The sequence below is a fragment of the Uloborus diversus genome, chromosome 6 (assembly GCF_026930045.1).
Source record: "Uloborus diversus isolate 005 chromosome 6, Udiv.v.3.1, whole genome shotgun sequence".
In the NCBI taxonomy this organism is placed as follows: Eukaryota; Metazoa; Arthropoda; class Arachnida; order Araneae; family Uloboridae; genus Uloborus; species Uloborus diversus.
The window spans coordinates 80,233,032-80,521,389 of record NC_072736.1 but is presented as its reverse complement, the minus strand read 5'-3'; the positions used below and the strand labels follow the sequence as shown (position 1 = coordinate 80,521,389).

The following is a 288,358-nucleotide window of genomic DNA, read 5'->3' as shown; positions in this document are numbered from 1 at the left end:
TTCTGTTATTCTTCATTTTGGTTTTTCTCGGCATTCTTCAAAAAAGTGAAACTAAATTCTCTGTTAACTATTTGTAAAGGTTTTCTCGGCTCTGTTATTCTGTCGGTCGGAGTAAGTTGAGTGGAATGTGTCAGTGCTGCATTTATGCTGAAATAAAATGCGGAAAATTATTTCTACCCTGTCCAGTAGCAGCTTTACACTCTTGCTCCTGTATCCTACATTTACCGAGGAAACTAGAAATAATTCTTCACTTTCTATTTAGGCATTAATGCAGCATTGACCCGTTCCTTCCAACTCTCCCTCAATTTTAACGGAGATTTCTTTAAAGAGTAAATCATAGTCTTGATTATATTTTCGTCGTTGATGACATTTTTTGAAGAAGCGGTGTTATTATTCTGACGGGAATACCTTCCGTAACAAATTAAGCACTTGAATAGTTGAATTGAGTAAAATAAATTGAGATCCGTATCTGCGGATCTTGACACTAATGATCTGGATCTGCGGATCTACTTTTTTGACGATCCGGCACTTCACTAGTTAGGAGGCTCCTGCGCATTGCAAAACTGCAGTTGTATACGTTTGAAAAATTGCGTTCATAATCATGATCTCTAGTAATATATTTTGCTCCTTAGCTCGGGGCTTGAATTGAGTTGTGACTAAGATTTTCCGTTAAAATCACAACCTTAAAATTTGGGATTAAGAAAGAAGAAACAAACGGATCGAAAAGACGTAACTATGGCAACGACAAATAAAGCATCAATAATTTGAATGGAAATGAGGTTTTTCGAACTTGATAAAAACTGCTTGTAACTTTTTCTTCTTTGGTGCTAGAAGCTAAGTTTTTGGACCATAGGTCGAGTTATATCTGGAGTAAAAAAAGCCACTAATTCCAATGGTGTCCAAAAAAAAAAAGAACTGTGCGACAATTCCTTCACTTTTTACTGATAAATTTAATGAAGAATGTAGTGCCTAAATTTTAGCTTAGCCTAAACGAGCTAAAAACAATAACTAGCGCCGTAGTTACGTTAGAGCATTGAAACAAATTGCGTAGAATGCGGAACATTCTACCCTTTCCAACGATATATAATAATCACAATACAAGTAATTTTTTCACTCTTTTAATGGGCAATAATAGGCGATATACGCATACGATAGGCGCAAAATTTGAGCTGAAAAATTAATTACAGAAAAACTAATTAGAATTTTAAAAAACAAAACCATAGGAGCAAACCACCGGAGCGGGTCTCTAAGCAGGGCTCCCAAATGGTCCGCTTTTCCCGCCAAAGTCCGTTTTTTAGGGTAAAGTCCGCTTTAGACCGCTTTTTAACATTTTGGTCCGTTTAGTCCGCTTTTGTATTGTTTTTACTAAAAAATCAGATTTTAAAAATTTTCATTACATTAAAAGATACTGTGTGCGGACTTATGTTAAGCTCGAACACGTTGCCACGGCGCCATTTTTCTATTGAACTTGACTTTCTGGTATTATTTCGCTTCAGATTTACGTCATTACTCCTCCTCCCACCGCTGTTACATGGAAATCTAGCAAATGGAGAAGTTTGGGGGAAGAGTTATGACGTGAAATCAAAGCATTTTGCTACCGATATTTTTCACGGGTTCGTACGCACTTGAAAAAAATCAAGAATGTTTCATCAGTGCAATTTTCTGAACTTGTGTTCGATATGTAGCATCGCGAAAAATTACTTCCTGTGTTTGCGAGTTCAATCTTTTTGCAGCTTGTTAATATTTTGATGTTTTTGACAATCAGAAGTTTCTTTAACATTCATTAACTTAGATTAGCTTATTTTATGTTTAATTACAATAGATAATAAACTTTTTTTCGGAACCATGATAACATCAAACTCTCTTGGACTTCGCCGAAAATTGCTTGCTGGGTTTTGAGATTTCAATCTCTTTGCAGCTTCTAAATATTTTAATATTTTTGGCAATCAGAAGTTATTTTGACACACTCCACCTTAGATTAGCTTATTTTTTGTTTAATTTTAATAGATAAGAGACTACTTTTTTTTTTCGAAACCATGGCAACATTGAACAACTTACTCGCACCTCGCGATCTTTTTGCATCTTGTTAATGTTATGATATTTTTGGCAATCAGAAGTTATTTTGACACACTCCACCTTAGATTAGCTTATTTTTTGTTTAATTTTAATAGATAAGAGACTACTTTTTTTCAAAACCATGGCAACATTGAACTTACTCGCACTTAGCGGAAAATTGCTTGTCGTGTTTGAGATTTCAATCTTTTTGCATCTTGTTAATATTTTGATATTTTTGGCAATCGGAAGTTATTTTGGCATACGCCACCATAGATTAGCTTATTTTTTGTTTAATTTTAATAGGTAATGAACTTTTTTTTTTCGAAACCATGGCAACATTGAACTTACTCGCACTTCGCGATCTTTTTGCATCTTGTTAATGTTATGATATTTTTGGCAATCGGAAGTTATTATGACATACGCCATCATAGAATAGCTTTTTTTTGTTTAATTTTAATAGATAATAAACTTTCTTATTTTTGGAACCATAGCAGCATTGCACTTACTCGAACTTCGCGAGGAATTACTTCTTGTCTTTGAGATTTCAATCTTTTTGCATCTTGTACATATTTTGATATTTTGCGCAATCGAATGTTATTTTCTCATATGCTATCCTAGACTAGCATATTTTATGTTCAGTTTTAGTCATGTTTAGTTTTAGAGAATTCTTTTTTTTTTTTTTTTTTGAAACTATGCCAACAGTGAACATACTTCGCGAAAATTTGATTCTCTTGCGCAAGATTTCAATCCTTTTGCATCTTGTAATTATTTTGACATGTGCTACCTCAAATTTTTTTATTTAATTTTATTTTTAAAAACTAAAAAACTTTGTATCCTTATTTTTTTAAGTACTCATAATGAGTATTTTCAATTTGAAAATATAGCTCTATGAATCTAAACTTACACATTTATTTATTACATTAAGTTATCCAGTAAAAGCAGTATATCAAAATGAATTCTCTTTAAACTGGTTATGGGAAAAATTTTGTAAACTACTTTGTACTAAGGTGTTTACTGTAATAACTGTATCTAAAAGGTCTTTTATTAGGTATGCACTGATTGATCGGTCACTTGGGTGATTAGTTTTTACCTGTTAAGTAGTAGAAAATTTATTTTACAATTAAAGTTACTCTGTAAGATGATCAGTCACATGCTTGCTTGTCACTCCCCCCCCCCCCATCCAAATGTTTGTGAATAATATAATTAAATGGATAAGAAGTTCAGATGTACAGAAGGTGATAAGGATTTATCATTAAAAATCATTTTTTTGGTTAATTAACGAATTATCTTCATGCATTCATTGCCAGGCAGCTAATTTGCCTTTTGGTGCTACCCTGGGTTTAACTGTGAATGGTGCTCCCAAGGTCCTCTTTTTAATCCTAACTGGTCCTCTTTGGTCCCCTTTTTGATTCAAAATGGTCCTCTTTTACCCTTTTCTATGGCTAAAATGTGTTGGGAGCCCTGTCTAAGTAATTTCGTACAAAATTTCAAGGCTGTAGGTGTATAGGTGCTATAGGGTCTCCTTGATGCTGTCCTGCCACAGACTTCCTTTCAAAATTTTCTTTGACCTTACTTTTTTTTTTAATATAAAGAGATTTCTTCATAACAGTATTCACAATTTTAAATCATTTCTTTTAAAACACACATACCTGCGCAAGAAACAAATTTCAATAAAATTACGTTGATTTGCTATGAGAGTAATATTGCAGTCGGCAGAAACTTACGAATTTTGAAGTCTAGGGTAGATAGTTTCACGATTTGTTTATTAATTTTTCATTAATTCTTTAGTTAATTAAAATAAAAATAATTCTTTTTTTATATATAGCCTCTTTTTTAAGCATTGTGACAATGATTCTATGTATTACTGAGCATTTTATGTCAGTTAATAGTTAATCAGGAAAATAGGATATATACCTGTTTTCTCGTAGGACATTGTTTTATTTGGGCACAAAACACACTAATCTATCACGTGATATTAGTGTCCTACGGTTACTAAAAAAATGGTCCTGTGGTATTGACAACTTTGGAGTGTTGGATCAGAAAAGCATACCACGCAATTTGTAGGACAATGTGTGTTTTAAATTATATTAATATTAACTAATTGACCAAAAAAAAAATCAGCTGGTTAGTAATTATATTTCATGTCTTCGTAAATAGTACATGTTGCAAAAGTGGGACATCTTTGATCAAATCGTGCATTTTGTAGACATTTTTTTTTCGGCTAATTTAGATAATTATTATGAAAATTATAAAAAAAAAAAACCCAGTTAGTTATAAATATTTGATAGCCGCCAAATCAACAAACTATGTCCTTAATACCCCTGTTAGCTACCACTTACAAAATTTTTGTACTGGCTAATGTTGGGCGTCTCGACAAAATGAAGCTACTAACGGAAAATTAGCTTGTTAGTAATGAATAACGAAAAAGGGCGAGGGATCCCGGTCTAGAACTTTTTTTTAAATTAAAAAAAGTTCCCATGAAGGGGGCACTTTTTACTTTTCGGGGCCCCTCCCAAAAACTGTCTGTATCCGCCCCTGCCTTTTAATTACTGTTTTATTTTATTGTTACTGCTAATAATTAAAACGCAGAAGTGCAGTTTAACCGAAGCGCCAAACATCGAAGCATCGGCCAAGTGCTGACCGAAGCTTCGGCTGCTTCTTTTCTTTAATTTTTAGCCATGAATACTTGAATTCATAATAAATGCATGCAATATAATACTGTGCTACAGATATTTTAATATGTATAGTGTCACAAAACATTTCCTGCTTACTGTCTTATTTTTAAACTAATTTCACTAATTGAAGTACCTTAGATCATTAACGTAACATAACATAATCTTAACATTATACTTAATTTGAAATTTTTGAAGTCAAATTAAAATTGTTCTAGTTATGTACATGTATTTTTTCTTACTTTACTTATCTTTCAGAAAAAATTCTTTTAGTAAGAGAGTTATCGCATTCATTTTGGAACTAGACCTGCTTAATCGAATATCGTCGATTCCAAGAAATATTATTCGATAAAGCGGGTTATTTGAATATGCGAGAAAATTTTATTTACCTTTCTAATTTGACAGCATTTGTCTTAAAACATAATACTAATAATAAATAGATCGCTGCATAAAGAAATGTTATTGCTAAAATGTTTTTTAAATAAGCTAAATTTAACAGCAAAATAGTTCAACAATTAGTACAGTACATTACAAGTACGTATGGAAATTATAAAAAGTAACCTACAGCTTGAGTTATGAAATCTTTGTTTTGTCACCTTTTTTCAGTACGTTATTTTTTGAAAAATTCCATAAATTGCTTGTACTCAAGATCTTTTTGGGAACACTTTTCCGACTCCCTTTTTTCCCTTCTCGTCTACCGTATCTTACATTTAATATTTATCAATTCCTCATCATCGCCTAAAGTGCGTATATTTATTTGCGTTATTTAATTTCATTATCGACTGCTTTTTTTTGTAATGACAAAGACAAAAGAAATTTTTAAATTTCTTTCACTGTTCTTTTAAAAACATTGAAAACGTTTTCATGGAATATGGATGTTGTTTTTCACGCCTTCAACGACAATCATGTTCTTGCTTAATTTCTTTCTAATTTATTCAAGATTTTTCCCCACAAAATTATTTGCTAAAGCTGATTAATATTATAAGATTATCTGGGGAAATTGTTGCATTAAGCGAGGATATTTAACATTGCGTCTACATGGAAATATTCGGTTCCAGGAGATTTTGTTCGTAAACGCGGGGTATTTGCATGTCCGCTACCCGATTAAGCGGAGCTGACATATTTATTTTGAAAAAAAAAACAAGAAATCACTAATAACTATTTTCTTCAAAGTGATAAAACGTGGATGTGCAAAGAATAGTCTCTTTCTTTATATTTTGCTTTATAAAATATAAATAATAAAAATTCATTTTCAATTAACTTTTTTTTGCTTAATGCGTAGGATGTTTTATAATCCAGGACTATTATTAATAATCTTGAACAATCTCTACGGGAAAATATTTTATGGAAGAAGCCGAAAAAAGTCCCCCCCCCCCCTCCATTTTTTTACTTAAAAGAAAAAAGTTCTCTTGAGACTCTTTTTAAAATGTTTTAAAAGATTATCCTTGCCTCCCCTTATCCTTACAGCCAAATAATCTATTTTAAAATAAAGAAATGTTACGTACTTATTTACTTCGAATATAGAGGTTAAACTTATTTTTCTCCAAAAACGTTCAATTAAAAGCATATGCAATTAATTTCTGGACAATTTCTGGTTTCAAGTGTTCAATACTTACAATCAGTTTAGTTAAATGTACTTATCTACTTTATTTCATTGTATGGCATAATTGCGTAAACTTAAAGGACACTATTTTATGTAATTACAATTGTAAAATGAAACTCGCAACATAAATCTTTATTTATTTCAACATAAAATATCTGCTGAAGTGTCAGAATCACTTCTCATGATTCGACCAGGACGATGCTGTGGTGAAATAGCCGAAACTTCGTACCATGTCTATTTATAGTAATAATTATTTTTCATTGTTTTTGCCAACCGGAATTAGTATGCGAGCATTATGACATAGAAAGTACGCTAAGAAATCGTCTTAAAGTTCTGTATCGGAAAATAATTTTAGCGAGAAAGACTATTGAAAATTGGGAAAAACGATCACATGAAAGCACCCTATTATTTATGGCTAGCTTCACACTTACAAGGCACCTTCCAAGAATTTTCCGGAGAACCGGACGCTCTTTCGAAAGGAGTGCAACAATTTGGCGTGTTATCTTTCCCTTGGCGAATGCTTTCCGCAGGGATTTATAATTGTTTTCGTGACCAGTAATGGCGGACATACGGATTTGTATTGAACCTGCTTTTTAAGTTTCTTTCCTTGCACAAAGGAAGTTCCAGACAATAGTTACTCTGACAGCTCACCTGTCATCCTTATCAGCAAGGGGAAGAATTTGGATGTAGCCGTCATAGAAGGATAAAATTTTATATATACGCTTCGTACAGTGTCAAGTTTTGCACTTATTTTTTAATTGGAATCGTATATTCCAAAAGAACTGTTTCTTCGTTCTTTGAGGCAAAAGTTTTTTAGTTTCAAGTTATTTTTTGTGTCAACCTGCTTTCTCCAAGGCATCTCTTAATCCATCTCTAGCCGTCATTGAATATTTCATACCACTTCATGGGCGCCCATATGCAAAGTTGCACTGGGGGGCTCAAATATTTTCCTCGTGGCTTAGCTGGATATTTTCCCCGGGAAAACTGATTTCAGGACAGATTAGAGTCATCAAAGTTTAACATTTTTAATAACTTATTCATTAATGGCTGGAGAAGAAATGTTTTTACATTTTTGCAAGGAAAAAAGTACTAAAAGCAAGGAAGTTCTAATTTCAAAGGGGGGCTTGAACCCCCCCCCCCCTTGTCCCCCTATATGGGCGCCCTTGTACCACTTTGCAAGTGTTATTGGCATAAAACTTTCAAAATAGTTTTATTACCTTATTGTATGTTGTTAGGAAAGTTCTACATGGCAAAATATTTCAATTTTCAGATTAAAACTTTTTTGTCTTTTAAAGGTAGATATACCTTAAAAATATCAACAAAGCACCTCGAATTAAGCGAAACCTCGGAATTTTGAGACTCCTATTTTCAAGACTACTGTATCTATAAGTGTAATTGATTTTTTTTCAGCTATTCTACACAAATATTGTTTTTTGTAACCTATTTTGTGCATTATCTGCCAAATTTGTTTTTCTATGGTCATGGTCAACCTATTTTGCAGATAATCTGTAGTATATTGTACTTCATTTATAACTCTAAAAAATGGAGGGGATGAGTTATATTTATCAATGCATCAAGTAGCATTCGAATGCTATACCATCAAATGGGTGAGTTTGTTTCCTATCATATGTACCAATACCAATAGGTTAGATTAAGTTAGAAAAATGATAAAACAGAGTGCAGCACATTTCAAACCTTCCATCTGTTATATAATATAAACAGCATCCTACCTCTTATAGTTATACCGCAATTTGTTTAGCACAATCCCACTCTAACTGTCATGAACTCACCCCGTTTGATCATGAAAGGTATAAGTAAAAATTAATGATTGAATGAGGAAAATATTTTGCACTATCTGTGGCCACCTTCCTGTTAATTTTATGTGCATCTTCCTTTAATTAACACCGTAATCAGCTTCATAGGGTTTTTATTTTTCTTCATTTTTGTTTTCCCTCCCTCATTCTACGTACCTTAAATTTTTGTCAAATAAATGTCAATTTATTTACTTTTTGCTTTTTTATTGTGTTTCAAGTGAGTTAGTATTATTGTTTTTGTTTATTTTTGAAGATTAAAGGGATTTGTTATGATAAATTAAGATTACGGTGTTCATTTTCAAGGTGAAGTGATTAATTGTGTTATTGTTAATTCACATAACATGAAATTTGTTAATTCCAATTACATTTATTTCAAGTTTGCTAATTTATGTCCCTTTAGTCTTTTTAATATATTATTTTGCTAGTTTCTGCTCTTTTAAATAATTATTTGGTTTGCAGTCAATTTTTTTCAGATGTGTCTAAATTAGATTTTACTGACTTCAGTCAATTGTTTTTAAATATCTGTTTTATTCTGCTATTTGATTCCAAAGTTTATGTGAAGTATTATCAGTAGTTGACTTTGCTTGCTAATTTCATTTAATCTTCAATTTATGGAGACATCTTTTCTGTTCAACCTCAGAAGAGTGCACATTGATTCAATCCCTTTGATATATTATTTACGAGTTGGAGTGACTGTTGCAATTAATGTTATGTATTACTTCATTTTGCAATATACATTTGAATATTTATGATTCCCATCATTTTAATCTCAGTAGTAGTTGTTCCGTTTCTTCTGTTTTGGATAATTAATTGGTTTTAAAGCAATTATAAACAAAACTACAGTGAAGCACCATTTATACGTTTTTGAAGGGACTGTACGAAAAAAGCGTACAAATGAAAAAACGTATAATAGGTATAGGTTAGTGTGTATTAGACTCTGCAGGGACCAATTTTAAAAACGTATAAAAGAGAAACATATAAACGGTGCTTCACTGTATATCTAAAATTCAACCTTACTTTATGTATAGAATGGATCACAAATTTGGAAGAAAGGATGAGTAGATTGCTTGATTGTTTACTTTTTTTTTTTTTTTTTGATTTCCTCTCATATTCCAAAAGTGTAAGTTCAGCACTTTCCTTTTCCTTTCTTTTTCCAAATGTTCTTACTCAAATTGTCCTTGTTCTACACAATAGGAACATCAAAAATTTTATTTAAAAAAAGTTACTGGGACAAACCTAGCCTGGCAGCATTGTGAAGGCTACACAGATCCTGATGACAGTATTATGACTCTGCTAGGTTAGGTTTGCTTCAACTTTAGTTGGAAACTTAAAAAACAAATAAAGTGGCATTCATTCAGGGGTCTGGCCAGAGAAAATTTGGGTCTGTTAACGGACCCTTCACAAAAATCCGATCAACCAAAACAGGCCTTTCACAAAATCCCGATCAACCAAAACGGACCCTTCACAAAATTCTGATAAAGAAAAATGCATCTTTCAATAAATTGTTTATTGAAAAGCAAATCTGCAATCAAAATAACGCATGTTCCTGTGCATAAAAGCAATAAGTTTTGGAACCTTTTTTAAAATTAAATTAGAGGGATGAGCTTATACAAAATCTGCTAATTTTGCAAAAAAAAAAAAAATCAGGACTCTTGTGATGCTCCTGCAAGTGATAAATAACTACCTGCAAAATAAATATAATGCTTGTTTGTGTTTCTTTGAAGGAAATTAACAGCTGAAATTCAGTTTGGTTTTAAATAATTTTGCTTGTTTGTTTTATCATTGCTATTTTGCTGTGGTGTTGTTGTAAGCTTCTCTGAAAAAGCTGTAAACTTCTCTAAAAAAAGCGTGGTAAGCACTTTTCTCCCAGCTAATGATTTAGTATGATTAAGGTGAAAAAACAACGTAAATAAAGCACAAATATTGAAGAAAATACAGCATATAGCTATTTCAAGACTACAATGGAGCCTCTTCATCAGTGCAAAAAGCTCACCAGCACAACCAGAAGTTGCGAGAGAACATTTTTTCATTTAATGATTTAGTAAACAATTATATACATGAGCAAAATGAACTTAGAACTACAAATGGATAGTAGGGGTGGGGAAAAAAATGTGATCGCTTCAGAAAGGGTTACCAACTTCAAAAATATCGCTACTGCCACTTAGCGTCTGGCGTTGTTAAACCTTTTTGGTGACTTGATGAGAAAATACTATGGGTGCGGTGTGATGTGTAACTGTTTTTTTTTCTTTTTTTTTTTTTTGGAGAAAATTATTTGGGTTTGGTTTTTGGATGCTAAAAGGGTGATTAACTTTAATTCTTTTATTTACAGATTTTTTCTTTAGAGACCTACATTTTGAAAAGTGCAATCTTTTTACATCCGATATGAGAATCATATGTTATTCTTTTTTGAAGCTAACTTCGTTTTATTAACATACAAATAAATGAAAAGTATCTAAGAAGCTTATTTCAAGTTTTTATAGCAAAATTCCATTTTCTAGTATGACTCAAAAATTAAAATGCTTAACGATGGTTTTAATTTTATTTTTTCTTCAACTGTGTATATAGGTATTACTGATATGCTTATCATAGGCCTTTAAAATGCAATTCTAAAATATTTTTATCAAAAATATTTCTTTTACAATCCGTTTTTATACCTTTGGTGCCTTCACTTTGAGGATTGCAATCTCTTTGCACCGCTATGGGAATCGGGGGGGGTTTTCGATTTTTTGACGTTTAGTATGCTTTATTAAGGTCTAAACAAATAAAATATCTTTTAATTTTTATTAAAATCACGGAATTTATAAGTTTTTAACGAAATTCTGTGCTCTTTAAAAGTCTCCTGGGCTAAAAAGTTAAATGCCCCTGCCTGAATTTTATTTTTTTGTTACAGTTATTTTAAATGCTATACATATAACATTTCTAGGAAAATTTAACACAATGTAGAATGGTAAATAAATATTGATACTTGAGTGGTGCTCATCATGCACCCCCCCCCCCCCCCAAATACTAGATACCACAAATAATTGAAACACTCAATAATGATATTGTCAACAGAAAAGAGGAAGACACTCAACTTTAAGTTTCAATAATGCAGTATTTGCACCATCAAAATTCTAAAACTACGTTTCTACAAAAAAAAAAAAAAAGGAAAGAAATTTTTTTGAAACATTATTTCATTTTCCACAAAATTAATTGATTTTTCCCAAAAAATGGACCCTGTGAAAAATCCTGGACATCACAATGCATTATTACTTTGAATCAGTAATTATCAACGCTGGAAAATTATCTGTTGCAGTAATTTAGCCACATCCCCCTCCCCCAGCTCGGGGGGGGGGGCATATCATCCCTTATACTTTCATTTTAAAAAAAACAAGAATCTGTAGTACTATAGTCCATTCAAAGCAAAAATTGTTCTCCTGCTAATAAATGGTTTTTGTTCAAAAAATAATTAAGTGTGATTAATAATCATTTTTTCCATTACCTTACATTGCAATACCTGTTAGAACTACTTGTCTGACGTTTTCAAACAATCATATTTCCTTATCTAGTTTTTTGATAAGAATAACTGTGACTCTTTTCCCATATTTGGCACCCACCAAGAAAGCTTAAACGGCTCAAGTGATCGGCGATCTCTTCCTTCCCTACCAGATAGATCCAATACATTTCTGCATTTCTGTTAGACAAGCATTTATTCTTAAATTTTGTGCTGATGTATATTTTGTGAATCAAACTTTATTTAAAGTGGTCCCCTACCCTCCACCCTCATCCTCCTACTCATCTAAAAAGTCAACTAGATGAGCCTGTGAAACAATTTTAATTTTGATATTGTATAATAAATGAATTGTTTATTTTTACTCAAAAGAACTAATTTTTTTATTTTTTAGTTACTGCTGGAGAAAATAAACCAAATAGGAGTTGATAATCTTTTAAGTATGCTTCAGTAATTTTTAGGATGTGCTTGCCTTGTTTTATAAGAACCTTTTTTTGTATATCTGTATATACACAGACACGCATATATATATTTATTGTGCGATTTATTTAAACTTCCACTTCACGGTTAAGTACAAATTATGATATTTTACTCTCATAGTTCATTTATAATCTGCATTATGTGATAACTGTGATAGGAGTTGTATTCTTTATATGAGGCAATGGGAAGCAAAGGGATGTAAGTGAACATTTTCAAGTTATGAGTAAAGCGCGTTTAAAGATAAGGTTCTAGGTAGACTTTCATTGAAAAGTTTTTCTAAATCATGCTGTATTGAAGCACCTACCAGGGCTACTAGTACTATATCTTGCCCCAAGAAGGGGGAGAGGTTCACCTACCATTTGTACTGGTTATCTCCAAATTTTTAATTTCGCCACTTAGATCCCTTTGCTTCTCACTGCCTCATATGATTTTTATTTTGTACATAGTGATTATAATATACATATAATTATTTTTGTAAATAAGTATAGTGCTTACAATTGTAATGAATGGCAAATTGGCTTGCAGAACTGTGAAGTATTACTTCATTCCTTTTAGTGCTGTATGAAGAATGGCAATAAAGGGGGGGAAATACTTAAGGCATGGGGAGGAGGCAGGAGGGGAATTTACTGATTTTTAATGTATATTTAATCGAAAAATGAAAGAATTTGTGTTTACATTTAAAAAAATTAAATAAAATGTGTTTTTGCAAAAAAATGATTATATTTTAAAACTACTACTGCTGTCATCTGAGTATGGAATTCTGTTTTAAAGATTATATCCTAGAATTCTGCTTAAATTTTTAGATTTTCATTTATTATTTGTTAATTTTTCATGTAAAACATGACTGTAATGTTAAAAATAGATTTGTTGTGTGGAAGAGTAGACACATTAAGCTGTCAATAAAATAAAAAATATATAAAAAAAAAACATTTTAATCTAATGAGTAGTGGGTAACATACATGTTGCAAAAACATGCTGGTTAAAAGAATGCATTCTTTGTTTTTAAAACAATTCATATGGTGTATATTTAGCTTTCTTTTTAAAATTTGTATAAAAATAAATTTTAATCTGAATTAAGAAGGAATGTTTAAAATTATTTCAGGGCAGCAGTATGACACAAATTTGCATATTTAATGTGTAAAAGAATGAAGAAATTTTAATATATGTTGATGTTTGATTTTAACCTTCAACATTTTTTATTCATTTGTGTTTTTCAATTATTTTATGCGTAGTCAGTTCTTTCATCCTCAGCAATGAAATTGCAAACATCGCTGATTTTACCTTGTGTGTGTTGCAATAAAATTGGTTTATTTATTATTTTTCACTATTTTTATATGAAATGTTGTTGGCATGTTCTTGCACAAAATATTCTTTGATTCAGTGGTATATTTAAAGTTTTTTGTGTTGTTGACAAATCAATAAAATGATTGATTCTCGCACTTTTCAACCATCATTCATTTTCTATATTTAGACTTTTTTTTTTTTTTTGTAGATCTTAACATTGGGAGATTCTTTTGGCTGAGTTTTTTCACAATATTTTTAGTGATTTTATTTTATTTATGGTCATTAATAATTCGGAAAATAGTTTTTAAAGTTGCTCTATATGTAATGGAAACATTTGTAAACCATCCATTAGTCTTCTATTTTAGTTTGTGTACTTTTAATAGTACTTAAATATGTTTTACACGAGTCTGGACTATGCATTGTTATTTAATTTTTGCATATTATATTTTGTTGTTTCGGTTTGTTATTGTTTGTATAACCAATCCAAACAACTGCTATTAAGTTTGGTTACATGTATCTACTGGTAAAATTTCAGCTCTATTTTAATTATAATATCGTATAATAAGTGATGGCTAGAAAAACCTATCAATTCTGAAATATCAAGCTCAATCATACTGCAAGATCATTTAAAACAGATCAAGTGGTTTTCATATTGATTCGATACATTTTCTTATTATATGGACTAAATATTCAATTTTTATCTAATTTTGATGGTTTCTATCTTGATACAAATTTTATATATGTATATATTATCTTTTTTTTTATGTAGTATTTTACATTTAAGTATTAATGTTATGATCTAAAATTAAACATAACAATACGTATTAAATTAAAATATATATATATATATATATGTTTTAAATTAATTTTTCATAATAAGTATCAGGTTTTCAATCAAGGGATGAAGTAATTATTATCAGTTAGGTTATTTTTCTATGTGTCAAAAAAACATTTTATACAGGAAATTTATATTTCAATAGTAGCTTTTATTTGTGTATATATATGAAAAAGCAAAGAATATTTTTTTTTCTCCAACTGTAGCTATATTGTATATTTATGAGAATTTTAATTGTGTATTTTACACAAAGAAAAGAAAAGAAAAAAACTCTTTTATGTCTGTTATGAACTTAATGTGTCAAGTTGAAGTTTTATTGTTTTGTATGAAATAGACTGTTTTAAACTCTTTTATGTACATAATACCTGAGCTCTAAGTTGTAATAACTTGTACAATTTTTCAATAAATTTTGAAAATATTTTCATCTGATCAATTTCTCCTCTTCATTGTTATGTACCTTAAAAAGGCAAATATGGGGAAGTTCCATCGAAAGAACTTCAAAGGGCTACACATTTTGCTGTGATGAGAATTTTGTAGTAATGGAATTCATGCAGTGTAATGGAAATGAAATTGGGACAGAAAATTTACTCTGTTGAATGGTTGTATTGTTGAATATTTTTGCTTTTCGTCTGACAGCTTAAAGCTTTTTTGAAGTCAAATCTTAGTAACATTTTCGCACAAGATAGGGAAATAATAAATGGATTTGGCTGATTATTTTCCATTTTGATTGAACTTTAATACAATTAGTAGTTTGTTTTATTTGTCATTGGACACTTGCTCATTATCCAATCGACCATCAAGAATGCTGCCAAACGTTTTTGCGTAAAATTTTCAATAGCTGAGGGACTTGGCAATTTTTTCAACTGTTGTTAAGACTAAAGACTACGTAATACTGTTTCTCGATTTCCAAGATGTAACCAAAATATCACCATTAAAAGAATCTTTAAAACTTTTGTTAAAATGCAAAATGATCCGCCAACTAAATTAGGCAAATCCATAAAGAGCACAAAAACTTACATTAATTTGTCTTTCTGCAAAATTTCAAACAATCGTCAAATTTTACTACTTTTTTTGGAAACATTTCGGATGAAAATGTTTAGCCTCATTTTATGGTCACCAGAAGTATCTCAGTATTTGGTGACAATACCTCTTGGACAGATATTAGTAGCATACAGTTTTACAAAGTATAGGAGCATTATCCAAGGCATTCCAAAACGATTATGGTACATTTGGTAACATTTTAAATCGCACCAAGAGCCCACAATAATTTGAAATTTTCCAAAATAACAAGAGCAAGTAAAGGGGTATTATGTGCAGCTACATTTTTTTAAATATTTGTACTTCAATAGCCATATAAAGATGGTTTGAGACTCGTATGTTCAAAAAAAAAAAAAATCAACTGATATTTTTTTTTTAAACAAGTGAGGTTTAATTTCATATTTTGGAAGTTCTGCAAATTTGAATGCCCTTAAATGTCGTTTCTAAATGAATATTATTTTGTTCTTTTACTATTTTATTTATACTTACTGCTATTTTACTTTTATTGGTAAGGTTCGGTTTTTAGTTCATTCAGTTAAAACAGATAACGAATGAAAGTAGCAATTGTTTCTAGTAATTGTTACTGACCCAGGCAACGCGGGTATTTTTGCTAGTGTGCTATAATATTGTTACAAATTCTGTAAATAGTAATTATTGTAGTAACGTAACCTGTAAATAGTTTCCCGTAATGAATATACAGCCCATTTACATTTGACTGAAGTATACGACCCCCCCCCTATTTCTTTTTTTTTCATTGATAGAGTTTGTGAATGAGATGAGATAACGGTCTACGCATTTCGAGAAGGATTTCGAATGTTGTGGGAACTTTTCGATGTTTATAAAAGCATCCCGCCTGATAAAGAGTTTAGTTTCGATTGAGAATTCGTACTGAGAGTGTATTAGCTTTGTTTATTGCGAGGCATTTCGCTGTGTTGTTTTCGTATTTGGAAGTAAATACGTGTGTAACCGTTGAGTGTTGAGTTTACGGTGTTGAGTGACATTTGCTTAATTGCTGATGATTAATTTAGCAGTTGTTAACGATTTCTTCTGTACATAGTGTAAATAAAGCTCCTGTGTTTTTATCAAGAACTGTGTCGTCCTTTCAAGAAAGTTGGAAGTCTCGCCGGATCCGTTACAATATTTAAATTGTGTTTGAGGCTGCTAATTTAATTAAACATAAAATTGTATATAACATTATAGGGTTAATGGGGTTGCCCAGCCCCCTGAAGTTCAATGCCGCAAATTCTCTCCCCCTCCACACACACACACACACAAATCTCAACTCTCTTTCCCTTATTTTTATTTTATTTCTCTTTTTTTACATATTTTTTTATTATTTTTTAATAAATATTATTTATTTATTTTAAATTATTATTGTTATTATTTTATTAGAAAAGTTCTGTGCTACGCTAATGTCACACACACACAAACTAAATAAATTAACGAAATAAAATATAAACAATAAAATAAAATGACTAACTTAAAATTTAAAATAAATCCATGAATAAATTAAATAAATAAATAAAACCTTTAACCCCCCCCCCCCCCGCCCTCCTTCCAAAATTTTGATAGCGCAACTTGCGCCATAATCCCTCCCCCTCCCCCTTTGGGCACCCCTGAGCAGTGGCGGATTGGTTGAAAAAATCAGCCCTGGCATTAGGAGATGTAGCGGCCCCATAGCTCTTATAGATATTAAATTTTACCTAACGATTGGGATATCACTTAAACATGACGAAATTATTCTTAACAACTAAATATGTTTTATTTAAATGAAATTTAACAGATATAGGAACACTTCTGCGCTTTAATGGTGAACAAATTGATACAGTATTAGCTAAACCTCATTTTGGGGGAAAATTGTGATCGTAATTGTCCATTTAAGTATTTTTATAATGCCTGGAACTTGATTGAATATTTCCGTAATGATAACACTGCTTGGCTAGTATGTCCTTTTCTGCAGTCAGTAATTTAATTGCCCTGTTTTATGAAACTGATCTAGTGATGTTCATGGGTGAAAGACCAGGGCTATCCTAGAACGTGATAGGTTCTAAGACGTGATAGGTAAGACTTTGTGTCGAGAGCGACACAAACATACATTACTGGGCCCTGTCATAAACATTCCCTTTTTTATACTGTCATACCCAGACGACCCCCAGACTCAATACGAGGTCAAAATCCTGGTGGGAGGGCTCGGGTACGAGTTTGGCAACCCCTTAATTTTTTTTCAAACGCATGTATCAATACAAAAAGAGAAAGAGAAAGAGTGGACTTAGCTTTCTGGCTTGTGAAAGGCATTAAAGTATTAGCAATATAAAATTAATGGAAAGATTAACATTGAGTCTGAAATAGGGGGTCCAGGGGGCTTCTCCCCCTCAAAATTTTCGAACTTGTAGTCTTAAAGACTCAATTTTAGAGAATATTTGGTGATGTTAGGGGAGCGTAGGTTCAGGGTTTCTCCTGCTGCAATTTTTCGGAAGTGGAAATTCAAAAAAAAAAAAAAATTTTAAATTATCTTCGAGTATAACTATGAAGAGCGGTTCCGGGAGCTCTCCTCTGAAATTTTTTAAAAAAATATTAGCTCCGAAAACGCAGTTTTAGAAGATCTTTGGTGATTTTAAGTCGAGAGAGATTCCGAGGCCATCACCAGAAAATTTTCAAATTGAAGTCTTAAAAGCCTTTTTTGGTGTAGACTAAGGCACCGGCAGTAACTCGAAAGTTAAGTTCCAAAAACGAAATTTTTGCTGACCTTTAGTGATGTTAGGAAAAAGAGTTTTCAGGAGGCTCAACCCGGAAAATTTTCGAAATTGAAGCACTGAAAACGAGATTTTAGTGATGTTAGGAAAAAGAGTTTTCAGGAGGCTCAACCCGGAAAATTTTCGAAATTGAAGCACTAAAAACGAGATTTAAAACGTCCTTCATTGATGATGTCGAGAGAGGAGGGGACAGGGACTTTCCCAGAAAATTTTTGATACCGTTAATTTAAAAACAGTTTTAGACCATCTTGGGAATGTTTAAAAAAATGGGAGAGTTTCGAGTGCTTTCCTCCAGCAAATTTTCGAAACTGTAATTCCATGTTATAGCGGTAGTGGATTCGACTGTTCTCTTATGAAGTTATTCAAAATTGAAGCCCAAAAATTTAAATGTTACACTATCTTCGATGATATTGGGAGGAGGAGGGGGGGAGGTTCTGGGGACCACCGGAATTCTTTCGACATTGGTTTTTATCAACTTATTTTCTTTTTAAACTGAGGGGCCGGAAACCGTGAGTTTGTACAGCGTACAGAATACTTTGTTTCGTCAAAAAATGTTTGAAACTCACATTTCGGCGGCCTTTGGCCTTTTATTTGATAATGTTTGTGTCCTCATTAGTATTTTGAAATTGCATTTTTTTAAATAATTTTACAGGGAAAAATATTTTGTCACTTCTATTTCAATTGTTATAAACAGGGTCGCCGAGAGCAAAAGGGAAAAAAAATGACATAGGTCAATTTTTTTCACAGGCCCCTTCTACATCTTTCACCATTTGGATATTTTACCCTCTGCACGAGTTCAATTCCAATTCCGTGCCGGACCCCTATTCTCCAATAAGCTGACATGACCTCACGTCGGCCCTTGTTGTAAGTTGCATTTTAGAGCAATTGTGAATTGTCATCCTCATATAAATAATAGACGATGATAAAGTAACCCCTGTGTTTCAACAAAGAAACTCGCGCCACGGCATAATAGTTTGATAATGTGTTTTGGTAATGTTTGACATGCAGGGAAAGGTCTGGAGCTTAATGTTAACTGGTGTTAGAGTTAAAACTTAACCACCAAGATATCACCAAACAGGCAAATGCTGCGTTCAAATGTAGAAGCAAATTTTCACCCGTCGAACTATGACGAGCGACTTTCTGGTTTATAAATAAAAGCGTCAAAAGAACTAAAAGTATTTTAACTTTTTACGACCGCTAAGGTTTCCCTGTTTTTTTTTTTTTTTTTAAATTTATACATTTATTTTTTCTTATACCACCAAAAATATATTGGCAGCCCCAGGGCCCGACTAACTAAAAGTGAGGCTCTAGGCCCAAATTAATTCGGAGGCCCCCTGAAGACTATGCAGTGTTTGATTTACATTTTTAAAACACGAATGCACTTTTGAAGGTCTCTTTGTCTAATCACACAACTATGTATAAATCACTTGTGTGCATTTATGAATTCCTTTTGTTCTTCCTCATAATCGTGACCAAGGAAATTCGTTACTGGCAGAATGATTAAAAATTCCTCTTTAAAGAAATTTTTTTTCAATTAATCAGTCATAAATTTTTATTTAAAAAAAATGCATGTATTTTTCATATTGTTGCAATGCTATGCATAATTCTTTGAATAATTTGGGGCCTCTTAGGAACATGGGGTCCAGGCCTAGGCTTAGTCAGCCTGTGTGGTAATCAGGCCCTGGGCAGCCCCATTTCAGAAATCCCCCACCCTCTTGGTGACGGCCTTGCCTCCCTCCACCCGCAAGCTTTAGACCATGCGTAATAAGGAGCTGAGTCTGTGTTTTGCGAATTTGCGTTATTCTAAACACATGCGCGCAAAATTGACATTTTGATGTAAATAGACAGGCCCGAAATACTTTGCTGTTTTGATCGGCCCGAAGCATGACCGGCCCACCGGGAAAATGCCCGGTTGCCCGCCGGCTGTATCCGCCATTGCCCCTGAGAGTTAATAAAGGCATTCGAAGTATTGATTTGAAGGAAAAAAATTTTCATCATTATCCACCTAACACGGTGGTCCCGAACCTTTTTCACGTCCTGACCCCTTTTTCACCAACTAAACAGTCTGCGACCCCTTATGTGTCCCCCACATATATATGTGTGTGTGCCAATGCGCATATTTTACATAATAACTCAATGTGCTTCAGACATTTTAGTTTTGCTTGGAGTAACATACAATGATTGTAGAAATAGAAAAAAATCGGTCACTGTAATGTTAAACATACATTTTGACACTTTCAAAATTCAAATCTTATATAGTTTTAGTTTCCCTAACTTTCATTGAAGAGAATAAAAGCATTTTCTTTTAACAAGGCTGTCGCGAGATCAAAAAAAAAAAAAAATAGGGGAGAGGGTGTTTGGCAGCCTTTTTCATTTTTTTTTTCAAATACACATATATAGCAAGAGAGAGTGCGAGTCTAGGTTTTCGTTTGCAGAGGGGGGGGGGGAGAGGTGAGAAGGATTTCCTGACTAGTATATGAGCAATCAAACTAAGGAAATTGTGGTACATAAGCAGAGAAAGAGGATTTACAATGTGAATCTATAGTAGTAAGTCCAACATTTGCGAAGGTTGCAGCTTACACCATCTCTGTTGATGTTCGGAAGAGAGGTTCAAGGACTTTTATGAACGGTTCAAGCTCGGAGAATGCAGAGCATCCTGGTAAATGCAGAATTTAGTTTTCGGAGCAGCTGAGGCCATAAAAATATTATATAGTCTTATTATTGCTCCAACTTTCATTGAAGTGAATGAAAACAGTATCTCAGACACGAGATACTGTTTTTATCGGTTTTAATTCCAAAACATCGTTTAAACTGCGTCTTGAACAGTAATTTCAATCTCTGGGGGATCGTCCCCGGAGATCCCTATTTTTTTCACAAATATGCTTTATTAATTTTAATATGCAGTTTTGAATTTATTTCGAAGTCTGAGTGGCGGTGCCCTTTTTGCCCCTTAAATATGCCATTTGCCCCACCTAATTTTTATTCTGCAGAGCAAACCGTCTGAAAGAAACTTTGTGCATGCGGCAAAGTACGTGCTAAAAGCGAATCATGTGCAATATATTGACATTTTAAAACCTTTCTGCTAAATGTAAAAGGATACGAAACAATGCAAGGATAAATCAAAATTCAGCTTTCACGTGACCAATTTTCATCTCCAGTCAATTACCACTCCGACCTTATAGCACTCGCGTTGGAAATTTTAATTGTTTTTGGCAATACCTTATATGTTTTATAAATTGAAACGGATGAAAGCTGTTAAAAGTGAAATACGGACTGTAAGTACTTCTAAATGATTATTTAGATTTGCTGGCGATAAGTATTTGTAAACTTATTAATGATATGAAAAATATTGTATCTTTATTGAACTTCTAAACATTTGGTGCATGACATTTTACTTTAAGAAATGTTATTTAGCAGATAATTTCTGATATATGTTTTCGTTCTAGGATATTTTTTCTTACTATAGGTGCATTTTGGAAGTTTTAACTTGAAAAGATTTCCAATTTTATGTTAACGTTTTCCTAGTTCTTGAAGACTCTGCCAGCTATATTGTGAAGATGGAAGGTTTGTTTGCTCCTTTTTATTATTTAGCCAAGAAAAAGGTTTTTTCCCCCATCTTTTTCATTTTGACTTTTAAGGTAATTATCATAACTTGCAGCACCTAGCATGTTTTCAAAACTGTTCGCTAACATTGCTATCAAAGGTTTGGTTTCTGCGATCGTAATGTAGGGGAGAGGGGGGGCACCTTTGAACACTGTAAATATTATCTTTAAAAAAAATGTTATGTTTTTAATGTATATCGCAGCACATTACTATTGTTTCACTGCAGAAAAGTAAGCCAAGTTTGATCATTTTTCAATTTGCATTATACTATTGTCTGAGCAAGGTATGTGTTTTTTTCTCTCTGAAATCTAAACTTTTCAAAATAAAGTTGTATGGTTTTTGTTAAACAACCTGTAATTCTATAATTCTAAATGATTTTACAATATTTAAAGATAAATTTTAGCTTTAACTTTTAGATTTTGTTATTATTCTTAAGCCTACTTGAGTAAATTGTTCTAATACCTAATTCCATATGATAGGGTACTTTGAACAGAAAAGTTGGGGCATCTTTGAACAAATGAAACTTAGAAGAAAAGAGTTATAAATGCACCTAAATATTACTATTTTATTTTGGATTTAAAAGAAATCTATGAAAATGAAGACGTACAAATTACTGAATAGTCTGTTTTTTAATATCAAATTTCTACTGATATATAAACACTACTTTTAATTACTACTCTTGTTTTTTCTTTTGCATATTGCCATTATTCCTATTAGAGAAAAATGTCTTTCATAAAAAAAATCCAATTTTAAAGATATTATTTTGGATACAGATGAAGAGGAAGAAGCTCTTGTTCTAGAAGATTTACATGTCAACGATTTCATTATAGTTCAATTCCAAACTAAATGAACCGTTCTTCATTACGTTGGTCAAATTGAGCAGCAATTGCAAGATAAAACTGAATTTAATGTCGGGTTTCTTCGCAGAAAGGAAAGCAATAAATTTTACTTTCCCGAAGCATCAGACATCAGCACAGTAGATTTCCAAGATATAGTTAAAAAACTGCCACAACCACAGATTTCTAGAGGGACCTTATGTGCTGTTACAACATTTTGCTTTGATGTCAATTTTGATTCATATAAAATTAATTAAATAGTTATAAATTTTTAATTTCAGTTAAATAAAATGTTCTAATTTTATTATTATCATTTTGTAATTCTTAAAGGTATGATTTTTGATAAAATTTGATTTTGTTTGTTCAAAGGTGCCCCTACATGGGGCACATTTGAACAGAAATATTTACAAATTTTAAAGCTTTGTATCATATTTAATTTATCAGTAAAAATTTTGATATTGATTTATATGATAAAGAAATACATTCTTTTTATCATAAAATATTTAAACATTAATAATTATAATCTAAATAAGAAATATGTTGATTTCTCAAAAAATTGTTCAAAGGTGCCCCCCTCTCCCCTAAACAATGCAAGATATTCAATTTACAAAATAAATAAATAAAATAAAAAATCTATTGAAAAGGTCTTTTGCAACTGATTTCAAACAATGGAAAAAGTGGGTTTTTTGGTAAGCTTTCTCATAGCTTCAGAAAATTTCACTCTTTTCAGGAAATTTAGCTTGAGTCCACGCTATCACCCCTGCCCTTGCCATCTTCCATCAAACTTTTGTGACGAGTTTCAACGAGAAAACTTATATCGAATGAGTTTATCACCTCCCCAAAAATTGCAACCCTGGGCTAGCCCCTTGGCTTGATCCTCTAGATCCGTCACCACCCAGGGCTCCGCAAGAACAAGAGCCCCCTCTGCTGAAATGCGTGTTGTGACTCAACAATACAAAAGTCGTATTTATCATTACAGTACCTGTGTGTCAGGACAAACCTATTAATTAAATTAGGGCTTAGTGCATTTCTTTCTTAACTGTCAATAAGATCAATAACAATATATATCAACCATTTTGTATTCGGTGGAATTTTTAATGCAATAAGCATTGAAGTGGTTGTATATATATTTTTTTTATTCAAAACCTATGTAATGTCCATTTATGAATTCGTAGATTGATAATGTAATTTTGGTGATAACTGTGTTTTCCTGCCAAAAAATATGGAGGGACAAAGTTTGTAGAATATTACGTAAGCAAGAGTCCTAGTATTGGCCCATTTTTTCTTACAAGGGAGCAAAGGGTAAAAAATTAAATAACTTATGTATAAGCAAGAGTTCTAGTATTGTCAGCCCCGCTTAATTGAATATTGTCGGTTTAAGCAATATTATTTGATTAAGCAGGGAAATTTTCTTTACCTTTCCAAATTAATGAAATTTGTCTTAAAACTTAATAATAGCTATATAATGGAAGTAATTAATGTTATTAGTAAAACTTTTTGAAAATAGGCTATGTAAATAATAAAATAGTATAATATTTAAGTTTGTTAGAATGTGTGAAAATTAGAAAATGTGACCTACAGCTTTAGAATCTTTGTTTTGGCGCCTTTTTTGAAAAGTCCATGATAGTAAATTGCTTGTTCAAGGTCTTTTGGAAATACTGTTCTAGCTTCTTTTTTCTCTTCTTGTCTGCCTCATTTTACATTTAATTTTTAATTATCGTCTGAAATGTGTACATTTCTTTGTGTTATTTAATTTAATTACTGACAGCAATATCTGTTGTTTTTTTTCTTCTTTTTTGTAATAACGACAAAAAAAAAAAAAAAAAAAAACTGTAAAAATGTTTTTATGGAATGTGAATGTTGTTTTATTGCCTGATGTTCGCGAAACATGTTATTTATGTTTATAAGTAAATAATTGTTCTTACTTAATTTATTTTTAGTTCACTCCAAGTTTTTCTCTATAAAAGTATTTTCAAAAACTGATCAATGTTATTCTAACATCCGAGGAAATTATTCTACAGTGCCTGCCGCTTATTAAAATCACATTCGTTTTCAGGAAATTTGATATTATAAAGTGGCTGATTTTATAAGACGGCATACCTACATTTGAAAAAATGAAAGGTTTTGAAGTTTAATGCTTTAAAAAATGCAATGAATTATGTCATTTATTTTTGTTTTTGGTATTTCAAAAGACAGTTGTCATTTTAACTAAACATGAGGGTTTTTTTTTATACACAAAAGGCTTAAAATATTGGCGTATTGCAGTTTGGTTAACAGAATCGGAGAGTAAAGATTCAATATCGTTTGTGAGTTTACTAAATGTTTTGCAACGTTCAACATTATATTTTCTTTGCTACAAAGTGCATCGTATATCATCAAGCATTTTTCTAACATTCATTGAAGAGGCAAATTTTGTGCTGAGATATCCTCATATTCTGAGACCAATTCCTTTACTTCTTGGGGTTTCTTTATCAATTTTTTACGTGTGATGTCCAAAATTCTGATTTTACAAAATGGCGATAGTGATTTTATTAAAGGATGATTTAACATGTTTTGGTATTGCATTGATTCTGTTCTCCCAGATTTGATTTTAAAAAGCGGCTGATTTTATAATCCAGTGATTTTATTAGTGGCGGGTACTATATTAAGCAGGGATCTCAAGCATTGCGACTATGGGGAAATATTCAGTTCCGAGAGGTTTTATTTGTATAAACAGGATATTCATTTAGCTGTTACCCGATTAAGCAGGGCTGACAGTATCCGCTTATTTTTTCTTACATGAGGAGGGAGGGGTAAAAAGGGCAAAAAATATGCTTAAAGTAATTCTTGATAATCTTTCAATTATGTGAAAAGTTAAATTAACAGTGCTCAATGTTTGAAATTCATTGTTTCTTATCTTTTCTAGCAATGGATGTGCCCCAGATTTCCAGATCTGGTAGAGTACTAAAGAAGTCTGCAAAAGTTAAGGAGATGGAAGATTTTGATATTAATGAGATTGACTTGCAGGGAAAGGCTCGGAAAAAACCTCGAATGGATGATTCGGATGAGTATGATGATAAAAGAGTTGCTCCTATTAAAATACCAAAAATTTCACTTAACATACCTTCTACTAACAAGAAAAAGGTTGAAATGCAGCATTCTATGACAAAATTGCCTTTTCAGAACCAAATGAAAACAAAGCAAGATATGAAGCGTCCCATGTATCGGGACTCTTCTCCTGATGGCTCAAAAGAATCGGGTAAAATTTTAAATTATTCACAAGCTTTTTTTTTTTCCAGAGAAACCCTACAAGTTTATTTCTTTTGCAGAAATTTCTTAGCTTCTAAGGAAAAATTTTATTGAAAAACCTTCTTCAAAATAACTTATAGCTAAAATTATGCATTCAAAAAATAAATAATTAAATAAAAGTTTGCTAGCCACCTTTCGCACTCTGTTAGTTCTCCGATATTTTAGCAGGGGGTGGAATTCAGAGCAGTCCGACTCATGCCTGTCATTTCAAACTTTTCTAGGGGTGTAAAGGATATATATTCAATGCATTTTATAAGAAAACAAACATGAAAATTTTCAGTATTCTTACTGAATTCTGTATTTTTTGAGTGAGCAAAATACTGTGTGCAGAAAAAAAGTGACATTGGAATCTAAATTCAACATGTTCCTGTTAATTTGATGCATCCAATTAAAATAGTCAGCTGCGCGGATGCAAAAATACATGGGAGAGCTTTCAGGTGTAGTACAGGATACTAACGGTGTTGTGTTAGTTCACAAAGCCTAGTAATTTCAGTATTTTTCATCCTGTTTCTGTCACATGTCTGTAAAAAAAATTAAGGCTATGGAGTCGTAGTCAGACTGATTTTAAGGTTAAGTAGTCATAGTCCTTGGGAAAACTTTCCCACTCTGAGCTTTTTTATCTCTAATTTTCACTTATTCTCCTTACATTTATTAAAAAAATTGACTACAAATTGGCTTTATTTATGTATAAAGCCTTACGAATAAGAAAATACTGCCATTGGAAACTAGCTGGCTTCTTTGTCTACTTCCACTTTCTGTAATAGGTACTTTTGTCGACCCGCTAGTTGGCTTGTTTTTTTACTTTCTTTAACTAGCTGCTGTCATCAAATTTTTTTGTTGCCGAACATTTACACTAATCACTTATAGATAAAAGTTATATATTTTTTGCTTCAACCTCAGTTATAAAATAGCAAAATGAATGTATCCCATTAGCAGTTCGGGACCCGTAGCTCTGGAGGAAACTTCTGAGGGTGTGCTGTAAATTCAAATAAGTGTTGTGGCGAAAGCACGAATACAAAAAATCGGGTAAAATATATCTGTTTTTTAAGTCTCAAGACTTGATCTATAAGCTTCATTCTCTATAAAACGTATGAAATAAAATAAGTATATGATTTCTTGGTTACAAGATTTAATACATACAGTTAATCTTTAAATCTTCTAATTAAGGTTAACTCTAAAGCAGCCAATAAAATTAAAGTTAAAAATTAAATAAAAAGGGAATATAGAGTAAAAGCCATTCATTCAAAGCTGTATACCACCGCATTTTGTTTAAAACTTTGCTCCAGACGTACATGTACCCGGCCTCTCTCCGCAAAATAGTGCACTATTTATGTTTAAATTTTATAGATGAAATGTAATTTAAGATTTAGTGGAGATTTTTTTCAAAATTAAAGTATTTAAGTGTTTATATATTTTTTGATAAACTCTGGAATTAATTAGGGGTGTCTCCCGGAGCAGACCTCCCTCTCTCAAGAAAGGTTTTTTGACTTTGCAAAAAAGGCTTTTTTTTTCTGTCAAGTTACTTTCAAAATTGAAAGCCCATGATTTGATCAACATCTATATGTTTGTTAAACATTAAAGATGAGCAAATTAATCCTTTTCAGTTTTTTAATAAGTGGATTTTTAATTAATCTCACTTTTAAAATCATAACTATTGGAAAATTTGATTTTCAAGTTGAATTTCTAACATTGTATGCATCTTTGGTGAACAATAAAACACGACGTGAAAATTTCATTGATTTAATAATCAAACTCTGTTAAGAGGTTTTTCTCCTGTCCCATGCTGGGAGAAATTGATAAAATAAATAAATTTAAAAAAAAACAGAGTCGGAGTTGGACATTTCAAAATCCAGGAGTCGTATTTGGCCATTTTCCTTCCAACTCCGCAGCATTAAAAAAACACCAAAAAAAAACATTTTTTTAAAATCTCGGGCTTGAATTGACCCCTTCCCCAATGATTGCTTAAATGACGGGCATAGTCTGACTAGATTTTCACTAAGAATTTTTTCTAGCTTTGAAAATAGCATGGATATTAGACGCACTTACAAATTATACATTAGAACCTCCATACTGGGGTTGAAAGGTTTTTGCCAAAAATGGAAATAACTACCAAAAAACTAGTAAAATTTGTGATGGCAAAAATAGATGTGCTTTATTCGTGGGGATCTGATGTAGATAGTTCATTCATAGTAATTTTAACTCTAATGTAATAATTTCAATGTTTTTAAACTTAAAATAATCAATGCACCTCTAAACAATAACCTAAATGTTAAGTTTGTACTGTTTTAGCAAAATGTTTGTTTAAATAGTAGAGGAATGTGGGACAAAATGAAATAGTGAAATATTTACTCTGCTTATTTTCCCACCAATCTGGTAATATTTTAATTTAAGTAGCACATGTACTCTATTCCAGTTAAGAATAAAATGCTGTGTTGTGTGACTTGGCCGTTAAAGGGTACAAAAACAGGTGCTCCATGACACCATTGCACCAATCTGTCACCAGGACAGCTACCCATTGACGATGGAAAATTGCCACTTAGAAAACGTGTAACTAAAATTGACTTGTACCCACTAACGTATAAAGAATGTTTAACAGCCAAGTCACACAACATTAACTATAATAATAAAGAAACCGCAGTAAGGAAGTCTAGATTTCATTACTTTTTAAAGATAAACAAGCAGCTCCATCGAGACTTGGCTAGTTTTTTATAGAATGTTTTTGGTGGGATTTATTTTTCTTCATGAATTAGTTAATTTAATAAATTGTTTATTGCTTCAATATTGTTTCATTTATTGATTCAACCTTTTATTTTCTGATTCATTTAGTCAAAAAAATTTTTTATAATAGAATAGAAAGTATTTCATTAGAAAAATATTTAATTTTTTACTTTGCCCCCTGAAAGAAAAAGTGATTTTTTTTTCCTTTTGAAGGCGCAAATTTACTGCCAAAAATAAAAAACGTCATGTAAGTTTTACTACAAAACACAATGTTCCTTCTTCATGTGATGTAATTTTCTTAACAAATTTCCAATTTGTTCATTTTGAAAAAGCTCAGCTGTCTTAACTGTTTCACTTTGCCCCATACCCCTATATATTCCCCTACTATGAATGCAAAGCAAAATGTTAATAACAATAAAATAGGTCAATGACTGAAACGAATAGATACCTTTGTGTAACAAAGTAACAATAATAAATAACTCAATGAAGTTCAAATTAGCAAACTGATAGCAGACACATAGATGTGTTCCCCCTCCCAAATGTTGGGTTTGGTTTTTAATATTTGATTCTCTTTTTTGAGTAAATGGTGTATTTCATGCTGGTTCAGCATTAAGAACAGCAGCTACTTGTGGAATAATCATATGAATTTATATAAAAATAGAAAAAAAAAAAAACATTCAACTCCACATGTGTGGAGAAGAGAGAGAAAAATTAAAATAGTGGGAAAAATGTTGCAACCTTTTCTCCTTCTCAAAATTTTGTACTGTATTAATAACATTTGTAAGAAATTACCTTCCTCCAAAAATTCAGATTTCATCTCCTGAGCAGTTAGTACTTCTCCCAATAAAACACATTATTGAATTAGAGTAATGTAAAATTGAGAAATACCTTAATGAATCCTTTTTTTTTGTAAATGATGGCAAATATGACATGCATTCTGCTCTCTTACATTAATTTATTAAACATGTCAGTCAATGAGAAAATAATTGAGGAAATATAAATTTCAATGTCAAAATGACTTTTTTTCATGAGGTTGTACTTAATTCAGAAATCACCCTAATAGCCCAGTGGTTGGGTAGTTGAATACGGAAGTAATTGGTGGAAAGCTGGAAATTGTTTTAATTAATGCCGTATGGGTCTGTAATGACCATACTAAGTTTTCCCCCTTCTACTAAGTGAGCTTTCGCCACAGCGTCCAAATTAGTGCCAAAAAACACCTGTTTTTTCATTAGTGTTAAAATATCTCAAAAATGGCTCTTAAAACGACCAAAAATACATGCAGGTTTCTTGTAGAGCACAAAATACTGAACAAAATGAGTACCTACAACCTGCATTTTTGTTAAATATTAAGCTCACAACTCTATTTCAAAAATTGGCTTAAATTACTAATTAAGCGCTTAAAGCCAGAACGCACCTCGTTCCTATGCTCCCTAACGTAAAAAAATGGCAGGAAAACTTTATTATGTTCATTATTGTAATAGAAATATATCGTAGGTGGAATAAAAGTATGAATGAGAAGGAAGGAAGTTGAAAGTAAGGAGGGAGGGGGGGAAACGCGTATCCAGGTTAATTATGCTAACCCCTTCCCACTCCCACCGGCTCTCCCTTTCTCCACTGAAATACCTTCGTTCCCTCCCTTCCGTCCACTCACCCCTTTCTTAGAGGCCGAATAAACCTTTTTATGCTGAAATTTCTCCCATTCGCTAAAAATTCCGGAGGGTGGTTTCTTACAATCGAAATTTTAATGCATTTCCAATGGGAAACTATTATACAATATATTTAACAACACAGCTTTTATATCTAAGTAATTCTTAAAAGTAATTCTTCTAAGAAATTAAAAATAGTATAAAAGAAAATAAGTTCAGAAATGCAAAATTCGCTTCTCAGAGTATGTATGATGAAATTATACTCGAAACAGTATTCATATATCACTCATAAAAAGTAATCTTCTTTTTATCTAACTATTGACGATAAATAAACAGTCAGACTTATTTCAATGAACACTCAATTTTTGCATTCTAGTAGTGCAAAATGAAATATTGATCAAATTAACACACAGATAAGAGTAATTAAAAAGGTACTAGACACGTAATTGTAGAAAATATATTTAATTACGAAAACGTGAGGTACAAAGGGCAACATTCCAGATTTCAAAACAGCTCTTATTTTCTTACGTTAAATAAAGAAAGACATTAGATATTAAAAGTAAAATGCAATATATACATATGGGTCACCTAAAATGATACGTTGAGCATCGCTAAAACATTTGACAACATGTGAAAGTTTCACATTGTGTGGAATTGTGATAAAAACTACAATAATTTTCTAGCTTAATGAAATTTAACATAAACAATTTTGTTACACATAAAATAAACAGTTAAATGAACTTAATTTTTTTTCTTGACGCTGAAAGTGTGTTGCAAATGTCAGTGTCAGTTTGGTCATTGTCGCGTTATGCAAACTTTTACCTTTTCTTTTTCGGCAGCAATAATACTTTGGCTCCTGGTGTAGGATTTTTGGCATTTTATATGCACTTGCACCATTGTAAGCTCTTTGAATTTGATATGCTTTCCGTCTCTTCTTCTATGGCTGCTTTCAACAAATTTTTGAATACCACGTTCTTTGACTTCAATCACATCACCTTCAGTGTATGATTTATCGCAAAACACGCACAAGTCAGCCATGTTCCTCTCAAAAAGTTCACTCACGCAAGCACAGAGTTAACTTGACTTCGAAATCAATACAGCAACTCAGTGGCATATCCACGGAGGAGGGGAGGGGGGAGGGTGTCCTGGGTAAATTCCTCCCCAGAACTTCGACACATTCATTTTTTTAAAATAAATTTTAAGTAACGGTATTTAATTTTGTTCGAATGGGATAGATTTCAACAGAACAGCTTCTGACACACACCATTACTGCCATAAGAGAGCAAGAATGGTCTGTACAAAACGCAAAGGACATTATGGTCACTAAGCACTTCCAACGCTGCAAAAATCATTTTTAGGGAAACCAGGTGTTATATATGTTTTGTGATTCTTGATGAACTGCAGATGAACACTCTATGAGTTATTAAAAAGCAATTCCTACCTGTGTATAGGCCTGTGTTCTATATGAGATGTTTCGTCCTTGCCTCAAGCTAAAAAATAAATGTATAACCGGAAGTCGCTAATTCCCCTCAATGTTACCATTTCTAAGAAAAAATCTTAATTCACTCTACAAGCCTGGCACACCAAATTTTCTGTTATCTCAACGCTTGCAGTCAAGTTCGTCGATAATTTAGGATCTGTTACCAATTATTCAGGATAAGATTTTCGATTGCATATTGCAGCTGGAAAGTTTACTAGAGTTTTATTTCATAATTGCACATTGCAAACATCGTTTTAAGAATAAACTAGATCGTATCTTCAGTTTTTGATTTCAGATGCATGAAATTTGATTAAATTTATTTCAGTTATTGTATTACACAGCAAACTTATGGGGATTTTTCAAAATGATATAGCATGTAAGCAGGCAACAATGAACTTTCATTTTCAATATTAAGAATTTTGAATTCCTTCTTGCTAAATTATTTCGCAAGAACAGTTAAATATTCTGAGTTAAATATTCTGGCTATTATGTATATTAAAAAAAAAAAGAACATTACTGTATCTGAATGATAGGTTTTAAATGATTTCGAGGAAAATCCACGAAGAATTTATAAAACATTATAACAAACTTAACGGTAAATATGTCGTCCCCCGCTTTTTTAGTTTTTTTTAAATGGTTATTGTGTCAAAACGAATCGTTAATTATTGAGAGGGTGATATAATTAAACAACTTCTTAGCCATAAAAGCTGTTTTTTTAAATATATTGTATAATAGTTTCCCATTGTAAATGCATTAAAACTTCGATTTTAAGAAACCACCCTCCGGAATTTTTAGCAAATGGGAGAAATATCAGCATAAAAAGGTTTATTCGGCCTCTAAGAAAGGGGTGAGTGGACGGAAGGGAGGGAACGAAGGTATTTCAGTGGAGAAAGGGAGAACCGGTGGGAGTGGGAAGGGGTTAGCATAATTAACCTGGATACGCGTTTCCCCCCCTCCCTCCTTACTTTCAACTTCCTTCCTTCTCATTCGTACCTTTATTCCACCTACGATATATTTCTATTACAATAATGAACATAATAAAGTTTTCCTGCCATTTTTTTACGTTAGGGAGCGTAGGAACGAGGTGCGTTCTGACTTTAAGCGCGTAATTAGTAATTTAAGCCAATTTTTGAAATAGAGTTGTGAGCTTAATATTTAACAAAAATGCAGGTTGTAGGTACTCATTTTGTTCAGTATTTTGTGCTCTACAAGAAACCTGCTTGTATTTTTGGTCGTTTTAAGAGCCATTTTTGAGATATTTTAACACTAATGAAAAAACAGGTGTTTTTTGGCACTAATTTGGACGCTGTGGCGAAAGCTCACTTAGTAGAAGGGGGAAAACTTAGTATGGTCATTACAGACCCATACGGCATAAATTAAAACAATTTCCAGCTTTCCACCAATTACTTCCGTATTCGACCTTTTTTCACTGCCCAACCACTGGCCTATAATTTAACTCCTGTACTTTAGAATAAATAAGTAAATAGTTAATTTAACATTTCTGAAACAGTTCAAAAGGAATTAAGCCAAGTATTTTTGGACTTCTGAAATATTTTCTTTATCCCAATCTATTTGAACTCTTAATGTAATATAGTCGAACCCCGTTGTAATGAACCTCTATTTAACAAATTTCGCGATTTAGCGAATTTTTCCTCCCTGACTAAAATGAAGGCAGAAACCCCTATTTACCGAATAATAAACCCAAAATTAACGAATTATTTTAACAACCGATTTTTTTTTTTTTTGTGAACTTGAGTAAGAAAATAATGGATTGTTTTCGAAATGTTATATCCATATTGTCTGAAGCAGGAAAAGACTTTTCTTGATATCAGCCATTTTTAACGGGCGAGGGGGCAACTAACAAATATTGATTTTGATGCAGAAAGCAATTATGAAACTCCCACAAAATGTGTTACTTTTTCAAATGCTTTACATGGCCTGCAAACTGTAAAAGCATATCTCATGCATAAAGCTGCAAATGACGCAGTATTTTCTTCTCTCCATAAAGTCGAAAAAGAACTATTTCTAGTATTGAGGAAATTGTCAAACATCTATTACTCAATAGTTTAAAATTTCACATTAACTAGCGTGTAATCAGTCATGGAATGCTGAATAAAAAGTGTACACTTTCTAATCATGGACAATTTGGCGCCGTTCCTTAATAGGGGTTTTAGATAAGGTAAGTGCAGTTTTTTAAATTCTTTTCACACCCGGATGTTACAAATAAGCCCGATTTAACTTATAAGAGTTTCGCTCCCGTTGAATTTGTTAAATCAGGGTCCGATTGTATCTGATAATTAACATTCCATTCCAGTTTTTAAGGGAAATTTCAATTGTTTGTATGTTTCTCATATTAGTTACTGATCTATTTCGTGACATTTTATTTCATTAAGATTCAAGTTCTGTTTCAAGTGAGACATCTTCATCTTCGTCTTCCTCATCAGAAGATTCAGATTGCGATGTTCCAGATATGCGTCAAAGATATGTAAATGTTGATGGCAAATCAAATTTGTTACAAAATATGCAACATTTGCCTTCTCAGCAGGAAAAAGTCATTGTAAAGTCATACCAACCTGTGAGTATATTTTTCTTAAGAGCTTAAAGCAGGGTTGGCCGCGTCGGATCCAATTGGGTTAGGCCCAATGTTTTTCTTTTATTTTAAACTCATAATTTAATCTACTTTTGGGTTTTTAAAAATGTTTGAGATGTTTTAAAGAAAATAAATTAATTTAAGTACTTTCACAATTTAAACTTTTTAATTATTTTTCTTCACTACAGACAGTAAAAAGTTTTAAATGTATTTAAAACTTCAATAGCCTTCATTGTATTTGACTTTTAATCAAATTTAAATACACCAAGAAACTTAATTTCATAAGTCTTGACAGAGTAGGAATTTTTTTTTTTCAAAGATTTTAGAGGAATGCAACTGACTGCTCCATTGCTATAAACTGCAATATTCTTGAGTGTCTTATCATTCTAGATTTATGAGTCTAAAAAAAATCACTAATTGATGCAAAGTTCCTATTTTTAGCACCAAAATTTGATAACATTCTGAGTTGGTTACATTTTTATAATGCATGTCCTGTTCATCTAATTGCCTACATATATATGAATATATTTCCATTACTCTTCCTTCAGTATAATGTTATTTTACTATTTTTCATGTGTGTACTCATTGAAAAATTCATCGCTTAGTCAATGTCTAAACTTTAAATAAGTGTTGAAATCAACTTGACTTCAAATGAGTGTTCAAATCAATTTTACCGTTGAGTTCCATAGATTGCTGGATTTATGAGTCATTATGGGTGGTTTTTTAAATTCAAATTTTAGCTTTTATGTAATGTAGCCAAGTGTGTAACAATAGTATCCTGAGTTGGTTAAATTTTTGCTGCAGATGTCCTGTTAGAAAATAATTGCCTATATGTTCGGTACATGTAGGTAAATTTCCATTACTTTTAGCTCAAAAAAAGAAATGTGATAAGTACGAAATTTTTTAAATGATGGAATAAAGTTTTGTTCATTGCCATTTTCCTTTACATGTATTTGTTTCATTATGATTTTAAAATGGAAATTCATTATGTGATGCCTGGCACAAAGTTACATTGGTTGTTTTTCTCCTTTTTCCAATCATACTCTCCTATTGTTTAAAAGGTAAGGTTACTTTTGCCATGAGTTGTTTTGGGGAAATATATATGTAAAGTATTTATGGTTGAATGAAATTTGCCGTGACTCTAATTACTAATATATTTCTGTAGTTTGACTCTCCTGTTGCATTTGTTGATCATAACAATGAAATGCCCCCTGATAGTGAGGATGAAGTAAGTGATTCAGCACTAGTAATTGCAGAAGAATCGAATGACTCGCTTGCTTTTGGAGGTCGAAAACAAACAATGATGGCAGGTTTGAAAAAGAAACCACTAAGGACTGATCCGTCATATGCTCCCAAGAGAGGAATTGCTCCAAAGAAAAGAATGCCAACACAAAAAGCCAGGACTACAAAACCAACAAAGCCTGTAAGATTCTTTTAAATCTTTTTTGCTAATAAACTTTGAAGATTTAAGAATGAAAAACTTTGTGTGTAAAGAGAAAAAAGTAGTGATTTGTTTTCACTTTTTTTTTATGAATTGCCAAATTTCAAAAATTAATACAGGATCACAAATCATCATTAATTAAGTAAAATGACACAAAGTATATAAAGTACAAATAAAAGCAGTTAAAAAAGAGTTAAAAACTCAGCAAACAGCTGTTTTGGGGCTATCAAATGCAAGTCCCTTCAACAGTGTATAACAAGTACACTGATGAAGGAGCTTGCATTTGATAGCCCCGAAACAGCTGTTTGCTGGGTTTTTAACTCTTCTTTAGCTGCTTTTATTTGTACGTTGTGTCATTTTACTTATTCCACAGTACAAAGTTTTCGACTGCTTTTTTACATCGTTAATTATTTTTAATGAATGAACTTTTCATCTCTTTTGGTTTTTAATCTCGGCCTTTTTTTCCGCAACCTTTCACACTGTCAAAGAAATTTCTTTTTTACGAAGATCAATTCACTATAGATAAAGAACACATTTTAACTTAACAAGTGCAAAATCCATTTTTAATTATTCCTATTTCTTTCTCCCCCTCCCTTCTAATGATATCAAACTTTCCAAGATGACCAAAATCTGATCAGTTAAACCTGATTTTTAGATCTTCACGACTTGCTGCTTTAGGTCTACACTACTTACTGACTTTTAACGTAACAAACCACCCCACTAACTAACGTTACTAACACTAACAGTGTGACTAACACTAACTTTAAGGTAACAAATCACCTCACTAACTGAATTTTAGATTTACACTACTTATGTGCGTAAACAAATGACTGCCCAATCTTGAAAAATTTCCACCCCTCCCTTGTGCGGTTTTGGTGTACCTAACCTAGTTTCATCTGTCGCAGTTAATCTGTTTGCACGATTTGCTCACACATACAGGTGCTGTTTTACTGCGGATTGTGTGTAATTTGGCAATCTGCCAAGTAAAGACAACTCTATCTGAATGAATCTAGCAAGGGAGAAGGGAAAATAACGATGGGATTTTGATACATGCTTTTTATAATGTCACTAGTGCCTCATTCATTTATTGCATTCTCTAAAATAAAATAAGGGAAAACAAAAATAGTTACCAAGGAAACAACAAAAAGAAAAGAAAATATTTTCATTCCGTTCAGGAACGTAAAAGCAAAATGGTAAGCTCAAAACTTTGTTGTGAATAAATAAATCAATTAATTTTAGCCGGGAGAATATAAATCGAATATACTTTAGATTAAAAAAATGTTGCTGAGAGCAAATTTTTTATTTTTACAAAACTTAGGTTAAATAATAGAGAGGCAAAAGTGCACATCTGTAACAAACCAACTAACACCCCTATAAACTAATAGATACGCCCATTTCCGCCTATAAACTGAATATTAGCCTTTCCATGTAATCGATGGTCAGACAGTGTGCGTAATTCATTTGCAATAATGAGATATCCTTTATTATCTTTTACATTCACTGTTACTGTTTTAGCTATAGTTTAAATGTATGCAATTGTTTTTAATATTTTGAAGCTATTGCATACACTAGCATTGTTTGTATCTAGTTTGCCGATTATCCTCGAATTCGGTTATCCACTGTTACTGTGCCACCCTATTCCGCAGAAAGTCGGCAGTTTACTGTATTTGTTTTTCATTTAATCATAAAAGTACAGCCATCATTGTTGTTCAGAAAATCAATATTTGTTTGTATGTTTCTGAATTACATTTTTAATGAATCTTGATTAAATTTGTGAGATTAAGTCATTGTCAATGCACAATGACTTTATTGTTTATTACATGTTACTCCAAGAAAATTTTTCTCATGTTTTTTTTTTTTTTAAATTTTTAGGCTGGTAAATCCAAACCATTAACTGCTTATATGTTATGGTGCAGTGAAAACCGAAAACGAATAGCTTCTACAATGGGTAATATTGGTAAGGGTTTTTTTTCCTAATGCACTTTTGTTTGCTACATCAAAGTAGTGCTGATGCCAAAGTTAAAAGAATTATAACTGTATAATATGGATTTTTTATTTTTTCATAGTGCTTGTTTCTCTATTGGAGTTCATTTAGGTGTCTTATGTTTTGTTTTTGTCCTTCCTTTTTTAATTTTTATTTTCATTTTAAAAGTTTAGCAATAATAATAAAACAATTTACATTAAACTGGGCACTTTGCACTGATTCTGTTGTTAAAAGTTAGTGTGAACTAATTAAACAGAATTGGTCACATTCACAATGTGTTATTCTTTTTTGCATCAAGTATTAAGAATGTTAAAAAAAATTTCATAGTCTTTTTAAAAATTTTTTTTATTTTATTCTGCAATTTTTGTTCTAATCAATTAGAATATCAATTAAAAAGCATGAGTTTTGTGCAAAAAATAGGTAAACGTATTAAACAACATTTAAAAGCACATATAAAAAATTGAAAAGTTTAAAATGCAAACATGTTTCATAGTTAATAGCCTACTTCCTCAGTTCAAATCAAGCAAATGGGATGGAACAAGGTCGTGGGGGAGTTTGAATACAAAGGCGGGGGGGGGGGGGTGGACCAATCAGATATCAGCGAGTGCTGAGGCATGATTTGACGTATCAGAATATGTAAATTCGAACCCGTCGATTAAGATTGGAGAGACCTGGAACCGCAAAAGACTCATTGCAAAGATTATTTGAATTGTTGTTGTTGTTTGTCCCACTTGGCAGACAGAAACATCATACCAAGTCCATGAAGCCGTGCAAACAAAGTCCCTCCAAAACAGCAGAAGGGTCGGAATACAGCCGATTCAGGTCACAGCCGATGCAAGAGAAAATATGGGCGAGAGCAGCCTGAGTCAAATTGCATTTTGGGCACAAGGGGAAAACCTTAATACCAGCCACATGTTGCTGTGCTCGAGTGTGTCCACTTCTCAGTTGGGCTAGGACAGTTTGTTGTTCTCTACTACTTGCCCGAAGTAAAGCAGCGCCAGGGCGGGATGCTTTGTACCATTCATGAATAGGGGACTGTCTCCAAGAGGAACTGATGCTTTGCTTAACACGAGTTGCAATTTATGAAAAAGAAAGGCATCCGTTATGGGGAGAGATCTCTTGGCTCCCCTGACGAGCCAGCCCATCAGCAATCTCATTTCCAAATACATCAATATGTGACGGTATCCATTGAAAAGTAATGGTGAGACGTTTACTCAAGTGTTTTAGATGTTGGATTATGTTCAGAGTCGTTTTGTCACCTTGTTTCCACCATTCAGACAGATGCTGAATAGAGCTTCGGCTATCACTCAAGATCCAAATATCAGTACTGACACTCTCTGTGACGCAATAATTCAGAGCCTCCTCAATAGCTAGAAGTTCGGCCCGGAAGACGGAGCAAAAATCGGGGGTTTTTAATACAAATCTTAATGCCGTTTCCTTCTCTGATATAAACACCGCTACCGGAGATAGCGCCGTCACCCCTGCTATCGTCAGTATATATTTGCAATGCATCACATGGGATTTGGTGAATAACCTCCAAAGCAAGTTGTCTAAGATACTCCGGGTGTTGGGAGCTCTTGTTGGTGTACGAGCACAAGTGAGGTTTGAAGAAAACTCGTTCATGTAATGATGGGGCAGCATCCAGACCACAAGTCAGTGAAACATATTCAACTTCATTAAAAAGGAAACCCTCACTTTTAGCAAAGCTAAGTGGACTCTGTCTCTTAAGGCGTTGATTATTCTTCCAGTTTCGTACATAACTGGAGGTCCTGTTCTGGTCACCATAACTAAGAAGCTTTGCAAATTATTTAGCCAGGAGATATCTGCTTCGGAGTCCTAGAGGTTGCAGGTCAGCCTCATACAGAACAATGTCCTTAGGGCAACTATTTCGGAGGCCAGTGATGATTCTTGCAGCAGAGAGCTGAACCCTTTCCAGTTTTTCAAGGTTACTGACAGCGGCAGCCCAATATACCTGAAACCCATATTCCAAAACGGGACGAATGAGCGCAGTATAAGTATTTCGAAGTGTCTGAGCATCCGCTCCCCATGTCCTGCCAGAGATATATTTTAAAATTTTCAGTCTCTGTTTGCTTCTTAGGACCAAGTTATTTATATGTGCATAACTGAGAATTTCCTGATCAAGGATATAACCCAAATATTTCGGGTACTTTTCGCATTTCAGCCGTTTTCCCAACAGAAAAACTTCAGGCTCGTAAGCTTCCAGAAAATCTAATTCCCCTACATTTGTAGTTCTGCAAATAATCTTGGCCTTCGAAAAAACAAAATGATGCCCTGTGTCCCAACAATTTTTGGCAATCGAAGATTTGTTCAGTTTCTGTTTCTTAACGTGGTTTTCATGTTTCTTTAAACAAAACTTAAGTGATCATCTTATCTGTCCCACATATCCAATTTTACTTTGGCAATTAATGCCCCACTGATCAAGTGGTTGGATTGGGTCCTTCAGTTTGGTAAAAGAAAGTTTATTTATAGGTCTGTAAATTATGCGAAAATCAAACTTGCTAAGAATTCTAGAAATGCAAAGGGATATTTTTGAATATAATGGTAAAATCACAAAATTTGTAGAAGAAAACCTTGGTTTGTTTGGAGTTTTATTTCGGGTTGAGAGTTTGTAAAAAGCCTCGTCAACAATTTGAAGAGGAAAACCTCTGTCAAGAGCCACACTTCTCAAAAAATTCAGTTCTTCAATAAGTAGGGTCAGATCAGAACAAAAATAGAATATCGATTATTTTTTTAAATGTCTCAAAATTTCAACCTAATCCAATTTATAGTCATAAACTGCTGTAGTTTGCAAACACGGGGACTTCAGGGTGTCATGTCATGTAATTTGCAACCTTATATAAGTTGGTTTACTATTAAAGTACAAGCTTACTTGAAGTTTCTTACATTATTTTTTATGGAATGAAGTGAAATTGGAATGAGACATTCTAAGGTTACATAGAACTGATACTGTGAAAAATGTTATTAATAAAATGTACGGTTGAAGCATCTGTTTAAGCATCGTTATCAGCTTTCAATTGCAAAAATGGATATCTTTACTTTGCTGGAACTTATAAATGGAAGTTGGAATGTAATTTTAGCATTTAATCAGAAAAAATAAATGCTAATAATTCTATCTAGTTTTTGAATTTCTGATGCCAATTTTGTAAGCTGAAAAGCATGGCAAAATGATCATTTATTTGAGCATAGTGTTAGTTATTGCAATGTTACTAAGCTCATGAATGGATGTCAATTATTTCATTTAATGTTTGACTGATATGTGCATAGACTTTAGGATATTTTAGCTCTTTTATTATAATAAAATACAATTATTACTTAAAGTAATAATTAATACTAATTAAATTAAAAATAACTAATGTTAATATTAATACATGTATAAGTAAATTAGAAAATTATGCATTTTTCACTGGAACCCTTTTGTGTAAACTGGGATAAAAATCATTTAATTTCTTTTACTCTTATTATGTTCATCCTAATGCTCACTATTTTATTTAGTGGTAAAAGGGCCGTATGTAACTCCAAAAAATGTGTCTGCAATTTTATTGCTCATTCGTGCATTTAGTTATGTTGACTTTCTGTTTTGTTACCTTTTTATGAACATGGCTTTTCAAAACTTGTTTCCCATTATTCTGCACCAATTATATCCTCATCTAATTTATTACCTTTAAAATTCTCTTACTCCTCTAGCAAATTTATTTCTCTGAAAATCCTGAAGCTGTGTACTATATTCCATTTTAACTTGTTGCATCAATGTTCTAAGTCCTTTCATTAGTTGCTCAATTATGCTAAAAATAATTATTGGTCGCTTAAAACTTTTCTTTCCTAGGGTTTGGAAATATTGGAAAGAAAATGGGTGAAGCATGGCAAGCATTACCGGATAAGGAAAAAATGGTGTGTAGACAGGGTGAAGTCAGTTCCTGTTTTTGTTGAGGAAAATTACTACAAAAACTCATTATTATTATTATTATTATTTGAATTCTGTATCAAAAAATAAACAAATGAATTTTCTAACTTTTTAAGGACAATGGATGCTTTGTTCATTTTCTTTGCACTTTGTCATAAAGGAAAAAAGTAAATATATCAAGTGGTTTAAGAGTTTCTGTATTTCAAAAAATCGATTGCAATTTTAATTAACTACATTTACTGAACAATTAACTTATGTATTTTTGTAAAAATAAAATCATCTTACAAAATGTATTGCATGATGATTTTGAAAAATTTTAATGCTTGGTGTAGAACAGTTTAGGGTGTGAAATTAAATTGAAATGTAAATGTTTTTTTTCGTTTGAAATAATATTCTCGAAAAAATAAATAAATAAATAAACGAAAAACATTTTTAATTTACAAGAGCAGTACAGTTATTTTTTTAGTATAATATTTTGAACAAATCTTTTTTTTTTTAGAAACTATGCAATTCAATAGGGTCAGTTGTGGTAAATGAAAACAAACTGTATTACCACACTTGTGATCATTTTTCAAACTAAATTTTTAGGAGGTGAAGACTAGGCAACATAAAGAAGACATTCTAAGAGTTAAGTTTAGTGTTCTTACCTTTTCTTCTTCAGCAGGTCTGAAAATACAAAATAACTGATTTCAACTTGTTTTATTTGTTGTATGGAAGGTTATTAAAACTTTTTAGACAGGAATCTCACCTGCTTTGCTATTTTTACTGTGTAATTTATGTATTTCCATTTACCCCATATATGCTGTATTCTCGGGTAAATAGAACCAGCTAAGCTTGTGATTCTTCCTACCTTTTGGACGATTTTATTTTGATGTAAATTACGGTTTTGTACTTAATACAAATTTAGAGCATAATTTAGTTCATGATTTTTTTCCTCTTTAAATGATATCAGATCCACTTTGGAGGATTCAGCCGTTTGCATGGGACCTCTGGGCTGCCAACTGAGTATTGTTGATGTAGCAGCCTAGAAACGTTGACGTTGCCATGCTTTTTAGGTTATAACATGCTTGTGTACATGATTAAAATATCAAATTTTGAAATGTATGGAATGTATTTTGAATTCACTTCTATTGAATGATGGAACTTCTTGAAGTAAGTTATGTTGCATATATCAGTGCTAATATCGATAGATTTCTTCTGAGAAAAGAACAAAAAAATCAATGCTGGCTTACAGAAACAGAAAATTTATTAAAAAATGAACAAAAAATATAATTGTAAAAATTAACTCCAACTTAAGAAATAAAATAATATTTTTATTGTTTGTGGAACTTCTTAAAACAATCTTTCACATAAAGAACTGGCTTCTCTTAACAGGCTGGACAAAAATAATGCGTTTCTTGCCGTTTTTTTGCTTGGGTACATATACGACATAGCTTTGTTTTTGTTGGACACTTTTATATATATATATATATATATATATATATATATATATATATATATATATTACTGGATGGTTTCAAGTTTTATGCTTTTTGATGATACTAGAATTAGAGCACTAGAATTAGAGTTTTTAATACTATAATGTGATTGAATCAAATTTGCATTTTAGGCCAGATTTCTGAAAATTACGTGGCAGTCAACGTGTTAAGATATAACTTTTGGGAAACAAATTACCTTTGACATTGCTGATGCTTTACAATGCTTCAGACACTTGCTTATAAAAATATATAAATAGAGATGAGCCTATTTTAAATCATGCTTCCCATTTCTTTTTTTTTTCAGTGAAAAAAAAAATTAACATTTTGAGCTCTCTTTCCTATGAAATTAAACCACAAAAATCCTGTTGTACTTTTGTGTCATTTTTTATTTTTATACACTAACTTTGAATATGATGTTGTATTCTATAAAGTTTGAATGCGTAAAACACCTATAAATCCATTTCAGGCTTGGAGACGAAAAGCAAAAAGACTTGCTTTGAAAAACTCTGGTGGTCTGATTAGTACTGGGCCAACTAATGGTTCCAGCCCCAAAGGTACTGCTCGATCTGTTTCCAGTTCTGGTGATGAAATTTCATCTCGCAGCATGTCGGAAAGCTCGGGATCTCTGGGAACGGCAGCCATTGATGCTGCAGCATATCTGAAACTTCTTGGAGATTCCCTTAGTGTAATTGGACAAAGATTGACAGAACATGAGGTATTTTCCTTTTCATTTTTAAAAGATTGTTTTAAATATGTAATATCTCAAAAAAAAAAAAAAAGGAAAAAAAGCATGACAGTTCATTGATTAAAAAAAGAAAGAAAAATAGTAAGTACTGTTAAGATTCCAACATTATGTTATTATATTAAATTATATTTTCAATATAATTTTAATTGTAAAAAAAAAATTGCAATATAAGTTGTTTCAGGTCGAAGCGTCCGAATCACAGCTCATGATTCGGCCAAGCCAAAGCTTCTGTGGAAGGACCAAAGCTTTGTTCCATCTCTAGTTTCAATGGTCTCTCCTAGAGGATTTTCAACATTGAGTAGACAGGGAAGAAAATCAGTGCCTAAGAAAATTGGTCGTTAATGGAGGTGATCGCTATATAGAGGTGGTCGCTTCTAGAAAATCTGTAGGTCCCCTCTCCAGAGGCCAGCAGCGTATATTTTCAATGTTATAAGTCTCAGTACTAATTTTTTAAAAACTTCTTGGGCTTTTAGCCCCCTTTAAGGATGTCCCCCCCTCAGGGTTGTTTGGTTTAAACCAAGTGTTTTTTTTTTTTTTTAAACCATGTGGTTTTTCAAAAAAGTTTTTTTTTGAAAAACTTTGTCGTTTTCTCCCAAATATTTTTATAAATTTTACTTATTAGTGCAAAGAGTAAAATCTAATTGATGCAAAGTAACTAGCAAAGCTTTATAGATAAATTAAAAGATTTAATAAATTTAAAAACTTATATTTTTTAAGGTAATGTGAGTTTACTAAATAGCTTTTCTTTTGTTTAGTGTTTCTTTTTTAAAATCAATGCATCTTTCCTAATAGGTACATAAATATACAAGGCAGACCAACAAAGTTTTTTTAAAATTACATGTTGAAAGAGTCCAAGTAGCTCTTTTTTTCATTTATTCAACTATCGTAATTTTTTTCGCTTTTGCATTTCAAAATGGTCTAAAAAAGCATATTTCAATCAAAACTTCATTTACTACCTAATTTGCTTGATTGCTTAAGATTTATTGTGATAAATTATGTACCATTAAAGAGATCCATAGTTTATATAAAGTTTAACGCTAGAATATTTAAATAACGAGGAAAAAAAATAAAAAAAAAAAACTGAAGAAGTCCAAGAACACTTAGAGTAGGCATAAAATTGTGCTTATACCTGCACACTTTTTGCATCCCCCATAGTCGATGCAGTCAGAGCAAAAAAAGAAAATATATGAAACTATGAAAACAGAATATATCCATGTAAACTTGGTGCTCTTATAAAAAAAATATAATGCCAAATTTTCACATTTAAAAGAACTTTTAATAATAAAAGAAGTGTCACATATGAATGGTGGGAGAATCAATAAACATTAATTTTTATGACCAACTTCATTATTAATATAAGTCAATAGAGTGTTTTCATACTGAGGCTTTTAATTATTGTTATTATTATTATTATTTGATGAAAAATTTATATTTCTAAATGCATTAAACCAGGAGAAATAATGTCGCATGGAAAACATAATGATTTTCTTAAAACCTAACTTGTCCTGTTTCTATAATATTATTATTGATACATTGGATAAATAAATTACATGATTTGTAACTTTTTAAAAATCTTTGAACAAAATATGCCTTAGTCCTTTGATTTTTAAAGTTCTGTAGCGAACATCAGACTTATTCATTTGTAGATACTGAAAAACATTTTCCATGTTTGAGAATGCGTGATTTTACTTTTACTTCTTTATTTATCCTAGCTACGATTATGAGGATATTAATTTACAAGAATTTATTATTGGTTATTTGTAATTAATAATGTCTGAACTATCATAGTAAATTATTTCTTTGATTATTCATACCTAGGCCCATTTACGTATTGTATTTTTTAAAATAGTTAAAGATTTTCAAACAATATTCTCCTATAGAAATCTGTACATATGAAGAAATGAAATTACAAGATTTTATTCTTAATTATTTAATTTATTACAAATAAATTAAGTACAAATATGAATATTAAACATTTCTTAACAATTAATTGATAAAATCTTCATGATTTACCTAAAATAAAATTGCTTTTCTTACAAATAGTGTTTAAAGCAAATAAACCCGGTTTAAACCAAAAAACCTGGTTTAAACCAAAAAAAAAACTGGTTTCTTTACCAACTCTGCCCCCTTCCCCCCTGCACTGCGGGGTCTGCAGGTGCACAGATTCGGATCTGACTGTGGTTCATGAAAGGTGAAATAACTAGATTTTCAATGCTTTTAATTACGGTGATACATTTTACTTCTCGTATTTTTAGTGCAGAGCTTCAACTGTTTTTAAATACTATAATATAGTTTTTATCATCAATGCATAAATTAAAAAATTAAAAAAAAAAACAATCATGTTTTAAATAACATTTAAATGATCATGTTCTTTGATGGTAAAAATTGTTCTTACTCTTACTTTAGGGCCAACTTGCTGTGTCTGGGATATTTTCTGTGCTTCTGGATACGATTTTATGTGTTGTTGGACCCTTGCTTTGTTTAACATCTGAATCGCCTGTGTTGAACAGTTGTCCCCCTGAAACATTTGCTAAAACTTTAGATAGTATTGCATATTTTATGCCAGGATTGTAAAGGCATCACAATTGTACATATTTTAAATTGTAGCTGTAAATATTAAACTGTATATATATTAAAATGTTTTTTTCCTTGTCAAAGTAAATTTTAAAAAGAGCAAAACATTAAAAGATTGAAAAGTTAAAAACGTTAAAAAGTTTTTTTTGTGTCTGGGCTATTTTCTGCGTTCCTGAATACAATTTTGCCTGTGGTTGGATCTTTGCTTTTCTTTACTCTGAATTGTCTGTTTTAAACTGTTTTCCACATGAAACATTGGCTAAAACTTTAGGTAGTATTGCATGTTTTATGCGAGACATCCTAATTATACATATTTTAAGTGAGAATTGTAAAGTAAATTGTAAATGAAACTCTACGTAATTGTTGTAGTTGTACCTGTATATATGCAGTTACAATTATGACAGTTACAATTTTGCATACATGCCATAAATATACAGGGTGATTATAAAATAACATGAGGTTTTCAGAGCCCTCTAGCGAGTGAAGTAGTGGATGAAACATTGCCGAATTTCTTGGGCATACACAGTAGACCATGGGATTTCAATTTCTGAGGTAAAAAAAATTAGTACTAAAAATTGCCACCAGGGAAAATTTTGGCGTTGAGAAGGTCTATTACTGTGAGTATTGAAGGATTAAATGCTAATTGATAAAATATGCATCAATTTTATTCACAAAATATCTTTACCAACAAGTGAGGTTCAATATGACCAACGTCGAGATTTTCCAGGTACTGCATACAATGCACAATAATTTCCACACTTCTGGGGGGGGGGGGGGGACATTAATTTTGCCTACTTGTAACATTTTTCTAGTTTTGAAAGTTGAGATATCGGGAACATGTTGCAGATACACAATGCCATTACGAAATCCCCATGGTTAAAAATCACAAGGTGAAAGATTGGGTGACCACAGTCTTCATACATTAGAAAATGCATGACTAATAAAACTGCTATCAAAGAAATGTTGCCGCCATACACTCCGTACTTAAAGCCCAACATGGGGTGGTGCACCATCTTACATGAATATTATTCAGAAAGAAATCCTTGCTGCCGTGCCGAAATTTTGTCCTGAATACTTTTGATAAAATTCTTCTCTTGTTACAAAATGAAATTTCTTGTTGGTTTTATTGAACATCATTTATAAGCAACAATTATTTGTAGCAAAAAACTTGATGTGTGCTTTTAATTGGCATTTTTTGGCTTGTAATTCTTCAGTATTCGCAAGTAATACACTTTTGCAGCACCAAAATTCCCCCTGGTGGTGACTTTTGATACTATTTTTTTAATTTTAGAAATCAAAATACCATGGTCTGCTATGTACGCCTATGAAATTTGGCAATGTTTCGTACAATACTTCACTTGCTAAGAGGGCTTTGAACACCTCACGTTATTTTATAACCACCCTGTATGTTAAACATGTATTTCTTTTCCCCCTTTTTTTCCCTTTCTTGTCAAAGCAACTCTTAAAAATGTTCTGATTTTTACATTTTTATGGATGGCAAATTAATAAAATTAATTTTGATCATTCTTTAAATCAGTCCTTAGTTTAAAATTACAGTGAAATGCCATTTCAACAAATATCAATTCAACGGAATATCCGTTTACATGAAATAAATTTTTAATCCTTATTTTATTTCCATTACATTGCTTGAATTCCATTACAACAAAAATCACGTTTCAATGAACAAAATTTACGATCCCTTGAAGTTTGTTGTAACAGGATTTCATTGTATTTTATTCATCTATGTCATTTTTCATTAAATGAATTTTGTAGCTATAAAAGTTTTACAGGTGTGGATAAGTTATCTAAGTTAAAAAGAAAAGAGTATTATAGTATGAACTCTTTTTAAGTGAAACCTTTATTTTGAATACATACTCTATTTCTGTTATTTATAAAAAGGCAGAATTTTATCTTGTAAATAATATGTTTATTTTAGACTCTTGCTTTGTGTGCTATTTTGAGTTCAAATATTTTTATTTCTTTTGTAAATTTGTTATAAGTAGTTAATTTCCCTTAACCTTTACTATTTATGTCTGTATCAAATATTTATGGGAAATAATTGAATACTTCGCAGCAATTGTTTGTACTGTTTTTGAGTGATGTATGTTTTTAAGTGATTTGAACTTTTTTTGTGAATGTCAAAGTTAATGTACTTGTAACTTTAACTCTTACAGTTGTGAATAATTTTACCAAGTTCGTGAATAAAATATTCATATCTACTTTTTAGAAATCTTAATATAACAAGTTGATACAGTACAACTTCAATATCTTGTATCTCTTGGGGAGAAAACAAATTGAGTTATAGCTTAATCTAAGGCCCCTATATATACGAGCCGACGCATCAGCTTAAGATCAGCCGTTTTGGATCAGAGCGCATATTTGAGTGGTTGTCTTTTCTGACAAGTTATCGCGTTTGATGATTGTTCACTGTGAGCAATTATTAGCCTCACATGAATTGTTTATTAAATAAAATATTATTTTTGGCGAATTTGACAAAACCGAAACTTTGCTCCGGCAACCCTAGCTCCTCAACAATGAAAAATCTGACCCCAAATGGCTTAACTTAAGCTGATGCGTCGGCCTGTATAGCGGCTCTAGCTTAATCCATTGCTGCACTAAATGTTAACGCTTTGCTGTCTACCAGGTTATGATAATTTGCTCTGTGCGCTAATGGCATCAGTGAATGGCATCTCATCACTTGATATGTCACATGCAGAAGCAAAAATGAATCTGCGCACTGATTAAAATAATTGTTAAAATATATTAAACTTTGTCAAATTATTTAAAAAATGGTTAAATCCTATGTTTTTAAACATGCTCTTTCAGAAAAAATACTTTAAAAATTTCAAAACCAACCCCATTATATATCAAAATATTGCCATTTTTCATCATATATAAATTTTTCTGTTTCACTTTCAGTAAAAGGAAGCGAAGAAACAGGTCTTAAATAGTTTTAGTACACTTTAAAATGTGAAATCGAAATTTTATGTTGAAGCTGAAACTAAAAATGAATGGATGCTCACAAACATTTTGAAGCCAAGCACTAATCACTTAGATTTTTATGTTTCATATTTTGAGCAAAGGTGGCTATAACTTGGCATTTAAAAAGGTAAGAAAATGAACTATAATAAACATAATCACAATCAGAAATGTGCGATTTTAATGTTTTTGTACAAAAAGTTTTTTTTTGCGACCGTGATCTTTGTAAAGGGTTAGTTTTTGCGATCGTGATGTTTGTTTTCTCCCCATTATGATTTTTGCTGACATTTTATCCTGAGTAATTGTCAAGAAAATTTTAATTTTTTTTCATTCCTTGTAGCCTTATCACATTTATTTTTCGAAAACTGGGGCAAATTTCCAGGTTATCGAGAATCTGTTGTTTCTTGCACTTTTATGTGTCACTCCATGGCCCCTCTACATGGTGCTGACACTTAATGGCCCTTGACAATTTATGACTTTTCTGTATTAAACGATTCAGCTCATGCATCCACTAAGTGAAAGTTTCAAAGTTTGTTTATTTTTGATTGGACGGCACCCCTTTTGACCACAAGAGGCGCTGAACAGAACCCCTGCATCCACCAATCAATGGCAATGTAATGAAAGCAGGGGTTCCCAGTAGCGCCCTCTTGTTGCCATGAGTTTCAGCGATTGTCACGGCCTATAAGAATTAAGTGGGGCCATGGTCAGTCTTTAACTGTCAGACAGTGATATTATCTTAGAATATGTCAGTATAGTCTGACCACAGTTGAGACAGAAAGACAAACATCTGATTTAATGCAACACCACACTGGTGTCGTTTAAAGCCGGAAATTGACGCATCTATTAGTTTTCAGGGATGCAAGCTTTTTCAGATGTGTGCTAGCCTTTAAATGAAGCAGAGTCACATTGAAATCGACGAAGCACGCGCATCAAATATTTTTACTTTTCCCCCTCATTCAGATAGACTCTTCTTAAAGGGATGTTAGCCAATTTCATATCATCCGTGGGCAGACTGTACTTGTTTATCAAGTGATTGTTTTAAAATCTAAGATATGTCTGAAAAATGTGTTTTTAAGGGTTTTTTTTTATCAATCACGAATTGCTTATTTTCCTCACTTGGGAGTAGTTGATGTTTTCTTGATTTTTTTAGACTACTATGACGACGAGAATAAGTCTATTGTTTTTAATAAACTTTTTGAGAGGCTAATTTTTGTCATTATAATTACAAATCGTCTACAGCTTATGTTCATTCCTCCCCCACCGCCCTAAAGCTTAGCTGAAGCAGATTTTATATTAAAAAACCTTTTTTAATGTGTGTGTGTGTGCGTAAAATGGTTTTTTTTTTTCATGAAAAACATCTATATGGATGAACTTTAAAAGGAAAATGTCGTTTAAATAAAAAAATTTCCAGATAACTATTTCCCATCATATAAGATTGATAGAAATAAAAGTATTGTAACAGTATAGGCTGTAAATATAATCTTTGTGATAAGTACGATTCCAAATTGACCATAATAACCATCAAGGCATATTTTGAGGAAATTAGACTGTGTGGGCAACTCCAACTTCATCGGAAGGAGGGGGGGGGGGGTGATTGTAAATGTGCAGTTTATGTTAGTTGAATAATCGTCAAAAAAGAGTTGGGGTGTGAAAGTTGGAATTAGGGAAATTATTGCTAATGGTCATTTTGTTTGATAGGAAAAAAGTGTAAAGAACATAATAAATGCTGTGACTCGGCTTTTAAAATAGTTCTAACAGTCACTGAGTTTTTGAATTTTTTTAACTTCATTCATTATAATACAACCATTCAATTTCATTATAATACAACCAAAGTTAAATAACATTGTCTTTTTCAAAAAAACATTTCATATAAAACCTCTCTTTGTAAAGTTCAGCTTCTGGTTTTCCTTCTCTTCCGTTTTTAATTTGCAGAAATTTTATGACGGATGACCATAACACATAACCGATGAAAAAATTTATGAAAATGTAGGTGGGCAATTTTATTTGACTGTGGGGCCAATTTTATTTAACTGTGTGGGCAATTGCGCAAAAAAAAACCATTAAAATATGCCCTGATAACCATATTTTCACTACTGCATTCTAATAACCAATTCTTTTTTTATGGATGCGTCTTGTTTTACTAGAAAATCACCAGTCATAATTTGACGGGTGCAAGTTTCTTTTCCATTTCATTCCATTTGTAGAAACAAGAAGCCAAACAAGTAGGGTCCTGTCGCAGTTCGTGATTGCGAAAAACATTATCGGAATTCAAGATGTCAACATTCAAATGAATGCCAGGAGCTGGAGGATGGATGCTAGAAGTTGACCTTTTTGTTTGTTTTTTCCTTCCGAAAGTTGTTTAGGGAAAACTTTTACTGCATATAAGGTGTAGCTGCTACCGTACAGCTACACCTTATATGCGGTAAAGAATAACATGCGGTAAACAACAAAACCAAATCGGAACAACAAAACCAAAACGGTACAACAAAACAAATAAAAAATATGGAAAGGTAAACTGAAATTTGTGTAAAATTATAATTTTTAACACATGACTGCAATTCTTGATAGCGAAAATGTTTAAGTTGTCAGAAACAAATATAAGTTTTACTACTTTTGTGCTACCTCAAATTGCTTATTGTTTTCACTTGACCGTAGTTGATTTGTCCTATCTCTTTATGTTTTTTTCGTTGAGAATACATTTATTTGTTGAAGAAATGAGGCAACAAATGAAAGCAAAAGTTTGGCACTATAAAAAATCCTGAATGAATGCTGGGTGTGAAATGTAATGCTAGTTTGGCATAACTAATTCGTTATAATGGGGGGGGGAGTTACTAATGGGGGGAAATAAAATTTTTAAAAAATGAAGAACTGAAGCATGATGTTTTTTTTTCGACACAATGTATATTATTCAGAGAGTTTGAATGAAAGTTAAAAGTGTTTTGAGTGCCAAGAATAAAAAATTGAAAAAAAAAGAAGAATTTTTATTAGTATTCTAGATCCATAATCCAAATTAAACCCTTAAACTTTTTATTCGTTTGATGACTCATGAAATTTTTTCAGTAGCCATTTAAGTCCTCAATTGTACTTTTTCCTTATAAAAGAAATGTTATAGTGTCAAGATGGCATCTATTTTTACTAGTTTTCATACCGAGCATAATGAAATACAAAAATTGCATTTACAGTGGCTCCCAAAAGTGTTTGTACTCCTATGACTTTAAATGAAATAGGCCCCTATCCATTGGTTAGAATTAATTTTTTAGAATAGGTATTTAATTATAAGATCTGTGTTTAATTTTTAACAAAACTACATGAAAAATTTTAATGAAATATTAAAACTTTTTTTTTTTAATCAAAAACCAAAAAGTTCCAGAAACTTTTTTTCCCAAGTCTTTGTACACTTAAAAAATGTTAATATATTTATTGAATAATCTAACTTTTTGTTAAGTTCTTATTTAGTGTAGAATGTCATTCAACATCCAAACAGCTTTTGAACGTGTACAAATAGATTTCAATGGGTTTTTTTCTTTCTTTTTTTTTTTGTGTGTGTGTAATTTTTGAGTAAGTGCTCAACCACACTTCGAGTCTTACTGTTTCTAGCTCTATTTTCGTTTCAAAGCCGTATTTTCTTTATCTAGCCTCCAGATGTCTCTAAATATATTACACTAGCAAAAATACCCGGTGTTGCGTGGGTCAGTAATAATTGTGAGAAACAATCGTTACTTTCATTCATTTTCTATTTTAACTGAAAGAACTCAAATCACACCGCTTTGACGTGATAAAAAATTGAGCTTCTTCCTTACCTATTATAAAAGTAAAATAGCAATAAGTATAAAGAACGAAATAGTATTTAGTTAAAAAAGAAAGCATAACATTTAAGCATATAAAAATTTGAAGAATTTCCAAAATATGAACTAACAAAAAACAGATCACGAAAAAACCGTGCACTTTATTTATTAAAAAAAATAGTACACACACACACAATTAAAAAAAAAAAAAAGAAGCTCTCTACTACCTTTTTTTAAGTGTGCAAAAAGTAGAGTTTTTGAATATTTAAATAACTTTAAATTCATATTTGCCCCTGAGAAGCCTTGATTCAAAATTTTCATTATGATTACTATTAATATTGCTGTTGTAAGACAACAAATTTTTGTAACAATGGGTTTTACATTTAATCATTTAATGGGGAAATTGCATGAAATTTACTGTTTTCCATCATAAATTTTTTAAACTAAGTTTTTTAGAAATAAATCAATGCCTAAGTTGTTTCCTGATAATGTAGCTACCTATTCGCAACTCCAGCGCTCGAATACGCTACCTTGCGGAGATTTACAAAACTGCCGACAAAACTAAAACATTGCGTTCCATGTGTTCATTTTGGGCAAAACAGTTTGTTATGTGTATTTTTTTTTATTTGCGTAATTCATCATTTGGAATCGTCATCCGCAACAGCGTAACATCAAAAATATCTGATATAAACTGTGAGTACACATTTTATTTATCTTGTTCTGAGTGAATTTGAATAAATATCAGTTTTTCAATTCGATGAAAAAAAAAAAAAACGAACTTAACAACATTGATTGGACACTTTTCCTTAACCTAATTCCACATAAATGATTTAAATAACCTTTGTTACTACAGTATCCTACTGAAATAGACAGTATGCAAATAAATTTTCTTGAAAATATTTATCGCAGAACAGATTGAAAAATCCAGAAAGAACGTTGAGAATTTGAACAATAAAAAATAAAAGTTCGCCAAAAATCTGTTTATAGTGTTATGGTTTTAAAATTGTGTGAAAGAATAATGTATCTTGACAAGATTTCGAATATCAGGTAAATCATTTCCATGACGAATGAATTAAATGCATGATTTCTTTTGATATCCAATCATATAGTCATAGAAATAAATTATCTAGTGTTAAACGTTACTCTTGACAGTCTGTCACGTATGTGCACTATGTGACAAAAATGTCAAAAAATGCCGGAAATGTCACGAAACTGAACTTAATATGTACTAATGTATAGAAAAAACGGTACAAAATGAAAAGGCCGTTCGAAGCGAACCAAAAATTTATGAATTCCGAATTCAACATCGTGAAAATGGCTGCTTCAGAACAACTTACTGTGTGTTCTGCATAATTTTTTTACTTTCGTAATACTTTTTGATTTCTAATCTCTTTCTACATGGGACTTTGAAAAATCTTTTCAAATGAATAAAGAACAAAAAATCATACATGCGAACAAAAATATCTATCATTTCCTAAGTTTAGAAGCAATTTATATGTTACAGCGTGCGTTTGTTTTAGTTTTTTCATCGGCCATTAGACGGTGGCTGCAGCGCCCCATATAGTTTGTTGGAGTTGCGAATGGTGAAACAATGGTTAAAATCCGTCCAGTAGTTTTGAAGCTTACCCCGGATATACACACATACAGAAGTTTCCATTTATGTATATTCGCAACTCCAATAAACTATAGGGGGAGCTGCAGCCACTGTCTAGTGGCGGATGAAACAGGTAAAACAAACAAATGCTGTAACGTATAACTTGCTATGACGCTTAGTGAATGACAGTAATTTTTCATTATGTTTGTGGGAAGCTTTTCTATTCTTCTGAAATTACATTGCATCATAATCTGTCTGAAGACTGTAATTTACCCCAAAGAAAACATGTGGCATGGAATGTTTTACCTTTTTCTTTAGTATTGTTAATCACCGCAAGGTAGCGTATTCAAGCTCCGGAGTTGCGAATGGATGAGGATAAAAATCATAAGAAAGTAATAAATGTCATACTTGCTCCAGAGAAGCCTTGATTCAAAATTTTCATTATGATTACTTTTAATATTGCTTCTGTTAGGCAACGAATTTTTGTAACAATGGGTTTAATATTTAATCATTTAATGGGGAAATTACATGAAATTTACCATTTTCCATCATAACTTTTTTAAACTAAGTTTTTTAGGTAGGGGAAGGTCGGGTAGTATCGGACACCTAAACCATTTCAGTCATAACACTTTTTGTTTTATTTGTAAAGAATTAGTTTTTACACTAAATTATGCTGTACTATGTTACCTAACATAAATTGTAAACTTTGGTTTAAAAAAAACATGGAGTCGTATTTTTTAAACAAATTTTTGTCAAACTCTCTTTTTGGCCAATTTTAAATTTTGGAGGGCTGTATCGGACAAAACATTAAAATGTTGAAATAAAAACAAATAGTTCAGAAATAACATTTTAATGTGCAAAAAATGAATCGAACTAAGTAGTTGGTTACTTAGAATAGTATACAAGTCTAAAAATGAAAATAAGCAATACTTTTTTTTTTTATAAAAGTTGAAAAATATAGCCTATGGTTGGTTTGGGATCCCCTAACTGAAGCAAATTCATTTTAAACTTTGGAACACAAATCACATGTGTAGTAAAGACTGTCCGGTTGTAGCTCAGTACATTTTTCATGTGCCCAACCCTTACACGTTTGGTATTGGATCCAATCTTCTTCAAATGTCTCATTACAAATTATGCCGTGAGTCAGCTCTTCGTTTTCCTGCGGCTCATCATCATACTTTTCATTTCTTTTAGTGTTTTCTTTGTTTTTCATTTTAGGTTGAAGTATTTTTTGTTTCTTTGCTTTGTGTTTTACCCATTTCTTTCTTTCTTTTTTTTTTGCGCTTCTCTTCTCTCATTCTTTTTTTTTTCCTCTGCTAAATTTTAAAACTTTTTCCAACAAGTCCAACTTTTTCAATGGCTTCTTTTATGTTTGTTTCATCCCATTTATGTCGTGATTTTTCCATTTCAACCTGTTAGACAAAGAAAAACACCGTATGTATTTTATTTTGGTTCCAGTAACTTTGTCCGATACAACTCGAAATTGGTTTGTCCGATACAACCCGACTGTAAAGCTACAGTTGTTTAACCATCACTAGGTTATTACTTAAGCTAGACACTTTTATAGCTCATAATACTAAGATTAATATACTATCAGTCTAAAGATATAACAATGAAACAATATAACTTTCTCTATGCGTAAATATATGCCCCAGAAGTTAAGTTCGTGCACTGCAATTCTCTCAATAAACAAACAACTAGCTTTGCACACCAGAACGAACGGTTGATTTGAACCAATATGGCGTCTGTGGCTTTCTTCCCCAATACGGCACACTATGTTAACCCAGTACGTGCTGCCCCAGGCGGAGGAATTAAGAACAGCCCTTGTCCGATACTAAACGACCTTCCCCTATAAATTTTAGCCTAAGTTGCTTCCTGATAATGTAGCTATCTATGGTGAAAAAATGGTTAAAATCCGTCCAGTAGTTTTGAAGATTACCCCGGACATCCTTACATACAGAAGTAGCCATTTATGTATATAGATTAGATTCAAATCTAGAAATTGAGGGGATATTTTCTAAACTTTGGAACAACTTTCGAGCAGGGCTGTGGAGTCGGAGTCAGACTGAATTTGGGGAGAAGGATTCGGAGTCGTTAGAAAACATGCCGACTCCGACTCCGGGCTTCTTTTTTTCTTTCCTTTTCACTGACTCTCCTTGCATTTTTTTAAAAACTGACTACCAATTGGTTCGATTAAATGTATAAAAAGATACTAATGAGAAAATAACTGCCATTATGGGAATCAGCTTGAGTGCTTACCGAACTTTCTGTAACCGTCCCCTAGTTTGTCTACTTTTTAACTTAACTAATAGCAACTGTCAGCAAACGGTTTTGTTGCCTAACATTTTTATATAATCACTTTCAAATAAAAATAGAAATATAGTATTTTGTTCGATCTCAGTTATAAAATAGTAAAAGAAACGTAACAAATTAGTAAGTCGAGGCCCGTAGCTAAGGTTGAAACGTTTAAGGGAGATCAGCAAATTCAAAGAAGTTCTGGCGCGAAAGTACGAACCCGAAGGATTCGATGAAATAATCTAATGCTATTTCTTTATTAAGACTATTTCTGTAAGCTTGGTTCTCACTGAAAGGTATGGAACAAAATAAGTGTAAATGATTTCATGATTACAACACTCAATAATTGCAGTTAATCTTAAAATCTTCATATGAAGGTTAATTCTAAAGCAGCCAATAAAATTTAAATTAAAAATTTAGCGAAGAAGAAATATAGGTATAGTAAAAGCTATTCGTGAAAATTTGTATACGCCGCATTTTGTGTAAAATTAGCTTCTGACGTATATGTGCCCTATTTTCGATGACATTTTATTCATGAAACATGTAACTTAAAATATATTCGCGAAAAATTTCAGAATTAAAGTATTTATATTTCTTATAAACTCTGAAATTAACTTTGGGTGTCATGTACCAGATGGGTGTCACCCGGAGCAAACCACCCCCTCTCAAGAACTTGGATTTTGAAAAAAAAGCTTTTTTTTTTTTTTTTTTTTGCTCAAGTTACAGCTTTAAAAAACTGAAAGCACACTATTTGATCAATATCTATTTGTTTAACATTAAAAGAGGGTAAATTACAGATAATCCTTTTCAAATTTTTTAAAAGGGATTTTTAAGTCATCTCACTTTTTAACTCGTAACTATTGGAAAATTTGATTTTTATTTAATTTCTAACGTTGTATGTGTCTTGGGTTTACAATAAAAAACAAAATGCAAAATTTTCATAAAAAGGAATCAATATTTCAATCTCTGTTTAGAGGTTTTCCCTCTTCCCCTGAAGGGAGAGAGGGAGTTGAAAAAATACAATTAAAAATTTTTTTAAAAAAAATCCGCAGTCGGGCGTTTCAAAATCCAGGAGTCGGAGTCGAGGAGTGTTTGTGGTGTTATTTTCTTGGAATTTTCAAAAACTACAGGAATTCTTAAATTGTCCTTTCTGAGTCAGAAAAGTTATTTTGTCCTTTTGAGTGCATTATGAAAAGTGCTTGGTATTTTTTAAAAAAATTCTGTTATTGTAAGAAGGCAATTTTATTTAAACTGAACGTCCTCCCTCACTCCGTAAAATGATTTATTGAACATTAAAATCGCGAAAACATAATCAAAATGAAAACATTTTAAATGCCCGTAGTTTCCCAAAAAGCCTCAATAATAAAAACAAATGCAAGAATTTCATTTCTTTACACTCAAGCGAGAAATGGCATAATATTATCCAGAAATTTCTTCACGCTAACTATGTCGCGTGAAAAAGCAAATAAAAATGAATTTTCACTAACTTATGATTGCTTCTAGCGGTTTTTCTAGTCAAGTTAGCGAGTTTGCGTTTTCGCACGGTAACACCGGGTAGAACGTGTTTCAAACTATTTTTCGCGAGCTTTCCAACCATACCAAGCTCGAAGCATTAAAATGCATTTTTCGTGTGAAGAAAGATTAGTTAAAAAAATCAATTAAAAATTAATGTTTCACGCTGCCAACAATGAATTTCAACAATGAAAAAAAGTCAAAATTAAAAGTTTTTGAGTTTCGTTAACTAAAAAAACGCTTATAACTTCTTTTCTAGTGGATTTAGGTTATTGGACTTAGGGCGCCATGACAATTTCTTTGTTTGGAGTATTTTTTAAAGCCCTTTCCAAACATATCAAACGCGAAAGAATTGGACCATCCATTCGCGTCGAAAGAGCCATTTAGGACGAAAATGTGATTTTAATTAATATCTCCGCGTCCGATTAAAAAAAAAAAATGATGACACTAAAACTCGGCAATTGCTACCGAACAAAAAAAAAAAAAAAAAAAAAGACGGCTTGCCTATTAATGTATAAAGATTCCCCAAAATAACTAAAGCAAGTGTAGGGGGACTACGGCAGTGGCGTAGCTAGAGTGGGGCGGAGGGGGCGGTCCGCTCCGGGCGGCACTTTGCTGGGAGGCGGCAATTTCATGCTCTTGTGTGTCAACGTTTCCCAATAGGGAAAGTAATTGATCAATTACTGGAGGCAAAGAAATAAATGAATAAATAAATAAATAAAATAAAATAACTTTTCGTTATAATATGAAGCTAGCTCTTGATTTTAAGAAAGTTACTCGGAAACCACATTATTAAAAAAAAACGATTTTTTGAGGAAAGTTACAACAAGAGTAAGAAATGAGAGGTCTGAAATGGTGGGCAATTAATTGCTCATCTTCGGGGTAGCATTATCTGTTTCAGAAATTGCTTTAATTGGTTACTTATTACAAAATTTTTATTCAGACCAGAAGGAGTTTCAAACTGAGACATTCATTTAAGCGGAAGGTTTTTAATGAGTGAATTGATGTTTAAGTAAATCTTTCACATTCACATGGAAAGTAATGATTTTCGATGCTTTCCTTCTCATGAATCAGTATGGTTAATCGAACTTATTCGGCTTATTAATCTTATCACCCTGTATCATTGAAAAAGAAAACCATCCAAATTCTGTAATTTAGCAGTATCGGATCTAGGAAAGCGGCGACTTCCGAGTTTTTAAACATTAAGGAAGGCACCCAAGCACGGATCCAAAAGGAAGTCATTACCAACTTTGACAAGACCAAAGAAACCATAAAAATGCTTTTCTAGATCTTTAAATTAGGAGAATTTAAAGATCTAGATTTTGAATGAAGCATATTCTTTATTTTTCTTCGTAATTAAGTTCTTATTTTTCTTTTTAATACTTTTGTCTGTTTCTCAACCAAAGGGCGGCAAATTGAGGATTCACCCTGAGCGGCAGAAAGTGTAGCTACGTCACTGGATTACGGGCGGCTACTTTATTTTATAGTTTTTATTCCCATCGCCATATAGAGAAGGTTTTAGATTAAAACGAGCTGAAATGTGCATCACATGACTTCCGTTTACGCTAATTTAATGATAGTAGTTCCCTGGACTTGGAGTAAGCAAAGAAACACTTCAAAGGTTTTCACCCCAAGTTTGTTGCGAACCGAAGCAAAAAAAAAAAAAAAAGTTTTATACAGATTAATTTTCCCAGTATTATCAATTTTAATGTGATTCAATGGCTAACTCTCTAAATATCGCCGATAGTGGCCAAATTGAAACCAGATTTAAAAAAAAGAAAAAAAACGCGGAATTTGTCGCCTAGATGGTGACAAAACTTGGCGACTAAAAGCTTGGCGATATATTGCCAAGTTATAACACCACTTGAGTTTGCATTGAAATTAACAATGATTCCCTCCCCCCGAAAAAAAAAGATTTGAAAGAACCCCTCCCCCCTTTGGAGCACCCGAATGCAAACAAAAAGGTAGAGGCACAACTAGACCCCCACTAAGAGTCTACGTACCAAATTTCAACTTTCTAGGATATACCGTTCTTGAGTTATGCGAGATACATACGCTCATACGCACATACGTACATACGCACATTCGTACATACGCACATTCGTACATACGCACATATATACGTACATACAGACGTCACTAGAAAACTCGTTGTAATTAACTCGGGTATCGTCAAAATGGATATTTCGAGTGTCTATACGTTCTTAGGCATATACCCACGTGTTGTCGGGTTGAAAAAAAAAAAAAAAAAAAAAAAAAAAACCCTCAATATTCATTCGGAGGCGAGCAAAATGGAAATTAAGGATAATTTTTGAGTGAATTTTTTTTTCGCAAACACAATACTTCCTTTTATGTAAAAGGAAGTAAAAATAACTGATAAGTTTTTTAAACAAGTAAAGTTTAGTTTCATATTTTGGAAATTCCTCAAATTTATATGTGCTTAAATGTTATGCATTCGTTTCTAAATCATTACTATTTTGTTCTTCATACTTATTGCCATTTTACTTTTATGGGTTAGGAATAAGCTCGATTTTTAATCACGTCAAGCGGTGTGTTTTGAGTTCTTTCAGTTAAAGCAGAAAACGAATAAAAGTAGCAATTGTTTCTCATAATTATTACAAACCCAGGCAACGTCGGGTATTTTTGCTAGTCTGTGCATATAATCTACTAGCTACGAGACACTTTAACCGTAGTTTGTATGACATGATGAATGGCAGTCGAGGTACAAGCTGGTAATGGCAGTGTTATTTCATAGCAATAATAATTTGTTCTTCAGTTATATTTCGTAGGAAGTCGCTGCTCGAGTGATTTACTTTTCTGTAAATCTAGCTTTCTTACAGTTGTTAGGTTAGTACCGTGAAGCAAAATGCAGTTTGTGAGTTTTAGTTTAACACGTTTCCAAATAGCTTCCATTATTTTTAACTTTCGAAAGTTCGTATACTGTCTGACTACGGATTGTATGGAAAGACGAACATCCGTTTTACAGCCGGAAATGGACGAATCCATTATTTTTTTTAACGATGCCAGCTTTTGCAGAAGCAGAGTCTCATTCAAATGAGCGGAATACGCGCATCAAATTTTTACTTTTCCCCCTTAATCACATAGATTCGTCTTACCTGGACGTTTGAAAATTCCATGCAATCCGTGGTTGGACAGTAACTATGTAACATCTGTGCATATAATCTACTAACTACCAGAAATGTTCATCATAGTTTTCAATATATGAATGGCAGCAATAATATACGTTAGAAATATTAGTGTTATTTCATAGAAATACTCAATTTTCCCTTAGTTTCGCTTTGTAGAAATTCATATTTCGGGCTATTTACTGTTTTGTAATCTTTTTTTACAGTAGTTTGGTAACCCCCTGAAGACCCTGAGGAAAAATGCAGTTTAAGTTTTATTCAACGTTGCCGAAGAGCTTGCAAAAGTATATTTAGGCGTTAATTTATTTATTAATTACTTTTGCATTATTATTTTTTACGAATTTTGATAATCGTTTCTTCCTTGAAAGTCATATAAAGTTTTCCTCAGAGAAGTTTTTTAAAATCTTTTTGACAATCTGTTTTTGCTTTTCAAGTTAAATTAATATAAATCTACTGTTTATTGTTGTTCGAAAATTCTTTCATCAATTTACTGGAGCATTTCATATCAGCTCTCTCTTTTTTCTTTTCATCGTGTCTATGAAAGTCGTATTTGACATAGCCTGGAGTCTTGATGATGGTCTGTTCAATTTCATTAATGTTTTTGTCATAATTTTTTCCGAATGAAAGCAAAACTCCCATCCTCCTAAGATCAGCATTTATAGCTGGACAGTCAAAAACGTGGCTCGGTGTCAGCTGCGTGTCTGGGCAGTTATCACAAATTCGGTAGACTCTTCTGCTTTCCCTGTCGATCTTCAAGCCTTTGTAATGTTTGGTTCTTAGCCTGACAATGGTTTTAGTAGAGATTCTATCTGCATTAATATTACAAAGCTGGTGTTTTAATGGAGTTAATTTTTCTTTTAAGTCAGATTTGGTTACTACATTATCATCTTCCGAAGATTCTTCAATAAAAACGATGTGGTTGTCAAAATATAGATTTCTGGTTTCTTTGGCTAATTTATCTGCGCTTTCATTGCATGCAGTATCAACATCTGTGGGTATCCTCTGAAGAGTGCAGGTTTTATTCAATTTTTGAATTTCATGAAGATTTGAGTAGATGTTTTGGGTGATTGAAGAGTCCCCATTTAAAATTGCTTGGAGGGCAGCCTTCGAGTCACGGAGGATAACAAGGCCTTTTGTCTGCTCAGAAGGGGGAAGGGGACTAATTGAACGATTTATAAAATGCGTTTTCCGCTATTAATTACTGCAAGGATAATGACATTTCTCTCCATTTGTTTCCTGTTAAATCAAGTAAAAGCTGACATAATTTTGTTCATGAGTATTTTTTTGAGCAATCACGATTGCTTATTGTTCTCACTTGACTGTTTTTGGCGTGCTATCATTTTATTTTCCCACCGCCACCCCCTGCCAGCACCGCCGTCGACCGGCCGGCCGGCTCACGATGCTGCTCTTCTAACGAAAACCGTCACCAGGTTGCGTCCATATCATACACACACGCATGAGTACACACTCACACACACATACACACACACACATACCCACATACTCAGAGCTGACAGACACACAAACGCCTGCACACAGACACTCACACACGTACCAACACACATGCATGCCTACATACACACACATACCCACACACTCATGCCTGCACACAGACACACGCACACCTGCACACAGTCACAAACACACACCTACACACACACGCGCCTGTACACAGGCACAAACACACACCACACACACTCACACACATACACACATTCACACAAATACCCACACACGCGCCTGTACACAGGCACAAACACACACCACACACACTCACACACATACACACATTCACACACATACCCACACACACACACGCACTCACACACATACCCACGCACTCACACACATACCCACACACACATGCCTGCACACACGCAAAAAAACACGTGATTGCGAAAAACATAATTTGAATTCTAGATGTAAAAATTCAAATTAATTAATTAATTAATTAATTAATTTAATTATTATTTTTTCGTTTTTATACTACTCTGGCAAAAGTTTCCTCTTTCAAAGTTCAAAATAAGAAATGTAATATTGCGGTATTTGATATCAGGGTTAGGCATATCTTAATGAAGAAGACAAGGATAATTGATGTAAGTTACAATGGATCATTTTACCTTCATTTTCTTTTGCGGTGCGGAATTCGCGCGCGTCTGTTGGCGGCGTCATCTTTGACATTTCATTTTCTTCCCACTTCTTGTCTGACTATGAGTGAAATGACTATTTAATATCAACTCTCCAATTGTGCAAGAAAATAACTTTCCATTTATTGATTAAAAAATAATTAAGGATTTTAATAAAGATGTAATGATATTGCTCTCCATGTACTTCCTGCTAAATAAAGAAAATGTCTTTATTTCTTTGCACATCAGTATCTTTTCTGGTTTCTGTTCTACTCTTGTAAAAGTTCCCTTTTCTGAAAACAAGAATACGAATCGATGATTCCAGGTAATTAAAAATCTAAAATCGAATATTAAGGTATTTGATATCAGTGTTCGACATATCTTAATGAGGAGGACAAGGATCATTAATGGAAGCGACAAGGTATACGAGGATCATTTTATCCTCGTTTTCTTTTGAATCCCGGAACTCGTCTTTTGGTTGAGTAACTCTTTGTTGGGACTCTTTCGCGGGCCTTCATTAAGAACAACTTAACAGCTATTTTGCCTTCATTTTCTCCCCACTTCTTGCCTAACTATGAGTGAAATGCGTATTTAATTCCGCCGAATTTCGGTCTGCCGAGCAGCAACTTTTCCAGATCCGCGCGGAGAACTCTCTGGCAGGGTAAAAGATCATTAATCCGTCTCTCCCCCGTTCCGAAACGCATTCGGGGTGGGCCTGAGGGGGTAAAAGGGCACGAGGAAGCCCCGAGAAAAGCGTCATCATCTCTTGGAGGTGATGTTTCCCAAAGTTTCCCGGCGTCATCAGTAACCATGGCGATGACTAGCCCGCCGCCACTGGAACAATTATGCAAATGAGGGCCCTCGCCTGACGCTGACAGTAGCCGGCGTATCGGGTGAACGATTGCCCGTGCCACGCCCCCTTTTCGCTTCCCACCCACCCTTCATCTAGAAGTTTAACGTTCAGACGAGAAAACTTAGGCTCGTCGTAAATCATAAATTACTTTATCATCAGCGTTGCATGGGTGGAGAACTTCCAACAAATCTCTTCCGAGAGGGGGGGGGGGGATTTTTATTTTTATTGGCATGTGACGGAATTTTCAGCGAGATGTGACTGGAAAAAGTGAAGTCTTAAATATTGAAATTTATTGGCTCATTTAATGCGAAGTTATGGAAATTTTCATTGTGTAAAGTAACAACTTTATGGTGGTGAGGCGCAAGATGACTGACATAGATTTTGGCCTCGTGAAAAACAGTTGTGTACCTGTATTATTTTTGAAGTAAAATAAATTCGTTTGAAATTAATCACATATATTTTTTAAACTGATTTATATTGATGTTTGTTTGATCAATAAAATCACATATGCACTGAGTTTTATTTTAGTTATTTTTAAATATTAAAATGGTAAATTCATGATTTCAGTAAAAAAAGAAAGAAAGAAAAACTTCTGGTTGTTTTTGACAACTTCAAACTTCTGCAATAAAAGATAGCAGTCAGGTGATTACTCCGTGCTTGTAACCGTTATAAATTTGCATAAGTTTCCGTCTATTTTCTCAGAATTTTATTCCTACTAAAAATTATACAAGGGAAAAAAAAGAAAAAGAGAGAGAGGAACAGAAAGGATAAATATTAAAAAATATCAATAAATAAAAACATTAATAAATCATAATGTTTTAAAAATTACACTTTAGTAAAAATGCCAAAAAATTAATTGTCCTGAATTAATTCCTGTAAGAAATGTGCGTCATTTCAATATTAAATAAAAGATACTGACAAAAAGTTGTAGCATCAAGGAAAAAAGAAGTAAAAAACTTTTCATTTTAAAGGAGACAAACTGAAAACGACGAACAAATTCTCAAGCAATACATGGAAGTATATTTTTTGGCATAAGAATTAAATTAGATATAATTTAAATAAAAAAACATTCTCAACTACTGTATCTAAAAGTTTAAAGTTAAACTATAAAAGAATAATGTGCAAAGAAAATACAATCCGATGGAGATTGAAAATCTTTACTAATAATAAAGCTGAAAGTCCCTCTGTCTGTCAGGATCTCTATGACGCGAATAGCGCCTAGACCGTTTGGCCGATTTTCATGAAATATGGCACAAAGTTAGTTTGTAGCATGGGGGTGTGCACCTCGAAGCGATTTTTCGAAAATTCGATGTGGTTCGTTTTCTATTCCAATTTTAAGAACAAAATTCTTATAAGATGAACGAGTAAATTACGAAATTATCATTACGTGGAACCGTAACATGGGCACAAGCCAATTGGCGAGAAAATTCACCATACATTATTTGTAAATATGCAGGCGAACCAAAAGACCTTTTAATTTTCTATTACGGGCAAAGCCGTGCGGGTACCACTAGTAGTAATAATAAAACTGAAATTTCTTCTGTCTGTCAGGATCTCTGTGACGCGCATAGCGCCTAGACCGTCCGGCCGATTTTCATGAAATTTGACACAAAGTTAGTTTGTTGCATGGGGGTGTGCACTAGGGTGCGTTTTATTTTTGAAGATGTTATTTTTTCACGAGGCACCCTCTCATTTTGTTCCTTTGGATGAAAAAAAAATTCACATATCTTAAAAATAAAAATTGAATAAAAGTTAGAGGTTGCTACCATTGCTGCAAAATTTGAAATATTACTTTTTTTTTCTTTTTTCGTCGATTATTATAATATTTATTTATGTTATCTTTTTGCCACTAATTTTAATTCATAATAAATTAGATTGTTACTGACTTTAAAATTATTTTATATTTTATTAAATCATGTTAATTAACTGCGGCTACAATCAACTCTCAACTTCTTAACTAACTGTTGATTAGCAACTCAAAGAAATACAAGTTGTCAGTTAAGAACTCAAAAAGAAAATTAAAAGAGTTCTATTTCAATAATCAAAAACAAAATTATTGGAATCCATCATTGGATTATTTGCTTGACCTTGCTCTTGCTGATGATACTTAACGCAAGATTTCACTTCCAGCTGAGAAATTATTTCTGACTGAAAGAAAACTAGGAGGACAAGGCGAAATTGGTAACAAATAAATCTCTATTTAAAAAGGCAACAGAACTTGGGCGAAAAGAAGAAATCTTGAAAGAAAGAAAACCATGAAGAATCTGAATCAACTGTAGAGAAAGTAGTTTTTTTTTAGCCTCTGTTGTAACTTAATGTACTTTGACTTATTCTGAAGAACAAGAATTTGAAATAAAGTTTACCTAGATTTGGTATTTTGTTGCTGAAAAGCATTTCCACTTACAAGAAGGAAACTGTTGCTTCAAGTAATTTTATTTGACATCTACGTGTCATTTCTGAAGAGACTAACTTCAAATTGGTCTCTTTCTTAAAGAAACCTAAAAGAACAACTTCTCCAATGAAACACTGAACAGCAGCTGTTGTAGAACTAAAATCAAAGGGAAAAAAAATAGAGGATTTCATTACCAACATTCAGATTTTTGACCATAAAGGTCTTTTCATCAAATTTTTTTGAAGATATTATCAAATAGTTTGAATGATGACCTAAGCAGAAGAGATGACTATCAAGCAATCAGAAAAAGGCTTGTATATTTCACATTACTAGAAACAAAAGGGGGAGGGGAATTACAATATTGGTGAATGTAAAAGACTGAAATTGTAAACCATTGATATAAATTGCGAAGTGAAACTTTTGCATGATTATTGTTTGACATTATTACACAGCATAGCAACCATGAAATGCTTATTATTTTTTTGTATGCATAGGAAATAAGTATTTGGGTTATGTTTTTACCTTAACCATCCCAGTTTCATGTTGATGTCAAATACTGCAATAGAAAATTGGGAATATATTTTTATTCTATTTTTTCGCAATGAATGCAATTTTAATCGCTGGTAGCAACCTCTAAATTCTGTTCAAATTCTATGAAACTTTTAAGTGGATGTTTTTTCATCAAAAGGAAGCTATTAAAGGGGTGCCCCATAAGAAATTCAAAATTTTTCAAAAAGTGCATTATAAGACGCACCCTAGTGTGCACCTCGAAGCGATTTTTCGAAAATTCGATGTGGTACTTTTACCATTCCAATTTTAAGAACAAAATTTTCATAAGATGGACGAGTAAATTACGAAATTATAATAACGTGGAACCGTAACATGGGTACAAGCCAATTGGCGAGAAAATTCACCATACATTATTTGTAAATATACAGGCAAACCAAAAGATCTTTTAATTTTTCTATTACGGGAAGACCCGCGAGCGGGTACCACAAGTAAATAAATAAACAAATAAAATAAGATTCAATGAAATAAATAGTGACAATTAAAATAAATGCGATTTATTGAATAACCATTTGTGATTAGCGTAATTAAGCTTTTAAAGTTAAATTTATGAAATAATAACTTCAAATGTCCAATCCAAAGGAAATTACCCCCCCCCCCGCAAAAAAAAGAAAGAAATACCTTTTCCATCAAAAAAATTTTTTTGGCGCGAAGTTTTACGCTTTACCATATTGTCTCCCTTCGCCAAACGTCATGCTCTCTTTTATAATAATGAATGTTTATTTGTGTGTGGGTATGGTGTGTATGTTTCTCATTCAAATACAGTTACGTGGGATTTTTGCAGCATTTGACACAGAGGATCTTTAATGCTCAAAAGTTATCATAGGGGGTTTTCGCCTCAATATAAGGAGGGGGGGGGGGGAATCCTCCATGGTTTTCGTTATGAAAATCCACAGCTTAAGTCGGATCTTTGCAAAATTTGGCACATAGGTCCTTTGATACTCAAGAATTCACATGTGGGCTTTTACATCCCCCCTATGGAGGGCGAAGCCTGCTTGTAAATGTTCCACCTGCATCAACCTCATGGTGAAAAAAATGGGGTGTCTCTATTTGCCCCTAGTGTCAGGGTTGAAAAGAAATATGTTGGTTAAGAGAAAACATGATTTCAATAGCTAATAAAGCCATAAAGTTAAAACTTTTATACCCACTTCCTCTCAGAAAGTGTAGACTTGGACACAATTCACACAATTTTGTATCTCATTTGATTCAAAAGAAAGGGAAGGATATAAAGTTGAAACATTAAAATTTTGTTTACCCCACCTGCTTATACTTGGTCCCGTTTTCTTAAAAATAGATTCAAAATATTTTGCTTAGCTAAAAGGAAGCGAACGCTAACAAATAACTCGTTATATTGAAGCAGATTCCATGGCTGAATTTGAATATCGATGAACCCGAAGAAGTTTTAGAGTTATAGCCGTTTGTAATTATAGGACACATTTCTTCTAACATGTTGTCAGCTCTTGTACAAATATTTTAATTAGAATCAAAGTAGTGTGATTTATTACGTCTACTTTAGAAGAGAATATATTATGGGATGTATGGGAAATTAAGAAATGTTTCTAAACGATTCTTGAAGCACCTAGAGAACAAAGAAAGAAATAATAGTTTAACATTTTGCAGTCGTTTTAAACTTCCATTGTTAAGCGTTTTCAATGGAACGTTTAGTTACGTTTTAAACGTAAAAAAACACACAAATTCATTGATTTTTTTTTTTTTTGCGTTTAACTGCTTATTCAGTATTGGAGTTATTGTTTCTCATTATTATGTAATGTTATTCACTGTTAATCGTCTTAAATGCCAGTCAGCAAGTACCTGAAATTCTCAACAATTCAACTTTCAGGTTATATTATTTCCTGTTAGGAAATTAATGTTTGTTTAATGTAATCAATGATTCGATGTGTGACCGTTAATTCTGTATCTCAGAACCAGACTGACGTAAGTCCAATGCGGTTGTTTCCTTCAGTCAAAAGTACTACTTTTAGCCACTGAAATTGATAGAATGAGCAAAAAAAAAAAAAAAAAAACTTGAATTTCAACATCTTGAATTCAAATTATGTTTTTCGCAATCACGAGTGTCTGTATGTAGGCGTGTGTGTTTGTGTGTGGGGAGTATGTGTGTTTGTGTCTGTGTGCTGGCATAAGTGTGTGGGTAGTTGTGTGTATGAATGTGTGTGGGGGGTTGTATGCGTATGTGTGTGTAGGCATATGTGTTTGTGTCTGCATGCAGACATGAATGTGTGTGGGTAGTTGTGTGTATCTGTGTATGTTTTTGTGTGTGTGTCTGTGTTGGTGTCTGTATGTATGCGTGTGTGTATGTGTTTGTGTGTGTATGTGTTTGTGTATGTGTGTATAGGTATATGTGTGTGTATGTGTTTGTATGTGTGTGTGTATGTGTTTGTGTGTGCTTGTGTGTAGTTGTGTATGTATGCGCGTGTGTGTAGGACATGGATGCAACCTGGAGACGGCTTTCGCTACAAGAGCAGCATCGTGAGGAACCGGTCGACGGTGATGGTGTGGACGGTGGCGGTGGAAAAATAAAATGATAGGACGCCAAAAACAGTCAAATGAAAGCAATAAACAATCGTGTTTGCTCAAAAAAAAAAAAAAAAAAAAAAAAATTAATTTGAATTTTGACATCTTGAATTCAAATTATGTTTTTCGCAATCACGAGTGTGTGTATATAGGCGTGTGTGTTTGTGTGTGGGGGAGGGGGGTATGTGTGTTTGTGTGTAGGGGTATGCGTATGTGTGTGTAGGCATGTGTGTTTGTGTCTGTGTGCTGGCATCAGTGTGTGGGTAGTTGTGTATATGAATGTGTGTGTGTGTGTGGGGGGGGGGGGGAGTATGTGAATGTGTGTGTAGGCATATGTATTTGTTTCTGTGTGCAGGCATGAATGTGTGGATAGTTGTGTGTATGTGTGTGTGTGTTTTTGCGTGTGTGTGTGCGTGCGCGTGTGTGTAGTTGTGTATGTATGCGCGTGTGTGTAGGACATGGATGCAACTTGGAGACGACTTTCGCTCTAGGAGCAGCATCGTGAGGACCCGGTCGACGGTGATGGTGCGGAGGGTGGCGGTGGGAAAATAAAAAGATAGGACATCAAAACAGTCAAATGAGAACAATAAGCAATCGTGATTGCTCAAAAAAAAAAAAAAAAAAAAAAAAAAAGAACATGGACCCAGAAAATACTTTTTTTTCGCAACAGTTTTTTTTTAAATTATTTTTTTTAAATGTCCGATTTTACAAACAAGGCCTGGTCTTGATGACGTCACAAATGATGCATTTTGGCGCATCTTTTTACCACGTTCCACGTTATGATAATCAATAAGCGAATCAAATATTGCGCTCTACGCTTGCTACCAACCCTATCGTTGCCAATACACGTGAGTAAAGATGCGAATTAAATATTTTGCTCTGTGAATGGCAACACTAAATGGCATTTCATCATTTGTGATGTTATAGGCAAGATTTGCAAACAATGAAAGCGCACCGATTAAAGTATTTTTTTTTAAATATTTAACTTAAATAAATTATTTAAAAAATGGTCGTATCCTATGTTTTTCAGCATGCTCTTTCAGAAAAAAATACTTTTAAAATTTCGGGAACGACCCCATTGCGATTTCCCTTTTATTAGTGCATTGTATTTAGAAGCAGTGTGCCGCATTCAGCCATGTGAATGTAACTCCAAAAAAAAAAAAAAATCCTTTTCAATTTCGCACTATGGTTAAAAGGACGCGAATCCCATCCTTAGCGTGCTCCAGAAAAAAGTTTTTCCTCTCTCCTGTAAAATTACCATAATGTGACTTACGTCCTTCTGGCTCTGAGGTACAGAACTTACCTTGATATTTTCTGGATCCAAAAACGGATTTTCCATTGTATGCCAAATTGAAAGAGTTCTCAAAATTCACTTGACTAAGCAACATACCTACACGCACACACATACAAACTTACACAAGGCGACCAGTACTAAGATTATTTACTTCAATTAAATAGTCACTGATATACTATTACAATTTTAAAAAAGTGTTAGCAGTTTTATAACGTAAAGTATATTTCCCTGCATAATGAAATACCTCGCTTCATCGAACTACATGATGGAACCGACAGTATATGCATTTGAAAATAAAAGGCGAAAAAAAAAGAAAGATCTCAGAGGACAAATACAGAGCACGTTATGTAGTTAGTGTGCCATCACCAAGTAAAATTCTTTGTCGTCTTAACGAACATCAGTTAAAAAGTATGGAAAAGCAAGAAAACTAAACAGATTCAAATAATTAGAACAATAATACAGTTAAAAATGTCTTCTGGTTTTTAACACAAAAGTAACATCGTTTTATTACTTTTAAAAAGTACTTTATGATGACAACATTGGTTTAAATTTTTGAAATGATTACGCCTGAGTATTGAATGAACGTGGACCCAACCCATGACCCAGCGCAGTTCTGCAAAAAAATCCGCCCCCCTCCCCCTCCAGGGCTCCCCTCTCTCCGAGCACGAATTCACAATCTTTTTAGCATGGAAATGTGACATCGCATTTCCATTTCAAATGATCGCTCGGATTAATGCAATGGGGCCCGGAGAAGACTCCCCCCCTCTTCACTTCACTTCTTTTGAAATTCCTGACGGCGCGAAGGCCTCTCCCGAGAAATCACACGCCGACAAAAGAGGAAAGGTGCAGAAGAATTCCGTTCCCTTTCCGTAAATTGCCCCACGCGAAGCCCAGTCCAAATAGTGCGCAGAACATACCTTTACCCCTGCACCCGGGGGGATTCCCAGCTCCGGAGAGGGTAGGAGTTAAAAGTAAAAAAATATGATAATAAAAAGAGCCCCCGTGGTACGGACTCTGCTGGATTACGAGAGCTCGAGGAATAAAAGTCGTGCTCCCTGTAGTCGCGAGACCGTAAAAGTGTTTTTATCTCGCGAACGCTTTCACGATGATTTTAAAGAAAAAAGACAAAACTTCAGAATAAGAGAAATATTTGGAAGTGAAAATTCCGCGAATAAAAATTTAATGGATTTATAACTGGGTGATTCTCGAAAAACCTGACATTTTCCAATCACATTTATAAAAAAAAAAAAAAAAAAAAATTAGGTACTCTTTGTTAAGAACTTATTAAGGGAAAATGAGAGGGATCTCACTTTAACTATGACCCCTCAAAGCATTGGATCAAATTTTCCACAACGAAAGCGTGAAAAGCAGTAAGCATCCGGAGAATGCAAAATGAGTTTAATCAAAGGCACTAGCGCAGTCAGAAATGCCTTCTGGAGGGGGGGGGGTGATTAAAAATGCCTTCTGAAGGGGGGGGGGGATAAAAAATACCGTCTGGAGGTTTTTTGGTCAAAAAACCTTCTGGAGGGGTTTTTCTTTTGATCAAAAATACCTTCTGGTTATAGCAGCCCTTTTATATGCATAAACTACTGTATTAAAATTTGCATTTATGTTAAAACCATTGCGTCTGGGGGTTTTTCACCCCCTAACCCTCCCTTTCGCTGCGCCACTGATCAAAGGTCATAAAAAATTTGGTTATATTGATAAAGAAATAACTAATCAAAATCAAAAAGTATGTTGTTTCATGACAAAACAAAATCTATGTAAAACCTCCCTCAACGGGCATTCTCAAATAACGAAGATCCCTTCGAGTCCCAATCCCTCTATATAGTTTTTTCCATATTACTCATTTTGAATATCTTACACTTTGAATAACGGAGAGTTATTTTCACCAAAAAAAAAAGAAAGAAAAAAAAAGAAAATTAAATTGCTGTGCTAAATAATTCTAAACCAACAAATTAATAACAATTTTCATATTAAGTTCTGCAGTTTGTTATTTTTAATTCTCTAATTTAGAAAAGTATTTACCTAGTTCTAGAAAGTTGTGCTTTATCTAAGTCAGAAATGTAAAACAGCTTCAATTACTACTCGAGCAACATTATTAAAGTTAAAAAATTTATAACCAACAAATCTCTTTTTGAAACATTCATCTGAACAAGAAAACACGAAAAAGAAGAAGAAGAAAAAAAAAAAGATTAAATAAATAGAATTTTTCTACTGCTACATTTTTTATTTATCATTTACCAAATTCAGCCTTTTATTTAATCATAATTCGCAACTCCAATAAACTGTAGGGGGCGCTGCAACCACCGTCTAATGGCAGATGAAAAAGGTAAAACAAACAAATGCCGAAACTTATAACTTGCTTTGACGCTTAGTGAATGGCAGTAATTTTTCATCGTTTTCGTGGGAAGCTTTCTTTTCTATTCTTCTGAAATTACATTACACCACAAACTGTCTAAAGCCTGTAACTTACCCCAAAGATAACACGTGGAATGGAATGTTTTACCTTTTTCTTTAGTGTTGTTTATCACCGCAAGGTAGCGTTTTCGAGCTCTGGAGTTGCGAATTCACAACTCCAGACCTCAAATATGCTACTTTGCTGGGATTAATAATACTACCGAAAAAGGTAAAACACTCCGTTCCACGTGTTTCCTTTAGGATAAATTACAGGCTTCAGACGGTTTGTGGTGTAATGTAATTTCAGAGGAATAGAAAAGAAAGCTTCCGACAAATACGATGAAAATTTATTGTCATTCATTGAGCTTCAAAGCAAGTTATAAGTTACAGCATTTGTTTGTTTTACCTCTCTCATCCGCCATTATGCAGTGGCTGCAGCTCCCCCTATAGTTCATTGGAGTTGCGAATCTTATTTTCTAACTAATGTTTTGGAAATAAATTCTGTTCTGGGTCATTCCATGTCAAGTGATCCAAAGTTTTTTCCCTCACCTTTCTGTATTTCTTTGAAATTTGGCTCATCGATTGTACCCTTCAAGGTAATCAAAAGTCCAAATTTTTAGATTTTTATCTCTATTATTTTTTTATTTATAACACTTTGATTTTTTAAAAAACCCTCTTTTTTTCATGGATGCTTGAACATAAAATAAACAATAACTCAGCACCAAATACAGATAGAAAGATTTGGTAAAAAGCATTTTAAAGTACATTAGTTGCTGTTTAATGGGATATGCAACATGACTAATTTTAGAAAAATTTTAATTTTTAAAAAATAAAATTTAAATTTTAAATTTAAATTTCTCAGAAAAGGTATAATGAATTTTTTTTAAAAAATTCTTAAAAATTTGTGTGTATTTTATCTTTATTTCTGCAAAGTTTCAAGTTGGGATCTCAATGGGATCATATTTTTATGAATTTTTAAATAAAATTTGACTTATGAAATAATGACATTTTTTCAGATTCTAACTAGTTAAATATGGGGTTCTCTTACTGGGGATGGTCTAGTAAGTAGTAATTGATCATGACTATGCTTGAAATGAGCTGACATGAATTTTTTGATTAGTACCCCCCCCCACACACACAAAATCACTTTTTATCTTTTTTTTTTCTTTTTCAAAACTGTATTTAAAAAAAAAAAAAAAAACTGGCACGTAAGAGTTATAATCATAATAAACTGGGAGGCACGCTGCTAAACATCAGTAGTGACTAAGCCTTATAAATGGGGAGGGGGGTCATAAAAACTAAAAGTCAGAAAAACTTTAACAGACAAATAGAACCACTCATTTGCAGCTTTTTTTTTTCTTTCGGAAAGTGGGAGGGTAGGGGGGAGGGGGGGCAATCTGGAATGAAGCTTAACAACATGGAAGGTTATGCTCAAACTAGCAAAATTTGTTTGGTCTATAACTACTTTTAATATGTCTGTAAATAGATCTCGCTGCATTGCTCTCCTTTACAACTGAAATTAAAAAGAAAACTAGCGTTAAAGAAAAGAAAAAAAAAACAGCTGCACTCCAAATGTTGTATAAAGATAGTTTTATGCAGACAGACATATGATCTGATGTTTAGATTTATTTTTAGTTTAGTGTGAAAAGAATGGAACAACATGGGGGGAAATACTTCTATTTTGCTATGATCTTGGGGCAAACTATTTCTCTCCTCCCTTCAAAATTGAAAGTTGGTGCAGGGGTACGGGGTGAAATGAATCATAACTTTCCTTATCAGATAGTGAATTAATCAAGTACACTTTGTGAAGTTCGGATTGAAAAAGAAACACTTGGTCTGAAAAAAAAAAAAAGCATCAGGCGAGGCGTGATACTAGTATAGTGTTAATCGTATGGGTGGGGGGGGGGGGGGGGGGCGGAATGTACTTCGTCTTGTATTAAAGAAGAACATTTACCAGCTTTTAATATGTTTTCTATTCATTTTGTTTTATTTTACTCATTTATTTATTTTTTACATTTTGAAAATAGTTTTGAAAAAAATAATAAAAGTGGTGGTGCGGGGGGTGGGGCTTTTTCTTGCATTAAAGAAGAACATTTACCAACTTTTAATAAGTTTACTATTCATTTTGGTTTTTTATTTATTTATTTGTTATTATTATTTTTTTTTTACATTTTGAAAAGTTTTGAAAAAAAAGAAGAAAAAAAAAGATTAAAAGTGGTGGTGGTGGTGGTGTGGGGGGGGGGGGGGGGGTTAGCTTACCAATCTGCAAATTCATGTCAGCTCATTTCAAGCATAGTCATTATCAATTACTACTTACTAGACTATCCCAAGTAAGCGAACCTCATATTTAACTAGTTAGAATCTGAAAAATGTCCATTATTTCATAAGTCAAATTTTATTTAAAAATTCATAAAAATATGATCCCATTGAGATCCTAACTTGAAACTTTGTACAAATAAAGATAAAATACTCACAAATTTTTGAGAATTTTTTAAAAAAAATTCATTATACCTTTTCTAAGAAATTTAAATTTAAAATTTCAATTTCAATTTTTAAAAATTAAAATTTTTTTGAAATTAGTCATGTTTTATATCCCATTAAACAGCAACTAATGTACTTTAAAATGCTATTTACCAAATCTTTCTATCTATATTTGGTGCTGAGTTATCGTTCATTTTATGTTCATGCATCCATGAAAAAAAGAGGGTTTTTCGAAAAATCAAAGTGTCATAAATAAAAAAATAAAAGAGATAAAAATCTAAAAATTTGGACTTTTGATTACCTCGAAGGGTACAATCAATAAGCGAAATTTCAAAGAAATACAAAAGGGTGAGGGAAAAAATTTCCCAAATTTTGGATCACTTGACATGGAATGACCCTTCTACTAAATGTTATACCAGTGCGTCATAAATAATGCTAGGAGAGGGGCTTTTTTTTTTTAACTCCAGGAGTATGACATTTTGTGCCAGGAGAATGACATTTAACTTGTAATTTGCCTGTTACGTAAGCCCAGGATTATAATTCAGGTAAAGAATGTTATTTTTCTATTCTAACCTCTTAATTCAACTATACACTATGAGAAAAAATTTTTTCTTTTATTTAGAACAAAAATGCTGTCCAGGAGAATGACAGCCAAAATGTTTCATACCCATTTTTGTAACTTCAAAATTTTATTAAGAACAGCAGGCAGATCATACTGAAAAAATACTCCGCAAATTCCATTAAATGGTAATAAATAAACAGAATGTTATTTGACACCTTTAAATATGAGTAATTTAGTACTGAAAATTAAATTTGTAGAATGTTGATATACAATTTTTAAATAATTTAAGTAAATTTGAGAAATTTTTAAATGTAATTAAGTGTCTTACTGAGACTTGAGACACGCCAAAAGAGTGACTTTCTGGCCATTCAAAAATTTTTGTAGGAAACCATAAATGTTTTATTGTTTTAATAAGAATGGACTAACATCGGAAAATTAATTTTTAACTATCAAACAAAAAATGTAGGTCAAACAATCCTTTTGTTAGGTTTCTGTTATATAATATTGTTAGGATTTTAGAGAATAACCCAATTATTTAAACAAATGAAAACAGAACGTCATCAATTCGGGATGCCATATCGATGTCGATGCGTTCAAAATAGAGATGAATTTACCATTGATGTATTAGGGCCAACGTTTTCCCGACAGCAATGCTTTTTCAATGTGTAATTAAACCAAAAATATACATATCGGCACTCCAAATAAACATTTTATTTAACAAAAACCTATTTGTATTTTATTAATTTTAAAATAAACACTAAATGTCCAAAATTGTTTCGATGTGAAAGTATAGTGTTAACGTGTCGTTATATTTAGAATTCAAAGCAATCACTTAATTAGCATCAACGTCTGTTTCGATGTTTCAAGATTAGGATTTTTTTTTCTTTCGTTGTTTGAAAGCGAGTGTTTGTGGGGCCATTTCATTGATTCTGAACGTTTGGGATAGGATGGGGTCGTTTCCAAAATTTTAAAAGTATTTTTTTCTGAAAGAGCATGTTTGAAAACATAGGATTTACTCTTTTTAAAAATAATTTGACCAAGTTTAATATTTAAAAAAAAATACTTTAATCGGTGCGCTTTCATTGTTTATGCTTCTGCCGATGACATCACAAATGATGAACTGCCATTCACGAAGCACAATATTAAATTCGCTTCTTTACTCAGATGTGTTGGCAACGATATGGTAGATAGCAAGCGTAGAGCGCAATTTTTAAGTCGCCTCTTGATTATCATAACGTGGAAACGCGGTAGACAGATGCGCCAAAGTACATCATGTGTGACGTCATAAAGAACACGCCTTATTTTCAAAATCGGACATTTAAAAAATTAATTTAAAATTAAGCGTTGGACAAATAAAAGTTTTTTTTCTCACTCCATGTTATTTTATTTATTTATTTATTTATTTTTTTGCTTTTTCTATCAATTTCAGTGACTAAAAGCAGTACTTTTAACTGAAAGAAATAACCTTATTAAAAATGCTAAGAGCAAACTTAAAATTTTAAGCTACCAAGAAAACGTTAAATTAATTATAGAAGTCAATTGTGCATAGCAAAGAGATAGGAAATTGCATTGAAGTTTGCTGTGCCTCCTTCAATAGTTTTAAAAAATCGAAACATTTTGATTGACGGTGCAAGAAAAGCAATAGATGTGTTTCGCGTTTTTATAGAATCCCGTCAAAATATTAGACTCTTTGATGCTTTAAAAGTACAAAACTCCCGATCATACACGGGCGGATTATTCGCAGTCTTTCACACTTTTAAAAAGATTTTTTTTTCCGATGATGATTTTCCGAAAGCGGATAAATGCACACTTTTCAACTGAACAAGTCTTATTCTATTTAAAATCTATTTTCAGATATTCTTATTTCTTTCTTCCTTCCAAACACGGTTTGCACCTAGTTTCGTCGACTTTTGAAATTTCCACACACACTTAAATATATTACACTGTAAAAAAATTCCGAAACATTACTGGGTATTTCCGCGTTACGTTTCGGGAATTTAATGGTTTTTATCCCCTTCCTGGAAAAATCAAGTATCATTGTCAAAAAGTTTCCTGAATTACTACAAATTGCACGATTGCAGACTTTTCACTGTTTTGAAAAATATTTCTGGCTCCCAGTTTAAATATTAACTGAGCGTATTTATTATATATATTCTTCACGTCAATTACGGCTCGTCCATGCTAAAGGAGTTTCCAAAGGGAGCAAATAAGTATGGACTACGTAGTTTTGCAAGAATTGCAGGTGAGTAAAATTACCGTTACTTATTTGCAACTCTGGCTGAACTTCGCCCATGTTTCAGTAATGCTCTTGGAACTTCCTTGATAAATCGGGGAGATGCCAAGCTATTATATTATACTTTCCTAAGTTTACTCTAATTTTCCAAAGACGCACCTGGCTTTTAACGGGAAGATTTCTGAATTTCTCAGGAGGCTTCCAGGATAACTTCAGGAAGGTTACTGAATTTTAGCGGAAAAAGTTCCTGGACTTTGCAAGTCACTGTTTGACCACGGATTGTATGTAATTCGGCAATTTGCCAAGTAAAGACTATTCCATCTGAATGAATCTGGCAGGGAAGATGGGAAAATAGCGATGGGATATTGATACACGCGTTTTATAATGTCACTAGTGCCTTATTCATTTATTGCATTCTCGAAAATAAAATGAGGGGAAACAAAAATAGTTTCCATGGAAAACAGCAAAAAGAAAATTAAACATTTTCATTTCGTTCAGGAACGTAAAAGCAAAATGGTAAGCTCAAAACTTTGTTATGAATAAATAAATCAATTAATTTTTGTCGTGAGAATATAGATCGAATATACTGTCGATTTAAAAAATGCTGCTGTGAGTAAATTTTCATTTTTATTAAACTAAGGCTAAATAATAGAGAGGCAAAAGTGCACATCTGAAACAAACCAACTAACATCCCTATAAACAAATAGATACGTCCATTTCCGCCTATAAACCGGATATTAGCCTTTCCATGTAATCGATGGTCAAACAGTATGTTACTGGCAGACACTGGGTACATCAGCTGCCCATTATTTTCCAGGAACGTTTCTGAATCGTTTTTACAGTGTGAAAGATATGATTGAAACAGAAAAATAGAGGGGATGGAAATTTCGTGCCAGCAAAACTGGAGGGGGGGGGGGCACCTCAAACACATCAAATCTTCCAAGGTCGTCGAAACTTGACTAGTTGAAACCTGATTTTTAGATCTACATCTCTTACTCATTCTTAGATTCACCCTACTTACTCATTTTTAAATCTACACTACTTACTTAAACGTGTGACCGGACCAGTCTTGATAAAAGCGCCCTTCCCTTTGCTTTGTTTGCTCGTGTATGTTGTAATCCGTTTACAATAATAAGCAATCCTTTATGCATTTTTTACATACACTGTTATAGTTTTAGCTATAGCTTAAATATGTGCGAGTGTTCTTTTAAGATACTGCACGCACTGGCATCACTTTTACCCAATTCGACCTACAAAATTGCTTACCCGCGGTCAACTCTATTAAATGAAAGATCAAATTTCTGCTCAACGCAATGTTTGATAACCGTTTTTTTTTTTCAAATACTTCATTGTTTTCTGGTAAATAAAAATTGCTATGTCCTACATAAAAGTATAAATTTGTTTTCCATCCTATAAACTCTTGAATTTATATAATTACATAATACATTAATTATGCCAAGTACATATTATCTTTGATACATTATTCTATCACTTTTTTGTTCATATCATAATTTGAATGAGTTTCAGTGGTAGCATTTTTTTCTACAGTTTTCTTTTCGTTTTCCGAATTTTCGATAGTTGGATTCTTTTTTTGCCTTCCCTGCAACTTAGACTCATTGAAGTTTTACTGTATCAGAAAAATTAGGCTGTTCATAGAACATTTTGTTCAGATTGCGAGAAAAAAAATTATGTATCACACATAGAAGTTCTATAGTTTTCATTTTGAGCTATTCAATTATACGTTCAATACATGGACGGATCCGGAAATTGTTAAGGAAGGGGCGGTTGACTTTTTAGCTTATCTCTATTACACATGCTTGGGGGGGAGGGGGGTGGCACCACATCATTTTTATCCGATACAACTAAACTAGAGAGATTTATCCGAGGAAATATCCAAATCAATTCATTTCTTTTTCCGACGAAAAAGTAATTTTAAAATTGCGTTTCATAAATTCAATTTCGAACTAATTCCAGAGAAATGTTTCACAACCCCTCTCTCCCTAACATGATCGAAGGTCGTCTAAAATTGCCCCTTTTTGGAATTTCAGTTTCAAAAAAATTATCATAGAAAAGTTACTGAATACATTTCTTTCATCAACACTAGCTGAAATGTCTACAATCGCGTGTTCAAAACTTAAATTTTGCAAAATACCGCGGGAAAGGCCTCCAAACTCGTCCTTTAAGCATCACCAGGGATCGTCTGAAATAGTTCTTTTGAAACTCCCGTTCCAAGAAGTTTCCGTTAGAGGGATTCGAGCCCCAAAACTGCTAAAATCTTCGTTTTTAGATCTGAATCTCAACGATAAATGTATCCATCCACGTAGAAGGAATGGTTGTAGAAAAGAAATGATTGAGTTTCTCTCCAGCATCGAAGAAATGAATTGTTGCTCATTTCCAGATAGATATGAAGAGCATTAGGAATCATAAAACTTCTTGCTGTCAACCAAATTTTACTTCAGAGGAAAATGTGTGTGTGTGTGTGCTTGTTTTGTTCGGATGTTCCTACAGTAAATTTAATATTCCACTAAAATAAGAAATTTCTCGGATTCCTCGGAGAACGTTGGATCCTTCATAGAGGCTCTCTCACGTCATCAATATTCCGAGGCCACGTGCCATAAAGTGGCACCAAGACCACCATAAATTAAAGAAACACTCCCGAAAACGCGATGACTCGCCAAAAAATGTAGCACCTGTTACTGATTTGGCATTCAACTCGGCAATAGAATGAGACGATCACCCACGTCACTTACACACACACACATAGAGATAAAGTATACGCGTACACTACGCCAAGTCTTGCTTCTTTTCCCTTTTCCGCTTTATTTTTTTCCGCTTCCACTACCCCCTTTACCTCGCCCTTTTCTCATGCAAATCTTCCCTTTCCCCCACTTGATGGAGGCACGGGACAAGATGGCTGCCTGAAATGACGATACTATGCAAATTTCGAGGCCAACTTTCTTCTTCTACTACTATCGTGCCCGTTTTTATCCTTTTTATACTTTATTTCTTTCCTCCGAACCTTTTCTCTCCCCAATCCACCCCTCTCCGCACCCCCGCACTTTCGGAACCTTTTCCTTTTGCCGGGGTTGTCATTGCAGAAGCAACTCCGGACCATCAAGCACGGGCAAAGAAGACTTTGCCGCACAGCCATTAGCGGGGTCTGGCACCACTCGCGCTCTTTTCGGGGGATGGTTTGGGAGGGGGAGGAGAACCCCCCTCACCACCTTCGCATATTGCGAGCGAATTAAGAACAGGAGATAAGACATTTCCACCCCTCTCTGGAAAAGTTTCTTCCCTTATAAATTTCGTACGAATAAATAAAGAGTAAGACGGCAGAGAAAAGAATGACGGTAAAAAAAAATAAAAAATAATAAAAAAAGGAAAATGAGAACACATACTCGCGAAAACTTTCCTCAAAAGAACAAAAAAGAATTTGCTAGAGAACCTTCGCGTTATCTGGTACTATATAACTTAAACACGCGCTGTCCTTCGCCGCTAAGGCTTTATTAAAAAGATCTTTATTACTGAAGCTTTTGTCAGTGTATTATTTGAAAAGAAACGGTCTAAGAGCCTTTTGGTTGGAGCAACTGAAGAAATCTCCGCTTGTAATTGAATACTGTATCGCGACGCTAGGTCTTCGGCAAAATATGATTTTTCGAGACGTGCCGGTGATTTGCATATGAATTCAGGCATTAGACGTTGAGAGCTTCGCAATTCGAACGGGAGAGGGGGGGGGGGGGGGCAAGAAGCAACTCACTGGTGATTAAAGCGGCTTTACAGCGCTCTTCATTACGACTTTGCTGGGAGAAGTTTTCGCAAAACATGTCGCCTTGAATGAGAAAAAATGAGCTAGCTCAGTTGAGAGAAAATGCCTCATTTTTTTTTTAAACGAGGGAGCTTGAGCCTTGACGAACTGTTTCTTGATATCTTGAGAAAGTGTGGCAGGCGCGAAAGACACATCCAAATGTTGCTTGACTTCGCGTTTTTGAGCTTTAGAAACACTGCTATATGTCAAGTATTAAAAGGGAAGGGGGGGGGGGGGCAAAGAACGCCGTACAAGCTTGTTTAGACCTCCAAAAACTCAGAGCATCTTGGTTGATTGAACTTTCGAACTTGCGGTTATGAGGAAGTGTAACCTGGTAGAAAAGTGAAGGAATATTCCAGAATCCAACACATAACAGTCAACTCATTAGGCACGCCAGACACATGTGCCGCTACCATTCTCATCCCGATGAGTTGCTTCAACTAAAAGGTCGGTTATTAGGAAGTGCAACCGGGTAGAAAAGGGAAAGCATCTTCCAGCATCCTTCAGACAAGTCAACACGTCATGCTCTTCAAGCATATGTACAGCTACTATTCTCATCCCGATGCGTTGCTTCAACTGAAGGACATTACCAAGCGTTTGCTCTACACCCGAGTAAACTAGTTGAGTCAACTCAGTTCAGTTTTAATAGCGTTGTAGAGCAGTTACTTGAACAAATTCGGCTTGTTAGAAGAAAAGTTGATCCAACAAAGTTGCCTCGTGTGAAGATAACGAAAAACGTCAGTCAACTAGTTTACAGGAAGCGTTTTTGAAAAGTTGAATCAATTAACCACCTTGTGTGTAGGAGGCCTTTATCGTAGTTATTCAGGGTAAATTGGAACCACGTGGCATAATTTTGCTCAACCCCATATCATTTAGTATATTGAACTGCAAAAGGAACGGTAAGACTCAATGTTGCCCTTTGCTGCAAGATTGTACTAGTTTTCTTTTCATTTAGGATAATCTTGAAACATATCGGTTAACTTTGTGCAACTTCATACTTTCTAGTGTATTCGACGGCAAATGAACAGCATGAGACTCAATGCTACACTTATAGCTGCAAGATTATTTCAATTTTCATTTCAGATAGGGTAATCTTGAACCCTGTAGGTTAATTTTCCACCATTTCACATTTTTATGAATTTGATTTCAAAAAAGAAGAAGAAAAAAAAAATGTAGCACGCCGAGTGTTGCACTCTATTGGAAATCTTATAACATGAATGTTCCACTTTTATTTTGTAAAATTAGTCGGCGACACCGTACACAGCTCATTGTATCATCCATTCATTCTGAAGTGACTTGTTTGGAAGCTTCTCCTGAGTGCTGATTTGAAGTTATTGAAATTTTTCGACCTTACAGTGTAACAGTTACAGAAACCTTGTGATGCTATGAAATGAAAATGGGGAGTTTTAAAGCGTGAATTTTTTTTTAATGGCTCAAAGTTGATCTTCTTTTAATAAACTATGATCCATTTTACTTCAGATTTTTCGCATGGCTCAAAGTGACCTTAAACAGGGAACTATACTAGTTGTGAAATAATGAAAAATAAATAAATAGGTAGCAATTGAAGCAGCACAGTGAAGCATTTTTCCCCTTTTGACGCATAAATTATTTGTCCTCGTCTCCCCCCTATTGAGATGTAAAGTCTTAAAATCTACCGAAATTAAAAAAAAAAGTCTCAAAATTTGAAAACTTGGAACGTACTACACGAATTCACCGTCTCCATACATCAGGATATTCGTCTCCAAATGTCTTCCACTTCTCTCCGAAACTCGCTAAATTTGACGACTTTTTTTATAAAGTTTTGTCAGGCTTTAAGACTTCATATTTCGATAACGAAGACACAAGGGAAAATAATTTATGCATCCAAAAATAAGTTTCACTATGCTCTTTCGAATGCTACTTGTTTAGATTTTTTTCATTATTGCGCGAACTGGTGTTTTCCTGATGAGAGAAACAATGACAGTTATACCGGGTTAATTTTTGTTATTATTAATTGTTTCTTTTAGATAACTGTTCTTTAGATAACTGTAGGAAATTTTCTTCAGGGTTGTACCACTAGACAAAAATATCCCAAATTTTAATACATAAAAAAAATCAAATATCAATGTAGTTAAGGAACACCTTTTTTATGCACAAAAGAAATGATTTTAAGGATGAAAATCATCGACAAAAGACTTTTGTCCGATGATTTTCAACCATAAGCTCACTTTTTGTGCATTCACAAATAAGTTCTTTTCCTTGAGATCCCAGAACACATGTCAGCCGTTCTTTTCAAAATTTGTGCACTTCAATGTCGTTTTTATAACTCTTAATTTGCAGCGCAAAGGTATTTATTTATGTCTATTATTAACAGGGGGGGGGGAGCTTCAAAAGAAAGGCATAAAAAAATGAACGATATTTTTTGAAACTTTGCATGTTAACATTGTTTCGATTCCATCCGATACAAAATTTGCTGATAAAAGTTCTACCAAATTGGTTTGCATAAACGTATGACTTCCAGCCATCTAAATGCATCGTTAACTGATAGTTTAGTCTATTACACCTTTTTAATAAAAGATAACTTCGAAGGCGAATAATTTCACTAGCAAAACATTTACCTGAATCGCCAGTTTCCCCCATCGTTTATTTTATTTTAGCAACAGATCATTTCGTAGACAAATGGCTTTTTCGCCAGGTTATTTTGTCAGAGAACCACTCCTTCAACAGTTAGAATGCTGACATATTACTTTATTAGTAGGTGACTTACTCTATTCATCATTTGTCAATAGGCCATTTTATCGATTTTTCTTCTAGTAGATAAAAAACTTATTTTGGCGATAAATAGTTTCGGCGACGGATTATTTCACTTATATATATTTTTTTTTTTGTTTTTTTTTTTGTCAATTACTTTGTTGATGTGTATGTTTTCCGAATGATTTTATTAAAAGGCAGAGCAGAAAGATAGCAGCTTCTTGATAATTTAAACATCCAATATGCAGTACATTTAAATCTTCTAGGTTCGTTTGAATGTATCTTGAACAATTATCATTCATGTGCTACGGGGAAAAGAGAAGGTATTTCGAGCTCTTCGTCGAATTATGATTTTTGAGCAATCAGGATTGTTTATTGACTTTACTTTGCCCTGCTTTAACACTTCTCATACTATTGTCTTTGCGATTGGTAGATAACTGCGCTTTGGGTAATTTAACTTATTCTCCGTAATGTTAAATTAGTGTCTCCTTTTTTTTTGCACGTCATTTTTCTTACTTTTTTTTTCCAATTATTATCATTCGTCCTTTTTTTTTTACAGACAATAGCTCTCAGCTTTTTAATTCTTTTGTTATTACTATTATTATTATTTTTTCTTTAAAAAATATTTCGGATTGGATATCTATTAGCTGTTATTCGATTATTCACGTTTTAATGCTTTTTCGGTAATTATGATGGATATTTCTTCAAATCATTTTTATTCATTTTTTTTCTTTGGCAATTTTTTTCGAATTAGATGTTCTTTGTACGTCATTATTTCGTTATTTTACTTTTACCTTTTATTGAACAATGGGACTCTACAGTATTATCACATTCAAAATTGAATAAAATACACTATGAGATTCGAACACCAAAATTTATACGTAACCAAATCTGTATAGTTTCCTTCGTCCACGCACTAAGATAACGCAAGAGATCCCATTAAGTGGCATTTGTTCCAGGTAGTATCTTTTAACGTCTCGTCCCCAAATAGAAATACTATTGTATGAGCTCATATAAGCTGTAATTAAATTCATTTCTACACCATCTCGAGAATTAAATTAATATAGAAATAGTTTCGACACCACCTTAATTTCTGTAGCAACCTTTTAAAATTTTTTTAAGTCCTGCTATTTTTTTTGACCCTTGTGTACTGATGGTACGTAAAAGTACCATTTCATTTAACCGTCATTAATTGCAAGGATAAAGTAAAAATTACAATTTTTATTTCTTATCCTTCAATTTACTCTTACGTAGTCAAGGCAAAAAATAAACAAATAAAAATAAATAATATTACTTGAAACATATTCTATGTGAATGATAAAATGGTAAAGAGTTAAACGGCTTAGTTGCGGTAATTAAGCACGATTACTTTTTAAATTATACTGTCTGACCACGGATAGTATGGAAAGACAAACATCCGTTTTGCACCCGGATCTATTATTTTTTACCGATGTCAGCTTTTGCAGAAGCAGAGTCTCTTTCAAATGAGCGGAATACGCGTATCAAATTTTTACTTTTTCCCCTAATTCACATAGATTCGTCTTATCTGGACGTTTGAAAATTCCATGCAATCCGTGGTTGGACAGTACTTAACTTTAGAATTTCGGAAACTAAAGACATTTAAATGAATTTATTTACAATACGTTTTCTGTTTTCATGTTCTCTTTTATATAAATAGGTTTTTTTTACTTTGTTTACATATTGCAATTTTTCAACAGTATCTTTTATACTTTTGCGCACTTTTCTTATTATTGCATCATTTATCGTGGCATAACTTTTAGAACATTGCGATTCCTTAGTGTTCTTTCTGTATGATTTTCAGTATTAATCGAAAAGCTGAAATTATAGACGAAAATTTATGAAAAATTATAATTTTTAGAAGTACAGAGTGATCATCTGACTGAAAGTGAGCTAAGAATAGTATAAAACAGTTTGTATGAATCAAAATATTTTCCTCCACACTTGAAATCGCTTAGGGAGAATAGCAGCTCCTTTGTGCGCGGTGTGCTTTCTATCTCCCATGATCCAATTTCTTGCATTTTTTTTTGTTTCTTTCATTTTTTGCGCTTTTGAGATTAGTTTTGCGTCTACATCTTTCTGTCTGCAAGAAAGAGTTGGTTTGCATTTAAGTTCATCCCAGTACTTAATAGCTAGAAATAGTGATACTTTTGGCATACAAGAAGGGTTTAATGCAGTGTAAACTCAATCAAAAGAACCAAACGCTTACTTGTATAAACAACAGCAACTTGTTCCAGCATTCTGTTTTAGCAAAATGTTTTGAAAAGTCTCATTACTTCAACTAAGATGAGTTAGAAAAAAAATTCATTTGCTGCTTGTTCGTGTGCGTATATGAGAAACAATTTTTGCTTACACTGAAAATTGCTGAACTCGTGATTAAACTCGTATTGAGTGTCATATCTTCAGTTATTCTAAAGTAAGTATAGTGTTGGATGTGGGGCACAAAACTTCATCTCTCAATTCTGTGGCTCAGTGTAAAAGCTAGGCTAACGTGTCCAAAAATGGCGATTTTCAGATTATTACTGCATTGTTTGTAGAATCGTATTATGCACTGAGCCATAACTACGTTATTGTTCAAAGAAATTTCCTTTATAATTATTTACCCACTGATATTAGCGAGCGAGTCTCAACATTTGCATTCACCAGACAAATGTTTGTACGCTCTCTTGAAGAATAGTGTTAATGTGTCTTACGTTAGTCTGACTTTGAGGGACAGAATTTAAACAAAGAGTAGGAAACGATCTAAAGTTAAAACATTGACATTGCGTTTTTACCCCCCCCCCCCCCCCCCAACATGCAAGTTTAACTAATTCTGAGCATTATATGGGACTTCTCCAATTGTATAGGCAGCGTAAAAATAAATCATTTGCCACGAAACATTGTTTTCAAGAAGCAAATGATACGCCCCGAAACTTGTGTTGTTTATGCATTTTTTTTCTAGTTTTTGAGAGTTAATATTTTTTAAGATTAATACAACATAAAGATTTTGCTTTGCACTCTAAAAAGTGAATCATGTTCCAGCAGGAGACTTGATTTGTAAAATCTCGTCTCGTTGAATGCTAAAATTAATCGTAATATCTTTATTCCAAAATGATAAATAAAATAATCCAAGTTAATATGCAACACAAATTCCCATAATTCCAAATATAGGAAATTATATGGTAAAGGTTCTGTTAAATTCTCGTTTAAAACTACAATACAATAAGTATAAAAATTATGGGAATAAAACCAATTGAATTAATCAAGAAAAAATAACATTGAATATATAAGTAGCATTTAATGTGATTTCAGTTGATTCTCTTATAATTATGAATGAAGAAAATTCCATATCTTCTTTCAATACACACAGGTAATGGTTTCAAACTTGCATCAATTATTCCAAATTAGGAGGACTGCAATTGTTCTACTTTTGTTTTCAGCTCAAGCTACCTAAATAAAAATAAAAATCTCTATTAAAATGTGTTTTTCATAAAGTACAATATATGTTACGAGTTCATTGGAACTTGTTTACAGATTTTTTTAAAAAAATAATCTAAATATCATAGCATACCATTACCAAACAAATACCTGTACAAAATTCTCTCAGAGAACATAGAAAAAATTACATGATAGTTACGTTTGAATATCATACTTTAATCTTGATGAAAATCATGGGAAAATTATGTAAGTTTCCTATGAGGAAATTATCAATCGTAGTTTTTCGTTTTTGCAGATGAGCATATTGAAGTTCTATGTCAAAGTAATTGAAAATGTTGGAATACGTATAGGGTCGAATGTTTGGATTTCTCCAGTGAGAATCAAAGATTTTTTTAATTCACACTTAGAGTACAAGAGGATAACAGAACACAACACGTAACGGCATATAAAGTAAAAGTGAAAGTAAAGGGTTACATTCATTCAGAGTGCTAATAGTGCTATCTGTTATGTAATAGAGGGATGCAACATACTCCGCCCACAAAACTAAACTTCAAAATATAAATTTAAATTTCTAAAAAAAATAAAAATTTATTAAATAATTAATGCACAAAATTGATCGATAAAAACTTAATGTTCAATTGAAATTAATTGTTCTTAGTTTTGGCTATTCCAGTTTGGATTATTCCAGTGAGGACCAAAGATGCTTTTTTTTAAAGTTCTTTTTTTGCCCAACAAAAGCACGACTGCAAAGGATTTCTAGAAAATAAAACATTTCTTTTAAGAAGTAATGCACGAAATAAATCTATAAAGTTTTTTATATTCAATTGAAAGTAAAATACACAAATTAAATACTGAAAAAATATAAATCAAGTACAAATTTACAAATTTGTTGGAACACGCCAAAACTGTCAAAACACGAGTAGGGTCGTAATTTTGGATTTTTTTTTCCTGAGGACCAAAGATATATTCTTAAAAGATTTTATTCACTTTTCGAGCACATGAAGACAAGAGAACATAATACATAATGACGGGCAAAGTGAAAGTGAAAGTAAAGTTCATTCAGAGCATAGATGGAGCCATCTATTATGAAATAGGGGAGATGCAACAAAAAATACGATCTCGGATTTTCAAGAAAAGCTGTATACGAAAACTAAGTAGGTTTAGTTAAACCATATACATTTCGGTAAATACCATCTATGCATTCTATATTCTTTCTTTGAAACACTAGAAACAATATGTAATAAAATTATGCAAAAGAGAGCGAGAGAGGAAGCGAAAAAAAGAAAAAAAATATCAAGCTAGGTTTGTTTATTTCAACACAAGCTGCAAAATATGTAGATTTCAGAACCTTTTTTTCCACATGAATTAGTCTTGTTCTTTTCTTTCTTAATGTTTTGCTTTAACTGATCTAAATAACTTAACTGATTACTGAAATATTGCGAGTGAGTGTGCCACAGCTTGATGGTTCCTTAAACCGAAAAAGTCCTACAAATTTTCGGTACAGAGTATACAGTTACACCCTCATTTATTTTGGAGTTTTCCCTCCACTTGATAAAGAGCGATACAAATAATCGAAATTTGCACGTATAAGTACGGATTCGATATTTCAGGAACGTAACCCTGGCAGTTTTTCGAAATGTATTCGCCTAAATCAGGGCAGCACCGCAAGAGAAGAGCTCTTTGTGCGCAGAATTTGTTTCGTATAAAAATTCAATAAATTCTTTCTCCGTGATAATCGGCACCCCCCGCGAAAATGAAATAAAGCGGAGGCACATCAAAAGTTTCGGGAGTGCGTGCCTGAAATCCCCGAACACGCTCGAGCCAGCGGACACCTGTAAGGTGATTTTCTATCTTTACACTTCTCCCAAACTCCCCAACTAATTAATTCGTCTTTCCGAGTGTAAGGGGTTTTGAGTCCTTTTTCAGCAGAACATGAAATATTCATAAGTGTGGGGTAATTAAGTCAGTTCGGTGCGCAGCTTGACACATGTAGATCGGCCTGTAATTAACTTTAATCTGTTCCACCGGCGGGGGAAAAGAGAGAAAATTGCGAGAGGTTTGAAACTCAAGAAAAGAGAGCCCATTGTCTTTTGTTGCGGAAAAGACATTACCACCGGTTGAACGCTGGAGTCATTAACCAAAACCCGCTAGATGGCGCCAAAGAAATCACAAAGACTTATTGACAGCGTGTCATAAATCTGGCAACTCTCCGGAGATGGTTTTGGCGGGAAAAGTTTCCTTTGTTGTTGCTTCAGCGTGCCATTATCGGAAAAGAATCGTCCTCCGCTATGACATTATTTGCTTTTGTGTTCAACATCTTCGACAGCTAGCACTGTTCCTGTAACAAACTTATTCACGGACTGAATGCATAATTAAAACCGCGGCAAGGCGTAATTTTGACGGGAGGTTAAATTCCTAAAAATAATTTGTCGTCGGATCTGACGGCTGTTAAGAAGGTGTCACTTTGAAAGCCGATTACTCGGCGGATTCTTTAACGACCTGACAACAGCCCTGGCTTTCATATTGACTTGACTGGTTTTGTTTTAGTCAAACGTCTTACGCACGTTTATTTTGAGATAATGCGGAGAGAACCTTTTAATATTGCATTTTACCCCAAAAAGAGCTTATTCCATTAGACAGCGAGCACTTAATCCGGCCCGTATGAAGATTATTATAATTAAATGTTTTAGATATTTTCCTGGGTGTACATAATTAATTAGTTGAATCAACCTAGTTTTCACAGTATTCTTATTATATATTGTGGATTCTTGATGTGACGAACTTTGATTGAATCAACACGACGGATAGTTGCGACACTAAAACACAAATAGGAGGGGCCCAAGGGCACCCCGATGGGAGGTCACTGTGATCTCCCGAATTTCCTCATTTGGCAATTTTTTGTCTGACGATTCAACAAAATTATCATCGAACAGAAAAATTTGGAGTTCTTTCCATTCGGCAAAATTATCATCATTCGACTAAATTTGGAGTTCCATTTGGCAAGTTGAGATTCCCGCCCTCCTAAAAATTAAAATTCGGACTCCCCTGGGTTTGCCGAGGTCTTTCGATTGGTTAGGCTCGTGACTGTAGGATCCAGGGGTCGATCTTGGCCGCTCGAAGACCCTCCGTGTATGCTAATGCTGACTGATGTACGTTAAATCTGTCGTTGTTACAAAATTTTTCGCAAGCCCCAATTACAAATCCATACTTCCAAAGATACTGAATCAGGATCTAAAATGTCTACCTGTAGATAGATGATATGTGATGTCTGAGCAAAGTCGGACTTCCACCCTAATGGTTCTGGTCAAAAAAGGAAGCTGCACTTCTTGGTTATAGTAACATAAACTTCTTGGGCAAGAATTCCGAAGTGAAAATCACAGTAACACCACAAACTTCCGCGCAACTTCCGGTACAACTTTCCGCGTAAATATTCACTGAAAACTACTACATTTACAAAGTGATCATCATGGAAAAAGTAAGTTTTTCCATGCGAAGATTTACCTTATGTAATAAGAAAATGAATTAAAAAACAACGTTATTACATCAAAGATTTTCCACGCTACTGCTGATATTTGTTTTCAGATTACAAGGAACCCTTTTTTCGATGGAATTATATGAGAGTTTCAAATGAAATCAACCGAGTAAAGCTTGGCACTTAGCGTTCCTACTTATCCTATAATCTTCGGAAGATCAGCTAAATTTTGTGTTATCCACTTACCTTTCTTCGAGCTAATATCTTTAGCTATACTCAAACTAGTTGCGGTTTGTTTGAGAAGTACATCATGGTACGTTCAAGTTGACTAAAAAAGAGTGGCACTTCTAGAATCTTTGTAGCAACAGATATTTTGATTGTTTCAGGTAGTAATTGATCAAAACATCTATAACATATGTGTGCCAAATAGCGCACATGTGCATCCTAGCATAATCGTTTTTACAACATCCATTGAAAAAAAACACAGACACACACATTTTTATGTATAGTCGACTCCAGCTACAACGCGATACGTCTTACGCGAAATGGCTATAATGCGAGTTTTTTTCACCATTAAAGAATTTTAGACATAACATAAATTTCTCGTCCGTAACACGAAAATTTTCGGAAGGGAATTGCGGTCTGTAAGTATCGGCTTTGTTATTAACTACTAATTTTTTCTTCTTTTTTTCGTGAATGGACCTTCATCCCTTTAGCATCACTGAGAGCGGAAGTTCCCACACCGTACTAGTCAAATACATTGCTATACAAATAACTACTCCTCATTTTCCATTTTTTTCATTCTAAATGTGAAAGTTGTTGAAATATAATGACACCTAAGAGCGATGTTTCATCTTGTGAAGATCGAAAGGAAAAGAGAAAATTTCTGACAATTAAAGAAAAGCTAAAGATTATGTGCTAGAACAACTATAAAATGTGTCGAAGGTAGCACGACAATTAGGTATGAGTGAACCGTCCATATGTACAATTAAAAGTTAAGAAAAAGGAAATCCGTAAAAGTTCTCCAAAATTTATAAAAATGGAAACTGCTCTTGTATTGTGAATCTTAAGAAACCAGGAAGAGGGGTGTTGCCATGTAAAAACGTCGTAAAAGAACTAATGAAGCAACTGTATTGTTTATTTAAGAATATATAAGTAACGGTTTGATCACACAGCATAAACCACCATCATCTTCATTTTTTAAGTTACAAATATCGTTACTGGATCTTTTCTACAGTAAAACTATCGATCATTTGTTTTTCTTACTACATACTGTACGTACCGTACTGGTTTATTTTACGTCTTTCTTTCCCATTGATCTTTTTTTTTTTTTTTTTTTTTGGTGCATCTTAGCAGCATTTTATGTTGAATAAAACAGTTTTTTATAATTTAAAATATGAATAAAATTCAGTTTTCATGTAAGAAACAGTAATGCATAGTTAAGAAATAATTTTTAACAGTTTGAGGTGGCATTTACAAATATATAAAATAATTGGATATGTTTAAAAGTTTTTACACATACCCTTTTCCACAACGCGAAAATTTCGACTAACGCGAGGGGTCTTGGAAACACATTCCTCGAGTAAGTCGGAACGCGACTGTATTCCAATTTTAGAGTCGGAATAAGGTTAATTGGGAGCTGATAGAATTTGAATGATAACAATTGAGAACAGTCTTTTAGATTTTGATAAAAATTGGTTTACTGAATATTTTTATGATAAAAAAGTACTAAAGAGCAACTTTTTCTTTTCAATGTGACCTGGTTTTGATTTTTCAACCTCTAAAACTTTCGAAACCTTTTCACTTTCTATCACTAACTAAGATTATTCGACATGCGCATGTTCTTCAATAAAATGCGTGTTTCGTAAACATGTACAATCTCTCTAAAAGTTCACCTTAAGCATTATGATTTCATAATAAAATATTGAAAATCTACGTTACTTAATTTCATCCCACTGTAAAATAAATAAGACGAGGGAATCATTTTTGTGTTCATGGAGAAAGGCATACTAAGTATACCCAATTTTATCAAAATTAATTAATTCAACGAATTAATTAGAGACATTAATTAACGAACATGGTTCATCATCTTTATTTTTTACCTTATTAATATGTGTAAAGTTTGTGCCATCTTAATTTAAAATTATTATTTAAGTAAATATAAATTTTTTGACTCTATAAATTTTGTCCGGATAAACCGGAGTTCTGCACAAACGGGGACCGGATAAACGAGTTTCTACTGTATTTACAGCATGTCTTCAATTTAAAAATTAAGAAGTACTAAATGAGATCATATATAGCGCATGGACTGTTTCGCTACTATGTATGTAATAGTAGAACACTTTGGCAGGCAAGATTATGTAGCGAGGACAAGTTGTTTTCCTCGTCTTGACACTGCGCTAGCAAAGAAACGACTTTTACGGAATTCAAACCAGTCTTAGGATTGCGACTTTTTTATTTATTTACTTATTTATTTATTTTTTGCAGCACGTAGTATAAATCAATATACGTTTTGGTACATAATCAGAAAATTCAACGTTTTTTTTTTTGAACTCCTAAAAGAGGTTCCTCCCTAATAACATTTAAAATTCTTAAACTTAAGTACTCTCAGCACAGTCAAAATAGACTAATTGAAATTAATTTCAGATTCAAATGTGTATGTTTTGCAGTTCTGGTATTGTCCGTTTTCCACGAGAAGGCACTTGACTCCTCCCTCGTCACATGGTGTCCGATGTTTCTATTTCGCGGTTTTCGGTAAAATTTATAATCGGATCATAGCATTTTGTTGTAAAAGCAGCACTTTTTAAAAAAGTTAGAATAATTCAATTGACAACAGACAAGTGAAGCAAGTGATGTAAAGGACACTAAGACTTTTTTTGCACATTAAAAAGCACGCCCAAGTTTAGCCAGTCTGTTTGTCTCCTTTAGAAGCGCGTGGATTGCTTACCGATCGCCCCAGCGTAAAATGGAACTCTGCGTTCGAGGAGGCGTGGCGAAGTGCATTCTCGTGAAAACGGACAATACAGCTCTGCCATTAATTTCACTCCTCGTACGAGAAAAATGAGCGTCGCTATATTGGTGATGAGTTTGTTAGTACAAGTTAAAAATGATTCATGGATACTGAGCAATTTAACTCTAAAACTGTCACATATGAAACACATAGAACATAGATGAAAACACATAGTACAGTACAACCTCATTTATCCGGACTAATTGGGATCGAATAAATCCGGATAAAAGAAAATCCGGATTTATTACAGCAAAAACACCAATGTTTTGTAAACAAAACTACACAGTACAGTTTATAGCAAATACTTTTTCATTTGCCATCACCACTTCAACTGCAGTGTTGTTGCACTGAAGCTCCTAATGTGCCATATTGATTGTTAAATTAGTACTGTACTTTATTGTACGCTCTATGTCGAAGTTGTATGTTTAATCAAAACAAAACCCGAGTATTTCGAGTGTTGATAGTTGCGTTCATGCAATCTTAATTTAAAATTATTATTTAAGTGAATATACATTTTTTTAACTGTATAAATTTGGTCCGGATAAACCGGAGTTCTGCATAAACGAAGCCGGATAAACGAGTTTCTACCTTGTTTACAGTGATGTTCTCGATTTTGAAATTGAGAAGTACGGAATGAGATCATATATAGCACATGGCCAGTTGCCCTACTTAGTTGAATAATTCAATCAATTAAAGTTAAATTTTGAATCAATCATTAGAGTATTTAAAGGTATAATGCCGTCTAGAGCCACTTTGAACCACACCAGAAATGGAATGCAAAAATTAATTATTTTAGTATAAGTATTGCCACTTAAAAGCAGGAAAGTAAAATTTATAAACGTTTGAAACTCCCCCTTTGTATTTCATAACTCCACAAGAGTTCTAAGCTTAGTTGCACAGAAGATAACAATACAGGAAGTGCACTTCCAGCAACTTCAAAAATTGCTTCCAAGCAGTACTTTCTGACTGATTGAATAATGCTAGGAGTTGTATACAATACAATATTTCCAGCGTTTATTTATTTATTTATTTATTATTATTATTATTATTATTATTATTTGTAAAATAAAGAGTAGAAAACGCAGTCCAAGACTTTATTGCTGGAAGAATGCAGCACTGGGCTTTCTAATTTTTTCTTTATAATAATAATAATTATTGTTGTTGTTATTTTTAGTGTATTATTATTATTATTATTAATATTTACTTTTTATTCATTTATATATTTATTCATCTATTTATTATTTATTTATTTATTTTTGAGTGAAATTCACTAAAAAATTTTGAAGAGGCACAAAACTTAACCGATATGACTCAAACTCACTTTGAATGACTGAACAGCTTATAGAAATTTCTTGAGAGATTTCATGTTGAAAATATATGTTACAGCAGTTAAATTTAAATTTTATCTACAACGCATATGATATGCATTTAGAAATAAATACAGAAGAAACCGCTAAGCATTTAATTTCTTCTATGTATTGAGTTGAATTTTTTCTCCCGGTTCATAACAGCCCTGAAGTGGCAAAAGGCGACCACGAACAATCGAAATTAAATTTTAACAAGCTATCGCGCCAGAGCTGCCATAATTCGAATTTCAAATGACGTCCTCTAATATGAAATTAATTCCTACCTTTTTTCCCCTCTTTTGTTCCTTATTTTTGTTTACCCCTATGTCTGCCCAGTTCCCCCAAAGCATCTCTTGGACTATGTTTTTTCCCTTCCTTTCTTGGTTTTATCATTATTATTTTTTCCTTTGGAGAACGCATTGCAGAATATAAATGAAGGTTTTCTTTTTTCTTCTTCAGCCGGCGCATTATTTTTCGGAAAATTTTCCACGCAGGGTGGCAACGGGAAAGAGTGTGTTCGTTTTTTTTCCCTTCTTTTTCCCTCTTCCCCCAATCCTATTTTTACTTTGCGGTTGTCTAAAGTTTTGAAGGAGGAATTTGAACTATGTGCGCGGCGCTCAAAATAACTCTCCCTTAATTTGCCGTTTCAAAGGGAAGAGAGGGGGATGGGCAGAAAAGAATATCAGTTCCCTTTGCTTTAACCGAGATTTAATATATTTTGATTTTTATTGTGACGTCACATTTCTTCGTCTTTTTTGGAGGGCTGCTTTGTGAAATAAAGAACAAGCATGTACAATGGCATTTCGACGTGATGCCAGGACATACTTTTGAAAATTTTTAATCATAACGCAGGACTTTTATCTTCTTAAAAAGGAGAAGGGTCGTTTTTCTCTTCCGTGCTATTTTGCGTCCCTCTGACACTGAAATGGTTTGGAATATTGATTTTTTCAAAGTTATATTCAAGTATCCAATTATTATTCGGAAGGTCTTAAATTGCGAAACTGTTTGAAAATATAAATTAAATCAAATTGAATTGAAGGAAAGAACATTTGAATTTTGCCGTCTTGAATTCAGATTATGTTTTTCGCAATCACGAATCGCGATAGAACCTCGCTCGTTGAGTTTCTTGTTTCTACAAATGGAATGAAATGGAAATTTGCACTCGTCATTTTATGACTGGTTTACAACTCTACACAAAGTTAACTTACTAGCTTCCTTACGATTGATTCTCATCTCGTAGGTCATTCCACGAAAAAGAAGACATCTTGTTCCGCACGTCGCAGATCTATATTTCGCTTCAAAATGTGTAATAGGCCAATTTTTTTTGCCTAAGAATTGATACGTGGTGTGTAGTTTCTTAGGTTTAAAAAAAAATCTCTGTTACGTTTTTTAAATATAACTTTTGACGTAAAATATAGAGCTGTCACGTGTGGGACGAAATATCTGATTTCCTGTGTTATGGTCCACTACTTGTATCTTTTTGAAATTATTACTAGAAAGTAATTAGTGAGAAAGCAAAGTAGTATACATGCAATATATTTTCAACAGCAAAATCAAAGGATATGTTTTAGGATCAAGAACGCTGAAGCTGTTGTCCAAAAGTGTGCCCCACACGTGGCAGGTAAACTTCATTTAAAAAATACCAATCTTTAATCCTTTACTAATAATAAAGTTCAAAGTTTATCTGGATATCTGTCCAGATGTCTCTCTGTGACGCGCATAGCGCCTAAATCGTTCGGCCGATTTTCACGAAATTTGGCACATAATTAGTTCGTAGCTTGGGGGTGTGCACCTCGAAACGGTTTTTCGAAAATTCGATTTTGTTCTTTTTCTAATCCAATTTTAAGAACATTTTACCCGGCAAATTGTCACAACGTAGACTAGTAAATTACCAAATTATCATAACGTGAAATCATAACGTGGGCGAGCAAATGAACATAGCAAATTGGCGAGATATTCAGCCTTCATTGTTTGTAAATATACAGGCGAACCAAATGATCTTTTGATTTTCTACTACGGGCAAAGCCGTGTGGGTACCGTTAGTTAAAAATAAATTAGAAAAAAAAGTCTTAGCAAATCACTCAGAGTCAAGTACTTTCACTGAGTCAATGAATGTTTAACTGTCAGCCCTTATTAGTTTATGTGTAGATAATTTATAAGGAAAATTTCGGCCAAATTGTCACACACATGACAGTGGGATCACCATCCTGCATTCTCATTTTTGACCTCCCAGTGTATTTCTTCTTGAATTTCTCATCGTTGTTTTTACTTTAATGACGTAATATTAGCATTTGACGCTCTTTTCCTGTTATTTTCTCTGTTTACCTGCCATTCTTGATCTGCTTTAACTCTTATTTTGAGTTGCCGTTTTTTCCTAACATACTACCCAAGAAAATTCTATAAATGAGTGTCAAAAATCGAGTTAATTCTCGTACAAATTACAAAATATTAAACGGTGACATTAAAAAAAACTAAATCCATTCAAAATATATGTTTCATGCATTTCTTAATGAACTAATCGTTCGAAAGATGCAGTGTTTGTATCAAACGATTACGTTCGTCACAAACAATTTGTTATGTTCGTAACGCGGATTGCTAATTGTTTAAATAATTTAATAAAAATTCAACATTTTAAATGCCTTCTAGGTAGCATTCGGAAAGAGAATAAGGCACAATTTTTCTTTTCGCACTACTATTAATTTTGTGGAAGGGAAAATATGACGTTCTCTGGCGAACGTAACATGCCGTTCAACACGGAATTCAAACTAGGCAAAACGAGAAAAAATTAAAAATTCAGTAAAAGAAATTAAAGAAACTGTAAGTTCAAAATGTAAGCTATAATTGAAAAAAAAAATATTTACATCAAATGTATGCTTAAAAATTGCAGAACGCATTTCGTGAACGATTTATATGCAGTGTTTACTTGTTCTTGAAGATCTTCAAGCAGTAATTGTTTTACGCAAGGCATCCATCTTGAAGAGATTGCTACCAGACGCCAAAATTTAGAATGTTATCTTTAAAATTATGTATAACACATTAATATTGATTGAATTGAAATTTTGGCCTACAGGTTGACATTTTCGTGGAATGACCCTACTAATTACTTTCATAAGATATAAAAAGAAGTAGCATTTCAAATGTTTACATTTTAATTTTTTAATGAATGAAAAAATATTACTGCAATCGTTTACATTTTATTCATAAATTGTTGAACATAATGTGGATGAATAATATTGTCAACGGTTTAGGGGAGGGGGGCTGTTGACCCCCTTGACACTCTCCTGTATCTACCCCTGCATGCAGGGACTCTGTTATGACCAAAAAAAACTTCCCGTAGAAGATAAATTCTAGCTGCGCTAGTGACTACCAGACATCAAAGATACAATGCGTGCAATTAATAATTTGCTGCATAATTAACAAAACCATCCTTCTGCTTGCATACTTTCGGATGCGTGTTATCAGGGCCAACGACGAAGAGTTAGTTGCCGAACTTTACAGCAGCATTCGATTGCTTTAGAAGTCGGTTAAAAAATTCGTTTTCAAACAAGCCGCTTGTTTGCCGCTCGGCAAACGTTCGAAGTTCAGCTATGTAATACCGACATCAAAGGTATCGTTTCGTCATTTTCTAATGCACCCAGCAAGGATTGTGGAACGAATCTTCTCCCTCGCAGCAGTGGTCTGCTTGGAAGTGAGGCGAAAAAAAAAAACCTCGTTTTGCAAACAGGCATCAGCTCGAACCGTCACGATGGGGGAAAAGCAGCACTTTCCGGGGAAAGTCGTCTGCACAAAAGCGGGGGGAGAAGAGCGTCTCTGGGCAAAAGAAAGCAAGGGCCCAAAACTCATTGCATATGGATGAGGGCCGAAGAAAAGCGACTCACTTCCACTTGCCGCCCCTTGACCCGGAAGTAATGAATGAGGAAGAGAAAAGGACGAAAGCGCGGGAGGGGACTGCACCCGAGAGAACTTCATCATAATTTTCTTTGCCGATGAAATATGACTTCCTGGCGAGGACTGTCTCATCTCCAACTCGGAAACAAAGCCAAAAAACGACAACGGGTCCGGATATTTTAGGAAGAAGAAACGCAGCTTGAGCAGGGGCAGGATTGCTGTTTTGTGTACTCGGCGGGGGGAGGAGGTCATTGTGTGGTCATGGGCTCTGGACACGTCACTGCGATGATGGGGGCATTTGGGCTCAGGGATTCGTATGAAAGAATGGGCTTAATGGGTGATGTGATTTAGAAGGTCGGGTCTGTCTAACGGATGAATTATCTAATGTTTTAGCAGGGGGAATATTGTGGATTTAGCGGCAACTTTATGTTAATTGTCATTTTTCTTGTTCTTCTGGTTCTCGTCTCCGGTTTTCGTTAGCAGATCGGATGTTCTGTGAGAGTTCTTAAGCAACTGACCTGTATGAAATTTATTATACTTGCTTATGCTACCTATTTGAATCCTTCTTTGACACTTGAATGTTTTCCTCAACCATAATACTAAAGTGATGAAAGATGCCACATTGAAATGCACTCTTGTTTTTGATCAATCACGAATTGCTTATTTTCCTCACATGACCAAAGTTGATGCTGCTCTGATTCTTCAGATTGCTATGACAACGAGAATAAGACTAGATCATTGGTTTAATCTTCGTTAAGAGGACAAATTTTCGTCACCATGTTTACAGATCGTTTGCGTTCGTTCAATGCTCAACTTAAGTAAATTGTACTTTTAAAAAAAGGGGAGGGGTGTAAAATTACGTTTTTTCAGGGAAACATCAACATAAATGAACTTAAAAAGCAAAACATCATCTAAATACAAAATTTCCAGATTACTAATCCCCATCATTTAAGATTGATAAGAAATAAAAATACCACAAAGGTATACACTGTACTTTTAATCTTCATGATGAGTATACATATGCAAATTTGCCATAATAACCAGATCTTCATTACCGTATCCTAATGACCATTTCCTTTTTTATGGATATGCTTGGTATCCATTCCAGTTCATTTAAAGAAATGAAAAGCTCAACGAGTTGGTTCATATCGCAATCCGTGATTGTTAAAAAACATAATTTAAAATCAAGACGTCAAAATTCAAATGATTTTTTTCCAACTGAGGGAAACTGTTAAAACCAAAGTATTAATTGATACTCTCATCTTGACTAACCGTAGCAGCTGTAGCAATCAATACACGTGCTTAACGAGTTTCACTCTTCCAAAGTTAATTTTACCAACTTTTTATTTACTTATAAAACACATGAAAAGAACATTCTGAAAAAGAACATGCAGAGACGCATATTTTAGTTGGGAACCGAATTGCTTGTAAAATTTAACACCACTGGATGGGCTTTTCTTCTCCGGTATGCACTTCAGCCTCCACCAGAGAACCAAACAAGACTACACCTTAACAACTTAGAACCAAAGTTACGGAATTACGTTTGTCTCATCCAATCTCTAAGGTCGAAGAAAAGTCATTAAAGAAAAAAAGAACATACTCTCCAACATGACTACTTCCGCGATAGTTTTGTTTACTTGATCATTTTACTCACGAATTAACTCTTGTAAGACAAAGCTCGGCACTGCCAAGTTTTGCAAGCAACAAGTCGTTCAAATCTTCAATTCACTGGCATCTGCGGTAATAAAAGTAAAGAGAGCGAGAACTTCAAAATGTCCACAGTATTTAAGAGCTATATGACATCATATGCAAGTGTTACTGAAATGATTTTTCTTTATCTTTAAAATAAAACATTCCGTTAAATTTCTTATGCAACATTTTGTGTTAGCAGCTTTTAAATAAATTTGCAAATGTACAATATGATACATTCTACGGGATATCCGGATGTCTTTACATCCAAAAACTGATTATTTTACACTGAAAAGGGGGTTCCTTGAAAACCCGAAACTGCAAAAATCAAATTTTGTGCTACAAGACGTTTGTTAAATCCTTTGATCTCATTGGACAGTCATTAAACACCTACTTAAAATTTTAAAAAGTTTTTTTTTCTTTTTGGATGTGGTTAAAAACTGGGGGAGGGGAGAGAGAGAGAGATTTTAAACATGATTGTGCCGTTTAACACAAAATTCCCTCAAAAAAAAATTTTTTTTTTGAATACCGAAAAAAGAATAAATAATAATAAAAAACTTCAATAATGGTAATTGAATCTAGTATTTGTGCCAAATACTGAAAGGACAAGCCTTCACGGTACTATTTTGGGACAGCTAAACATACACTATTTTATCTATGTTTTGCTGTTTGCTGTCGCAAACGAAAAGAATGAACTAACTATAGTAGTCAAAGACAGAAAATATAAATAATTTAAAAAAAATAAACAAAAAAAATCACGTTATTATTTTAGCTAAGCAAACATCAATAGTTGAAAAAAAAAATTCTTTTATAAAGAACGTCGGTAATTCTCATCTAAGCGTCACAGAAATATTCGAAAAAGTAGTTTTTCGCAAAAACTAATATTTTTTTCCTTTTATTTTACAAATGAGGAAAATATGTTAATTAAAACCGTATTTACATTTTTATTTGCATCTAGTTTCAACTTAAGTGCTATTTGAAAAGAATTACGTCAGAAAAAAAGTCCGTATAGTATAAATGCAACTATATTTAACTAGTAAAAAAAATCTCTTTTTAGGCTCAGCTAACCATAAAAATTATCAAATATAATTCGGCATTTGTAAAAGGGTGAATCATTACTCTTTAGAACATAGAATTTTAAGGGAAAGTGCTAAAATAATGCCGTCTGCATCCTAAGAAAAACAGAGCTGCTCGGAAAACCACCAGTTTGTTTCACTGCATTAAGAGTGTTCTAGTCAAAGAAGCATACTTACAGGCGTTAAAAGGCGCACCCTCATTGCAACACTTTTTCCGCGAACAAATTCATCGGAAGGCATGAATCTTAACTTTTGAAAAATGGGCACGAAATTCTACTATTTTCTTATTTTTTTTTAAATATGATTTACTAATAATAAATCTGAAAGTATATATGTCTGGATGTCTGGATATCTGGATCTCTGTTACGCGAATAGCGCCTCGACCGTTCGGCCGATTTTCATGAAATTTGGCACAAAATTAGTTCTTAAAATAGCGGTGAACATCTCAAGCGATTTTTCGAAAATTTGATTTTGTACTTTTTCTATTCCAATTTTTAGAACATTTTACCAAGCGGATTATCATAACAAGGAAGATTAAATTATCATAATTTGGCCGAGTAATTTATCATAACGTGGGACCATAACATGGTGGGGAAAACAAATTGGCGAGAAATTCATTATTCATTTACGTATATACAGGCGTCCCAAATGACCTTTCAATTTTCTACTACGGACAAAGCCGTGCGGGTACCACTAGTTACTGATAAGAAAGCTGAATGACTGGATCTCTGTCCGGATCTCTGTCTGGATGTCTGACGCTCATAGCGCCTGAACCGTTCGTTCATTTTTTAAGAAATTCAGTATCAAATTAGTTTGTAGCATGTGGGTGTGCACCTCGAAGCGATTTTTCGAAAATTCGAATTTGTTCTTTTTGTATTTCAATTTTAAGAACATTTTAACGAGCAAATTATCACAATGTGGACGAGTAAATTACCAAATTATCATAACGTGGAATTGTAACATGGGCGAGCAAACTAACATAACAAATTGGCGAGAAATTCATCATCCATTATTTGTAAATATACAGGGGAACCAAATGACCTTTTAATTTTCTACTATGGGCAAAGCCGTGCGGGGCCGCTAATTCAAAATAAACTTTCAACAATCAGGACTTGATTAATAGAAATTCGGTAAATCTGCATGTTCAAAAGGTCTTGACTTAAAAGAGAACAACGTGTAACCTTACCAAGTCTTTGAAAGTTATTGAAATTAAAGCTGTTTGTTTTCTGATTTGATGTAATACAGGAAATGTATAAAGTAGCTCATATCATCTATTTTCTTTTAATAATTATATTTTTAGAGGAGGGTGAATGTACACCATATTCTGAGTTACATCTTTGAAAATATAAGTAAATAAACGGAAACGAAGCATCGCAAGATAGTTTTAACCTCAGACGTAACTTCAAAATCCTTTTAAACTGGTTTTTAATTTTATATTTTTCAGTTACTCAAATTAATGTAACGGATATACGATAAAATTTACTTTATTGGAGCACACAATATTGCAGAAACTTTGCCAAAACATGTTCGGAGCCCGTTTCAACGAATATCAATACAACGAAATATCTGTTTCAACGCGCGAATTAAATTTTCAACTCGGAATTCATTAATTCCACCATAACAAAACTCTCGTTACAACGAACAAAATTTGCGGTCCATTGAAATTTGTTGCAACTGGATTTCAATGTACAGTTGATTTCTCAATGCAGTAAACATTCAACACCAGGCACTTTGTTACTATTCAACTTACTCGTTTATGGTGTCTCCTTAACCATGAAAGCAGTTTCCCCCTTTTTTTACATGAGGCCACATTAATTCTCCATAATTGAGGTTCAACAAGCAAAAGTGAGTTCACTTTCCTAAAAAGGTGCTGAATGGGACATTTTTCCCCATCGTGTTTCATATCACTACTACAAGTATATTTTCAATAAAAAAATTATTTGTCATTATAAAAGCTAGGACTTTTCATGGGATTCTTTCCAAATCAGGACAGTGAAACTTATTGTTATGGGTCGTCTACTCAGGGTCTCACGGAGAGAAGGGGAGAGAAAGTTGTGACAGTAAGTGACAAGCGCAAGAGAGAGGGTAACAAAAATGTGACGGCACACACTTTTGCATTTTCTTTTTTTTTCATTTTGGTACAAACAAAGAAAATATCTTATTCAATATGTTCATGCAATATAGCGTGGTCCTTTGCATGTGCCAAAGAGGCGGAGTGGGTCAGGGGAAATATGACATTTTATAACAGAGATACGTTGGAAGAAGTGTAACAGCATTTATGGATAGTCTCCAACGACATATGAAACTCGAAAAAATATAAAACCTTTATGAAGGATCAAATTAAAGTACTCAAAATGTTAAACGTCAGTCATAAAAACTATTAACGCACATTTTTCCGCAGCCAGGTTAAATTTTAACGAGGCAACGTAGTTAATTCAATTTTCGAACAGTCGGTTATTAGGAAGTGCAACCGGATAGAAAAGTGACAGCATCTCCCAGCATCCTTCATACAAGTCAACACGTCATTATCTTCAGGCATATGTACCGCTACTATTCTCATCCCGATAGGTTGAATCAACTGAAAGGACATTACCAAGCGTTTACTCTACATTTGAGAAAACTAGTTGAGTCAACACCAGTGGCGAACACAATGAACACACGAATCAACTGAAAGGACATTGCCAAGCGTTTACTCTACATTTGAGAAAACTAGTTGAGTCAACACCAGGGGCGCACACAAGGAAGGGGTCCGGGGGGTCCGGACCCCTCCTATTAGTGTTGCTTTTCTTTCCGATCGATTACGATTCCGTGCATTTTGTTCGTAGAACAATTTCAAACAAAGGTAACAATAATTTCAATTTTAATAAGTGAGAAAATAAAACCCTCATGTCAAAATTAAAAAAAAAAAAAAATAGTGTACTTTTCTTCTAACGAATTACCTATAAGAAGCAGAATGGTGATTATGAATGAATACACTGTAATAACCATATTTTTACTTTCTTCTATATCTAATATATAGAAGAAAGTATTGGATTCGTGCAAATTTTCGAATTTCGAATTTTGACGGATTCGAACGTTTTGAGGTGTGCTGAGTCCATTTCGACTATTTTTGGAAAATGTCTGTCTCTGTGTGTGTATGTGTGTGTGTCACGTCTGTGTGTGACCAGTTTTTTGTGGCCGCTCTGCAGCAAAAACTACCGCATGAAATCGAACGAAATTTGGTACACATATGTGCCCCTATGTGAACTTGTGCCCATTGGTTTTTGGCGCGAATTCCTCCAAGGGGGGTGGAGCAATGGGACGTTTTTGAGTTACGCGTGATTGCTATTCCTCAGGAAGTAACTAGCGGAATCAAACAAAATTTGGTCCATATGTTGCCAGTAACAGGAACAGGTGCTGATTCCATTTTGGTGTCAATAACTCAAACGGGGGTTGAGCTATAGAACGTTTTTTGTCGTCAATTGTGACTGCTGTATCTCAAGAAATAATGAACGGAATGAAAGAAAAATTTATCGGCAAGTAGCCCTTAAAGGGTATAAAAGCTGATTTCATTTTGGTGTCAACAGCTAAAAAGGGGGTAGCGCAATCGCCCGTTCTTTTTTTCCATTGTGAGTGCCCTATCTCAAGAAGTAATGCTACGTTCTGGTTGAAATTTGGAATATATGTGAATCCATATGTAAACAGGCTTTGGTTCAATTTTGACACCAATCGCTCCAAGGTGTTTTTTTTTTTTTTTTTTTTTTTTTTTTTCTTTTTTAGCGAATAAAAATAGCTTTATTAATGCAACAATAAGAAAGATAAATCGTAATAGATTGTCGTCTGCGTATTTCTCGTGATTTTAATTGTATGGAAATGATCGGAAATATTTTCTCAATGATTTAAAATTTTTAACTGTTGCCATCTTATGTTTGTTAACAAATAAAATATTTGTAATTAATTCAAGCAAGGCTTTTAAAATAACTTTCAGTTTTCGCTCTATGCTTTGCTTTTACAATAATTCAGACTAATATTGCAGACTAGGAATATTGCTTCCTCGTTAAGCATGGGGAGGGATCAGAAAAAGGAAAAATATAGAAGAAAGTTTCGTAATGGCCACAACATACTAGTTTAATCATGGGAAAAGTAAAAACGTAAACTTTTTTGCTTTCTCGTCATTCATTAAATAATGCTAATTATTTAATCAAAATACTTTTTATACAGTTTTTCGTTCGATAACTGTATAAAAAAATCGATAAAATCAAGTCAATATGTTTGATGGCGTATTGTGGTATGATATGAGGCTTTCGAACTTGGACCCTCCCCTTGTAAAATTCCTGTGTGCGCCACTGGTCAACACGATTCAGTTTAACAGCGGTGTGGAGCAGCTGCTCGAATATATTCGGCTTACTCCAGAGGTGGCATGAAACTATTTTATGTTTATGTATCCTTTTCTTTCGAGAAGAGAAGTTGATTCAGCTAAGTTGTCTCGTGTGAACACAACGAAATGCGCCAGTCAACTAGTTGACATTCAATTTTTTTGAAAAATTGTTTCATTTAATAGCTTCGTGTGTAGGTGGCCAAAGAATAAAACATTTTCTAATATTAAGAAAAATCATAATTTAAGGCTTTTTGAGAGTAAGTTATTAGAGGATTATGTGTCTGTAAATATCATAGACGTAATCCTCTATAGCTATCGTTGACAATAGAGGAAAATATAATAACAGCAAGCTGTTAAGAGTGAACAAGGCGGCTTTTGAGAGGCATCTCTGTATACATGTATCCAGCAAATTCTCGTGCGTAAAATTATTTTATTGTTTGTAATTTTAGGTCCAACCCTGCAAAATGTCGACAAAGAATCAAAGAATTCATCACCATCAACTGCCGAAAAAGAAACACGCCAGCGCATTCGAAAGCCGCCAGTTTGACAAGAGGGTGACGCGAGGACCCACTGGAGCGCTCTCTCCCTACCACCTCACACCCACGAGTGATATAATTCACGAGATTCGCGCCAAAATGAAGTCATCCGTCATGACTTCGGGAACGGTTTGACAAGAGCGCGCGTGTAGTGGGTTGAGGCACGTGAGTCTGCTGATATTAAATCCGTTGCTATCAAAACTGTCGCCTCCCCATCCGGTTCAGTAGGTGTTCGGCGGGAAGACGTCGCTACTCGTGTTTGGACAGCGATGACATATCAAATGATTTATTTGTGATTTAATTTTTCCTGGCTTCTGTAGGAAGAATTAATGCAGCGAATAACTGGAATCAAGCTGTGAAGAAGACCAGTAACAAAGTTCGTTACTGAAATTGTAACTTCTGTTAAGTATTTATAAGTGCGGATTAAGGAATGAAAAAGTTGTATCAGAAGCAGGACACCGCGACACCCTGATCAATCCGTGGACCCCGGGGTCAACGAACCCTTACAACACTCAACCCCTTCAACTGAATGTTGTTTAGACATTTTGAATTTTGAAACTTTTACATTTTGTTTAATTCTAAATTGAACTCAATCAGACGGTCGGTAAAACATTTCTTTTCTAGTTAACTACAGCTACTTCATTAAAAATGTAGTTGGCTGCATTTTTTTTTTTTTTTTTTTGAAGAAGAAGTATCACTTACAAACTACTTTCGAGATGTAGTCGCTACTTAACCACTTTTAGGAAATAAATTGGACTGGAGTATTCAATTTACAATCATGCTTTTAGAAGAAATAGTTTCAGATTGAGAGTAAAAATTCGAAAAAAAAAAAATCCGGAATGGAACAAGCTTTTTCAATCATTAATATAACTAAGAAGTCTCTCTTTTTTTCGGATCAAACTTGTCCTGATTCAAAAAATGCCAGAAATTAATTAATCAAAGGTTTAAGAATTTGCTAAGTGTTTACAGCTCTCTAATTTCCTCTAAGAAATAATATGCATCGAAAAAAATAATCTATAACAGAAATTTAAAAAAAAATTAAATTAAAAAAAAATAAATTAAATTAAATAAAAAAATTATTTAAAAAACAGTAGAATTTTTTTTTAAAGATTTACTTGCAAGTGAACCCCCTGTATATGATTCTGCTGGCGACCATGGCTGTATCTGAAGATGAAGTTTTAAAGGTTGAAAGAAAAAAAAAAAGCATGAAAAATGGATATAAAAAAAGTTATAATGATTGCAGTGTGCTTCCCTTTTCCATCATTTTGATTTCTGGGTTGTACAGCGGTGCATTTAGAGGTTTGAGGGTCCGTCGCAATGAATACTAGTTTAATGATTTTTTTTTTGGTACATTGAATTAGTATAGTAAAATCTATGAACAGAGAACAACGTGTTTATGTGTTTAAGTAGGATTTTAAACAAATTCAGCATAGAGGTGCTTTTGATTTCTAGGAAATCCACATGAAACAGGCGGAGTGGGTTCAAAATTTGAAAAGTTTTATGGCGTTCTAGATTCAAATTTAAAGAAATAAAATTACTCTTTTACTCTGCTTACCATAAAAACAAAATATTCTTTAACAACCACGAGAAAAGTTATAACTGGTACAAAACAGTAGGTTACCGAGCTTGTTTACTAGGGTGGTTCAAAAATACATGTAAAAAAAAGTTTCTCCTAGATACCGGGACACCCCTCAATTTTTTTAGACTTGTGGCTAGAAATATACTGGAAGAATTTTCCCTCCCCCAAACTTCTACAGTATGTGGAGGGGGGTTAAAAATACATCGAACTGAAAAAACAATGCTAAATATTATAATGTACGCTAGAAATATGCATATACATTGTAAAAAAAAACCCAAAACAATTATTTACAAAAAAAAAAAAAAAAAAAAAAAAAACCGGCTGGGGAAACGAAATATTTCTCAATTCATGGCATTTTTGATGCTACGACTAATGTTAAATTAAGGGGTCGCTGAGCACCATCTTAAAATTTGAGTAAGAAGCAAAAACTTTTACAGCATAATACTATTAGTAAGTGTTAAAAAAGTAGGTGGTGTCTTAAACTCTAGCTGAAAAAATGGTTTTTTAAAACACCCTATTGTTTACATGTTCCTCATGTTCCCATTCACTCCAACTGATTCTACTTCAAGGCCAACTAATGTCAGACTCAACATTTTAAACATCCACGTGATAGATTTGAACTGATTCAAAACTTGCTATGTTTGTGGTGCAACACATTCAAGTCAAATAAAGCTTGCATGTATCCCATGTTCCCATTTACTCCAACTGACTCTACTTCAGGGCCAACTAATGTCAAACTGAACATTCTTCACAACCACGTGAAAGATTTGAACCGGTACAAAACTTGTTATGTTTGTAGTGTAAGTTATTCAAGCCAAATCTGTTATGTTCGTGGTATACATGTAGCTCATTCAAGTCAAATAAAGTTGTTTACATTTACTCCATGTTCCCATTTTCTCCAGCTGACCCTACTTTGGGGCCAACGAATGTGAGACTTAACATTCTCAACAACCACGTGAAAGATTCGAATTTGTACAAAACCTGTTATGTTTGTGGTGTAAGTTATTCAAGCCAAATCTGTTATGTTCGTAGTATACATGTAGCTCATTCAAGCGAAATGAAGCTTGTTTACATTTACTCCAAGTTCCCATTTTCTCCAGCTGACCCTACTTCGGGGCCAACTAATGTGAGACTTAACATTCTCAGCAACCATTTGAAAGATTCGAACTTGTACAAAACCTGTTATGTTTGTGGTGTAACTCATTCGAACGAAATAGAACGGACACCTTCGCCACAGCAACAGAAATCGAACGAGAAGATCCCATTTGTCACGCGAGGATGCGGGGAGGCGAGGGACTAGCCTGATTAGGAAGAAAGAGAGAGAGAGAAAGATAGAGAGCAGGTGTGAATGCGGCCTTGTTTGAGCTGTCTCCGCACTCAGCCATTTCATTAGCATACAATCTCGGTTGTCCATTGATTCAATCAAGGGGATTACTCTTCCCCTCTTTTTTATTTTTTAAAGCCGGATTTTAATCCCGGCAAGTGCAAACACTGGCGAGGGGAACCCGCGATGCGATGCTTTAACCTCTGGGAAATTCTCGGAGAAGGGAGAGCTGATAGGTGGTCTGCCGACAGAACGAAAATGTTATCGCGATTAGATTCGATTTAAAAGAAGCGCGAACGATATTTTAAAATTTTCAGCAAAAAAAAAAAAAAAAAAGAAAGGAAAAAAAAAAAGGAAAAAATAAGCATTTTTAAAATTGGAAGAACGGAATGAGTAGATCTTTTTCTTAAGGGAGCACACAGGCTGTTTCGGGAAGGAATATTTATATTTGAATACTTGAATTAAAAATATGATAGAAAAAAGTTATGTATGACACGTTACATTCTTGCTGAAGACTCTTTCAATTTAATAAATATCGACTGATTTTTTTTTTTATTTTGAATTTTTGTTAAAGATGTTACTAAAGCTAAAAGTTGAGCAACTGTACCAAAACTTGGTGTGTTTCGAATGTTTTAAAGAGAGTACAAGAATTAAAAATCAGGTAACAATGTCAAAACTTGGCATTTTCAAAATGTTTTCAGGAAGGTATGACAGCTAAAGTTTGAGTGTTGACATCAAAAATTAGCATTTAAAAAAATTCCAAGAAAAAGATCAACATCGACAACTGAATAATAAACATTTTCAGATTTCTTTAGGAAAAACTCTAAAACTAAAAACTTTGTAATACTAACTACGCAAAACGGTTATAATACCAGCACCAAAACTATCAGTTTTATTGACGAAGAAATTGAATAAATAAGAAAGATTTATATTTCAATTATTCCAATGCTTTCAAACTTTCAAGTACGAAAAATATCTTTACCTAGATGTTAAAGATTTTACTATGTTTAGTTCGTGTTTTACCTAAAGAAATTTGAAATATCAATAAATAATATCATATCTACTTTAGTTTTCATCAGTTTTTGTGCATTTTATTCTTGTCATTTGTATACAATATTCATTGCAATAATTATTTCGATACTATTATCGGCATCTCCTGAAGTTTAAGTATTAACTTCAGAGCAAAGATTTTATTATTGTTATTTGTATACAATATTCTTTGCAATAATTATTTCGATACTATTATCGGCATCTACTGAAGTTTAAGCCGACAAAGAGAACATCTGAATACTTAGAGTGTTTAATTTTAAAAATAATTATTAATTTTATATCAGTGAATTAAATTTAATATGAATTGCACCCAAAGATAAAATATGAAAAAGTATGCATTGTTTAACAGAAAATCGTTTTCTTACTAGTTTCCTTTCGTTCATTTGGTAGAAACTTTATAGCATTAATATCTTAAAAATATTCTGTATTGGAATACTTGAAGATAACGCTTATTCTATGCGTAGAATATTTCTGTTTTGAGCAAATGGAAGAAGGAGCTACAGTTCCTTTAGCCCCCCCCCCCCAACTCACCATTAATGCGTCACTGTATATATATTAATTTAAATATAATGCATATTTAAATTCGGAAAAAAATTAAAGTATTTGAAATCTTTGAAATTTCAGTTTTGTTTAAAGGTATTTCTGACCCCATGGAGGGGGAGGGGCTGTATCCCCCTTAAATAGAAGTTAAACATATATGGCTTGTTTAATTTGAAAATTATAATTTTAAGATTTAAAAAAAAAAAACAATTGCAGAACGAAACTGTTTCCTCCAAGCCTTCCCATTCCATTGCAGATCACAATTTAATATATTTTAAGTTTTGACCAATGGAAGAATAGAAGAATGGGAGGGGCTACAGTATCCTAGCCCCCCCCTCTCATCTATTAATATGCCTCTATATATCGTAGTTATATTTAAATGTAACAAATATTTAAATTCGCAAATGTATTGCAGTATTAAAAGCCTCAGAAATTTCGATTTTATCTAGTGTAAGTTCGGACCTCAAGGGGGAGGGGGTGTGATAGCCCCCTTAGCGCTCCCCCCTTGGGTCCGTCGTTGCACACATACACATATATTCTCTGTTTCATTTATATAGATAATCACTTTTTTAATAAGTGTTAAAGTTCTGAAGAAACATTTCCGGTCTGTGGTTGCAATGCAACAATTTTCCGCCAATCTTCCACGGTTAACCTGAGACACTCATCCATTCCGTGGTATATCTTCTTTTCCCGAAAGTCAATGCATAAGCTCCGAAACAACTCATCTCCTGCTTAACGTGAAGGAAGCCAACAAATAAATTGCTGCTGAAGGGGAAGCAGCGCTGCCCCAATCTACTGTTGGCGCATCGAATCAAGAGACACAGATCGCTTGACAAATGGTGTTTGGATAAGCTGGGCGGTCACTGTTCTGATTGTGTGGAGAAATTCAATCAGGGCCTTGATTTCCCTTTTATCAGGAAGAATTGTTTTCGGATCCGTCTTCTCTTCTTTTTTTGGTCTTTTTTGCATTTGTAGATGGGCGTCGTTAGCCCTCCCATTTTGTCCATCAAGTCTGCTCGGTAGAGAGAGGAAAAACAAAATGGTTTCTCGGTTATGTTTCAGGGTTCTCATATATATATATATATATATATATATATATATATATATATATATATATATATATATATATATATATATATATATATATATATATATATATATATATATATATATATATATATATAGAGAGAGAGAGAGAGAGAGAGAGAGAGAGAGAGAGAGAGAGAGAGAGAGAGAGAGAGAGAGAGAGAGAGAGAGAGAGAGAAATTCTCATCTTAAACGTGAAATTTCTCAAATTAGTTTCTCAAATGTTTTCTCAAACAGAAAAATGTGCTCTTCTTCCATACCAAGTTTGCAAATAATGTACCAGCAGTATTTCTTTCATATTCAAAGATTTCCAACAAGATTTTTTATAGCAAGCAATAGTGGCTACTTTGGATGAAACAATTTTACTAATCTTTCATTTCTTTTGCGTGATTGCTTTGAAATATTTTCATCAATGTATTTAATTCAAAAAGAAAAACGAAATTGCGAGAAAAAAAGCCTGTTTCAGAGTGTAATTTCCGGGTGTAAGTAGTGTCTTACCAGTAAAACAGTTAAATTCCCGGATCCAATTCAGCCTTGTCACAATAAAGCCTTGCCCTGCATGTTAAACATTACCAAAACATATTATCAAATTATCATGCCGCTGCGCGAGTTTCATTGTTGATGACGCCAGGAACGTTACTCGATCATTGGCTATTATATATATATATGAGGATTTTTTTTTTTTTTTTGGACCTTTTAAGTGTTTTATTTAGGACATGAAACTTAGCATTCTATTAGAATCTTAAAAGGAAGTTCGAATATATAATATAATTGTTTGCTGTAGACAGCTCTTTAGTGTACTTTATTTTAAGTCCGAACAAAAAACTTTACAACACCGTTTTTGGAAAAGGGGAAGATAAGCAGGTGTACTAAGCATTCTTTCGTCTGCCAGTTCTCACGAAAAGCGACCGCCTAGTAATGACCCGAAGCTCGCCAGGAGCGTTCCCCCATCCCCTGTTTTCAATCTTTAAATGTTTTATTCCTCTTTGTTTCCAATGCAGTTCCAGGATGTGCTCCTACAGTAATATATTCAAGTAAACTGAGTGAAGATGCTTTTTTTCGAATTGTTTCCTTAAATATGGAACTACTGCTTCGACATATGGTAGTGAAATGTTTGAAAATTCAAAAAGATTTCTATCGTACAGTTTGCATTAAAATTTAAAAAAAAAAATTAAAAAATCATTATTAGAAATTTAAGCGATTATTATAAACGAGCTGATGTGTGCATCACATGACTTCCTTTTACCCCAATTTAATGTCATTTTCTCATTATTGGCTCTTTTAATGTGATTCAATAGTTGACTCTCTAAATATCACCAACAGTGGCAAAATTGAAACCAGATTTTAAAAAATAATAATAATAAATGAATCGTCAAATTTGTCGCCAAGTTGATGACAAAACTTGGCGACCAAAAGACTAGCGATATATCGCCAAGGGTCCGCCAAATTATAACACCACTTGAGTTTTCATCGAAATTAACAATGATTTTCCCCTAAAAAGGGCAAAAGACGCCTTTAGAAACACCCGAATGCAAACAAAAGGGAAGGTGCACAACTAGACCCCACTGGGAGTCTACATACCAAATTTGAACTTTCTAGGACATTCCGTTCTTGAGATATGCGACATACATACGCACATACGTACGTACATATAGACGTCACGAGAAAACTCGTTGTAATTAACTCGGAATCGTCAAAATGGTTATTTAGCGTGTCTAAACGTTCTTAGGCACTTGTTCACGTGTGGTCGAGTCGGAAAAAAAAGAAAAAAAAATCATTCATTCGGGGTTGAGCAAAATGGAAATTAAGGTCGATTTTTGGTTGCGAGTGAAAATTTTTTCGCGAATACAATACTTCCTTTTTTTTGTAAAAGGAAGTATAAAGGAGTATTTACAGAACTACGGATCGTTATTTATTAATTTATTTCATTCATTATTATTTTTTAAAATAAACATTTCATTTTAATTTTTAGGGCATTGAAATTTACCGTAAATTTAAAAAAAAAACTATACACAAAACCCTTTTTTATTCATTTATTTTTTTTTCAATTCATTTATTTTTTTTTTAAATTAATTTTTTGAGCAATCACGATTGCTTATTGTTCTCATTTGACAGTCCTTGACGTTGGGATTATTTTTCAGCTTGGACCAGCAGCACCACCGCCCACCGGCACGGCGGCGGCACGACTGCTCTGTTCCTGAGCACTGTCCCCCGGAATCCACTTCTGCTGGGTGGTGGCGTCCATGTCCTTCACACGCATGCTCATACACACTCGCCAACGCGTAAGCGCCTTTATACACATACACAGACCTACGTGCACACACTTAAGCCTGCACACACACAACTATACACACATAACCACCCAGGAGGAGGGACATGCTTGGGGGGGGGGAACCATTTCTAGAAACAATAACTCTAATGAGTAGAGTCTTGTCGCAACTCGTGATTGGAAAAACATAATTTGAATTCAAAAATTCAAAATTCAAATTAGATTTTTTTTTTCAATTTTTTTTATGCGATGGATAGGGACCGCATGAAAAAAGTCTTACATAGAAAATATCTCAAAAACTTACAAAATTGTAATATTTAAAGAAATCAAAATTCACCAAGTGATGATAATTTTTGCCGAGTTTTCGGACAAAATTTCCCGAATAAGGAAATTTTTGGGAGGTCACAGTGACTTCCCATCAGGGTGCCTATGACGTCACTTGAAGATACTACCTCACACTCGTTTTAAAAATTATTTCATCAATTGAATCCCAATCTGATTGAAATTTTAATGTACCGCACACACACACAAACACATGTCAAGTGATCCGAAGTTTTTTTCCCTCACCTTTTTGTATTTCTTTGAAATTTGGCTCATCGATTGTACCCTTTGAGGTAATCAAGTCCAAATTTTTAGATTTTTTATCTCTATTATTTTTTTATTTATGACACTTTGATTTTTCGAAAAACCCGCTTTTTTTCATGGATGCTTGAACATAAAATGGACGATAACTCAGCACCAAATATAGATAGAAAGATTTTGTAAAAAGCATTTTAAAGTACATTAGTTGCTGTTTAATGGGATATGCAACATGACTATTTTCAAAAAAAATTTTGATTAAAAAAAATAAAATTTAAATTTTAAATTTATATTTCTCAGAAAAGGTATAATGAATTTTTTTAAAAAAATTCTCAAAAATTTGTGTATATTTTATCTTTATTTGTGCAAAGTTTGAAGTTGGGATCTCAATGGGATCATATTTTTATGAATTTTTAAATAAAATTTGATTTATGAAATAATGACATTTTTCAGATTCTAACTAGTTAAATATGGGGTTCTTTTACTGGGGATGGTCTAGTAAGTAGTAATTAGTCATGACTATGCTTGAAATGAACTGACATGACTTTTTAGATTAGTACCCCCCCCCCCCCCTCCGCCACACAACCACTTTTTATCTTTTTTTTTTCAAAACTGTATTTAAAAAAGCCGGCACGTAAGAGTTATAACCATAATAAACTGGTACGCACGCTGCTAAACATCAGTAATGACTAAAACTTATAAATGGGGGGGGGGGGGGTCATAAAAGCTAAAAGTCAGGAAAAAAATTTTTGAAAAAAAAAAAAAATAGAACCGATTTCAAAATTGCTCTAAAAAGTGAAAAATAATTTTATTCTTTAAACACCATCGATAATGCTTTTAAACATAATTTTTGAAGTTGGCGCAAAAACAAAACGTAAAATCCAGCGTAACCATGCTTCGCTCATATTTTTTTTCAGAAAAGCATCCAAAGTTACGAACGAAACATTTATATCGCTATTCAAATGTGTTGTCATCAATGCATAATGTATGTGATAGTGAAGAAACTCGTCCTGGTTAAATTTATAGTTGTATTTGAGTTATGGCTGTAAATGATTTTATCTGTCGTTTTTGCGCCAACTTCTAAAATTATGTTTAAAAGCATTATCGATGGTAAAGTCAGACCAAACAACGTAAGTAGAAGCACAAATTTGTAAATTACAGCAGGCTTTTGTCGGATGTCTTTTCATCCATAAGCTCATTATTTTTTGCATTGAAAAAGGCGTTCCCTGTAACGCCGAAACACGTGTCTGCTGTAATTTACAAATTTGTGCTTCTACTTACGTTGTTTGGTCTGACTTTACTATTCAGCACAAAGGTATTTATTTATCTTATTATCGATGGTGTTTAAAGAATAAAATTATTTTTCACTTTTTACAGCAATTTTAAAGTCGGTTCTATTTTTTTTTCAAAATTTTTTTATTTCATTCTTTTTAGTGTAAATGTAGGTATTTCAGAAATAATAAGAAGTTACCATCACGAAACTTCACATTTTTTTCTTAAAAATGCTCCATACTAAAAAAAAAAAAAAAACTATTGACACGCGTTAAACTTTAAGCGATTGGCACTAAAAACTTATCTTTGTTCCTCTCTGGAAATCATGCGCAGTTAATTTAATTATAACCATTTAAGTATTACGTTTTTCCTAACTAATTTACATTCCACAGCATCTAAGTCGCTCATGATGCAATCCTGTATTTTCTTACTTAGCCCCGATCATCTGTTATCGGCATAGATGATAACGATAAAAATACTACAAAGTAGTTGAGTCAAACTTAATGGTAGCATTGTGAAGGCTAAGCAGATCCTAATCACTGCATCACCTCGCTTACAGCTTAGGTTTACCCCTACTATGGAGCAATAGCACTGAAGAAAGGAAAATTTTGATAATTCATATAGGGTTACTATAAATCAGCAGGGTTACTAAAATAAAATTATTTACGCCAAAAATGAGACGACAGCGCCAGATTCCCCATTATCGAAATATCCCTTGAAGAAATTTGATGCTTGCTTCAGAGAAGTCTTCATTCAAAATTATCATTAAAATTACTATTAATGTTACTGTTATATGGCACCAAACTTTTATAACAATGAGTTTCATATTGTCGCGTAGATGAAGATAGCGAAGACAATGTGAAAGCCAAATGAAGCGAATACTCGTTAGCCTCAATTCGAGATCTTTATTCAGAACCACGAATGAACGTTACATCTCCTTATATACAATCTGAGAAAGTGCTGGAACTTTCCAGACTTGGAAAGATACAGAAATTAATAGAAGATTCGAGAAAATACGGGAAACAGTAGAAACGAAATTTTAGTAAAATTCACTTTGTCCTAGTCGGAATTTGAAAACGGGTCGCTCGTGTGGGAGGCGAGAATTCTACACTGAGCCACCGTTATCCACGGATGAAAAGTGCGAACTTCGCTACAATATCATTTTAATCATTTAATAGGGAAATTGCATAAAATTCACTGTTTTTTGCCCATAACTTTTTTTTCTAAAGAACAAATATGGTCGAACAAAGTAATGGGACCTAAGTTGAGCCATTCCCTATCCATTAAAAAAAGAATCATCAAAATCGGTTCACTAGGTGAGACGTTATGAGTGGACAAAAAAAAAACATACATACGGTATGAATTGATAACCGCCTCCTTTTTGAAGTCGGTTAGAAACTGAAGAGAGCCACTCATTTGCAGCTTTATTTTCTTTCGGAAAGTGGGACGATAGGGGGAGGGGGGGGGGGGGCAATTTAGAATGAAACATAACAACATTTAAGGTTATGCTCAAATTAGCAAAATTTGTTTGATCTATAACTGCTTTTAATATATATATAAATAGATCTCGCTGCGTTGCTCTCGTTTACAAGTGAAATTAAAAGAAAACTAGCATTAAAGAAAAGAAAAAACATCTGCACTCCAAATGTTGTAGAAAGGCAGTTTTATGCGGACAGACATATGACCTGATACTTAGATTTATTTTTAGTTTAGTGTAAAAAGAATGAAACAACACGGGGGGAAACACTCCTATTTTGCCGTGATCTTGGGGCAAACTATTTCTTTCCTCCATCCAAAATTGAAAGTTGGTGCAGGGGTAAGGGACGAAATGAATCATAACTTTCCTTATCAGATAGTGAAATAATCAAGTACACTTTGTGAAGTTCGGATTGAAAAAGAAACACTTGGTCTGAAAAAAAAAAAAAAAAAAAAAGCATCTGGTGAAGCGTGATACTAGTATAGTGTTAATCGTATGTGTCAGTGAGTGGGGGGGGGGGGCGGTAATATACTTTGTCTTGCTTTAAAGAAGAACATTTACCAGCTTTTAATATGTTTTCTATTCATTTTGTTTTATTTAATTCATTAATTTATTTTTTACATTTTGAAAATAGTTTTGGAAAAAAAATAATATAAGTGGTGGCCCGGGGGAGAGGGGTCTTTTTCTTACATTAAAGAAGAACATTTACCAATTTTTAATAAGTTTACTATTCATTTTGGTTTTTTATTCATTTATTTATTTTTTACATTTTGAAAATAGTTTTGAAAAAAAATTAATAATAAAAGTGCTAGTGCGGGTGGGGGAGGGGGGGGGGGTTGCCAATTTAAAAATTCACGTCAGCTCATTTCAAGCATAGTTATGATCAATTACTACTTACTAGACCATCCCCAGTGAGAGAACCCCATTTTTAACTAGTTAGAATCTGAAAAATGTCATTATTTCATAAGTCAAATTTTATTTAAAAATTCATAAAAATATGATCCCGTTGAGATCCCAACTTGAAACTTTGCACAAATAAAGATAAAATACACAAAATGTTTGAGAATTTTTTTAAATAAATTCATTATCCCTTTTGTAAAAAATTTAAATTTAAAATTTAAATTTCATTTTTTAAAAATTAAAATTTTTTTGAAATTAGTCATGTTGCATATCCCATTAAACAGCAACTAATGTACTTTAAAATGCTTTTTACCAAATCTTTCTATCTATATTTGATGCTGAGTTATCGTCCATTTTATGTTCAAGCATCCATGAAAAAAAGCGGGTTTTTCGAAAAATCAAAGTGTCATAAATAAAAAAACAATAGAGATAAAAATCTAAAAATTTGGACTTTTGATTACCTTAAAGGGTACAATCGATGAGTCAAATTTCAAAGAAATACAAAAGGGTGAGGGAAAAAATTTCCCAAATTTTGGATCACTTGACATGGAATTACCCATCATCATTAGTTAATATTGTTCACAGTGAGTAGCAATTGGTTACAGTTAGATATATAGCTATGTTTCTTTTCTTTTCTTTTTTCTTTTTTTGTGAAGGCATGAAAATAATCTTTGACATGAAGAGTGAAATTAATTTTGGAGGAATACAAAAAAGACCGATTTTAAAATTTATGAAATATTTTACAGAATTTTTTTGTTCAAGCCTGATTATTGAACATGTGTCACTTGACATAACTTTTATTTTCGAGGTAGGCCGTGCAAAGCCGGGTGACGCAGCTAGTTATCTGTAAAATAACTGGATTTTCTTTATTAATAACCTAAATCTATTCTATTGTAAAATATTATGCGAATTTCAAATAATTTGACACGCAAATGAGAAACTTTTCCCACTTCTCCATCACCATGATTTTTGATTAAGTATGTACCAGTTTATATTCAACTCAACAAAATGTTTTTCACTAAGCATAAATAATGCTTACCTCATCTATGTTACTTTCAATTTATCTCTCTTTTCTTCAGCTTCTTAAAAATGTTCTCAAGTCGTACACACCCAAAACCATGGCGCTCATCACAAAAAGACAACCTATTTGAACAGAGAAAAACTAAGTTTAAAAGCAAATTAAATTAAACACATAAAATGTTTTTTTTATCGTAGAACCCCCCCCCCCCCACACACACACACACATGCACCGCTGTAATATATTTATTTACATACGCGGGAGTTTCGAAGCTATAAAAACCAGTTCTTCAGTATGTGGAAATGAAGCGCTATGCTGCTTTTCAAAATGCTACCAAGTGACGCGGTGTTGAGGATTGGGTTAAAAACACCTTCTATAGATCTTGGTTTTAACTTTTTGTCTATTCTAATACAGTCGGACCCAAATTTAACGAATTTATTGTGGCCGAAACTTTTATACGTTAAATCGGTGTTATTCGTAACATCGGGATGTGTAAAAAAGATTGAAAAAAAAAAAAAAAAAAACTTGCACTAATCTTACCTAAAAGCTCTAAAAAGCAACTGCGCAAAATTATCCATAATTAGAAAGCGTACAGTTTTTATTCAATATTCCGCGACTTATTACACACTAGTTATTTGAAATTTTCAAGTATCGAGCAATAAATGTTTGGCAATTTCCTTGATACTTGACTCGAAATATTCTCTTTTGACTTTATGGAGAAAAGAAAATACTGCCATTTAAACCTGCTGCATGAGATGTGTTTTTAGTTTCCAGGCCATGTAAAGCATTTATAAAAGTAAGTTTTAATGGGAGTATTATCGCATTCTGCATTAGAATCGCTATTCATTGGTTGCCCCTCGGTCGTCAAAAAATGCAGATTCCAAGAAAAGTCTTTTTCTGTTTCGGACAATATAGATAAATATTCGCCATTTAGAAAAAAAATCCAATATTTCCTAACTGAAATAAACAAAACAAAAAAAAAACTTTTTTTTTTTCGGCTGTGAAAATAATTAGTTAATTCGAGGTTAATTATTCGGTATATAGGGGTTTTGCTTTCATTTTAGTAGAAGAAAAAGAAATATTTGCTTAATCGCGAAATTGGTTAAGTAGAGGTTCGTCAAATGGGGGTCCGATTTTACAACAGTTGAAATACATGTAAGGACTGTTTTGATCAAAAAACCCCTCCAAAAGAGAATTTTGGTTGCGCTACTGGTGTTGCCTTGTTAAAGTGGAAGGGAATAGGGAGTTCTTTGTTCGTTGTACAACAAACGGGTCTGATGAATGGCAAAACGTTAATAGTGACACGTGTTCAACAATCAGGCTTGAGCAAAAATTAAAATCCGCAAGATTTCGGAAAAATAACCAAAAAGGAAATTTTTTAAATCCCTCGATTACAGGAAAAGCCTCAAAATAAAAGCCGGACTTTTTTTTATGGTTCATATTCGAAAAAAAAGGCAACACATCTTTCTTCTCAATGGTTTTCTTCACGCTACAAATTTTAATGAAAGCATTGTTCAACAATAGATTTCTAATTGAAGGCTTACCTTCATTTTAGCACGAGATTAGTTAAAAACAGTTGTAATTCACATTCCAATTATACCTTGGAACACTGAACCAAGTTTTATCTGATGCAGAAAAATCAAGGGTTTCCATGGATATTTTATTCTAATTTTTGCGAGCATTTTTTCGCTCTCATATCATAGAAAAACGCCATTTTCGAGTCTTAAAATTAAAATTCGAACGGTTCGGTTCTTTTTTGATGTTCGAAAACCTCCTTACATTCTATTCTTTCTCGAGTGCCCAAGTACCTCCCTGTCAAATTTGGTAGAGATCCGACGTAGACTGCGGATTTGTACAGGGCACATATACACACACAGATATATTCTTTGTTTCATTTATATAGATTTGTTTATTTATTTATCCATTTTTTCTTGCGTCAGAAGAATTTATGCTTGTGTGGTTTGTTGAAAAGGGTGTTGCTATGTTGGAACGCTGGCTGGGTTCAAGTTGTTTTGACTGTGTGATAGCCCTTAATGTTCTTTCACATGGGTTTTAATGTGCATATGTTAAAATTAAGTTTTATAACATGTTTAGAATGTTGAACAGTTTTTTTTAACTCAATGGAAATTGATGGGGTCTTCGTGGCTCTGAGCAGGGCCGTCGAGAGTCAAGATGGGCCTTGCGTCAGTTTGGTCACCGGGTCCACTCCCCCATAAAACTTACAAAAATTTTCTGCTCAGATTCCGATCCGGGCCCCTAGTTTCCAACTAGGCTGACAACACCTGAGTAGCGTGACCTAGCTCTGGGGTAGAAGTTCTACTTTGGATGCAGGTGGCCGTGGATTCGATTCCCACCAGTGCCCTGGGTGTGGTAATAACTTCATTCTGATGGATTATAATGCACGACCTCACCGAGCTCTGATTTTTGAGGAGTATCTCGAGGATCATGGTTTGGAACGATTGGAATGGCCAGCTCGATCTCTAGACCTGAATCCGATAGAACATCTTTGGGACTATCTTGGCAGACAGGTTGCTGCTTTAAATCCTCCTCCAAGGTCGTTACATGAGCTGGAAGAAGGCTTTCTTTGTGCCTGGTCTTCGCTTCCTATTCCGGTGTCCGACAACTTAATAAACAGCATGGGAAATCGATGCCACCAATGAATTCAAGTTAGGGCGGGGGGACATTCCTTATTAGAACCCATTGTTGTATTGTTTCTATGACATTTTACTACAGAACACTATGATGTGCTCTTTTCTCCAAGAATGAACGTTTCCGCAAATATTGCCCCTTTCCCCTTTTTGTTACAAATCGTTTTTGCAATACACTTACACAAAACTTTCTATGACGCATGCAATAAAAAATATTTAATGCACACATCCTCCAAATTTTTTGATTCTACATTCATTGATTTGAAAATTAGACGCAAAAAATCGGTTGTACCTTAACTTTTTTAAGCTACTGTATTTCGGCAATGAATTGAACGGTGTCTACTTCTACTTTATTGATCAGATTGTGTCTACTCCATTTATTAGATAGAGTTATACTGTCTACTTTATTGTTAAAATTGAATTAGGTTATCTCTATTGATAAGATTAAATTAGATTGCGTATATATACTCTACTGATAAGATTGAATTGGATTGTGTCTGCCCTATTAACAAAATGGAGATGGATTTAATTAATATATGGATCAGATTAAACTAGATAGGGTCTACTCTACTCGTAAAAGAAATTCGATTGTACTCAATTAGTGAGGTTGAATTAGATTGTGTCTATTCTATAGATTGAATTAGACTGTATGAATACTTTCCTGGTTAAAAAAAGATTAATAAGAGCAAACAAAAGCAAATTGACTGTTTTAACAATCAGTCTGTTTTTATGCAGTAATGATGCATTACTTTATCAAGATATTTAACGTGCGCAAATATATAATGAATTTCTTGCCAAATCATTCATAAGAAAGAGAAAGACAGGGGTAATTTTAGATCGCATAGCTCATTCGCTATTTTTCTGCTGACCCTCGTTAAGCAGAAAGAAAACTCCTGCAAGAAGAAAAAAAAAGTATCTCCTCGAAGTGTCGCATCATTTCTTCCCTCGTACAGCCATCATGAGAAGAAATTTCCCTTAAAGCCTAACAATATCTAAATATTTCCCCGAAGGTGCAATCGATTAGGGACAAGAGCACATCGGATTGGAGAGAAAGCTGCTCAAGGAGGGGAGATGTGGGCACAAAAAAATGGGGGGGGGGGGGAATCGAATGTTACTCTTCACTAGAAAGGGGAGGGTGCTCAATCTGAAATTTTCGTCGCAAATAGTGTGTCTGGAAATTTCTTTTTCAACGCCCTTTGTTTCTGTTCGGGCGGCCGATCAGCCGGTCGCTTGTCTTTCGCTTCGGCGACGAAAACTCTATCAAATGCTTCGTTTGAGAGAACAATGGGGCGTAGGGGGTCTGCAGCAATTCCACTCCTCGTTGACTTGGGGGGCTGGCTGAAAATCTAATACTCGAACTTTTTAGTCTAAGAAAATTTTCAAAATTGTTATTTTTTCATATTTCATTCATTGATTTGTTTATTTATTTCTTGACTCCACTTTTATCTTTTACGAGAAGTACCTACACTGCAAAAAAAAAAAAAAAAAAACTTTGAAACGCTACAGATTGTTTCCAGACCTCCAGTTTCCTGCCAAAAACAAGTATGTTTGCTAGAAATTTTCTGAATCGCCGCAAGTTGTATGAATGGAGGCTTCTCACTGTTGTGAAAAGTATTTTTAGCTACCAGTGTGAAGATGCGTGCATCTCCTTTATTAAGCGTTTCGCATATAGTCTTTTTACGGTCCTTTCAGATTGACTTAGCCCCAAACGTAGGGCGAATAGCAGTCTTTGAATATGGTAGCATTGCAAGAATTGCAGGTAAATAAACTGTTTAGTATTTACTTGCAATTCTGCCTTAACTGCGGCCATATTCCCTAAAATGCTCCAGGAGCCTTCCTGGTAAATTAAGAAAGTGCTAAGCTATCTACAAACATACGCAAGGTTTCTTGGAAAGGTCGTATCTATTCCAGAAATATGAGTAACTTTTATTGGGAAGGTTTCGGAATTCTTCAGTAAACTTCCAGGTTAATTTCAGGATGGTTGCTGATTTATAGCGGGAGACTTTCTCTTTTTCGCCAGATGTGGCACTGGCTGAAATTAGGGACACTAACTGTTCATTATTTTCCAGGAATGCCTCCTGATTTTTTTTTTTTTTTTTTTTTTTTTTAAACAGTGTGAACGTCGTTGCCCGTAGTAAACAACTAAAAATCTAGTTGTTTCTCGTTTTTACATGTGCACAAAGAGGATTTTTTTTAAAATGTGTGTAGCCATATTATCTATACACTGTAAAAACGATTCAGAAACGTACCCGGGAAAATAATGGGCAGCTAATGTGCCCAATTTCTGCGAATAACATATTTTGAAAAAACCAGGAAAGTTTCGTGCTAAAAGTTATGAACTTTCCAAAAATTAGATTGGAATCTTTCTGAAAAATTAAAAAAACCTTCCCAATCAAAGTCAGACATATTTCTAGACTTACTCAGGAACTTCAGTGAAAACTTATATATGTAATAGGAATAGCTTCGCACCTTCCTGTCTTACCAGGAAAGCTCCCAAAAATGGCCGAAGCTAAGACAGAATTCAATTAATTCCTTCAAAGCAACAATATCCGGAGACCCTAGAATGGGGTTTAGTCAATCCAGAGAGGCCGTGATTAAGCTGAAAGAGAAAACCTAAGAAGCGCAATTTATTTTTATACTGGTAGTTAATGATTTTCACCATAGTATGAAATCGGCATTCATGGAACTTGTTGCGATTCATAAAACTTTCGCAAAAAAAAAAAAAAAAAAAAAAAAAAAAAAAAAAAACTTGTTTTTCCCGGGAAACTGGTGTAAACCATTGTAATCCCGAAACGTTCTTCGGAAGTAGTCAGTGACGTTTCGGAATTTTTTTACAGTGTAGTATGAAAATATCAACATCATTCCAGGAGAACTGAAGCCTCCTTCTGCAAATGATCGGTTACAATTCACACACAAGAAAAGGAGTCCAGGGGTTTGCCCCCCCCTCCCCCCACAGCTTTTGAATTTTTTTTCTTTTAATTACAATCCTATGTATTTTTAACGCAAAATTATTCCAAAGGAAAATAACAATAATTTCAGTTTTAGTAAATGAAAAAAAAAAATAAATAATAATAATTTTTCTTTTCTCCGCACTGCTAACTAAACTGCATGAGAACTTAAAACACCCTCTTATTCTCAGAACTACAAAACTATTCACTTGCTTCCTATTGTATACTACTCTTGAAGGAAATTCTTTCCTCATTATTCTGTTAACAGACAAAGTCAAAACTGAACTCATTCATCGTCAAGTAACGAATTGAAACTCTGATGTTACAACACGATTCATTTGAACATTATTTTCCTATAATGAAGAATTTTATCATCAAGTTTAAAAAAAACTTTGAAATATTTTGTGCATTCTTCCTTTTACGGATTGCTTAAACTAAAGATCTTTCCCGACTTAAGAGAAGGCTAAAAACTCATGCATAAATGTGGCGTAGTGTTATACATTTAAAATATTTTCTTTTTAAAAAAGGAACATCAATACAACTTAATTGGAATAATTTTGTAGCATCTTTTACATTTCCCGCTGAATAATACAAAACTAATAGTAAGTTAATAAATGATTAATGTGGATAAATTGCAAAAATTTTCAAAGTTGATAATATGAACACACACAAAAGAAAGTTAAGAAGAGAAAAGGAGAAAAAAGAAAAAAAAAACAATCAATGACTAGTCTGAACTTCTAACGGAATTAGATTTAAAAGTTGCACAAATTATTTCAAAACTCAAAATATACTCAAAAGTTATAAAATTTTATGGCGACTTGAAATGCATACTAAGTACATATTTAAAATAAATTACAGTTTTTTTAAAAAATCAATTAATTTTTTTTAGAGAGGTCGACTATAATAGAGGTTTATATATACGAGGGTTATTCGTAAAGTAAGGTCCGTAAAGTAAGGAAGGTAAGGATAAAAAATAAACAAACACAGATTTTTTCCAAAATTTTTTTTATTTAATTTCTTACTTGTTTCTCTATTTTTCTACATAGCCAACATATTTGTTTAAACATTTGTCATAACGTTCAACGAGCTTTTGTATGCTTAAGTCATAGAAGTCTGCCGGCTGTGGGTATAACCAGTCTTGAACTGCTTCTTTCACTTCGTCATCTGTGGCGAAACGCTTGCAACTGAGAAGCTCCTTTAGGTAGCGGAACAAGTGAAAATCACTCGGCGCCAAGTCCGGACTATACGGTGGATGGTCGATCTATTCCCATCCAAAAGATCTGATCAGATTTTGAGTGTGAATAGCAGAATGGGGTCTGGCATTGTCATGCAGTAACAAAACCCCAGACGACAGAAGCCCACGTCGCTTATTCTGTATTGCGCGTCTGAGTCAAAAACCGAATCACCGACCGTGTTTCCCACTTAGCGGGCCGATAAATTGTTTTAAACATTTTAAACTGACAATGTACAAAGAACACTGCATCAATACCAATGGAACTGGCGGCGTTTGATGAACAAGGCATGCCAGGAGTCGGTACGCATGCGCGTTTCAATGTAGGTGCGACATTCAATTGGATACGGCAATTCGGACCTTACTTTACGAATAACCCTCGTATCTTGGAGGAAAACTACAATAATAACAAAAAAAAAAAAAAAAACCTCATGTTCATATTTCAGAAAACGTTAGAAACACTCAAAAAAGGATTGTCAACTTTTCGAGGATATAAATCCACTTCTATAGACAACTAACAATGGAGCACTCTTTCCGATATGATAGAGCTCGCAATAACTACTTAATATTCCTTTTAACAGTGCAATGAAAAAAAAAAGGATTGTGAACTTTTCGAGGATATAAATCCACTTCTATAGACAACTAACAATGGAGCACTCTTTCCGATATGATAGAGCTCGCAATAACTACTTAATAATAAAGCTTCCATCATAACTTTAGCCTAAGAGACCCCAGTACATTCCAGTTTGTTTGGATATATCGGTTTGGAATATATCTCTGAGTCTTTTTTTGCAAGAAGAAAAATACAAATATATTTTGAAATAAACAATTTTTAGTTCCTACAAAATACATAAAAAGAGCAGCACAGTTCTAAAATATATCACACATGACATATGTTATGCATAACAAAAACAACAGAAGCCAATCAACACTAATAATTGTTAACTGAGCGAAACAAGTAAAACGAAACTAAACTTTATTTTAATTCTTACTGATATTTTAGAAATATTTTTTTAAATACATGATAAATTATTATGTGTCTTGAAAGAGGAATCCCTTATTTGATTGTTTGATAGTTTCAAAAACAATTTGTTTAACAAAGAGAGAGAGAGAGAGAGGGAGGCAGTTTGAGCTAAAGCTTTTTTATAATGTTGTAAAAGAAGGTTGGAGAAGGATTTCTGCACAAAAGTTTCATCATGACTGTAAACTCTATGTCAGATTCACAGTTTTTAAGGTTATTTTTAGTTCAAATACAAAACATCGATGACAAAAAAAAAAAAAAAAAAAAAAAAAATCTGCGATACACGAAGGCCCACGATGTGCTTTTGCAATTACAAAAAAAAGTTAATTTTTTGCTTTATTAATTCTTTCAAAAGATTATTTTTTTAACTTCTGAACCTAGTCTAGAATAACATTATATTATTTTTGGCCCCTATCAAAAAAATTAGACACATAATTAAAGAATACTTAAAAAGCAATTTAAAACTTTAATCTCAAGATTACTGAACATGAAGTGATTAGTAAATACAAATTTTATGATTTTTTAAACACAACTAGCCCATTTTGAAAATATAAATGATAAAACAGTTAATATTCGTGATTAGGAGAAGGTTATTAAATGACAAAATACGATATTGGTTTTTAAAGATTCTTGTTTTTATACATTTAAAAAATTAGCGATTTTTTGTCATGTTTCACTTTATATCAAAAAAAAAAAAAAACATTATTAAAAAAAGTTATTTGATATCTGACTCCTAATTCAAATGCATAATCATTTTATCACATTTCATTTTCAGCACCTTTTCGAGAACAAGAAAACTTAATTTTTGGGGGTTTTTATTCGCGTAAGAAACCTTGATATAAATAGAACAAGATAATGAAGTAATGTCGCCGTTTTTTACTCAATTCAATACCACACTAATCAAGCACCAGTTGATTGAAAAACCGAAACATTCTAAAACCATTGTTATTTCGCGAAATGTATTCGAATAAAAATACGAGCAAAGAAAAAAAAATTAATGTAAAATTGCGAGGAAAAATATGCTTCGAAGTTATTTTTCCATTTAGGGAGGAAAAAAAGAAAACTCGAATCGCATTTGTAAACGTGAGATGTTTTTCTATTTTCTCTAACGATTCTCCTTAACTCCATAGGGGGAAAAAATGGGATATTTATACCACTCAAAGTGATTCATTCGCTTTCCAAAAAGTCAGTCTAAATATTTAACGTCATAATTAACCACCAATAAAACCTGAGCGAGATAACAAAATTAAATTTATCACTTCCTTTTTTTTATTTTTTATTTTTATTTTTTTTTTCAAATTTAATTCTTTTTTCTCCAAAATTTAATAATCTCTTACAACTAAACCTAAATCCCTCTGGGGCAAAAAAGAGGAAAAGATTCATCACCTCGAAAAAGAATCGACGAACGGAGCAAATGAACCCCGAGAAGAGAGAGGGGGAGGGGGGCAGATCCCGCCCTTTCGAATCTCCCCCTCTCGCATTCATTTGCATCGCTAATAGCCGAGCAGATCGATCATTTGATCGCGGCGTGGCTCCCTCGGCATCCCCTCCCTCTCTTGTGGTTTGAAGCGTGGACCACGGACCTTTAAATATGGCCGACGCTTGGCATAAATTATAGGCGTCCCCCTCTTCCCCTTCTGCTGCGACACGCTACAGTTCTTTATTATACCCAGTGATGTACAATACTAATGGCCATGATGCCACTCATTTTATAACGATAACAAATAATGAACAGGTTGAACCTTCAATATAAATATAAATCAATAATGCTGATTAAAATGTTGTTTGCATTTAAACTTTATTTTGCTAATTTTAAAGCTTTGATTAGTTATTTTTTTAACTAGAAAATATCGTCTGCTTTTGTTTATTTCCTAGTTTTTAAATTTAAATTTCCGATTATTCTACCTTTCTTCACTCTGTGATGTACAATTCGCAACTCCAATAAACTATAAAGGAAGCTGCAGCCACCGTCTAATGGCGGATGAAAAAGGTAAAACAAACAAATGCCTTACCTTATAACTTGCTTTGAAGCTTAGTGAATGACTGTATTTTTTTTATCGTGTTTGTAGGCAGCTTTTTTTTTTTTTTTTTTTGTACTCTGAAATTACATTACACCATAAACTGTCTGAAGCCTGTAATTTACTCCAAAGAAAACACGTGGAAAGGAATGTATTTCAATTTTCGGTACTGTTGTTAATCACCGCAAGGTAGCATATTCGAGCTCTGGAGTTGCGAATACTGACGTCCATGATGGAATCCGTGCTTCACATTTTATCCTGATAACAAATAATGAACAGCTTGAAAAATATACCTTTAATAGAAATTTAAATCAACAATGCTGACTAAAATATTGTTAGCATTCAATTTTTATTTTGCTAATTTTAAAGCTTTGAGTAGTCATTTTTCCCCTTCAAAAATATCGTCTACTTTTGTTTATTTCGTTCTTAAATTTTAATTTTCTGTGATTCACAGTTCCGTAATGTATAATACCTATGATGGAATTCGTGTCACACATTTCATGATGATAGCAGATAATGACCAGGTTGAAAGATAAAATCAACAATACTGACAGTAAAATGTTATTCTTATTCCATTTTTATTTTACTAATTTTCTTTCGCTATCAGTAATTTTTTTTTTGTTCAAAAATGTCGGGGTTTTTTTTTCTTAGTTCTTAAATTTTAATTTTATATGATTCCACAGTTTACTCTGTGCAAATAACCATGATGAAGAAAATGCTACCTATTTTTTAATTTAACAAATAACGAAGAGGTTGAAAGATATCTGTAATTCTAAATCTTATATCACGCTACTTCGCAGTGTACGCAGTTACTTAAGATTCTGCCGAAAGAGGTGAAACATTCCGTTCCACGTTTTTTCTTTGTGGTAAAATACAGGCTTCAGAAAGTTTTATGAAACAATGTGATTTCAAAAGAATAGAAAAGAAAAAATTCCCATTAACACAATGAAAAATTGCTGTCATTCATTAAGCTTAAAAGCATGTCATTAGTAACGGCATTTGTTTGTTTTACCTATTTTATCCACCATTAGACAGAGACTTCAGCACCCGCTATAGTTTATTGGAATTGGGAATACCCTCAACAGAAATTTTAAATCTATTATACTGTCTGTAAAATATTATTCGTATTCAATTTTTATTTTGCTAATTACTAAGCATTTTGAAGTCATCAGTCTTTTTTTTTCTTTCAAAAATATCGTCTGCTTTTGTTTATTCTTTTGTTCTTAAATTTTAATTTCGATGACTCTAAAGTAACGTTTTTAGAAATGATGCTCTATTTAACTTTCTATAATTACTTCACTATTTTTTTGGGGGGGGGGGGGGGGGAGGGGGTAATTGTTTTATCACGATCAGAGCCTTTTTTTTTATCAAGGTTTTGTATTTCAATTCTTCCGGAGTACAAATTTTATTTTATTTCCTCCTTGACCAAAGTATACTACAGAAAAAAAAATAATTAATTTGAATTTTGACATCTTGAATTCAAATTATATGTTTTTCGCAATCACGAGTGTGTGTATGTAGGCGTGTATTTGTGTGTGGGGTATGTGTGTTTGTGTGTAGGGGGTATGTGTATGTGCGTGTAGGCATGTGTGTTTGTGTGCTGGCATAAGTGTGAGGGTAGTTGTGTGTATGAATGTGTGTGAGAGGGGTATGTGTATGTGTGTGTAGGTATATGTGTTTGTGTCTGTGTGCAGGCATGAATGTGTGGGTAGTTGTGTGTATGTGTGTGTATGTGTCTGTATGTATGCGTTTGTGTATGTGTGTATGTGTCTGTATGTATGCGTTTGTGTATGTGTTTGTGTATGTGTGTAGGTGTATGTGTTTTTGTGTGTGTGTGTGTGTGTGTATGTGTACGCGTGTGTGTGTAGTTGTGTATGTATGCGCGTGTGTGTAGGACATGGATGCAACCTGGAGACGACTTTCGCTATAGGAGCAGCATCGTGAGAAGCCGGTCGACGTTGATGGTGAGGAAGGTGGCGGTGGGAAAATTAAATGATAGGACGCCAAAAACAGTCAAATAAAAGCAATAAGCAATCGGGATTGCTCAAAAAAACAGCCTAACATGAAAATTTGATTTTATTATTATTTGGTTAATTTTTATGGTTCAACTATTTAATTTACTTGTGGAAAATTTATCTAATTTTCATTTTACAGTGACGAGGACAAATGAAGATAATTTTAAAATAAATACTTTTTATGTGAGAAGACCTTTACTGCTCTACTGTTTTCTTAAATGAATTAGTAGATAACATAACTTCTAAATGTTTACAGATAAAATTTACCGAAGTCGTTTTGCTTCTTCCTAAAAATTTATAATCTGAAGAACTTCTTAATAAAACGAACATTTTTATTTCCTTTTGCTCTCTAAACTAGCATCAGCCACGCGTGAATAGAAATCTTTGTACATACAGTATGAAATGATTTTATTTTAGCACTGTTGTATATTTTAACCCTTTGAGGGTTATAAGCTTAAGTGTTGTTCAAAAAAGAGGTCAAATTGGTTCAAAAAAAAAGAAAAAAAATTGAATTTTGACATCTGGAATTCAAATTATGTTTTTCGCAATCACGAGTGTGTGTTTGTATCTGTGTGCAGGCATGAGTGTGTGGGTATGCGTGTGTGTGTGTGTAGGTGTGTGTGTGTGTAGGTGTGAGTGTGTAGGTGTGTGTGTGTGTGTAGGTGTGTGTGTGTGTAGGTGTGTGTGTAGGTGTGTGTGTAGGTGTGTGTGTGTGTAGGTGTGTGTGTGTGTAGGTGTGTGTGTGTGTAGGTGTGTGTGTGTGTAGGTGTGTGTGTGTAGGTGTGTGTGTATATGTATGCGTGTGTGTGTAGGATATGGACGCAACCTGGAGGCTTAAGCTCGCTATAGGAACAGTATCGGGAGGAGCCGGTGGACGGTGGTGCTGCAGAGGGAGGCAAGGGGGGGGGGGGAAATAAAATCAGCGTAACGTCAAGGACAGTCAAATGAGAACAATAAGCAATGTGATTGCTCAAAAAAAAAAAAAAAAAACAATCGATGTAGAAATTTACAAATATTAGGTTTAAAGTTGTATTATATAATTAGTTTAAAAGTTAGGAAAGGTTAAAGGTTGAAAGCATATTACGCAACGACGATCTTTGAATAAAAGAATTTTTTTCAGTGCACCATGAAAAATACCTGTTATTTCAAAATAGTATTATTCAGTCGCAAAATGGATTTTTTAAATTCTGCAGCACTTTACCTAGTTGTATTTGAAATAGAATAAACATTTTTTCCTCTATTTCAAATACAACTAGGTCTTTTAAAGTTTTACGGACTGCATTATAATTACTTAGACACAGCAAATGTTTCGAATAGAGTCTTAGTTTTCTATTTCACACCTTCTGAAACTTATTACCAAAAGAATTTAAAATGCCCTAAACGTTTCATAAATTCATTAACAAGCATAGCAAATGCATTGAACTAAACTTTATCCCATTGGTTTTATGTATTCTTAAACTGCTAATTTACATTTCCAGCTAGTTCAAAATTTAATGCAGAATTAAAGGATTCATTCTGCTTTATAGCTTTAAGACATTCACTCATCTACTTGCGACTGTATTTAGAAACGAAGTTTTATTTGCTGAAACTCTGTTTTTGAGCAATCACGATTGCTTATTGTTCTCACTTGACAGTCCTTGATGTTCCGGTTCCTTTTTCAGCTTGGACCAGACCTGCAGCACCACCATCTACCGGCGGCGGCGAGGCTGGTCCTGAACACTGTCCCCCGGAATCCACTTTTGCTGGGCTGTGGCGTCCATGTCCTACACACGCATGCTCATACACAGTCGCCTACGCGCACACAACGTAAGCCTACACACACACGCGCACAACTATATACACGTAAGCACCCAGGAGGAGGGACATGCTTGGGCGGGGGAGCCATTTCTAAAACAATAACTCTAACCAGTAGTGTCTTGTCGCAACTCGTGATTGCGAAAAACATAATTTGAATTCAAGTTTCGGAATTCAAATTAGAGGGTTTTTTTATTTATTTTATTTTTATTCTTTACTGTTCGTATTTAGAAACTTTAACATTTTATCAGTTGAGACTTTGGTCTTAAGTTTGTGTTGTGTGCAGAAACTTTTAATTTTAAAAAATATAGACATTGCTTTTACTCTTTATTGTAGCAAATTTTGTGTTCGAAATTCGTTTCAAAATATTTCAAAATGTGACACTTTCGTGTCTTTGAAATGACTTCTGACATACGAGAGCAAAATTTCAAAACACTTGCTTCTTTTTACTCACCGAAAAGTTTATAAAACCTTAAGTTATAACACTACATTCGTCTAGAGAATTTCGTACAACACGGTTAATTCGTTCCGTGTAGTATGGAAACCGTGTTATACGACTTTTTTTTTTAAATAGTTCTTTTACTTATTTTTTAACCTAATTAATCATGTGTACCGTGTTGTATCGAAACCATGTTCCGTGTTACATCGAAACCGTGTTATACGAGACCGTGAAATAATTTAAATCAAGAAATGTGTACCGTGTTATATCAAAACCAAGTCATAAGGTGCAAATTTAATAACAGCTGAAATTTCGGCTCAATAGAACATACAAACGAAAACTGGCTACTAGAACATACAAAGACCCATTTATTTAAAAATAAGAGTTGTTATAAACGATAAAACTTAATTATTTTACATATCTCAAATTAAAACTGTTATGCACAACAAGAAAAAACTTTATCCACTTACATTACTAGGAACAAAACGCATTCCATAAGAAAAAAAAATCTTTTGAGGTTTTTCTATAGCAATAAAGTTCTTCTGAACAACAACAAAACAAAATATAAAATTCGCAACTCCAATAAACTATAGTGGCGCTGCAGTCACTGTTTAATGGCGGACGAAAAAGGTAAAACAAAGAAATGCCGTAACTTATAACTTGCTTTGACGCTTAGTGAGTGACAGTAATTTTTCATCGTGTTTGTGGGAAACTTTCTTTTCTATTCTTCTGAAATTACATTACACCATAAACTGAATGAAGCTTGTAATTTACCCCAAAGAAAACACGTTGAATGGAATGTTTTACCTTTTTTTTAGTATTGTTCATCACCGCAAGGTAGCGTGTTCGAGCTCTGGAATTGCGAATAAAATAAATAGAATTATTCTATTTATTTTATTTCATTATTTTGTTTCGACTACATTTTTATTTATCGTTTGACAAATTTAGCTTATGTTTAATCCTAATGTTTTTTTCTTATAATGCATTGGAAACAAAATAATATTCATCTTTTTGCTTTTAAAACACTGATGAGAAAAATAAAGTACTATGTACTATTTAAAAGTTAAAAGTTAGTGTTGTACGGGGAATTCAAACTTTTGAGCCGAAGATGGACAATTTTTCGTAAAAGTTTCATAAAAACAGAGTAAAAATTTATTACAGTTGTTCTCATATATTTTTTAACAGTGTATTGAACAAAAATGAAATTCCTTCTTTTAAAATTCGTGTTACATCAAAACCGTGTAGTTTTTAAAATCAAGTTTTGTACCGTGCAATATCGAAATCGTGTAATAACAATTGCAAATTTGGTACCGTGTAATATCGAAACCGTGTTATACGAGGGGGGCCTGAATTTATGTTATTAAACAGGAAAATGGTCTTAAACTTTATGCTTATCGAAAAATACTGAGAAATTTCTTAATCTCCCTTTTCTAAGACACTGTGTTTTGACAGTTCAATAATAAATTTTATTAGAAAACCATCTATGACTGAATTAACAATTTGGTAAATTAGCTTTTAAAAACGAAAAATGAGAATAAAATCAAAAAAAAAAAAAAAAAAACGTATTTTCTCGTAATGTTGCACATGCTTAAATTCACAGCATGCTTAAATTCACAGCATGCTTAAATTCACAGCATGTAATCCTACCAAAGACTTTTGGTCCTAGGGGCATATGCTAACGCAACAAAATATTTCCGAATCTAAGAAATAACTTTTTCGCGGGAAATTCTTTTACTTCTTTTAAATTTTACTAGTTTCTTTCTCCTTTTAAAACCCTTTTTTACGTTATTGATTATGAACTGTGCATTCATAGTATACAATTTGTACTTGTAGCATCTCTGCTACCTACTCCTCTGACGTTTCGGACTATGGGTCTATATGCAGCTATCGTTTCTTTCCAGGTTATAAACGTACATCCCCTAAAAGTTTGCCACAATATTTTTTGAAACACTCCATATATCGTTATCACCACACATAAGCTATCCCACAAAAGCAATCGTATTCACATTTCAAATTTGCAAGTCCTGATCAAGCCAAAGTGGTGTCTAGTTCCCGGTAAAACGATGTCCCTCTCACAGAAAATCCGCAGATTTTCAAAGCAGCAGTTTCAAAGAAAATGCTAGAAAGAAAGAAGTTGACCCTATTTTGGTGCCCCTAAAGTTATGCTGCCTAATGGACCAGCAGGACCGTGTCTTAATTAGACCCTGCAAATTTTGCTGCGTAACATTGAGTTTTATTTCAGATTCAACGCGCTGCCAAACACACACAAAAACAAAAAACAAAAAAAAAAAAAAAAAAAAAAAAAGAAAAAGAAAAATTAGTTTGAATTTTGAGATCTTGACTTCTCAAATTATGTTTTTCGCAATCATGAATTGCGATAGGACCCTACTCGTTGGGTTTCTTGTTCCTGCTAATGGTTTTTATCGCAACCATAACTTGAATTCAAAACGACAAAATTCAAATGAACACCAGAGGCTAGATGTTGGATGTTATGCGCTGCGATGCTGGCTGTTGTGTGCTGGAGACTGTTTTCGCGTAAAAATGATGGTGTGAAATCGAGAAGGTCGTTTATAAATAATTCGATTCCGAGGCACATGGATGCCTGCATCATAAGCATCATCTTATATATAATAGCCCATGATCGAGTAACGCGCGTGCTTCAACAATGAAACTCGCGCCACGGAATGATATTGATAATATGTTTTGGTAATGTTTAACATGCGCTGAAAGGCTTTATTGTGACAAGGCTGACCTTGATCCGGTAACTTAACTGTTCTACTGGTAAGACTGTCATTTCAGGCGAATGAAGAAACGAAAAAACGGTCAACCATGAACGCTACCTACTGGAGTTTAGGGTTAATCCATTGGAGTTAGGGTTACGATTTCAAATATAAAAATATCACCAAACAGGCAATGGCTTCGGTCTAATGTAAAAGCAATTTTCACCCGTCATACCTTGACGGGCGACTTTATAGTAGAAAAATAAAATCAAAGGACGGACGTTATTCAGCGCTCAAGTGAAAAAGTGAAAACAATAAGCAATAAGCAATTCGTGATAGCTCAAAAAAAAAAAAAAAACCCTTCAAAGAATTTAACTTTTTGCGTTTGGCAACACATTGCAGCTTTCCCCGGAGGCAAATGGAGCAGTCCATTTGATGGCATTTTTGAGGAAGTGGGGTGAGAGGAGAGCGAATGTCGCGTTTAATGCGGCTTGTCAATCCGCGGATCGATGCGACCACGTGTTGTGAAATAACAGTTGCGGCCGCGCGTGATCGGCATCTTCAACGACGCGAATCGATTCGCAGTTATTCGCGATTGAGATGTGGGAGAGGGTGCGTTCCCCGAGACACCGTGCAAGAGGAAGATTTGTCTCTGCGAGCAATGATTTGATTGCACTAGTGCCAGGACTTTGCATGCATCGGGTGAAAACTGTTGCAATAAAGCGTTGTTTTCTGTACCTTATATATGTCTACTGTCTCATTGCAGCGTGTGTGTTTTTCATGGGGAGGGGGGGGGGGTGTGGACCGAGTTATAATGAGAAGATGGAATCCAAGCTGAAGAGAGGTAAAACTAGTGAACACGGTATTAACTATAATATCATTCTTAGTGCAGTCGAACTAGCCTATAACGATAACCCAACCCCCTTTTAACGAGCAGACTCCGCTTAAAGCGAGCAATACTTTTTGGTTTATAAAAGTTTTATTGACTTGTATCTCAGTTTAGTCATTCTTGGAAAAGTTACTTTATTATTCTAAAGTCAACCGAAAAGTTGGTGATGAGCTATTAATTCTGAATAAGTAATGGCGGCCCTTTTCCTTAATTTGTGGAGTGGAGAAGCATTTCAAAAGCATTTATTGACGCGAACTTTGTCATTTCCGAGATACTTGTGAGGAATTTCAAGCGGAACAACCCTGAACATAGTCAATCGTTTTCATATGGAAAAAAAAAAACTTCAAAATATCTTTGAAATTTGGGGTGCAAATAACGGTGTTTTTCGGGCTAAGAGTATTTCTTGAAAATCAATAATACAAGAAAGAGACAATGAGACAGTTCAAAGCAAATTATACAGCGTCTTTGGTACTGTTCAGAATGAACTCCTCCACTCCCCCCCCCCCCCCGAGTGATTCTAGACCTTATCGGTTTGATGAGGGGAGTGAAGTCTACTATCCAGGGAAGAACAGGTCAAAGGAGGGAAGGAACAGAGGGGTACTGTTCAGAAATAAAAAAATAAAAAAGCAATTGAATTTTTAGGATTTTTTCATGAATCCGATTTTACGAACTGTCGGTTATAACGAGCAAATATCGCTGTCTCTTTGCGCTCGTTATACTGAATTGTCAGAAACATTTTTTTAGACAGCTTTGTACAGCACACGGTCAAGAACGATTGATAACAATCTTGAAAATCTCGAAATGTTTTGAAAAATGAGTGTTGACCATAATTTGATCCGACGTAGGGGCGTAGCAGAAAGAGAGATGATTGTCAGCCACTACCCTACAGCTACAGTCGTTGACTTTAACACACATTGCCAAGCCTAAGTATGCTGAGTAATACAGGGTGTCCGAAAAGTCCATGACACATTTAAAAAAGTCATAGAAAACCAACGAATTGTCGTATGAATTTGCGGTTTGCACCATAATACTTCACAGGTTCAAGAGTTTTTATGACATAAAAAAAAATAATAATAATAAAAAGAGAAGAAGAAAAAAGGCATTTCGCAGCCAAGGTATCAGTATATGCTATGCTTGTAATTCTTCGTTTAGTAATTTTCATTCCTTTTAGCGTTTTCCCATGTCAACGAAAACGATTAAAAAGTAACTTTTAAAGCGTTTTAATAACATTTGTTAAATAACAATTTAACGTTTCTTTAAAATATTTAAAAAATAGTCCTTCACAAAATAAAGACAAACAAAACTAATTTGAAAGTCTTACACTAAGCAATTTTTATTGTTTTTAGAGCAGAGTAGCTCTATTTTGAGTCAGTAGCGATTATTTTCGATTGCATTCCTTAATTATAACCAGTAATTGTGAAGTTAATTAACGTTCAGCTTTGATGCCGTTAGCTGAATATTGTCGCTAACAGGATTAGAAATAAGATCATGCAGAATCAAAGCAGAAATCCAGCCGCTCAGCAAGATGCCTCAACTTCCACATTTCAGGATAATTTACTACCACCTCAATGACTACGATTACCTTCTGCCTTCCACGATGCATTCGTCGCTGGCGCAGTTGGATTTAATGGCGCAATATCACGACAAAAGGCGCCAAAATGTCCCAACCACCCACCAGGAGCTGCATAAGCTTCCATCTTTCCACACTTCCCGCCCAAAAAAATAGAAAGTCAAGAATCTGGAGATATCTCTCAGTCACTTTAAACGATTCATCCTTAAAGCTCCTTTTTACGGCTTTTCCTTCGAATCGCATTCGAAAGGATGGGGAAAGAGGGGAAGGGAGCAGGAAGAAGGCTCGATCATGTCATCCCTCCCTCAGCCTGGCATTGGACATGCTGCGGAGAGGACTGACGAAGCGAAAATCCTTAAACATGAGTTGGCATCAAGCGGCGATCACTGCCCCCTCGTTTATACTGTCGTCCCCCTCCCTCGGGGGATCGTTGGACGCTGGAGATCGCAAGATGACCATCAGGATGGCCGAAGACGAGGAGTTGACACCACAAAGGGGACTTCTGCCAAGTGCGGAATATTTCCTCCCGACCTTCATCACCAGGAATTCCAAGGGAATTAAGTCTGATTGTCCTAACTATTACCAGAAATATTTTCCTGTGCGGATCTTTTCTTTTCTTTTCCCCCCAAAACTTCACAAACTGCTTTGTACCACAGTTTCTTAAAATTTCCTGATTTTCAGCTTCATGAAATTCATAGACAATATCCGTTTCAATAAAATGAAAAATCCGGAATCATGAGCCAAATACAGGGGTAGTGCAATATTTTGATTTTAAATGTCACCGAAAACTTCGTGTTAAGTTTTTGGTAATGTTTGCAGCCTTAAAACTTCGTCTTTGACTATTTTTTTTAAATTTAAGTGGACAATATAGTTCTATGCAGTCACGTAATTTCATCATCCATTAAGAAAAGGGGGAGATATCTGTTCTTGATTTTTTTTTTCTTTAACAAATTGGTCGGTTGTTGTTTTTCTAATCATCTAATCCAAGACAAGTCACATAAAAACAGAAAGTCATTGATTTCGTAAACGATTTACGTCGTAAAACTATGAAGTTAACACATCCATTGGAGTAGGGAGTGGGGAGCTTCAGTTGGTCTGCTAGATATGAGTACCCTTCTGCAATAAAAGGAGTAGAATACTCTTGAAGGGTTCCTGTTTATTTTGTTAATTAAATCGGAATGGCCTTCACACCAAGGGTGCCCCTAACAGGAGAAAACATTCCTGACGTTCTTCGCTCATTTCATTCAAGAATGCCCTCCAGTTACGAGACAATCAACAGGTCTTGGGAGGTAATTGTTTAATATTCAAACGATTTCAAATATTGTTCAGCTTGTACCAATAAAGTTTACCAATAAAGTCTCAGATGGTCTAAGTGCTCAGCAGGGAGACAATTAAACTTATGCTGTCAAATAATTTTAGCGTAGACGAAAAGGTTAAAAGGGGAATTTGTTTATAAAAGAAAGCAATTAGTAATCCTTGATTGCTCAACAAAACTGCTTTTAATTTCGATACCTGAAAGTAAAAACATGCAAATCTACTAAAAAGAAATGTTTAAAAAATGTACAGGAGAGTGGCGAAAAACGGTATGAGAGGGATTCGCAATCAATCTTTCAATGTCTGAGAAGTATAATCTGAATTTCGAGTACTGAACCACTGGAATCCATTCCATGCTTGACTTACACCACAAATGAAAATCATAAAATTATCGCTGGATTAAAAATATAAAAAAAAAACTATATATAACTGATTTTAAACTGAAATTCATCAATTTGACTGTCTAATAACTATTTTCCATTAATTAAATTTAAATTGATTCCCGTTATCCCATGAATATGCTCTAAAAACAAGTGTGTCTCACATTATTTCGAAATAAATAAATAAATAAATAATTTTGTATTATGCTAAGGTATGAGAATTTCTTCCTCTTTTACATGGTTAAAAATATTTTCCAATGTTATTAAGGTTCATCAACGATCAAGTTTAGGATCAAGCTACAAAAGTAATCAAAATGTCCTTTTTAGCGATTGAGGTAAACTTCATTTTAATGTGATTCACACTACAAGCCGAATGACTCAAAAGATAGCTCACATTTTCCATTGAGGAAGCAGTTCTTTCTCTGAATTATTCCCAGAAAATTTACATTATTTATTTTCGAAAAGTAACACAGCATTTCTGAGATGACATTTTCATTACAAAAATTTGAAAAATTATGGATCGATTAATTTTTATTTCATATACGAAATAAACATCAGATTTAAACCACGAAAAAGCCACTAAAGCAATGTATTGACAGATTTCGGGGTTATAAGAAAGAATTGAACCGTTTATTTCAAAAACTAGCAAGCAACAAATTCTTAAAATTTCGAAAAAGCATTTTTACCTTCGTATTAAATTTTTTAAAAAGCGATTACTATGTTTTAAACTAAAAGGGTTACATATTTAGGTATATTACTTTCAATGAACATTGTTGCAATCATCATTGAATAATTTAATATGGTAATATAGATGTTTTTCTAAAAATTAGCAATTTTGTCGCTTGTCTGGATTTTTAAATAAACGATTCAATTCAAAGTGAAAAATATGTGAGCTAAAAACGAAAAGATATCTGTCAAAAAGTTAGGACACTTCGGAGTATTTTATAAAGTTTTTTCGAAGTGTCACATTAACGTAATGTACTTTGCACGGAATCAGTTTGGAATTAACTTTTCCACGAAAAAAACTGGAAGTTTTGATGTAAATTCTTACCTAACGAGTAAAACCCCAACGTTTTCGGTAACACTGAAGACCTATTATAACATACCGTTCAAAAATTTTGTAGTAAATTTGTGCCTTACTGTTAAATTCAATCTGCTTTGAAGTATTAAGTACTGATATGATTGGTACATTTCAAAATTTTTGGACAGCTTAGCAAAAACAATGATGAAATCAGAACCCTCTCACTCACCCTCAAAAAGGGTGCTGTAAAAATGTAAATACTTCGCTTCTAAAAAAGTACGCAATGTTTTAGAAATGATTTATGAAACATATATTTGATTCTCCCCCCCCCCCAAGAGAGTGATAGAAGTAATTTTCTCCTCTGTTCAGCATTCAGATTCGCAGGTCAAATTCTTGCAATTTTGTAGTCGTATAGCAATTAAATTTGATACGTCAACACAACTGTAAGAATTTGAATTGAAACACATATGAAACAAAAACGTTTAAAATCAGTTTGACTCAAAATATGATGTCTGTGCTTTTTTACTATATTTTGAAAAATGATATAGAAGACTCAATTAAAATAATGATGAAAATGGTTAAATTTAATTCATCCTTTTGGGGGGGGACTGGCCCCCTGAACCCCCCCCCCCCCAAATCGCTACTGGAAGATTCAGGCTCGCAGTTTATTAGCAATTAAATTTAATACGACTACAAAATTGCAAGAATTTGAATTAAAACACATATGGAACAAAAACTTTTTAAAATCCGTTTGATTATGTACTACAACATTAATGACGGTAGTCAAAACGCAATTATTACAGCTGCATAATCACTAGATTAACGCGAGTACAATGACTAAAATAATGGTCTGGAAGCAAAAAAAAAAAAAAAAAAAAAAAAAAAAAAATCAATCCTCTGGGAACTGAACTGGCAGACCAAGTAATGAATCGAGCTGCAGATGACTGAACGACTTACTCTAGTGAATGAATGGACGATTCATTCATTAACTGATACAATTAACGAGAGGCTGCCAATTCACTCCCGTAACGAATTTAAAAGGGACTCTGACTCGCTTTTAGGAGCGAATCTTGGATGAAGGAAGTTTGGTGGGGAGAAGAGGACACACAGCCTCGTAAATTCAGAAGGGAAAACTTTCGCAAGGGGGGAGAGGACGAATCTAAAAATCAAAAAGGAAAAAAGAAAACCTTCCCCCTTGCAGCCTCATCCATATGTATAAACTTTACTGCAAATACTCGCTGAACATCTGTGGCTGAATTTCAATGACTTAGCCGGCAGCTTGGGGCACTACTCGCAATTGTCCCTTTTTTTTATCCCTGGCGTGGCAAAAATTCGTCCTCTGCACCGCGTGCTTCGCCCCCTCTCCAAATAGTCTGTCCGTCCGTAGCGTTTTTTTATTATTGTTATTAGCGTCGTCATTATTGTTATTATAAAGTTATTTTTCAAAAGGATTTCAGAAAGGGACACGGTGAAAAGCGCGCAGTTTTATTAAGATATCTGCTGAGCTCTTGACAGGTTAACAATAAATTCTGCAGGAAAAATCGGCCATAAATTTAGTCACTGATCTCACTGGCAAAACTTTCTCCTCGTGCTGTAGTAAGGAAGAATGTATATTTTGTCCCCCCCCCCTAGAGGAAAGCCTTGACAAATGATAGGGCTGAATTGGCAAGCGGTTCTTTTCACCAGAAGAACAAGATTAGCTGTAATCCGCGCTTTAATAAGCGTTTGTGATTCATGAGGGTTTGATGGACAGGCTTTCAAGTACTGGCGTAACCACGTATTGTGAGATAAATAAATTTGTGGAATTTTTCAAGTGTCCTAGAAGTAGCTATTATGGCACCTGCTGTGTTTGGAATCTCTTTGTAATAAAAAGTTCGACTCAGCAGGAATATTTTCAAATACTAGTGACGTTTTTGCCTCGAAAGTTTGTTTTCCTTTTCAACAGCAGTATTCTATTAAGAAAGGGCAACTTATTTTGTGTGTGTGTGTTTATTTTATTTATTTTATTTTATTTTTTACTTCTAATGAGGCTTTACATTGAACATATTACGTTTTAAAATGTAATCGTCTTCAGAAAATCGAAAAGCTAAATAAAGATGAATTTGAAAGAAGATGCACGTTTTTATATTGGAAGTGATCTTGAACTGTCAAAATAGAAGTAATGATATTATTTGTAAAATATCTCAATTCGTTGTAGAGTAGATGTCCGTTTACAGTTAAGAAAGAGGAAGCTTTAAAAAAAATTTTTTTTTTTTTTTAAACTAGTGTTTCAAATAAAACAGACGTATATCAGTTTTCGATAGAATTCAACAACAATAATGGGAGTAACTACACTTTTAATAAACATTGTCATTTAAATAAAATTATTATTCATTATTTTGAAACCAATTAAATTTGGGTGAATTTGGAGGTAATCATACACCCAACCTAGATCTCTCCAAAAAATTAGTAGGCAAAGTAAAACTATTTGTAGGCGGCTGTAACAAGATACTATTAATCAGTTTTTTACTATTCTTGAGATTGTTGTACGAAAAGGCGTGTTAGAAAAGTAGACTATGTAAAAAAAAGGGGGTAAAATATTTATTTCTACCCATTTTACTAGTATTGAGGGGATTATGAAAATGTTTCATGCGTCTCCATTGTTTCAAAGAGAGAGAAAAAAATTAGTGCCCATGTGGTGTAAGAATTAATTATTAAATAGAAGTTACGGAAACTTTTTTTATTCAGATTCAGGGCACATTTTATGATTTTTTTCATAGGTTTTTTTTTTTTTAACTTACTCATTTAAAATTGCCGAAGTCGTGACTTGACATTTAAAATGGCACTCAGACTTCGATTCTCATGCTTTGCGGGAGTTGTCGAAAATATCTAAACTGAATCGGAGAATTGATCCCCACAAGCAATAATTGAAAAATGTTCCGCAAAACCAAACAATAAATATTGTAGTCGTTTTTGACAAATCTTATCTCTCAAGGAGATTTCTATGAGCATTAATGGTTCAGGCTTCGACTTTTAAAAGGAGGGCAGCATACTAAGAAGCCCGATAGCAGATTTGTTTTCGATAGTCTGCAAAGCAGATTAAAAATTACCAAAAATAGTCTACAAGATAAACCAACTCTTGATTAATCATAAAAGCTAAATTGGTACGTGAAATGCTTAAAAATAAGATGCTAATACAAGTATGGATTATATCCCAGAAAATGCGGTACAAATATTCATAAGCTAACATTTAAGATGGTTATTTCTTTTAAAATATTAGGTTTTTTTTTCTCCTCCAAATTAAGAACTAGTCTGCCGACTTTCTCAAGGATCTACGATGCCCTTCGCGCAGTTTCTGCTTCCGGACTAAGGTCTTATAATATGATTGCTGTCAAGATTTCTTTTCTTTTTTTTTTTTGAATTATATTATGAATACATTTAGAGAGATGCAATACAGAGCGTATATGGATATTTTACAACTGGGGTTGGTTTTTAATTTTTGCATAATTAGCCATTGACATGAGCAAACTATCGGTATGTTGAGGGAAAAATGAAAGCTTCGAATATTTGTGGCGTTTAGTTAGACAATCTATGAATTTTCTCTTCTGTAATTTTTGAAACTTTTTCGTAGATACTGTGAAGGTACAAAGCTATTTCGAACGCTTCCAGTTCAATCAGGTCGAAAACTGCTGTAAAAAATGGTTTTGTTTCAAGAAACATATCAATCCTTTTTTAATTGTTGCAAAAACAATGAAAAGTAATAGTAATTGTAAAAATATAGTGTTTCCTCTTTTTAATTATTGCCAAAAACAATCAAAAACAACAGTAAATATAAAGATAGTTTTGTTAACAAATTAAGTTCAAAGCTAATAACTTAATAAGCAAACATATATTTGTATTTTGGGCATTTCAAACTTTTCAAATAAAGCAGATTTTCGAATATTTCTTTGATTTATGTCAGCAGCTCAAAATCCACATTGCTTAAGTTCAGCTTTGAAATTAGTTTGTTAACTTTTATTAACAAATTAACTTCATAATTACTACTATATTTCTTCATCGGTTTTATCAACAATTAAAAAGCGAATTTTGAGTATTATTTAGTTTTATCATCCTTTATAATCTATTTTCTTCATTAAAAAATGCAATTTTTTTGCAAATATGCCTCAGTCAGGTGCAGAATGAGCAAGAGCGAGGCGTGAGAGAAAACGCACGGATGAAGCAACAGTTTAGAACGTAAAAAAGAGAAAAGAAAAGTGTTTCACTTCTGTCGTGCGTCTTTACGACACACAATTTCTTTTTTTCTTTGTTTCCTGGTAAAATATAACAATATGGATTGAGCCGATTCTGATACAAAAATCTCTCTTTTGTATTTAATATCCTTAACACTGCAAACTTTATTGAATGCATTTTAAATATTCGTTAAGGAGGTCTTATTTAATTTCTTACTTAGAAAGAATAAAATATTAAAACTAGTTGTTAGTTACTAAAACCAAACGGACGAGCAGTTTCACAATGTGAGCATCTCTTTTAGTAGATAAGGGGGCCCAGAAGAATTTTTCAGTAAAAATTGGCGTCGATGGATGTTTTGAAAATAATCCTCATTGCACTGTGATGAGGAATGGATCGATTTTTTTCCTGTCATTATATATATATATATATATATATATATATATATATATATATATATATATATATATATTAATGTATATATATATATATATATATATATATATATATAAACAAAAACGTAGCATCACTTTTGGGTTAACTGCACTAATGCTCAAAAGTGTTGCAATTTTGAGGAATCTAATATTTTTTAAAAGAATTCACTAACATTTTTTTTAAACTGAGCAAATGCTTTTAAATAGTGAATATGGGGAAGAAAATACTAGAAACAATAAGAGTTTGTTAACATAAAATAACGCAAAAAATATTGCAAAACCTTGGAGACTACATCCCCACAACTTGTTGCTGTGATCAAGCCAACCCAAAAGCCAATTAAATGCTTTTCAGTTCAAATGAAAACCTCCAATAAAGAGGACGACATCTGTATTAAAAGCAATACCAATATCACAAATAGAAAAAAAAGTTTAAAAATTTGCCTTTAATGTTCGATATTATGCTAGAACTTGTCTCTATGAAACCAATTCCAATGACATCTCATGAAGTATAATGTTGCCAATGTATGGCTCACTGTTGTGTGCTAGAGCTCTCTACAAAACTACGCTGGACAAAAAAGTGGGACTGTTCTCGTCTTATATCGAGGCCTTCGTTTACGCTTATTTATTACCTTTGCTCAAAGAACTTGAATTTATTATTATTTTTTTATAATCTAGGACAGGGGTCCTCAACCTTTCTGGACCTAAGAGTATATAGTAAAATATATGTCAGACGGTGGACACCATTAGTTTTTCAAGGTGTTATTAATAGTTGATGGGCATAGTTAATAATACATGCACTTAATGAATATAAAAAACAGTTCCAAAAATATAGATTTAGCATTTTAAAGTTTTTGTTAATGTTCTTGTATAAAATAAGGAATTACTAAATTTTGCATCAAAATCTATAGAGTAAAATATAAAAATAAATTTAAAAGTCGGTGAGATTTTTGAAATTACATTTCCATTTCCTGGGAACACCAAAATAGATTCTAAATTTTTTTAACCAGTACATTGTTTTTTGTTTTTCCCTTCAATTAAAAATATAATTCGAGTTGAAAAACAAAAACAAAATAAGTGTTGTCGTTGCTGCTATTATTACTGTTGCTGTAGTTATTATTATAATTACTGTTGTTGTTATTGGTGGTGGTGCGTTTCTGTTCTTGTTGTTATTAGTGCTATTGTTTTAGTCTCATAATTGAGATAATGTTAGATTACTCAAACTTGCAGTACCTTTGTCTAGTAGTGAGTATTCAGTTTGGATGAGCATTGCATCTTGTCTTTGCCTTATATGTCAAGGCACAACGAATAGTTTCCAATTTCAGATTGGACATTTGGCAGTCGTTTTGAAACCTCTTCAAATGTCTTTCTGTTATTGCGGTAAAAAACTCAAAACAAAGCTGGGCTGTTTTTTTTCTTCAATGGTTTGACGTATAGCCCGAAAACTCCCCACGAGAGGCGAGAAGCCTCGTCTTCACCGTTGTGCCCGCAAACCGCTGAAGATGCGGAAGCGGAAGATATGTATGATGTGTTGTTAGAGGAAGATGCATCACGGAGGAAAGAGCGGAGGAACGCAGCCAAAAGACAAAACAGGAAAAAGCAGAAGAAGACAGAAACGCTGACACGGCGGGGTGACACATTCCAGATTTGTTGGCATAGCAACAATCAGGGGAATGGGAAGTTTGGTAGGAGGGGTGGCAGAGAATAATGATTTGTTTGCGTCCCCCACCCTCGTTATTGTTGCCCTTAATGAGGCGGCTCAAACTCAGGTGTCGAGCCCCCCACCTCAAACACCCCCCTCTTTGAAATTCTCTACCAATAGCTGTAGGGAAGGAACTGCTGGAGCGTTCGACTGCACCATGTTCGATAATATTCTAGCCCTCGAGGTGAACCGAGTTATTTCCGATATCTGAATTTTTCCGGGTTTTTGAAAGACGGGTCGTAAAGGGGGCTTTTTTCTTTGTCTTTCGGCTTCATGTTTTAGTCTTTGTCTTTTTGTTTGTTTGTTTGCCCGCGCTGGATTTATGTGTCGTATCCATGCAGTTGCTCGGAGAATCTCCACAATCAATGTTGATTTTATTGCTTAACAGAAGATGGCTCGTGCAGCTCCTGCGAGCAAAACTGTAAATATTTTTCAAAAGTTTTTAAAAGAAAATAGGAAAGAAAGTTTTGTAAGTGTTGATGTCAAAAACTTCAAAAACAAGTAAAAGGATATTTTTGTTTAGTAAAATTAAACTGTACTTTAATTTGGAAAAAAAAAACACTTTGAATTCTTTTTTCTTTTAATTCAGCAGCTTGGCCAGTATTTTTCTACGACTGGAAGTTTTGGGAAAATCTTAAATTATTTTTGATTAAAAGGTTAAGTAAATTTTACAACCAATTATTTTTTGAAAAAAAAAAAAAAAAAACTAACACAGGATTAAAAAATTTATCTTGGGGGGGGGGGGGTGACTGAAGCGAACAAGGGGTCGGAGAACCCTAGTTTGTTAATATATTTGAGTGATTCCCCCCCCCCCCCAGCTAGAACTCATCAAGGCTATTAGACCAGTGTTAACCGTATGAACATATTAAACGGTAAACTCCGAGCTGTGCTGACGCCCAGTGCACGACCCTCCCTGACGCCAGATACCATATCCGCAGATCACTCTCGTCCTTCGAACCCAGCCATACACGGTTCCCATTTTGTGGACCTCTCGTATAATATAACCTAAGGCTTCACGCTAAAAGATGGGGCAAGGTGGAGAAATGTGTTAACCGTATCTTAATTTAATTATTTTTTTTCTTAATTTTCGAAAAAGTAAAAAATAAATAAAAGTATGAAAGAAGGCTTAGTATCTTTTTAAAATATTGTTGAAAAGAAAATATGTAAATATATATTTATTACATAAAAAAAATTGTGAGTAAGGCTTATGAGGTAAAGAAAATGCATACTGCGATTTATCCGTCTGCTGCTAATTTTTGAAATACAATCCTACTCAGAGGGGAAAAAAAATCTCAAGATCTTCACCACGGCAGAGTACTCATATATGTTGCTTTTTCTTTACTGTCCCCCCCTCCTCCTCCAGAATCGAACAATTCAGAAAACTTAATCTTAGCCTTTTTGGGTCAAAAATTTAGTTTATCATGACTCTTGATCATAAAGCTGTTTTAATTCCGGAAAATTTCATTTAAAAAAAAAAATAATATAAAATAAAAAACATGATGTAGAACATGTTTAAGGGAGAATTTTTTGCTTGTATATGTACTTTCAAAATCTTTTAGCATCTAAGACGGTTGTTAGTTAAAATATAATAATAAAGGCAGAAATGAAATAAGAAATAAATCAATACCTTTGTGCGAAGAAGTAAATGGCGATCAACAACTTTTTGACGCACAAAATTAGCAGAGTACTGCAGACAAGTGTTTCGGGTTACAAGAAACCCCTTTTTCAAAGCAAAATAGTGAGCTTTTGGATGGAAAGACATCTAGTAAAGCATACTTTAGATCACGCGATTGAAAAAAAAATACTAAGATTTTAAACAAATTTAAAACTTTTGCTATACCCTTCAATATGATGCCACATGTCAAACATGTTACCCATTAGTTGCTTTTGCCATTATTGCGGCTTAACTAGGGCTTTGAATTTTGAATAATATCGGAGTAAAGAGCTCGCCCATTTTCAGTCATTATAGATGGCGGTTGCCCGAATCGATCTCTTATTATTTGACAACAAATTGAATAAATTAATGATTTTTCCAACATTCAAAAGTTGAGATAGCCACTATAAAAATTAATTCAACACACTAAATTTAAAATTTTGTCCTATTAGTGCTAACTAATCGTGCCGAATTGAATATGATTTTTTTGTGTTGGTCAATAAGATGATTACAAGAAATAATTAAATGAGGCATCAGTGACACGAATCCAGATGTTAATCTAACTACGTGTTAACAGATGAAGCGAAATTAATAAATTATTTGCGACAACAAACAATGAAAAGCTTCCAACTTTGTCCCCAGTTAGGTTTTTTTAATTCATGCCTTTACTCTTTTTTTTTCCCCTTGTACTAGCGGTACCAGCACGGCTTTGCCCGTAGTAGAAAATTGAAAGGTCATTTGGTTCGCCTGTATATTTAGAAATAATGAATGATAAATTTCTCACCAATATGCTGTGTTAATTGTCTCGTCCGTGTTATTGTTATTTACTAGTCCATGTTATGGTAATTCACTCGTCCATGTTGTGGTTATTGGCTCGGTGCAGAGGAATTAAATCCACCAATGGTGGTAAAAATAAAATCATAAAAAAAGAACAAAATCGAATTTTCGAAAAATCGCTTCGAGGTGCACATCCCCATGCTACAAACTAATTTTCTGCCAAATTTCATGAAAATCAGCCGAACGGTCTAGGCACTATACGCTTCACAGACATCCAGACAGAGATCAAGGCATCGAGACATCCAGAATTTCAGCTTTATTATTAGTAAAAATTTCATGAAAATCGGCAGAACGGTCTAGGGGCTATGAACATCCAGCCATCCAGAATTTCAGCTTTATTATTAGTAGTAAAGATAGAGACGAACATTTTGTTATACAAAAGGACTTATATTCCAACAAAAATGTACGCTGCCACACTTTTTGTTATCCCTGCTTCCAGGGCCTTATTAAGCTAATTTGGCCATGGCCTAGGGTCCCCACTTTTTAGAAACACCCAAATAGTGCCAACTTTCATAAAAGTCGGCCGAACGGTCTAGCGCTATGCGCGTCACAGAGATCCAGACAGAGAGAGATGTAGACATCCAGACATTATTATTAGTAAATATAAAGATATATGATAGCTATTGAATGCTCCCATGAGATTTAAACACTGAAATAGATCACTTTGTAGATTCCATAAAGATAATCAATAATTCTTGCATAATACGAATTCAACTTTAATAGGCAACAAATTGTAATGCAACTGCAGTTTAAACACGAAAATAAAATGCAATATTACCTTTGCAATTAAAATCCCTGATGTTTGATCTGAGAGAAATCTGAATGTGATGTCGATAGATGTCTCCAAATGTTTAAAGTTAAGTCATTTCAAACCTTTGCTATCTAAAAATAAATAAATAAATGATTAAAGGTTTTAAAGGAAGTTTATGATATTATGTAAAACATTTCAATTTGACAATGTAATAAGTATTTGTTTTCTACATAAAAAATGTAATGTGTTTTCATTAAAATTCTCCCTTTTATTGATTTTTTACTTCTGAGTTACTTATTTATTTAATAAGCTCATTTTAAAATTAATGTTTTGTACAATTAGTTAAGAGCACGCAGGGCAAAGTGAACTAGATCATTTCGTTTACATATTTAATCATTTATTAAATCACTTACATATTCATTTATTAATTAATTTATTCACATTCCTTCATTTAAAAAATACTTCACTTACCATTCATTCATTCACCCTATTTTCTTATTAATTCACAGTTTTGTTCTCTCATTCATTTTTTTCCTCAGATACAAATAAATAAATTTATTTATTTATTCATTTATTGGTTCATTATCTGTTTATTTATTAATTCATTGTTTTATTTATTCTTTCATTTGACCAAAACTATTTTTAATAATGAAGCAGGAAATATGTAATTAGAAAAATATTTAATTTTACACTTTGCCCCATGAAAAATAAAAGGGAAACATTTCCTTTTTTTTTTCTTTTTCTTTTGATCTTACAAATTTACTGCCAAAACAAAAAAAAAAAAATAATAATAATAATGAAAGTTTTACTATAAAATACATCGTTCTTTCTTTATGCACTGTAATTTTCAAAGTAAAATTCTAATTTGTTCATTAAAAAAAATAAATAAAAAGAAAAGTCATCTTAAATATTTCGCGCTGTGTCACCTTCTCCTACAACTAACTGAAATAAATTGACCGAATTGTAGACGTCTAAATGAATCATTCTATCTGTGTGTTGTTACTGCTTCGAAGTCACTCTTGAATGCTGGTTTGAGTTGTTGAAGCACCTCGTTGTACCTTCTACGTTTAAATGTCATATGCCATGCATAAATTTCCAGAAATATTGCTCACTATGATATTAAAACTGAGAGTGTTAAAACATTTAGAAATGTTGTTTCTCTAGTTCACAGTTGCACTATACTATGCTTTCATTCAAATGATTTATTTCATATCACATTACATGGTTCAAAGCGACCCTAAGTGGTAGGATATTTTTGAATCAGATTGATAATTCATTTGCTATGGCTTTTGTAATTATTATTTCTTATTTTTGGATAACTATGCACTGCTTTATGAGTTCTTCTTCAATTATATGCCGATAGGTACGCAATCAAAAATGAATGAGGCAGTTAGAAATAAAGGAATTATATACTAGATCAAAATTATTCTGGATGACTATGTCTTTCAAAGCATAAAAATCGTCTGCCGATCAAATTCCGTTACATAACGATAAAATTCCCAGATAGATTTGGAGTTCATTTGTAGATACTTTGAATGCCTGCCCCCCAAATAAATTAATAGATAAAAATTTAAAATAATTAAACTAAATCAAATTAAATTTAAAAAATAAAAATAAATAATAAAAAAATAATAATTTAATTAAATTTTAAAAATGAAATAAAATAAATAAATAAATAAAAATGAATAAAATTTAAAACATAAAAATAAACAAAAATGTTAAAAAAAAATAAATACAAAAATTAAAAAGATGTATTTTGTAGAAAAATTCTAAAAATCGTTGCTGTAAATTAAATTAAATTAAAAACAATACAAATTAATAAATAATACAAAATAGATAAATAAAAGAATTAAAAAGACATTTTAGAGAATAATTTTAAAAACCGCAGTCGTGTATTTAATGAAAAACAAAAAAAACTAATAAAAGAAATAGAGAAAAAACAAAATGTTTTTTATTTATTTAAACTCTGATGGTTACGTTTTCTTGCAATAAAAGTTTCTTGTTACATAACACGGAATAAATCAGTCCTAATACAATATTGTACACTCTCTGTAACTTCGTCATTCCAAATTCTTAACAAAAAACTTATTTTGGTAATTCAAACTTGATTACCTTTTGAATGCGTTCCTTAACTCTGAAACTCTCATTTTTAAACATTTACGCAAGTTTTTCTAATTAAAAAAAATTCAAAAATGTAGAAATAAATATGAAACTCCACTGTGCCTTTTCATTGTACTCTTCACGAATGTAAACAATAACTTCTGCAAATAAATAGAACGGAAATTAAAATGAGCTACTTTATTGCTCAGAATAATTACTCTTGAACTTTTTTATTCACTTTTTAGCGATTACTTCTCAGAACCAGAAACGTGTTTCTGCTTTTAATGTAAGAGAAAGGGGAATTCTTGTGTTGGTTTTATAGAAGCATAAAAAGTCAGAAATACTTTTTTTCTGCTTCAGAAGCTTTTTAATAACACATTAAAAGATGAAAATAATAACTACAGCAGCAATTCGTAACATTTTATACTAGCGTAATTTGTCATTGCGGTAGGTTTAAACTGAGATCATGAAAATAAAAGATCGTTAAAATGTAATTTAGACTGCTATGAATTTTGAGAACATGGACTGGTCTTGCAAGATATACTGGCAATAAGATATTTTTAATTAATGTCTTAGTGGTTTACTACAGAAAACTTCTTTGTTGTTGTATTTACTTACAAAAGATTTTAAGTGAAGTAGATTGATACTTTTTTTCCAGCTCTCCCCTTCCCATTCCTAGAATAGAAACTTCGAAACTAACAGATTTCGTAACGTGTACTTTCTTGCAGAGTGAAAATTTTCTTTAAACTATTGTGTGTTCTTGTTCTGCTTTATTTCTTCAAAAGTAGCAGATTTTTTTTTTCCCCCAGGAATGCCATGTGCCGTTTGTGTTATAATTTACTTCCTCAAATCCTAGTTTTAAGGATACATTTTTCTACGGTGGCTCTATTTTCAAAGGAACTATTTCTTCGGTCGCGATGTTTTTTTTCCCTCTAGTTTGATGGTATCATTATTTATTAGTCAGAAGATAAAGCTTGTCAAGAAACAGTTATGTATAGTATTTTTTCTTCAAAAGCAAAGAAGAAAAAGCAAAGTATTTCAATCAAAATTTTCTTTCTAGGTTTTTTTTCCCTCAATGGAAAAACACGCGTTGTATAACGAGCACATTTTCGGTGATGAACACTCTTTAAGATCACAAGAAAAATCTTTCAAAAAGCACTACCTGGCCGCGAGTCCATTCTTCATTTGCAAAGTTTTTTATTTTTCTGTCAACACATTTCTATGATAGATAAATTCATTATCAGACAATATTTTTTTCCAAGAACGAACTTGCCTTGCTGTAGCTCTTTTCTCTGCAATGGTAGAACCTTTTCTCTTCGGATTTTTTTTATCAGGAGTAGAAGAAAAATCTTTCAAAGAGCACACTAGTGTTCAGTTCCTTTCTTCCTTTGCAGAATACACATTTTTCCACAAAAATATTTCTATAATGGATGAATATCAAGGGCAAAAATGCTCTTCCTCAGTGAACATTGTCATCCTTATGGTTTCGTTCTTCAATGGTACAGCATATATCTTTCCTCAAGAACCTTTATATGATGGATTTTTCTGAAAGTATCGAAGAAAAATCTTTCAAACAGCATGATCGAGTTATGGTTCTCTTTTTCAATGGCAGAAGATATATTTTTCTACGAACATTTTCGAAGATGGACATATTCATTAATGTTCGTTAAGGATTTATTTTTTTTCCTCAATGAGCATTACCGTGCTTACAGTATCGTTTTTCAATGATACAACACATACCACAAGAACTTTTCTATGGTGTATTTTTCTTCAAGAGTGATAAAATCTTTCAAAGAGCACGATCATGCTATGTGTCTCTTTTTGAATGGCAGAAGATATATTTTCTACGAACACTTTCTATGATGGATATATTCGTTGAGGACAGAATTTATTTTCCTCAATGAGCATTGCCATGTTTACAGTTTTCGTTCTTCAATTGTACAACATATATATCCAATGGCGGATACAAGGGTCATGGGGGTCATGACTCCCCCCCCCCCTACCAAAACCCGCAACAGTATTTGAATGTTTGCTCGAGAAAATAAAAAACTTGATTGAAATCGTAAGAAGTGGATACAAGGAGGGGGGGGGGTCATGGGGGTGATGACCCCTCCGGTCAAAATCTGTGATAATACTTCGTAATCTGTTTTAAGGTTGAGTAGTGAAAATGACCGCTTGGAGAAAGGAAAGAAAAAAAAAGCTGGACCGAAATCATAATAAGCAACAGTAAATAGTTCTCGATTTTTTTTGGGGGGGGGTATTAACTGTCCCTTTTCTATTTATAGCATATGTCTTTAAAAAATATGTAGACAGTAAAATAGCTTTTCTTGAGACAGTTAGTCTGCGGCGCTGGGTTGAGCGTGTAAATGTTTTTTTTTTTTCAATGTACCTAAAGTTTGTGTAGATTATCATGTCTTTCTGTTGTAATTTTTAGATAGTTTCGTTTTAAGTCGTGCTGAGTTTATTTTTAAATGTGCTGTAAATAGTTTATTAGTTTAAATCAGCGTTTTGTGGATTTAGTATCGTGCAAGAAATGTAAAATTTGAGTGTCGTGTTAGCGCAAAACCTCATTATACAGGGGTTCTCGTAAACTAGCCTACCGTATTAGACGGAAACCCTGTTCGAAACAGCCGCGTTTGTTAGAAAAGAACTACATATAACAGTGGTTCCCAATTTTTTCCGACTCACGGCACTCTTTGACGAATTAAAATTTTTTCACGGCACCCTAATCTATTCCAATTCTGCACGCATATTGAAAATATGGACAGCTCGCGGCACACCTCGCCCCTCCTTGCGGCAACCCAGGGTGGACTTTGGGAACCCCTGACCTATAACAAAAACAATGAACGCGTTCGGGTGACAAAGCAGTGTGATCTGTTTTTTTTTTTTTTGGACTGTTGAAAAAAACTGATGAACCCAAAACCAATGGAAACATATCTGGAGTTCCTGTATCAGACTCTGAAACTGCGACGTCTTCGTCAATCTCTAATTTTCTGCAATTGGAATTATTCAGTCGGTGAGTAATTTATCAAGTACGCATTATATTTATGGAATATTTAATTTTTAATTAGATTTTCGCCGCATTTTGTACTATTATTTTAATTAATGTTATTTTTCCGCGAACAAGATGGATGTGTCGAGTATTATGCTAATATTGAATCAACCAGGGGTTTTGTGTTTCGAAATTTCCGAAAACGTTGAGTTGCCCTTTCCGAAAATTTTCGTCCTACATTCTAAAACTGAAAAATTATTTTTAAGAAAACTTTTTAAATGATTTTGATGATTTTTGTAAGCATATTTGAAGAGCTTTTATTATTTTAATGATTTTTGCAAGCACATTTGAATAGCTTTTATGATTTCCATGATTTTTGTTTGTATGTTTGAAGAGAATTTACGGAAGGGGGAGGGGGGGGGTGTTGTTCGCAGAAGAAAATTTTTGTGTGTAAGACTACGTTCTTGAGCATGACCCTCCCCTCTGAAATGGAATCTCCGTATCCGCCCCTGCATATATCCTTCTACAAGCACTTTTCTGTGGTTTACGGTGTATTTTTCTTCAATAGTCGGAGGAAATCTTTCAAAGAGCACGATCGTGTTAAGAATCGCTTTTTCAATGGCAGGAGATATATTTTTCTACGAACACTTTCTATGTTGGACATATTCATTAAGGACAAAATTTCTTTTCCTCAATAAGCAATTGGCATGCATTTGTCGCGTTCTTTAATGGTAAAATCTATATTCTTCAACGAGCAATTTTCCTATGAGAGATTCTTCTTCAACAGTGAAAGAAAAACCGTTCAAAGAGCGCGATTGGGTTGCATTCCTTTCCTCAAAAGCATTTTTTAACGAAGACTTTTCTATAATGGACACATTCACCAAAAGCAAATTTTTTTCGCCCAATGAGCATTGCGATGTGCCCGTTCGTCAATGTGTCTGTACTTCATGTATAGGCCCGTTCTTTAATGGTGGAACATGCGTTGGTTCCTTTGACAACAATTTACCATATATTTTTTAACGAAAAATTTTCTATAATGCGTTTATTCTTCAAGAGCATAAGGTATCATCTTTAAAAGAAAATTATTGCAAAATGTCTTGTTATCCACCAAGCATGCGAGGGGGGGGGGGATCTCTCATCGGTTTCACCCTTTAAGGAGCTTCATTGTGTGCCGATTCTATTTTTCAGAAGTAGAAAATAAATATTTAAATAAGGAAAACTCTATTTACAGTTACTATAATTTAGGAATTTGTCAATCACCATTTCATTGGGCTGGGGTGGGGGGGGGGGGGAATAAATTATTTGACAACTTTAGATTTCGAAAATATGTCCAATAAACATTTCAAAACTAGAATTTAAGACATGCATCACTTATTATTTTTATGCTGTGTCGGATGTGAATGTTTTATTGTCTGAATGATGGTCTTAATTTTAATATACGTGCTAAATATTCTTACTCAGCACGTTACTTTGTATTGAGTACTGTTATAACTATTTTTTTAAAGAAACGTTCAGATATTCAAATCAGAAAATAAATAAAAAAGCTCAGAATTAGAGTAATTTTTAGCCACAGTAGGGTTCATTTAAAATTAATTGAGGCAGTGAGAAGCAAAGGGATGTAAGTGAAAAAACTAATAATTTGAAGATCACCAGCCTACCTAGGACCTTATTTTTAAAGGCGTTTTACTCAAAGCTTAAAAATGCCCACTTACATCCCTTTGCTTCTCAATGCCTCACTCTATTTGCCTCTTAACAGTTCCAAGCTTTATGATATGAAATTAAGGCATTATATTTATAATGCTTAAAAAATTCAATTTTATCAAACACTTGAAAATCTTACATTTAATAATAAATCGCAGATAATTCTAACGTAAAAATGCTTTGATATTGTCTATGACTTAATTAAAAAAACCCTTTGCACTATAATGGTCTCTCCTTTAATGGGGAAAATCACATTAGTCTCTATAATCTCTGTCTTAGAAATACTGAATTAGAGCAACTTCGTTGGATCGTTGTTCAAAAGCAAAATACTTTGAAGTTGTAACACGGTGTTTGGTTTTCCTTATTTCTCAACTAAAATATGATATTGCAAATATATGCATTAGACAACTTTTACAACTGAAGCTATTTTCTGACTATACTTCCTCCTAAAGTTTCAGTAAATTTTACGAAGAGCAACAGTTAATATAAAGACAGATAAAACAGAAATTTAGAATCTGCTTCAGTTACTGGAATTAGAATAAGGTACGACGAGGAAAGATCTTAGAATAGATATATGCTTGACTAGATCTTCTTGCGATGGTCTAAGCAAAGAACTTTTCGCCTATCGCCACCAGCTTTTCATCTATTTGACAATTCAAATTATCAGCTTCGACTGGATGTGAAGTTAGGTCAAATTTGCAATGTTTAGAGACATCGAGAAAGCCGTGAATAATTCTGTGTGAAATACAGAAACATAGCTGTCCAAGAGGTAAAGACCATGTCTTGTGTGTCTTCAAAGTGGACTAGAGAGTCCAAAGTACCATTCTTGGCTGTTCTGAAAGGCCCGAGATGACCGAAGACAGTCGAACTTCCAATTACTCCGTCTTCTAGGAGGATACTGGAGGACGTGGATCCGCCTGCTAAACAGTGTGAATAATCTCACACAAAAGGAGCTCGCACGCTCTGCCCCCCTCCCCCGTGCCATTTACCATAACAATGAGACGGCACGGGCGGTCGATGCAAGCAGTCCGCCTTTGTCAAAAGAGATAAGAGATTACTGAGGCCAAGGCGGCCATGTCTCTTTAATTGAAAGAGCAGTTCTCTCCTCTCTTCTTGAATGAGGAGTTACTGGCTGGCTGAGGTCTTTGCCTTTAATAAACAAGACCGCTGCAGCATATCACCATCCCTCCGCCTCAGGTAAAAGATTAATATAAAAAGAATCAGTTATGTTGACTCTCTTGCGGAGCCGGCTATTGAAAAAAACAATACGATGAAAAGAAATCAATTTCCGGGTTTGGGAAAACTTTTGTTTGATGTCGTTCCTTAAAATATTAACTTCTCTCTGTTTCTGCTTCTATCGGGAGTAAACACGGCGTGCTCCTTCGTTTGTAGAGATTGTTTTCTATTATCTTCTGACTCAAAAGACAAAAGCGAGCGCGTGTTTCCAGTGGATGGGTATAATACAGAGGGAGGAACTTTTAACTTTTGTCGATAAATTGGTATTCTGTACCTGCCTCTGATAATAAATTAATTAAAATTCACAAAGTGCTGGGAACGAACGACAAGGTTTGACAACGGAGGAAAAATGGATTGCTTATAGATATTTTTCAAAGAAAAATTTGTGGATTCTTTCACGAGGATTTGAATTTTTTGATTATGTTTGGAGAGTAAACTTTAGTACATTCAGGCTTCAAGAGATGCTATTGTTTTCGAGCTTTTCATAATTTTGCTTTGGAAATTGCTTTTTCGCTTGAGCTTTATATGTACCTCTTTTTCTTCTTTTGCGATCGATTTCAGCAAAACCCGGATACCAGGAGCACAAGTCAACGTTCTGAAAACAAAAGTATTGAATATAAGCCCAGAAGCAGGTTGAAAATTCTGCGTCAATTCTCCGAGTTAATGAGTATTTGTTGAACAAAAATATGATGATCCAAGTAAAACTTTTCATAAACTATATTATGTTGCAACTGTAAAATATTACATAATGTAAAAGAATAATTTATACGGAAAAAAAGTATGCTTTATTTCTTTTATTAGAAAAATAATATTGACATTGTTATTATTAAGCATGCGGATATGTAAGAACGATGATATGTAAATAGCTTTGAATAAAGCGGTTTTATTTTTTTGGAGAGGAGGGGAAGGCAATTCCTGCTATGGTTTCAAGAATATTACTAAAACATTTCTGTACCCCAGAGCCAGAATGACGTAAGTCACATTATGATAATTTTACAATAGAGAGGAAAAACTTTTTTCTGGCGCATTCAAAGGATGGGACACGCGCTCTTTTAACCCTGGCAAAACGTTGAAAAGGTAATTTTTTTTTAAGAATTACGTTCACGCTCGATGCGGAATAGGATTCTACATACAATGCACTAAGAAACAGAAAATTGCCATTTTTGGACTGATGTCACTCTGGCCCTGAGGTACAGATTTTAGACTGGCGAATAACTTTCTAGAAGAGTGAATTTGTAAATTTCTCCGCCATATATTCCAAATGAATTTGAAATTGTGCACTGGTTGCAATAAATCGATAATTCTTACATATCTAGTACTTAAAATTACATTTTCAATGATTCCTAGGATTTTTTAATTATTAAGTTTTCAAACAGGTGGCGATAACAAAGTTACTTAATCTGATGATTAACGATTCCTTATGCATTTATAAATACTTTCAATTAGTAAAACGAGTCGAACCCAAGCACAAAGAGGAATGACGAGGTGTTGCCATGACAACAACGTGTCGCCGTGACTCCTATCAATCACTGATATGAGACCACAGTATGCGCTTCTTCAGATTCAAAACCAAGCAGGCAGTTCCAAGCTTGGGAGATTTCAAGAAGTAAGCATTCCTAATTTCTTAAAATGCATTAAGAAGTTGTTTTCAAATCTGGGTTTTGGCCCAACTGTGCTACAATGTGCTTTCATTACGTTTAATTAATTTTGTGAAGTGATAAATCTGGTTCAACAACTATAATTATTTGCTGCAAATTGAAGTGCAAACATACAAAATGTACAATGTACAATGTTTGTGCAATGTACAAAATGTCTATTCGTGGGGGAAGGAATTAGCTTGAATCCGAATTCAGCCGTGCCACTTTTGGAAATATTATTTGCAGTATTGGTGGGTTTGATTTCAATGTGAGTAGAATTTTTTGAAAAATTTTACTGAATACTAAAGGTGCGTGGAGGAGTAGGAGGGGAGGGAGTAAAATGAGACTGATCTTCCCTAAACTCAGGGGTTAATCGGGCTTTGCGTATAAAGTTAGCCCTTTTATGAAATTGATCACTATTATAATGGTCTTCACTGTTTTCATATATTTTACTCCTAAAAACTGAATTTGACTACAAAACGTCGAGTACTTTCACGCCTTGAAAAAATTCTAATATCTCTGGACTGGTTATTTTACATCATCAATAACTTCACTATACGAGAAGATAAAAATGATTTGAAATATTTTAAAATCACTTTCATGTTTGGTAATAGACCAGACATTTTGTCTTAATTCAAACAAAAATAGCTTTATGAAAGCAACACCTTCATGGTTTGATTTCTTAATTTTAACTTGAGGAACCATATTCTAACACGGGTAATGTGGCCTCATTCATGAGATTTTCTGCAGTTCTCTTTTAAGTGTAATGAAAATTAAGTTTCACTCAGGAGGCCATTGGAATTTTACTGCTTAGTCATGATGCCAGATGTAATTAATATGACTTCAAAAACAGACAGTTTTGATTTTTTTAAATTATTGAATAACTAGAATTGACAGCGTTTAGGTAAAAATTGTTCTCTGTGGGATTTTGACAGCGGTCTTTATCAATCGAAATCTCCAAAAAGAATCGGCTAGTAATTGACAGAAGTGTTACTTAAGTAGAAATGAAAAGTACATCGTTAGAACAGAGAGTTGTTTTCTTCTTCTTCTTCTTTTTTTTTTTTAATATTGAGCAAGTATTTTTCTGAGGTCTGCTTCCGACTTCATCAGTCAAAATCTCCAAAAGCATTCGGATGCTAAACCGCGATGCTCAGAAAACTAGGATAAATAGTCGGACAAATGGACCCCAGATTTTCCTTAGTCTTCGTCAAACCAAAAGTTCAAAAAGAGCCAAGCAGTTTGTTTGAAAATTGAAAGAAACAGAGCAAATGAGTCTGCATGACAGTCAGACTTTGATTTCCAAATAACTTCGCACTTTTCCTGTCTTCTCCAGTCTTCCAGATTAGGAAAGCGTCTTCGAGCTACAAATTGAATCTTCTGGGCATCACTCGCGTCCTGATCTATAGCTAAATATGACTTGCCTTCCTGCCTACCCCCAGCCGTTTCAAGCCCGCGGAGGGATCCATTGAAATGCAAATTACACCTGGACGCACAGCTGAGATCGAGTCGACTTAAGCCCGGCCTCCGATACATGATTAGCGTCAGTGGGCAAACCCTGAGGGTTTCGGGGGTGGCCTGCACCCCCCTCTGCCCAACTATCGTTGCACAACTCATTAACTGCGCTTGCCACATTTGCATATGAATGAGCTGTCACGCGGCCGTGCCCTTGCGCGCCGAGGAAAGGTGATATTCGAGCCGGGGGAATGGAGGGCTTTTCACCTCCTCGCGGAAGAAGTAGAGACGGTACGGGCATTGAGGGAGAGCAAAAAAAGAGTTCCACCGGGCGGGGGGAAGACGGAGCTAATTTTTGTTAATGATGAAATATTAGGCGGTCCGTGCAAAAGAGCCTTGTTATGAGGGCGTATTTAAAGTACTTTGTTGTGGCAACAATTGGTTGCGGTGGGGAATGCGGAGAAGATTTTCACCACTTAATGTCCTCGTTTTACTGCCGAAGAACAGACTCCGAGGCTCATCTGCGAAAAAGACGAGCCGAACTGTCAATTTTAGGACAATTGTGCCTTTGAGCCACAGGGAAAAATGTGTTAGATACTTTTTTCAAGACGAAATTCTTCGAATTATGTGAGAAGAAAATCAGACACCTTCGCCTTTTTGTCTATCTGATCTTTGAACTGGACTACTTTTAATAACACTGAAGGCGCTTTTATTATTTCTTGATGTTCTAAGTAGTGTTACGATAAAAATAATAATAATAATAAAGCAATTTACACTGACCGCAAGTTTGGGTAGCCTTTGACCCATGTGAAATTGTATTGTTATTAACAATAAAGGAGCAAGCCAGAAATCTCAGTTAAAAATCTGCAGCCTTGGATAAGATGATATGAAGAAAACAGAGAAGAGCAAATTAAAGGGAAGGGAAAAAAATACAATACCTGTATGAATATTTAACATTGGAGGAACAAGAAACGATGTCGAAAGGTGCGTCATGCTCTATAATATAACTGTAAAAAGTAATGGTAAATAAAAAAACCACGTTGGTTTTAGGTTTAGGTTATACACGTCAGGACTATACAATAATTAAGTAATCTTGTTGATGTTGTGGACAAAACTGAGAAGTGAGATACATATAAGAATGGCAGAGATTGCTTGAAAAATGATCAAGATTGCAACGAAAAGTTGGAGAGAGAACTAGTAATATGAAGATGTAATAGGACATTTTCATTTTGGTTAACTCAACAGCTCTTCATCACTAACAGGGAGAATTGGAACCAGCAGCAGAAAAAGTGTTCAAGTTCAAACGTTTTACCATTTGAATTAACGCGAATTGCGAAATATTATAGACTTAGGACTGTTCAATTCGGGCGAAGTCCTGATTCATGCCCTACAAGACATCACAAAAGGTTGTAATTGGAGGTAGGAAATAAACTGATTCAGCAAATATGTAGCTTGGGTGGTTGAAAAATACATGTAAAAAAAAAGTTTCTCCTAGATACCAAGACACCCCTCAATATTTTTAGACTTATGGATAGCAATATACTGGAAGAATTTTAGCTTCCTATTTCAACTGAAAGAGGGTGCTCAACCTCCTCCCCCAAACTTCATCAGTATAGAGAGGGGGGGGGGGGTTAAAAATTATATTGAAATGAAAAAACAACGCTACATATAATATACACGAGTGTTATGCATATACATTGCAATAAAATTATTATTTATAAAAAAAACATCTGGGAAAATTAAATGTTTCTGAATTTGGGACATTTCCTATGCAAATGCTAATGTTAAATTGAATGGTCATTGAGCACCGTCTTAAAATTTGAGTAAGAAGCTAAACCTTTTACAGCATAATAATATTAGTAAGTCTACAAACATTTGGGGGTGTCCTGGACTCTAGATGAAAAAAAAGTTTTTTTGAACCACCCTAATGCAGCTCTGAGAACAAAGAAGTTGACAACTAGTTGCAGAATACTACACTTGAACACCACCCACTGAATGAACAGCGCATCATTAGAAAAAAAAAAAGCTTCCAATTTTTTTTTCTAAATAAATTCACTACAAAAGCATTCTTTATTGATATTCTAAGCTATCTGACACCTGATTGGTTAATTTGGATACGCATTTTTTTCTTGAAAAAAATTTGAAATTTTTACTGCCGTGAATCGTTCCTTTTCTCCTTCAAAATAATAAGGCTGGTTTCATGCTATCAATTATTTTCATAAATACTATTTTTATTAATAAATTTTATTTTGCAACTCTACGAAAGAAAAATTAAGTATACATATTTAGGCTATGGATTTAAATTGTTTCAATCAATGCAAAATGGGTAGATTTTCACGTAGAGGGGTGTTCAGTCACTGGGTACGAAAAATTGCGAAAACCCAGTGAATGAACACTGGCAAAATTTCTTTTGGTTAAAAAATAAATTTTAAGTTTCTTTGAGATATTTTTCATTTTCGTACTTTTTTGTAATGCAGATAGTTTTATCTGTTTATTTTTTTATGTATTTCATTATATATTTTATAATCTCTTTATTTTTGTTTTCGCAAACAATGCATTTTTTTTTACTGAGTTTTATCTTTTATCTATCTATATCTCAATCTGTATATTACCCTACCTACCTACATATCTATCTATCTATCTATCTACTTATCTATTTTACCGCTTTCACTATCTATCTACCTATATATCTATCTATCTATCTGTCTGTCTGTCTCTGTCTGTCTGTCTAGATTTCTACCTATCTGCATGTACCATGTACCTATCTACTTATCTATCAATCTAACTATATATCTACCTATCTACATCTATCTACCTGTATCTTTATCTCCCTTGGTAGATAGGCAGGTAGATAGAGAGATAGAGAAATATATATACAAAGAGAGAGAATAGATAGGATGTATGTGTGCTTGTACATAGATAGATATATAAACAGATAGAGGAAGATATAGAGGTAGATAGATTAAAAGTAAAAGGTAAATAGATATATATATGTAGATAAATATAGAGATAGAATAGGTTGGTAGATAGAGAGACTGATATAGAGATAGATAGCTAGGTAGAGAGACTGATATACAGATAGATAGATAGGTAGATAGATAGACAGGTAGATAGACAGGTAAATATATTGACAAGTAGATAAGCAGGTAGATAGATAGATAGATAGATTAGGATAATAGATTGGTAGATATTTATATGTACAGACAGATAAATAGTTTGATATTCAGATAGAGATATAGATAAGTGGATAGATAGATATATAAGTAGATAAATGGATAGACAAGTGGATAGATAGATAAGTATATAGATAGATAAGTAGACTGATAGAGAAGTAGATAGATAGACAAGTAGATAGACAGGCAAATAAATTGACAGGTAGATAAGCAGGTAGATAGATAGATAGATTAGGACGATAGATTGGTAGATATTTAGATGTACAGACATAAATAGTTATATAGTTAGGTAGATAGTCAGATAGAGAGATAGATAAGTAGATAGAGAAATATATAAGTGGATAAATGGATAGACAAGTGGATAGATAGATAAAGTAGACAGATAGATGGATAGATAAATAGATAGATAGCTAGATATAAATAAGTAGTGAGATACATAGATAGATAGATAGATAGATAGATAGATAGATAGATAGATATAGATAGTTATATAAATAGATAGATAAATAGATATAGATAGATAGATAGATCTCAAAGAAACTTAGTTTCTTTTTGAATCAAAATTTATCATGTTCATTCACTGGACCAACTTGTGTTCATTTACAGGTAGGAGGTGTTCATTCACTGGGTCATTGTGCCATTTTTTCTTTAAACACCTAAAGAAGTCGGAAGTGGTACCATTTAGGTTCTCGTTTTTTTTTTTTTCTTGAGATATTTACATAGATCAACTAAAATGTTTTAACTATCACGATCTGTATAGTATAGAATTTAAAATTACTAGGATTTTTTAAAAATGAAATTGTGCTTAGCTGTTCATTCACTGGTCGGTCTACCCCTTATAGGAGTTAAGAGAATAACTAAAATGAAACCAAGCTGTAGGTAAAGGCGAAAAAAGGATGGCACCAGAATTAAACTCACAAAGTGATGCTTTGTGGCAAATTATTCTCAAAGCGAATTATTTAGCTGAAATAATCCGGTTAGATTTCATATAATCCGAAATTTTCATCATAGTTATAAATAAATCTTCAGACGAAAAAAGCTAAAAAATGGGAAATTAGAATTAAGGAAATATAAACTCACGAACGGAACATCATGAATAAAATCAGTATAGCCAAAATCGGTAAATAGAGAGTGTATACTCAATGTAAATTATACCAAAAGTAGCAAAACCCACTCCCTTTTGCATGCAAGTACATTGATTTCCCAATGCCAGGGGGGGGGGACGACCCGTAAACAACGGGTCTTTTCTTTAATCGGTGCAATATTTATAAATTGCAATTAAATTTTATTAAAGGTTTGGGGAAAAAAATCGAAGTGTGAGTGGCATTCGATGCGATTGAGCGAATTAAATGTTGGAAACATCAACAGGTTGCCCTTTAATAGGAAGAAATTAACAAATATCATTTTTATGATATTGGTTAGATATTCTTTATCAAAAAACATTTCAGAAGGCTTCGCAATCTAGATCGCCTGACGAAATAAAGAACTTCTTCGGAGTTATATAATTTAAAAAGGAATAAATAAGTAAATAAAATAAAAGAATAAAAAGTAAAATAAAATTAAAAACAACTCGTATATATAAACTTGCCAGTTAATTGAACCAAGAATAAGCAAGATTTCCGGCTAATAGAAGATATACCAGTGGTGAACGGAATCAAATAAATTATCTTCGCTGCGTAATATAATCAAGATCGCCGTTCAATTAAAAAAACTTCGCTGCTCATTAAAATCAAACTAACCAAAAATCTTCGTTTAATAGAACGAAATCGCACCAACGTTCCCTACAGTGTTTCTCAACCTTTTTTGACCCGCGAACCGGCTACAACGTTTGAAAAAAATTCCCGGACAGGTGATGTTTTTTCTTTTTTACTTTTCCTTTTTCTTTCTTTCTTTCTTCCTCCTTTCTTTTTACAAAATAAAAAACACTTTACATTTGCGGACCACTAAAAACATGTGAATGTTTTTTTTTCTTTTTTATCGGCCGGTGTGGTTTTTCCCCCTTCTTTTTTCTTTGCAAAAGAAAAATGGACTTGAGAACCGTTAAACACTTGTGAAAAAGTTTTGCGAACGACTGAGTTTTTTTTCTTCCCGTTTTTACAAAATATAAAGAATGAATTAATAAATATATAAATAAAACTTTTTATTTGGTGTTAAAGAACTGTAACAAAAAAAATTCAAATGTAAGAATAATATAAGTAGTTATTGCAATAATTATACAAAAATAATAAACAATGCTAAAAAATTATGAAAAAGTTCCAAAATTTATCACAAAATTCAAATAAAAGATGTCGTACAGAATATATTTTTTAATGATGTTTTCCGTTTTTGAGTAAGGAAATTTTTGTAACGTGAACGAGCAAAAACCTCTGAGGACTGTTCAAATTTTTCTGCGTATCGGTGTCGGTCCACTGGACCACCGGTTGTGAATCTCTGCCCAAGTAGAATCAGCATCACCTGCTGTTAGAAACAAGTGAAGTTAACACTGCTGCCGTATCGAAATAAAAAACCAGCAGCGGTACTTAACAGAATCAATATCGCCAGTTTTTGAGCAAACGTTGTTTCTTATAAAAATAAAATAGTTCGCGTGCAGAATTATGCAGCGGAAAATCGCCGCTTAATAGAATCAACATTGCTGGTTAAAGAAAGTTTAGTAAAAGAAAAACTTAGTTGCTTAAATCATCAACATCACCGATTAATTGACAGGAATTAAAACAAACATATCTGCTCATTATGATTAATATCATCATAATGAGCAGGTGATGGAATTTAATAATTCACATGGGTAATGGAATTTAATAAAAACATCGTCGCTTCGTAGAATCAACATCCCCTGAGAATAGAATCAAATCAAATATAGGCATCGTGCACAGAAGTAATGTAGTGTCCACATAGATTTTTGAGCAATCACGATTGCTAATTGTGTTTACTTGACCGCCCTTGCCATTCCGGTTCCTTTTTCAACCCACCGTCCTCTGCAGGCGTAACTCCTCCGGTCCTGAGCAATGTCCCCCGATAGCCGCTTCTCCTGGTCGGTGGCGTCCATGTACTACGCACACCCACGCTCATGCACATACACAGTCACACACACACACAAGCGCCTTTACACACATACACACAAACGTCCATTCACACAGGTCTACACACACACACACAAGCCGAATACACAAACACAACTATACACACGTAACCGCCCAAGAGGAAGGGCAGAATTGGGGGGACAGGAGCCGCTTCTAGAAACAATAACTCCAATGAGTAGGGTCCTGTCGCAGCTCGTGATTGCAGAAAACGTAATTTGAATTCAAAACTTCAGAATTCATTTTTTTTTCAATCCTTCAGATTTTTGCTATTTCAGATTTCTGTTCATTTTCAGAAAATAATGTTCAAAAACAATCGAATATCAATTTTATCATCTTTTTATGTTCCCTTCGTATTGTGCTTAGCTTAGTGTTTCAACAAAAAAAAAAAAAAAAAAAAAAAAAAAAAAGAAAATTAGAAGACATTTTTGTGCAACCACCTTCTTTTGATAGTCGCTGTTGATCGCTGTTTTAATCAAACTCACATAAAGAATAATCATTCCACAAAATTATGAAAGCAAACGGAACATCGCAAAATTTAAGTACTACAGGGAAATCCCGTCACAACGAATACCAATACAACGAATTTTCCTTCTCAACGAAGCAAAATTTTAGTACCAATTTAATTTCTTGCTTGAATTCAATTATAACGAAATTCCCATTACCACGAACAACATTTACGGTCTCTTGAAGTTGGTCGTAATGGGATTTGACTGCATTGCCAACCTAAGTGGCAGTTTTCATTGATATTACTTCAATCTGACAAAAAAAGTGGAAGTACATTTTTACTTCTATTTTATCTTATGTAAGAGAAAACAACTGATATCATATCACAAAACTTTTTTAAAAGCACTTGTTCCCAAGAGTACCTTATTTTTAAACACTTCCTTCCATTCCATTTCTGGAACTGGAGAGCTTTCGAAGAATCAAGTTCTGTTAAAGAATAAAAGGAAAGTTCAAAAGGAAGGTTTCTATCCTTGTTTCGCTACCATATAAAGAAAAATATCCACAGCATGGAACTTCTGTATATATATATATATATAAAATTGTTCCAGTATTGGCCTACAGGGTTCTTTTTTTCTTCAGCACTCTTCGAGCATGGGCGAGTCGTTCCGTCCGTCAGGCTACTGCTGTTCCCATCTGCAATGCTAAACACTCCAATGCGAGAAAGTTTGTAGGAAGTATAAAAATAGACTGAAAACCTTCTTACAGAGAACTAAACAGAAACCTAGTGCAAGGAAGTCCCCTCCCTTCCTCCCCCTTCTGATTTTAGGAGGGCTACAAGAAAAAAAAAAGAGAAGGGGCGTTAGAGATATATAAACGACAACAAAAAGATCTTTACTGTAACCGTCAGTAAAAGCATTACACTTTCGCCTGAAATAAAGGGAAAAAAAAGAGAACGATGGAAAAAAGTTTTTTTTTTCGTCGATGGTAACAGGGATAGTCTGGGGAGAAAGTCCGGTAGGTGGGGCAAAAACTCTCGTGAGAATATCTTGATTTTTTTATGGTTTTGTTTTTAGAGCAAGAGTTCCCGGCACACGACCATCTTTTCGATGATAGATGGACCTTTGATGAATTGCGACCGATATCTTCTAAAACAATTCCTTTATCCACCCTCCTTCATTCTCTTGGGGACATCCCCAGTGAATGTCACCGAGGAACAAGAGTTTTCCAGGATCCCCCCCTCCATACTATCCCCGACTTCGAGGGAAGTTATCATCTTCCCTCCCTCCAGCAGGGTCCGACAAACTGCATTATAATGTACATTAAAATCTCTTCGAGTGCATGTAAAAAGTGAAACCACAACAAAAGCTTTGACTGGCGTTCAGCGCATTTGCGAAACATATTAGGCAAATCCATCAAAATCAAACATTTTCCGATGGAATAACTTGAAGGGTGGGGGATGTCAGAAAACATGACTATACTGCACTGGTTTTGGGCAGAAGTGTTTTTTTTTCAGTTCTTTAATGTCATTTCAAGCTAACCTGAAAATGTTTGAACCGGTACACACACACACACACACACACACACACACACACACACACATATATATATATATATATATATATATATATATATATATATATACTAGGGTGTTCCAAAAAAAAAAAACGGAAGTCTATGCTTCAAGTTGAACACCCTGTAATATTTTTCCTTTTAGGTCAAAACAATTCTAAAAAGTGTTTCATAGATATTTTCTGGCTAGAGGCCGCTTTGCCTCTCTACGGCCCTGGTTAGGTGACTGTGTACAGAGGAATAAATGTGACATAACACTTGCTAGAGATTGACATAATAAAATAAATCTTTTGTATCTTGATTATATAGTACGTACATAGCGTCGAAACTTCCGCGAGTAGTTCAAATCTTAAAATCAAGTATTAGCTATTTTTGGCACCTATTTTAAGCATAACATAGTTTAAATTATGAATCGGTGAATACGAATGAAGTTGTTTTGCATTTTTAAACTGCTTGCAAATTGATAAAATAATGGAGTAGGCACTTTTGTATTTGGTTTGGGATCATATGAAATTCGAACTTCACTAGATTGTTCCAATCCGTCCTGATAGATTTATGCAAGAGAAGAAAATAAATCCGACACCACAGACTTTCTCTCCATCGTAGAAAATGTAACGCTTAGCAGTTTATAGCGCATGACATTTTCAGAGAACTTTCGCTACGTAGCAATAAAACCGCAGTTTTTTTTTTTTTTTACTATTACGCGAGATCTTCTAACTGACAAATGCAGAACGAGTTGATTCGAAATGGGATAGTGGAGTGAGGAGAAAAATGAAAATGAAAGAAAGAAATGTTTATTTATTAAAGTTATGCGATCTCACATCTGCAACTGAGAAACGATGACGAAGCACCGAAAATTGCGACATATTCTTCGAATGCGCAGTTCCAACGTCACAAAGGGGAAGGAAAATAAAAAATAAAAAAGATTCGAAATGACACAGCAATTCTCGAGAAAAAAAAAATGGGGGAAGAAGACAGCTTGAAGTCGGGTAGTTGCAGCCCCAAAGAACGTTAAAGAAAGAAGGACGAGTGAAGCAAATTTCCACCTACACCCCCAACACCTTAAAGGAAGGAAAAGTGCATTTCGAATTCGACGAACCTTAACTGCAACCTTAACCGTAGAAGATGATTCTGAGCCAAAAGGAAGGGGTGGATAGGAGGGAGGAGGGCGGAGAACGCACGCGACGTCGAAAATTTTCAATTAGATAGAGTCGTCAGCACACTTTTACGTGATTCATTCCGAAATATGGAAATTTCTCGCGAACCTCTGGGAGTTGGGTTGGGAGGATTTCTCCCCCCCCCCCCTTTCCAAAGGAAGAGAGAAGTTGGAAGCGAGAGATGATGAGGTGCTGGAAAGGTGCGAAAAATAACCCATCTCAAGACGACACCGCAGTAAATTTCGGTGAAAAGCAGTCGCTTGATGATGAAGGTTCTGGGAATTGAGCGGCAGATGAAGAAAAAGAGGGAACACTCGTTCCGAGGTGACGGATGAATCGGGGAGAAAAGTCCGGATGAAGATGGAATTCACTCGCACTTCGGAATCTTTATGAGGAAATTAGCGGCAACCGTAACTCGGCATAAGAAGAGGCTCTCCGTCGAGAAATGATTTTTCAAGACCGTGAATGAGAAGAAAAGAGACCTGTCCTACTTTTGCGCCCCACTTGTATCAGCTCTCTAGTTCACTGGATGTTTATTGCACATTTTTGTTAAAGCCATCATTAGAAGTCGTTTTAAACCTTGCCATGGCTTCGCTTGGAGAAATGGGACTTACTCGTAGTTAGCTGAATGAAGTAAAGTCTCAGAGCAGGAATTACTAAACGGAGGAAGCAAGTTCGATAATTGGCTTAGCAAAGGCTGAGGCAAAGACCTAAAGTCATGAGACTTGACAACGATGAATGGTTGACACGTTTTGAGTGAAACTAGCGAAAGAACCCAATTTCTTCCAATGATTTTCTTTAAAATCTATTGGGGTCTTCTGATTTGGGGTCTTAGTTTCACGAATTAAAGTCTTCACTCATTATATTTTATCTCTACTCAATGGGTAAAGCCTATCCCAAAGACTACTCTTTAAAGACTCTCCCAATTCGCCAAGTGAGACAATTTCAATAAAAAGACCGATGGCTTGCACACAATTTTGATGATATCACGAAGAGAAGAAATATTTTTGTGTCTTGAAATTTTTTTTCTTGGTTTTAATTGTTTCGTATTCTCAAATATTTTGCAATGTGTATACTTGCCCTTGCTACAAATAACTTTTTATATTTGAGAAGAAAAGTCTCGAAATTTGGATTAGATCTTTTGAAACTTAGAAGTTCAAAATGTTTCCAGACTTTGTAAGAATTTTTTCGCCTCCATACTGGCGAGTGCAAGTTAATTGATAAAAATTAAAATAAAAGCAGAACAAATTTCAGTTAAAAAATAATCCCTTTGATGCACACAGCCTAATGTCCGAACTATTTTTATGTAAAATACTATGACTGTACCTGCTGTAGGCTCATCCAGGCCTCGCAAACATACAAACACATGAACAGGCAGACAGACATTTTGTTTTTTTATAAATTAAAAAAAAAAAAAATGGATATACAGCTTTCAAAAAGAATAATGACTTTTTTCTATCCTACAGCTTTTAATTTTACGTAATATTTCGAAGTAAATAAAAAAGAAGCTTGGGAGCGGATATTATTTTTATTACTACTTTACGTGTCTGGCATTCGAAGCTGTTAAAAATATTACTTTTTTCACTAACAGCTTCTATAGGGTAGTCTAACTAGCAAATGAACATTTAAACCCAAGTTCTTACTTTGACATTCATAATTTGCTTAAAAACTAGGATTTCGTACATGACAGTAAAATCATTTTTAATGATCTTTCATAATTAAAAAATGAACGTATGTATCTATGTTCGAGTTACTTCTACCGAACGCCAGTGAACTGACCATCGAACCAGGCATCGATAGATTCTTAATTTTCTCGTCTTTATGTTTGGCTATTTAACATATAATCTCCGATAATAATTAGCGGAGATATCAATTTAAAACTATCACTTACCATACTTAGTTTTCGACACAAAATCCCTATTTTTTGAAGGCTTTCAGCCGTTCAAATTATTAATCAATGCTTCATCTTAACTTTTCGTAACAATGCTTTTATTAAAATTTGTAGCGTGAAGAAAATCATTGAGACGAAAGATCTGTTGCCATTTTTTCCCCTCGAATGTGAACAAATAAAATTTGCCTTTTGTTTTGAGGCTTTTCCTGTAATTGGGAGATTTAAAATGTTTCCTTTTTGGTTATTTTTCTGCGATCTGCTGCAATGATTTTTTTTTTTTTTTTTGTTCAAGCCTGATTGTTGAACACGAGTCACTTGACATAACTTTTATTTCGAGGTAGACCGTGCAAAGCCGGGCGACGCAGCTAGTATGCATATATAATGCATTTAAAGAGCGAGAGAATTTTTATGGTTCTGCTTCCGACGTTTGGTCTTGGTGAATTCCAACGGTAACAAAAAATATTCCAGCGGACGGTTTTACAAAAAAAAAAAAAAAAAAAAATCGATGGATTTCTGTCTGTGAGCATAATCAAAAAAAAAAATTTTTTTTTTCAAAAACTGATGCATAGACTTTTATACACATCATAGTAAGTTGCTAAAAAAACCAAAGCCAAGAATTTTTCGTTAATAACTTTGTGAAAGTTGATATTTGAATTTACTGATCTCTTCGTAGTACGTTTAACAGTTAAACCAGTGCTCTTAACAGTCCTTTCCAGTGACTTGTGGCAACAAATCTGAATGCAGTTTCAATATTGTATTGTTCCAATATAAATTTCAAGTTTGTAAGCAAATGTTTCCGCTTGAATTGGCTTGTGATATCACAAACATGTCATACCAAAATGATTTTCACATGCTAAGGAATTTTTATGGGTAGTTTTTATGGTTTTCATCGCATAAAATAAAAAAAAAATAAAATCACAAAATATTTTTTTTTTTTTAAATTTAAATAAAAGATTTTTTTTAATAAAAGCACTTATAAATTTTGTTCAAATATTATTTATATATGTTTTAAATGCGACTCCTAACTTTAAACAATAGTTTGTTTTCTACTAGCATTCTCAAATATTATCCTGCAACAGCTTATAGATAAATGTCCTTCCGTTACCATTAAAAACCATATAAATTAAATATCTATTAAAATTTTAAGTATGCCTCCTTGACAAGGGACAAAATTCTTCTTTTCATAAAAAACATTAGTTTCTATACCCCATAGGTCCTTTGTGAACTAATTGAGATGTAGTATTTCGGTAACGGAAGGACATCAAATTGTCACCTTAGAAATGGACCTATTTCATGGTTGAAATAAAAGAAACTTGAAATTACTTACCAAAAAGTTCAACTAGACATTCAAAATAAAAGTTAAATTAAATATTATTTGCTGATAGTAAGTTTATTCAAATTACAGATGTAACAAAACTGAGATTTTTTGCTCCATAAAAACAAAGAGAAAACTTGATTTTGCACTTGGTTTTCAGAAAGCCATCAAACTATTTGGGAAAAACAGGTTAAGATTCAAGAAATTCATTTATTTTTGAATAGAATGGTATATGGCAAGATTAATTTTTAAAATTCAAGTGTCATGTCTCCTTTTTCCCGGAATTCACCTCTCTTAACTACGAGAAGGTGCAGCAAACCGATAGAGCTTTTTTTCTCTCAAGTAACAGTTTTTAAAAATTGAAAGCACACGATTTGATCAAATCTGTTTGTTAAACATTAAAAGGGGGAAAATTACAGGTAATTCTTTTCAATTTTTTTAAAAGGGATTCTTAAGTCATCTCACTTTTTAACTCGTAACTATTGGAAAATGTGAATTTTAAATTGAATTTCTAACTTTGTATGCGTCTTAAGTTTACAATAAAAAACAAAATGCGAAATTTTCATAAAAAGGAATTAATATTTCAATCTCTGTTTAGAGGTTTTCCTCCTTCCCCTGAAGAGAGAGGGAATTAAAAAAATGCAATTTAAAATTTTTTAAAAATTTTTAAAAAAAATCCAGAGTCGGGCGCTTCAAAATCCAGTAGTCAGAGTCAGGGTCGGAGTCGGCCATTTTCCTTCCGACTCCGCAGCCCTGGTATATTATCAAACTTGAAATTTTGAAGGTAGGGTAGACCGAGACACGTTTACGCAGTGGCCTTTTTTCAAAACGAATTATAAATGGAGAGCAAACAGTCATAACAGATTGGTGCTGCTCTCTAGCACATGTTCGCATAAGTTTTTGAGCATCAATCGAGCTTCGGTCTAGCATGCAGAAATAATAATCTGTTTTTTACCAAGTTGAGTAAGTTTTGTGTTAAACGTTTTGAAGCTTATTGTGAATAATAATACTTAGTTAAGAAAGAACAAATACATAAAAATTAGCAGAATTTTATCCTTTTTTTGAGAGTTGTACTTGTATGAGCTGAAATGTTATTATTATTATTTTTTTTTTCACGTTAAAAATAAATCCAGACTTGGCGACGGGGCAAATTTACGCGTTGGCGTTGGAGCATCTTAACACACGTTTCTTACGGTACGGCCTGACGCTTTTCTCGCTCCGAACTGTCTCAAGCCTTTTTAGTATTTTCAGGCTCTTTAGTTTTGAAAATCACCATTTATTTTTTAAATTGAGTTACAGATTTGTATCTTATAGCTTACAATCATATAGTGCTGTCTTCAGGCCCCTTCAGCCTTAACTTTATACACTATTCAGTCTGTAATAAATTTGCTTTATTTTAACGATGGTAAGACGTTATGTTCGAAACACTAACAGAACCACGATAGGTGTCAAAATAAATAAGCGTAAACGTGCCCCGTGTCCGGGGCACGTTTACGCAACCGACTTGGACTCAAAAATAATTTTTTTAACGGTTAAAAACAAACTGAACAACAACTGAATATACCAATTTTTACTCCATTAACTGCTTCATAAAATTGCCATGTCTAAAATTTCCTAAGTTGAAACATAAAAATCAGAAAATGCATTTAAAAAAATCTATGTAAATGTGCCCCGGTCTTACCCTATTACGTGTAATTAATTCATCTTCGAAACCGAGCAGCGTTCTTGGGCTACAAAGGCTCATTAGAGCTGTACAGTGACGCACACAAGAATTTCTCTAAAAAAAGGGGGGAGGGGAGAGGGTTTAGCATTGAAAGTCCACCATTCTCATATCATACTCTAACATGCATCCAAACGTATTCCTTTGATTTTACCGGTTGACGGGAACAGAAAACATTAAAAAACAGTTATTGAATAATTACTTAGTATTAACTAGTAAAATAAGTTTATGAATATCAAATATACTTAATTAAAATACCAGAAAGCACAGGAATGAATGTATTTACTTTTCTCTCAGTCAAAAATAAAAACAGCGAAGCAAAATCATCATTCTAGAACAATTTATGTTCACATACAGTTCGATTTCGCAGGGGAAGAAAGAGAAAATAAGTATATTTTTTTCATTTATTAAATCTGAAATTATTGTTACCTTTGCTTGGAATTATTGTACGTACTACATACAAAGGATTATATTAAATGTAAAAAACTGAAGGGCCATGGGGGGGGGGGTGTTGAACCCCCTGTACCCTCCTCTTGTGTGCGCTTCTGGAGCTGTAACAGATTTCAGGATTAATTATTACCGTTTCCTATTCTCCAGGAAAAATAAATTTCCGCGGAAGTTTTGTTGACGCCACCGGTTTCTGCTTTCATGAAAAACTTTTAGTCGTAGTTAAAACGAAAAGAGAAGTAGTTAAAACCAGGGCTGTGGAGTCGGAGTCAAAGAGTCGGAGTGATATTGGGATAAAGCAGTCGGAGTGGTTCGAAAACATGCATACACACACACACACAGACTAAGACTCCGGGTTTCTTTTTTTACTTTAATTTTCACCGACTCTCCTTGTATTTTTAAAAAAACTGACTACCAATGAATTTGATTACATGTATAAAGGCCTACTAATAAGAAAATAACTGTCCTTGTGACAACCAGCTGGCTTGATTGTTTATCGGACTTTCTGTAACAGCTACCTACGTCATCTCCTAGTTTGCTTATTTTCTAACTTTATTTATAACTGATAGCAACTCTCAGCAAACAGTTTTGTTGCCTAATCACTTTCAAATAAAAATAATAATGTATTTTTTCCCTCGATCTCAGTTATAAAATAGTAAAATTGCGCTTGAGCTAGTCGAGAAATTCTGAGGGTGCTTGGTAAATTCAAATAAGTGTTGGTACGAAAGCGCAAATCCAAAAGATCCGATAAAGTATAAATGTTTTTTTCAAACCTAAAGACTTTATCAAAGAAAGCTTGGTTATCAATGAAAAGTACAAAATAAAATAAGTACATGATTTATTGGTCACAACACTTAATTGTAATTAATCCTAAAATCTTCCTATTAAAGTTAATTCTGAAGCCGCCAATAAAATTAAAATTAAAAATTGAGCCAAGAAATGTAGGTATAGTAAAAGTTATTCGTACAAAGATGTATACTGCCGCATTGTATGTAAAATTTACTCCAGACGTACATGTACCCGATCTCTCTCCGCAATATAGTGCAATAGTTTTGTTAAATTTACGATGAAATTAAAGATTTATTATTGGGGACATTTTTCAGAATCAAATTACCTTAATTTTTATAAATTCTGAAATTAAATTGAGATGTCACCCATCAGATGGGCGTCACTCGGGGAGGGGGGGACCGCCCCCTCTCAAGAAATGTTTTTTGACAAAGCAAAATAGTTTTTTTTTCTCTCAAAATTCCTTCTCTCACTCTTATCTGTGCTTTCAAAAATTGAAAGCACAGGATTTGATCAACATCTATTTGTTAAACATTAAAGGGGAGCAAATTAATTCTTTTTAATTTTTTAAAAATAGGATTTTTAAGTAATCTCACTTAAGAAATCGCAACTATTGGACAATTTGATTTTCAAATTAAATTTCTAACATTGTATATGCATCTTAGGATTACAATAAAATACAACGCGAAAATTTCATGAAAAGGAATTAATATTTCAAACTCTGTTTCGAGGTTTTTCCCCCTTCCCATGAGGGGGTGGGGTGATTTGAAAAAAAAAAATTATAAAAAAAGTAAAAAAGTCGGAGTCGGATGTTTCAAAATCTTGGAGTCGGCCATTTTTTTTCCGACTCCGCAGCCTTGGTTAAAACGAAAAATGGTAACACATTGTAGCTATTTTCAGAATCGGATTTCGTGGGAGCAATTTAATTTATGTTACTCTCAGGGACGTAAATACAATACCTTTCACTGACACTGGATATCATGTGCGAAGCTTTATTTCTCTTTCTGAGAAAATCATAGCTATAATGACAGAGAACTCGTTTGAGTATGCACTTTTCAGTTTTCAGATACCAGATGGCGCTAGTGAAACTAAACAATTGAAGCATAAATAATCGAGGAGATCACCATTCAACTCGAATTAATTAGGATACGGTGAAATACTGACACTAATACCTCAGTTTAAAAAGGAAAAACTGAGACAAATTTGTTACGGAAAAAGAACTACTGTAATTTCGTGTTTAATGAATGATTGAGAAGTATTAATAATTAGAGAAGAACATATACAATTTAACAGTAAATCTACATTAATCTTGAACAATAGTTTATTTTTTTGATCATCTTTAAAAACGGTGTTTTTAAAAAATTGCTTTTAAATTCTTATAAATAAAGTAATGAAAGATGAAGGATGGAGCGATCTAAAACACTGTTGCCAGTAAGTAAGTTAAGTGCATGCCAAACACAATCTCAGAGCGTAATATTCTTAATTTTAACAGCCCGCTATTTTAGGCACATGTTTCAGTTTCACAAAGAGCCTCTCATAAAGAGATAAGCTTCACAGTGTAATTGATCCACGTTTCTTTGCTCTTGCAATACTGCAAGTAAGAAGTAAAATAACTATCTTTGGGCAGAAATAATAAAATTATCAAATAAACTTTAGTTAAACAAATTCTGGAAAAAGTTTTGCAGTCAGGTGTTTCGAGGTTCCGTGCTGCTTTTTCAATGAAGAATAACTAACAGTCTTTTTATCATTTCCATGTACATAATTTGATGAAATATATCAAATTCATAGTATTTTTTGATGAAGCAATATCAAATTACAAGATTAAGATCACTTTTCACAGTGATCAAAATGTATTCACTCGCAATTTATTTCGAGGTCCATTTGCTTGGATTCATATAATCTCTCGCACATTGTTTCACATACAATTTCGTTTACTTTTGTATTTTGTGTCTGCGTGAAACTTAAATGAATTCCTTTTCTTCATTGACAAAAATAATGATTCTTTCTACCTATGTGCGATCTCTCAATTATTAAAAAAGAGAGCTCTTGGGGAAGTTGCTTGATTTATTTTTACCCATTGAAAAAAATTATCGATTCGAGATAATTTTTCTTTCTTTGGAGGTGGAAATAAGTAAAATGAAAATAAAGGGAAAAACTCCTACCCAGTTTTCTGAGGCGTTTTCAAAAACACCGCCCGCCTAATTGGCAATTGTTCGCTAATCTGTTTCGAATCTAGTTGTTAAAGCAATTCGAAACATGAACAAAGAAATTCATTATTATTTTTCTTTTTTACTTCGAAAGAAGAATAAAAAATATTTCTTTTTAATGAGACAAACCCGAGGGCAGCGAAACATCCAGAAAAAGTTTCTGCTAATAAGCATGACTTTATAAAAAATACCAAAAATAATAATAAGTTCTGGAGTTAAAACCCAATAATCTGATCTGTATTTCCTTTCAGTAACAAAACCCCGACCAATGATGTTATTGCAGACGTCATGCGTTAACGACATCCTATTGGTCGGAAAGAGAATATGAAACTCACAACAATGGAAAAGGGTATAATTTAAGACAGCGTGGTATGGACAGTAGCACTGCAATAATTACCTCAGAGGCTAACGGTCGCTTGATTCGCCAAGGCGTCGTAAATTTTAAAAACAGATGAAATAGAGGAAGGGTGTGAGGATAGAAAACAGAAACAGTTACGACATTACTCTTGTAACCGTGACCCTTTAAAACATCATTGCGCAAGTGATGGCTTTTGCTGGTTTTTCAATGTCAAGGTGATTCGTTTGGTGTAATGTAATGCCGCAATCATTCTTTGCTGTCCAAAAGCACTTCGTCGCAGTGATATATGGTTCAATTGTTGCTCAACAGTTAATATTCTTAAAGTCTATGAACGAGAAATTAGTTCTTTGTGCAAACAATCATCATGGGATATTTGCGTTACGGTAGGGGTATTTTCAGTACTTCGTTTCTCATGGGTCGTGTGGGTTTAGTGACAATCTTACTGTGCTGCAATGATTCTCCACTCTCATGTCATCTACATTTGGTTGAGAAAGAGATGTTTGCGTTGTTTGTTTTGTCAAAAGTTCATAGACGTATTCTGCCTTGCAAACCACAAAAGTCGTATCTGCACTTTTTGTCAAAATTGAGTTGCGGTTACCTGATGGTGGTTCTTTGTTACATATTTCACCTAAATGCAACGTTTTTATGATCGTTTGTCAATAGAAGATATTTTTTTTTAAAAAATCTGAAAAATTTGCACCTGAATCAAAAACGGCAGTATTAGTATTAATCATGTGGAAGTAAGGAGAGTAATTACAATATTCGAAATAGGAATACGACAAAAAATGCCTGTTAAGAATAACGACAGTAAATAAATATAATGGAGAACATTTATTAAAAGTTAAAAAAGTCAGTTTCATTTATTATTACACCTTTCTGTAGTTTTAAAAGTAATTTTCATTATTTCTGCGTAATACTACAATGGAACAAATATGAGCCGTGAAACATGTCAAATATACAATTGAAAATTGAAAGTTTGGAGATAACCAGTACAAATGGTAGGTAAATCTCTTCTCTGTCTTGGGGCAAGGTGCAAGTAGCCCTGGTGTCTAATACATGAATAAAAACTATCTCTTGCCTTGCAATGCACTTAACAGAACCTTCAGAACAAAAGAGACGTTAAAAAATTGTACTTGGATGTCTTCCGGGATCATCATGGAATCCTTGTAATGAAGTCTCCTTCTGATGAAGTCCCCTTTTATCATATTATACTTTGAAGTATTGTTCTTATGGTTTTACATTTGTTTGTTCTATTCTGAATTTAGTTCCTTTGTAGTGATAAATAGTTCGTAAATTTGTTTGGATTTATTTCCGTAAAACCATATGAAATATTTTCTAACACAGCCGCTGCAACAGCATTATTATTTTTTTTTAGCAGAGCGTTAAGGAATACTGCTTCTTAATGGAAGTGATGACAAAATTTTCTCCAATATGGAACAATAAAAAATATTGATTCCAAATAGAGGACGACGATTAAAATTATTTCCTAATAATCCGCGAGGGGAACATAATTATTTCTTTATCTAACTGACTACTGATTCCTAGTGGAAAGTCTAAGTGATTGGTTAATTAAGATTGAATAGAAAAGATTATTACTTAATTCGAGGACTCATGACAATAGCTGATTTTTAATGAAGTGAAGTGATCAATTATTCTCTGATACAGCAGAGATGGCGGCAGTTTTTTTTTTTAAGGAACATTAACGAATACTGATTATTAATGGACATGCGTAGTGAATATTGTTTCCAGTAAGAATAATAGCAGCAGTTAGTTCCTAACGAGTTGAGATGAAAATAATCACTGGTAATCGATTGCGATGATGATAATAATGTTTAGGCGACAGCAGCAGAAGCAAAGCCAAAATTAAATGAATAAATTTCCTTGGTGACGGTTCTGATCTTAAGTCATGACTAAGTAGTTGTTTTAGTTTAATTTTTAGAGAAATTTGCAAAGGATCATTTGTAGCAAGCTCTACCTTCTCCTTTTCCGTTTGCAAAAGAGTAGAGCAGGTTATTCGGATACATTCTCTATAACGAAAATGGCGATAGAATTTACCGAATATTAAAGCAAATCAAAGATTGTTTGTAGCATGTTCTTTCTTCTTCTTTTCCGTGTGCAAAAGAGTAGAATCCATTCTCGCTAGTAATTTGAGTACCTTCTCTATAACGAAATGGTAATGGAATGGATAATCAAATGTTAAAAAAAAAAACAAAGATCATTTGTACGGTGCTCTCCCTTCATCTTTTCCGTGGGCAACAGAGAAGAATCTATTCACGGTAGTTATTCGGATATCTTCTCTATAACGAAGATGGCAACGGAATGGACCGAATGTTTAAAAAAAATTCAAGATCATTTTTGCACCGTGCTCTTCCTCCTTCTTTTCTGTATGCAAATGACGATAATCAATTCACGTTAGGTATCCGAATATCTTCTCTATAACGAGATGGCAATGGAACTTTCCGAATTTTAAAACAAATCCAAGATCGTTTGTAGCGTGCGTGCTCTTCCTTCTTCTTTTCCGCGTGCCAAAAAAGTAGAATCCATCCAAGCTAGTTATTCGGATACCTTGTCTATAACGAAGATGGCAAGAGAATGGACCGAATGTTAAAACGAATCACGAAATGTACATCGTTTATTGTTACAATTACAATAAAAGGACAAACGGCTAATTGAATTGTCAGTTTGAAATTTCATCGAAGTGTAAAAAGAAAAAAAATCTATGAAAAGTTGAAAATTCTGTAATCACTTGCGAATGCAATCCTTGTACAGCATCAGCAAGCTCTCCGTCTAAAATAAAATTTATTTAAATCCTAATTGCGCCGCTGACGAAAAGAATTTAAAGGAAAGAGGAAGGGGGATGGGCGCCTCCGAATTTGCATTAATTGGCGGTAGCATTTGCATCTCCCCACAGAGAAGGCAATATCTTAAAGAATCGCATTCGGGTGGAGGTTAAGAACGCAGAATATTAGATATGCACAGTAAACTATTTATCAGGAGTGAGATGGGGCATTAAGACGCTTTGTTTGCTCACGAAAAGTGGCTTGCCACGTATATGTCGACCTCATGAGCTATTCAGGGGATGACTGATCCAGACAAACGCTAAATTGACTTTTAAGTGGCGTCTGATTGAGGCAGTCTTTTAGTGATGATTGTGTGTGTAATTGAATCAGCTTCGGTAGGACTAACAAATGAAATTAGCTTTCATCGTGGAAACATCTTTCAAGCTGTTTACGAAAATTGATGAAAATCGAAATGATTTACAATGTTCAGATTCTTGAGGTGGAGATCTACAAATCAAGAGAGACAAAGGTCGAATATGGAACCATATCTCATCAAAGCGTACAATCATTTTGGATAATATTCAGCTTGGGGTTAACTTTGCACCATTTCAGTTTGTTTAGTATCTACAGTAGATCCGTATTTTTTTACAAAATTGTGTTAATTTTTTCCTTTCTTTCCTTATAGGTCATAATTTAAAGAAAAAAGACCTTGAATGAAATATAGAATTTTAACAACATAAAGTACTCGCTGATTCATAAGAAAAACCACTTTTTTGTTACGGGATGCGGGTGAGAGGGGTGCTTGTCTAGCAGTGGTTGCGGAACCCATTATGATGACCCTTCTTGCAATAGTATGCACAATCAGTATCCGATCTCACTATTTGGGGACTGCACGAACGGAACTGTCGCAGGCAGTTTTAAATTAGGTAAAATCAGTGGTAGGAATAGCGCGCTACAAGTAGCGACGTTACTGTAGTAGCTACATTTTTTAGTAGTTTGTAGTGTAGCGCACTACTTTTCAAAAAAAAAAAAAGTAGAGTAGCGAGTAGTTCGATATTAAAAAAAAAGTAGTTTGTAGCGATTTCTGAAAACTACTTTTTAATAAAGTTTCAAAAAAAAAAAAAAAAAAGAAAAGAAAAGAAAAGGAGTTTTCAAGCGAATATCACTTGTGCAAGACTTATGCGAGTAAAACGTACAACAATCAGATTCGTAAGACTCTGAAAAATACGACCTGATCTCAGATGTATTATTTTGACGCCATACGTTCTATCTGTCTGACGCCATTAGCTTGCTTGATATCGAAACTTTCACATTTCCCCAATATTCGTCTTACATGGAGCATGACTTATAAAGAAAAGAATAAGCGATAACTGCAAATTTAGTATCGCATTTGTGTTTTCTGGCAGCAGAGAATGTCCCGTGGATGAACATTTTAGATGTTAATAAAATTATTGTGCCAATATCCACCTAATATGGGAGCTACTCTAAGTGTTGTAGAAGAGGATGATATTGAACTGCCCTGGCCGGCCAACAATAAATATTAAAGTGTTATAGAAATATATGATAACGGAAATTTTTCCGTTTCATTCACACTCTGTCCGTAAAGCAAAAAGTTTTCGGTATCAATGTCATCCGTACAGTCGAATCTCAACTTACACTAGGAATGCGTTACAAGACGTCGGTTGAAATTTCGGGTTGTGGAAGAAGGTATCTATTTGATTTTTTATAAACATAACAATTATTTCAGATAGTTGAAAATACCCCTCAAACTGTTTTAGCCAATTTCTTAACTTTATATTAACGAATTTAAGCATAGAGAACTGAAACTTTACTGTACTTTAAAAATAAAAAAAAATCTGTGTTTTTGAATAAAAATACTGTTACGATTCACAAAGTCAATGAGGGAGAATGGCATAAAATGAAACACTACGATACGTATAGTAAGTAGCAATAATAAAATGCAGCACAACAATAGTACTGTACAGTGTACAGTAGATACAGTAATTATATTCGATGCAACTTTTACTTTAAGCATATCGGAAATCTTTACATTTCTTTAGTTGTCCTTTCGATTTTTCCTTCCATTTTCAAACTTTAGATAAACAGCTCGCTTATGTGAAATTATGTTTCATCAACTTAATATTTAGAATGAAAAAGATGCGGAGTGGCGATTTGTACAATAACCATGCGATGTTTCGAGTAGTACGGATGGGGGAACTTCCGCTTTCAGTGATGCTAAAGGGAAAATTCATTCGCGGAACTAATATTTATTATCCAATTAAAGAAGGTGATACATATAAGCCCTGCGATTCTGTTCCGAAAATTTTCGTGTTGCGGATGAGGAATTCGCGTCAGCTCCAAAATTCGTTGCTCCAGAAAAACTCGCTATATAGCCATTTTGCGTAAATCGAATCGTTCTAGCCAGAGTTCACTGCTGTTTAAATTTGCACATTGAAGAAAAGTAAGTATTTTTAGTTATGTTTCACATTTCTGACAATTATTAATATTTGATTTTAAATACTAGTACCGTTTGGGATATCTTGTCTCTTTTACTGGTTGAGTGTTGATTATCAACATAACAAAAGTCAATTATTAAATATTGGAAGTTTTTTAAGTTATTCGGAAAAATTGAAAAATGCTTGCAATTCATTTTACCAGTGGCATAAGAAAAGAGATGGTGTCCAGTTCTGGACTCCTAGTTTGAAACTAAAATTTAATTTATTTCCTACAAAATATAAGTTCCTATAAAATTAATTCCTATAATGAAAATTAAAGTTTTACTCTTTCGTTGAAAAGATGTTTTTCTTCATCTAAATCAGTTTTTTGTATATGTATGTCCACGCAAAATTTAAATCAAATTATGGCTGCATCCATCTACATTTTCAAGTAACCGAGTTGCACTTCTTGAATTAAATATTCATTGTCAGGAAATAACTAAAAATTTGAAGGTTGAATTCTTTCAACTTTTAAATCCTTCTTATAGCGAATATTCGTAAAAATCGTAAAAAATGTTTGGATTGACTGCTTGACTCAGTAAAGAATAGAAATATTGAATAATTCTATGTCTTATTCCATGTTGAAATGAGCCAATTTATCAATATGAACCATTTTTTGAATTTTTTGATTCAATCCTTAAACAGAGTGTATGTGTATGCTTTTATTTATTTATTTTTTAAAAAATGGTGAAGTAGCGATTACATGTCAAAAGTAGTTTGTAGTTGCTACATTTTGAAAAAAGTAGTTGTAGTTAACTACATTTGTACTAAAGTAGTTCTAGTTCGCTACAAAAAAATGTAGTTTTTCCAAACACTGGGTAAAATTCTTAACTTATGTGCAAAACTTTGCTTTTGAAAAAAGTTTATTTACTTAATAAAAATTGATTCTTAAAGAAAAGATATCAAATTATACATTTCCAAAATATGTATTGGAAAATACATACTATATCTAAAAATAATGAAACGCGTGAAGAAGCAATGCTTCTGAATAAACTATGCATTATTTCAGGTTTCATTAACTCCAGGTTCTTAATTCAGTAAAATATAATTTTAAAAAGTGATTAAGTGCTTTTAAGGAGTCCCTAGGTATTTAGGGGTCTTTAGACCCGTCCTCGTGGATTTATGATAATTCAAACCCAACGCACAATAACTCGGTATGTCTTTGTCTTGAAATTTAATATTTTTATACAAAATGTGTCCGAAGATGACCCTTAGATCGGTACTACTGACTACACTAGGAACAGAGTTTGTTGGGGAGGAGGGGAATGCAGCAGCTACACCTCACACTTCTGCCGTTGAGCACTTAAAATATCGCTGGGGAACCATTGTCCTTGCGAGAATCAAGAGCTGTTTCACGCCTTTCTCGTAACAAGGCATCGACTCCGGCGGGGGGTGCCGAGCGGCTCCCCCAGCCGAATGTTCTTGAATGACTCCCGTCGGATTAGGGCGCCATCAAATTTTCCGCAACGCAAAGTCACAAAAGGCGACACGCATCCGAAATCCGTGTCGCACATGGCATGGGGTCCGCTTTGTATTTTCGACCAGCCTTCTGACATTCGAATCTCTCTCCCCCTCCCCCTACCCCATCCCGGCACACACACAGCGGAGCGAAAGATCGGGAAAAGGAAACGCGCACTGATACGCCGGGACGTGACATGCCTGCGTTCCAAACTTCGATTCGTTCTTGTTCTATCTTTTTATACGTCTTTTCTTTTGTGTCTGGGTGAACTTTTGTTTCTCTGGAAGGGATACAGTCCTTGCTCTGAATCACTTTTTAGGGTTGACCATTGATTAAGCTTATAAGCAGAACCTGAAACATACGGATACGCTAGTAACTCTGATGAAGTGGAATCCTTAACCTCGAAATTTTAGGAGTGGGCACAAGCCATCGTCTGCGAAAACTTAAAAACAAAGAAGGAAAATAAATAAATAATGATACGTTCCTGATTTCAGCAAATTCAAATTCAGAGTTCATTTATAGCTTTTGGCAAAGAAGAAAAGGAGACGAAATATTGGAGAAATTTTGATAAACTGCTATATTTTATTAAAAAGTCGACTTTTAAGCAGATAATGTAGTCCGATCAGAGAAGGAACAATGAACTTTTCTCAGTCGATGAATTGAAAGGGGGGGGGGGATTTTGAAAAAACAAAGAGAAAAAGGGTGAGGACAGGCAGAAAGCAATTTAAACTAGAGAGAAAAATAAGAGAGAGCATTAAAAAAAAAAAAAGAAAGGGTAAGCGTGAAATAAACAGAATATGGAAAAACCTCAGTGAAATTTTGGTTCAAAAACAAAAATTCCACATTTTTAATGACTAGGAAAAAAAAAAAAAAAAATTCTCTCACAAGTTGGACCGGCTAGTTTACTAAATTGTTGCATTACTTTTTATTCCCCCTTCCCCTTCCTCCAAAAATAAATAAATAAAATAAACTTGAAGCCCCAGAAGTTCTCCCAATTTTTTAAAAATAATTAATCATACGTTAAAAATCTATTGTCTCGCACCAAATGCTACAGTTTTAATGACAATCTGAAAATAAAATTGTGCTTCAGTGATTATTTACGAGTCAGGAACCAGTAAACGAACACTGACTACATACCACTAAGCACGAATAATTAGAAATGTACCACAATAGGAAGAAAGAAAAACTGATAAAAAGCCGGAAGATAACGTAGGTAACATTCCTTAAAACGAAATCATAAACCTTTATGATTAGAGTCCGAGTTGTATGCAAATATATGTATTAGTTGATATCTGCAAGCGTATTTTGATGCTTTTTTAGTGCACATAATCCGGACCATATATGGTTAACTTAAATCTGGCTTCACTGTCATAGTAGTACTTTGGTACAAAAACAAAACTTACAGGGAAATGTTGTTTTTTCGAATAGTTAACAATACAGCCCCAGATCATACACAAATGCATATGTGTGCATGATGCAACTGCAAATCTTTGCTTCCTTGGGTGTTAGTACGTATTAATATGCAAAACGGCAGATACAAAAAGTTATATTACCGCGTTTTTCACTCACTTTTTTTAATTAACATTAAAGACAGATTAAAATCAAATATATTGTTCTTACGAAGTATTCTACCAAAAATAAGACGACCTATTAAAATATACTTCATGGAAATGGTCATTTGAAAAGCTAATAAGAAAAGAAAAAGGATTTTTAGAGCGGGGCGTGGGGACGGTGTCAGCGAACGACCCCGCATTTAACTATTTATCTAGGAGAGGTTAAGTGGATCAGTGCGACTGAGATTTTTGAAATTCATAACTATAACGCAATTTTTCAGAACAATTATTGCTATTTTCATGTATAAATATGCCTAAAACAGCCATGAAGAGTTCGAAATTTGATCATAGAAACATTTGACTACTAGTGGAAATGGTAATGGTTCGAGAAAGCAGTTAAAGAAGCGTTCAAACATATTTTTAGGAGAAACAAAATCATGATAAATGGAAAGAGATCGATAACTTTTTAAACGGTAAGGCAACGAGTTCTCCAATCAGTGTTTCACAGTCCCGGATAAGAGCTAAAACTTCAAATCCTACCCAAGAGCATCTGCAGAAGCTGGAAGGATATTTTCATCTTTAGAAATAATGTTAAAATTAAAAAAAGAAATCTCTTGCGAAAGAAAATCTTGACGAACATATCTTGATTAATGCCAATAAAAGTGCGTAACACCATTTTCTGAATGGTTGTTTAACATATTTATGTATAACGTCTAAACAACAAAATGCAATAATAGAAAATCCATTCTTCTTTTTTATTCATATGTGACAACTTTCTTAACGTAAGCAATAAAAAAAGTATTAGGGCATATTTGTTTTTTTATTTTGATACATATTTGAGATATTTTTATATCGAGCTTTACATCAAATGCGAACGCCTGGCTTCACTGTACATGGAGTACTGTGGTAAGAAAGCAAAATTTACAGTAAAAATGCTTTTACTCTGGATAGTTATATGACTAAGGGAAAAACTAAACAACGTATGAAAAAAATCCTTATAGCTAGGACAAAAATCCAATGAACTAAGGAAATCATTTAAGTGCCTGATGTAGAAAACTTCCGGTTCAGAAATTTGGAAAAATCACTCCCTTAAAATCAAAAGCTGCTTACAAAACTGCATTAAAAAACGTACCGAGAGCATTGTTGTAATAAATTTTGGGCGCGAACATACATGCAAAGAAACTTTGTAATAACGGGAGCAATCACGATTACTTATTGTTTTCACTTGACCGTAGCTGATGTCTTATCCCTTTTGAGATCCTCTGGCCTCTGCGCAGGGGCGGACTCCTTTCAGTTCCTAGTCCATGTTCTCTGGAATAAACTTTACGTACTCTTGACCCTCTTGATTTTTGACAAAAATAGCATCCATCACACATCATCTAGCATCCAGCCCATGGCATTCATTTGAGTTTTGACATCTTGGATTCAAATTATGTTATTGCCAGTTATAATTGCAACAGGAGCTATTTTTAGAAACAAGAAACCTAGCGAGTAGAGTCCATTTGCAAATCGTGATTGCGAAAAACAAATTTTGAATTCAAAAAGTCAAAATTCAAATTAATGCCTGGGGCTAGTTGCAGTTTTTTTTCTCTTCTTTTTTTAAAAAGTATATTTAATTTCAAAAGAATTTTTACCGATGCTGCACTCTACTAGTTAGGATGAAATATCAGTTTTGCAGTTTTTATTTTACAAAATAAGTTAACAACTCTCATACCGTAAATAAAAATGTTAACAGCATTTTGAAATTTAATTTTTTTGGTTTAAAGTTTCTTCACTTTTATTAAAACAAATCATTTTACATCTCTTTTCTCACATCACCTTAAGTAGCCGGATAGATTTCTTTGAATCTGGTTAATGATTCCTTTTAAGCGGTTTTTAGATTTTATTATTGCTTAATTTACTACTCCTTAAATTTCAATACTTCCGCAATTATAGTCAAATGAAAACAATAAACAATCGTGATTGCGCGGAAAAAAATATATTATTATTTTTTTGTTTGGTTGTTTCTAATTGCAAACGCCATCAAAAAAAAAAGTGCTTCGTCAAACAATTTGGAAGAATGTTTCAAATCTCTTTCAGAGCACGTTCTCAACTTTTTCTTTAGTATTCAAGCCAAGGTCTCAACGATGTGAGACTTTTAGGATCAAAGTGTCTCCCTCTCTCCAAGAACCCTTGACCTTCGTGGTCAATTTTTCACTCTAAAGTCTAAATTAAGCTGAACACTAATTTTCCGTTCCGGACAGCAAAGGGTGAGACATAGCAATTTTTACAAAGAAATTAAAATTAAAAAAAAAAAAAACATGCAGAGTATCTGAAGATAGTTAACTGCCTTAAATAATAAAAATGCAAGCCTTCTTGGTACGAAAGGTGAATCTCTGGAGAGAAAACTAAACAAATGTTTCTTTCAACCAGCCTTTGAAAAAAAGCTCCTCAATTTCCTCTTATTCGGTAAATATGGAGTGTTGAACGAAATTCCAGTCCGTTATCTCAAACAACTAGAATCCCATAAACTGTGGGCGTGAGCGAACCACCAACCCACCGGCTATTACGCACACCTCGGTGCAGAGAGAATACAACCAAAAATCATCCGCAACCTCGCCTAAGGACTCCGCCGTAATAACGCCCAATTATACCCTCACACATTTTCAAGTCTTGAGGAATCTAACAACAATGGACCGAATGGAATCTTCTTCCTTTTCTTGTGTAATCGGAAGGGGGGCCAGATGGCCGGCGTGCCCTAATGGGCCTTAATGGTGGAAGGGCGGGTAAAGGGCCCGACGAAAATGAGCCCTCATCATAACACCCGATAATGCGGTCTGATTGCTGAACCGAAGGTGGTTCTGCGGCCTGACCCCGCAATCAAGGGACTGGCCTCCGTATTTATTTATATCTATATATTCTTTTCTTGATACAAAAAAATCCAACTAGATTCTGATGCGACCAAGTTCTTGAATGTAGACGAAAGCGCGTTGAGTTTCGTAAGAGATTTTAAACTCCCCCACAGTTTTTTTTTTTTTCATTTTTAATCAGTTTCAGTTTTGCTGTTCACGACCCTGCTTTCCTAGTTAATTTACACTTCGCATATTTATTTACAAATTATCTATTTTTTTTTTAAATTTAAAAGGCCATTCTAATCAGTTTTTTAGAGGTGAAAGGGGGTTTTTGTGAAAAGAGATCTCATCACAAAAAGCCCCTTCCCCTTCTTATTGCAATTTTACGTTACAAACTTGCCACTCATGCAAAAGAAATTTAAAAGAAAAACAAAAATTGAGTGCATACTGCATATGCCACTCACTGAATGCTGGCGCTCATGACAAGTTTCATAAAAAAATAACGTAACTAAATATCTGTATCTCAGAGCCAGACTAGCAAAAGCCCATAATCCCTACTTTACATGAGAGAGGGAAAATGTTTGTCTGGCGCATGCAAAGGGAGGGACGCGCCCTCTGGTAAAAAATTAAAAGTAATTTTTCTTTTAGAATTACGTTCACATGACACGATGCGGAATAGAATTCTACATACAAGCACTAACAAACGAAAATCGCAATTTTTGGACTAACGTCAGTCTGGCTATGAGATGAAGAAATGCTCGCTAATCATTATGGATTTAAAAAAAAAAAAAAAGAAAAATTTGAAAAGAAAAGGAATTTTTAAGTGATTAAACATGATAAGCGCCGAATAATGCAAACAGTAGAAAATAATGCAAAAAATAGTTTTGTTTTTAGATAGGAATATTATATCCATCCTTCGCTTCTGAAAATTTTATTTGAATTTTATTTTTAATTTAGTTATTGCTGAGGAATTTACTTTTTTCCCTCCTCCATGAATGAAAAATGAATGAATGCACTGCAAAAAATTTTAAGTAAGCATCATTTTTTACTTGAAGGACACGTAAACTTAATCCATGCAGAAATTAGCTGCTCAAAAGCGGCGAAGAGTTGGTATATCTGTTACAACATTCGAGAGAGCACCATATTGCGGAGAAACATTAGCCTGGTTCACAGAAAAGTTCTGTTTTTGTTTCATGTGACGCACGTGGGCGAAAGAGGTGTAGGAAAATTACCCGTGTCGGCTAACCATCTCCAGCGGAAAAGGTCACGTGCGGACCCCGAGAAAAAAAGGCGGGAAAGGCCCCTCAATCGGCTACGATATCGGCGGCGACAGGCGACACAATGGTCCATCTGTCCCACAGAGCCGGCGGGCCCGATATTTGACACTTCCATTGTGTCGGGCATTGTCGCTAGAGCAAACTGTTGCCACAAGGTGGGGGTTTCATTTCACGTGGGGTGGAGGGGGTGGGATTGAATATTAGAGCCACTCTGAAAGCGAAGACCCTTTTTCCGTTCTGAAAAACGTCAGAATCACAAGACCGTTTCGCTTTTTTTTTTTGATGATCAAACTAAGGAAGTTATCGTAGAATATCGTTGATCTAACTTTCTTACTGGAGGAAAATATCTTCGCCATTTTAGGAAGGTATCTCGTACGTTGTATCGAGATACAATGTGTGATGAAGAATTGATACATTCTACGACATAGCATATGTATCTTAAGAATTTTATTTATTATTTATGTTTTTTATTGTTTCTCCAACGGATTAGATTCAAGAATTTTTAAAATCTACATCTTTAAAATCTTACACTTGAGTAAGTAGCTAGTTAAAAAGTGGAAGATGAAAACTCCATGAAGGATTGAATAAATAATTCAATGTTTTGGTTTGGCTAACAAGGAGACCTTACGATCTCGGAAATTTAGATCAGGATGAAATGCAGCACATTACTAGTACCCCTTGAGAGTATCCACACAGTAAAGTAATAAAGTGCACTAGCCAGAACATTCCGAGAAAACAGCCTATGAAGCTTTACGCGACTCTTATATAATAGTAGAGATTTTTGCCAGCAGCAGCAGCTCGGTGGCTATGTGGTTAGCGTACTGGATTCCAGTACAATTTATCCCGGGTGCGATACCTCTAGAGGAATTCTTTTTTTCACCAAAAGTAGCTCACTTGTTTAACCTTTCGACGTCTATTTTTGTAGACAGATAAAAAATCTAATAGCGCATACAAAATTGTGCGTATCTCGTTGAAAATAATAGAAAAATAAATACCCGTGAAGACTGCATAAAAATACAATCAATAGTCCGTCCTCAACTGCCATCGCCAATTTTTAATAAAATCATTCGGTATGCCTGGTATAATTCCAAACTTTCAGACAAAAGAGAAATTTTCATGAATGTTAAAGAAGTATGTTTTCCTACGAATCTTTTACAGAAAGGTTGCTCCTGCAAACAATCTTCCTTTATACATTGGGCAAGATGTCAAAACAGTTTTTGTTTTCCATGTTTTTATGACAATTACCATTCTGGTGTATGTAGGAATTGAAACACCGGTTTACCGAATGCCGGTATTTCGAGCAATTTTGCAATTTCGTAATACCGGTATTCGCTGAGGAAAATACCGGTATTTTCGGTATTAACTGAAAATAATAAATAGTTTTAATTCAAGAATTTTCAACTTAACTTAATAAATATCTACTTATATTTTAAATGTACATTCATTTTCCTATGATACAGAACCGAAATCAATCTATTGATGTAAAAATGTAGCTTCAAAAGCATAAACCAATAGACTATCATTAAAAGTAATTTGTGCACCATGTATTTATTTTTTCAATTTCCTTGATCGTTCATTTTCCCTTTTGGGAAAGTTAATTTCGAGTGTAATTTTGAATGCCCCCCCCCCCTTTGTCCAATGAACAATTTATTCAAACCAGCAATTGCAGGAATGCATTATGATTTTTTTTCTTAAATATTTGTCTCAACTACACTAAATTTTGACAAAAACTGTTTCTTGTTAGCATTACAAATGGCAATTTGTTGGCATCAGTATTGGTTTGTTGTGCCGTTTTGCTATTTGGCTTCATACTTGGCAAAATAATATTTAGAAAATATATATTGTCTTAAAAAGGTGCATGGAGGAAAAGCATAAATATGTTCCACGAATTCAAAGATATTTTCAGATATTTATATAATTATATTTGCAAAGAATTTTGAAAAGAAAGCTAAAACAAATAAGAGAAACCAACAAGATCAAATTTAGTCAAGTTTATCGTAAAGTTCAAACCTAAGGACTAATAAAAAATAAACACAAACCCTTCCTGCTCAAGAGAAAATGATGTTAATATTGGAAAAGTATCCTATAAACAATTACATAACGTAACTGAGTAGTTTTAGTTTTAAAGACTAATTTTGCGTGTAGTTAAATTAGTGTTTAATTCAGGATTCGGTGGGTTGTCAGTTACGTTAGGTAGTAGTTTATAGGAGGCCCCGACTTCAAAAGGTTATTAAAAATTAAGAGATCGTATATAATTAGTTAGGTATTTAAAATATTTCATCGTATAGTAATTTAAATCAGTGTTTATTTTATAATTCGGTGTTTAGTTGATTTTTGTACTGGAACTGTAAAATAAATTTCATTTCTATGTTTGGGTAGGAAATAGAATGTAAGTGTAATCAGTTATTTTTTTCTTTTTAGTTAATGGGTATCTTTTGAAGGCGTTTTTTTTTTATTTATTTAAAAGTAATTTATTTTTTGCTTTTTAGTAGTGTAAATAACACGGCGAGAGTCTCGGAGACTTCCGACGACTGTGAAAAAAGGCTTTTAAATGCGTAACTAATGTGCAAAAAAAAATAAATAAATAAATAAATGTTTTCATCATTAGTTCAACTTTATCAAAGTTTGTTTTCCGAAAGCAAATGCACGAGTCACTAAAAAGAAACCGAAATCGCTTTAAGTTTAAATTTGTAAAATTGTAAATTTTAGTATTGTAATATTGTAAATTGTAATTCATGTTTCGCAATACGCGTCATGTAACCCGTGATAAAAATCGCATGTTTCTTCACATGGCTCCACTATAGATGAAGATTAAAAATTCCACTAGAATGAATTTTATGTTTTTTTCAGAGAATCCTTAATTCAAAATTTTCATCATCATTACTCTTAATATATTTTTTTAGTAATTTCTTTAACTATAGGTAAAGAAAGTATATACCTTTGTTTTATGGCCTTTGTTTATCAAAGGGTTTTATATTTAATCGTTTGTGAGGGAAATTGCACGAAATTTATTGTTTTACCCTTAACTTTTCCCTAAAGAACAAATAGGTAAATCAGGGATTTGGAACCTAAGTTATACCACCCCTAAACAAAACCAACACTAAACAAACAAACAAAAAAAAAAAAAAAAAAAAAAAAGCATAAAAACCGGTTCACTAAGTGAGACGATATACAAAGTTAATAAAGTACAAACCGATTTCAATGTGAGTATGATATTTGAAGAATGAAGAGTTCTCTCAATTTCTTCAAACCCGAACTTGATTACCATTAGACCGCCGAGGAAGTATATCGTTTCAGAGGAAAAGAGAATTTTCCTTATCGGTACAGGCAGGGGCGTGCACAGAAATTTTGGAGCCCATCACCGGTGTATCACCGATTGTTAACAGTACCACCGGAATGAGTGAATTCAGAAAGAGTAGTTTCAACTGTAGGAAAGTTGAGCACTAAAATGAGTTCCCAGGCTTAGAGAGAATTCAATAGATGCATTATATTTTTTACTAGTATTGATTTTTTATTATGATATTTGTTCCTTCATTTTCTATTTGTTCACAATACGTTTTCATAATAATACAATTTTTGTACAGAATTGTGAAATGTGGCAACGAAACAATATATTTTCAAGTAATTTTTGAGAAATTTTAAATACACGTATTAATACCGGTATTCCAGTATCACGTTTTAAAAATACCGAATATCGGTATTGAATTTTTGGTCCGGTATTGCAATCCCTAGGTGTATGTATATAAATATATAATTGATAAATAAAAACTATATTGTTAAATTTTATACATAAATGAACAAGTCCTACCCTAATTTTGTTGCCGTGGGAATTCAAATTATAATTTATAATCGATTGAATTTATCTCTATTTTCTCAATTGAAAATACGTTACGTATTTTTAAGTAAATTATTTTCTTTAATTCAAGTTTCAATTAGCTGTAACAGACGCTTTATAAATTTATATTAAAAAAATGCTTCGAGAGGTATCGAACCCGGGATAGAGTGAACGGGAATCTAGTACGCTGACGACATAGCCACCGCTCTGCTGATAGTGAAAACTCTCTGCTAGTATATATAAGCTGCGTGTAAAACGTTACTATAAATCTTCTGAATTTCACCCTAATTTTAATTTCCGAGACCGTAAGGTCTCCTTGTTAAAGTTAATCAGTAACTGAAAACATCGTTTGAATGCATACTGTCATAATGCATAGTAATTTACGGATTCATTTTCATGCATTGATTCAATAAAAACCCAAATAACAAACCCGCCAACAGAGAAAAATATTTTCCCATTTCACTTTTATTCCCATACACTTCCGTGTCCCCCTCCCCTTCGTTCAAGGATTATATTCAAGCGTCTCTGCGTCGGATAAAGTTTTCAGACATTAACGATTATGCCTAAGACATTAAACTACGTTTTTTCACTGGAACTATGTTTTTCACGTTTTGATTTTGCTTGGACGAAGGTTTTGAAGTTCAGATCATAATTTAGGGATCAAATAAATTTTCTGAGACGAACTGTTTTCGAGGGAGAGGGATACATTACGATTTTAGAAATTACAAAACAGTCCTTTGTACTATGGTAAATCATGAATGAACATTGCCTGAAAAAGGACGCACGCATGACATGTGATTGTGATATGCAGGTATAAATAGCCGTAATATTTATGCCTATAAAACTGAAGTACTGTTATACCATACTGTACGGAAGTACTGTATACGGTCTGTATGAAAGTACTGTTAATGTACTAATCGGATAGTACTGAAAAAAAGGGGAAAAAGAAAAGAAAAGAAAGGAACAATAAATCTTGTTGCTGTTGAAAAAAGAGAATGAACTAACATATACACTGTAACAAATTTCGGAAACGTTTCTAGATATATCGGAAACGTTTCCGAAATAGTAGGAATCCTTCATCCAATAGCGAACTCCTCAATATTCAGAAAGCTTTTTGTTATTTCAAGATATCTAGAAGCGGAAGTGATGACGCAACGCTTCGAAACCTATTTCATCCTTCCAACCAGGCGCCAATGAGTCGGAAATAACGAGAACTTCTTTTTTTCTTATCTATGGTTGCTGCAGTCAGCAACTGTTTAGCATTGGATTGCTTGTTATTTCATGTCTAGAGAGTAGTAAAATGTGTCGAAACTAATTTTACGCCTTTGCATTTTGTACTGCCATTGATTTTTTAGACGATGTACGCAGCTATTAAGTTAGTTAATAACCATTTGCTTCTTTACAATTTCCAATGCGACCATAGATATATATTGTGTGTTCAAGCGTGAATAGTTTCAACACCCGTGTTTATACTTAATGAAACGAAACCCTTTGGATTACTTATTCAGTTGCAATGGAGGTACTTAGATTTTCTTCCGCTCATGTTCACTTGTAAGTATTAATGAATATTTTAAAACATGTTGTTATATACATTTATATTTTTGTTGATTTGCATCTGATGAGGCTCCAATTGTAATTGTTTTTGGGTTTATCGAATTAATTTAAAGTTATCCTACATATACCTATGTGCGCGGTGTACTATTTGTTGTAACCAACTGAAACTGATTAATTACGCTAAAGAAGTAAGATTTATATTTGAGAAGCAATCACAGAAAAGTTATTTCGAAATACTTGGATGTACATACATTTTGGTTCAAAAAGAAAAAAAAATCAATTGTTTAATTCATTAGAAATATGGTAATGCAAATATTTTCTAGTATTGTAATATGCTTCACAAAAAATGTACCGGTATAATTTATCTTTTTTTATTATAATTTATTCATTCATTTAAAAATATTTATACCATTAGAAAATGACCATGTTATCTATTAGTAAGAACATAGTTATGAAATTAATTCATCTGCTTATTCATTTTGTTAAATGTGGTTAACAATAAAAAAATTCCTTGACATTAGTTCCGAAAATAACATTTCCTTCGTGGATATACTAGTTTAATGTAGGACAGTCAGGAGGAATGAGTCAGTGGCAAAAATGGAACAGCTGCATTTACATGCTGAAATAAAAAGTAATATTATTTCATGTCATCGTTTTAAAAGTGATCAGTTTTTAAATACTATGTTATTAATATGCAATGCACATATGGTGAAAGACTGTGCCATTGACATTTTCAAGGGGTTGCTTTTTTTAAGGTGGGGGGCGCTTTATATCATTTTATGGGTGCACCATCACTCTTATGGTGTGGGGGGGGGGGGGGACTCTCGTATATATGAAATTGAATAATCATGTAATAGAGTTCAATGTTTTAATAAATAAAATATATAATGCATTTTGCGCACACTCTAAAAATAAAATCAGTAACCTATTTTGATTAAGTATCTATATTTGTGATAAACTGGAAAAGGGCAAGAACAGAAGAATAAACCCGAATGGTTCCAGCAGGGGGACTTTGGTGTCATATTTAAATTCATCAATTTCTCTGTTGGTACTTTTCGGTACACTTTGTTCGTCAAAGAAATTGACTTGACGTGAACGAATTTCGGAACGCAAGTGTAGGTAAGTTCTGTCAAATTTTATCCGAAAATAAAAGCTATCAAGTTTGATACAAGATATGTTTTTAAGTTCTGCATTAAAAATACAATATGTTGATAATTTTGTCTTGAAAATATTGAGAGAAAAACTGAAGTTTAATATTGTTTAACAAACAATCCCACTTTTGAGAAAGTACTCCCCTTCCCTCCCCCGACGATTTTGTGATTATGAATGAAACTACTATATTATTTCATAAATTTTCAAAAATTTATAACTGTGCATATGTTATGCTGTTAACCATGCCATTTGTCATTAGAAATTCAGAAAAAAAAAATCCACGAATGATTCTAAAATTGCTTGTTTCATTGCTCTTAGATATGAAAGAATTGAAACTGATATGGCATGCAATACTATAGTAAAGAATTATTTTTTAGAAAAAATCACGGAAAAAGGATTCCGAAATTCTCAGAAACGTTTTTGAAAATTGTTTGGAGAATTCCGAAATACTCGGAAACGTTTTCGAAACTTTCATGAACCACAGCTGCACAGAATACTCAGAAACATTTCTGAAAATTACGGAAAGAGGATTCCGAAATACTCAGAAACGTTTCTGAAAATTACAGAAAGAGGATTCCAAAATACTCAGAAACATTTCTGGAAATTATAGAAAGAGGATTCCGAAATACTCAGACACGTTTCCGGACATTACAGAAAGAGAATTCCGAAATACTCAGAAACGTTTTTGAAAATTTCATGAACCGCAGCTGCACGATATACTCAGAAACGTTTCCGAATTTTTTTTACAGTGTATCCTATCAATAGTTACTTCCAACATTTAATTTACTGATTTCAAACTATACAAATGAATAATATATAATTTTCGACTCCGGTATCATTCTGCAATCATCTAAAATAATCCATCGCGTTCTGTGTAAAACCTATATCTGAGCTTCCAATCTTCAATTGCACAGGGTTTGACAAGCTATTTCATCATCATCATCCGTTTTCCCTTCTCATCGCATATTTCATTTGAATTGTTGGTGCATAAAGTATCTGACTCCACGTTACGACTGTGATAACGAAAATACTCTGTATCATTCAATGAATGGTTGGATAGCTTCCATCTTTTTTTATCTCTATCGAAGTCGCTTTGCGACTGATTTCGTTTGACTGATCACATCCGCTCTTCTCGGTGAATTTAACCCGTTTGTTTCGGCTTGCTTTGTTGGTGACGTTATAGATAGGTACAATTTGAACTTTTTTGGCTTTTGTAAGCTGCCTGCCAATTTACTTTCCAAGAAACATAATCGCTTTGAAAATTTTGAAGTATGATCAGGGTTTAATTTCGATAGGATTCACTGCTTTTCATACGATGAAAATTTTCTAGTATTAGACGAGATTAAGATTATCTAAGAGGGAAAATAAGTTCTGAAGACTGTAAGATTTAGGCACTTTTGTTGGAAAAGAGTCTCTTGTATTGCTGTTGGTTTGGTATCGTTGTTTCCTTGCATGACTTCTGGTCTGGTTCATAGAACAGATGTCTTCAGGGCCCCAAACAACAGGTTAAACCACGATAGTAGTAGGTATGGGCAGGAGCAAGGAAAGAAATTTTGGGTTTCGTCACAAATGACTTTTACGGGCTCCCCTACATACTTTTGACTTGACCCTTACGTCCCTACACATATTTCATCCCTCATTTTAAAAATCTCGCCTCCCATTCCCCATCAGGCTCGGGCCCGAGCTAATAGGTGTTCCTGCAGTAAATTACTGAAACATTTGTTATAATTTCAACATTAAACTTTTGGCAAGAGTACAAATAGAATACAAAATGTCAATTTTGACGAGTGAGTTTTTGGCAAAAATGAATTTCAACTCCCTTCTTGGTTCAAAAGAGGAGCAGAAGTTCCACATGTCTTATAGCTTTTATTATACTTGTTCTGTCGTTGGTTAGTCGGGATCTTAGACTAATAATACAGCCCTTATTATTACTCTATGGTTCACACAAGCGTTTAAATCGTTGCTAAAAACTAAATAAATAATCATTATTATGTAGCAAATTGTTAAATAATTGCTTGTTTCGCTCTATTTTTCAAAAAGTTTTGTTCCTGCATGTACAGGGTGGGTTGCCATAATTAAACAAACCTACTTCATAATTGTCTTGTGACGAAACTATTCCTAAGAACTTAACGAACTTTTGAGAATAAAAATTTCAAGAAAGAATGAAAATATATTTGCTAAAAATATTAGTTCAAAATTTTGCCCCCCAGAGGGCTTTTTCAATGAAATACACATAAACTGCTGGAATATTATTTATATTTCATCACTTTTTTTCTCATCACCTTAACTAGATAACTTAACTCCTCCACATGTTACCCTCAGGACGGTAAGGTCGTCCTGAAAAATTACTTCACAAAAGAACATGTAGGGTAGACCGACCAGTGAATGAACAGTTAAGCACAATTTCATTTTTTAAAAATCCTAGTAATTTTAAATTCTATACTATACAGATCGTAATAGCTAAAACATTTTAATTGATCTATGTAAATATCTCTGAAAAATCGCGGGAACTTAAATGGTACCGCTTCCGACTTTTTTAGGTGTTTAAAGAAAAAAATGGCACAACGACCCAGTGAATGAACACCTCGAAGCAGTAAATGAACACAAAATGGTCCAGTGAATGAACATGATAAATTTTGATTCAAAAAGAAACTAAGTTTCTTTGAGATCTATCTATCCATCTATCTATCTATCTACCTATCTATATAACTATCTATATCTATTTATCTATCTATTTATTTATATAACTATCTATATCTATCTATATATCTATCTACTTATCTATCTCTCTATCTATCTACTTATTTATCTACTTACCTACTTATCTATCTATTTATCTATTTATCTATCTATCTATCTATCTATTTACTTATCTATCTATATATATATATATATATATATATATATATATATATATATATATATATATATATATATATATATATATATATATATATATATATATATATATATATATATATATATCTACTTATCTGTCCACTTATCTACTTATCTATCTATTTATCTGTCTATCTACCTAACTATCTACCTATTTATCTATCTATCTACCTATCTATCGGTCTATCTACCTGTTTATATATTTACCTACTATCTATCTCTATATTAGTCTCTCTCTATCTACCTACCTATCTATTAACCACTACCTATCTATTTATATATCAATAAAGCTATCGATCTATCTATCTACCTACCTATTCTATCTCTATATTTATCTACCAATATATCTATTTACCTCTTATTTTTTATATGTCTATCTCTATATCTTCCTCTATCTATTTATCTATCTATCTATATACAAACATACCTACATATCTACCTACCTATTCTCTCTCTTTGCATATATATTTCTATTTCTCTATCTCTCTATCTACCTGTCTATCTATCAAGAGAGATAAAGATATAGAAAGATAGATGTAGGTAGGTAGGTTAATATACAGACAGAGATATAGATAGATAAAAAATAAAACTCAGTAAAAAGTGCATTCTTTACAAAGACAAAAATAAAGAAATTATAAAATATATAATGAAATACATAAATAAATAAGCATATAAAACTATCTGCATTACAAAAAAGTACGAAAATGAAAATATCTCAAAGAAACTTCAAATTTCTTTTTAAATAAAAAGAAATTTTGCCCTTTTTCATTCACTGGGTTTTCGCAATTTTTCGTACCCAGTGACTGAACACCCCTCTACCTGAAAATCTACGCATTCTGCATTGACTGAAACAATTTAAATCCATAGCCTAAATATGTATATTTAATTTTTCTTTCGTAGGGTTAAAAAATAAAATTTATCGATAAAAAATAATATGTACCAAAATAATTGCTAGCACGAAACCAGCCTTATTATTTTGAAACAGAGAAAGAACGATTCACGGCAGTAAAATTTTCAAATTTTTTCCAGGAAAAAAATACATATCCAAAGTAACCAATCCGGTGTCAGATAGCTTAGTATATCAATAAAGAACGCTTTTGTAGTGAATTTATTCAGAAAAAAATTTTTGGAAGCTTTAAAAAAAAAAAATAAAAAATGACGCGCTGTTCATTCACTGGGTGGTGTTCACTCACTGGTCGGTCTACCCTAATCAGTCGCCTATCCTGTGATTTGTGACCCGCACTCTTCAACCCATGCAAATTTTAGCTTCGTAGGTACATTCAAAATATCTGGTAAATCATAATAATACTAAAATTTTACCTGATCTTAGTAAAGACAGCATATTCACAAATTAATCACAACTGGTTCACAGTATTTCCTAGAATATTCCTCGGCTAACTCTAGATCATGCCTTATGTTTCCAGAAGGTAGCCGAAAATGATGGCTGTCATGTTGAACATGGTTTGTAGCAATGATGTTTTCAAACCATCACACGCATATGTATGATGAATGCGTAATTCATTACAAAGCGCCCCTGGCGGTGAAATTTTGAACCAATTTTTTTTCTCCCTCAAACAAATTCCCATCACTTCATTTTGTTCTACACTAAATTTCGTCTATTTCTGAGAGCTTCGTCACTAGAACACTACACAACTTTTAAGTTGGGTTGTTACTTACGACCCCCTGTACATCTTATAAACGACAGTCTAAATTTATTCATAAATACACTTATCTTTCATCTATTTTATTTTAATATTTTTTTCTTGAATAATGAGACGACTTCGAAGTAATTCTTAAAAATGTCAGATATAGCATACTATTTTAGCAACCCTCATTTTCCCAACATATATATTTTTCTACAGGTGGGGTCTTACTTCAGTAATAGCTTATCCAAAATACAAATAAGTATAGAATTTATAGCATACCTCAAACTTGTTTCACTGTTCCTTTGAAAAGCATTTCCTTTACAATCGCCGTAAGTGCTGAAAGAAAAATGAAATATAATGTACTAATAAAGTAAACACTTCACGTAAGAGACGTAAAAAGAGTTCCTAAAGAATAATTAAAAAATAAGTAAAGTAAACATCGCTTTCGTCGAACTTCAAAAAAGCGTTCATTGTCGAATCTCAGTAGTTGCTTTTTAAATTCCAATGAAATGTACATAACTCTCTCACCTATACTTAAATTTAAAATTTATGGGAATAGCATGTTTTTCAGTACTTTTTTTTCAATGCAGATTATGAATTACCTGAATGGGATTATTTCCTTCAGTCAAAAATACTAGGACTTTTAGTCACAAAAATTGATAGAATAAGCAAAAAAAAAAAAAAAAAAAAAAAACATGGACCCAGAAAATACTTTTATTTTCCCAACAGTTTTTTTAAATTAATTTTTTTAAATGTCCAATTTTTCAATTAAGGCATGGTCTTGATGACGTCACAAATGATGCACTTTGCCGCATCTTTCTACTACGTTTCCACGTTATGATAATCAAGCAGCGAATTACAATTGCGCTCTACGCTTGCTATCAACCATATCGTTGCCAATACACGTAAGTAAAGATGCGAATTAAATATTTTGCACTGTGAATGGCAATACTGAATGGCATTTCATCATTTGTGATGTCACACGACAGAAGTGTAAACAATGAAAGCTCACCGATTTAAGGAATTTTTTAAAAATATTAAACTTAAATAAATTATTTAAAAAATGATCAGATTCTATGTTTTTAAGCATGCTCTTTCAGAAAAAAAAATACTTTTAAATTTTTGGAAACGATCCCATTGTCTTCATCTGATCATATTTCCTATGTTCCCCGCTACCCCCCTTACAACTCGTTTCAGAAAAAATCTCAACGCATCAGGGTAGCATTGTACCGGTTTAGAAGAGAGCAGTCGGGAACAATGAAAAGATGCGACTCGGAAATTCGAACCATCAAGGGGTTTTGGATGTTTTCACATTTCAGATAAAAGACTAAAAATAATAATAACAATAATAATTAATTTCAAGTAATTAAAAATCCCGCACATAACTAACGGAAAAAGAAAACAACATTTAAGTGAACAGAGAGAGAACTCAGAACCAAATTGTAAAGTATTCAAAAATGTGTTTTAAAAAACTTAATAACAGGACAATTTTATCAAAAGTCACAATTAATTATGAACTAGAAAGATCAAGTTACATATGAAAATAACATTTAGAGTTATCAAATATATTATAGATTACAATCATTTTTACGCCATTTTTTAAGCGTGTCGAAAATTGTTGTTTCATTGATTTCATTTTGCGGCGAAAACTTTTTTCTTGAATTCGATGACAAGCAATATAGAGGAGCATCAAATCTTGACCCAATACGAAAAACTATAAAATTCGTTAATTCGAAATTTTTAAAAAATATTTATTTAAAAAAACTCGGAAAGAGAAATCGTCAAATTTTTAAAGGTGTCCTAATTTTGGTTTAATTATGTTCAAATGAAGCTTTTTTCTTATGATAATTCATGCAGCGCAGCGTTGCAGTGGCGCACATAGGAATTTCTCACGGGGGGAGGGGGGTTCCAGGATTGAAGGTCCACCATTCTCATATCATATTGCAACACGCATCTAAACATATTCTTTTGATCTTATTTATTGTCGGGAACAAAAAACATTTAAGAAAAATATATTGAACACTTACCTAACATAAGTTAATAAAATAAATTTACTAACAACAAATACTTAATTAAAATACCAGAAAGCATAAGAATGAATGTATTTATTTTTCTCATAGTTAAACAAATTTTATTTATTTTTTTGTTTTCATTTATTAAATCTAAATTGTTGGTACCTTTGCTTGGAGTTATTTTACGTACTACATACATAAGATTATTGACAATTAAAAAAAAGTAAGGGCCATGGGAGGGGTCCGGACCCCCTGGATCCTCCCCTTGTGTGCGCCACTGCGGCGTTGTGATTTTATGTGAAATGGGTTGCAAGGAAATAATAGGGAACTTAGGAACAATATTTATATTAGGTATCAAATGAGAAATAATTTCTCGAAGACCGTTTCGTTTGCCGTTTTAATTCTATTGCTGTTTTGTGCTACATAAGAATTGAAATTATTTTGAAGCTAATGGGCAAAATTGTTTTTATGAATTTTGAAATGAAATTTGAGGAATTATACTTCAAATTTCTATAATTTATCATAATGTTTAAAAACTGCATTTATAATATTAGACACAAAAACTGTCAAACGAAGTTCTCATATTCTACGATAAAAAGTACGTTGACTACTTTTCTGCAGCACGTTTTGCAGTAAAAAGCTATTTTATTGCAATTTACTATAATTTTTAAATAATATTATAGACTGTATTTATAATATTAGATACAAACTCTATAAAACAAATTCCTTATAATCTACGACAAAAAGTACTGCTATCACGTTGACCACTCTTCTGCAGTGAAATGCTGTTTCATTGTAATTTATTATAATTTTTAAAAACTTAATAATATTAGACACAAACATTGGCAAACAAATTCCTCATAAGTTACGATAAAAAGTAGTGCTATCAACTTTGACCACTCTTTTGCAGTAAAATGATACTTCATTATAATTTACTATATTAAAAAAAAAAAAAAAAACTGTATTTATAACATTAGAAACAAACACTGGTAAAAAAAATTCCTCGTAATCTATGACAAAAAGTACTGCTATCCACGTTGACTACTCTTTGGCAGTACGTTTTGCAGTAAAATGCAATTTCATTGTAATGTACTACAATTTTTAAAACTATTTTTAACCTTAACCCAAGCGCTGTAAAACAAATTTGTCATAATCTACGATAAAAAGTTCTGGTATTCACGTTGACTACTCTTTTGCAGTATGTTTTACATTAAAATGCTATTTCATTGTAAAATATTATAGCAAGAAACCTAAGAGACAAATCGATTGGCGCTGCGATCACTTATTCTTCTGGTGCAAAGTGACAGTAAAACTTTCTCCGTACTGTAAGCACTCCATTTTACGGTAGTATTTACCTTAAAAAATTTCCTTAATTTTAAACAGTGTAAATGTATACTATGAGACATAAACAAAAATCTGGAAATGGGAGTTTTAGAGGTACAGTATTCAGCATCAAAAGGGGATTGAAGGCAATGGACAGGAGGGGGAGGGAGGAGAGAAAACTTTATCCCTTTAAGGCATGAGGGGAACCACTGTTCAAAAAAATTTTCTTTGCTGGCACACTGTCTGTCTTGTTACTCTATTAACATAAAAAATAATTTAAAAAAAAATCTGGTGTTTTTTTTTCTATTGAAAAAAGTAACGTACTGTTATTAGAATTAAAAACAGAACACACACACACAAAATAAATAAATAAATGAAATAAATAAATAAATAAAATAATTGAATGAATAAAATAAATAAAACAAATAAATAAATGAACAACTTTATTAAATTAAAAAATAAATAAAATACAAATAAAAGAGAAACATACATGAATTAATTTTAGCTTTATTTCAGGTTTGAGACTTACGAAACAAAATGAAGCATTTTAATGGTAAAAATACAAATTATAGAGGAGAAAAATATCTAAGCATTTTACACAATAACAAAGACTAGCGTTTAGTAAGTTATCTGCAATTACTGTTTAACTTTTTTTAAAGAGGTAACCTGCACTGCCGCTTACACGACGATGAAGTTAGAATATTTTCAACAAATTTCAATAGTTTAAAGTAATTTTTGAACAAAAGAACGTTTTTTACGAATATTTTCAGCAAATTTCAATAGTTTTAAATAATTTTTGAACAAAAGAACATTTTTTACAATTTTTTAAATCATATTATCCGATCAGGTGCACCCAGAGTCTGATTACTGAATAGACCAACTAGGCCGTGACATAGGGCCCCGCTATATTAGGTCCAAATGGCGAAAATTGTGTTAGTCAATGTCTGAAGTTTTGACGGCAAAGGGCCTCCGAAAAGGGGGGGGGGGGCTTTCAGCCCCCCGATAGCTAAATCGTGACCTGGATTCACCATGAATAAAGAGATTAAATGGCATCTGCACTAATCTAAAATTAGATAATCTAATATTAATTACACGAGCTAGCTGCTGAAACATGCAATGTACAGTATCAGGACATGCTTATTCCAGCAAAAACTTGATTTTTAGATGTATTTTGCAATTCTTACGAAACACCATAATTACCGAAATATCAGGTATTTCTGTTCGGAAATATAGCTGTCGCCTCGTTCATTAAGAGTTAATACTGAGCCAGGGAACTCTAATTTTGCGTTGATAACGGGCATTTTGATTAATGAGTGATGGATCGTACATTGACTTCAATGTTTTGATTGGTAGGTTTAACAGGGCAAGATTGCAGTGCTCCAAACGCGCGAAATGATTTATTTGTACGGATAGTAGTTATTATGTCAATTAATTCATGTGAATATTTTTGTTGCTTACATTTCTTATCCATGAGATTTGGTAAAATGTGAGGAAATCTGTATGCACAGAATAGACAAACAGGTCAATTTCACACGAATTATTTGGAATTGTTGAAATGAAACTTTTCATACGAGGTCTATGAAATTCTGATCCGAAACTTTTGTATGAGTAGTTGTTTTTTAATTATTTCCAAAAAGAATAAAAAATACTTGTTTTTATAAAGTTAGTTTTGTTAATAAATTTAAAGAATTAATTTCAAGACTGAACTTATAAGCAGGCATATGTTTGTGAGCTTTAGGCCTTTTACACTTTTCCAACAATGCAGGTTTTTGAAGATTTTTTGTATTTAAGTCAAGTCATAATTTAAAAGCGTAATCCACATTTCTTAAGTTCAACCTTGGAATTAGTTCGTTTATTTTTATTCACAAAACTAACTTTATAATTGCTATTCGCAACTCCAGAGCTTGAATATGCTGCCTTGCGGTGATTTATAAAATTGCTGAAAAAGGTAAAACATTGCGTTCCACGTGTTCCATTTTGGGTAAAACAAGCAGTTTTTTACGTGAATTTTTTTTTTTATTTGCATAATTCATCATTTGGAATCGTCACCCGCAACAGCGTAACATCAAATATATCTGCTAAAAAACTGTGAGTACACATTTTTATTTACCTTGTTCTCTGAATTTGAATAAATATTAGTTTTCCATTTCGATGAAAACAAACGGACATAATAACATTGACTGGACACTAGGGCCATGCTGAAAAATTACTGCCTAATTCCACACAATTGATTTAAATAACCTTGTTACTAAAGCATCTAATTGAAATGGACAGTATGCAAATAAATATTCTTGAAAATATTTATCACAGAACGGATTGAAAACTCCAGAAAGAACGTTAAGAATTTGAACAATAAAAAATAAAAACTTGGAATTTTTATCGCTGAAATAGTGCACCAACTTAGGGTTATGGTTCTAGTATTGTGTGAAATAATAATGTATCTTGACAAGATTTCGCTTATCAGTTAAATCATAAATGACGAATGAATTAAAAACATGATGATTTAAAACAGAACTGCCACTATGTATCCGTGAGCATCTTGCAGATGATTTACTCAGCATAGCATGACAGACAGAATTTTAGCATTTAGTTGATAAATAGGAACATATGAAACAGCGGGAATTAAGTAATAGAGAATTTTTTGTAAACCGATTCAAAGAAATAACTCAATTACATCAATAAAACAATTTGCGCCAGCTAAATAAAAGAATGAAATATTATCTTCCTCTTTTGATGTTCAATCATATCTAGTCATGGAAATAAATTATCTAGTATTGAATGTTATTCTTAGCAGTCTTACTTACAGTCACGTATGTGCAAAATGTGACAAAAATGTCAAAAAATGCCGAAATGTCACGAAACTAATGTATAGAAAAAACAGTACAAAATGAAAATGTTGTTCGAAGGGAACCAAAAATTTATGAATATCGAACTCAACATCGTGAAAATGGCTAGAAGAACTTCATGAGCGTTTTGCATTATTTTTTTTTTTTTACTTTCCGTAATACTTTTTGATTTCTCATCTCTTTCTACATGGGTCAGAATAACCAAAAGACTTCGAAAAATCTTTTCAAAAGAATAAAGAACAAAAAAATTATACATAGAACAAAAAATTCTGTCATTTACTAAGCTTCGAAGCAATTTATATGTTACGGCCTGCGTTTGTTTTACCTTTTTCATTCGCCATTACACAGTGGCTGCAGGGACCCCTATAGTTTGTTGGAGTTGCGAATTGTTTTTCATATTTTATCGCAACAATTAAAAAGTGAATTTAAAGTACTATCTATGTGTTTATGGGGAAAAATAGTCCATGCCGTAGAACATTTGTGCAGTCGCAATATCGTCGCCTCAGAGCAACACTAAGACATCTAACCTCAGAAATAAAACTAAAATAATCTACTGTTGCTCTGAGGCGACGATGTATAATAAAACGTAGTGATAACAAAAAAGACTGAAAGTTAAAAAATAATTTCTAAGCATATAAAAAGAAAATGAACATTATATCCTAAATGAATTCAATTGAATATATTTGGTATTAAAAAATTCTTAAATTAGATGCAATTGAAAGAATAATCAAATCTCATTCACAACTTCCAAATATTAGGGATTAAAGCTAAGCATTGCTCTAAATATACAAAGAAATAATACCAAGTGTAAAAAATATCCAATCCAAAAGAAATTTTCAAAAAAAGAAAAGCAAAAGGGGCAAACTCTTACTTGCAATGATGAAGCTTTGAGTCATTCAGGTAATATTAATCGTCTGTGAAAAAGAAATGAGAGCTAATGAGGGTGTAAATTAGAATTTTAACTAGCAACAAAGCCTCCGATTCAGTGTTTTATTTTTTCCTAAATTGGTAAAAAATTTGAAAGTCGCGAGATCGTTTTCGCCACCGATTTTTCAAGAGAATTTTAATTGCCTTCTTATGTAAAATCTCTGTTACAATCCTATAAAAGTGAAACCTGAGTCATTCCATTTCAAATCAGGCAGGCAGGTATGAAAAAAATACAGTAGTTACAAAATAAAGGACATATGAAATATTCCAAAAGGATTTTGCAAGAAATTTTTTTTTCTTCAGTTACAGCCTACTAAAATTCTGCACAAAATCGACCCTTTTGGAAAAAACCAGCAAAACACTCGATTTGAAATGAACAATATTTCAAAAGTATTTAACCTATTTGAATAATTCTTTTTTATAAAAACAAATAAGGACCCATATATCATCTAGACATTGTTTTTGAAAATTTAATTAGTTTCTTTGATAAAGAAAAAAATGTTTTTGTGGTGAAAAAACTGCATTTTTACCGATTTTATAATTTTTTTTTCCCTCCATAGATTTTTTTTTTTTTTTTTTTTTTTTTTTACGAAATGGAGATGGTAATCTAAAGCCATTATATGATAGTTTCATAGCATGTTTTATTGTAATCCTTAAATATATAAAGCCTTGAAAATAAAATTTGAAATTTTGAAAAGGTTAAAAAATTAACGATTTTTGAAGTGAGATTACTCAAAAAACCCATTTTTTTAAAAACTTAAAAATTGGCTCATTTGAACCCCTTTTAATACTTAATAAGTGGATATATACCGCATCCCGTGTTTTTTTTCTCAGAAAATGTTTTATGATTTTTTAAAAGTGACCTTATCGACCATTGTATGCATGTAAAATAAAAAAAAAATTCATTCACTGAAATTCAGATCATATTAATGTCTAATAGCTACAATAATGGTGTACTTTGCCAGTAACAGCTGAAATCTTTTCTTTTTTTGTTTCAATATTAGTTTATTTTGGCTCCAAAGCTATGCATTCACCATTACTTACATATGCCGCAACGAATCAAATTTTTTCTCTTTCAATTACAACGCGCAACTCAATTACGTGACAGGGGAAACCATCCAAGCTCAAAGGGAAAAACAGTACAATGCATTTAAAACGTTTTACTTTTTTAATTTCGTGCTTTGGTTGTCACTGGTGATGCTGTTCCAGAATTTTGGATCCTACCTCGTATGATTACTTTTATACATAAGTTTAAGTACTCTAAATTCAAAACGCAAAACTCACTTATGGTTTAAGAATTTAAAAAACCCACCTTTTTATGCGAGAAATAATCAATTGAAGTTGGTTGTAAGAGTTAACCAAACAGATCACCAAACGTAGCTATCATAGCCAGGGATCCAATTTCTAACCAAAGAAGTGCAAGAGCCCTATAGTCTTCAGAACTTCTTTTAATCCTTAAGTGGTGTGAATTCGCTCAAAAATGCAAAAATTAGAGTGAAATAAGCAAGGAAGTACGGGAGCTCAGCTCTCATAACAATTAAGCCCTGATCAGCAGAAAAATATTTATATAATGAAGTCAGATGGTCACCAAAGGCTGTTCTATAATTACGCACAGTCATACAAAAACACGAATACACTGGATCATCAAAAGCCGTTTATTACGCGTATATTATTAAAAGTCAGTAAGATTTTAGTTGTTGCTGACAAAGTCACCCTATTATTTTAGTAATTAGGCATTAATATGATCAGAATTTCATTGAATGAAATCATTAGACACTTTCATTTTACATGCATGCCATCGTCGATAAGGTCACTTTCAAAAAAATCACAGCCATCTTAACACAAGGCCTGCGCGCTCATTCAACATGGCCGCCCGTGAAGGCGGTTTGTTTACATCTCATAATAGCTCTACCGTGAATAAAAATTTAGATTTTTTTATAATCCATTAAAAAAAACAGTTAATTTTTACATGAAATACTCCGATACATCTCTAAATTAAAAATTTATATCTTTCGAGTTTTAATATCGACACAAATAGTTCTTAATTAGTAAACTAAATTAAAATTCATGCATGACACATTAAATATTATATTCGCAATAAATATATAGATAATGAATAAAAATGAAAATTTTAATGGGTAAAAAGAAAATACACTTCAACTTCAAATCATAATGCAAAAGAAAGTACGAAATAAATTTTGCTTACTGTAAATTGTAAAATGATTAAGACAGACGGGGAAGATAAACGGGAAGTGCATATTTCTTATTCATAAACTAATAAATATTTTGCATTTTTCACACGAATGATTTACAGTAGTATTGATTTCCTTTGATAAAAATACAGACAAATGAAAAAAAATAAGAGAGAATAAAATAAACCCATATTTCCAACTGTTACAAACAAAAGAAATAGCGTACATTTTTGAGAAAAAAATCACTCCAATACCCAATAATAATTACAAAACATCTGAACGATTGAAACAAACTAAACAATTGGTATAAACGGACAGTACTGATGCATATATTTCAGAGTTAATAATATAATTAGATTTATCATGAGTTATCTGTGAGTTTTTTTTTTTTTTTTTTTGGAGAAGTTTTCAACAGTATGTTATAAATCGTTTGCATAATATTTCTCAAAATCAAGAAAATGGTGTGATAGCTAAGCTTGTAATGGTCATGTACCACATTTCTAATGCATGGCTCGCTAATAGTTGTTAAAAGCTTTAATTCATTTTCATTTGCTATGAATTCCTCCAAAACAAAAAATTCCACAACATTTTAAAATACATTTATACTAATAGAAGCTGGGTTTAAAAGAAAAAGTTGGTGTTTTTCAAAAGTCACGATTTCATGTATCTATTAAACTGCACTCTTAAGAGAATTCATATTAAAAAGCTCCTTGAAATTTTAGTTACAAAAAATAATCATTTACCAAAGTGAGGGCAAAAAGTTTCGTCATTAAAATCGAAAGTAATAAACGTGTATTACATGAAAAAAACATAAACAAAAATGTGTACCTTTCAATAATAGAGTACAGTACTTTACAGAAATAGAAACTGCTTTAAAAGTTAAAACAGTTGCTCTTTTTAATGAACCGCGATCTAATGTATATATTAAACAGCACTCTTCAGCCAATTCATGTTAAAATGTTCCTTGAAACAATAGTTACAAAAAATAATCATTACACAAATTGAGGGCAAAAAAGCTTCGTCATTAAAATCGAAAGTGATAAAAATATGTAGGATGAAAAAACATACATAAAAATTCCTCCTTTACAAGTAAAAAATCCTTAAAATATTATTTGACAAGTACAGTAAAACTCCTCTTAATACGGACACTAACAAGACAAAATTTTTTGTTCGCAATAGAGAGGTGTCCGCATGACAGAAGTTTAAAAATTCCTTTTAATTTTACCTTAGAATCGAGGAATTAAATACTGTCCACATAGGAGGGGTATCCGTTAGGAGGGATTTTACTGTATTTATTTTTATTATCAATTCTGCTTAAAAATAACCATTGGTAACCACACTTACCTTCTTAACATTTTTTAATCCTACAATAGTAGCTTCAAACATATCTAGAGATGTTAAACATTTGATACGTTAAATTTTCACCACTAAAGTATCCCAACGGTTTGTAATGTAAACTTGACGAAACGTAACGATTTAGCACAGTCAAATACAAAGAACAAAAAAGAAAACATCATTTCAAGTCTCCATAAAGACAGTTGATAACGTATTCACACATTCGGAATAAATATTACTTTGCTATTTGATACTAAAGTTGTGAGATGAAATACAATATTGCATCCGCAACGAGCAGCTACTTGAAGTCCACAACACTGTTTGAACTAAAGGGATTTTCCCGCTCAACGCCTGCTTGAGGTCACGTGTCATCGATTGCGCAATATAGCGCGTAGGCCTGATATATAGAAGGCTGTGAAAAAAATCATAAAACATTTTCTGCGAAAAAACACGGGATGCGGTGTATATTTACTTGTTAAGCATTAAAAGGGGCTCAAATGGCCCAATTTTTAGATTTAAAAAATGGCTTTTTTGAGTAATCTCACTTCATAAAACGTTGATTTTTGAAATTTTTCGAAATTTAAAATTTTATTTCCAAGGATGTATGGATTTAAGGATTATAATAAGATATGCAATGAAACTTTCATATAAGGGCTTTAGACTGCCATCTGGGTTTAGTAAAAAAAACTTTTTTTCATCGAGAAAAAAAATCTTAAAACCGGTAAAAATGCAGTTTTTCCGCCACAAATTTTTTTTCTTTTTCTTTGTCTAAAAACCTAACTGAATTTTCAAAAACGATGTCTAGATGATAAATGGGTCCTTATTTATTTTTAGAAAAAAGAATTATTAAAATAGGTTAAATACTTTTGAGTCCATTTCAAATCGAGTGTTTTGCTGCTTTTTTCAAAATGGCTGATTTTGTGCAGAATTTTAGTAGGCTGTAACTGAAGATTTTCTTGCAAAATACTTTTCGCGTCTCTTAGTTTCAACTACTGTAATTTTTGCAAAAAAAAATTGTTTTGGCAATTATTGGTGGTCATGTGGCAGGCCTTGCCTTATCTGAAATGGAATGGCTCACCTGGCTAAATGGGTTGCTTGGGATATTTCGAGTTTTTGGACACCTTGCCTGACTTCCTAACTCCCGGCCGTTTTCGAGCATATAACATACAGACATTTTTTCTTCGAAGGACTGGTTTCAAAAGGGAGCGGGACACCACTTACGCTTCAAATTAAATTGCAAGCAACCATTGATTGCTAAAGGAAATAAGAGAGAAAGAGAAACAGAGACAGAATGAAAACTGTGGGGGGGGGGGGGGGACTATGCAATATGGAACACCTGTTAGAGAAAACTGTTGTTCTAAACCTTATTTCGATTTTACAAACCTTTCACTTTGAACCGCAGGAATCGACCCTGAATAAAATTTATAAATTTTTAAATGTCTATTTTAGAAAACATTATTAAATTGTTTAATTCTGTTTTTTTAATTTTTAAAGTATTGTATAAAAAGAAGAAAATAAAAAATCCAAGAAAAGAAGAGGAAAAAAAAAAGCAATTGTCGGAAGAACAGACGACTATAATATTTTTAAAAATGTACATTTTTTAATTATTTGATGGAGAGCATTTATGAATTATAAATGTAAAAATTGAGAACCTTTCATAAGTAATTAAAATAAATAAAAATAATAAAATTAAAGAAATTAAATTTTATTATATTTATTTTAATTACTTATTGAGAGAAAAAACATTGAAAGAGGGATTATGAGCTGGAAAAATGTGTGTTGGTCTTGTTTTAATCTAAAAACTCTTGAGGTAATTGTCCAATTAAAAAAAAGCAATCTGTGTTCGAATAATCTCGGCTACGATATGTCAATCTCGCAATTTTTTTTTTTTTTGATTCGAACAATGGTTTTCTGTGTTTTCAACATTAAAAAAAATAAATAAATAAAATAAAATAAAACCTACGTAGAAATTTGAATCATGTGCCAATCCTGGATGTAGCACGTGGATTTAGTTTAAACCAAAGTTTAAAAAATATTTTGAAACAAAATTTTAAAATTTTAGTATTTTTCTTATTTGGCAGCAGTTATAAGATATGGATGCCTCACATGCTAAATCGACTAACTCCATAAAACAAGAAGTAGAGAATAGTTATGAAGAAGATTGTGTTGTATACATAGGAGTACATAGGCCCTCGTGATACATTCTCTGCCATCACATGGTTAGAAATGTACTAAATCAAAACTTGAACTCAAGTTCACATGCTAAGCATTGATGAAGCACTATTAAAGCAGAAATGAGTTTTTTTTTTTTTTTTTAAAGTGGAGTTGATCGATTTGGCAATTGAGGCATCCATGTAATGAGTGCGCAATGGAAAAAAAATTGGAATTTTGTTTGAAAACTTATCGTCTATAAAATAAGTTATTTTGTAAATTTTAGCGTGTAAATGGTTTTTACTATGTTTTATTACTTTTCTTTTACTTATCAGATCGACCAAATTTTCGGGGATAAATTTGTGTAATTTGTTTAAAAATCATGGATAAAAAGAAACTCTTAAGTTAAATAAGATTTAAAAGATGGGATTTAATTACGTTCATAATTACGTGTCTTAGCGTTTAAAGTTAAATAATATTCTAATACTATATAGAAATAAAAAAAAGTACCAAAATATACAATCCGAAAGAAATGTGCAAAAAATGAACATGTTTAAAACATTGATTAAGGTGGGCCATATAGATCAATGAGACTAATTCCCCATGCATTTTTCTATGAAAGAGTAAAAATTCGCTAATATCTATCCAAAATGTCTTTTTTTTTTTTTAAGACTTTTTTAAGTTACTTTCGCTGACGTAATGCCACCTGCCGATTCAGCTTTTTAATTGTTGCCAAAAACAATGAAAAAAAAAAATAGAATTTTAATTAAATTTTGTTAACAATGTTAACAATCCAATTTCAAGGAGGAATTTAAGCAAGAATATATAGTATTCGTGGGCTTTGGACATTTTTTCATATTATTCCTGTTTTCGAAGCTTTCTTTGATTCAAATCAAGTCATTAGTTTCAAAGCGTTTTTAAAAGCTTTTTTTTTTTTTTTGACTACCGTTATACCTGTTTAAACTTGTTTTAAATTCGAGTATACAAAATTGCAATATTTAGAGTAGAAACGGAACAAATAAACTAGCCTATCTTTATTAAACGTTTTGCTGCGAAACAAGCTTATAGAAATTGTATTTAAATTTCAAAAAAAAAAAGAAAAAGAAAAAAGAAAGAAAAAAACATTGTTTGGCAAAAAGTATCACAGTACGCTTGCTTACCATTAGCACATGCAAACAATAAAGCATAAACCTGTGGCTAAATTGTAGCTACATATAAATAACAGAAATAAAATTGTCACTTTTAATAACAGTACGTAGTGATGAAATACTCTAAGTCAAAATTATCATTGAAAATAAAATTAAAATGTTTTTAAAAAATTATTATCATTTGAATTAGGATCGGTTAGAGCTTTTTATAACCCTAGTCACAAAGAGGAAAAATACTTGGCCCTCGAAACAGATTCTAAATATCTGCAGTTATCAAATTGGAAAATTAGTCAACACAGTTACTAAAATCGTTTTCAGAAAATATAAGAAGTGTTACAACATTAAGTGTGCAAAACTGGATTAATCATTAAAAAATATGGATGATTAAAACGAAGCATGATAGACAAAATATGTAAGATTTTTCAAATTTAAAGCTCGGAAGTTTATGATTATTTTTGAAAAATTTTAATTGAATTAAAGTCAAATGTGTGATAGGTATTAAAACAGTACCGAGTATCAACTACTTTTTTACACTTGCACAAAAAATGTCACTCACGCCTTCGCTGTTCTGTGTTGAGCTCTCTTGATGAAGACGCTTCACTGTAACCTTGTCATTTGTGCTTTCTTAAACGTTGGTTATTGATTTTATTCACCTGTTTTTAAGCCTATTTTTCCTGTCATTCTGAGCAAGTAAGTACAGTTGAACTCTCTTAATACGATCACCTTTAATACGAAATCACGGCTAAAACGAACATTTTGTTCGTTAAGTTTGTTTTGTTATCTAATTACATACAAAATTTCACGTATATTACGTACATTAAATTGAAAGTCTCGGCTAACACGAACAAAATTTTCTGACTTCTTTACCTGAAATGTTCGTGGCTTAAAAACAATATTCATCATTTTGTTGGGTATTAGAAGTACCGTTGTGTATTGGAAAGAAAATAATAAACATTTTGCATAGAAAATTTAGCCCGTACATTTGTTTTACTATGGACATTTCAATTTACTCGGAGATAACATCGTTCAACTTCCATTGTCGATAAAAACCTATTCCGCATTTGTCGATTATCATCTTTTTTTCATATTTTCCGAAAACATTCATTTATAAGAAATAGATATTTTTTTTCCCGAATATACTGATAGTTAAGTTACAATTAAATGTAGGTAAGTTTTAAATGTAGGTAAGCATTCCTTCGTTTTTTCACAGTATCGCTCGTTCACGGTTGTTACGAATAACGGTTAATACGTAAAAAATCGTGAACGTTTGACAGTACGTATTAACAGAATTCAACTGTATTATAGTAATGCCACAAGAGTGTTTTATGTTACTCATTCAATGTTATAAACTCAGCTAATTTGTGAGTATACCAAGCGCCGACGACAGTAAAAGCACATCTCAAAAAAATTCTCAATTTTTTTTGAGATGTGCTTTTACTGTTCACAATATCTTTAAAAAAAATAAAATAATAATAACAATAATAATAAATACTGATTTAAAATCTGAATTTAATAATAAGTTTTGTCACACTAATTTTTGTTGAGGTACAAAAAATGTAATCCATATAAACAAATTCTTAATATTTCACGATTTAGAAGAAAATACTTTCAAAATTTAACTAAACTCTACTGATTTCGACATCAAAAACCAACCAGTAATCATTATTTATCATAAAATATTAAGTGTAATATGAGAGTATAAATCACAATATACTGACACAAAGTTAGTTTATACATGTGGCATTGCAGCATATAAACGGTATGATCAATAATGGCATATCTTTAAAACTTGAAAATGTTCGAAGAATTTTTTTAGACTACAGATACCAACCAGCGAACACAACATCATCTTTTTCGTTTTTAGTAGCATTTAAGACTAATTCGGATAAATGTCGTTTCAATATTTTCCAGGGAAGAGGTGCAAAGCTACATACTCAGCACATGGAAAAAAATCTGTGGTTTTCTGAAAGTGGTCAAAATGGATTCAACACACCTTAAAACGTGTAAACCGTCGAAATTGAAATTTCACGAATCCAATACTTTTTTCTATATTCTTTATCTTTACTAATAATAAAGCTCAAAGTCTCTCTGTCTGGATGTCTGCAGGATGTCTGGATCTCTGTGACGCGCATAGCGCCTTAGACTGTTCCACTGATTTTCATGAAATTAGGCACAAAGTTAGTTTGTAGCATGGGGGTGTGCACCTCGAAGCGATTTTTCGAAAATTCGATTTTGTTCTTCTTCTATTTCAATTTTAAGAACATTTTCTGGAACAAAATTATCATAAGATGGACGAGTAAATTACGAAATTATCATAACGTGGAATGGGAGAGCGAATGAACATAGTCAATTGGCGAGAAATTCGTCATCCATTATTTGTAAATATACAGGCGAACCGAATGACCTTTCAATTTTCAACTACGGGCAAAGTCGTGCGGGTACCACTGGTAGTAGAATAAAGTAACAACAGAACATGCTTACAAAAATAAGGCAGTGAGAAGAAAGGGAATGTAAGTGAACTTTTTCAAGTTTTGCGTACAACGCGTTTAAAGTTAAGATCCTAGGTAGGCTTTCGTTGAAAATTTTTTCTTAATCAAACTGTATATCAGCACCCATCAGAGCTACTGGTGCCCTAAAACAGGTGAGAGGTTATCCAGCCATGTGCAAAGGTTATTTCCAAACTTTTAATTTCAGCACTTACATCCCTTTGCTTCTCACTGCCTCAAATGTATATTTAGATTATATTTCTAAAAAGAGGGGGGGGGGAAGGGGGCGATTGACCCCTCGATCTCTCAAATGACGAGATCGCCCAGATTTTCTCCAATGCAGAAATGTGCTAACTGCAATCACTTGTGAGCGATAGGCAACAAAACATGGCAATTTCATTGTTTAACTAACTGTGTCGCCTGACTTTGCACGGTCCACCTCGAAAATAAAAGTTGTAAAGTGACGCGTGTTCAACAATCAGTCTTGAACAAAAAAAAAAAAAAAATCGGTACAGTGTTGCAGCAGATTGCGGAAAAATAACCAAAAAGGAAATATTTTAAGTTCCCCGATTACAGGGAAAGCCTTTAAAACAAAAACCAGAATTTTATTTCTTCATATTCGAGAATAAAAATGGCAACAGATTTTTCCTCTCAATGATTTTCTTCACGCTACAAATCTTTAATAAAGGCATTGTTGCGGAAAGTTGAAGCACTGAATAATAATTTGAATGGAGAAAAGCCTTCGAAAATTAGGGATTTTACGTCAAAATCTAATTGTCATAATTAATAGTTTTCAATTGATATCTCCGCTAATTATTATCGGAGGATTGTGTTAAATAGCCAAATATAAAGACGGGAAGATTACGAATACATCGATACCTGGTTCGATGGTCAGTTCACTGTCGTTCGGGAGAAGTAACTCAAACATACATACAAAGATACATAGGTACAAATGCTCAGTTTTTAATTATATGAGATACTCCGTAATATTTCCCCTCCGCTGCAGATGCACATTGATGACCACAACATACACACAAACAGCGTGATAATGAATAGATATCGCCAACTTACTTCGCACGGTGGAGCCAAGGAGGGAGTGGCCGGAGGTGCATCCGAAAGTAATCCGCCGAAGCCGACGCGGCCATCCACTGCGCCTGTCTCCCGCGGCCGCGGCGGCTCACGCGCGCAGGCGGAGAGAGCCGCCATCGCGCCCGATCTCCGGCGGGTCTGCGTCTCGGCCGGATCGGCCGGCGCGCTTTTCTTGCATTCATTTGTAATTATATGGAAAGTAAGTTGGTGCATCTGCATTCGAAATGGGGCCGCGGGTCTACCCCCCTGTCTCCGAGGCGCTCCGCTCTCTTCGAGGATAATTATCAACTTAATATGGATGATCCAGAGCAAGGGTTTGTTAAGGAGTCGCGAAATGAATGAATTACCGCCGCCATTTTAAAAGGGGGGAAATGAGAGATTTTTCGACTGGTCCTCATTTACAAAACAGAAACCATCCCTTGAATATAAATTCCTCTCTCTCTACCACCAAACCCCTACCACCATTCGATAAAATGTTCATACATTTTAAAAAGCAGCTTCCCCCCGCAACTCTGCACCCTCTTTTTTTTTGTTTTGATAAACATATTCAGTGTTCTCCCGCCCCCTTCAAGGATTACCACGTGATGTGAGAGGGGGATGGAATGCGCAAATTCGAATCGTTTGGCATAACAATGAAATACCAACATTCGGGATCCGTTTTTCTCTGTGTATATATGAAGCGATGAAAAACAGATGCCGTTGAGTTTAAGGTTGGAGTGATATTTATGTATGGATATTTGTGTGCTGCCTGTATATATCAATCATACACAAACGCGGCCAACATTTACAAAACTTTACAATGCCTGGAGCGTTTGAGATATTTACCGAATATATTAGTCGCAATATAAAAGAAGACTTTTTTTTTTCTTTTTAGTGCTTGATGTTTTCAAAATTTTACTTTTTGAAATTTTTGATTTTTGCACTGAAATAACAGTTGAAAATTGTCATTTATAGAAAATTCTTGTTGAAGCAGTAGGTACGAGTATTTATTTTCCCAGCTGTTGGTTGAAATACTCACTTTCAGAGGGTTTTCTTTTCTTTTTTTTAAATTAAAGGCATGGTTTTTAGCTGAACTGGTAGATCGGAGGGTTTGTAGCCCAAAAGTAAGAAAGAATACCTAAAATTATTGTTTAGGCATTTAAATCACACCTTACAAGTAGGAGTAAACGTTTTACTCATTCAAATACCGAACTCTTAAAACTTCATTAATCTTTCACTTTTGTTGCCAATATTTACTTATTAAATAACAGGCGCAAAGTTTTTCAGACGCTAAATAGAAAATGCAAATAGTATCATGTAGCAGATGATATTTTTTGCAATATATTTTCAGTCTAACTTTTCAGTTAAAAACAACAGCTATTCACCCCATTTCATACAGTAGTTATATGTATCTTTCGAGTGATACTTTCGCAACTTAAGCGAATTGCTGACTTTCTGGAGGACTTCTAAAAGTGCTACTTTGTATTTTCGCAGGAATAAACCGGAAAAACTTTCTACCGGCAATTCAATTAAGTCTTTCGATAATCTGGACCTGTAAGGACAGGTCTTATTTCAGATAAGAAAAATTTGAATAATTTGACAACCAACTTCAAAGATGCTTCTGACTTAAGGAAGTGAAAAAAAAATTTTTTTTTCAACTCAAAAAATGTATACATTTATAAAATTTAGTTTACGACACGGAATTATATTTCTTTGGTATTCTACCCTTGATTTTCCCCCTGCACTTATTCTCTTACTCATTGGGGAAGGACTTTTAATTTTGATTTCGCATGTTCTGTCACACACACTCATACGTACTCAGAAAAAAGAGGGGTATTGTGTTTGGATTGTTGGAAGGATTGTTTAATTGGAGTTTGGATAATCTTGAGAAATAAGACAAAAGGCATAAATACTACTTCTTAAGTTGAAATTCAAATTGAAACATTGAATTTTTTAAAGAATGAGACATCAAAATTGTAAAATAAAATAAATAACGTTATGTTGCACAAAATTACAGATTTCTACAGACACGTGTTTCGGGGATTCATGGAACCTCGTTTTCAATGCAAAATAGTGAGCTTTGGGAAAACATCAAAGTCATTTATAAAATGTGGAATGTACGTAGGTTTTACCGATTTTTTTCAAAACAATCTATTCCTGATCATCGATCCTGATTTGGGAGAGTCTATTGCAATAGTCTACGGGAAAATGTTTCCAGAAAATAATTTCCATGCTTATTTTAAACCGGAATCAATGGAATATTCAAATATCAATCAAGCAATACATCTGAAGCTTACAGTTACCAGTTTTCTTCAACACGGCTTTGGTACACATATTAGTGGTATCGCGCGTTCTCTTTTGGTAACAGAATGAGATGGATTTGAAACCAATGTCAGGTCCCCAAATATAGTGGCCTTAGAGCGAACTTTCCTATTATTTCAATGGACCTTGCTTTTTAGTTAGTGGTTAACATTATTCATAGTTGTTACGGTTTTAATACCCTTTCCCACTTTTTTTTGAAAGGTGTGCCATTGACAATGCCATACTTAGCTAGCCTATCTCCCCCCCCCCCTTCCCGCCCATCCAAGTTCTTAACAAAACAATAATCTCTATTATTTTTGTGAATGCAAGTTTTATTCATAAGCCAATAAAGAAACTATAACTACGTCATGAAATTTAACGAAGGAGGAGAAGCTTGCACGCCGTAGATGAATACACCTTTTGTGTGTTTTTTCCTCTCTCTCTCATTCCAAAAAAAAAAAAAAAGAAAGAAATGCTCTTTTTGTTAAATTATCACCTTGTCATAATTTATGATTTAAATTTTTTTTATAGAGACGTAACTAGCAGATATCTCTAAAAAAGTGAACGCATCGTGAACAAAAAATGGTGCGAAGTCTATTCCCATAAATCTCTTGATGCGTGCGCGTCTAATATTTTGGAACGAAAAATTTATTTAATTCACTTGACAGTTAACATCAATCTGCTGGTAGTAACGTTTGAAAATATTTATTTCCAATTACTGGAGAGAAAACGTAGAAAATAAAACATAAAATTCAAATTTAAAATAAGCATTTAAAAGTTTGAAAATGCTTATTTTAATAAGCATTTAATAAATTAAATACTTATTTTAATTACTTATACTAAGTAATTAAATGCTTATTTTAATTACTTATAATTAAATGCTTATTTTAATAAGCATTAATAAGCATTTAAAAGCTCAATTTTTCGTCTTGAAAACAAGACGAAAAATTGAGAGAATAACTGAAGGAGTAAAGAGTGATACCTGAATAAAAGAGTGATACTAGAATGAAATGCTTGGTTTAAGGTCTGCTCCTTACTCTTCACTAACTTCAACCAAAAACATAATTTAAAATATTTTTTTTTATTAGAATGTGACGCAAACTGACGATTTTTATTGCAAAATTTTCAGAAAGACCATATTTTTAGCCTACTTTCCCAGTAAAAGTCAGAGAAAGTAGAAAAAAGCATGAAAGACGGTTTAATGCATCTGAAAAATATCGCGAAAAACAAAAAAAAAAAAAAAAAGTGAAAATTAAATAAAATAATTTAATAAATATCGAAAAATTAAAAATTGGAAAGTAGGGTACTGAGAGGGGGGAAAATGTTGGTCTGTCTGTCGGTCGGTCTGCCCCCATAACTTTTGCGTGAATAGTCCGATTCGAACAAATTTTTTTTTGCTCGAAAGATCTCGGCAAGGACACCTCATTCCTACATTTAACTTTTTGATTTGAAGAATTTTTCGTTCAATTTTGAACAGTTAAAAAACTGAGCACTAGCGCTTACGGGAAAATACAAGGCAATTCCGAACTAAGAGGCGATTTTTTTTTAAGACACTTTGAAAGAAAAAGCTTTTGATGAAGAACCATGCATAGAAAGTATCTTTTTGATTTGAACAATTTTCCATTCAATTTTGAAAAGTTCAAATCCCTCAACATTAACGCCTACGCCTATGGGAAATCTGGAAGTCAATATACATAGATTCCGAACTTAAAGGCGGATTTACTTCAAAAAACTTTTGTTGGAAATAGCTCTTGACGAACAACTCCCGACTCCGACTCCGAGAGTTTTGTTTCACCTAATTCCGACTCTGACTCCTGTACCCGAAAATTAGTCGGCCTCCGACTGGCCGACTTCGTCTCTGACTTTAGAGCTTTGGCAAAAATTTACACACGGAAGAAAAATGAGTGACTCCGACGCTGAAAATTAAAACTTCGACTCCGACTCCTTTATCCCAAAATAAGTCCAACTCCGACTCCCGAAACATTGACAGAGTTGCGAACTTTAAGGGAAAATGACCGATCCCAACTCCGAGTCTTTGAATTAAAAATCTTCGGCTCCCGAATCTGACTCTCTTGTCCCAAAATGAGATCGACTCCGATTCCGACTCTGCAGCCATGGTTTTTACTGAGAAATAATTATTCCTAATTTGATTTGTTTTATTTTCACTCTACAGTTTTAATTTATGTAGTTTTCGGCAGATTACCCCGGAGTCCTTTATGTTTCTACATAAAGATATGCGCAGAAGATTTTTTCTTTTCTTTTCTTTTTTGACAATGAAAACTATTTCTTTGAGTTGACATTTTATTGTTTTTTATTTATTTCTGAAAGTACATTAATTCATTTAAAAAAATATATTTTGGCACAGGGGAAAAACAAAAGTGTGTATATATATATATATATATATATATATATATATATATATATATATATATATATATATATATATATATATATATATATATATATATATATATATATATGTATGTATATATAATGTATTTATTTTAATGATTCTATTAATTTTAATTCTTTTTTTTTCTTTTTGGAAGCGGTTAAAGATTTTTTAATTAAAAAAAGTGTATTAGCTGCTTTGTTTGAAAGGTGCTGCTATTTTATTTGTTAGTTTATTTATTTATTTTTCTTTTTTTTACGCATCTAATTTTTTAGATGAGTAAGGTATATTTCATTCCTAGAAATCAGCTTAAAATGTTAAAAATTTATGTTTGACACACAATTTGCGATTTTAACTTTTTTCGAGAATGTTGATCAGACATTAGAAATAAGATATCAGTATACGGGAAAGAAGGCTCGGTTAGTTCTGGACAGAACTTGCTTTAATGTTTAGAGCTGCCAGAATTTTATATAACAAAACTTTATCAATAGTTTTACTTAAAACAAAATAATGCACTTTTATTTGGCGATGATGTGATTGTTTAATGTCTTTGACTCCGACATTAAAAATTTAATTTAAAACAAGAAGTTTATGATGCGTAAGAACCCACTTATAGTCTATGGGCCGAGGGCAAATATCGTTCAAGTTCGTTTACCAATCTAAGGGACTACGTGAACTTGCTTGAAAGCTATTATAAATGATGAGCTCAATAGCAAAATACAATGTTCACACGCTGGAACTTTCTCATTAAGTTTTAATTAGTAATCGAAATAGGAACTATGTTCCGTGGACTGTTAGCACTTATACGAAAAAATTCGTCTCTAGATGGCGCTATTAAACACAATATTTATAATCTAAAAATTTAATAAACAGTTTTTCAACCGAAATTTTACTGTTTTACTCAATTTTTCGTTGCAAAATATATTAATACGTTTTAAATTACTTACTTCTGCTTAGTAATTTTGTAACTAAAAGGAAATCAAAAATTGTATCAATCCGCAGCTCTGAATGATCTTAATCTCAAGTTTCGTTTATTACACTAGAGCCAGCGCTCATAGACATTGTTAAGTACAAAAAATTAGAAGGCACTTTACTGCACAAAAAAGATATTAATGAATCACCGAATAGCAATGATTGACCTATAAAATCTTAAGAACATAAACAACTCTAACAAATGCCAATACATGTTTAAAAAATATTATAAAATTAAACATTAGCAGACGATAAATTAAAAATTAAAAAGTATATTTCACTTTCATATCACAATATTTTATCTTTTCCTTTTTTAATAATATTCCTTTTTGATTACAGACGATATTTTGAGTTCATTTTTGGCCTACTTTCTCGTCAAAGTAATATAAAATAAATAAGGACATAAAAGGTGGTTTAGTGGGCTAAGGTTAATGCATCGTAAAAATATTGCTTAGTACAAAAAAAAGTCAAAAAAATAGATAAAATAATTAAATAAATATCGAATTCGAAAGCAGGGATTTGAGATGAAGAAAATATGTGTCTGTAGATAAACCTATGTGCTCCCCCCTCCCCCCCCCAAAAAAAAAACAAATCGTTCGATTTAAACAAACTTTTTTTTTTTTTCAAAGATCTCCCCGATGACACCTCATTCCGGTATTTCATTTTTTGATTTGAATAATTTTTCGTTCAACTTTGAACAGTTCAAAGCACTTTATATTAACGCTTGCGGGAAAAATCTAAAGCAAATATAAAATGCGAACTTAAAGGCGGATTTGTTTAAGAAAAACTTTGTTGGAAAAAGCTCTTGATTAGAATATTTTTACAATTTTTTTTTTAAATTAGCCATTTAAGGGCATTTTTTCTACAATTAAATTTTTTTTCATTAACGACAACGCGAAAAATTATTTTATGTCACCAAAAATTGACAAAATGGAGTAGATTCTGAATACATTCTCAAATTTTGGTGACAAGAAATAAAAATGAAAGTTATTATTAAATACAGAAATACCATATCTCATAGACTTAACATTGACGAAAATCAGAGATTAATATGACTGAATCAAAATGAAATGAATTTAAAGCGGAAATATTTTTACCAGGGCTCCGGAGCTGGAGTGAAAAAGAACCAATTCCGGACTCTCTGACCCTATCCCCTCGTTTGTGCACTATTAAGCAAATATTCATTGCTTATGCTTGAATAATTTAATCCAGAGGTGAATAATCTTTTTTTATCTGCGGTCCACAACTCAGATTAATGGTAATCTCGTGGACTAGAAGAAAAATAAAATTTATTTATATGATTTTAAGTTTTTCTAGATAGCATGGGAAAACAAGGGAAACGAAAGAAAATTTCAAACCAAAATTGCTATCATTATCACTACATGCTTATTTTATTGCATCTGTGTTTCAAAAATGAATTTATGTCTACTTGACTTCAAAATTCATAACACCGAAAGAAGATTGTTAGCAGTTTTGGAAGGTTTTAGAATATATTTTTCGTTTTTTAACACTGAATACAACGACGGGGCACATGGGTCAACTTCAAAGGGCAGATTTGATCCGCGGGCTGTAGGTTGAGCATCACTGATTTAATCAATGCTCCAAGTTCATCAGAACATTTGATGGACTATAAATGCGGGCAGTATTGAAATACAATGGAGCACTATTTTCATTGCATCAGCTTATGTTCAAAAACTAGTCTCCTGTGCATGCCCGAAAACTCGGTGTTCTTCGAAGAGATGTAGTACATGCAAGACGTAAAATTGTTCATGTACATAATTTTCCTCTATTGACTGTTCTCAAGAGGAAAACAACTCTATACGCAAAAACAGAATAGATGAATTCAGTGATTCTGACGATGATACTCAGGCACGTAGCTAGAACTTTGTTAAGGGGGGGGTCCAAGGTTGCACGAACTTCAAAAGAGGAGGCATGCTAAAGCAGAATATTAGTAGCTGATAGTTACACAAGATAAGATAAATCAATTAAAACTGATTATTAAAATATGATAATTAACTAAAATTAATTAAATAATTGAATTTAATGGAGCCATTAGTTAAAATTAGTTAACAAAAATTTTATATTAAGTGGTAAATTAATTATTGAAAGTTTGTAAATTAACATTAAACTGAAAGTTATCACACACAAAGTTTCCAAACATGGGTGAACCTCTGTCCTCCTGAAAATGAGTGAAATATTTTCTATTAATAAAAAGGGCACATTAAAAGAAAAACGGAAAACGAAAACTGTTCTAGAAATTACTTGGAAAATGCATGCGATAATTTAATAAAATATTAAAGCTTTGTAATATATTTCAACAAAATACGTACATTTGTACTTATGCCATTTTATTTGAAAACTAGAAAGTAGCCCATCAAGGTATGAAGGGTGAAAATTGCTTCAACTCTTCTACATTTGAACGAAGCAATTGCCTGTTTGGTAATATTTTGATAGTTGAAATTTTAACTAGAACACCAGTGGATTAACCCTAAACTCCGGTAGATAGCGTTCATTGTTTTCGTTTCTTCATTCCTCTGAGATGACACAGTCTTACCAGTAGAACTGTTAAGTTACCGGATCGAGTTCAGCCTTGTCACAATAACGCCTTTCCCTGAATGTTAATCATTACCAAAACATATTATCAAATTACATATCATGCCGTGGCGCGAATTCATTGTTGAAACACGCGGGTTACTCGATCATCGGCATTATTTATATGAGGATAAATATATCTATATCTATGGAGTCGAATGTATAACTATATGAATGTTATATAACGTAACCCTGTCCGATTTGAACAACATTTCAGGCAAAATCCCACAACTCTCTCAACGAAAATATTAACAAAGTTTCATTTAAAAAGCTTGAATTAGTTTTTATTGATTTTCATTTATAATATTCTTTTGATAATGCGAAATAGAATGATATTTCCAATCTTATCCGTTTTATAATTATCATTCCTTTTCATCAATTAAAAGCTTGAACAAACTATTAACTCTTTGAGAGACGGAGGCTTCCTTTGATGCAACCATTTTTTTATATATATAAATTTTTTTCTTTAGCCAACTGACACAATGATTCCAGTTAGCTGAAATAAAAAAAGAGAAGCAAGAAATAAATGGGGTTCTCAAGTGAAGTCACTATTCCTCAAAGGGTAAAAGCTGTTCGAAAAAAATTTTAAATATTGGAAAAGGCGTATTGCCGTTTTTTATCATTTTTTTTTTTCTAATGGGGCTGTGTTAGAGGCTTTAGCCTTTTGCGGAACAAGTGAGAACCAACCATATGGCATCCAGTCATTCATATGCCACCATTAAGGCGCGGATGTGAATGTCAGAGAAAAATTTGATGTCCAGTTTCCGCCAGATGGAGACACCTGAGCTCTTTTCGATGCGAAACTGCAAAAGAAATTTAATTTTGTCAAGAGCTCAAACGACCTAAGGGATCTTTTACATGCCGATTAATGGAATGTATACCTAATGAATTAAATTAAACATCTGTGTGATTTTATTTTAACAACGTGTTGTTAATTTTAACAACAATACATATCATATTTTACAACGCAGGCAATGATTTTTTTTCTTTAATACGATGTTAGCAAAACACTTCATTGCAAGAAATAGCAAATATCTTTAGCTTGAAGAAAATAAGAGTCGAAAAAATTAAAAAAAAAAAGCGATATAGAAACGAAAAACTCAAAAAAAATTTATCTCGTATTCACCTTTTTTGTTTCTTTGCTTGTAGCGCAATAAATAGCGGTAATTTTCACCTAGCAATTTATAGTTAAATGCATATGCCTGTTTTTTGTTACGTTTAATGCTACCTTCACAATTTACTAAAGATGGATGCATAGATGCTAATTAAATAACTTCTCAGTACAATTGGAATACAAATATGCTTTTTGGGACAACATCGAATAAGAGATGAGAGAGAGAGATAATTTTTCTTCAATTAAAAAACTAACTGTTTTTCTTTTGGGATCATAGAATCACAATTCAGTAAGATTTAAAAGTATTAATTCGTAATAAATTACTTATTACATGCTTTAATATGGCCGAACTTGTAATTTCATAAACTGATCACAGAAAAATATTCAAGTAATTTTCAATTATTTTTCTATAAAATTTTGATTCCGCAAAAAATTCGTTACATCAACTTCAAGTTTTATTTATTCATTTATTTTATTTATTTTACCTTCAAACACGAATTCTTTTTGGGCATTTAATATGTTCAATGATCATGCTTAAATATTGGGGGGGGGGGGGGAACATCAGAAAAAAAAATCTATGTAATTTGTTACTCAGAAAGGAGAGAAATGTTTAAAAATAATCTAAAAGTTCAAATAAAATTGTTATCAAAATATAAAATGAATCTGAAATGAACCAAGTCAAAAATATAAAGAATTAAAATGAAAAAAAAAAAATCAATAATTTTTTCTCATCCTAAAGCACATGAAATGTGTATAATTTTTTTTTTCGCTGCTGGCTTAGAATCTAAAATTAGTTTTTAAATGGAAAAACACATTAACACGTAAAATTGCTTGTATTTTTAAGAAAACTTTAAAAGGGAGCACTGCAACTTACCTAGTTTGGGTAAACTTGATTTTCTTTTGCATATATTTTTCTTCGGGATATGTTTCCTATAAGTATGATGTAGATAAAAACTGCGTGTTAAAACAGAAAAGAATCGGAATTCAATTACTGATTCACCAGGAACGCACCTCACTCTGGCTGTCTTTCGTACAACATGCGTCTACGAAATCCACGAATATCCAAAAAGAAAAGAGAAAGAAATGAAGAAAACCACGCCAATGACCCTGTGGGATACAGCGGAAGTGGCAATAGGTGACACAGCAAAAAGCAGACGAAAATTGGGAACCTGCAGTTGTTGCACGAGGTTCTCGTGTTCTGAATTGACTCAAGCGCTGAGAAAATTGCCGATTACTGGGAATATTTAAGTGGAAAATGCAGGGTGTTATAAAAACATTCTCTTTCGGAAAAATTTTGTTGATGCGAGATGCAACAACTGAGAAAAAAGGACAGGGGTCTTTCGGGAAGGGGGGGGGGGGGTCCGGACCCCATGGACCCACCCCTTGGCTACGTCCTTGTGATACTTCAGAATGAAGAATTTGCTTCTTGAAAAAAACTATTTTTTGATGTACATGCATAATGTTTTTAACGTACATGCATAATATTTTAAATGTACATGTACAATTTTTTCTATGTATTTAAAATTTGTCTGCCTCTTGCTTGTCAGTTTCACTCCTTTTTAGGTATCTCTAATGGTCTGTAAAAAAATTATGAGACACTATTTTTTTGTGAACATTGGGTTTTTTTCATCTGTAGACACTAAGGATTCAGAAAAATATCCCTTTTTGTAGTCCCCGAAGTTGGCAAACGAAACCATGTTTTTAAGCATCTTTTATGCCTTCGTCCCACAGTCTATTACCCCTTTTTGTAATTTAAAATCCGCTAAACTAAGATATAAATTAACAATATGACTAAATTATATGTCAGTTGATTTTTTCAAATCCAAAAGATGCTCGAAACCTTCATTATGTACACTTAAACCAAAAATTATTTAATTTAGTGATCGATTTCTCGTTTTCTGTCATGGAAAACTGCATTAAAAGTTAAGTTTTAAAAAATGAGTTGAAATAGGATGATAGTTGCTTACGTCATACTTCACGGTATCGCTCATTTGTCAATCGATCTTGCCATTGTTGACCCTTCTTTGCGTCCACAAAAAAAAAAAAAAAAAAAAAAAAAAAAAAAAAAAAAATTGTTTTCCTCTGTTAAGAAGTTTAATAACGGAAGTTTTGTAATGGTTTGTGCTTCAGCCTTAAGTAATATACCAGAAAGCGTAAAGAATTTTAGAAAATCGATTTCAGATGAACTCTGTTAAAAGCAAGCTATTTTTACAACTAAAAAAAAAAAAAACTTTTTTGAATAAGTTCTCTATTTAGTTCACTGACAATGTAGAGCACAAATAAGGAAGTGAGAAGCAAAGGGATATAAGTGGACTTTTTTAAATTTCTTTATAAAACGTGTTTAAAGTTCAAAAAGGAAGTGAGGAGCAAAGGGATATAAGTGGACTTTTTTAAATTTCTTTATAAAACGTGTTTAAAGTTCAGATCCTAGGTATAGGCTTTCATTGAAATATTTTTCTAAATCATGCTGTATAGCAGCACCCACCACAGCTGCTAGAACCATCGCTTGCCTCAAAGCAGGGGAAATATTATCCTACTATTTGTACTGGTTATGTCCAAATTTTTAATTTTGTCACTTACATCCCTTCGCTTCTCCCTGTGTCAAATGCGATTCTTTCATTTACAAATTCAAAAAAAAAAAAAAAACATTTTCATCCTTCATCGCTCAAACACCAGGACACCTTCCTAATAATATGTTAAATCAGTAGGCGGAGTCAAACACCTGTCCGGAGACGCGAACGACTTCCAAACATGCGAAGCGAATGATTTAGATCTAAACAAAAGGCAAAATGATGCATTCATATGAACATAAAAGAAAAAGAAGTTCGTGCTGAGAGGGATTTCATTCGTCGCGCGACGCTGGTCACTAAATGACGTAAACGATGACGTCACGCGAAACTTCCCTGCGTGATTTTTCATGAAGAGTCAAGTAGATGCAATCAGACGAAAATATTTCTGGACCATAAAAATTATGTTTTAATTATTGTGGAAAGATCCTTTCGAATGATAAAAACTGAGTGATGATTGCACGCTACGGAATAAAACTCGATGCCTGTATTAGGAATGTCTGGATTTTTGGACCTTTCATACTTGTTGCATTCATTAAAGTTTTTTTTCTTATTTGCCTTTTTTATTGTCATTCTTTTCCATCCTTTCATTAAACCTATTTTTGTGGGAAAATTCGGATAAAAACTGAGGTCATGGCTTAGCATATTGAGTGCGCAACTTAATTTTCATGGTGAAATGTCACTCTCATCTCAAATTAAAGGTCATAAAAATTAAAAAATCATTTAAAAACCACGAATTTTAGAATGAAAACATATAACGTGCGTATAAAGAGAGGAAAATCGAAGGGTACATGGTTTAACACGTCTTCTCCCCTCCCACCTTCTTTCAATTCAAGGGGGTTCTCCATTTTTATCGTTTTTTTGATGATTTTGAAAATGAGACACGTTGAAAACTATCTTAATTAATTGTCTCTCATTAGTCTATTAGAAGAATATGGTAATATATTCACCTATTTTGAGTTTTTTACATTATCTTGCCAGGTTCAACAATCAACTGCTGTCTTTTTATGATTTCAAGTACAGTTTTTAATTTTTATCCTCTTTTCTGCAGTCCATGTATACCGTAAAGTATTGTTGAATTCTTCGTATTACATGAAGATTATGTTTGTTTCCTTTTTGATGAAAAGAACAGAAAAACTCACAAAATGTTAAAAAATGACCTAATAAAATATTTTTCAAAAAAGTACACCTTTAAAAAAAAAATAGAGAGAGGCTTAATGGCTTAAAAAATTCTCATTTTGAATTCACAGCATAAAATATTGTAATGTATTCGACGCAAGATTTCAAAAACTTTCAAATTAGTATTCAAGGGTAGCTTCTTAAGTGTTTTAGTCATTGAAATTGATAGAATAAGCATTAAGAAAACATAATGACAGAAAAAAAACTTTTACTTTCCCAACAGTTATTTTTTATTTATTTTTTTTAAATGTCCGATTTTGGAAATAAAGCGTGGTCTCTATAACTTCACAAGTGATGTACTTTGCCTCACTACTCCCCTGCCGCACTAAATGTTTACATTTTGCTATCTACCGCGCTGCCAGGTTATGATAATTTGCGCTGTGCGCAAATGGCATCAATGAATTTTATCACTTGTGATGTCATGAGCAGAAGTGTAAAAAATGAATTTAAATCTGCGCATTGATTGAAATAATTGTTAAAAAATATTAAACTTTGTCAAATTATTTAAAAAATGGACAAATCCTATGTTATTAAGCATGCTCTTTCAGGAAAAAAATACTTTAAAATTTCAGAAACGACCCCATTATTCTTCTAGAATATATGCTTTTCGTGTATACATTCTCTCCGTGATTTTTTTTCCTCGATAGTATATGAATAACAAGGTTAACCAACGACGCATTTTAAATTTTTTATTTTCCTGAATTTTAAACTGTAATTCTTCGCGATATTATCACTCAAACAGCATTTTTTCTCACTTTGCGTTTTTCAGCATGTTTATCTGCCAAAAGTAAACAAGGAGTTGGCGTGCCCGGGCTACATTTCTCCTGCCCAGAGCATGAAAACTCCTGCCACCGTCAATGGCTCCAATCCATTCGACAACCGGAGAGAAAGTCAAGCGAGGCTCCCGCTCTATCCAAATATTGTCCCGTTTAAAGGGAGCTTTCCCTCGATGTTTAATTCATCCGCATCACAGGGTCCCCCGGGTTGTGGATGTTGGAGCTTAAGGCTGGATTTGCGACACCTACTCTGAGGATAAATTCTGGAGGGCCAGATTTGGCGAAATATCGCGTAGACATTGAGAAAACTGATGCTGTTGGGAGTTTCTTGATGTTAAGTGTTCCCTAGCCTAGTCTCAGGGCCCAATAGGCAGAGTAGGCAGCTTACTAGAGCGGCAAATGTTTTAGGGACGGCCAATTTTGCTTTGCCACACATTTTTTTAATTAATTTTTTATATTCGTGAAAGTGAAATATTAACATTCTTTCCTTTTCCATAGAGACAATCTTTTTTTTTTTTTTTGCAATTTAATAATGACTACTTTCACACATCTCATGAAAATCATATTTTTTCAAGTATGGACCAGCGTAAAACAGTAAGCGTGAATATGAAAAGCGGGTGTCGATTGAAGAAAGAGTCGTTGCGTTTGACCAGAAGTCGCAACAAGTTTGGAGTGTGACTAAAATTTTTAGTGCTACGGTTCAACTCGTCAATTGAAGTCAAAGTTTGGATATTAAGCAGTTACCTGCCGCACTAGCCAGAGCTAAGGCAGAACTAATGCAATATTTCCGACAGTTTTGCCTTAGCCCTGGCTTGGGGCAGTAACTTACTGGTACTAGGGGAGGTAATACAGTTCGGGTAGGAGGTTCTTTTAAATTCTTAATTTAATATTTTTGTTCTTGTTATCTAAAAAAAAGTCAAAGAATTTGACATGTTGTTGTTGTTGTCGTGTGTCAGCTAGGCTGGCAATTTGGGGTGCGCTGTTTCACTTTTCCAACTGTACCGTAATTTGGTGTGACGTTCGACTTCTACAGTAAACACATGCTGCCATAAGGACCCGTTAATAGGGTAGGCTCACAGCATAACAACACATTCACACAAAGGAAGGACAAGGACAGGAGAGAAAAAGTGCGTTCGTGCACGAGCCGGGATTCGAACCCGGACCTTCCTGTCGCATTCTGACTTCTCTGACCACTAGACAAGGTAGGCGGTCAACGAATGACAAGTCTACCAAATATAACTTTTAGTTTCAATTAAAAGATAATACCGTTATGCATGTCACGTTATCATGGTCACAGCCGTGATTGCATCATGTTTGGGATAGCCTCAGAAAATAGTGACACCACGTTCATGACTGTCAGCAGCTTGAGGCTGACATTTTTTAAAAAGTGTTTAATACTCTTATTCTCACTTGGCGACGATTTCGCGAACGAATTTCACCTGGCATGTGAATTATCTTCTATGTTGTCAAGCTCTACTGAAACGTCGCGCCAAACCAAAACAAACGTGTCTGTACATTTAACCTAAAACCTCTGCCTGCAAAATCATCGGGTGAGGATTATTTAAAAACCGCCCCGCACCCTCTAGCTTTTGAAAACAATGGCACCAGGCGTTGTCAGAGGCACGCTGCGTTGTCTCCCAAATCTGTTATCCCCCAATCTTGCAATAAAAGGGGGATAACGGAGTAAGGGGTGGGAAAGGGATAACATTCAGGATTTCGTAGAATGGAGAGAAGCGGGAATACGATGGTATAAATTTACCGAAATCGTTGCTTAGTGTACATAAATTTCTCTCATATAGGTTAGACATGACCAATGTCGTTCTTTTTAACGATCCGCTCATCAGGGAATTGTTCTCTCTTTTTTTTTATTTATTTTTTACCCGTACCTTTTGAACTCGTTCATTTGAACGACTTCGTTAATTTAAATGAGTTATTTAAGCTTTGGAAAGAGCTCGTACATTAAAAAAAGTTAAATTTTTAACAAGTTCATTAAAACGACAATTAAAAATAAATAATTAAAAATTATAGATTTATTAAATTACTAATAGTTAAAAAAACGTGGACAATATGTCATAAAACTAATAAAATTTAATTCATGAATTTACTGGAGTAAACAAGATGGCGACGAACAGCTTAAGAACAAGAGATGCCAAATACTTTTTTATGAAATAGAAAGGAGAAACGAAACTGATAATGTGTTACCTTCTGTTGTATAGCTTAAAGACTAATAAAAGTAAAAATGAATGAAGGAAGGACCTGAAACAAATGTACTTCCAGTGCAGTGTTAAAATTGATGAGAAAACGAAATATGGCATTAGTAAAACTAGTGCATTAGTTCTAATATGTATGCTCCAAGTTAAGGAGTCGGCCTTTTAGACCCGTTCGCTATGAACATCACATCCCTAATATACTAGATGCTTTTCTACTAATGAAAATGAAGCTGTCGAAACTGAACAATGATAGTTATTTTATTTACTTTTCTTAAAAATTTTAATTAATCTTTTTTTACTAAGCAAGCTATTGTATGGCAAAGTTAAATGTGTTTTTTAAGTTTAATATTTAGTGTTTTCGCTATATGTGCAATGTATGTACTATGATGCACTTTTACTGTGCTGCAAATGCAGAACAAGTCTCTCATGCGCAACTCATCATAGGAGAGAACCGCTTGGAATAGGTCAGCTGCATTTATGACCAAATTAAGCACGAAAAAATATCTCTAGCATGTGTAGCAGATTAGAATCAAGCAAGATTATAAATTTACTACAGCTACTGGACAAGCTAGTGTTTTTTGTTTTTTTTTTTTTTTTTCACTTTTCATTTCGCCATAAATACAGTTGTTCCATGCTTCCCATCCGTCCGTAGTGCCTACAGAGAAATTTCAGACAAATATAGATCACGAACTTTAAGGCCGCAACAAACTTTATCGGAAAAAGCTCTTGACGAAGGATATGTTCTAAAACTTTTTTCTTGATTTGGTTATTTTAAGGGTATTTTTTGAATAATTCAAATAATTTTAACATTGACGCCCTTTTTATACAAGAAACAAATCCTATAACAAAACTATTTTTTTTTTTTTTTTTTTTTTGCCAAAAGTTGAAAATTATGCCGATTCTGAATATATTTTTAATTTTTGGTTTCAAAAAATAGGAGATTGTTTACTAAAAAAATAAATAAAAATACCATTTCTTGTAGACTTAGCTTTTGACTGAATCAAAGTGAAATTCAAAGGGAAAGTGATTTTATCCCGAAAAAAGGAATGTTGAATTGTTGTTTTTTTAAAAATGATATTCATTCTAAAGTCTAAATTAAATTTATTTTATTTTTGGTACCTAAAACGGACAAAAATAATTTAGGAATAATATTGTTAAGAAAAATAATTTTAGGAATAACAAAAGAAAATTCGGAGTGCTTTATTTTTACTCGAAAGAAAGAGCTACATAAATTATTTATTTATTTTGAATTTTACACTATTTGTTTTTTCCGCTAGCTACTAATATATATATATATATATATATATATATATATATATATATATATATATATATATATATATATATATATATATATATATATATATATATATATATATATATATATATATATATATATATATACATACATACATATATATATATATACATACATATATATATATATATATATATATATATATATATATATATATATATATACATATATATATATATATATATATATATATATATATATATATATATATATATATATATATATATATATATATATATATATATATATATATATATATATATATGTAGAAAAACTATAATATTAGGTGTCTTCGTATTACACATAATATTATAGCTGTTACTTTATTTATTCATTTATTTATTTTTTACCTCTAAGATTTGAAATTGCATGTTGTGGGAAATATTTTTTTCTAATTCTGTTCTGCAATTTGCCTTTTGTAAAACTGCAAGCTTAAATCTCAGACAAACAAGCTGAATTTAAAATCTTTCTGATAGAAAGGTCATTAACAATTACCATTTACTGGTAAATGAATCCTACCAATTTCAGAAAATGAAATTTTGATATAAATTATAAATCAAATAAAATTCAGTTTTTGTTTTTTTAGCATGAAAGAGGTATTAGTTCTAACCCTCAAATATAACAAAACAGCTATATTTGACATAATTTGCAGCCTTAGTTAATTGAAAGATTTGGGATCTGATGTTAGAAAACCAATTTTGGTGTGCTGGGAGCTCGTTAAGAGCTAGGCTGAAGGTTTTTTTTTTTATGGTTGAGTTTTTGTATTCATATGAGTTTTATCACTTTGTCCATTGTATAGTCATTCAGGATATCTTTGATTCAGTCCTCATAAACTTGCGTCACTTTATATTCTTTATATTATAGTATATTTTTTAATTAAAGAGAAGAATCTCATTGTATGACCTCGCTAGCAAGAATATATCACTGACACTGCTAGTTTTCCCCCCTGAGTCCTGAACTGAAATACCTGAGGGGGCGCAAAGTTATCCGGGCTGACTCAAAGATACCCTGGATGACTGTATATAAGGTATTTCGTTATATTTATAAAATGTGAAAAGATTATATAAATTCAGCATTTAATCGACTTAGCAATTTTTAAGCGGAACACATTGTTAATTAAACTAATTTTGAAGGAAACTTTGATTCTTTTACAAGTGGTATGTAACAAGAATCGCTCTTTTCTATAATGCAGCGTTTCTTAAATTGTGTTCCGCGGAACCCCAGGTTTCCACGGAGCTCTCTCAGGAGTTCCGCGAGATTTGTATGTTTTCTTTTCACATTTTTTAAATTTGTCACTTAAAAAATCGACAAAAGTAACGCCTTTTCAAAAATACATGTACTGTCCCTTTTGCATCTTCTCATCTAATCTATGCATTATTACTCGTTTGAGTTAGCCACTACGGGAACAATTTTATTTCTCTCCAAAAATAATGCAAATTTTCGGCTATCAAAAACAGCATGAAAGGGTGACTTTAAGGTTTTAACTTCGAAATTTTTTCGAGATGAATCCCAAAACGCCCATTTTTCACCTAATGTGTCCAAAGTAATCATAAAATTGCGTTTTAAATCTTCATTTTTGAAAAAGTTTCGGAAAAAAGCTATTGACTCCCTAATATCGCCAAAAATAGTTTAAAAGTGGCTTCAATGTTGAACAAATTTCGGGAAAGCACCCCAAATCCCTCTCTTACAACATTACCAAATATTACCATAAATAACGATTTTCGACATCAATTTCAAATATTTTGCCCTTGATACTAGCCACTCTCCCAGTATCTATGGCAGCAGTTGAAAGGACAATTTCAGCATTTAACGAGTGAGGACCAGTTTAAGGAGGAGTACTGGTCACGAGGGTCTAAATGGTTTAGTTCTGTCTAAGGCCCCTATACATACGGTGACTCTAGTTCTGTCTGATGGAACACATATTGACATGAAAAACTCTGATTTATTATTAAACTTAAAAAATGTTAAAAAATAAAACACATTTAAAAATTTTTAATTTTAAGGTTTAAAATCTTTTTCTGTTTAAATTTAAGTGAATTATCAACACTTTTGTAGGTAAAACTACATCAATATTTCTTTTCCTAATTAAGAAGATATTTTAATCATATAACTCATGCATAAAGTCTGAGGTTATTTATCCCTTTTAAAAATTCTGAGTATTTCTCAGAATCACAAAAAAAGAGTGCACTGGTATTTTACAATAATAAATAATAATTAGCAATGATCAATAAAATGATCTACAATTATGCAAACTGAATTAACGATTTAGTGACAAATAGTTAATGTGATTGTCTCTTTGAGGAAAGAACCTGGGCACTCTCCGAAACAGAATACTGGCTACGCCACTGCAAACTATTGAAACGACAGGGGTTCCACGAAAAAAGTGAGCATTAAAAAGGGTTCCACTAATCAAAGAAATTAAGGCACGCTGCTATAATGCAATTCACGACAAGTGGCGTATCGAGGAATTATTTGTGGGGGCGGGGATCATATGAAATTTTTCGAAATTGAAAGCCGAAAAGTACAGTTTTAGGCCCTTGCATTCGTGCATTCATGCATACAATTTTGCTTCATGGAAAGCGAGGTATGACCCCTTTTTCCCCTCCCTTATCTACGCCACTGTTCATGACAAAGGACTCGAAAATAGTAATATTATCCGCAATAGAATGGTAAAGGAGATTTGTCAACATCCATCCATATTACTATCGGCTACACAATGAAAAATAATACTGGTAATAATTGGAAATAAACATCCATCAATATCTTTTTTGGACAACGAGCACGCGAACTGCAAGTCAGACATTAAAATAGTCTTAACTGTGTTACGGTCACCAAAAATGGGTATTGATTGTTGGAAACGTTGAAACTTTTCCGTGCGGTGAATGATTTGAACTGATCTTTTCAGAAGCGGACGAAGCGAAAACAAGCATTTGGCCGACAGCAGGAACTGCCTGCCGCTTTCCCACATAGTTCCACGAACAAAGAAAAGATTTTTTTTTTTAGTTCAAGCTTTTAAGTGGTATCTCAAATTGCTCGAAATGAACATGAGAGGTTTAACGAATTTCGATTCTGACGAAGAAGAAAATGGAATATCTTCTTGTGCGTACTTTTCTTGTTTTATTTCAGAGAGCAGAGTTGGTTTCTTTCTTTTCGGAAGGACTACTTTCATTTCATTTTCTTTTATCTATAACATTGGATCAAACCGTCAAACGATGTACTTTAATCTAGTTTTTAGAAATAAGACCGGAAAAAAAAGTTATTCAAGTATCATCAAGAAGAATAAAAAATAACCTAAAATTTTTTAAAAGCTTCTTTTAAAATGTACATGGTGCAGTTAAGCATTTTCTCCCCCCTTATCTTTTGTTCACTTTCTCCAGTTGCAAGTTATTTAAGCGGCGATTAACTACCTCCATTATAGTAAGTGCAGGGAACTAGGAGAAAGTAGATTTAAACTAGGTTTCGTTCTTTTGTCATTTTGTACGCGCTTAAAAAAAATCATTTTTCGAAAAGCTTCATTGTGCAATTCAGAGATCAAAAAGTGAGACTTCGAAGCAGAAAAAAAAAAGAAATACTATTTAAATCTTCATATAAGGAATAATTATTATATCTTGTTAAATTTTCTTTCTCAGGAAGAAAGAAAAACTCACTCCGAAATATTTTAGAAGAAATGCTTTAAATATTTGTGTTATTTAAAGACGACAGATTTAGGATTTTTTTTTAGGTATTAGGTTTAGAGCACTTTGCTTAAACGCAAAAGATAAGAATCTGAAAACACTAAACACGTTATTTTAAGTCAATAAGAGAGATGTCAAAGTCTTTAAAACGCTTTTTAAATTTAAAGCATCAAGGAACTTATACAGGGTGCTGTAGCAACAGCTCTTAAATTTTAAATATGATATTTAAATATGAATAACAAAGAAATAATTAAAACCTGTCAAGAAAATTATTTACACTTTTAGGCCGCTTTGTCTAGTGGTCAGAGAAGTCTGAATGCGGATGGGGAGGTTCCGTTTTTGGTCCCCTTGCTTGGGCATGGATGTACTTTCTCTGTCCTTTCTTTGTGTGAATGTGTTGTTATGCTGTGAATGGTTGCCTGCCCTATAAATGGGTCCTTATGGCATGTGTATGCTGTGAGAGTAGGACTTTACCCTACATTATGGAACAGTTGGAAAAGTGAAGCAGAGCACCCCACATTGCCAGTCTAGCTGCACAGGGCAACAACAGCAACAATGTTAGAAATTGTGTTACACATCCTGAATCACTTAGTTTTGCGAATGACATCATCCAAATGGCGACCTTCATATACCTTGCTATTATGAAGCATTTCCTTGAAGTTATACCTTACATTTCTAGGGAATTCTGGTGCTACGATTTAATGACGAATGGCAGCTTTCAGTTCTTGCAATGTTTAAGCCTTGTCTTGGTAGACCTCTTTCAAGTATCGCCTGAGAAAGAAATCGCAAAGAGAAAAACCGGGGGAATGGGTTGGTCAAAGGATGTCACATCGCAAAGAGATCAGTTGCTCAGAAAACATTTATCATAGAAATTTTATAGATATCCCTGATGTGTGTGAGCATCAGTGACACCATGTTGTTGGTTAAAAAAAATCAAGACCTTATAGTTAGTTGGGTCTTGTTTGTAGGAGGTTCTCTAACATCTGAAACAAGAAAAAGCTGCTGTTATCTTTCAATCCTTCTCTTCAAAAAATTATGGCCTTATAATCCCAAAATAAGCAACACTTACAACATACAGATACACGCTGGCCCGTAGAAGATTTCTTACGCATCAGTAGAGAATTGTTTTGGCCAAGTACCAAAAATGTTTCTTCTCTACAAATCAAAGTCTGCTTAAACACTTGACAGTAATGTGGCAGAAGTAAAGGTACATTAATGTAATTTTTAATTCATGGCAGCAATTAAAATGCTAGATTTTATACTACTCAATGACACATCAATGACTAACAACACATTATTGGCACCGGACAAACTGTGGCGGCAAGGGTGGGAGTCACTTCTGCCAGACCTTGTATTAATTTTCTCAGTAATACAAGGTTTCTCAGTAAAAAAATTTCTCAGTTAAATTTTCTAAATTTACATTATTAAAAATTACTATTACCTTGGTGCCTAGTTCTACACCAAATACACAAATAACAAATACAACAAAAATAAATGCAATAATGAGATTTTTTGAAGCAGACCAAGACATTAAACATGAAATACCTAATATTAAGAAGGTTAAACACAAGTTGAAAATTAATGAAAAAAAATCAGGAATTCTGCCCAATTTCGACACACAGATAGTTTTAATTACTAAATAAATTCATTTGGAATGTCACCCCAAAAAGATATCCTTCGGTACCGACCCTAAGAACGCTGCTGAAACATGAAAAATGCGATGTTCTATATCGTGGAAGGTGGGACAGCAGATAATAGCTAGGGAAAGTGAAGGCACATGGATGTTGAAAATTTTGTTGAAAAAATTGTAAGAATGTAAGCAGACCTTCAGACGTAGTAGATAAAGACAACAGGAAAATACCTGTGCTAATTAGCAAATGCTCTCCTACAACAATGAGTGCAGCCAAAAATACCTTTTGGAGGGGTTTTTGGTCAAAGATACTTTCTGGATGGGGATTTTTGGTCGAAAATACCTCATGAAAGAGTTTTTTTTTTTTTTAAATTAAAGCAGCCCTTTTCATATGCATAAACTACCGCATTAGAATTTGCATTCATGTTCATATCAATGCTTCTGGGGGGGGGGGAGATGTTTTTACCCCCCCCAAACCCCCCTTCACTGCACCACTGGGTTAAATGCAGAATTGAGTCCAGTTACTTTACGACTTGTGCGAAAATGTATCGCAATTACAAGCTGCGGTAAAGTTAGATAGTTGTGTGAATGTTCAAAATTAAGCAAACAATGGCTTCCGGATGCTATTCCATGCTGCCTCCGAATAATTTAAAAACATTTATCATCGTTTAGCCGAGGTAATGAAATATTCTTTTCCATAGAGGAAATAGAATAAAAAATGGAGAGAAATCGGAACTGACTCTTCAGGGAAAAGAACACATGGTGCACTTTTACTTATGGAAGCTTCTTTCGGTATCTTCCTACGCTCCCCAACCCTGCTTCCAACTTTCGCCTCGCGGTAATTGATTCTCGATTTGGAAAACGCGATTTGCCAGAATAGCAAAAGAAGAAACGGGGAAAAAATGAGAAGAAAAGTTCATATTATAGGATCGGTTAGAAATTTATCGTATTGGTAAAAGTAGCGTATCGAATGTTTTCAGTTACAATAACGATGAAGAGGAGGCGTTTTTTGTTTTCCCGCTTTCTGTTTCCCTCCATCTTTTACTTTCGTATTCCGTTAGTTCTTGGTATGTTTGCGTAGACAGTCAGGGTTTTTCCATTCTGATCACAAAGGTGTAACAAGTAACATTCTCTGTAGTATCGAGAGACATCAGTGAGTTGTAGGAAAATGAAAGAGGCGATATTAACCCACTGAGTTATAGAAAAATTAAATGTACAATTTTAATGATCAAAGAGGAAAATATCTTTGTATATATGAGGCAATGAGAAGCAAAGGGATGGAAGTGCCAAATTAAAGATTTGAAGATAACCAGAATAAATGGTAGGTGTACCTCTACTCTGTTTTGGGGCAAGAGATAGTGCTAGTAGCTCTGGTAGGTGCTGCTGTGCAGTATGATTTGGAAAATAATTTCAATGAAAGCCTACCTACGACTAGAACTTCAAACGCATTTTACTCAAAACTTGAAAATGTCTACTTACATCCTTTTGCTTTTCTATATTAGTGCTTGATAAATGCTCAGCCAATTTACATGGGTGTGGCATTTTACGCATATATTTCCACTTTGTTCCCGAATTTTAAAACTTGGATTTTGTTTTTATATATTTGAACAGAAGGAACATTATGTATCATAATATGAAGCATCAACTGTCTAAAACAATATTTTGTATTAAAAAAATAAAGATTTATCCTCTTCATGGGAGTGACTGTACGGTCACGCCCGCAACATGCGCAAATCATTATTTTTTGCACACTAAATATATTTTCTAGGAAATTGATACTTTTATAATGATACATAATGTTTCCTTTTAAATATAGAAATTAAGAGTCAAATTTTAATAGCCCCAGAATAAAAGGAAAATATATGCCCAAAAGGTTACATCCGACCCAATGTATTCAGCATAAAATAATAGCAATACATTCAGACCGCTGTCGAGTAAGAATTATCTTTGGTGGGAAATATCGGAATAAAAGAGGGCGATAATAATCAACTACAGAGAAATCAAAGAGGCAATATCGTTCTGACAAATTAAGAGAAGGATATTGGTCTTTGAGAATGGAATCTCAGAAAAACTCAAAGAGTTACATATCATCTAATTTGTTTGATACTCAATATCATCTTAGTACGTTATTGTGGAATGGTAAGTAGTTATAGTAATGAAGTATCAAGTATACAGCAAAGGAAATTTCATGCATAGGGGAATAGAATAGCGGTGAAAGAAATACTAATGATAGACAGGGAATGCATGGCCCCCTCATAAGGTGCTAAGGGTCCCGCATCCCCCACAACAAAGAAAAATGTGATTAGAACTAATTTTTGGCAAAAACGAAAGAGACTGTGGCATGATTTGTCGAAGGGACCCGGTAATAACCGTGGGAGCCGTACAGGAACAAAAGGTCATATTAAGAATTGACAAAATACCTTTGTGTATCTTTTCCCAACTAAGACTCATAAAGCCAAACAGTGCATTTTCTATTTTTTGACGAGCATTATTCAGTTTTTAGATTTTGAAAATAACATAAATGAGTCAATTAGAATAGAAAGGCTTTTAGTTTTTTCCTCTTTCGCTTCACTCTACCTTCAAATGATGTGCACTTTAAAGCGGCACTTGTATTTAAAGCATATTAATTTTTGTCTGTTATTGTTAAACTTTTTTAAATGACTTTTCATTTCTTATGTGACTCATGTTGAATAATTAAAAACCATTATATGAGTTTTGAGTAAAATAACTTATAGAGCAAGCTACTTCAGTCTTTATTTTTTGTATGCTCCTCCTGATGCAATAAAGTAAAAATACTACCATGTGCATATTTGACCGGATTTTTTAAGAATTGGGAAATCGTTTTTTCTATTTGATAACAGACAAAAAACATTTCCCTAAGGAAGTATTTTTGCGCTGGTGCTTTATTTCTCGTGACACACTGCGTAATTCTCAAGAAACGAATCATGGGAAACATTTTTTCAGATAAGTCTAAATAATTGTCGTTGCCATTCCTTCTTAATTTTCCATGGATGTGTACACATGTGTGCTTTATTACTATCATAAAACTAGGAAAATAATAATGAACAATAATCGTAATAATAATAATAATAATTTTTATTATAATAATAATAATAATAATAATAATAATAATAATAATAATAATAATAATAATAATAATAATAATAATAATAATAATAATTTTATAATAATAATAATAATAATTTTATAATAATAATAATAATAATAATAATAATTTTTATAATAATAATAATAATAATAATAATAATAATAATAATAATAATAATAATAATAATAATAATAATAATTTTTATAATAATAATAATAATAATAATAATTTTAATAATAATAATATAATAATAATAATAATTTTAATAATAATATAATAATAATAATAATAATTTTAATAATACTAATAATAATTTTAATAATAATATAATAATAATAATAATAATAATTTTAATAATACTAATAATAATTTTAACAATAATAATAATTTTTATAATAATAATTTTAATGATGATAATAATAATAATAATAATAATAATAGTTATCATCATTATCGTTATTATGATCTTTATTATTATTATTCCATGTAACACGCAACGCTGCAACAAACAAATTAATTTTGTGTGCACAATAATAAACTGATCAGTATTAAATTTAGAGACAATATATAATTCCCTTATTTTATGTTCTAAACACCGTTTCATAACTGGAAGCTTATTACAGTTATCAGTAAGAGCAGAAATGTCTTACGCAATTCCGATTATCGCTCGCCCACTACATTGTAAAGTTGCTTTCCAAGTCATGATACTCTTGTAGCAGTAAAAACAACAGCTAGGTTTCGCATTTTTCCAAAAAAGGGGGTCAAAAAACCTAAGCGCACGAAGTTTGTAAAACTAAAAATGAAATAAAATATGAATTTTTTTTGTGATAAAATGAAACCAATCTCAATAAGAAAAACAATTTAAAGTATAAATCAGTTGTTTCAGGTTTTTCTTCAAATTAAAAAAATACGTTCTTTAAACTTTTTTTCTAGATGGACTTATGCTTACGATTATCAATAAAAGTAGTATGAAAAAGAAAATTCAGGCGTATAAAATTAATTATTCATGTGAGTGTATGACGTATATAATTAATAATCGTAATAATTAAAAATAATATGAATAAAATGATTTTTTATAGAGAGTGAATCGACATACTGTCAGACCACCGATTATATGGAAAGGCTAGTATCCGGTTTACAGGCGGAATTGGACGTGTCTATTACCTTTCAGGGATGGTAGTTTCTCTGATACAGATGTGCGCGCTTGCGTCTTAATTATTTCGACTCAATTTATTTTTTATTCGCACAATTTTTTAAAATTGAAAATTTATTCACTGCAATAACTTTTAAATTAAAACTAATTATATTCTTACTCAAAAATTAATTAATTTTGTTTGCAACATAATTTTGAGCATACTAAATTGCTTTTATATTTCCGAACGAAATGAAAACATTTTGTTTTCTTTTTGTTGTTTCCATAGAAACTCATTTTGTTTCCACTCATTTTCACCTGAATGAGGACAATATATAAAAACAAAAAAATTAATTTGAACTTTGACATCTTGTATTCAAATTATTTTTTTCGCAATCACGAGTGTGTGTGTGTGTGTGTGTGTGTGTGTGTGTGTGTGTGTGTGTGTAGGCGTGTGTGTTTGTGTCTGTGTGCAGGCATGAGTGTGTGGGCGTGTGTGTGCGCGTGCGTGTGTTTGTGTGTGTGCGTGTGTGCATAGGCATGTGTGTGCGTGTGTATGTGTGTGTGTGTAGACGTGTGTTTGTGTGCAGGCATGAATGTGTATGTGTGTTTGTGCGTGCGTGTGTGTATGTGTGTGTGTATGTGTGCGTGCGTGGGTGTAGTTGTGTGTGTGTAGAGGAGCAGCATCGAGAGGAGCCGGTCGACTGTGGTGCTGCAGAGGGAGGCGAGGGGGGGACCCACATAGGAATTCAAAACAGTCAAATGAGAACAATAAGCAATGTGATTGCTCAATAAGGCTCTAGTGAAATCATGAAACGCGTGCATCTAAATCCCATCGCTATTTTCCCTTCTCCCCTGCTAGATTCATTCAGATGGAATCGTCTCAGTTTAGCCGATTGCCAAATTACATGCAATTCTTGGTCAAACAGTATCTTAATAGCAGCACAGTTTGACAAATAAATAAGAATGCGTAAGCAATGTAATTAAAGCAGTGGCGTACATAGCATAGGCAGGGGCGGCAAATAGGGGGGCCAAGAGGGGACGGTCGCACCCCCAATTTTTTTCGCAGAATGATAGAAAATGTGTGAATTCAATTTATGAAAGTCGGAAATCAATGTTCATTAAAAAAAATCTCGCGGGTTTTTAGAAACTATTTGATGAAACTCGACACCTTCCCAGACTATAAAAAGTGTTTTTCGCTATTTGGATGATGACTTAGAAATTTGAAGTATTCTCCGGCCTTTTCAGAATATAGAAAACTGATAGAGAACCATGGTTAATTTTAAGAAGACATTTTCTCATATTGATTAAATATTTCATACTTGTGTGCCCAGTGTAACGATGGTATGTACAAAATGAGAGGCCCGTGCAAAGTAGTGTGGCTGCATGATTTTCACAAGAAAATCCTTATATATTATTTCTGTAGCCTGTTTTTTGCTCCTACGCCAGATCTTTCTCAATTCTTAATCTATTTCTTTGATTTACACCTCATTTTAAAGCTTATCGAGCAGGCTAATGACGAAAAATTGTCTTTTCTGTCAAAAAAAAAACCTGTTTTAAAACACCGCACTGAGGTTTTCGGTTAAAATTATAAGTTTAACTTCCGTCGTGACCGACCGAGCTGAATAGCTCGATCGGCAGATCGTTCGAATGATAACCAGAAGAAGAAAACATCTTCAATCCGCTACCCTCAATTTTCGGACTATTCAAGTTCAATCTACAACTTATCTGCGCACCATACTACCATAGTTCAATCTACAATTGAACTGAAAATAGATTGTATATTTCAATCAAACATGAAACTTTTCAAAAAAATTCTTTTTCCGAGCAAAAATCCACATGATGATGTGAAGTCAAACATTGATTTTTAAAATTTTGTATGAAGTAATAGGTTTAATTTCGAATGAAATTAACACAAGATTTGATGATAATTATTTTTCTGTATGGTTAGTATATTATCTGAATTGGATTTTTAAAAAGAGAAATAAAATGTTTCAATTATGAGTAAAATTTTTAGCATGAGGCAGGAAACATTACAAGCAATATAACAACAAACCGGTTATCATGTCCAGAGACTGCAGTTTCGTTCTTGTTATGGACTCATCAATCTGGAATAGTGAATAACAGAGCTGGAGGCAGATAATATCACATTGAAGCTGAGAGCGCCGACGAGACTAGATTATTCAATGATGAAAAATTAAGCCCCTCACAATTTTTGAAGTTGCCTGGGTGATTTTGAAGAGCAAGCTATTAAAAGTTTTTTATACATAACTTTGCTACTTCAATTATGTTTCAACTATTCCAATCAGCTCAGGTAGTAGAGAAAGATTTTTTTTTTTATGTCCCAGGAGGTTAGAGAATTATTTTCGGAGCACAATGGGCAAAAAATTCAAGCGAAGTCATACATGCTGAAGGGCATGAGCTTTCTCACCATCTTTTATGCTTAGCTATACTGGCAAAACAGCTCGACACTGGGCACTGATAAATTAGTATTGTTTCTAAACACTAATTTTTATTCATATTAAACCGATTTTATGACCACTTCCTGTTAGCTAATGTGTGTTTGGGACCTCACTGTGGTAATACGTGCATATTTAAGAAACTTGACCCCCCAAATGAAATGCTGAAATGCCGCCCCTGAGCATAGGTGACACCCGGAGGTGTCACCCCCCACACACATACACTCAAACGCATAAAAAAGTCTTTATTATTAGATGAATCATGAAATTCATACAATTTTCAGTCTTAGTACTGAAAATATGACCCTAATCCTGTATAGTATTCACTCCATGATGTGGGGTGGAAGAAAGGGGGGTTCCGTTGGGTTACCATCCGAAATTTTTTCAAATTTGTAGTCTTTAAAATGCATTTTAGTTTCATATTTTTCAGAAACTTGTAATTCCACTTTAGGTGTCCTCCTCAAGACGTATGCCCCCCCCCCCGTCCCCTCGTAGTGACGCCACTGATTAAAGTAATGGTTTTTGCGAACCAAAAGAAGTAGGAGCAAAAAAAAAAAAAAAACTTTCATCTGGGAACAAAGAGTAAATGGGTGAGTGTACAAAAGAGGGAAAATTCGTGTTCCATACTAAAACTTTTATTCTGTTTAATTTCTCATAAAAACTTTCTAATGGCTACCTTTAATGCTTCTTCAGCACTGTAATTCCAAAATTTCACATTTCAAAAGTTAAATTTTGTTCCTATTAAAAATCAAAACTTCCAGTGAAATGTCATTGGCATGCCCTGTGCCATAGCTGTAGTTCTCGTATTCCAAGAAACCTAGACGAAAACTGGTAAGAGATTTCAGCTCCTTTTTCTTTACAATTAAATATGCGCATCTTGAGGAAAAAAATAAGTATGAAAACATTATTTCAAAAAACGAGTGTACAAGGAACCCCCCCCCCCCCTTTTCAGTTCGAAATAAGTGAAGTTATGGATGAAAAAAATATTCAACAAAATCACAAAATGGTTTAGTTTTATTTTTCAATTATTAATGGTTCAGTATATTAATATTATTGTTATTAATGGTTCAGTATTAAAAGCAGTTTTATTTATCTGCAGTTTTGCTTGCTTGTCACTGGTAATTAGCTGCTCATTCTAATAACTACAATTCACCTGTTATGTATATATGTGAATTGCTTTTGTTAAAGTGGAAGATTCAAATGTTTTCTACGTCAAATCCTTGAACCTTAACTACCATACTAAACTATTGCAGTACCTACCCGATTACAGCAAGCTCTCACCCAATGGAGGTTTATTTTCATTTTCAGCGCCTTTACAGAATTCTCTCCAAACCAGCCCCACTCAACACTGTTTGGCTTAACAAGACGTCCTGGCGCCTGCGTCCAATTAACTTCTCTCCTGTGGAGACGAGAACGCCAAAGGCGTTGTTAGGACAAAATCCCAGGATGACTTTTTAAAGTTACGGCCTCGATTTTATTTCGTTATATAGATCTCGCAGACACCCGTCCCATATAAGCTGTTAGAGAAATGAGTTTGAGTTGTTGTTCCTGCCGCAGCTCCTCTTTTAACGAGGCTTCTTTTCGCTGCTATTACTTATTCTTTTCCCTTTTTTCCCCACCACTTTTTCTTTCTGTCGATATTATTTCTTCTTTTTTTGTTCATTTATTTATTTTTTGTCATCTTCTATATATATCTAGCAACTTTTCTTAAAGTACTTCGACTCTTTTTTTGCCTGAGACATTTGTTTTGAAAGTAATAAAAATGGACTGAGAGATTTGGGGACGAGCTTCCTTAGGGATTTTCAAGTTTAGTCTTCAGTGAATCACTCATATCATGTGAGTTTTGGTCAATTGCTTATCTATGAGCAGCTAATGCAAATCCAATAATAGAGTTGGTAAATCAGGATCCAATAATGCAGATCCAATAATAGAGTCCATTTCAAAGGAAATGTAATTCTAATATGTATAAAGCTAAAGAGAAACGGCAGAAACAAGCATGAATGTTTAAGTTTAATGCTTTTATTCGAACAAAGTAATTACATATATTTAAGGGGTTGACATTGAAAAGGATTTAAGAGACAAAACATTTTTAAAAAAAACCTCACTTTTGCACTGAAACACATTGATGCCAATAACGTTCTAAGGAAGTGTTAAGTGCGCTTGTCGTTTAGTTTCCGAGTTGGTCTTAATATGACGCTGGTGTCAACTAACAACCTTCTGGTGTTGAAACAGAGTTATTGTCTGATATTTTAACGCGAAACCTTACTCAAATTTACGCATGCGTCGGGTCTCTTCTGATTTTATCAAAACAGGGGTGATAGCAAGAAGAGCAAGCAAAAACTGAATGCATCGGGAAGTGCGCGTCCTTAACCCATCACCCCTTTTTCAATTGGAACCGTTCGCAGCTACTAGTCGCGGAGTTCGAGAACAGACAGGGTTTTGCTTGTCTTTGTTTACAGCAGAAGCTTTCATTTTGTACCAAATATTTCTAGCATCCACGAAATTTGTGCTCAAGAAAATGTCTGAAAATAGATCTAGGAGAAAAAAACACACACTGAAATACAGTCTGACCACCACTGAGATGGAAAGGCAAACATCCGATTTAGAGGTGGAAACGGTCTTTAAATGAAGCAGAGTCATATTAAATTGACGAAGAACGCGCGCATAATTTTTTTATTTTTCCCCATCATCAAACTCGGCTCGTCTTAGCAGGACGTTTGCCAATTTTATATCATCCGTGGGCAGACTGTAGGTTGCGCTAACTAAGCCGGGCAGAATAAGAACCTAATGGTCTTCTGCTGCTGATTTTTCAGGTGTCTAAAAGGCAATTTCATTTTAATAGATTCATCAGTTGTTGCCCAAAACACCCTAGATTCTTGTTTAACTGCATGAACTTGCAAGAATATGAACCTTATATTTAATGGAAATAAATTTTGAAGGTTTCTAGAAACAGTTCTCAAATAATATTTTTTGGCTCGGTAACGCACTGAAAAAAAAATCGGAAACGTACATGAAAAATAATGGATAGCCAATGTGCCTAATTTCTGCAATCTGGCAAAAAATGGGAAAGCTTCCGACTGAAAGTCAGTAATCGTCCTAAAATTAACCTGGAATAGTTCTAGAGAATTCCAAAGCCTTCCCAATAACTGTCAGTCACGTTTCTTGCATAAGTAAGGAACTTTCGAAGAATACGTAGATGTGTTCTTTAGTGATAGCTTGGCACCTTCCTGATTTACCAGGAAAAGCAAATATGGCCGAAGCTAAGGCAGATTTGCAAGCAAATATTGAACAGCATATTTGCATGCGATGCTTACAAAGCTACAATACCCAGGGGAAAATGTTTGCCCTTGTATTGGACTCAGACAATTTAGAAGGGTCGTAAGTGAGCTAAAGGCGAAACACCTCATTGAGGATGATAGGCGATTAATTCACTTTTCTACCGGGTTACAATTTTTGACAACCGCTCGTTTGAAAGTTGATTCAACTAAGTTGCTTCATGTGTAGGAGACCGTATTAAAAAAATGTCATGAACTCTAGTTCAGGGCTCTCCAACCTACGGCCCGCGGGCTGGATCCAGCTCGCGAACTGATTTTGTCCGCCCCGCGGGAAGCTTAGAAACTTTATTTTTCGGAGCTGAGACAGTCTCGTTGGAAATATAAGTATGATATTAGTTTTAATTACAAATAATTATTTAAAATCTTTTTACCGTTAATTTTTATCATTTTTCAATCATTGTTTTACCGTTAACTACGAGTGCAGCACCCATCTCTCTTTATGTTCTTTCTGAGAACAAATCTCTCCACGCCACATTCTCCCGTTAGTCCCCTGGCATTGGGCATTTCCTGGCATCAGGGAAAACAGGTGCTCCATTTTATTACACTTTTCTACCAGAAAAAGACCTTAAAAATTCATGCTAGAGCTATATTTTCTCTTTTTGCATCCACTTACAAGTGTGAACAGACGTTTTCAAAATTTAAGTATATTGAATCTAAGTATAGATCTTCTTTATCGGATGAACATTTAATATCACTCTTAATGATCGAAACTACAAAGTTTGTCCCTGAATGGAATGAACTTTTTTGGCCACTAGAGGGCGCCTGTGATGCAGGGAGTGTTATCGCTACTAATTTGATAAGTGTTTTTTTACTATAATTTTTCATTATTACTGTCTAGTTTTAGGTTTTTTTACTTCACTTTATCATGTAATTTAGTTTTATTGTGTTTTGGGGGCTCATTTTTGCTGTTATTGTATTCTTGAAGTGTTTTTGCATTTTTTGGAGCTAAGCCTAACATGTGGTGATCTCCTGGTTTTTGATCTTGTGTGCTTTATTGGGTGTAGCAACTCTTTATTTACTGCTGTTTTTAGTATTTATTCTGTGTTTTTTTTTTCTTTTTTTTGCATTTTTATCTTTCTGTTTTGCCTTTTGGAACATATTCACTGAGTAGAAATGGGTGTTATATGCATTGTGAAAGAGGTAAAGAGTGGGAAGGGGGACAGGTGGATCTCTTGTGATTTATGTCATATGTTCTGCCTGTATAAGGGGGAAAATGAGTCTGTTTTTGAGGAGGATTATATTTGCACTAAATGTGCTGAACTCTCAGACTTAAGACTTAAGATGCTAGTTTTGGAAGCCCAGTTAGCATTAGGGTGTAAGCCAGTTGTAGAGGGTATAAAGGTTCCAGAGATTCAGGGGGAAGTTTCAAATGAGGAGTTAGATTGGGAAACTAAGGGTGTAATTTTGGGAGACTCTATGGTAAGGGAGGTGGGTAACACAGTTGGGAGAGTAAAGCGTAAGGTGGCTAGGTGTTGTTTACCAGGGGCTCGGGTAAAAGACGTTAATATGGTTGCTGAAAAGAAGGGAGTATTGAATAAGGAGGATATGGTTACTTTGTGGGTGGGAACAAATGATGTAGGCCACAGTAAAAATGAGGAGTTTTCTAGGGAATGGGAATCCCTGTTGGATAAAGCAACCAGCTTTTCGACGAATGTCCAAGTGGTTGGTTTGCTTCCCAGGTATGGAGTGCATAGGAGCTGGCTAAATCAACGTGCGAGGTGTATGAACTTGCTACTGAAGTCAATTTGCGAAAAGCGCAGTATCAGGTTCATTGATGTATGGAGTCATTGTAAACGGGATTGGATTGCTAGGGATGGCCTGCATCTGAGCTCTACAGGGGTCAAAATGGTTAGTGGATTAATGGTAAGGGCTTCGGAGTCAAAAAACTAAGTTGGAATGGGGGGCATGGTTCAAGCATCAGGTATCGAGAGAATGAAATTTTTTTAGGTATTGCTAGGAATGGAAATAAAGTGACGAACAAGAGTAGTAATGTTAACAATTGTAATTTAGGAAATTTCAGGGTGTTAAATAAAAGCAACTTAGGCATGCTTAAAGTTTTCTATACCAATGCTCGCAGTATTAGGAACAAGATGGATGAATTGAAAAGCATAGTTATGGATGAGAAGTTGGATGTTATTGGAATTACAGAGACATGGGCTACCGAATCTGATGCAGAGTTATCACATATTGCTGGGTATAATTTGTTCAGACAGGATAGAGTAGGTAAAAGAGGTGGTGGGGTTTTATTTTATGTTAGAGACAATTTTATCTGCAATGAATTGGTCATAAATGATAAGCCTACTGATATTGATATGGTTTGGCTGGAGTTGATGAGCAGTAAGGGCAAAAAGCTACGCTTTGGAAACATTTATAGGCCACCTAATTCAAACCAGGGACAAGATGAACAGATGTACCGTATTATAAGTGACATGTCCAGTAAAGGATCCGTTATCATAATGGGGGATTTCAATTTTCCGGGTATTGATTGGAATAATTTTTATCCTGGTAATGGCAAAGAAGAGGAATTTTTAAAAGTAATTGGTGACTGTTTCTTAGATCAAGTTGTAACTCAGGGAACTCGAGAGGAGGCCATTTTGGATCTAGTTTTTTGTGACATAGGTAGTTTTGTTCAAGGGTTGAGTGTAGGGGAGCATATTGGAGATAGTGATCATAACAGCATTAGGTTCCGGGTTAAATTTGAAGTGTGCAAAGATGATAATTTTAGGTTTGTGCCCAATTTCAGAAACACCGATTTTGTTGCACTTAGGCAGAGCTTGAAAGAGGTTTTTTCGTCAGGGTTGGAAAATAACGACGTAGATCAGCAGTGGACGGAATTTAAGGATAAACTTGCTAAAACTGATGGGGACTATGTTCCATTTAGGAGAAAAGGTGTTAGTACCAAAATTTGGCCCATGTGGTTCTCCAGGGAGACTCAAGAAGCTCTTAATTATAAGCAAGCCACTTTTCGTAAGTTTAAAGAAACTGGTCAGAGTGCGGAGAGGCTCCAGTATGGTAAGGCAAGGCGAAATTTTAAGTATTTGGTACGGATTCAGAAAAGGGAATTGGAGCAAAGGCTGGCAGATGACATTGATGGGAACCCTAAGAGGTTTTTTGCTTACGCTAATTCTGGGAAAGCTCGAAACAGTCAAATTGGGCCTTTGGTTGATGAGTATGGAAATTTAATCCAAAACGATAGGGATATTGCAAATGTTCTAAATAACTTTTTTTCCAGTGTGTTTAACGATAACTGTATCTCAACAGTTGACACTAACAAGACACAAGCTATTATACAGCTTGAGGATTTTGTATTTTCCAGGGAGGAGGTCTTATTTCATTTGAAAAAGATTAAAGCAACTAAAGCTCCGGGACCAGATAATATTTATCCAAAAATTTTAGTTGAATGTGCAGATGAATTAGTGGATATTATTTTGATTATTTTCAATGCTTCTTATAACTCGGGGACGGTGCCAGAGGACTGGAAGCTGGCTAACATAACGCCACTCTTCAAGAAGGGGTCTAAAGGTATTGCTGGGAATTATAGACCTGTAAGTTTGACTTCGGTGATTTGTAAGATTTTCGAAACTTTGATCAAAATTAAGATCATGAAGTTCTTAGAGACTAATAGTCTGTTGACTAGTTTGCAGTATGGTTTCAGGAAAGGTAAATCCTGTACTACTAATTTATTGCATTTCTACGACAAGGTTACCTCAGCTTTAGATAACAAAAAATGTGTGGATGTTGTTTATATTGATTTTCAAAAAGTTTTTGACAAGGTACCGCATGTTGCTCTTCTCAGCAAGTTAGCTGACATAGGAATAGGAGGAAAAACTTTACTTTGGGTTAGAAATTGGCTCACTGGTAGGAAGCAAAGAGTAGTTGTGAGAGGAAATCATTCTAATTAGAGTGATGTTTTAAGTGGGGTTCCTCAGGGATCAGTTTTAGGGCCTCTTTTGTTTATTATATTTATGAATGACATCAATGAAAATATTTCTGGAAGCATGAATTGTTTTGCTGATGATGTAAAAGTTATGGGGATTGTCGAAAATGAAGAACAAGTAAATCAGCTTCAAGAGGATTTAAATCATATTACGAAGTGGGCAGATAAATGGGGTATGGCAGTTAATGTAGGGAAATGTCAAGTGCTACACTTAGGTCATGGAAATAAGCGTATGAGATATCATTTACAGGGTTCAGTCATAAATCAGGCAGAAAATGTTATGGATCTGGGTATCTTAATAAATCAGGACTTCAAGTTTAGTCAACAGTGCAGTATTGCTAGTAACAAAGCCAACAGAATGCTTGGGTTTATCAATAGATCTATTTCAAACAAATCTAAGAAAGTTCTTCTGCCTTTATATAGGAGTTTAGTAAGACCTCATTTGGAGTACGCTGTTCAGTTTTGGTCGCCTTATCTGAAGAAAGATATTTTTGTATTGGAAAGGGTTCAAAGAAGGGTAACTAAATTAGTAAGGGGACTCTCAGATTTAGATTATGATACCAGACTTAATAGGCTTAACATGTATAGCCTGGGGCAAAAGAGAGTCAGAGGGGACATGATTCAGTTATTTAAATTCATCAAAATGAAAGATGTAAATGGATTAAATTTTTGTGGGGAAAGCAGGACAAGGGGTCATTGTTTTAAGCTATTTAAATCTCAGGCTAACTTGGAAATCAGGAAAAACTACTACTTTAGTAGGGTCGTGGGCACTTGGAATAGCTTACCGGAAGAGACGGTAATGAGCAAGGGGGTGGATAGCTTTAAGAGGGCCATTGATCTTCATTGGGGTCTAATTAATTGACTAGGACCAGCCTAGCTGGGCCCAGAGCCTGTTGCTGGTCGTCACATTTGTATTTGTATTTGTATTTGTAAATTTTAAGCGGTAAACAAATGCAATCTACTCATTATTTTTTCAACTTTTTAAATTTTTTTAGAAGTTTTACCGTGTTGTGTTCTTATTTATTTCCAAGTTCTTAATCGTCATTAATTCAATAAAATAAATTTGTAATACATTGCAATAATTTTGTCCTGTATCACTCACGCATTAGCCTTTTTTTTTAAAAAAAAACTTCACTTTGTTTTGTGACAAAGAATACTTTTTCTTTCAGTTTCCTGAACTACTCTAAATTTTACAAGATTCCTTATCGTTATATTATTAGGGATTTCCTCGCACTTAAAATATTTTTTAATTTAGCTAACAGCAAATATGTATAAGGAAATATAGCAACTTAGAAGCAAGTTCAAAAATTTTCAAAAACCACCACTGAGCGCTTAATTAAAAAAAAATCGCAATGTACGGGTGGAGGGGGGGGGGGGGGGCTAACGCTAAATAGACCGTCTGAGCTAAAATATTATTAGACTGGCCCGCCTCGCCTCTAAAAATTTACAATGTGGCCCCCGAGTGAAAAAGTTTGGAGACCCCTGTTCTAGTTCATTCCCAGGAATGTGTTTATTCCGTGGTCGGACTTCCCTACACAACTGATGATAATTTTCGTAATGGACAGCTGGAGTGCCATAAATATCATAGTCTTCTTTCAACATAGCTTTTAATGTTTTGACATTTTTAAAAGTTTAAGATTTTTATTCTTGAGTTTTTATCTTGTGTTTTTACGTGTGTTTTTGTGGTTTATGTCTCTACCTATATGCTTTTATCATGTTAATTTTTGAAGTTTTTGGAAATGATCTTCCTTGGTGAGCGAACCGATTTGTATGAATTAAGTTCAAATTTTTCATAATATTGAAACAACAATATATTACAGTGGAACCCCGATTTTACGTATTCCGTCAGACTAGTGATAAATATCGCACCAAGCGGCAAAATGGAAAATCTGGGTAAGAATAAAAATCTATACAGCTGTTCGATTCTTAAGAAATTTCATTTTCACGATGGAAGAAATTTTGTCCACTGTCTGTTTTCCGGCAATTTCATCTCTAGCACGTTTTAACCTAATATAAACTGTATCCATTTTTTGCAAACTTGCTTCTTTGTTTGTCTACGCAAATAAAATGTGTTTTAAAGTTTTATGCTTTGACAATAAAAACGGAATACACGGAACAGAAAGAATGCTGGAATGGCTTTAAACAGCTAAAAAACGAATTTATCTTGAAAATAGAGGGTCAAAAAAAAAAAAAAAAAAAATGTTTATGCGAGCCTCGCAGATGAAATTTGATTTGATCTGATTTAGGAACAACGTATTAAGCGGACTTTCTGAAAAAGTGTGACGTAAAATCCGGAATATTTTAACATTACTGGTATAATAATTTTCATGGACCAAAAGAACATGACTTCAGAAGCGCGACAACGTATGAAGCGGACAGTGTAAATTCGGGGTTCTACTGTATTTTGAATCTGGCTTTGTGGGTGTATACTGTAACTTGAAAGGATGAACGCGTTATAAAATATGTTCAAGTCTGATAATGTCTCCTATTTTTCTTTGGTAAAGGGCTAGCAGAAGAACAGTTCTTGCACATGCGCGAGGTCCCTGGCTCTCGCGGGACCGTTGAGTGAGTTCGAATAGGAAGGAAACGCAGTTTCTTTTTAGAGTATTCACCTCTTCCCCCGTCCCATTTCCATCAGAAGATTCGGTGGAATACATTATTTCGAAAGCTTTCGTGAAGGAAGCCTTCTAGGAGTCTTTTAGAGCATCTACCGTTTCATCAATTTGGGGCTCTCCTTGAATCCCCGACATTAGGTGAAGACGGAGAAAAAGAGAATATGCAGATCGAGAAGAAGTGGAAGACTGCACCATCCATTACCTAAGTTACATGGAAACAGCCTCAAGGGTTTAAAATATTTGAGGGTTAAAAGTATAGTGAAAGATAAAAAAAGCGTACATATCTTACTTTGCGCCGCTTTTGTGTTTTAGTTCGTCGGCGTGCCAAGTTTTTCTTCCTTTTGCAGTACCAGAAACCCCTTAGGTATTTTGCTCTTAGACAAGATGGAGTGTTAAAGTAACGTGCACTTTTTAGTAGGGAAAAGTTGGATGTTCTATTCTCTTTTCCCTAAAAGGTGAGGGAAAGAAAAATTCGGCAGCAGAAAAAATCGCCAACGAAAAAATTTAACTTCCAGCCAGCTAACAGTAGCAGAACTGATGATTGCCTGAACCTAAACTCGGTAGCTGGAGGGGATTTTTTTTTTTATCGTGCTTTGCCTTTTTACTCGTTGGCATCTCCTTCTTTAAACACTATATATCTATATAGATAAGTCTTCGCGAAGAAATAGCAAATTTATTCCAAAGAAAAAGTTGCCTTTTTCTTATTTACTTATGCCGGTTTTTTCTTCCTTGAAGCTCCCGCTACAATGCTTTTTTAAAATTGGAGAAGAGGGAAAGAGGCCGCCAAAGAGCGGAGAGAGGGAGCAGGTCTGCTTTTGCCCGCTTGCCCTTGGGCAGTAAAATGACTAACTCTTGCGCCAATTTTCGCCGCAGCCGCGCCTAATTTGGAGTCTTTTGTCGCCACCGGCTAAATGTAAATACGAGAGAAGTTCCATAACCATCAGTTCTCCTCTCCAGAGCTATTCCAGAATCGGTGGAATCAAATTTTCCAGAATTCAGCTAGTACAAGTAACTCATAACTGTATGCGGCTAGCCCATTTAGCCCATTGGATTTATGTTGCGGAAACTGAAGAAGGTCTTTTTAACATTTATTAGATTTTTTCCAAGTAATATTACCACCAGTAATTAATTTTTCGCAATGCATTTAATTCTAATAATAATAACAATACAGTTTAATAAAAAAAAATAATAACAATAACAATATATTTAATAATAATAGCAATAACAATAATATATTTTTTTAATAATACTAGAAAGTCGCCCGTCAAGGTATGTGACGGGGGAAAATTGCTTCTACTCTTCTACATTTTAACGAAGCAATTGCCTGTTTGGTGACATTTTGATAGTTGAAACTTTTAACTCTAACTCCAGTGGATTAACCCTAAACTCCAGCAGATAGTGCTCATTGCCGATCACTTTTTCGTTTCTTCACTCTCCTAAAATGATGGTTTTACCAGTAAAACAGTTAAATGGCTGGATCTAGTTCAGCCTTGTAACAATAAAGCCTTTTCCTGCATACCAAACAAAACCGAAAAATATTATCAAATTATCATGCCATGGCGCGAGTTTCATTGTTGATTACGTCAGTGTTACTCGATCATTCGTTATTATATATGAGAGGATTACTACATCATTGTAATTTTTCGTATAATAGCGTTCTCAATGCATTTAATAATACGTAATAATAACAATACAGTTCAATAACAATAATAATAACAATAATAAATTTTAGTAATAACATTAAAAATAATAATACATTTAATAATAATAACAACAATGCAATTAATAATAATAATAATAACAACAATAATAAATTTTAATAATAATAATAATAATTTTAATAATATCAACAATTTGCTTTTGTTAACATACTTGCAATCCAGGATTGATTTTAGGAACAGTTCTCAAAGTTAGTAATTGAAACTCCAGTGATCTCCTGTTTACACCTTTAACAAACGCGTCTCAAAGTTCCGGAACCAGCGTCAAGAATCTCGGCAAAGTTTGAAAGGAGAATCATCGAAGCTTTGTTAATTATACAACAGTTCGTAGTAGTTTAAGTAAAGTTTTCGGCTTCAGGGATTGGTCGTGATTTTGAGTTTCGGGATTAGTTTGGAGTTAATATTACCGGAAACTGAGTTATTTATTCATGTTTTATTGGAGACCGACCAACCAGCTAAAAGAATTTAAACAGATAAATTAGGGTTGTCCAAATGAAAAAAAAAGGGTGGGGGGGAGTAAACTTTTTGTGTGCAAAGCAGCAAAACATCTAAAAGCAAATTGATTGCGTCGAGCTATCATTCATCCTTTTTTTTTTTTTATTTAAAGAAAATGGTCAGGAATATAAATTCATGCATCACTTTTACTTTATGCAAAAAAAAAAAAAAAAAAAGAAAGAAAAAAAAAAGGGAAGAGGGTCTTTTGAATAAAATAATTTTATTAAATGCACTGCAACTGTAAATTCAAACAAAAAGAGAAAACATTAAATGTTTTGCAGAATGTTACTTTTTTTCCTCGTCCATCACTGTTACGCTTTAACATAATTTTACATTTTATGTAAATGCTTTGCATTCCAGTAGGATCTGTACATTTTTGAAATCGCCCATCAATGCTGATTACTCCGCTTACGAATCACCGAATAGTGATTTAGGTTAACTTTGAACCGCCTGGGTTAGTGATAAATAAAATGACCTTTGTGCAGAGAAGTAGAAGGAAATAACCAGAGTTTTGTAGCATAAAATAGCGTTGTTTCCTACAGTCAAAAGTAGTACTTTTTGCCACTAAAATTGATAGAATAAGCAAAAAAAAAAAAAAAAAAAAAAAAAATGACATGGACCCAGAAAATAGTGTTATTTTCAAAACAGTTATTTTTTGATTAATTTTTTAAAATGTCCGATTTTTTAAATAAGTCATGGTCTTGATGATGCCACAAATGATGCACTTTGCCGCATTTTTCTACCGCGATTCCACGTTATGATAATCAAGAAGCGAATTAAAATTGCGCTCTACGCTTGCTATGAACCATATCGTTGCCAATATACGTGAGTAAAGATGCGAATTAAATATTTTGCTCTGTGAATGGGAACACAGAATGGCATTTCATCATTTGTGATGTCATCAGACAGAAGCATGAACATTGAAAGTGCGCCGATTTAAGTATTTTTTTTTTAATATTAAACTTAAACAAAATATTTAAACAAATGGTCAGATCCTATGTTTTTAAGCATGCTCTTTCAGAAAAAAATACTTTTAAAATTTTGGAAACGACCCCATTACAGATTACTGCAGACACTTAGGGTGGATCGAAAAAAACGAAATTCCTAATCTTAATTTGGAATACCTGCTAAAAGCTGTGCATGTGTAAGTACAACACACATGTAAAATATTATCAAGTTTGAACAACTCTTTGAGGGTCCTACCAATGCTTGAATTTCTCCAAAAATGGAAAAAAAGTTCAGTTTTCCAAAATTTTTATGAAAATACTAGTGTTTAAAATTTTTGTTATAATACGGTTAAAATGCTTCCTTTGAACACTCTTTTCATGTATCTTCACAATTATTTACAGTCTTTGCACCATTAAGTTCACACATAAGCCGTTAAGTTTCGCGAAATTAACCAAAACTGACTTTTTAAAAGCTTTTTTGCACATTGCAATATTTCTTCTTTTAAAGTCCAGTTTTCTTTTTTAAAACGCCTGTACAGAATGCAGTTTTAAACGGAAGTGAAGTTAAACTTTATTGCATTAACAGTCCAGCATCCACTAAAAGCAGGTGGCTACATTTCGAGTTCCATTCTACCTTTTCCATCTGCCGAGCCACATGTATTAAGTATAAATTTATTACTCATTTTACATTAGAAGTAAACTATCAAAATGATTTATATGAAGTAACTAAAAAAACATAGAGAGAAGTACATTGGTTACAAAGAATGTATATTTACTCACACACAGTCGCTCTGACATATAAGCACCAATATTTCATAAAATGAGGGACTTGAGTATCAGTTAGTTAAAGCCACAGAAAATAGTCAGTTAGTCACATCTATTCATGAAGCCTCTTTGAAATCATTTTTTGATTCAAACGATGACATGATACTTCGAGATTTGATTTTTTTCCTTATGAAGCCATCTCTTGCCGATGGACTAATCACAAACAAAGAAGCGTCTGTCATCATATTAGCGCAGCGTTCCACCACCTGAGTGTGACAGGAGAACTAAACGAACACAAAATTGGTGTTGATGTTTTCAATCTATTTTTGAAGACTTTAATTAGATATGCCAGTTAAAATAGGAGAGGGGTGGCAGTTATTGCACATTCTTGCCGGTTGATAACATCAGAGTAGTCTGATGCATTAAAATTAATACTTGAATTATAGAATTCTCTGCCAACGCTATCAAGAGTGTGCTACCAGTACGGCATTTCTGACAGATGTGCGATGTGCTGCAGCAATTGCTTCAGAAACCTTACAGGATTTTGGTAGTGTCAAATAATTGCCGCTCTAAAGTTGTTGATAGGAATAAAATTCGAAGACAGCGACAGAAGTGTCACAGGTGTCACAGACGAAGTACGTGCTTCTCTTCAAAACCTGCAACCTAGAAGTGAAAAGGTTTAAGAAGTACATTTTTCGATAGCAGAAAAGACAAAACTATGACAAAAAAAAATGGTTGGAGACAGATACCAACCAAGAACCATAAGCGAGGAATCCATGGTTGAAAAATCCAATTCTGTTTATTTGGGTCATGTGGCACCAACTTCTGGAACAGGAAAACATGTCGCGACAGCAATGTGATTTTTGAACTGAAACTTTCTTTAAGCTTTAGGGATCTTTTAGCTTTTGGCTGTGATGGCACTGCCACGAATATACCAGAAAAAAGAACAGTGCAGTTGCGGCCATAGAGAATAAAATTGGACATCCTGTCCCATGGTATGGTTAATTTGGGAACTGCATACGAGAAGTCTTTACACCACCTGTTCACATTACTTGATGGTGAAACTGCTGGTCCATGTAAATTTTCGCAGGAATAACAGATAAATTGCTAGACAGGTGCGACAATTTACCACTGGTCCAGTTTGAAGCAATTACGCTCCTTGTCGTAGGTGCTGGGCTGTTAGCATAATAAAGTATAATTTCATTTCCATTTAAAACTGCATTCTGAACAGTCATTGCAAAAAAAATTGGACTTTAAAAGAAAAAATACTGCAATGTGTAAAAAGGTTTGAAAAAGTCAGTTTTTAGAAATTTCACGAAATTTTACGAACTTGTGTGCGAACCTAATACTGCAAAGAATGTAAATAATTTTGGAGATACATGAAAAGCGTGTTAAAAGAAAACATTTTAATGGTATTAGAACAAAAATTTTGAACCTACTACACACTACATATATTTGTTTCAAACGAGCTATCAAAAACTCGAACGCTACACATTGATGGCATCGTTGTAATACTTTTACTCTTTATTTTACAAGTTGGCAGAACTGTACTAGCTGTATTACCCAGTTATTCTGTAGATACTGTTAGGAAGCTAATCTTGTTCACTGATTTGAAGCTATTCAAACCCTTCGTTTGGCATTGCAAGATTTTATGCAATAAAATGAATTAGCGAAATCCTGTGATGCTATTAATAAAAATAGGATTTTTCTATATTTTATTTATTTGCTTATTTTTATCTTAAACTCGTGCTACTTTAATTAAAAGCAATTATTTTCATGCAAATAATTCATTTTTCACATCATTCAAAGTAGCCTTACAGGGCAGGACAACTTTGAAACGAGTTAATATTTAATTTAAATTGATATCCATAATTATCATTTATAAACTTCGGAAAACTATTCAATATTTTAGGAGTTTCCTTCTGCTGTATGCCAATGGATGCAATGATACTATTAAAACATGAATAGGAAATTAAAAAGTAGAGAATCAAAGTTACCCTGTCTCCATAAATGATATCACGCAGAGAGAGAAGAGGATCAGAAAATTGTGACAGTTTGTGATAATGGGGAGAGAGTAACAAGAAGCGTAACATCACACATTTCTTTTTTACAAGATTATGTATCTGAAAAACAGCGTGAGATGTGACAAGGGGGAACTCTGACATCACACATTTTTTTACAAAAATATGTTTACGAAAAATAGCGTGACATGTGACGAGGGGAAGGTAGGGGGTTACAAGAAGTCTGATATCACACATTTTTTTTACAAAAATATGTGTCATGATAAATAGCGTACATGTAACGAGGGGAAGGGAGGGAAAACTATGTGACAAAAGGGGGGAGGTGGATCAAAGATACTCAAAAATAATATACCATCATAAATGGACATGGCCTAAATTATTTAGATGGCTGTGTCAAAACATGAAAGTTGATTTAGAGTTCATATAAAACATTTAAATACTTACGGCATTAAAAAAGTAAACTTAGCAGAACAGTCTGCGCAACCAGAGAGCGATTCTGCCGTATCATTCAGCAAGTTCCCTTGAGAACACATAAATAAAGACATCTGACATTAACCCACAGATGCCGCCTGTAGTTATCCGAGATGTTTACAACAAAACTTTCCGAGGGGTACAGAAAGAAGAGAAAAAAAAAGAGAGAAAAAGGTCTACCGAAAGGGCGTTACACGAACGAAATTCGTAACAGCTGGTAAATCAGTTTGCAGAGCGGGGGCCCCCATCAATCTCGGGGGGCCCGACCGTATCGAGACACCCTGTAACGGGACCTCCTGACCTCAGTGTGGTTTTCTTCCTTTTTTTTTTCCTTTCCTCCTCCCGTTATGATTTCCTTGGTGATTTAGATTGTCGATAGGTGTGTCAACTTTAAATCTTGTTCAAATAGAAGAGATGTTTCGTGTTGTTTGTTTGTTATGGTGTTGGCTATAAATGAGACTTTTTATCAACTTCTTTTAGATAGAGGTCGATTCTGTCATCACGTGTGGGACAAATGGACTAAATTTTTCCTTAGATTTTTTATACATGTACGAATTACTTAGGGAACATATTAAAAAATTTACTAACCTTGAAAAAGTACTTTACTTGTGTGGTTTGTTTAGGAAAAAAAAAAGAAATAAAATAAAAACATATAATTTTTTTAAATTGATATTTTTTTACATGAAGTTTATACATCGTTTCCGAACATCTTTTTGGAAATCAGTTTTAGACTTTTCAATTCCAGCAAAATATTATCCGAATGCACTGTTGTAAATTTTGTAAACACAATCTTTACTTATATACTAATTACTGTATGGTGTCAGTTTCAAACAGAAACAAATAAGTGGACTATTTCACAGAAAATCAGGCATTTTGTCCCAAAAGTGACAACTCATTCTTCATTTCTTCATTAATATTTAAAAAAACTTAACGAACAATTAATTATTTGCCTCAGAAATGTCGCACGCACATGTGATTTCTTTTGGACAAAACTTTTGCCGAAACAGGTTTCGAAATGAAATATGGAGCTGTAACGTGCAGGACTGCTTTGTGAACTTTGCCGTGCCAGCGGAGACAAAAAGGAAATTCGGACTACTTTATATTTTACCTGAAAGAAAGAATTGCAAACGATTTTATGTTTGATAAAAATTGTTTATCTTGGTTTACGTTCCCATTGATATATTTTTTTCTTTCTAAATTGTAATTGTTTTTACATTTTGAAAAAGAAAAAAAAAAAAACCCTGAGGTGATGTATTATTTTTACTCAAAAGAAGAAGCTGCAAACGATTTTGTTTCGATAAAAATTATTTATTTTGGTGCATTATTACTTTTTATTTATCATTTTGTATACGACTAAAAGCTTTTTTTTTTTTTTTTTTTTTCAGGAAAGCTTACATTTTAGCCGCGTTTGTATCGTGTAAGAGGTGTTGCCACATTATTTGTTATTTATTAACATTTCATTTAATCTCATTTATAGCCCTCATATCGATGTTTTTACTTACATTTTAAAGATGTTTTCGCTACTGAAATGTTATATGAGCTCATTTGGCTCGCGTAACTGCATTTTCAAATAAATAAATAAATAAATAAAAAAGCAAAATTAGTTAATAATTCAGATGTTTTAAAAAGTACTTGCTGTTTTACTCAACTGAAAAATGTAGAAGCTTTCAATGAAAAAGCTTAAAATGTTTAAAAGCTTTTTTTTTTTTTTTTTGCTATACTTGTTCAAAATTACTTTGAACTTCGAGCGTATCAGTTTTTTTTTTCAAAAATTTTCGCCTGAAACAAACTTTAAAACTAAAAAAAATTCAAAATAAAATGTTAAAAAATGATTTTAAACTAACTAATAAGCTAAATTTAATTATTGCAAACCATTAGAAGAATATTCACGTAAATTTATGCCAATGTTTAAATTTTGTAATAAAATTAAAAATTCTTTATTTTGAAAATTAGTTCTAAGGTAGATGCCGGGGCACTTGTGAGCGCAACATGTAGGGGCAAATGTGCACAGCTCCCATATCCTCTCCGCAAATATAAATAATAGTGTATGCTTATTATAAGTGTTAAAAGAGATGTAGAGATTTATAATTATTGTTTGCTGCAATCAGTTTGTAAGTTTATCACCAATTATTATTATATAATTATTAATTATTTATTTTATTATTTTTTATTTTTTTAATTCGTTAATTACTAAATAGTTGGCTAAAAATTTAGTGGTATATAATATTTGTACGGAAAATAAAGACAAAATATTTTCCTTTAACTAAAAACTGAAGTTTAGAAAATTTTTAAAATTCATCATCATATTCTAAATGAAGCTTAAATTTACTATATAACAAGAATATACTTTACGTAATAAAAAATTTTTGTATTGTTTAGTAGACTCATATGATTTTTTCTTATCGATTTATTGATTAGAACATGCTATGCAAATTTAAAATTTGACAGTGAGCAGAGTTCTGTAATTGAGAAAAAAATATTTTCTTAATAACAGCTACTGTGCAATTCAAACTGACAGTATAGATTACAAACCCTTGAATGTAATTAGTGTATACGTGTATGCATCATTTTAACGAGCTTTTCATCGAAATAAGATGCTCGTTCTGCATTTTTCAATTGCGTTCACATCTGCTCCAAACTTGTTAACATCTGCCCCCTATAGGGGCACATGTGAACAATTGCAGACATTTTTTAAAAATTCCATAAAGTATAGAAATATTCTTTTAAAAAATCTGAAAAAATTCCATGGCACAAAGAAAAGACTATTCAATCATGAGGATTCTTTTTCTGTGAGAAATTGAATATATTTTCTGAGAAATTAAGAAATAAAAAATAAAAAAAAAAGTTCACCATGTGCCCCCTTTTCCCCTATATGAATTCTCGAAGAAAAAGAAATGAAGGTGGTTTACCATTTCTTCTTCGCTCAATTTTTAACTAAAATTTTATTGGCTGCTTTAGAATTACCCTAAATATAAAGATATTAAGATCAACTGCAACTATTTAGTGTTTTAATCAAGAAATCATATATTTATTTTATTTCATACTTTTTAGTACGAACCAAGCTTATAGAAATAAACTTTAGATTTAAAAATCATTTTTTATAATTTATTTTTAATTGCTATTTCTTTTTTTTCTTTTTTTAAATTCAATATTGAATTATCGTATGGTTTCCTGGTAAAGCAGAAAATTGTCAAAAATAATTTGTTGCTGTATAGAAAATCGACATTGATACACGGGAAAGTAGGCTCCTGTAGCTCTAGAAGGAGCTTCTTGTTGCATTTTAGTTGTTTATTTATTTGTTGCTTTTGTTTTTAGACTTTGTTTTGTTAGTTTTGTTTTTTCTCGCAAAGATAAAGTTTAACAATTGACAGTTTGAATTGTTCGCAATGAGGGCAAAAGAAAAACACTAATGCTTCAATGATCATATTTCAGTTGAAGTCATCTGATTTTTGGTCAAAAATACCATTTTTTCGCTCAAGGCATTGCTCAATAATATGCCACAAAATAAAATTTCAAATAAGCGTAAATTGAATTTAAAAAATCATAATAATTGAATTTTTCTTTTCTATCAACACATTTTCGCTCAATTTGAAACTTAGTTTTACAACGTGAATCAAAATAGATTATGTACAGATAAAGTCTACCTTTCCAAAATAACTAATGAGAAAGGATTAAAAAAAAATGTTAAGTAACTATCATCATGAGATTTCGAGGGACTATTAGGTAAAAAACCCATCATTCTAAGCAAGTGAAAAAAGAAGAATAGAAGAGAGGGAAAAGAAACATCAGCGAAAAAAAATTACTGAAACATAAAATATTCATTTACGTAATTCCCGTCGATCACTCAGTCTCACAAGGAAGCTCAAAACCTATCCCTGCGTCTTCAATCCGATGGCCCGTACTACTTCTCCCAAATTATCCTGTTTTAAAAGAGTTCTCTGTGCCCGATGACGTCACTCCAATCAATTCCCAAGACCCACCACCACCACCGCCGCCGAACCCGCCCTCGTTTTCCTGTCTTCTTGTTAATTTGGTGTGCGTGTGAAAGCATCTTATCTTGATCGACTCCGGTTGAAAAGAAAGAAAAGTGGAGTAGAAAAAAAAGTATTTTTTTTTCTTTTTTGAAAACAGGAGAGGGGCCCCATCTGCTGTTTGCCTAATTGAATCAATTCGGAAGCGCTGCTTGTGTGTGTGTTGTCGGCAGTCGTACGGTGCTGCAACCTTCTTTCATGGTAATTTAGCTAAAATGAAGATGGGGAAAGGTTGGTAACGGTGCTAGATTGATGTTGCAGAATTTGTAAGTTCCTTTGCCTGGTCGTCTTCGGGAGGGGAATTACCTACCATGTAATGGGTCTGAGAAACGTGATTAAAGCAACAACTGCATTAAATTTTGCTCATAGTTGGGATTCGGACTTGATTTCTTTTGATTTCAAGCAAGCTGTATATGAATACGTATACAAAAGTTGTCAGGTACAGTAAATGCACCCAATGTACACATAACGCAAGGTTATTGACTTATTTACTTCACATTTCACATATACTAAAAATGAAAAGAAAGTTAGCACAATAAAAACAGAAGAGAAAAACAAAGATTTTAATGAACATGAGCTGAGATGAAATAAAAAATAAAAGTAAAACGCAAACTTCTGAACTATGAGAACAAATCAGGCTTTTCAATTCCAACTTTTCCAGGAGCGGAGGACAAAAGGGGCACACTCAATACAAATTTTATCGGAAAACAGCAAATACCATGGCTACTTATATGTAAAAACACTAATTTTTCAAATCAAGGTAGGGGGAGGAATTGGCACCCTAACCAAAAATGAAGCAACAAATTTAGGGTAACTTTCATCCACAATTTCTCTATTTTGCACTGCTCTACTCAAACTTTAACATAGTTATTGCATCCATCAACATTAAGTGACGAAATCATAACTGGTAAAAAACCCTCGACCACAAATATTTTTCTCAACCCACTTTTTTGCTGAGAAAATTTTAAAAAGTGGTTCACCATGATATTAGTTCAACATTTTACTGTATGATGTTATTTGTAAAAAAAAATCATAATTTTCTGGCTAAATTTTTGTAGATGTACCCTTTTTTTTTTGTGTGTGTGTTTGTGAAACATTGAACTTTTATTTTTAACAATGTATTCTGCAACTAACAAATTTTAAAATCGAAATACTTTTTTTTTCAGTATCGTGCAATTCGTCTAAATAGAAGTAGACTACATCTTTCATTTCGGCTCCTCTCAAGGCTTCGTAAAAAAATTTGGCCACAAAAAGTATCCAAGAACTATTTCTTGTAAAAGTTATTCAATTTACGATTTCAATCTGAAGCGTCGTAACGGCGTATATTTCATTCTACCTGGTTGACATTTTCCGTATCTGTCTTCCCACTTTCAGCTCGATATCTAAGAAATGTATAAACAGGCGCGCAAACATGGGACGTTGCAGCTAACTCCGTCCACAAAGGCATTGCCCGGCACGCCTGTCATAGAGAACGATGGCGAAATGTCTGAATTCGGACCCGAAGGATTTTGAGATACAGTGGATTAAGTCAGAGGGGATAACTTCTTGAGTTCTCTTACTTTCTTCGTCGAATGGATAAGAAAATAATCAATTTTGTATCCTGTAGAATCTCCATGACTATTTTTCTTTGTACAATCGTACATTCTTTTCTATCACTTTTTGTCACCATGTCACGTGTCAGGGAAAACGATGAGGCTCCTTTACCTTTTTTAAGTGTTTATTTACATAACTTTAGATTAAATTTATACAGTTATATTAAATATCTACAATTGATTTGTCTTTAGCCATTTTGGCTCGTAAACCTCCTCAGAGCTCTTCAAAAACTCACTCTTAGGTGAACCATTTACAGATATTGCACACCTGAACCATCTGGTTTCAGTTAATCAAGTTCCACCAGGAGGTTGACACACCAGAAAAAGGGTTTTTCAATAGCTTGTTTATTTATTTTTTTCAAAACATTATCAAGCAGAGGAACTCCAAGAATTAGCTGAAAAAACGGAACTAAAAGCCAGAATTGTGAGAGTATGGCTATGCGCGTGTAACACTTCATATTCTATGCACAACTAATGGGTTTGATGTGCACTTAGACTTCACGTCACAGACTTCGTTTTGAAAAAAATGGCATAAAGGCTAAATACAATCCAAGAAGGATTTTTTCCTGTCACTTCTAAATTTTTGTACCAAAACCTAATCATGTGACTAAGCTACGTTCACCAGATCTCAAAGCAAACAGCGGAACAAAAAACAAGTCTTTCCCATCAAGAAGAGTAAATTTGAGAGATTCAAATTCGAAACTAACTATTTCACGAATTTGTCGAATGATGGCTTTTAAAAAACAATCGCTATTTTATGAATAATACCAGAAACATAGTACCAGAATAAATAAAGTAATAGAGCATCAGATTAAATAAAGAAAATGAGGTAATGAATTAATACCAAACTCTCCCCCCCCCCAAAAAAAAGGAAAATAAAAAAAGAAACTGGACATTGTCGACTGATCCACAAAAATGCTGAAAGTAAACTCTTTCAGTATAACAGAGCAAAGTTCTTGTTCTAGGGCAGTTAGAAAGTATCCTACATCTTTTGTGAAAACTTGATGGACATAAACAAGCGTGATTGGATGAGCTGTCAAGCAGTGTTTGACTGAGGTAGTACATAGTGCTCGGGTTTTCTAATTTCAAGGAAAATAACGGAACGACTGAAGAAGCGCTACTGCATCAGCGTTCTGATACAGGTCTTCCCGGAATGATTCCAAAAAGTACAGCACCAATAGAAGAAGTGTGTGGTGTCCCAAGGAAACTACTTTGATGGTGATTAGGTTTCCAAAGCTCCATTTATGCCATTCTTTTTCTGTGCCCAAATGTCGATACTTTACTAACATACTTCGTGACAATGATTTTCCTTGTGTTTTATATTTCTCTGAAAACATTTTGTTGACCAATCACTTTATCTGAGCCAGAGGACATTTTGATTCTTAGATTTGAGTGAAAATAGAGTGCTACATTTAATGTCAAGGCTAGTCCGTGATTTTTGAAGAAGAAAATAGCTATATTATTAACAAAGCTAGATAAATAAATATTTGAACTTGCAGAGTAATTTCAAAGAGCCGTTTTTGATAACTAATAACTGAAAACAAAATTCAAGTTTTAGAAATTCAGAAAAATAAATGAATAAAAACTATTGAGGCTCTGTATTTTAGTATCATCATTAAGAAAAATTTTCTTCGTTTCTGAACTTCCTTTGACGCGCGTTTAGTGATAATAGTGCCTTGGAGTAAGCAAGGAAACACTTTATATATTTTCATCCCTAGTTTGTCACGAACCGAAGCAACAAAGCGTTTTACAGAGATTAATTTTCCCAATATCGGCAACTTTGGCGCGGTTAAATCTCTGTCACCAATAGCGCCAAAATTGAAACCAGATACGAAAAAAAAAATCGGCAAATTTGTGCCCAACTTGGTGGTATATCACCAAGTTGGCGACAAAACTGGCGATTAAAAGCTTGGTGATACATCGAAAATGGTCCGCCAAATTGTAACATCATTTGAGTTTGCATTGAAATGAACGCTAATTTCGCCCCCCCCCCCCCAAAAGACCCTTTTTGGAACATTCGAATGCAACCAAAAGGAAAGGTGCACAACCCCACTAGGAGTCTATTAGGGATTACAATACCGGACCAAAAATCCAATACCGGTATTCGATATTTCTAAAGCGTGATACCGGAATACCGGTATTTGAAATTTCGCAAAAAATGCTTGAAAACATATTGTTTCGTTAAAACATTTCATAATTTTGTGCAAAAATTGTTTTATTTATGAAAAGGTATGGGGAACAAATATAAAATGAAGGAACAATTATCAGAAAAAAAATGAATAATATAGTAAAAAACATAATGCATCTATTGAATTGGTTCTAAGCCTGGAACTCATTTTAGTGCTCAGCTTTTCCATAGTTGAAAATACTCCTTCTGAATTCACGCAGGTCGGTGGTACTGTTAATAATGCGCGATACAACTCCTCTTCTTGTCTAGAAGTCCTTCATCTTCACACATTACGGTCTCTTGCGTGTTATTTTTGGATAAATGCTTTTGTGTGTGTGTTTCTTTGTTACTGCGCTTATTATTATTATTATTATTTTTTTAATTTATAGCTAGATGTAGTTTTTCTCGGAAAGACGATATTTTTCCAATGTATTAACATCATTTTCTCTTGAGCAGAAGTAATTAGTGTTTGCTTTTTATTAGCACTTTAGCTTGAAATTTACAATAAACGTGACTAAATTTGATCTTGTTAGTTTCTCTTATTCGTTTTCGCTTTCTTTTCGATATTCTTTACAATTATAATTACCTAAATATCTGAAAATATATTTCAATTGATTATGCTTTACCTCTATGTAAATTTTCAAGGCACTATATAATTTCTAAACATTATCTTGGCAGGTATAAAGCCGAATAGCAAGACAGGACAACGAACCAATACTGGTGACAATAAATTACCATTTGTTATGCTCACATGAAAAAGGTTTTGTCAAATATTTTAAAAAGGACATAAAGTATTACTGCAATTGATGGTTGGAACAAACTTTTTGCAGGACGAATGCATTCAAAAGTACACTCGAACTTGTAAAAGTTTTAACTTTCACAAAAAAGAAAGTGAGTGATCATGGAAATGGAAAAAATAAAAACATGGTGCACTAAAGCTCACGAAAATACGATTCCTCTCACTATCTAGTAGGATAGACCGGGGCACGTTTACGTGGATTTTTTTCAATGAATTTTCTAAATTTTATGTTTTAACTTAGGAAATTTTGACATTGCAGTTTGATGAAGCAGTTAATGGAGTCAAAATTGGTATATTCAGTTGTTGCTCAGTTTGTATTTTTAACCGTTAAAAGAAATATTTTTTGAGTCCAAGTCGGCTGATTTAACTTGCCCCGGACACGGGGCACGTTTACGCATACTTATTTTGACACCTAACGTGGTTATGTTAGTGTTTTGAACATAATGCCTCACCATAATTAAATTAAAGCAAATTTATTACAGACTGATTGGTGTATGAAGTGAAAGCTGAACGGGCACGAAGACAGCACTACAATGTGGTAAGCTATAAGGTACGAATTTGTCACTCAATTAAAAATTAAGTGGTGATTTTCAAAACTAAATAGCTTGAAAATACTAAAAAGTTTTGACACAGTTCGGAGCAAAAAAACATAAAGGCACGTTAAGAAGTGAGACACAGAACGGACTTGCGTAAAGGTGCTCAGACGTCAGCGCGTAAACTTGCTCTGCCTCCAAGTGTGGATTTATTTTTAACGTGTAAACAAATTTAATAACATTTCAGTTCATACAAATACAACTCTCAAAAAAAGATAAAATTCGCTGATTTTTATACATTTGCTCTTTCTTAACTAAGTAGTATTATTTATTCACAATAAGCTTCGAAACGTTCAACTCAAAATTTATTCGACTCGGTAAAAAACAGATTATTCTTTCTGCATGGCTATACCAAAGCTCGACTGTTGCTCAAAAACGTGAATATATATGCTAAGAAGCTGCATCAATCTGTTATGACTGTTGGCTCTCCAGTTATACTTCGTTTTGAAAACAGGGCACTGCGTAAACGTGCCCCGGTCTTCTATCCTAATGACAGCAGCACTTTGCAATCTTTCCGCTAATTTTGTTTAATGATATTCTATTAGTTCGTACTTTTGCAGCCAAATTTTCACATCAATAGATAGATTTTGGTTCTAAAAAAGTAAAGTACATTTAAAATATAATTAGGTATTTGATGAATCAAATTGAAAATTGTTTAATTGAAGCTATTTATTATTTTCAGCTAAAACCGAAAATAACGGTACTTTACCTTAGCAAATACCGGAATTACGAAATTGCAAAATTGCTCGAAATACCGGTATACCGGTACTGCAATCCCTAGAGTCTACATACCAAATTTTAGCTTTTTACCGTATACCGTTTTTGAGTTATGCGAGATACATACACACATAAATACGTACATATGAACGTCACGCTCGTTATTATCACGGGGATCGTCAAAATGGATATTTCGGGCGTTCATTCGTTCTTAGGTATAATGCACGTGTGGTCGGGTTGAAAAAAAACTCAACATTCGTTCAGGGACAATGTTTGAGTAAAAGTTTTTTCGCGAATAAAATGCTTCCTTTGCTATGTAAAAGGAAGTAAAGCTCGTTATAAAATGCAAACGCGAAAGTCTTTAATTTCAATCAGCGGAAAAAGTTTTTTTTTTTTGATAGAGATCAAATTTTTAGTAACGATGGACTACTTTAAAATAGGTGCAACTCTACTTCGTTTTTTAAGCAAACATAAAACAATACAGACTGATAAAAGAAAAAAAAACTAAGAAAATCAATGCTGGGAGAGCAGCCCTGACATACGTGGGCCCTATCAGTGTAACAAAATCAATTTCTGCGCCATAAACAAAGCTGATTTCGTTATCGCCGCATTATTTTCCCCCCGTCGCCTCCATCTTGGTGACACAGACCACCTTCCCTCCGAGGCAGGCGAGCGATCCTAAAAGATGACCGCTTTCATCACATTTCTCCCCCCATCTTGCATCCTCTCCTGATCCGATGAAAAATTCATGAGAATCGCTGTCGACCGTAAGTGGCTGGACTCTTGGGGCCCGGACTCAAAGCCGCCAGACCATCAAGGACCGTCCGGCCTTATATTCGTCGACGACTTTCACGCGTCCGGTGGAATCGGGATTTTCTTCTCTGATTTTATTTCTCCCTCTCCCTTTCTCCCCTTTTATTTTCATCTTCCTAAGGCTTTATGTTGTTTTCCTCCAGTCCCTATATCTTCGAAGATGAAAGCTCGCTGGCAAAGAACTATTTTAAGAGCTTTGATGAATTTCGCGGGAAAGATGGGGCTCTCCATCCAAGAGCTCTTCTCTTCTTTATTTTTCCACAGCTAAATGTTCTTCAGAGTTGGAACCATTCTTCAAACAATGTGCGAGGGAGATTACGCAGCGGACCCTTCCTCGCGGAGAACCATTAAAAGAAAATAAATATTTGAAGATATTGATTCAGTATATTGCACTGAAAGTCACTTCGGTTGATAGCGTTTGTTACTTCCCTCCGAGAGGTAGCCTAAATTCTGAAATGAAATGTAACTAAGGTTGAGAGAAACGTAACCTGGCAGCGTCGCAATGATGTGATTAGAATCTGAGTAGCTTTTACAATGCTATCAGCTTGCCACGGAGACCCCCCCCCCTCTTTAGTTATGTAAGTAAATCGTGCAAAATAAGTTATTTTATTTAAGGAAATGCAGCTCTGAGTGTGAGAAATAATATTCCCAGATGTTTAAAAACTCCTCCTTTGTATTTCGTCGCTTAAAAAGATTTTTTTCATTTATTACATTGCATAAAATATTACAATGAAAAGGCCAGAGAGTTCAAAAACCTCAAATCAGATCTCAAGAGTAACTTCTACACAGTAACTTCAGAATTATTCGATGATACAACGAGCTGTATGCAGTGTTGCCAACTTATCTTACAAAATAAAAGTAGAAAACAGATATATACGTTAAAATAATATGAAGTAGAACAAAAATTATTTCACAGGATTCTAATTCATCTTGAATAAAATCGCACATGAACGTTACTCAAAGGAAGAAGGTTTTTTCTTTCTTTTTTACTTTTTTCTCTCCCTCACTCCTTTTTGGTAATTTATTTGCATTCTAACGATCTAGTCCTCTCGATTTCTTCACTCATCATATACACAGCGTGAGATTTGATTCCAAGTAAACTCACTGCTGATTTAGAATAGCCAGAGTTATAAATTAGCCCATCTATTAGAGGTGCCAACTGGGAAAAAGAAAAACTTAACTGTGAGTATTTGATTGTTCTGTTTCGTATCTGTCATCGGAATTTCTACTTGGCGAATCTTCTGTTACCGGAAAATTAGAAGTGGTAAAACTCTCATCGCGTGGTGAGAAAATCCCCTGCGACTCTTCCTATAGGATTTATGGGTAAATCTTATCTGAGGAAAAGTCGGCGTCTGCAAGGTGATGAAAATGTTTTCTAAGTGTTTTCGCCTTGATTCCTTTGAAAGAAATGTTGCGGAATTCCTGAGATTTTTTGCTCTGACCAACCTTTAGCATCGAAAATCATTATTTACAATTACATATCCAAATATCGCATTGCACTAGCGCAGCCAGAATTTTTCTCTAATGAGTATGGGGTGGGGGTCATAACGAGCAGCAATTTTCTCCTGGGACTGTTGTAATAGTATTTACATGTAAATATATTACTAGCCTAGGATAAGCAATGAGGCGTAAAATTAGGAGTTCTGGTTCACTGATTCTCTATTTATTTAAGTTTACTAGAAAATCACCAAAGGTATCAAAACGGTATGACGGGTGAAAATTGCTTCTACATTTGAAAGGAGCCACTGCCTGTTGGCTAATATTTTGACAGTTGAAATTGTAACCCCATCTCCAGTGGATTAACCCTAAACTCCAGTAGGTCACTTTCCTTGTTGACTATTTTTTCGTTTCATCATTCCCCTAAAATGACACAGTCTTACCAGTAAAACAGTTAAGTTACCGGATCGAATTCAGCCTTGTCACAATAAATAGTTCTCCTGCATGTTAAACATCACCAAAACATATTATCAAATCATGCCGTGGCGCGAGTTTCTTTGTTGAAACTCGCGGGTTACTCGATCATTGGCTATTATATATATGAGGATACAAGCAGCAATGCGCATAAATTATCTGCTGAAATGTGCAGGGTATCCTTTAATTCTCCTTAAAGTCAGACTAACGTAAGTCACATTATCACTACCGCAAACTACCAATTATCCGCAGAATAGGGTTGCACAGTAACCGCGGATAAGCGAAATTGCGGATAATCCGCAAAAGTAATTTACGAAGGGTTTAAAAATATTTTGTTTTAGAACAAAAAGAGAACAATAGCTGTCTCAACTTCAAGCCATTATGGTTCAAAATGTGATGGTTTAAAAGATCCAACTGAAATGGAACGATATAAAATAATAGTTAAATTATATCTTTCAACTCAAAATAGTTTTAACAGTACAAAAAACAATTTTCAATTTTGCATTAAATCACCGCCCTAAGCCAGGGCTGAAGCAGAAATACTTAAAATACCCTGCCAGCTCAGTTATTCCACCCGAGGTCTGCAGTTTCGTGCTTTTTAGCACTCATCAGCGCGGTTTCAATTTGTTCAAAAAAAGAAAAAAAAACAGTACTTTTTTTTTTTTTTTTGAATTTATGTCTTAACATTATTTGCAGGTTTTCTGTCTACTCTGTTGCAGAGGTTTCAAAAATAAATTGAACTATTACATTGACTCCAACAATATTTTAAACACTAAGCAAAATGACTTCTGCGTTTTGTTAACCACTTTGCATTTTACACGCAAAGTATCTATCTATCTATCTATCTATCTATCTATCTATCTATCTATCTATCTATCTATCTATCTATCTATATATCTATATATATATATATATATATATATATATATATATATATATATATATATATATATATATATATATATATATATATATATATATATATATATAAGTCTCATTCTTTTTTCTTTCTGATAGTAGCTTTAAGTTCTTGAATGTCCGTTATGCTACTTTTTTGCTTGTGTTAATATGATGAAAAAAAAAATCTTTTGACATTCCATACAGAGTAACAATTTTAGAATCATTGTTCCACTACATTTTTGTTCTGTTAATGTAACCTTTCTTTTCCAATTTGAATAATTTACTTATGTAAAAATCATTGATTTCCCAAATAAACAGAGAACCAATTTAAAAAATAGTTAATTGGTGAGAATTAGTAAAATTGGCAAAGAAAATTCAAAAGTTTTGGACATGATTTGTACCATTTTCTTAAGAATGACCGGGTTCTCGCTATGGCACTAACACGTTTTTCTCCAAAAAAGTTTCGTGAGCAATGGTGATTAAAGCCGGTGATAACTCCTGCTTGATGGGCCCCATGGATTGAATGGGTGACGATGGCATCCGAGAGCATTCTCAAAAGAAAGTTCTCAGGGTACTTGGATTACGAGAGAACCAGGAGCACTCTCAGACAGCTTTATAAGCCCCAAAGCAGAATACTTGACGATGTTCTGCAACGTAAAATCATTTGACCACAATTGCTCTGCAAGTACTTCAAGCATTGCATACACAAGCAATCAACGTGATCTTTTCCACAAATCGGGAGCCCTAAATCAAAATCCTTTCATACAGGGTTTTTTTTTTCTTTTCAGTTTTTATAACTTCACCGCTGCTATGCATTTCTGTAGAACCTCCCCCCCCCATATCGTTGTTGATTGAGATTCTACATTGCATGGGGAAATGTGTTATCGGAACGAGGTTCAAAACAGAACATTATTTAGATCAAAAAAAGATGCACTATTTCATCGGTATGAAACATTTAACTTTTGTCTCTCTCTCTCTCTCATTTAATGAGAGAATAGAGACTGATCACAAAAAAAAAAAAAAAAAAACTACTTTCATTCAACTCTTAAGTTGAACCAAGCAGGGAAATCTAGTTGAGAACGCAGTTGGGAACTGACTCAACCGACATTTTGTCTCCAAGAACCGAATGGAACCTCCGACCAGAATTAAACTGGAATGAGCATTAACCTTGCTGTGAAAAGGAAAGCCTTTTTTATAATAATCAAGTGACTATTTGGCCTACCTTTCAGTCAAGTAATTTCACAGAAAAGTTGTAACTCGAAGATTTAGCTAAATAAAGGTAATTTAATTGCTTTGTGATGTTGCTAAAGACGCTGAAAAGAGAACTTCCACATTTCTTTATCGCATACTAGCAAACATACCCAGCGTTGCCTGGGTCAATAATAATATTGAAAAAACAATTTATAAGTTCTTTTATTTATTTTTAGCTGTACCCCGCGATTTCACCTGCGTTAATAAGACAACAATGTATTAAAAAACTATTTTAAGTTCATCACGCTATGATATGTATATACAGAGTAAAAAATTACACACCCTTATCCACATCAATGTTTTTAGTTAAATAAGAAAATCGAAAAAAAAATCAATAAAAAATAATTGAAAAACCTTGATTTATAAATTAATTATTTTTTAACGGAGCCGGGTAATAAAGGCTGAAAATATTCCCACCCGGAGCCGGGTTCGAACCCGAGACCCTAGGATTGCTGGCCGAGCGCTTTACCGACTGAGCTATTCGGGCAACATCAACGAAAGTTCGAGATATTGATGCAACAAAAAATGCATCATGATTATTATGGAATTAACTTCATTTTACTGCTGCTCCACTCCTATTAGACATGGCATGATGTTGGATAGCCTACAGCCTTAAACTTTTCTCAAAAAATGGACACTTCAACACAAAAAGAATTTTTCAATTCGAACTATTAGTTCCTGAAATTAACGCGTTTGTTCAAACAAACAAACTCTTCAGCTTTATATTATTAGCAAAGATCTGATTCAGAATCCACTATTTTAGTTTAGTAGAGCAGAAGGTTTTATATATTCGGATTTAAAAACTAGTTGCAAATTTCGTTCTATGCAGAAAATACATATCGATAAACTTATTTTTGCATCAGAAAGCTTACTTAGTTTGCTCAAAATGATTGTATGTTGAACTTCGGTAGTTCTTTACGACGTAGTTATGAGGTACTGCAATAACTCTTTTTTTCAAATCTCTTCAATAACTTCTTTTCAGATCTCTTAGAGCCAAAATGCGGGACATGTTGACCTGCCTTTCGCAGTGGCGTTAGCTTGTGCTAATCACTGGGCATTTTCGATTCGCTGCGTAGGAGAGAGTCCGGCCGCGTTCCCAATTCAATGCCATTCCACACTATCTGCATCGTCCAGTCTCCCTCTTCCACCCTGTTGATCCCCCCTCCGCCCCAATCGGATGACCATTGGTGTTGGTTCCGATGCTCATTAACGAGTCCCCCGAGATACCAAAGGGGTCGTTTGGGGACAAAAGCGCGGACCTAACGGACTGCTGACCAGTGGATAAATGGCGCCGCCGCAGTTATCGGATTCATCACGCCCACCCTGATCGAAGATAGATCGTGATTTAGGGGAAGGGGCTGTAGGGGCGGCCACGAACAAAGGGCAGCTAGTTACTTGGACGAGGCTGCTGCAGTTCTGACAGCGACTCACACTGGCTTTGCCTATGATTTCTGCATTAATTCTATATAGTACTGAGCCAAGCTTATATATATATATATATATATATATATATATATATATATATATATATATATATATATATATATATATATATTAAATGAAATTGAGAGAGAGATATATATATATACTTCAAAAGATATATATATATAGTATTTAATTAATTAAATAAGTTAATTAATAGTATTAAATTCTTGGTTAGGTTTTCACAAAAGAAGTGATCTCTAGTTTCAGAAAATATCCTCTTTTTATTTTTTCATTTATGTAATGTCTTTGACAGCCGAAGTAAGAAATAATTTCATAATTTTTTCCAGTTGAGTTTTTAATTTAAAATCTTTTTTAATGTGATTCATTGCGATGATGTATTTAATTGTGTACAGATGTGTCTTAACATAGCACAAAGAAAACATTTCTCAACTCCAATGAACTATAGGGGGCGCTGCAGCCACTGTCTAATGGCGGATGAAAAAGGTAAAACAAACAAATGCCGTAACTTGTAACTTGCTTTGACGCTTAGTGAATGACAGTAATTTTTCATTATGTTTGAGAGAAGCTTTCTTTTCTATTCTTCTGAGATTACATTACACCACAAACTGCCAGAAGTCTGAAATTTACCCCAAAGAAAACACGTGGAATGGAATGTTTTACCTTTTTCTTTAGTATTATTAATCACCGCAAGATAGCGTATTCGAGCTCTGGAGTTGCGAATATGGTCAAGTTTATTCAATTTAATAGAGTAAACTCTCAAAATTCAGCACTAATATGGCAGATGGTTGAAACATAAATGACGTCAATCATATTAAAACATGGAGAGGCAGAAAGTACGAAATAAACAAATCGGAATCCTTATTCTGAACTTAGGTTATTTATTTGGAGAATTCTTTATTCACTTTAACGACTTAATAATTTTTAGTCTTATTTAATGGTTTGCTTTGTTTAAAAGTTAAACATTACATTTTAAACTTCAGCAATATTGTTTTGGCAACGTTTTATGGCCAAAAAAGCGCTTTGTTTTGATCAATTTGGCGAAATATTTTGAAAATGAGTAAATGTTTCTCGTTATGATTATTCCCCCAAATGCACGGCATACTTTGATTTGGATTACAGGAATCAAAGAACTCCATTAAAAAAATTAACAATATGATTATAAAAAACAAAGCTTGAGTTGTATGCCCAAATAAGCTTTTTGCACCCGTTTATCAGAATTGTCATCCTAATATGGGCTTTTGTCTTCTTTCGAGGTTCATAAAAGATCACATAACCTCTTCCAATGAAATTTACTCTTTCACTTTAATACAGTAAAATTTTCAAAATCATAACTTCGGCAAGATTTATGTGATACGATACGCTAGGAATTTGGGTTATGTTTCTTAAATATAGCTTATTAATAATTTTGTTTTTACGTATTTGCATTAAAATTCCTTTTTGTTCGGGTAGGAGCGGAATTTTTTATTGTTCTAATTACGATGAGTCCTTTACATAAATTATTTTCTCTTACGGGAGGGAGAGCAGGATTCTCATTTCGTTCTATTCGTAACACGTATTTTAATCTGATTATTTCTAAAGGATGATATAAATACCTACGAACGAAATGAGATTGAGCAGTAGTCTTCGTGGGTTGACGAGCGGCAGGGAGCGGTGCTCCTTGGTTTTATAAAATAAATAGTTTGATTTTATTGGTGAAGTTAAGAAGTTTAGTTTGACAGCTGTTTTTTCTGCGCATAGTACAGTGATATAGTCCTTCATTTCCACTAATTTGCCACCAACTAACATATGCAGTTTTGCAGAATCCTTGACTGCGTGGTCAGCATCTAAATTTTTACTCAGACAACATTTACAGTTTCACAGAGTCAACATTTTACGTTTCAACCAAATTTGACTGCATTTTGTTACCGAAAGTGAGTTTTTGAGATAACTCAAACCGTTATACAGTAAAGTCTGGGTATCTCAACCTGCCAGGTAAAATGCCCCAGTAATTCGCAATTTCAGCAAGCAGAGTGCGCCAGCGTCAAGAGCATTTGCGTATAAAGGAGTTTTATGCATACACCACTTTAGTAACTTAACTAGTAGTAACTTTAGTAACTTAGTTTTTAACTAGCCAACTTTTAGAGGTAATTACAGCATTATAGCAAAGTGAAAGATAAGAGTGACTTTTTGAAGCAGTTTAAAACCTTTTACTTTTTTATTTTTCTTTATTTTCATTTTGATGGGATAAAATTGATTTCCATTTTTTTATTTCGTTGTTCATGTTATAAATTGTATTGATTTGCATTAACTTAGTTAATTTTAAATACGTTTTGCTTATTATGACAAGTTTATTATATTACCTCAAGTGGGGCAATTAATCTGATGTAGTGGAGCGAATTGCCCGACTGTTAAGGTAATATGCCTTAAACCAGCTTTTGTTTTTTGTAATAAAAATTTAATTCGTAGTTTTTTTTTCACGATGGATTTTACACAGTGGACCCACATTGAGAGAGGCAGGAGGTTTTCGATAAAATGAAATTTGGAAAAAAAAAAGTTCTGTTTAGGTGGGGCGTGATACCTCAACTTACTCTAATACTTGCTCAAGATTCAAAACGCCACAATTCCTCAGGAAACGAGATTATTCTTCAGTAAAACCATCAATCTTAAAATAAAATCATTTTTGAAAGTTTTTTTTATAAAAAGAAAATACTTTTTTACTTCGCAACCTAATTTGATGTTCAAACAAAAATCATTCATGTTAAAAATATCAGAAATTTACAAACGTTTTATTTAGAAAAAAGGAATCTGAATTCCTAATGCTTCAGTGCTGTCTTCCAAACTTTTAACGATAGTCTTTAATCTTTTCGTAAGAGTTTTCCAAAATTGATTTGAAGATGTGCCAGAAAGCGGATGGTCTACCGTCCCGTTTTCTGCCCATATGTCCTCCCAGGCTGAACATTTTTCTTCAGTTTTATCCAGCACCTTCCATCTAACCTTTTCCAGTCTCTTAAAGATAAAAGATAAGGGCTTTAGATGGCAAAAATGATTTCGGACTTATTCTATGGCCAGGGGTTGGGGGGGGGGGGAGTTCTG

At 33.4% G+C, this 288,358-nt stretch overlaps 1 protein-coding gene and 1 long non-coding RNA gene across 2 annotated transcripts; one reads left to right on the top strand and one right to left on the bottom strand.

Annotated features, from left to right (window-relative positions):
• Positions 1-21,271: 21,271 nt before the first annotated feature.
• On the top strand, positions 21,272-46,804 carry LOC129224061 (HMG domain-containing protein 4-like). Its single transcript, XM_054858462.1, has 9 exons — positions 21,272-21,299; positions 21,471-21,588; positions 25,369-25,701; positions 33,989-34,170; positions 35,351-35,608; positions 37,499-37,583; positions 41,455-41,519; positions 43,477-43,725; positions 46,162-46,804. The coding sequence occupies exons 2-9, from the start codon at positions 21,582-21,584 to the stop codon at positions 46,327-46,329; spliced, it is 1,347 nt and encodes a 448-aa protein (XP_054714437.1). The 5' UTR covers positions 21,272-21,299; positions 21,471-21,581; the 3' UTR covers positions 46,330-46,804.
• Positions 46,805-88,793: 41,989 nt separating this feature from the next.
• LOC129224632 (uncharacterized) lies at positions 88,794-223,503 on the bottom strand. Its single transcript, XR_008580701.1, has 5 exons — positions 223,341-223,503; positions 206,129-206,185; positions 153,135-153,238; positions 121,540-121,643; positions 88,794-89,062 (listed from the first exon to the last, which is right to left on the bottom strand). It is a non-coding gene; the product is annotated as an uncharacterized LOC129224632 (long non-coding RNA).
• Positions 223,504-288,358: the final 64,855 nt, after the last annotated feature.

Bases quoted from the DNA above. Each gene is read 5' to 3' on its own strand.
- LOC129224061 (XM_054858462.1), top strand. The intron at 35,609-37,498 runs GTAAGATTCTTT...TTAAATTTTTAG, and splicing joins CTACAAAACCAACAAAGCCT to GCTGGTAAATCCAAACCATT. The intron at 37,584-41,454 runs GTAAGGGTTTTT...TTTCTTTCCTAG, and splicing joins TTCTACAATGGGTAATATTG to GGTTTGGAAATATTGGAAAG.